The 288,358-nt window shown below is 40.5% G+C and overlaps 2 protein-coding genes across 11 annotated transcripts; one reads left to right on the top strand and one right to left on the bottom strand.

Annotated features, from left to right (window-relative positions):
- Positions 1-74,833: 74,833 nt before the first annotated feature.
- On the top strand, positions 74,834-197,810 carry hmga1a (high mobility group AT-hook 1a). 9 transcript variants are annotated; one of them, XR_011955383.1, is made up of 7 exons: positions 74,834-75,235; positions 75,517-75,630; positions 78,555-78,638; positions 102,868-102,918; positions 121,809-121,918; positions 137,876-137,926; positions 187,020-197,810. XR_011955383.1 is itself a non-coding variant. In XM_072563536.1 (6 exons), the coding sequence occupies exons 2-6, from the start codon at positions 75,529-75,531 to the stop codon at positions 182,393-182,395; spliced, it is 333 nt and encodes a 110-aa protein (XP_072419637.1). In that variant the 5' UTR covers positions 74,838-75,235; positions 75,517-75,528; the 3' UTR covers positions 182,396-182,837. The 9 variants fall into 9 exon arrangements, 6 of the variants coding, with proteins under 6 accessions (XP_072419637.1, XP_072419639.1, XP_072419638.1 ...); XR_011955386.1 differs by having other exon boundaries at positions 74,836-75,235; positions 121,766-121,918; XR_011955384.1 differs by lacking the exons at positions 121,809-121,918; positions 187,020-197,810 and adding exons at positions 161,566-161,927; positions 162,858-163,885 and having other exon boundaries at positions 74,839-75,235.
- A 10,226-nt stretch (positions 197,811-208,036) lies between these two features.
- On the bottom strand, positions 208,037-223,649 carry smim29 (small integral membrane protein 29). 2 transcript variants are annotated; one of them, XM_072563533.1, is made up of 5 exons: positions 223,523-223,649; positions 217,839-218,168; positions 214,497-214,522; positions 211,722-211,827; positions 208,037-208,762 (listed from the first exon to the last, which is right to left on the bottom strand). In XM_072563533.1, the coding sequence occupies exons 2-5, from the start codon at positions 217,947-217,949 to the stop codon at positions 208,694-208,696; spliced, it is 312 nt and encodes a 103-aa protein (XP_072419634.1). In that variant the 5' UTR covers positions 217,950-218,168; positions 223,523-223,649; the 3' UTR covers positions 208,037-208,693. The 2 variants fall into 2 exon arrangements, with proteins under 2 accessions (XP_072419634.1, XP_072419635.1); XM_072563534.1 differs by having other exon boundaries at positions 223,540-223,631.
- Positions 223,650-288,358: the final 64,709 nt, after the last annotated feature.

Below are 288,358 nucleotides of genomic sequence, written 5' to 3'. Positions count from 1 at the left end.
GTAGCACAGATGTCAGACCACAAGAAGGGGAAGGCCACACCTGGATTCCACTGTAGAGGATTTGGATGAGAAACTCTGTGGGACAACCTTCAGAAAAACACTGATGAGTATATACAATGAAATTATTGGTGCATTGGGAAGTCTGCCAAGACGCTTGTGGTCTATGTTAAGGAGCATGGAGTAGTCCAGCACCACTTTGGTACGGGCCTTTGTGAAGCTTAGACATATCCCCTTCCAGCTTGGGGGCGGTGAGCAACATCCCCAGGCTCTTGCCCCCTTCCCTGAAAAATCGGAAATCTTCACTCATACTTGAATATGCTGGAAACGTCAGCAGGCATCAATGATCTCCAGTATCTTTCTGAAGGAGTCTTAATTGCAGATGATCAAGCTCAAGCAGTCAAGCATCCAAAAGTGCTGACAGCTTGTTAAATTTGTATTTGCAGGCATAAAGTCATCAAATGCAGCTATTGGTCATGTTATAAACAAAACTAAACAAATTTTGCTTTATATTTAAAACATTTTGACCCAACAACTTCTGTCACCACTTTCATTTCTACTGGGCATACCACTCTTATTTCCAGTGTCTCTGTGCCAATTCTGCCATGGTGACCAACTCTTTAGAAAAAAAAAACAAGGATGATCCTTCAGGGAAGTGGGGGTGAGGGAGGTAATAAACAAATTGTCAACAGAAGTGTGGCATCTTTGGAGCAATTGATTTAAAAGTAAAAGGTGAAAACTGGCTCCACATCAAATCATCAAGGCTTTGATAACAGCATTTTTCAAATGTACAACCTGTACCATGTCGAAAGGCAAGCATAGCAGATACATGGGAACACCACCATCTGCAAGTTCCTTCTCAAAACTATAAGCTTTTAATTTCTACAATAACATTTGATGTGGTATCTTTTCAGAGGAAGCATACTTTTTGTTGTATGTTGCCCACTTTTATGTAAGCTGTGCACTGAATTCATAGAATCATAGAATCCCTACAGTGTAGAAACAGGCCATTAGGCCCAACAAGTCCACACCAATCCTCCGAAGAGCATCCGACCCAGACCTACTCCCCCTCCCTTATTTTAGAAACCCTGCAGTTCCCATGGCTAATCCATCTAACCCACACATCCCTGGACACTATGGGAAATTTAGCATGACCAATCCACCTAACCTGCGCATCTTTGGACTGTGGGAGGAAATTGGAGCACCCAAAAGAAACTCACGCAGACGGTGGGGGGGAAGAATGTGCAAACACCACATAGTTGCGTGAGGCTGGAATTGAACCCAGATCCCTTCCGCTGTGAGGAAGTAGTACTCACAATTGAACCACCGTGTTGCCCTCAATTCATCAGCCATGTCATCAATGGGTCTCCTTCTCACCAAGTAGTTATCCTTTACATAACTGCTGCTACAACATCAAGGACTGTCATAGAATGAAGGCATCATGACTGATGAAGGGTATTGGGCATTTACTTGCCTTTGGTCACATACCAGTTGGGTGAAGGGTAATAATTGAAGGGTGTCTTTGTGACAACTTGCCTGTGCTCAGTGGTGTACGACACATATTGGTGCTGGCTCCCTTGTTGTTTGTTGTATACATTGATGATCTAGACAGGAATGTAGGAGGTATGAACAGTAACTTCACAGATGACATGAAATCTGGCAGTGTGGAAAAATATCAAGGAGGAAAGCCTTAAACTACAGCCAGAATGATGTAGATGGGCTGGTCAGAAGGGTTAAACAGCAGAAAATAGAATTTAATCCTGAAAAGTGTGAGATAATGTATTTTGGGAAGACTAACAAGGCAAGGGAGTACATGCTGAATGATAGGACTCTAGAACATAGAGGATCAGTGGGATCTTAGTGTGCATGTCCAGAGATCCTTAAAGGCAAAGGGAAAGTTAGAGAAGATGGTTAAGAAGGTAAACAGGATACTTGCCTTTATTAGTGAGATGCAAGAGCAAGTAGGTATGATGGCTACAACTAGAGTTTGGTTTTGATTTTATTGTCATGGACAAAAATCCACGAAAATACAGATGAAACGCTTTCATTTGTCGCACAATATGAATAATTTCAGGAAAAGGAGCAAAAAGAAAGATGTATAGAGAGTCCAACAGTCCTGAGCCAGCTCACCACCATCAATGATGCCTGTGTCACCATCGCTCCACCACTGCTTCGCTGCAATCTACTCTGCATCCAACCAACCACCAAGTTGACAGTCCTTCGGTGGCACACTTTGATGTTGGGCCAACCTTGCTGACATTGCCTCTGCCAATGTAGCAGCTGCTGATTCCAGGTCCTGTGCTTGCTCCAGAAAAGTAAGTAGGTGCTCACCTGATGTCCATGCTAGACCCACTCTCCTCTGCTCTGGCCTGCTCAAGGTCCGCAGTAGACTCGCCCAAGCTCTGTGCCCTGGACCCATCTTGAAGTCTTTGGGTCCACTCACGGTCTGCCTGCTGGGGTCCCACCACTGCCAATGCCAACCAAGCTCAGGGCAAGGCAAATAAGTGAAAAAAGAACAGAAATAAAAGAAAGAGAATGGCGGTCAGAGTGGACAAGCTCTGGTATAGGAGCCCAACACCACTATCATCTTCGACCAGTTTTCCAAGTTTGGGTGATAGTTCATTGAGACTCAGAGGTTGATGGGGCATAAAACTGTGATGGCTCCATCCCTGGGTGGTCTTGTGGGCAGTTCTGAAATCCATTTTCCAGGAGATTGCATTAAGAGAGAGCAGTGGAGATTCACCAGAATGTTGCCTGGACTGGAATGATTCAGCTTTGAAAAGAGACTAAATAGGTTAGTGAAGGCTGAGGGGGGGATCTGATTGAGGGCATAGACAGGATTGATAAGGAGGAGCTTTTCCCCTTTGTACGCAATCAAAAGCCCAGGGGCACAGTTTTAAGGTAAGGAACAGGAGGCTGAGAGGGGATATAAGGAATGTATTTATTAGTCAGCTAAATAGCCTTTTTTTGAAAGGGATGGGGGCCAGTCCTTAGTCCAATCAAGGGTGGGCCACTCTCAGTCAGGGACCCAGTACCATTAGTCATGGGCTCAGTTCATACACAGTCCAGAGACATTTTCACGGTTGGTGAACTACTTCGGATGTTCAGTATAACCTAGGGGTGTTAAGCAGTCAGTCATTGAGAGACAGCACAAACAGACAGGTGCATTGTGCATCTTCTGTCAGGGAGTTACAAAAATAGCCATCTGGGGTCTGCTCAGCTTTGTGTAGGTACTGCTCTTCAGAATCAGTTTTATAGTGAATTCAGTCTCTGCGGCTCTGTCTGTCAATTTTTCAGGAGGGTTCAGGGAAATCCCTGTATGGATGGCAGGGAAAGGGGCCATTGCCAGAAGGAGTCAAGGGCAGTAATGGCTGGTTGGTGGAAAGCAGAGGCATTTGTAAAAGGTGGGGCAATTATGGCAATAAGGGTAAATCCAAGGTATGGGAAGTATGGGGAAAAACATTGTCACTCCAATTCTGATCTACCCTCAATAAGTGGACATGACAACCATCTGGTTACTGCCTCTTCCTTTGAAGATGATTGCAGCATAATTAGCAATCTGACACAGAATAGCGCATACAAAATGATTCTTGGTTTTTGTTGCATCATGATGACTTCAGGAAAAGTAATTTATTTTTGGCAGAGAGTTACTCATGTTAAAGTAATTAAAGAAAGGTCCTTACGTAGATTAAAGAAAAAGAAAGAACTTGCATTTGTATAGCAGCTTTCCTGACCTCAGGAGCCCCAAAGCATTTTGCAGCTAATTAAATATGCCCGAATTGTAATGACTGTGACCCCAATGCCGGAACTGTGGCAACCAATCTGTGCACAGCAAGAGCTCATAAACACAATGTGATAAAAACAGGGTAATCTATTTTAGTGATGTGAGTTGAGGACTAAATATTTTCCAGGACATTCTGAAGAATTCCTTCTGTTCTTCTAAATAATGGCATGGGATCCTTTACAACTATCATCACATTAACATCGCAGCAGAAAGACACCACCTTCCAACTCTGCATAGTGCTCCCTCAGCACTGCATTACAGCGTGTAAACTTTGCGCTTAAAACCTCTGGGGCAAGATGACCCCACAACTTCCTGACTCAGTAAAGATAATAATACCACTGAACTATGGTTAACATCTTAAGAAGTTGTCCTTATCAATGTTGCTGCAGTACATTGCCCTGATTCTGAATATGAAACTAAACAATCTCTGCATATTAAGGGCAAGGACTTTGAATGAAAGAAAATATTAGCCACCTAGTTTCATCAATCACCTCTAACATTAACGCAGAAGCAAAGCATTATGGTATTGTATTTTCCATTGTTTGAATTGTTGCTAAGGAAGGAAAAATAATAAAAAGTCCCATAATTTAACAACATAAGAATTCAATTGCAAAATGCCTGACAATCCTGCTTTCATGAAAATTCCCCTAGACAATGTTTGCCCTGTTTTTGTTTGTATTTCCTTAATCCATAAGGTTTCCTTTTAGGTGCTTGGATGACTCAAGTGGTGCTCATGACTTCTGATTCAGCGCAGACAGCTGCCCCTCACATTCCAGGCTTCCGAAAGTTTCCTGTTTGAGGATGTGGACGACAAGAAGCTAATCATAACCTGTCAGTGAAATATACAGGAGGGACTACTGAGTCAGAAGTTAGGAAACACAACATGCAGATTGACATCCTCTGTAAGCTCAGTGTGTGCAGGAGGATCCATTTCTACAATCATCTGCACTACATTATTGCTGCCAACTATTTTGCAAATATGGAGGAGGCTGAATGAGAGTTTTAAAAGCCAAGGCCCCAACCTTCAATCACAGTTTGTAAAGCAAAGCTGTTCAAGTTTTGAAGTGAATCACTCAAAGGAAATTACCATGTCAGGATGAATTTCTTCAGACATGAACAAAGAAACTGCAGAAAGGCATTTTTTATAGAATTTGTGCCGGTGTAAAAAAGGGAATTATTTAATCTCACATATTTTCATGCAAATAATCTTTGCATTTTAGTTTCACTGGATTAACCTGGATTGTCACAGAAATTTAAGGGTGCATACATGAGGATCAGTGGTCAGCACAACATCGTGGGCTGAAGGACCTGTTGTGCTGTACAGTTCTATGTTCTATGTTCTATGTAACCTGATAAAAGAACGTACTGATTAAATATACTGACAAAAGGTTTGCTTAACAGATGTCTTGTGAATGTGATTAGAAATACCCCCGGAGTATTTACCTGGCTAACAGATAAGAAAAGGAATATCAGAGATTCGGCTTATTCTAGGAACCGGCTCTGTGCTAATTGGGTCAGTGTCATGCACTGTGCACATGTAAAGGCTGCTGAGTTTGTTAACTTTGATTCAAGTAGCACGAGATATTCTGCAATTGATCCCCGTATGTCTCAACTATGGAGGAATCTTAACAAAGCTCCTTGTAAATGTTTTAGGACTTCACATTGGTCTCGATGTTGGGAACCTGGAGACTCTGTACATTTTCCTGAATATAAGTCAGCACAATCACTTATACTTCCCATTTGTCCCCCTTACCCCAGCAGAAAAACTGCTGCCATGAACTGAAAGAGGAGGGCTGTAGCTGTTGGATTTGGGAGTATTGTTATTGCTGATGTAACTTTCATGTTTCTAACTATTATTTCCTATTTTAAAACTAAAAGTCAAATAATTATATAATATAAAATTACTTAAAATAATGAGAATGTGTAGATTCTATACGTTTAGAAGTGGAAGTCTGAGAGCATGCCTAACCCTTACCCTATCACATTAGTTTTGTGTTTTCAACATTTGTATGTTACCAATAGATTTTCACATACTATTGTCATTTTATTCCCTTTGACATTCATGGAATGTAGGATATACTTACAAATTAAGTTGCAAAGCATGTGCAATCCTTGTTTAACATATCAGGACTGTCCTTGATTTTTAAAAATTTATTCAAGTGTATGTGCACATTATTAGCTGGCCCTGCATTTATTACCTAGTCTTAGTAGCTCTGGAGAAAGTAGTGATGCGCTCCTCGGGGTAAAGGAACACCCACAGCACTAATTGATTTGGCAGATTTGAGAATATACTGGCTTTCTTTAAAGCTACTGATTAGCTTTTGCTAATTTCGAGATTGGCTTGTCTGTTAGTTAGTTTTTATCCTGCACTGTTGTAGAATGGTGGAAGTGAAATAACTCCACAGACGCTGGCATTCTGTCACCAAGTCACCCTTTATTTACATGTGGACAGTCCTTGGCACTGATCCAGCTTTCTCAGAGCCAGCTCTTGGAGCAATACTGCTGTTTATTTTTTTTTTTCTTTCTTTCTTTTTTTTTACTCAAGTGGCCAGTCACAACTCCAGGGTGTCAGTGGACACCCGCGTGCTCCTTCTCCAAGGACACCAGGGCCCTACTGCTGTTTATTTATTTTTTTTTTTCTCTCAATAATTCTACTTCACAAGTGATAAAGAAGCATATGCTGTTTTAAGTTGTGTTTCTCACTGGAATGAACTCTAATTTCATTTTATTAACTGTTTGCAATGTATGTGCACAATATTGTGTTTTAATGTGAATCCCCTGTTTATATTTTTTTTTTCTTTTTTTTTTCTTTTGGAAGGAAACACTCGAGTGGCCAGTCACAACTCCAGGGTGTCGGTGGACACCGCGTGCTCCTTCTCCAAGGACATCCGGACTGGACACTGCTACTTTTTTTTTTCAAGTGGCCAGTCACAACTCCAGGGTGTCAGTGGACACCCGCATGCTCCTTCTCCAAGGACACCAGGGCCCTACTGCTGTTTATGTCTGTTAACCAGGACTCCCTGATTGGACAGGATTAACAGTCTCAATCAAGGAACCCTTAATTTATGAGGTCCACCTGGTTGACCTCATTACAATCACTACAGGAAGTTTATTTGTGAACTTAAATTGGCCTTTAACCTGTTCCTTGTCACTCAGCCCAAGTTACTTAGAGTTGCAAATATACTCAAGCTGAATTGTGTTTAGAAAAACATATTATTTCCAAAGCAGTAGTAAGATGTTGCAGCATGACTGAAGATGTTTAAACCTTTTGAAAAAAAAATTTTCAAATGCCTGAGGGCAAGCAATGTCTAACTATAAGGATACAATACAATCTTACATGTGAAGTCATGCTAATGAATGTAAGACATGTGACAGGCTATTAAAATTGTCATGGACCCCTAACGTCAAATACAGCCAATGACCCAATTTATAATATCTATACATTGTTCCAACCATATGTGTTTAATGACTCCCAAAAGCACTTACAGCAACAGAATTGAGGTCACATAATTTTATAAAGCCAGTTAGTACATAAACACAATTGCATTTGTCTAAACATTCCCCATTTCTTAAAAAGTTTAATACGCTATTGTGGTGATTGGAATAATGTCAGCCAGGTGGATCTCATAGAATATGAGTTCCCTAATTGGGGCTGTTAACCTGATTCAATCTGTCCAATCAGAGAGTCCTGGCTGACAGATAAGAAAAGGAATATCAGAGATTCAGCTTATTCTAGGAACCGGCTTTGTGCTAATTGGGTCAGTGTCATGCACTGTGCACATGTAAATAAAGAGTGATTTGGTGACAGGATACTGGCCTTTGTGGAGTTATTTCATGCAAGTTAGCCAATATATATGGTCACAAGGAAAACTGCTAATTCTAGTTAGTCCCATTTTCGCTAATCTCTGGAAAAATACATTGCACACATTATCTTTCAATCATGTAGATCTCCTAATGATACATGTGCATGTGGTCATTGGCTGATCCTTGTGTATATGCTCATACTTTGTTTTAGGCGCCTTCTCCAGTAAGTGTTGTACCTGTAATGAGTGCTACTGCCATGTTAACTGTTGTTGCTGATGCATTTCTGTACTGGGTTACAGTAGACCTCAAGAATTAATGGTCATTTTGAAATCTGTGCAGCTGATGAGATCACATCTTCCTTTTCCACTGTCTGCAGTAAGAAAAAGCTTCTCTAGATATACACATAACCTCTAAATCTATGGTTATATATCTGTTTGTATATATTTACAAAATACGATTGAGGAATCAACTGCCCCACTAATGTCTAAAATTACTATTATTCAAGAGGAATGACTGGGATAAACTGGATCAGTTTAACATTGCTCATAGAAAAACTGTTGGAAAAAATTCTGAATGACAGAATTAATTACCAATTGGATAGGTAAGGACTAATCAGGATGGTCAGTATGGATTTGTAATGGGGAGATCATGTTTAAAATAATTGATTGAATTTTTGAAGAGATGACTAGTTGTGTAGATGAGGGTAGTGCAGTTATTGTAGTCTACGTGGACCTCAGTATGCTTTTGACAAAATCATGCATGGCAGGAACAATTTGTTAAACTGGATCTAAAATTGGCTTAGTGACAGGAAGCAGAGGGAGATCGTTAAAGGTGTTTTTGTGACTTGAAATTTGAAGGTTTTGGTCCCTTGTTCTTTGCTATGTACATTAAGAATCTAGACACAAATATAGGTAATAAGTTTGGAGATGACATGAAAATTGTTGGTGTGTTAAATGGTGAGGAAAGCCTTAGACTACAAGATGATATAAATGGACTGGTCAGATGGGCTGAACTGTGGCGAATGGAACTTAATTGTAAAAAATGTGATGTGATGCATTTTTGAAGGATCAAGAAGGCTAGAGAGTACATGTTGAATGATAGGATTTTAGAAAGTACAGAGGATCAGAGGGACCTTGGTGTTCATCTCCATGAATTCTTGAAGGCATCAGGATAGGTATATAAGGTGATTAAGAGGCCATATTGGATACTTGCCTTTATTAGTCAAAGCATTGAATGCAAAAGTGAGGAGATTACGATGGAGCCTTATATAGTGTTAGTTAGGCCACAGCTAGATAACTCTGTGCAGTTCAGGTGCTAAACTATAAGAAGAATGTGATTGCACTTGCAAGAGTGCAGAGAAGATTCACCAGGATTAGATTAGATTACTTACAGTGTGGAAACAGGCCCTTCGGCCCAACAAGTCCACACCACCCCGCCGAAGTGCAACCCACCCATACGTCTACCCCTTACCTACACTACGGGCAATTTAGGATGGTCAATTCACCTGACCTGCACATCTTTGGACTGTGGGAGGAAACCGGAGCACCCGGAGGAAACCCACACAGACACGGGGAGAACGTGCAAACTCCACACAGTCAGTCGCCTGAGGCGGGAATTGAACCCGGGTCTCTGGCGCTGTGAGGCAGCAGTGCTAACCACTGTGCCACCGTGCCACCCGAGGATGTTGTCTAAGCTGGAGCAATTCAATTTTGAAGGAAGGCTAGATAGGCTGGAGTTGTTTCACTTACAGAAGAGAGGATGAGGGGATATCTCATTGAGGTGTAAGGTGTTTTGTGGGGCACAGGACAGGGTAGATAGGGAGAAATGTTTCCCCTTGGTAGAGCAGCCAATAATTGCAGGCACAGTTTGAAGGGAAGATGCAGAATGTTAAGAGGGGATTTGAGGAAAGGTTTTCCACTCAGAGGGTGTGGACATATGGAATCCACTGTCTAAAAGGGTGGTAGAGGTTGCAACTCTCAAGACATCTAAGAACTATCTAGATGAACATTTAACATGCCAATGCACATAAGGTTACAGGCCAAGTGCTGAAAAATTGGATTAGAATATGTGGATGATTGACATCCAGACGATGAGTCATAAGACCCCTATCCATGCTGTTAAAACATTGTGATTCTAAGATGCCACATGGACTAAAATTTTTTGAGACCATTGAACATTTGCATTGTCCTTCGTTCTCCAGTTCTCAGCTCTGGCAAAGATGTGGCAGTTTTATCAATGTGTATTTGGCTTTCCATTATTTCACCTGAACTTTATTGCCTGTGCCTAATAATATATACATATTATATATAGTTTATTTTTATTTTTCACTACTGGAAATGTAGTCTTCACTATTGAAAGAATTGTTTTCACTATTGAATGTTGAGAGCTGTAGGACATTAATCTTTGGACTGAACTACTTTCCATGCCATCAGTAGGTGCATTTCCCCACTCAAGCATTGCCTTGTACAAGTCTGTGCTGGATTAATTCAATCCCTTTATGATCCCTTTAATGAATTTCAATGCCACCTCAGCCATTCAATTCAAGCTATCACTTCAGCCCTGTGTGTAAAATATGCTTTTAAAGCGACAGGTATGTTCTTGATGCCTTCTGTGCATTTTATTTCTTCCTGCAGCACATGGACTAGTGTATCTCCTCTTTGAGCAAGAGGCTTGTCTTTCAGATTCAATCTTTCTGCTTGGTTGATGACTTGAGATCATGTCAAGTTACTGAAATTGAAATGTTTTACTCTCTGTCATAGCATCCTCAATTTTCTCTATAGGGAATGCTGCTCAGAACAGCATGTTTGCAATGTGTGTTACTCAGCTTGGATGACCTGTCCAGATATTTCAGAAAATGAAATAATACTCTTTGCAGATGCTCTGGATCAGACTAAATCTGTTTGAGAAGACGCATTAAATAAGTCGGTGGTCAGGATGGTGGTTGCAGTGGCATAGTGGGTCAGCGGTTAGCACTGTTGCCTCACAGCGTCAGGGACCCGAGTTTGATTCCAGCCTCGGGTGACTGTGTCGAGTATGCACACTATAAGAAGGACGTGACTGCATTAGCGAGTATGCAGACAAGATTCACCAGAATTTTGTCTTGGCTGGAGCAATTCAGCTTAAAAGATAGACTGTGTGGGTTTCTGGCGGGTGCTCTGGTTTCCTACCAAGTCCAAAGATGTGCAAGTTAGGCGGATTGGACTTGCTAAATTGCCCATAGTGTTAAAGGATGTGCAGGTTAGGTGCATTAGCCATGGGAAATGTTGGGGGACAGGAGGATGGGTCTGGGTGGGATGCTCTTTGGAGGGTTGGTGTGGACTTGTTGGGCTCAATGGCCTGTTTCCACACTTTGGAATTCTATATACATTCAGTTCTGCTATAACACAATAGTTTCATTATTGTGCAATCTCACGTTATAAGAAAATTGCATGATAGCCATACCATTTAAACTAATGGGGTTGGAATCGCGTTATAACCAACACACTTTAACAGTTTGTGCTTTATAACTGTGTTGTGCTGTCTATGTTGATATTCTTCTGCAGCAGTGGAAATACCAAACATGTGCATGTGAAAGTCCTATGAAGCATCCAAATTGTAGTTAGCAAGTGTCACCAATTCATCAATTGCATTACAGTGATTTTGTGTTAATGAAACGTGTGTTATAGCAGAACAACTTGTAAACATAATCTACTGTCACTTTGTCTCTGCTGAATAGATCTTGATTAAAATGCTAAGTAGCAAAGGCAATAGGCAACCACTCTTCCTCTATTCAAGTGTAGCAATGTTCTGTTTAATATCCTAATGCAAATGCAACTCATTGTCCTTGCTGTATAAGGATTGCTCCACTCCTGACTCACTGGCATTACACTGCAATGTGACTTCATCACTGACATTGTATTACCTTCGTACTGGTGGTGGCAGCACTAATTGTTTGACTCTGGTGAAAGTGACTTTGTGTTCTGTGCTCTAATACCACTACTTGTCTTTAGCAGTGAGCTTGTGTCGAGTTTCACACTCTGATGACATATTAGGCATAAATGTTTCAAAATAGTTCATAGATCCAACAAATTGTCATACTTCTTTCACATCTGTTGATGGCTGCACCTCAGTTACAGCTGTCACCCTATTGCCAGGATCTGGGTGAAGCTTTCTTATTGTCAGTACAAGCTTTGTAACTGAGTTCAGCGATTTTTGAGAAGATTTGTAGCTCAGATTGATGATAAGTATGTAAGTTAGCTCACTGAGCTGGAAGATTTGTTTTTAGCTGTTTCATCACAATACTATGAAACATCATCAGTGAGAGCCTCCAGTGAAGAGCTGGTGGTATGTCCCCCTCTTTATTTTTAGGTCTTGTTGTCTTCAAGTTGCACTTTTCGTTGTTCAGCTTCAAGCATTTCTGTTGAGTTCTGTCTGGAAGTTGCATTAGATTTTCATTGTGATCTGGGATTGCTACTTGCATTGAATAGCAGATCATGCATAATAGCTTCTACTCATGAAAGATCACTAATTGTGTTGTGCTGTCTGTGTTGATATTCTTCTGCAGCAGTGGAAATATCAAACAATACCAAACATGCACATCTGTAATTCCTATGAAGCATTCAAACTGTAGTTAACAAGTGCCTGCTTTCATCCAGATTAACTAGCTAGTAACTATCTTTCACATCAAGAGCAGTGAAGTTCTTTGTATTGACAAATTGTGGTGCAATTTCTTCAATGGTTTGCATGAGGTCATAAAATCACTGCAAAGTTTTATCTAAAGCTTGTGATCTATGCATATTCTCAGTCGTTTCACTGCTATCGTGCTGCTTCTCCAGTCTACAGGAGTTTCCACATTCTTCACTATACCCTCTCACCCAACTCTTACATCTTTCTTTCAGTTGGTACTTGAAGTCAGCTGGAACTCTCCTCGGTAGATGCTGCGCTGTTTTCATACTCTCACCTACTTCAAGATGATATTAACCAGGATGACATCAAAGTCATATATAAACATTTTGGAGATTTATTTGGAATTTGATGGCTGACTAGCTTCTGAAATGCTGTAAATCTCTTCTGGCATGTCAAAGGTTAATAGTCCAAGCTCTAGACTGACTTCAGCTTCAACTGACTGTACCTTGAGAAGCTTTATTTTTGCCATTGCATTGTTCAGATTTCAGCTTAATTTATCCACTTCAGAATACAGAATATTCCACCAAATACCTCCTCATCAAGGGTTTCATCTTTGAGTCACCATCTTGAGCCACTTTGCATCGGTCTGCAAAACACATTATGCTGAATAAAGTGCCGACATCCATTGGACATTCACCTGTGCGGCACGGTCACTCGATACGCGGCATGGTGGCTCAATGGGTGGCATGGTGGCTCAGTGGTTAGCACTGCTGCCTCACAGTGCTAGGGACCCAAGTTGGACTTCAGCCTTGGTTGACTGTGCAGAGTTTACACATTCTCCAAGTGTCTGTGTGGGTTTCCTTCGGGTGCTCCGGCTTCCTCCCACAGTCCAAAGATGTGCAGGTTAGGTGAATTGGCCATGCTAAATTGCTCATAGTGTTCAGGGATGTGTAGGTTAGGTGCATTAGTCATGGGAAATGTAGTGTAATAGGGAAGGGGAATGGGGCTACGTGGAATAGCCTTCGGAGGGTCGGTGTGGACTTGTTGGGCCAAATGGCCTGTTTCCACACTGTAGGTATTCTATCTTCTTTATATGACTTGATACTCTTGTTTTGCAGTCATCATTCTGACAGTCACAAACTATTTATTACCTTTAGACCTGACAGCACTGATCTGTTATGTGGTGTAATTGATTCGTCAGAATTATTAGCCACCTTTAGCAGCTTTCTTTGATTTGTTTCTTTATAAGTAAACATTTGTGAGCAAAGTCTGTTGGCTTTTCTACAGATACTTTTACTTTTTTCCCCAAACTGCTGCTTTCATTTTACCTGGGATATCTCTTAATATAATGCAAAACCTTGTCTGTTCTCCCATTAATAAACTTTAGTTGACAATTGACAGTCTCAGAGTTGTGGCTTTCTTGAGATTATGTTTCTCCGCAGATGTGCTTTTTTGTAGGATTTCTTATGCCTAAGATAATCATATTTCTGATGAGATAATCTTGCAGTTGTCCAAACTTGCAGGTCTTGGTGAGAACTTCACTGTATTGAGTGGTGCCACCACTGTTTTAAATGGGACTAATCCAAACAAATCTGGCAATTCAGAGCATAGATGGGATGCTGTAGGCTATCAGTTGTGGTGGAATTGTATTCAACCACAAGCTATAGCCACATGGCCTGGTATATTCCACTACTCTACCGTTGCCACCGTGGTGTCAGATCAACCCTGGTTCAGTAAAGAGTGCAAGAGGATATGGCAGGAGCAATACTGGGTATACCTAAAAATGAGGTTTCAATTGGTGAAGCTACACACAAGACACTTGCATGTCAAATTGCAGAAGTAGCATGTAATAGACCAGGCTAAACAATCTCACCACCAACAGATCAGATCTAAGCTCTGCAGCCTTGCTACATCCAATTGTAAATAGTGGCAGACAATTAAACAGTGAACAGGAGAAGAAACAAGCTCCACAAATGTCTCCATTCTTAATGATACGGGTGCATTGCACTCTCCCGTACACATCAACAACAGCTTGCAACTGTATAGTGCCCTTAATGCCCAAAGAAATCTATCACTAAGCCACATAAGAAGATATTAGGAAAGTGAGCACACTTGGTAAAAGTGGTTAGGTTTAAAGAACGTCTTAAAGGAAGATAGTAAGAGTTTGGGACACAGGCAGGTGGTTAAGGGTGGAAATTCCGGAGATTTGGCCCTAAGCAGAGGAAGTAATAGCCATAATGGGACCATTAAATCAAGTTTGTGCCAGAGACCAGAATTGCAAGAGCTCAAAAATAAATTATTATTCATTACCCAGGACATGGGCTTCTTTTTATTCATTCACAGGGTGTGGGCATCTCTGGCTAGGTCAACAATTATTTTCCACCTCTAACTTCCCTTGGAAAGATGGAGCAGTGTTATTCTATTGGTTTGTTAGGCCCCTTGTGGGGTAGTTAAGATTCAACCACAATGCTGTGTGATTAAAGGACAGCACATTTCCTTCCCTAAATGACGTGAGTAAACCAAATAAATTTTCACAACAATCTAGTCATTCCTGGTCATCATTGTTTTATTCTTGAAAGTTGCAGATGACCGTAGGTTGCCCCCTCATTAGGAAAAGAGACAACTGGTGGTAAGTTTGACCAGAGGGTCACCTTACCTCAGACAATGGCGAAGTTGAGAAGGCACTGCCTTCACGGGACCTCAGCCAGTATGGGACTTGAACACACACCATTGGCATTATTCTGCATCACAGGCCAGCCAACCTGCCAACTGAATGGACCAACCCACATTTATTCTTATTTACTTAATTTACAGCATTGAAATTCCCCTGTTCATGATGGGATTTTAGCTCATGCTGCAGATCATTAGTACAGTGCTCTGGATTAAGAGCCCAGCAGCATAACCACCGTGCTCCTGTACCCTGTAGGGTTGGAGGTAGTTACATGGAGGATTGAGATAAATAAGGTGAGAATTTTAAAATTGAAGGCTTATCAGATCAAACCTTAATACAAATCAGTAAGCACAAGCATGATAGTTGAATGGTACTGGCTGTGAATTAAGATATGAACAGTAGGGTTTTGTATAAGTTCAGTGGAGGCTGGCCATTCATGCATTGGAATAACCAAATCTCCAGCAAGTTAAGGTAGGTCTGGGGGTCTTGTCAACAGATGAGGTGAGGCAGAAAATGAGATCACCGTGGCTATAGATGTGAAGGTAGATAATCTTGGACTTGGAAAGAATATGTAATCAGAAAATTAAATCAAGATTAAATAGCCAAGATTGTGAGCAGTCTGATTCAGCCTTATGTAGTGATGTCAGGGAGAGAGATGGAGTTGGTGACCATGGAATAGAGTTTCTGTTGGATCACTAAAAATGTTGTCGATCTCAATATTTAATTGGAGGAAATTTCTGCTCATCCAATACTGGAGGAACATGACGTAAGAAAAGCCATGGAGAAATGTTCTCTCCAAGCTGCATGGCTGTACATGGGCTCAGACGCTCGATAGTTTGCATTTGTCGATTGAAATTGCTTATGCTATTTGCAGCATTTGACGTTTCATTCTGGAAGTCACCGCTGCACACAAACGTTTGTGGTCTGCACAGAAGAAAACAGAATAGTAGGAATACTACTGTGGAGGAGCTGAGGGATATGAGTGGTGAGAAAGAGCTGGGTGCTGTCAGTGTTCGTGTGGAATCTGACCTATTAGTTTCAGATGGTGTTATAGATCACGAAATAGTGTAAGAATATAATACAAACATTTAAAGCTTAGAGATAATTTCAGTCTAGAAAGAAAGAGCATGGAAACAACCTTGCATTATCTACAGGCCAATGCTGCCAATGTGTATTATGTGAAGGTGTTATAGCAGTGCAGAATAATTTTTTGGTGAGTGAAATTAAAAAGCTTGAATGTATTGATGGATTAGTTAGAGAAATATTTCATACCCAAGAAAAATATTTCATACCCAAGAAAAATATTGCAAATGAAAAATATCTGCTTAATGCAAAATATAAAGACACTTTTAAAATGTGAAATGCAGATTCAATGTCAGCACTGCCGATTTGGAGCTTAACAACTCCAGATATAGCTTCTCTATAACACACAAAATTGAATTCGTGCACCAGAACAGGAAATACCCCATTGGTGCTATTTAAAGGAACCAAATATTTTCAGGTTAGTTGCTGATTCATTGTGCTTGATTCTTTCTAGAGTGCTTTAAATTTCATAAGCCCGTAGGAACTGATGTGGCAGATGTTAAACGTATTGATCTGAACTTCAAGACTTCCAGTTAAACTAGTTGTTCCCAGACATGGGTATGGGAGTCCGCATTCCCCTTGGAATGACTGAGAGAATGAGCGAAAGTGACATAAAGCAGAGCAAGCAACTAGAACTTGGTTGAGGTGGGGAAGAGTGTGTGTCACTGGTCATAGGCTCTGTGGGTCCTTGCGTGGCTGATGAGCCTGATCCTCAAGCTGAATCTCTGACCACACATCGGGCAGGTGTTTCCAGGAGGTGTTTTTGGTCCTTGGCTTTGAATTTATTGGCATTCCTTTCCTGGTTCTTTCTTCTGTATGTCCTCTTGCTGATGTGTGATCTCAAAGAATTGTGTCCCTTCAAACAGGAGTTTTCTCCAAATCAGTTTGAGATGAACAAGGGATCCCCCTGCATTGACATCAATTTTGCATTTCTTTAGAGAGGCCTTCAGGGAGTCTGTGTAACTCGTTCTTTGTCCTCCTCTCATCCAACTGTCTTCCTTGAGCTCACTGAAGAAGATTTGTTTTGGCAATCAGAACACAGGCATCGTAACCACGTGGACAGCCCAGTGGACTTCGTTTCAGATGATCAGGATTCTGGAACACGGGCAGTTGATGGCTTGACAGGAAATTGAAAATAAAGAACATGAAAACGTGGAAAGTGTCAAAGCATGAAGATCATGAACAATTTGGGATCTGTGAAAGGCAAGATGGAATAAGAATTGTGGAACATTCTTACACCAATTAGCAGAGTAAGGTTAAGGTTGAAAGGTCACTATGGCTTGATGAGATAACACAATAAAGCAAGTTTCTCTGTTAAGTGTTATTATGACAGGATTGGGACCATAAATATTTGGGACATGACATTAAAATGTCCAATTAATAGTTAGTAGAGTCAGCTTGAGACAGGAGACTATTGTAATAGATGGAATAGCTAAATATCTATCATGATAGGTTATTCTGCAATGGAAGTTCACTGTAGCAGAAGTGATAATAAATATCTAATCATGACATTAGGAAAATATTAAGTAGGGTCTGGAATAAAAGACCATTGGAGCAGAGTTAACAATAAATATCTAACCGTGACATTACAATACCATAAAGTAGAATGTACAACTAAAAAGATAATGGAACTAACATCACTGGTTTATTGTGTAGCTAGAGTGAGGTACTTTGATTAATATAGTTGGACATGCTGATAAGCTAACAGAAACATGATAAAAAAAGATATAAAAATCTACGGACCCTGAGGTTCGTGGGCATTCGAGAATCTGCTTCCTCAGTGTCACGGTTTTTTGTTTGCAAATTAAAGACCTACTTCTTGAAGAATTCTCTGCATCTCCTGGTGGTTCTCTATATTTTCTCCACAACAAGGATTGTTCTAACTTGCCTTCCAACCAAGATCTCTGCTAGTGATAATGAGCTTATAGCCAGAGATGTAACTCTTAGGTGTAGTATTGCAATACAAAATTCCTATTTTGCTACTCTGCAGTTCATGATAAGTGCTTTATCAACAATTTACTCGGCAAAATGGTTAGATCTGGGAAAATATGGTAAGGTGCTCACGTCTACTACACATACTCCTAAAAACTTTGTCTGTATACTTTCTTTTAATTTAACTTGTGGGATGTGGGTCCCACTCTCTGACTGGCCTTTATTGTCTGTCCCTAGTTGCCTTTGTGAAGGTGGTGTTGAGTTGCCTCCTTGAACTGCTGCAATCTGTAGTTTGATCACAAAGCCCTTAGAGAGGGAATTCCAACAATTTCACCCTGTGACCGTGAAGGAACAGCTATATATTTCCAAGTCAGGATTATGACTGGCTTGAAGGGAAACTTGCAGGTGGTGATCCCAGGTACCTGCTGATCTTGTCTTTCTAGATGGTAGTAGTCCTGGTTTGGATGGTGCTGTCCAAGGATCTTTGGAAAATTGTCATATATTATCTCTGAAGATGTGCCAAGTTTACTGAATACTTAATGTGTCTGCCACAGACATATTTTGTGTAGGTTGGAAAGGATTCCATGATCTGAATAGATAGTACCAAAACAAAAATGTGACCCACAATTGCGTGGCACTTTTAGTTGTTGAAGATGAGTCCTACATGTCAAGTTGCTGCCATCTGAGTCTAGATTCAGTCATATTCTTCTTTATTTTGCCCAGTATGGTAATGTCGATGGTAATATATACATATTCAGGAATACTTTCTGTAATTCTGTTCTTTTTTTAAAGATTCCCTACCATACAGAAACAGGCCGTTTGGTCCAACTAGTCCACACTGACCCTCCGAGGAGTAACTCACACAGACCCATTTCCTTCTGACTAATGCACCTAGCACTATGGGCAATTTAGCATGGCCAATTCACCTAGCCTGCACATCTTTGGACTGTGGGACGAAACTGGAGCACCTGGAGGAAACCCACGCAGACACAGGGAGAACGTGCAAACACTACACAGTTGCCCAAGGCTGGATTTGAACCTGGGACTCTTGGTGCTATGAGGCAGCAGTGCTAACCACTGAGCCACCATACTGCCCATGTTGTGGAACAGATTCTGACTCACAAATAGACAGAAAGGTTGTCTTTGTAATGTTAGAAATTTGTATAGGCATCTATTTGGAGAAAAGTTTAGAATTTTTGGTCAAACATTCCCTGATTCTGCCATCTTTCTTTTGCATTCAAGTAATAGAACTGCACAAGTCTATGTGTTGATTTATACAATGGATAATGCAAGTACCTTCCTTATCATTCAGCTCACTCTTAACCTGCTTTTGAATGTGAACACTGTCCTTTTTGTAAGGCTTGATTGACATAATTATAAGTTCTCTGACTTTTCAATAAGACAATACTTTTGAAGTTTCCTAGGATGGCACATCTGTCTGGGTTTATTAGTTGTAAGGTGTGGACTGACTCAGTATGAGTATTCCTGGCCTCTAATGCTGTAATTGGTAGCTTGGTGATTTTATGAATGGTCATAATGTGGATCTCTGTACAGACTGGTAGTCCTGCTCTTGCTGGTCCATTCATACCCACTAAGTAGAATACATGTAGTATTCTTACAAAATTGTCATATCTGCAATTCATTGTCAATTTTCAAATGCAATGATGGGTGATCTATTAAATCCAATCAGTTTTGCTGTTGTAGGTTCTATCACTAATTTCCAATGATCTAGGTACATGTCTATCAGAATTATGACTGGTAAGATTGTGAACTAGCTCCCATGTTAACTTTAGTCTTGGTCATATGAGCAGGTGCCAACCACTGTCAACATGTGGTGGGGTAGATAACTGCCACCATATTCCAGTTTTGACTGGGTCTACAAGGCCTACGTGTTATAAAGTGCTATAAAGTGTTACTGGAGAACCGCTTGGCAGTCTAATGAGAAAATAAGTTCAAACAGGTATGTGTTACATCAGTAAGACAGACATCGTTAAGATAACTATTCATAGATATGAAGGTGCCAGTGTTGAACTGGGGTGGAAAAGTACAGAAGTCACATGACACCAGGTTATAGCCCAACAACTTAATTGAAGTCACAAGCTTTTGGTGTGCTGCTGCTTTGTTAGGTGAAGAATCATAGAATCCCTACAGTGTAGAAGCGGCCATTCATCCCATCGAGTCTATACTGATCCTCTGAAGAGTGCCCTCCTCAGACCCACCTACCTATCCTCTCCCAGTAACCCTACATTTCCCATGGTTAATCCACCTAGCCTACACATCCCTGGACACTATGGATAATTTAGCATTGCCACTTCACCTAACCTGCATATCTATTACGAGATCTACAGTAACATCTGTCCTTCTCAACATCTTAAGATGTTCAGCCTTTTCCCATCTAAGCCTATATAACATCATCAGATTGGGGGAAGCTTAATGCAGCCTTTAGCCTTGCCCTTCAGACTCATTACATATACAGGATCTCCCTGTGTTCCATGCATTCATGTATTGCATTTATAAAACAATCTCATTTCTTCCTCAAGTATCAGATGTCACAAATTCAGACAGTCTGGAGATTTCACAGTTTTTACAGAATACATTTTACATGGAGTTGTCAGATTTGTGTGTCTTTGGCTTAAGGAGTGTTGAGTGTTTCTGTTCTGGATAATATGAGATCTGTAAAGTCTGCCTTCACTGCGGGACCTTTTATCTGTTGGAAGATCTTCCTGATTAATGTCCTTCTTTCTGAATCAGGTAATTGGGGTATTATCTCATCTGGACCAACCTTAATCTCCCAAATTTCTTTCACAGAGAAACTTTTACTTGCTGAAAATGGAAATTGTCTCATCAACAGCATCTAGGGTCCTTTAATCTGATGAATTGCCTTCATAGAAGGTGACCATAGCGAGAAACAGATAATTTCATCTTAGTAAAATCCTGGTTTCTGAGCCAGGCATTTTCTTTCTGACAGTATCCTGGAACTCTTTGCCAGGTAGTTTCTTCTTGACTGTGTCTTGAAGTTGTCCTCACTAGTGGCTTCCATGAAATTTTTGTGTAGCTTATCTTCAATCCGTGCAAGTGAATTTCAACGTGCTGGCCAATCAGTGCTGAAATATTTAGACTCTGCACATTTTCTTGTTGATCAGGATGCATGTTCCATTTGGTCCCTGTGGCTGTTTTACTTGTGAACCCAATATTGTATATTCACTTCCTTAGCCATGTGAGGATTGCTGCTTACTGAGCTTGATCTCTGATACTGGTGATTCTTCCTTGGGAAATGAAGAACTGAAATGTTGTTAGCGAACTTGAGAGTTATTTCATCATCAAAATCAAATTCAAATCTGTCACAATGATTTGTTGGTCAGGCTGTGTTGTTGTCTGAACAATTTCAGTTGTTAGTGAGCTCAAAATGTGTCATGTGGCTCATTATTTTTCTCATCATTTGTGTCATCTTGTAAACATTTTTGATTTCTGTCGTTTGAACTTCCTTCAGTGATTAAAGATTTGGAAAACATTTTTGCCAACCCTGTAAAGTTGCAGATTTCCCATTCCAACATAAACAATCCCAGAGGATTTTTTTTTTGCATTTCTCTGTAAGTCCTGGAAGACAAGTGAAATCCTGTACTAGTTGTTCTATGATAGGTTGTTCAACAATAGTTTGTTCAATAACCAATATTTCCTTAACCTGTAGTTCCATAACTGGTTGCTTCAAAACCAATTGCTGCCTGATTGGCATCTCTGATCAGGCTTAGCATGAAGAGTTGTCTTTTCAGTGTTAATTGTAATGAGTTGAATTCCTGCCACCATTCAAATAAATTTGAGGACAGGACACAAACTCATGCCCACGAATGAGATTTCTTGATCCAAAAATGTGTGGACATTTTCCGTTCTCTGATATCCTTTGTGTTACAGAGTTGTCCATATCGTATTTTAGTTTTGAGATTGACACTTCTTGGACATTGTAATTTCACTGTTATAGACGGTAAGCTCCATTTCTTCACCCATAGCATATTATCTGTTAATATAATGTCTCTCTCCCTCGTATCAAGCTTAAAATTAAATAAATGAATCATTTCTTGCCACGGTGAATTGTTTGTATAATCAATTTCCCCAAGGAATATACTGATGTCTCTTATGTAGGTTGTTCTACCTCATTAAGATCTTTGTATGGGTAGCAATTTGACATTTTGATGCTCTATAATGGTGCCTTACATCTGCATATCCTTTGAAGTGATTTATTGTTATAGCGTCATAGAGATGTCCAGGACAGAAACAGACACTTCGGTCCAACTCATCCATGCCAACCAGATATCCCAACCCAATCTCATCCCACCTGCCAGCACCCAGCCCATATCCCTCCAAACCTTTCCTATTCATTTACCCATCCAGAAGCCTTTTAAATGTTGCAATTGTACGAGTCTCCACCACTTCCTCTGGCAGCTTCATTCCACACACGCACCACCCTCTGCGTGAAAAAGTTGCCCCTTAGGTTTCTTTTACATCTTTCCCCTCTCATCCTAAACCTATGCCATTTAGTTCTGGAAAAGACCTTGTTGATTTACCCTATCCATGCCCATCATGATATTATAAACCCCTATAAGTCATACCTAAGCCTCTGACGCTCCAGGGAAAACAGCCCCAGGCTATTCAACTTCTGCCTATAGCTCAAATCCTCCAACTCTGGCAACATCCATGTCAATCTTTTCTGAACCTTTTCAAGTTTCACAACATCCTTCCAATAGGGAGCTGCGACATGACCTCCCAACTCCTGTACTCAATACTCTGACCAATAAAGGAAAGCATACCAAATGCCCTTCTTCATTATCCTATCTACCTGCGACTCCACTTTCAAGGAGCTGTGAACCTGCACTCAAGGTCTCTTTGTTCAGCAACACTCCCTAGGAACTTACCATTAATTGCTGCTAAGATGTGCTTTCCGAAAATGCAGCACCTCGCATTTATCTAAATTAAGCTCCATCTGCCATTCCTCAGCTCATTGGCCCATCTGATCAAGATCTTGTTGTAATCTGAGATCATCTTTTTCGCTGTTCACAACACCTCCAATTTTGGTGTCATCTGCAAACTTAGTGATGAAACCTCTTATGCTCACATCCAAATCATTTATATAAATAACGAAAAGTAGCGGGCCTAGCACCGATCCTTGTGGCACTCCACTGGTCACAGGCCACCAGTCTGAAAAACAACCCTCCACCACCACCCTTTGTCTTCTACGTTCGAGCCAGTACTGTATCCAAATGGCTAGTTCTCCCTGTATTCCATGAAATCTAACCTTGCTAACCAGTCTCCATGGGGAACCTTGTCGAAAGCCTTACTAAAGTCCATATAGATCAAGTCTACTGCTCTGTCCTCATCAATCCTCTTTGTTACTTCTTCAAAAAACTCAATCAAGTTTGTGAGACATGATTTCCCACACACAAAGCCATGCCAACTATCCCTAATCAGTCCTTGCCTTTCCAAATACATGTACATCCTGTCCCTCAGGATTCCTTCCAACAACTTGCCCACCACCGAGGTCAGGCTCATCGGTCTGTAGTTCCCTGGCTTGATCTTACCACCTTTCTTAAACAATGGAACCACATTAGCTAACTTCCAGTCTTCTGGCACCTCACCTGTGACTATCGATGATATAAATCTCTCAGCAAGAAGTCCAGCAATCACTTCCCCAACTTCCCCAGAGTTCTAGGGTACACCTGATCAGGTCCTGGGGATTTATCCACTTTTACATTTTTCAAGACATCCAGCACTTCCCCCTCTGTGATATGGACATTTTAAAAAATGTCACCATCTAGTTTCCTACATTCTACATCTTAATTGATCTTTTCCACAGAAAACACCAATGCAAAATACTCATTTAGTATCTTCCCCATCTCCTGTGGCTCCACACAAAGGCCAACTTGCTGATCTTTGAGGGGTCCTATTCTCTTCCTCATTACCCTTTTGTCCTTAATATATTTATAAAAACCCTTTGGATTCTTCTTAACTCTATTTGCCAAAGCTATCTCGTGTCCTCTTCTTGCCCTCCTGATTCCCCTCTTTAATATATTCCTACTGCCTTTATACTCATCTAAGGATTTACTCGATCTATCATATCTATATCTGACATAATCTTCCTTCTTTTTCTTAACCAAACCCTCAATTTCTTTGGTCATCCAGCATTCCCTATACCTGCCAGCCTTTTTTTTCAGGCTAACAGGAATATACTGTCTCTGGACTCTCATTATCTCATTTCTGAAGGCTTTCCATTTTCCAGCTGTCACTTTACCTGCGAACATCTGCCCCCAATCAGCTTTTGAAAGTTCTTGCCTAATACTGTCAAAATTGGCCTTTCTCCAATTTAGAACTTCAACCTTTAGATCTGGTCTATCCTTTTCCATCACTATTTTAAAACAAATAGAATTATGGTCGCTCGTCCCAAAGTGCTCCCCCACTGACATCTCAGTCACTATCCCCCACCTCTCCGTCTTACTAGTTTAAATCCTCCCGAGCAGCTCTAGCAAATCTCCCTGCCAGTATAATAGTCCACTTCCAATTCAAGTGCAATTCGTCCTTCTTGTATAGATCACTTCTACCCCAGAAGAGATTCCAATGATCCAAAAATGTGAATCATTCTCTCATACACCAGCTCCTCAGCCATGTATTCATCTGCTCTATCCTCCTATTTCTACTCTCACTAGCTCATAGCACCGGAAGTAATTCAGATCTTACCACTCTCAAGGATCTCCTTTTTAAATTCCTGCCTAACTCTCTATATTCTCCCTTCAGAGTCTCATCTTTTTCCCTTCCTATATTGTTGGTTCCAATGTGTACAATCACCTCCTGCTGGCCCCACTCCCCCTTGTTAACATTCTGCACCGTCTCTGAGACATCCTTGATCCTGGCACCAGGGAGGCAACACACCATTCTGATTTTTTGCTGCTGGCTGCAGAAACCTCTGTCTGTGCCTTGGACTAGACGATCGAGCGATCTCTTGGAACCCGACGTACCCCTCATTGCATTAGAGCCAGTCTCAATACCAGAAATTTGGCTATTTGAGTCTCACTCCTTGAGAATCCATCACCCCCTACATTTTCTAAAACAGCATAATTGTTTGAAATGGGGATAGCCACAGAAGACTCCTGCACTACCTGCCTACCTCTCTTACCTTCCCTGGAGTTAACCCATCTAGGTGACTGTGTCTGTGACCTTTCTCCCTTCTTCTAACTGCCATCGATCACACTCCCTTAGTTTTGTAAATTCCTCATTGCCTCTAACTGTCGCTCCAACTGATCCATTCGATCTGATAGGATTCGCAACCACCTTACAGATGAAGCAATCTTTTATTTAATAGCTCACTATTTCCTGTGCTTGTGAGTTTTCCTCATTTTCCAGTGCTGCTAATGACTCTTAGTATCTGATCTCATCTTGGTGTTGACTTATCATATTGGTTTTTATACCTTATAAATTGAATTAATTCTGCAGAACTCCTGTGATAAGTTTCATTTCTTTGGATTGATCTCTGTTGGGTGTGAGTGGTAGTGTTCCTATATATTTGCTGCCCTGTCCTTTTAGATGGTAGTGGTCATGGGTTTGGAAAATGCTGTCTAAGGATTCTTCGTAAATTTCTGCAGGACATCTTGTAGATGGTACACACTATTGCTACTGTTGTTGGTGATGGAGGGAGTGAAAATTTAATGTGGTGCCAATCCAGTCAGTTGCTTTGTCATGGATGGTGTCAAGCTTCTTGAGAGTTGCTGGACCTGCGCTCAATCAGGCAAGTGGGGAGTATTCCATCATACTACTGACTGTGTCTTGTAAAATCATGGATAGGATAAACAGACAAAATGTTTTCCCTGGGGTGGGGGAATCCAGAACCAGAGGGCATAGGTTTAGGGTGAGAGGGGAAAGATGTAAAAGAGACCTAAGGGGCAACTTTTTCACGCAGAGAGTGGTACGTGTATGGAATGAGTCGCCAGAGAAAATGGTGGAGGCTGGTACAATTACAACATTTAAAAGGCATCTGGATGGGTATATGAATAGGAAGGGTTTGGAGGAATATAGGCCAGGTGCTGGCAGATGGGATTATATTGGGTCGGATTGGACGAGTTGGACTGAAGGGTCTGTTTCCATGCTGTACATCTCTATGACTCTAAATAGTTGATAGGCCTTTGAGAGATTGCAGGTAGTTTACTCATATTAGGATTCTGCCTCTGCTCTGCTCTTGCAATCACATATTTTATAGTAATATTTATTTTGGTAATCCAGTTCAGTTGCTGGTTAATAAATCCTGTAGGCAAAACATTGAGTTATATACAGAAACTTCAATTTGATTTTGTTTTCCACCAGTTCATAACTTCTAGTACATGTGAAATCAAGTGGAACTTTTCTCTATAATGTTTCAAATTTATCTCAATACCTAAGAAGAAAATTAAGATTGATGCTAATTTGAACAGTGCCTGGGAACAGATGCAGGATTCATGATGAGTGAATATTTCTCACCGACTCAATGTGATGCAGGTAACATACCAACTCGATGGTGCTTGATCATTACTCTGATTGTAGCAGCAGCCACTGCTAACAGTTGTATTGACTGGCTGCATACCTCAGAAGGAGGTCCAAAATCATGAGAGACTAGTGCTAGTTAAAATAACAATCACAGCATAAAATCATGATGTGGAGGAGCTAGTGTTGGACTGGGGTGGACAAAGTTAAAAATCACACAACACCAGGTTATAGTCCAACTGGTTTATTTGGAAGCATTAGCTTTTGGAGCGCTGCTCCTTCATCAGGTAGTTTTGGAGCAGAACCATAAGACACAGAATTTAGAGCAAACGATTACAGTGTCATGCAACTGAAATGATATATTGAATAAAATGAGATTGTTGTTAAATCTTTCACTTTTTAGAATGGGTTTCAGGTTTTGATTCATTAGATTAGATTAGATTAGATTACTTACAGTGTGGAAACTGGCCCTTCGGCCCAACAAGTCCACACCGCCCCGTCGAAGCGCAACCCACCCATGCCCCTACATCTACCCCTTACTTAACACTACGGGCAATTTAGCATGGCCAATTCACCTGACCTGCACATCTTTGGACTGTGGGAGGAAACCGGAGCACCCGGAGGAAACCCACGCAGACATGGGGAGAATGTGCAAACTCCACACAGTCAGTCGCCTGAGGCGGGAATTGAACCCGGGTCTCTGGCGCTGTGAGACAGCAGTGCTAACCACTGTGCCACCGTGCCGCCCACTAATTAATATGTAATATTAATATGTAAATCCCAGAACTTCTTTTAAGTTACGTTCTCGAGATAACTTAAGATTTTATAAAAACATGTGACATCTTGGCTCAGACAATGCATTAAAGGTGTGAGGTTAGAGTCTGTCGTGTCCAAATCCTGAGTCAGACTGGTTTTATTTCTGAAGCGGAATTTACAAAATGTTACACGTATTGACTGCCTATAACTGTGCATTTTTTGAGCAAGATAGAATGTATCTGCAAATATAATTATGCAAATACAAATTCACCCCATCGACCTATATGTGTGTGTGCATGCATACGAGAGAGAGAGAGAGTGTGTGCATGTGATTGTGTGCATGTGGAAGTGTGTGTTTGCATGTGTGAAAGCTTGGTAAAGTGTGTGTTTGGGTGTGATGGGGTATAAGTCTGTGAGCGGGTATGTGGGTTTGAGTGTGGCGTGCGTATATGCATGTGCGTGTGAAAGAGCGTGTGTATGGAGACAATCTGCATGAGTGTGTGTGTAAGGGTGTAGGTGTATATGTGCTTGTGTGTGTATATATATATAGTGTAGTGGCATCACCTATAGTGAGACATGAACCCAAGGTCCCGGTTGAGGCCATCCCCATGGGTATTGAACTTGGCTGTCAGCCTCTGCTTGGCCACTTTGCGTTGCTGCCTATCCCGAAGTCAGCCTTGGAGGATGGTCACCCAAAGATCTGAGACTGAATGTCCCTTACTGCTGAAGTGTTTTCTCTCTCTCTCTCTGTTTCATATGCATGCACACACACATATAAGTCTATAGGGTGAATTGTATTTGCAGCATTATATTTGCAGATACATTTTATTTTGCTCAAAAAATGCACAATCTGCAGGCAGTCAATGCAGTCAGTCAATCTATGCAATATTTTGTAAATTCCACTTTGGAAATAGAACCAGTCTGACTCAAAATTGGGATACAGACAGACTCTAACCTCACACCTTCAATGCATTGTCTGAGCTGAGATGTCACCTTCTTTTTTATAAAATATTAAGTTATCCCAAGAATGTAACTTAAAAGAAGTTCTGGGATTTATATACTAATGAACCAAAAACTACAACCTATTCTAAAAGATAAAAGACTTAACAACAATCTAGGTTTGCTCAATATTTCATTTCAGTTGCATGACACTGTAATCTTTTGCTATAAATTCTGTGTCTTATGGTCCTGCTGCACAGCTACCTGATGAAGGAGCAGTGCTCCGAAATCTGGTGCTGCCAACTAAACTTGTTGGACTATAACCAGCTGTTATGTGTTTTTAGCTTAAGACCAGTGTATCTTTTGGTAGGATTCCCTGCCCCAGTGAAGCAGTTGAGGCCAGCACATTGAATGTTTTTCAGGCATCAAATTTTGAACAGTAAAGGATTTAGTGGTTATGGTGAGCGGGCAGGTAAGCGAGCTGAGTCCACGAAAAAATCAGCTGTGATTTTACTGAATGGAGGAGCAGGCTCGACGGGTGAGATGGTTTACGCCTGCTCCTATTTCTTGTGTTCTTATGGATAGAAAACTCATTGCAGCTGAAGAAAGTAGGACTTGTAAAAAGTCACTCTGTTGTGAAAAGTCTGAATGATGGAATAATTTAGGTGAGAGCATGCCCAAAGTTTTCAAACCCTTGGTTGTGGAGGAATAGAGAAGGTGAAATGTGTTCATTTTAAGAAAGGCTAGGAAGACCTCTGGACTAAGGCTCAAAGGTAATAGAGCAGATAGATGTGGCCAGTTAATGCTGGGAATCAAGTCCCCACACCCAAGATGCAAAAGCTTCAATGACTTTATTGGTGTGGTAAGTGCAGTGAATTCATTTTCAAATGCCATTTCCCAGCAATTTCATCACTAACCTCTGACGCTGCCTAAGGCACCATGTCACATGACCTGTTTGCCAGCATCCTATTCCTTCTCTCTTCTGGGATAATGTGAATCATAACCAGAGAGATAACTGGTAGGAACAGATGCTCTTGTATATCCCCAGCACGATAAAAGAGATAATGCTGGCCATGGCTTCCATGAAGTGAGTGGCATAGATACCTTTAAGGAAAAAGCTAATATAAACACATGAGAGACAAAAGAAGGGAAGATTATGCAGGCAGAGTTAGATGAAGAGGAGTGAGAGAAAGCTTAAGTGCACTGACACCAATGCACCAATTGGATCAACTGGCTTATTTCTATGAAATTTTATGTAACACTATGCAAATTTCTATGTAACCTAAAGAACTGTAGACCAAAATCTTCTTTCTACTAGTATTTTACTGGTAGTGTCATACACAGAGGAAGTGTTTTATGCGGTTTCCTCTATCACAATAGAGACACAACTTGGGGTATATGAGGATATTCTAGAGTTACATGATGGTGTTCCAACATTTTTAAAATAGCTAAATATAAAATGCAAGTATGGCATTTACATCCATGAACATGTAAATGCAAGTTTTGTTTCAAGTGGTTATACTGACTTTCTCTAAAATACCACAGTTAAAACCAACTTGGAACGAGGTCAGGATTCCTGAACCAGCTGGCCTGCATTTTCAACACAGTACTCATAGAAGAACATCTGGCTCTATTTCAAAAACAAAGTATGGACGAACATAACAAAAAGCACTGCTCTAAAGTAACATACATTAGGGAAGCACATGCCAAGAAAAACATATGGCACAGAAAATAGGAATTTATTAACCTGATACAGAAATAAAAGAAAGTGATTTTAATTCATTACAAACTGATATGACTGCAATAGTCACTTTTCTGCCTTATTCTGTTTTGATTTGCCTGTAAAGGGAGTGCAGGGTGGGTTATTTATTAGATGATGGCACTAATGGTGGATGAAAAAGCTTCAGTGTAAAAACATTGTGAATAAAATTTATGTTTAGGCCAACTTTGTGTTTCTTTTGTTTAACAGCTTTGAAATGTTATGTTTGTAGCATTTTTTAATAAATGTACTAAATGATGTAGTCCTGAGTTTTTAAAATTACTCTTAAAATAAGAATAACCAGAAATATTTACCTTTAATTCATTCTAATCATTTCTTACACAGTAGAAACCTCTCAATGGGAATAACACTATGGTGAGTAAAGCATTCCCTTTACCCAAATGTTCCAACTTAACAAAGACTGTTGAATGAATGGGAAATGAGTCAGTTCCTGAGTAAATGTTTCCAATAGCAGGGTGCCATTAACGGGTATGCTCTGTATCGTGGAATGTCATTACAACAAATGTTAGGTGATGTAAACTGAAACTGTGGCCTGCAAAGTGATGACTTTAATAAAGCTTAGATCACAAAGATGGTAAGATGCAGTTTCAATATTGGATGTTGAGTTGTACCACTGATGGTTTTATCTGTCAGAATTGCACACAAAATGTCATTGTTACACCTCGTCAAATTTAATGGACTATATCCTTAATTTTCCTCTGTCACTTTTGATACTTGGACCATGTTCACAGTAATGTGTTACCACTCACATTTTGTAAAATGCATATTTTTCCTGTGTGAGTATTATGATTTTCCTTCTGCCAGTCAGAACTAAATCTTATCAAATAAGGTAAATGTTATCTATTTCCCTTTCCACAGATGCTGCCTGAGGTGCTGAATGTTTCTAATACTTTCTGAGTTCAATGTAAGGTTTCCAGCAACTGCAGTATTTTGATTTTGTGTGAACGTCTAATTTATGTTACCATTTTTTATAATCTAACCGTGTGCCTCCCAAATTATTTAAAACTGTGACCCCACTTCAAAGCTTAGAAACTTTTGTGATCTTCAGTGAGATCAATGAGAGTACAGACATAATGGAGGGGGTGTGGCTGTGACAGTAGGAGCTTTTTGGAGTGGGAACGTAGTTGTTATAACTGGGTTGTAGCTCTCCAGTGACTCTTATTGCTTCAGAGTTTGCAAGCTCAAAATTACAGCTCACTGACCAACTTAGGGTTCCAATTCCCATTTTGAGAAGCCCTGATCTAACTTTCAGAGGTCTGTTAATATTCAGGTAAACCTGCTTTACACTCATGCAAAGGTATGTTGTCTAAGGTATGATGCCCACAACATCATGGAATACTCCTGAAAAGGTTCAAACAGGGCTTGGTAAAGCTACAGTAAGACCTCTGATCCTTAGTATTTTAGTCATCTAATTATAATTTGAAAATCTTTGAATATTTGTGTAACTAACAATATATTTTAATAACTTCTGTACATAGATTGTTATCACTTTTATCTTGCACTGTTTCTTTCATTATTCATTATTTAAAACTTTCCATAAACGACTGTCTACTTCCCCACATTTATACAACCAGTTCATACCCAATTAATCCTTAGTTAATGTATCCATTCCCTGTTAACCTATTCCTTCATATTAACCTGAATGACAAGATGGGCAAGACCAGGCGCAATGTAAGTGCTCTCCAGACATTCTCCATTATCACTTCTCTAGGGGCTTAGTAATACCAGCAATGGCTACTACTTCCAGTGGTGCTGGGTCTGTAAGGCTACTGGCCATCTGATTGTTTGGCAGCTCTCAAAAGCAGGACAGTCTGGCCAAGAGGGAGTGGTAGGCACAGCTGCATGCAGTTCATTTCCTGAGCAACTTAAAATTGAGTTGTGACTTCCAGGAACAATGGAGGCAGTTGCCTACCTGGCTTTCTGGGTGGAGTCACTGACTCTATGTAAAATTCTGGTCTTTATCTTCAGTCTCTATCTTCAATCACTTAAGTAAGCTCCCACCTAGAGCAACACTTTCCCTCAATTTCATGAGCTTTATTTTGAACTGATAGAGTATTACATGGAATTTTAGTGAGTGCCTTCTGAAAATCCAAATAACCTATAATCATACACATTCCTAAATTTAAGATATTCAAACAGGTTTGTTAAACCTGAGCTATATATTTCTCCACTCAGGTCAACTTTCTCAAAGTGCCCAGTCACTCCATTGTATTGATATGTTGGCAGGAAAAGATCGGCATACTGGATCTCTTAATTCTTGATCAAATAAGACTGAAAGAAAACCACCCTCTGCAAAGGCATTGTAGGTCTGCCTGTAATAAGTGAACTGCAGCAGTTCAAGAAGGCAGGTCACTACTACCATCTCAAGGCAACTAGGGATGGGCAAGAACTATTGGCCTAGTCAGCAATGCCACATCTTGTGAATTAAAACAAACAGCAATTCAACATTATGAAAAGTTTTGATTGAACAGAGAAAATTGATACAGTGAACTCAGAAAAGTAGCTGCTTTAGCCAAAGCATGGTATAAATCCTTGCCATAGTGAACGAAATTGTTTAGATTTATATATGGGGAAAATGGGCAAGTTTATGAGGAAGATGTAAATAAATAGTTGTAGTGGTATATTTTGATGAGAAAAGAGGAGACTTGATTGATACAGACTGGTTGCTCCAAATTGCCTTTTTCTGTGTTATACATCCTCTGAAATCCTGCACAATAGAAGCAGCTTTACCAGATTTGGCAAAAGCCCTGTAATTTCCTTGCTTACCTCTTTTGAAATCCTGCAATGGTAGTGTCAGATTCTGGGGTTTTGTTAGTATGTAGTTTCATTACTTTTTCTTATAATCCTTTCCTGGTTATTTTAACTTTAATGTGTTCCAGTCATTGGTTCATTATTCATTTCCCTGGAATGTCATGTAAATTATCCTCTTCCTCCATTGTGAAGATTGACACAGAGTAATTATTCAACCAGTCTACCATTTCTTTACTTTCATTTGCAATGTTACCCGCATCTGTTTTCTGTTCTAGTCTCTATACTGTTTCTCAAGATCTGTATCCCCTTTTTTATAATTATAAGGACTTTGTTTAAATCTTGATAATCATTGCAAGTTTCTCTTTGCATTCCTTTCCATATCTCTTGCCATTTTTTTTGGTTTCCTCTACTTTTTAAAAAGAGTATTATTTCATTTATATGAGCTTCACTGACAAAGCCAGATGTTTTTGCCCATCCCTAATTGCCCTAGGAATGAATAGCTTAGGAGGCCATTTCAAACCGCAATTAAAGGTCAGTCATGTTATTACAGGTTGGAATCAAATGTAGACCACAGCTGGTAAGGATGGCAGATTTACTAAACAATTTTGAAACAATCGATCATTGTTGACATGGTCACTTTTACTGAGACTAACTTTATATTCCATATTAATGAATTGAAATTAAATTTCACAGCTGCCATTGTGCCATTTAAATGTTTGTCTCCAGAGCATTTACCTCTGGATTTCTAATTTAATGGCATTACTACTACACTATCATCCCCCCATTCTTTCCATCCATCGCAATCCCCTGGATCTATTCTTCGCACCTTTGAATGCTTTTGTTTCTTGCTTTATTTTACTACTCGCTTTTTGTGGACCACAATGGTTTTATCTCGCAAGGAGCATGCTTGTTCCATCTGGGTATAGACAGATCCTAGATTAAAGTAAATTATTTGGTGTGTGCATCCCATTGCTTATCTGTATTATTATCGTGTAACAGTTTTTGTCAATTGTCAGCCCATCAGCTCTTCTTGGCCTCTCTGTCAATTTTGTTAAACTTAGCAAAATCGAGAAAGTTGATAATTATGTCAAATTTCTCCTTTCAAAAATAGCAGTAAATTTAATCATCTTCTCTTCACTGCTAGATAAATAATCCCTTGCTGTTATGTAATTTCCTTAAACTGCAACGTAATCACTATATTATTAACTACAGCTGTCTCATCATTATTATTAAATGCTTTAGAACTACCCTCTTGTTTCTTGATTTTAGAACATATCGCTACAGCAAATAAAGTCACTCAAAAAATCCACTCCTTTTCTAATTTCAACTGGTTTCTCCTTCCAATTTGTAGGAAAATTACTGACTCATATTAAACAATTTTCTTTTTACTACAGTGCTTTTCAGTCTCAGAATTAATACATTGCCACATCAGTATTGCTATTAGACCTGTAGACAACTCCTAATATAGTTAAGCCTTGTCTTATTCCTTGTGATAGATTGTAAGGACAGCACTTATTAATCCTCTTTTATTCCTGTAGTAATATTATTTCTAATTAATTAAACTATCCTCCTCCTCTTTGAGTTACCAAATGCTTTCTAAAAGTCTTAAAAGCTGGAACATTTAATTCTCAATCATTACCAGTTTGCGGATGTGTCTTAGTAATAGGCAGTGTGTAATACATTATGTAGTACATGGACTATATTTGAACCTTTAAATCACTGAATTTCTTTCTCATAACCCATTCTTTAACCTATAAAACTCCTATGAGGAAAAGAGACCTAATCTGTCTTTCTGACCTGATGTTGTTTTAATCAATTTTTATCACTGGTGCATTAACTACTTTAACAAAAATTTTGTTTATAGATAACAAAACAAAACTGTAATTTTGTTTCAGAATGCACCTCCCTCACCCATTTTACAGTTTAGTCTTCTTTTTAACCTTTTTAAAAATTAATTCACAAATGTGGTCATCACTAGCTGGGCCACCATTTATTGCACATCCCTAATTACCCAGAGAGCAATTAAGTATCAATACATTGCTATGCGTCTCAAGTCACATGCAGGCCAGACCTGGAAAGGATGGGTTTTTCCAGACAATCAACAATTGTTTGATGGTCATTATTAGACTCTTATTTCCAGATTTTTATTAAATTTCAACTCTACCATGGCAGGATTTGAACCCAGGTCTCCTGGACTAACACTATATGCAATAATATCATTAGGCCATCACCTCCCCCGCCTATTTATTATTTTCAGTACATTAGATTAGATTAGATTACTTACAGTGTGGAAACAGGCCCTTCGGCCCAACAAGTCCACACCACCCCGCCGAAGCGCAACCCACCTATACCCTTACATCTACATCTACCACTTACCTAACACTACGGGCAATTTAGCATGGCCAATTCACCTGACCTGCACATCTTTGGACTGTGGGAGGAAACCGGAGCACCCGGAGGAAACCCACACAGACACGGGGAGAACGTGCAAACTCCACACAGTCAGTCGCTTGAGGCGGGAATTGAACCCGGGTCTCTGGCGCTGTGAGGCAGCAGTGCTAACCACTGTGCCACTGTAAGACCTTACATGGTGTAGGCAAAAGTGGGTATTGCAGATGCTGGAGATTAGAGTCAAGGTTAGAATGGTGCTGGAAAAGCACAGCAGGTCAGGCAGCACCCGAGAAAATTTACCTTTCAGGCAAAAGCCCTAAATCAGGAATGACGCTGCGAGCCTGGGGGGGTGGAGAGATAAATGGTAGGGGGGTGGGACTGGGGAGAAGGTAGCTGAAAGTGCAATAGGTGGATGGGGGTGGCAGTAAAGGTGAGGTCGGAGAGGAGGGTGGAGCGGATGCCTGGAGGAAGAATGCCTTATCTTCGGCCTCGTGACCCTTCAACCCCATAGCATCAATGAGGAATTCACCGTTTCCTCATTTCCCCTCTCCCCACCTTATACCAGTTCCAACCTTCCAGCTCAGCACCATCTTCATGACCTGTCCCATCTGTCAATCTTCCTTCTCAGGACATGATTGAAGAGCTTTAGGGCAGAGGAGATGACCTGGGGATTGCAGTGAGAGAGAGAGAGAGAGACTCACTAAGATCTTTGTAGAGCGAGAGAGAGAGAGAGGAGAACTTCTTCAAGGTAGCAAGGATGCCTATCTTGAAGAAGTTCTCCTCCTCTCTCTACAAAGATCTCAGTGAGTCTCTCTCTCTCACTGCAACCCCCAGGTTATCTCCTCTGCCCTGGAGTTCTTCACCCATGTCCTGAAACAGACTCGCTACCACAGCCACATGTGCTTCACTCTTAGTTACCTTCTCCCCAGCCTCACCCCACTCCCATCTATCTCTCCACCCTGGAGGCTCCCAGCCTCATTCTTGATGAAGGGCTCCTGCCTGAAACATTGATTTTCCTGCTCTTCGTATGCTGCCTGACCTGCTGTGCTTCTCCAGCACCACTCTAATCTTGACTCTGATCTCCAGCATCTGCAGTCCTCACTTTTGCCTAATCTTCCTTCTCACCTATCCGCTCCACCCTCATCTCCAACCTATCACCTTTACCCCCACCTTCATCCACCTATTGCACTCTCATCTACCTTCTCCCCAGCCCCAGCCCCCTCCAGTTTATCTCTCTACCCCCGAGGCTCTCAGCCTCATTCCTGATGAAGGGTTTTTGCCGAAACATTGATTTTCCTGCTCTGGATGCTGCCTGACCTTCTTTGCTTTTCCAGCTTCACCCTAATCTTACATGGAGCTAGCCCAGTTAGATTTCAGTGCAACCCAATGGCACAACTCTCTCTCTCTCTCTCTCTCTCCCAATCCCCAGTTCCAGTGTCCTGGGAATATTTGCTCCCTTGCTCCTCCTTTAGCCACTTTTCTACTTTCCTGATCTATTTATCTCTATGAAACTAGCTTGTAATTACTAATAATCCTGAAAAGACCATCCATGAGATTTTCCTTCTTATTTTATCTCCAAACTCCTGACACTTCCTCACTATGTATTTTCTTTAAATCACTCAGGGGATGGGGGCACTGCTGACTGGGCTAGCATTTATTTCCCATCCCTAGTTGCCCTTGAGAAGGTGCTGGTGAGCTGCCTTCTTGAACTGCTACAGTCCATGTGCTGTAAGTTGTTCGACAATGCCCTTATGGAAAGTGACAGTGAAGGAATGGAGATATATTTTCAAGTCAGGATTGTGAATGACTTGGAGGAGGCCTTGCAGGACCTAACAGTGTTTTCACTTAGCTTCAGCACTTGTCTGGATGAAGGGATTGGGGGCATTCTGCAGAAGTTTGCCAATGATACGAAGTTAAGCAGACATGCAGGTAGTACTGAGGAGGTGGGGAGGCTGCGGAAAGATTTAGACAGTTTAGGAGAGTGGTTCAGGAAATGGCTGATAAAATTCAACATGAGCAAGCACGAGGTCTTGCTCTTTGGAAAAAAGAATACAGTCATAGACTATTTTTTAAACAGTGAGAAAATTCATAAAGCCAAAGTAGAAAGGGATCTGGGAGTGTGAGTCCAGTATTCTCTAAAGGTTAATTTGCAGGTTGAGTCCATGATTAAGAAAGCAAATGTAATGCTGTTATTTATCTCAAGAGGGTTGGAATATAAAAGCAGCGACTTGATTCTGAGACTTTATAAAGCTTTCGTTAGGCCCCATTTAGAACACTGTGTCCAATTTTGGGCCCTACAACTCAGGAAGGACATACTGGCACTGGGGCGTGTCCAGCAGAGATTCACAGAGATGATGCCTGGAATGGTAGGCCTAACATATGATGATCAGCTGAGGATCCTGGGATTGTATTCATTAGAGTTTAGAAGGTTGAGGGCAGATCTAATAGAAACTTACAAGATAATGTATGTCTTAGAAAGGGTGGACACTGGGATGTTGTTTCCATTAGGCAGGCAGACTAGGACCCATGGGCACCACCTTAAAATTAGAGGGGGTCAATTTAGAATGGAAATGAGGAGACATTTCTTCAGCCAGAGAGTGGTGGGCCTGTGGAATTCATTGTCATGGAGTGAGTGGAGTCCGGGACGTTGGGTGTCTTCAAGGCAGCGATTGATAAATTATTGATCTCGCAAGAAATTAAGGGATAGGGAAAGAGTGCGGGTAAGTGGAATTGAAATACCCATCAGCCATGATTAAATGGTAGAGTGGACTTGATGGGCCGAATGGCCTTGCTTCCACTGCTATGTCTAATGTCTCATGTCCTTCAAGATTGAAGTGGACATGGGTTTGCAAGGTGCTCTCTAAGGATCTTCGTTGAATTTCTGCAGTGCATCTTATACAGAGTACACACTGCTACTTCTGGGTGTCAGTGGTAGAGGGAGTGAATGCTGGTGGATGTGATGCCAACCAAGAAAGCTGTTTTGAACTGGGTGGTCTCAAATTGCATTGTCATATAGTCATAGAGATGTACAGCACGTAAACAGACCCTTTGGTCCAACTTGTCCATGCCAACCAGATATCCTAACCTAATCAAGTCCCATTTGTCAACACTTGGCCCATATCTCTATAAACACTTCCTATTCATATACCCATCCAGATGCCTTTTAAATGCTGTAATTGTACTAGCCTCCAGTACTTCCTCTGGCAGATCATTCCACACACATACCACCATCTGTGTGAAAATGTTGTCCCTTAGGTCCCTTTTAAATTTTTCCCCTCTCACCCTAAACCTATACTCTTGAGTTCTGGACTCCTCCCCACCTCCCAACCCAGGGAAAAACACCTTGTCTGTTTACCTTAAGCAAGCTCCTCATGATTTTATTAACCTTATAAGGTTACCTTCAGCATCCGACGCTCCAGGGAAAACAGCCCCAGCCTATTCAGCCTCTCCCTGTACCTCAAATCCTCCAACCCTGGCAACATCCTTGTAAATCTTTTCTGAACATTTCAGGTTTCACAACATCCTTCGGATAGGAGGAAAACCAAAATTGCACACAATATTCCAAAAGTGGCTTAACCAGTCCTGTGTTGCCGCATCATTACCTCCCAACTCCTGTAGTCAATGCTCTGACCAATAAAGGAAAGAATACCAAAAGTCTTCTTCACTATTTATCTGAGACTCCACTTTCACGGAGCTATGAACCTGCACGCCAAGGTCTCTTTATTCAGCAACACTCTCCAAGACCTTATCATTAAGTGTATAAGTCCTGCTCTGATTTGCCTTTCCAAAATGCAGCACCTCACATTTATCTAAATTAAACTCCATCTGCCACTCCTCAGTCCATTGGCCCACCTGATCAAGATCCCATTGTACACTGAGGTAACATTCTTAGCTGTCCACTTCACCTCCAATTTTTGTGTCATCTGCAAACTTACTAACTGTACCTCCTATGTTCACATCCAAATCATTTATATAAATGACAAAAAGCAGAGGACCCAGCACTGCTCCTTGTGGCACACCATTGCTCGCAGGCCTCCAGTTCGAAAGGCATTGATCAAGGCAAGTGAAGAGTATTCCATTACCCTTCTGACGTGTCTTCTCAATGACAGACAGACTTTGGGGAGTCAGGGGATGGGCTACTGCAATATTCCCAGCCTCTGACTTGCTCTTGTAGCCACTGTATTTATAAAGCGAGTCCAGTTGAGTTTCTCCTCAATTTCTTTCCAATTTCATTGGCCCAGACATGCACTATGACAATTGGATCTTACCTGTCCTTCTTCTAAGTACATTGAAACATTGCTTATTCAGGTGACAGGTAGGAAACCAAACTCCCCAACATGACTGGGGAGTACTGTCCATCCCCTTAATAACTAACTCCCTAACCTTCAGATATCAAGTATGCTGAAATTATTGGACAGTACCAACAAAACCTTTAGAATTTTGTATCCTATTTTCCCTTGGTTTTCCCCAACTTTACTGACTGATAATTTTGCTTTCTTTCCTGCGCCTCTGTTTTTCTCTGTAGTGTGACTGTTGTGGAGAAAACAATCCAGAATTTCCTCGTTCTACCTTGGGAATACTTGGATGCACACTCAGGCCCAAGAACGCTGAGCAAGAATGTCCAAGGCAGTGACATTTCCTATTCATCACCTACAGACCTCCATATATCTTGGCCCTAACATTAATCTGCACTACCACTACCACCTCCAATTTTTAAATTTATTTTTAGCGGCAATTTAATTTTAGATATAATAGAATTAATTGAGAATCAGATTATGTTCAGTAGTATGTTTGGGTAACTTGCAACAAGTTAGCTTATTTTGCTTATTAACTTATTTATTTTGATATAGCCTTAACTACTGTTTATTATTTATCATCCACTTGCACACAAAATAGTAGTATTTCATGTAACCACATCTGCATTTCCATTAAAGCATATGGTGTATAATATTAAAAGTACTTACCAACCCTGCTTTGTAAACTACAGGAGTATACACACAGAGTTTGCATATGCTGCCAAGCAATTACAAGCTTAGCTTTTCTAAAAGTTAAGGATGCTATCAAATTGAAAAGTTAAAACATCTACCATGATTTTCTTCCTTTAGTTTTAAATGCTGGATTGGGCAAATAACCCCTATTCCCACAAGCAAAATGTCTGCTGGAACAAGTGCTTATCAGGCACCCAAGTGCTGGTTGCTGGACTTCCCAACTTATTGAGTGCAGCAACTGAGAAGTCTCTTTCATCCTCAGGTGATGAACCCATCCCCTGCTCTGGACCTGCTCCCCACTTCTCCCACTCCAGACGCAATCTGCTTCACCTCCAAGCCCCCAGACGCGGTCCTCCCTTCCCCAGCTCCAAACCTGATCTGCCTCCACCCACCCTGGGAACTAACCTGTCCCCCAACTTCCTCCACTTCCGAACTGATCCCCCTCCTACCCTTGACCCTATATCAACCCTTGCCAAACCCAATTTTCCATCTCCATTCTGATAGACCGTAAATATGATATCACTTACCTGGCTTTCTTGCAAACCTGCACTCGACCCATACAGCACCCTACCCTGGTACCCTATTCACCTGACATCCTATTCCCTAACCAAGTGGCACCCTATCTAACTTGGACACCTATTTACCCAGCAACCAATTTCACTGGCAAACTACATTCCTACCTATCCAAGACTCAACCATCCTGATCCCATATTCTCATATTGATCTTATGTATTATATAAGATTATATAAGCAGTTGTTATAGTGGCTGTGAGGACTTTTAAATTTGAAGTTATTGCAGCTGACTGCTGTGAAAAGGGGTTGTATTTGCCTTCTCTCAACAATTCTGCACTATGAGAGAACTATCAGAATGGAACTACAGCTCTGCATTTGTAAAGAAGCCCTGATCAAAATCTTTTGTCAGAAATACAGAGATCTCTATTTTTGTAAAAAATGTAGGGGCAGTGTGGCAATGTGCAGGAGATTGCCACTCCTTGAAAAATCCAACCCAATATTATCTTAATAGAAAGACGGTGGAGAATGCTGTATGACAAAGAAATCTGGATGACCTGGTAGATGAATCAGAAAAAGATAACATGTAGGTTCAGGAAGTAATCAGGAAGACAAATGGAATGCTGACCTTTATTGCAAGGGGAATGGAAAAGTAGAGACATCTTCTTGCAACAGTGAAAATACATCTATAATACTATATGGAATTTCAGTTTCCTTATTTAAGGTGGGTGTGCACTGATTAGAACAGCTGCATCTTGTTGACTATGACATCCTTGTTAACCTGGGCCAATCAGGAAAGCCCTGGCCGACCAAAATAACCAGGAGAAAAAAAATATAAGCACTATCGCAGTTAGGCAGTAGTTTTTTTTTTAAAAAAAGATTAACAGGAGATTTAGAGTTGCCTCAGTTTGGGGGCACTGACTCTGTGCTGGCTGGTGCTCCAGTCAGTGTGTTACTGCTGGAACTGAGGAGGAGAAAAAAAACAGGAGATGCATCATTTGATTTGGATGGTAGTGTTAAATCCTGCAAGGACTCAAGTTAATGGAATGCAGGAAACTTTATTTTTGTCTCTTTTAGTTTCAACATTGCTTAGAAAAATAAAGTATTAGAATCTCCTCAGTTCAGGGCACTGACTCCAAGGTGGCTGGCCGTAGCCCATGTACTGTGCACAATTAAATAAAGGGTGACTTGGTGAGAGGATGCTGGCCTCTGTGCTATTATTTCAATGGGATATACTTGCATTGAAAGCAGGTTAGAGAAAGTTCACTAGGCTGATTCCTGTGATTGAGGCATCATCTTATAAAGAAAGGTTAAGCAAGTAAGGCCACAATTCTTATTGAAGAATGAGTGGTGAACTTTTGAACATATAAAATTCTGAGGGGTGAATGTGAAGTGAACAATTCAAGCTAACAATCTTTCATCAAAATTGCGTATTTTGTATCTTTCTCATATTCAACAAAAAGAGTGGTTTGTTAATTAAAAGAGGTTGTAAGTGCTCCTTTCATAGCAACATCAGTAGAAATTTAAAGAGACTATTGCTGAGGCAAACAAATTCCTTCTATTATTCAATCAATAGTAACAGGCTTTGAATTAAATGTGTAAATTAAAGTAGTAAGTGCTCTGTATTAAAGGACACAGTAACCAACTGTTGTCTCAAATATGATTAGTACAGGCATTGGTAAGCATAATGAAGTTTCTTTCAATGATTCAACAGTTAAAACATATTGAGTAGTATTTTCCTCAAGAACTGAGTGATGTAAGCATTTAAGCTTTTAATGGTTTTGTACTAGTTTCGTAACACACTTCTACTGTCTTTAACTTTAAGCAAATCTTAACTGTACAAGTACACATATTTATGTGCATTTGGTATATTATTCTATCAGTAATATTTCTTATCTGGGCAATTTGATTGTTGTTCAGTGTTAAAGCCAGAGTTTATATCTTTTCATTTGATTGATTACAAAGACTCATCACTAAAAAAAAAACTTGTGGAGCATGGGAAAAAGAGTATTTGGTGTGGAGAGGAAAAAAATTAGCCTCTGAGATAAGATTTGAGGGAAACATAAAGGAAATGAAAATTCCTCTGTAGGAGCAGGGGGTGGCTCGGCAATGTTTGTAGTTGAGAATGAAATTTAATTAATGTAGAAAACAGTTGCATAAGAACAACATTGATAAGGAACACTTAATTCACTATCAGTTATCAGTGTGACACTGTCACCATCCAGTCAAAAGGTTGTGGGTTCAAGTTCCACTTCAGGAATGTCAGCATAACCTCTATGCTGATGTATAGTGCAGTGCTGCAGGAGCGCTACACTGTCAGAGATTTACTTTAGATTCCCTACAGTGTGGAAACAGGCCCTTCAGCCCAACAAGTCCATCCTGACCCTCCGAAGAGCAACCCACCCAGACCCATTCACCTACATTCACCCCTGACTAATGCACCTAACACTATGGACAACTTATCATGGCCAATTCACCTAACCTGCACATCTTTGGACTGTGGGAGGAAACCGGAGCACCCAGAGGAAACCCGCACAGACACAGGGAGAATGTGCAAACTCCACACAGACAGTTGCCTGAGGCGGGAATTGAACCCAGGTCCCTGGCACTGTGAGGCAGCATTGCTAACCACTGAGCCACCGTGCTGCCCCTAAATGAGATGTTGGACTCAATTTTCCTATTTTCTGTGTTGTTGATTGAGATTCATGTTACGCAGTCCACCATGCTCAAAGCAACTTTACTCATGTAATCTTCTATTCTTCACCATATTAACCATGCAACTGAGCTCTCCAGCACATTCCTCATGGAATCACATGGGAGGAGGGATAGAAGTGCTTGCCAGAGTCGAGACTTTGTGGTGTTCCCACTACTTGTGTCATATTTAAAGGCCAGCTGCACACAACTACAGAAGCTGCACGCACAGAACTGTTCCTCATACTGCAGTACATAATCATCATCATTGAGGACACAGCCCAGAAAGGAAAGTGCATTTCTCATTCCACAGACAGGGACTTGGAGCTGCTGGTGAACAGTGTTGGAGTGGACATTCTCCTGCTGACATGCCATCAGTCCCAGTCAGTCCAGAAGCAGATTGCAGCCTGCTATGCTCTGGGTTAAATTCAAGAAGCTGAATGATCTACAACTGTAAATACGACCAAGGTATTTCTGCCACTTCACACTCAAAGGGCCAGAACTCACTCTAGCTCTGTCACTGCACATTCAACCCAGCAAGGCTTATGGGTTACAACTGTCACTATTGCAGGGATCTTTTCTACTCAATCATTCACACCCACCTAAACCTTCCAACTACAAACTCTTCCTGCCTTCTGCTCTACCTGTTCACTCACTGGAGGCACCTCTCTTGCTCCAGTATCAGCACTAACTGCTTTTCCATCCACTTTCATCATTCTCAATCCTTCCCTTTGTCCTGCTGTCGGACAGAAATGACCAAACCTTTGGACTGCTGTTCTCACAGCACCCCTCCTAATCTACCTGTGATTCCCAGACTGGTTGCATGTAAACTGCCAACTGAGCATGGCCCAGTTACTGGACTGCAGAGATACAGTGACACATTTCCCTGGACTTCAGTAGGGGCAAATGCCTGGACTGGAATCAGACGAGTACTTTGAACGAATGTGGTTGTATGCCTTAATTTCTGCAATTCTCCTTAGCCCTACTAAAGTCTGCTCCCCTTTGCCTTTCAGAATTTGCAATTTGCCTGAAGCACATACAAAGCGTTTGCCACATGCACTGCTCGCATATGCTGCAGGTGTGTAGTTGATGCAACCTCTTTCACAGTTTACTGTTCCTCATCATGACAAGATGCCTGCTTCTCCCTTCTCTCAGAGATGCTGGCAGCATCTGAAACAACAAGCACAAAGAAAGGAAGCCACGAGCCAGAAGATGTATCCCATGTCGATGTATGTGAAGAGTGTGTCCCTTCATGCAATGCAAACTGGCAGAATCATGTTGATTGTAAGTGTCCCTGAGCTCCAAAGTAAGGTGCTGAAGTAGTGTGTGAGTTTTGGACCAAGAGAAGGCATGATAATGTGGTGAGGCTGGTGGTTTGTTATTTGCTGATCTGTGAGGTTAAAGTGTTGCAGAGGAAGGTGGCCTTGGAGCACACAAGGACATTATGAGAAAAACGCATCTAGATGATGGCAGGGAGAAGCAATTTGTGAGCTGCAGGTATCTAAATACCCACTATGACATAGATGTTTGGAATTTGCACGGTCTAGCTTCATGAGGAAGGAGAGTAGAGTTGCAAGTAGTAGTTTAGATTCCTTACAGTATGGAAACAGGCCCTTCAGCCCAACAAGTCCACACCGATCCTCCGAAGAGTAACCCATCCAGACCTAGTCCTGGTCCTAGTTATATTTCCCCTGACTAAGCCACCTAACACTATGGGCAATTTAGCATGGCCAATTCACCTGACCCACACATCTTTGGATTGTGGAAGGAAACCCATGTAGACACAGGGAGAATGTGCAAACTCCATACAGACAATCACCCGAGGCAGGAATCGAACCCAGGTCTCTGGTTCTGTGAGGCAGCAGTGCCAATTATTGAGTCACCACGCTGTCGCAAATGTATTCAATTAAGGCAGTCACTGCTCAATAGTGAGATTCTGAAGTTGCCATTTATAATTTAAAGAGTAGTCATAAATATATCTTTCATCCTTGAAATTCTAATTGTTTTTCATTCTCATCATATTTTCCCATCCTTCTTGCCACTCTGTGGAGGGAAAGTCTCTGGCCATTGTATTTTAGATGAGATAATAAAATGCCTGCCCTCTCAGGTGATTAAAGATGAATCTATAGCTTTGTTTCAAATAATACCAAGGGAATTCTTCACTGTACTTTGACCAATAGTTAATTCTCTATCAGCATTTAAAACAAAACCAGTCATTATCATACTACCATTTGAAGGATGCGCATTTGAAGGGTTCAGTGACTAACTTATAAGTATTTCTGCAGCCAGGGGGATCTCTTTTTTTAAAAAGGATTAGAGAGAGAATTCCTGCTTGTTCTTGCCTGCTATTTTTGGATTGCCATGTTAAGCTACTTCACACAGTCTGCGAAGATAATAACATTGCATGATACACTTTCTGTTGACCTGATGTTATTTTTCTGCGTTTAAAATTGCAGTCACCAACTATCAAATTGACTAAACCAAATAGTTATATGGGTGTAGAGTGGTTCGTCAGAACCTTCAGCTGAAATATCTGTCCAGAAGATTAGATTACTTACAGTGTGGAAATAGGCCCTTCGGCCCAACAAGTCCACACCAACACGCAACCCACCCATACATTTACCCCTTCGCCTAACACTACGGGCAACTTAGCATGGCCAATTCACCTAACCTGCACATCTTTGGACTGTGGGAGGAAACCGGAGCACCCGGAGGGAACCCACGCAGACACGGGGAGAATGTACAAACTCCATACAGCCAGTCGCCTGAGGCAGGAATTGAACCCAGGTCTCTGGTTCTGTGAGGGAACAGTGCTAACCACTGTGCCACCCATTAGTAGTCATCTGTATCTGCTTGTTGGGCTTCCCTTTGGCAAAACACTGATATACAAGAAGCTGAACAAGAAAAAGATGCAATTAAAAATCATGTACTGAGGGCAAAATTTGCTGGATCACAAAAAGATAAGAGCTGTAGCAGGGATATGGCAAACAACAGATGTAAATCAGTGCAATGAGATGTTCGATTTGTCAACTATTTTGTGAAATTCTTGCCCAATTTGTTGTCAGAGTATATTAATTATTTTCCAAAAATGTGCAGTGGTGTTAGGGCACTGAAAAGGAAGCAACATTCAAGCAACTAGTAATGACAACATCAGATCTGCAAAACTATGATGTAAATAAGTTCTGTGCTTGACCGCTTCCCTCTACTTCACCTGATGAAGGAGCAGGGCTCTGACAACTTGTGATTTCAAATAAACCTGTTGGACTATAACCAGGTGTCATGTGACTTCTGACTTTGTTGGACATAGTCACTGTCTGGCACTCTTTTGGCACAAATGTTCCCTATCACTTGTCAGCCCAAGTAATAAATGCCCAAAGACATGTCCAGCCAATGGATAAATTCAGTAATTAACTATGTAAAAGATAATGCATGCAATTTTTTCTTTAACTTTTCTGTCTGTAAACAGAAATATTTGGGATCAAAATGCATTACTGCAAAAATAACTTAAAGCAGGAATCATCTTCCAAAGAGAGTTGAGAGACTGCTGAGTGCTCTGTTTCACAGGGATATGGCTCATCCCTGCCATGCCTGACTGTGCCTTACAATCATGAGGGCTTCTCAATTCACAGAATGGACTGTGCAGCATCTTCAGGCAAGGCAAGGGGCAATGGAGTCTGCCTCCTAATCAACTTGCTCAGATATGGTGACCCTGGCAAATCACTGCTCCCAGATCTAGGATATTTAACAGTGGAATGTCATCCATGTGAAAGTGAAGAGTGTATTTGACGAAGTATAAAATGCAACAAACAGTCTTGAGACAGAGTACCCTGAAGCCTTGTTCATCGTAGCTCATGACTTCAACTAGGTGAATGTCAAGAATGTGCTCCCAAAATTCCACTAACATATCTCCGGTCTCATCGGAGGTCAGAACATCCTTGACCATTGCTACCAACCATAAACGTTGCCTATCACGCCATCCCTCAGCTGCATATTGGAAAATCAGACCATAACGCTGTGCTCCTCCTCCTAGTTTACAAGCACAAATTGAAGCATGAGGACCCAATGCAGAAAGTAGTGCAATCTTGGTCTGTGGAACCTGAAGAGCATCTATAGGACTGCTTAGAGTTGGTGGACTAGTCCATATTCAAGAACTCAGTGGCTAACCTAAATGAGTATGCGACTACCATTACAGTCTTCATTAGTAAGTGTGTAGAAGACTGCATGCTGAAGAAGTTAATCCAAACGTTCTCTAACTGGAAACATGGATAAACTGGAGATCCATTCCCAACTGAAGTCCAGGTCAGAGGTATTTAAGTTGAATGACCTTGACCTATACAGGAAATACAGCTATGACCTTCGCAAGGCCATTAGGGATGTCAAGAGGCAATACCAAACTAAGCTTGAGACCCAAGCTAACTACATGAACACTAGTCGCTTGTAGCAAGGCTGAAGTATCATAATGCACTACAAAGCAAAGTTGAACAGTATCACAGGCAACAGTACATCCCTACCCAATGAGCCCAATTCATGCTGTGCTCGCTTTGAACAGAAGGTCAGTGAAAACATGTTACCTATCCCATCAGCCTCGGATACACCTGTACGCTCAGTCAACACTACAGATGTTAGATTGGTCTTCTTAAGGGTGAACCCACAGAAGGCAACTGGTCTGGATGGAGTCCATTGCGGTGTACTCAGATCCTATGCGGACCAGCCGGTGGGAGTATTTGCAGAAATCTTCAACCTCTCTGTGACTGTGATGTGAGGTTACCATCTGCTTCAAGAAGACTGCCATCATTCCGTGCCAAAGAAAATCACGCAGAGAGCTTCAATGATCACCGTCCAGTGGCTCTGACATCTGTAATTATGAAGCGCTTCAAAAGGTAAGTCATGGCTCACATCAACTCCAGCCTCCCAGGTTGCCTTGATCCCTTGCAATTTGCCTACTGGTGCAACAGGTTCACAGTAAACACCATCTCCCTGGCCCTACATTCATTCCTGGCAACTTTTTCACACAGAGCGTGGTATGGGTATGGAATAAGCTGCCAGAGGATTTGGTGGAGGCTGGTACAATTGCAACATTTAAGAGACATTTGGATGGGTATTTGAATAGGAAGGGTTTGGAGGAATGGGGGCTGGGTGCTGGCAGGTGGGACTAGATTGGGTTGGATCGAAGGGTCTGTTTCCATGCTGTACATCTCTATGATTCTATGACTCTGTAACAGATTAAAGAACAGCTTCGTCCCTGCTGTTATCAGACTTTTGAATGGACCTCTTTAATGTTACTATTGATTGCTTTCTGTACCTTTTTGGCAGCTGCAACATTATATCATGCACTCTGCTCTGTTACCCCGATGCACTTGTCAAGGACATTTTGCCCATAAAGCACGTAAGGCAACATCTTTTACTCTACCTCGGGCACTGACAGTATTAAATTAAATCAAAACTAATTCTGGCTCACTGTAGTTATGTGATCTCGACTCAATGGGGCAGAATCTTGTAGCCAGTTTCAATGAAGAGATAGGACAGGTGACATGGTCTGAAGGAGGGTCATTGGAGTCAAATGTAAACTTTTATTTCCGTCCACAGGTACTGCCATACCTGCTGAGTTTTACAGCAATTTCTGTTCTTGTTACGGGAGACATGGTACTGGATTTAATACATAACAGTATCAGTACATGTTACAAGAGCTCAAGCTGGACACAATAGAAGGCAGTATCCATACTCTACATCAGTTGATTTTTAACAAGGAAATGTATGCAACTGATTTGCTTTTTATAGGTCCTAAAGTTCTCTTTGGCCACCCCACTGCCCTATGTCCAAGCCCTCAACCAGTCACTGACTACCATTGATTGATGATTCATCAGCAAGCATGCTCGCGTGCGTGCGCACACACATACATACCCCACACACATACCCACACCACACACACATACATACCCCACACACATACCCACACCACACACACACACACACAATCTCCAGCATCTTCAGTCCTCACTTTCTCCTAGTTGATTTCAACTCTACTGCAAAGCCTCTTCCAAGGGCCATTCCTGCTGAAGGGGTCTGGCCCGAAACATCGATTCTCCTGCTCCTCGGATGCTGCCTAATCTGCTGTGCTTTTCCACCACCACACTCTTGACACACACACACAAATCATTGACCAGAATCTGAACTGTACTGGCCTAGCTGTATACCTACTGTGGCTACAAGAGCAGGTAAGAGGCTAGGAATCCTGCAGTGAGTAAATTATCTGACTCCTCATAGTCCGTCCACCATCTGCAAGATACAAGTCAGCAGATGATGGAATTCTCTGCACTTATCTGGATGAGTGTAGCTCCGATACAGCTTGACACCATCCAGCATGAAGCAACCCACTTAATTGGCATCAAGTTCACAAACATTCAAACTCTTCACCACCAATGTACATTAGTAGCAATATGTAACATCTTCAAGATGTATTGCAGAATTTCATCAAGGGACATTGGATAGCACCAATCCCAGAACCACTGCCATCTTGAAGGACATGATATATGGAAACACCATTACTCCCCAAACCACTCACCATCCTGGCTTGGAAATATATTACTGTTTCCTTAGTTCAGCAGCGTCAAAATCTTGGAACTTTCTTCTTAATGGCATTATGCTCACATCTGCACCATCACTAGAGTACTCCAGGTAAGACAATGCCTTGCCAACTGTTTCAGGCATACTCTCCTGACTGGTCCTTGACCTCAGTAGGAAAAATTTCTAAAGGACATATGCTGGAGTTTGGGTCACTCAATAAAGATTTTTGGGAATGTAATTGGGCAATGCAGAAGAGAGGTTTGAGTGCTACACCACAGACCTCCAGTAAAGAACCACACAAACTGATGCCTGTAGCATATTAAAAATTAGCAATCCTGTTATCAGAGCCAGAGTCCATTTGAACAGAGAAATAAGGCCAATTATGTTAATTTACATGAATATGTAGGAAGACCCAGGAGGCTGTTATGTTGCCTTTGTGGTTTATTTCTTTTTTAGATTGAATGTTATCTGTAGATTATCCAAGACTGGCATTCTTAAAGTGATTAGAATTTGCATTCATGCTTAAAGATTAAAATTATTCTTCCTTGTTTTTAAGTGAATTAAAAAAAATGTTTGTTGGTTTAAAATATTCATCGAAAATGAGTTTGACCGGTCTCTGGATTCCATTCCTCTTCTGAATCTTGATATTGCTGCAATGTTAGTCTCAGTGGAAAGAACTTTTAGTGATTTTAGAAGTTGAGCAAAGCTAAACGTTGACAATTTTTCCACAGTAGAAAGTATTAGAGTATCCAGGCTATTCTAATATTTTACAATGGTTAACATTCAGTTTGATTATGCAATTTTATCTCAGTTGGTTGTATTCCTATGATTGAGCCAAAAGATTGACTTTGAACTTGATTCTGGCTTAGTGGTGCTGGAAGAGCACAGCAGTTCAGGCAGCAACCAGTGCTCATGTTGCAGGCATGTTGTGTTTAGAATGTACCTTTACAGCTTCATGCTTCTGGCAAAACATTACCTGCTTGTAACACAGATTAAAAATTTTCCCTCATATTACATTTGATGGCCAACAAATTAATGAGTGGAAAACCAAACTTAGCGCATGGTCAAATTTTCAATACACACACCCAACAGAAAGGTTCCCGACTGGAAGCAAGAAGCCAGCAAATTATTCATTTAAATCAGGGTCATGGCAGCCTTTTCTTATGGTTTCAGGTTTTGAGGATTAGGTTGTTCTCTAGATGCCCTTGCTCAACCATTACTGTCACAAAACCTGAACAAACAATTAGTCACTTTATCTTAACGGGACAAATGTAGGATCACTGCCATGTTTGGATTTCAATATTGTAGCTGAAAGTGTGTTGCTGGAAAAGCGCAGCACGTCAGGCAGCATCCAAGGAGCAGGAGAATCGACGTTTCGGGCATGAGCCCTTCTTCAGGAATGAGGAAAGTGTGCCAAGCAGGCTAAGGTAAAAGGTAGGGAGGAGGGACTTGGGGGAGGGGCGTTGGAAATGCGATAGGTGGAAGGAGGTTAAGGTGAGGGTGATAAGGTGAGGATGATAGGCTGGAGTGGGGGTGGGGGCAGAGAGGTCAGAAAGAAGATTGCAGGTTAGGAAGGTGGTGCTGAGTTCAAGGGTTGGGACTGAGACAAGGTGGGGGGAGGGGGAATGAGGAAACTGGAGAAATCTGAGTTCATCCCTTGTGGTTGGAGGGTTCCTAGGCGGAAGATGAGGCGTTCTTCCTCCAGCCGTCGTGTTGCTATGGTCTGGCGATGGAGGAGTCCAAGAACCCGTATGTCCTTGGTGGAGTGGGGCGGGGGGCGGGAGTTGAAGTGTTGAGCCACGGGGTGATTGGGTTGGTTGGTCCGAGTGTCCCAGAGGTGTTCTCTGAAACGTTCCGCAAGTAGGTGGCCTGTCTCCCCAATATAGAGGAGGCCACATCAGGTGCAGGAGATGCAGTAAATGATGTGTGTGGAGGTGCAGGTGAATTTGTGGCGGATCTGGAAGGACCCCTTGGGGCCTTAGAAAGAAATAAGGAGGGAGGTGTGGGCACAAGTTTTGCATTTCTTGCGGTTGCAGGGGAAGGTGCCGGGAGTGGAGGTTGGGTTGGTGGGGGGTGTGGACCTGACGAGGGAGTCACGGAGGGAGTGGTCTTTTCGGAATGCTGATAGGGGTGGGGTCCGTTTGGAGGTGGCGGAAATGACGATGGATAATGCGATGTATATGGAGGTTGGTGGGGTGGTAGGTGAGGACCAGTGGGGTTCTGTCCTGGTGGCTATTGGGGGGGGTGGGGCTCAAGGGCGGAGGAGCGGGAAGTGAAGGAGATGCGCTGGAGAGCATTGTCGACCACGTCTGGGGGGAAATTGCAGTCTTTGAAGAAGGAGGCCATCTGGGTTGTTCGGTCTTGGAACTGGTCCTCCTGGGAGCAGGTGTGGTGGAGACGAAGGAATTGGGAATATGGGATGACATTTTTACAGGGGGCAGGGTGGGAGGAGGTGTAGTCTAAGTAGCTGTGGGAGTCGGTCGGTTTACAGTAAATGTCCATTTTGATTCGGTCGCCCGAGATAGAAATGGAGAAGTCTAGGAAGGAGAGGGAGGAGTCTGAGATGGTCCAGGTAAATTTGAGGTCGGGGTGGAAGGTGTTAGTAAAGTGGATGAACTGTTCAACCTCCTCGTGGGAGCACGAGGCAGTGCCCCCTACTTGCGGAACGTTTCAGAGAACACCTCTGGGACACCCGGACCAACCAACGCAACCACCCCATGGCTCAACACTTCAACTCCCCCTCCCACTCCACCAAGGACATGCAAGTCTTTGGATTCCTCCATCGCCAGACCAAGGGATGAACTCAGACTTCTCCAGTTTCCTCATTTCCCCTCCCCCCACCTTGTCTGAGTCCCAACCCTCGAACTCAGCACCACCTTCATATCCTGCAATCTTCTTCCTGACTTCTCCGTCCCCATCCCACTCCGGCCTATCACCCTCACCTTATCACCCTAAACTTAACCTCCCTCCACTTATTGCATTTCCAATGCCCCTCCCCCAAGTCCCTCCTCCCTACCTTTTATCTTAGCCTGCTTGGCACACTTTCCTCATTCCTGAAGAAGGGCTCATGTCCGAAACGTCGATTCTCCTGCTCCTTGGATGCTGCCTGACCTACTGCGCTTTTCCAGCAACACATTTTCATCTCTGATCTCCAGCATCTGCGGTCCTCATTTTCTCCTCGTTGATTTCAATATTGTAGTCTGTTACTTGCAGCACATATATTCTTAATCATGTGATAATGTACATCTTAACCTTTATAATGCTTTCAGGATCTCATCCCCTTTCTTATCTAAGTTATTGGTTACCATCACCTCCCTCAGAAAAATGTTGTTCTGTGATATCCTTTTCCTTGGTATCAGAGAGGCAACATACCATCCTGGAGTCATGCTGACAGCTGCAATAACACCTGTCTGTTCTTTGAATTGAAGAATTCCTACCAGTACTGCTTTTCCATTCTTCCTCCTGTACAGTTAAGTCATCAGTGGTGCCACTAACTTCCTCCTGTACAGTTAAGTCACCAGTGGTGCCAATAACTTGGCTCTGACTGCATCTTCTGTGGAACAATCACACACTTACCAGTATCCAAACTGGAAAACTGATTTGCAAGCAAGATCATCTCAGGAGACCTCTGTACCACATGCCTGATTCTCTTGGAATGCCTGGCATCACCTGTTCCTCATTTACCTGCACATCCCAGAGTAGCGGTGTGAGCACCTCCCTAAACAGGCTTTTCATGTAGTTCTCTAACATGATTCTAGCACCTACTTGTATTCTGAAACCTGGAGCTCAAGCTTGTGTAGCTGGTGACACTTTAATCTTAGATACATGGGGTGTCCATGATTTCACATATACTACAAACTACATTCCATTTGGCCAAACTGCCTGCCATATTTAATTATATTGACTATTTATTATAAATTGACTAGTTTACCAATTACTCATCAAAACTTCCTTCTGCTGCACCAACGTAGAAGTCAACTACTGGGCAGTGATAAATAATAAAGGGGGAAAAAGAATATTTTATATCCCCTTACCACTCTGCAAACTCACTGTACTTGAAATCTGCACTCTGTTTATATTTGTAATCTGTAGAGATTAGAGGAGATTAAAAGTAATTCCTTGGAAATAGCAAAAGTAATGGTAATGGGATGCAAGGAGAAGTTATGGCTATGATTAGGTTAGAACCTCATGACAGCAATCCCATCCATCTAGACAATGACAGAGAGGCATTGGAGGAGGATGGTGTGGTTGATTCTGTCAAAGATTGTGGACAGGTTGGGGAAACAAGGAGAGTTAACATGTCTTAGTTACAGATACATAGGATGTGAGTTATGAATTTGATAAGAACAAGTTTGGTAGTGTGGCAACACGGAAACCTGATTGAAGGTTTAAAAACAGGCATCAATTTTGGAGGTAACAACACTTCTCAAAAGAAATGGGAGATTGCAAGGACTGTGCAGTCAGTTGAAGACAGTGGGAATGATAGCTGAAGACATTTGAAGCAGAAAGAAGAATGAAAACTGAGGAGAGAAACCCATCAGCAACATTAGCTAACATAGGAGTCTGAAAGGAAAGTTGGATGGTCACTAGTTCAGTGGGAATTGGGTCAAATAAACAGGAAATATTCTTGATAATATTACACTGGAGAAGGCATGAGGGGAGATAAAAGAGAAACTTGTTAAAATACCTTCACAGAGGCTGGTATCCCATCACCAAGTCACCATTTATTTATAATGTGGGGAGTCCTGACAGTGATCCAGCTCCCTGAGAGCCAACTCTCAAGGTGAACAGAATCTCTAACACTCTTGTTTATCTTTTTTTTCTTTTTTCTTTTTGTTTTTGGCCAGTGACAAGCATAATCTCCTATTTCTTTTTTTAAAATCTTTTTTGTTTTAACCCCCACACTACCGCCTAACTGCAGTAGTGCTTATTTTCCCCCCAGCACCCATGGTGTGTGTGTGCAGGTGTGAGACACAGTGAGAGACACAAAGTGTACGAATCTTTATTCAATTTCCACCACCAGGAAGATAGGAAAACACCCGAGTGGCCAGTGACAAGCAGTACCCTTCACATCAAAAGGCAATGCTGTGCGATCAAACAGTGAAGGGGAGGACAGGAACTAAATCAAAATAGAGTTGGAGGGGGAGACACTCTTGTTTATATCTGTCAGCCAGGGCCTCCAGAATGGTCCAGACTAACAGCCCCAATCAGGAAACTCATATTTTATGAAGTCCATTTGATTTGACCTCAGTATAATCACTACATTGGTGTTACGATGGCTTCATATTTATTTTTATGAACTTAATTTTGGAAGGATACTTGGATCTTTTATAATGTGGCCAATAAAAAGACATTATAACATTTTCTTTAATATTTGCATTCTTTGGTCGTCATATATCTTGTGGTGATTGTTTCTTTACTGAAGACCACCTGCCTGGGTTTTCAACTGTCAAGTTGCATTTTATCCATTGGATACAATTTAGAGTGATTGGTGACAAGTCTGCTGAAGAGAAGGACCTCCCAGATCAACGCAGTTTCTGAAAAAAGAGGTTCTTGTGAATACTGATTGCCCCCTTGAAAAGTGAAGTCATCTCAATACTGTGTTTCTTGAATAAACTGTGTCTGCTAAGAGCTTTGTTAGGTGACACCCAACGACACACGACAGACTGACAACCTTCTGAAAATTTTATAACTTCTCTCTTTACCCTTCAAAAACTAAGACTCATTGGCCAAAAGTGTTTTTTTCTATAACTGAATCTCAGCTCAGAGACTTTCTTTGTCTTTACCTTTGCCCAGTGTGTGTTCACTTTTGCCTGTGTTTCAAGTTTGAGGCGTAAACATTTTATTTTCATATTACAAGCTAAGTGCATGAACCAATTTTGCAGCTTTATTGAATAAGTTTTGTTTTATAATAAATCGATAGTTTTGTCTTTCTTAAAGAAAGCTGGTTGATGAGGCTTTTTAAAATTTTACATAGAAAGCAGTCAGCTTTGTGCGCAAGCAGTTGGGAGAGAGCACATCTTGAGTGAGACACAGCCAAGTAAATGTGTGCATTGGGGAAATTGGAGCACAGTGGGAATTTGGTGCAAAGGCAAAGAGGTGATTTTGCTTTTTTATTGTCTGTCAGTTTATAAACTTTAGCAATGAACACCAGGGAATAAAGACCTTAGAGTGATTGATACTATTTCAGATTAAGTCAAAAGTTTAATTTAAAGGAATAAGTCAAAGCAGGGGAGCTCAAAGCCGTAGTGTGGGAAACTGGGAATGTTTCCAATGCCCAGGTCCAACATGAGTCCAGAAAGATTTTCCAGCCTGGGTTTCAGAGGTGGAGTTGCAGCCAGGGACACTGTGGAGCATCCACAAGGCAGAAAGGAGGAGCTCCAGAGCAAGTTCAGCCTGGTGGCTAGTGGAATAAAGGGAAGTGGCAAAGGTAGCTGACCAGATAGTCTTAATCTCAGTGAGAAAGAAAACTATGAACTACTTGCACTGTGTGTTGTTGGTGTGGTGGAGGAGACAGGGAAGTGGGGCTTTAAGAAATCAGCCTCCAGTAGAAGCTGGGAGATTGCCTTTATTGTAAGCAGTTTTGACAGATTGAAGAAACTGGATAGAGCTTTACACAATACAACCAGATTAGAGAATGAATGGTTCTATCAGTAACCTGCTATCTCCCTTCAAGTCTTTTTGTTGGATTGTATGACAGGAGATGAAGATCATAAAAGAGAAATGGTCCAGGTGAGACAGAATGACAGTTTTAATGGGAAGCGCAACATTGAAGGTGAAGATGAAAGTGTAGTTGAGCAGATCAGCAACTGTAAAAGTGTCAAAGACTATTTACAAGTAATATAAAGTTGACTTTGAATGGTTACTATAAATGAACTCATTCAAAATAAAACACTAAATTTATATAGGCTAGTATAGGCATTTTAAAACCAGAAATCAAAGGCATTATCATTAATTAATTAAGAACTTAAACTTTTCTGGGATGTTATTGGCATTAAAGATGGAATCATTGATCTTACACACTTTTTGCAGCAATTATCTGTTCTGACTAACAGTAATTTTGAGAGAAAAGGAAAATAACTGTTCTGATGACATAATTGACTAACTCACTAACCCCAGAAGAAAGTTTGTGAGACATTTAACCAAAACTTGCTTTGGAATTCAGTGAATCTTTATAGAATTGCAACACATCTTTCAACATGATTATTGATAGCATCATATTCATATTTTCACTGCTCTGCATGCTAATTCCTTTTAAAAGCTCCAAATGTTTACATTTATTTTCTATTATTTCTATTAAATTAGATAGTATTTCTGCTTATGAATTTTAAAGCATCTTTTTCTCTAATGGTCCCAGGGGTGATTCCCTAAATTGCCTTTCCTCTGTATCATTTTGTCCAATTGGAGGTCTGTGACCAGTGGTGTGCCACAAGGATCATTGCTGGGTCCACTACTTTTTGTCATTTACATAAATGATTTGGATGTGAGCGTAAGAGGTATATTTAGTAAGTTAGCAGATGACACCAAAATTGGAGGCGTAGTGGACAGATTACAATGGGATCTTGATCAGATAGGCCAATGTGCTGAGGAGTGGCAGATGGAGTTTAATTTAGATAAATGCAAGGTACTGCATTTTGGAAAAACAAATCATAGCAGGGCATATACACTTAATGTAAGGTTGTGGGGAGTGTTGCTGAACAAAGATACCTTGGAGTGCAGGTTTATAGTTCCTTGAAAGTGGAGTCACAGATAGATAGGATATAGAGAAGGCTTTTGGTATGCTTTCCTTTATTGGTCAGAGCAATGATTTGGGAGGTCATGTTGCGACTGTACAGGACATTGGTTAGGCCACTGTTGGAATATTGCGTACAATCCTAGTCTCCTTCCTACTGGAAGGATGTTGTGAAATTTGAAAGGCTTCAGAAAAGGACGATTTTTAAAAGGATGTTGCCAGGGTTGGAGAATTGGAGCTATAGGGAGAGGCTGAATAGGCTGCAACTGTTTTCCCTGGAGCATCGGAGGCTGAGGGGTGACCTTATAGAGGTTGATAAAATCATGAGGGGCATAGATGGGATAAATAGACAAGGTCTTTTCCCTGGGGTGGGGGGAGTCCAGAACTAGACAGCATAGGTTTAGGGTGAGAGGGGAAAAATATAGAAGGGACCGAAGGGGCAACTTTTTCACATAGAGGGTGGTACAAGTATAGAATGAGCTGCCAGAGGAAGTGGTGGAGGCTGGTACAATTACAACATTTAAAAGGATCTGGATGGGTATACGAATAGGAAAGGTTTAGGGGGTATGGGCCAGGTGCTGGCGAATGGGCCTAAATTAGGTTAGGATGTCTAGTCGGCATGGACATGGTGGACCAAAGGTCTGTTTCGATGCTGTTCATCTCTATGACTCGATGGTCTTATGTTTATGCATGCATTGGCTTTTTCTTATCAATCTGGATTATTAGTTAACTACATAGCAATGATTTAATTTTAGTTATTTATCTGACTTTAACTTCCCAGATATTGACTGGGAAAGCTATAGCTCGAGTTCGTTAGATGGGTCGGTGTTTGTCCAATGTGTGCAGGAGGGTTTCCTGACACAATATGTAGACAGGCCAACAAGAGGTGAGGCTATACTGGATTTGGTTCTAGGTAATGAACCAGGCCAGTTGTTAGACTTGGAGGTAGGTGAGCACTTCGGGGGCAGTGACCACAACTCGGTGACTTTTACTCTAGTGATAACTGTGCACTGCAGGGCAACAGTTACAGCTGGGGGCAGGGAAATTATGATGCGGTGAGGCATGACTTAGGATGCGTGGATTGGAAAAATAGGCTTCAAGGGAAGAACACAAATGATATGTGGAGATTGTTCAAGGAACAGCTAATGGGTGTCCTTGATAAGTATGTACCAGTCAGGCAGGGAGTAAAGGGTCTTGTGAGGGAGCCGTGGTTTAACAAGGAAATGGAATCCCTTGTGAAAGGGAAGAGGGCGGCCTATGTAAAGATGAGGCGTGAAGGTTCAGTTGGGGCGATTGAGAGTTATAAGGTAGCCAGGAAGGATCTAAAGAGAGAGCTAAGAGCAGCGAGAAGGGGACATGAAAAGTCCTTAGTTGGTAGGATTAGGGAAAACCCAAAGGCTTTCTATAGGTTTGTCAGGAATAAAAGGATGACTAGGGTAGGTATTGGTCCAGTCAAGGATAGTAGTGGGAAGTTGTGCATGGAGGCAGAGGAGATTGGTGAGACACTAAATCAATACTTTTCGTCAGTATTCACTCAGGAACAGGACATTGTTGCCGATGAGAATACTGAGTCACAATTAATTAGAATGGACGGCTTTGAGGTATGTAGGGAAGAGGTGTTGGAAATTCTGGAAAGGATGAAAATAGATAAGTCCCCTGGGCCTGATGGCATTTATCCTAGGATCCTCTGGGAAGCTAGGGAGGAGATAGCGGAGCCATTGGCCTTGATTTTTATGTCGTCGTTGTCTACGGTAATAGTGCCAGAAGACTGGAGGATAGCGAATGTGGTCCCCTTGTTCAAGAAGGGGAGCAGGGATAGCCCGAGTAACTATAGGCCAGTGAGTCTCACTTCTGTTGTGGGCAAAGTCTTAGAGAGAATTGTAAGGGATAGGATTTATGAACATCTGGATAGGAATAAGGTGATCAAGGATAGTCAGCATGGTTTTGTGAAGGGCAGGTCGTGCCTCACAAACCTTATTGAATTCTTTGAGAAGGTGACCAAGGAAGTGGACGAGGGTAAAGCAGTAGATGTGGTGTATATGGATTTTGGCAAGGCGTTCGATAAGGTACCCCATGGCAGGCTAATGCAAAAACTACGGAGATATGGCATTAAGGGTGCATTAGAGGTTTGGATTAGGAATTGGCTGGCTGGAAGGAGACAGAGGGTAGTAGTTGATGGTATAGGTTCATCTTGGAGTGCAGTTACTAGCGGTGTTCCACAGGATCTGTTTTGGGACCTTTGCTGTTTGTCATTTTTAAAATGACCTGGAGGAGGGGCTTGAAGGCTGGGTGAGCAAGTTTGCGGATGACACAAAAGTCGGTGGAGTTGTGGACAGCGAAGAAGGATGTGGCAGGTTACAGCGGGATATAGATAAGTTGCAGAGCTGGGCAGTAAGGTGGCAAATGGAGTTCAATGTGGGTAAGTGTGAGGTGATTCACTTTGGTAGGAGTAACAAGAAGATGGATTACTGGGCTAATGGTAGAATACTTGGTAGTGTGGATGAGCAGAGGGATCTTGGTGTCCATGTACACAGATCTTTGAAAGTTGCCACCTAGGTAAATAGTGCTGTGAAGAAGGCATATGGTGCACTGGGCTTTATTGGTAGAGGAATTGAGTTACGGAGTCCTGAGGTCATATTGCAGTTGTATAAGACTCTGGTGCGGCCTCATCTGGAGTATTGTGTGCAGTTTTGGTCGCCATATTATAGGAAGGATGTGGAGGCATTGGAACGAGTGCAGAGGAGGTTTACCAGGATGTTGCCTGGCATGGTAGGAAGATCATATGAGGAAAGGCTGAGGCACTTGGGGCTTTTCTCATTGGAGAAAAGAAGGTTTAGGGGAGATTTGATAGAGGTGTACAAGATGATTAGGGGTTTAGATAGGGTTAACAGTGAGAACCTTTTTCTACGAATGAAGTCAGCTGTTACTAGGGGACACAGCTTTAAATTAAGGGTGGTAGGTATAGGACAGATGTTAGGGGTAGATTTTTTACTCAGCGGGTTGAGTGTTCATGGAATGCCCTGCCAGTATCAGTGGTGGACTCTCCCTCTTTATGGTCACTTAAGCGGGCATTGGACAAGCATATGGAGGTTATTGGGCTAGTGTAGGTTAGGTAGGCTTCGGTTGGCGCAACATCGAGGGCCGAAGGGCCTGTACTGCGCTGTATTTTTCTATGTTCTATGTTCTATGTTCTCGGATGAAGAAGGGCTCATGCCCGAAATGTCGATTCTCCTGCTCCTTGGATGCTGCCTGAACTGCTGCACTTTTCCAGCAACACATTTTCAGATCAGTTAATAAGAGCCAACATACATGTAATGCTATTTAGGAAACTTTTAATACAGTAAGGAGTGAGAAAGGTCAAAGTAGACAATTTGCTTTATGTTTTAATATTACTCTCAAATGATGCAATCATTTTTAAGTGTTACTTGTATTACCACATTATTTGGTTTTTCAATATGAAATATTGCCAATCTATTGTCAAACACTGTTATATTTACTGTTGAGATTTGAAAGATATATTTGCATTGGAAAAGGTACAATTAATATGAATAAGAATCAAATGAAAAGGGGCCAAACCGCAGGGAGAATTTAGAGAAGTTCAACCTGTAGAGTATAGAAAGAAAAAAATGTTTAGAGAAAATTAATCAACATACATAAATATTAAATTGTACACAGAAGATAATGAAGATAAAGGCAGCATAAGCCATGAAAGTTAAGGCTAGAGAAAATAAATGGAAGTGAGATAAACATAAATTTAAAATGGATATCATCAAGAATTCCTTTACTCTTAGAGTGATAAATAATTATGATTGTCTCCCAAACTGGAAAGTCATAGAATTTTCATCTGATTTTTCCCAGTACATGAATGTTGTGGTGACTAATGGCAAATCAATCTGAGAAATTCATCAAGATCAGAAAAATGAGATTCTTGATATCAAAAGCATCCAATTTTTCACTTGATGTTTGATTGGTGTGATAAGTATCTTGCTAGTGAGCAGTCAGCACCCTATTTGCATGTATTCATGTTTCATTAGTACCTAAATTCATCACATTTACAGGCAATTGTCTGTTTTCCCTTGCAGCAGAGAAAGACTAAATGGCAACAATTCTCAGTGTGAAAATTAGAATGGGTACCTGGAAGCTCCAGCTTGCTGCTTGAGCCTATGGTCTACACCTTCTGGAGTTGGCACAGGTTCATAACCCTCTGGAGTTGGCACAGGTTCAGAAGGAGGTAGAGCGCATGCTCCAAGATGGTATAATCAAAGTGAGTTACAGTGACTGGAGTTCACCCATAGCCACGATGCCAAAGCCAAATGGTACCCAATGGTTATGTGTGGACTACCACAAAGTCAATGCTGTTACAAAGACTGATGCATGTCCAATTCAATGGTTGGAGGACTATGTTGAAAAAGAGGAATAAGAAACTTACATTTCTAAGTTGAACTTGCTCAGAGGATACTAGCAAATACGTCTGTCAGAGAGAAAAAAGGCAATTTTGGCTTTCATAATGCTAAATGGACTATATCAGTTCAAAGTCATGCCATTTGGTATGAAAAACGCTCTGGCCACATTTCAGAGACTGACCAATAAGGTCATTGCCAGATTACCCAACTGTATGGTGTATATTGATGACGTGGTTTTTCGTCATTCATGGAAGGAACATTTATAGCATTTATCGGGCTTGTTCAATCGACTTCGGAAGGCAGGCTTGGTGGTAAACCTAGATAAAAGTGAATTTGCCACAGCCCAAGTCACCTTCTTGGGCCATGTTATTGGACATGGACAAATGGCCCCACAAGATGCAACAACGAAAGTAATTGGGGAATTTCCCACACCACCAACAAAAAAAGCAGTATTACGGTTCCGAGGCTTGAGTGGACTTTACTGAATATTTGTAAACTTTAGCAGTGTGGCTGCTCCACTCACCGAAAAAAAGGGCAAGAAGTTTCAGTATACAGTGGACTGTCAAAAAGTATTTGACAGTGTAAAAACTGTTAACCACTGCCTCAGTATTCACCACACTGGATTACACAAAGTCTTTCAGGTTGGCTATCAATGCCAGTGATGTGGGTGTCAGTGCAGTGATCTTGCAGGAGTATGACAAGGGAATAGAAAGACCCATTGGGTATTTTTCCAGGAAGTTGAATGTTCATCAACAGAAATATTCAATGATGGAGGAAGATACTTTAAGTTTGGTGTTGACATTACAATATTTCATTGTTTATATTACCAGCAATGCATCTGAGATGATAATATACAGTGATCACAGCCCATTGACATTTGAGGAAAAATGCCAGATTGTTTAGATGGAGCTTGTTGTTGCAGCCATTCAATTTGACAATTGTGCATGTGGCAGCTTGCGAAAATGTGATTGCCGATGTGTTATCGAGACTCAAATAAGATATGGAGGCATTCAGTGGTGGGTGTACCGCGGCCTGAATTTGTATGGAGTTGTGCATGTTTGCATGTTTATAGTTAGTGTAGTATATATGTGTGTTTAGACTCATAACTGGGTTTTGAAGGGTTAAAAATGAAGCCATCTTTTGGTATTGTTGGTCATAAAGCTAGTCTCTTTTTTGCTAAAAACTGTTCCTTGGCTCAAGGAGACTCTGTCCTTGATTTTTTTTTCAGAGGGGCAATAAACCAGGCTAGGGTCCTATCAGTCTGGATTGGTACAGAGATGAAAAGGATTTTAAGAGACCTTTTATATATATGTAAACAGATGAGACTTCAGGCTAAAGCGGTCATGTTTTAGAAGTGACCTGTATAAAGGAAGGAGAGTGGTCAGCTTTTTAGCTGATTTGAGCAGTTTTAGTTAAGTCTTAAACTGGTTGGATGTTCAACAGGGAGCTGTGTGAAAACTCTCTCTCTTTCTGTTTCTGCCCTTCAATTTCAACCTGTAAGCATGTGTTCCATTTATACTAGTTTTTTAGGCTGAGTTCTGTAGGGGTTCTTTGTGCTGTTCTTTGTGTTTTGTGAAATTTTGTGAATACATTTTTGTCTGTTTTATAATCTAGTAATCAACCTCGCTAACTTAATCCGGGTGATTTTCACTGTACATTTACCAAAACAAATTGCAAAGTTACAGTCTGGGCTGCCTGCTTAAGAATGTTTTGAGTGGTCTAGCTTAGTCCACAACAATATACTTTTATCACGGGAAATTCCAGCTTCATTGCACTTTGATGTAAGTAACACATTTTTATATGGCTGATACTAATAATTTGGACATCTTGCAGACTGATGATCTTTTAACTGACATGTCTTTAGTTCATGAATGTGGTGCTGGAAAAACACAGTAGGTCAGGCAGCATCTGAGGAGCAGGAAAATCAACGTTTTGGACAAAAGCCCTTAATCAGGGCTTTGATAAAGGGCTTTTGCCCGAAATGCCAATTTTCCTGCTTTACCTGACCTACTGTGCTTTTCCAGCACCACCCTCTCAACTCTAATCTCCAGCATCTGCAGTAGTCACTTATGCCTATGTCTTTTGTTCATGTCCAATTCTTTTAATAATTATTATATTTCCCTATAGCAGTTCAGCCCTGCGGTTTTTGAATTACATTGATTTTCAGTCTACATGATCAAGTATATAAACTTAAATCTCTGTAAACTTGAAAGATTTTCAATTATTTTTCATTGGAATGGAAAACTTGATTGATTTATTTACTGTTGTTACATGTAACGAGATGCAGTGAAAAGTGTTGTTTCACATGCTATAAAGGCAGATTATACCAAAAAGAGTGCATCAGGGTAGCAAAACAGAGTGCAGAATCAATCATCCAGTTCTGATCTGAAAATCAATTTTAAATGAAGAATGCATTTATGTGGTATCTGTCACAGTCATGGGTATTTAAAGCACTTAAAACCAATGAAGTATTTCTTAAGTACAATTGCTGTAATGTTGGGAAATACAGCTGCAGATTCACCCCTTTTCTATGTCTCATTCCAGGAGAACACATCCCAGATTAGGGGTGAAAGAGCTAAGATGTACAATGGTTGGCCAACATCTATCTCCTCTATAAACAGAATTCTTGCCTCAGCAGGAAGGACCATGACCACTCATATGATGGTGCCATGTCACAGCAACCAAGTAAGATTCACTGTCAAGTGTTGCGTTACTCTTCCTTTATGGCCACTGTGAATGTATTCATAACATACTCAAGCATCTATCCTTATTTCACAATTCATTCTCTTTCTGATCTCCTGCAGGCATCAGTTACATCTGCACACTGTCTCCATGAAGAGACCAGCCCCTCATGTCATTGTCTCCGTCTCCACCTCCCAGAAAGAAGTCACATACCTCTCAGATGATACTACAACAAAGCTACTTCTTGCACCCTCCACCAGCTCAGATACAAACACCTTGGTATGTACATTAGTTAGAGTTCAATCAGGAGTAGATTCTGGTGAGCATTTTATTATCATGTATCTGCAATTAGTTGAGGTAGAAGCATTCTGGATTGCTGGCACTCAGAGGACTGCTGGGAATCAAGTAAGAGTCCACCAATGATATTGGTACCATGCTGTCTCTGACAGTTTGGCAGCTGCCATGATGAACGATTTCTTCCCACCGTCCAAAGATGTGTAGTTTATGTGGATTGCCCATGGTAAAAACCCCATGTGGGGTTATGGCGATAAGGTGGAGTGAGGTGGATCTGCGTGGATGTTCTTTGGAGGGTTGGTGCAGATATAATGAATCAAATAGCTTATTTCTACACGGTAGGGATTCTATGATTCTATGTCAGCCAGATCCAACATACCCAGTGTCTGCTGGATGTGTGCACAGATCTATACTTTCTTGTTTTAGCCACTGGTGCTCAGTACCAATAGCATGGCAAGGTATCTTGACCCTTCTGTAAGCACCTGATCCTCACAAGGAGACAGAGTGATGCCATTAGGTACCAAGACAGAGGAGGTTCCACATACAGATCCCCAGAAATCTCTGAGAACACTTCAAATGTACCTGGGCTTTCTATCTCTACTCTGTTTGCCACTTGCGTCTTGTGGGAGTTCAAGCTGAGGAGGATACATCTGCATTTGGGCAGGATACAGTCAGGAGTTTTGGGCTCTCAAGCAACAGTTGCTACTGGGGTAACCTGCCAACAGGTTCAGCTTAGGACAAGCACCTTCCATCCCAGCTTCAGACACCGGAACTGTACCTAGATGTCACGGGAGGGAAAGGATAAGACTTCCATCCATTTGGATCCTTAGACTTTTATTAAACAGCATAATCCATATGGAAGATCAAAGATGCACTTGGATTTGGGATTATACAGGGGATGTTGGCATCAGCAGCATTAAAACATTTGCAGTCTGTGAAAGATGACTTCATGCAACTGAGTTCCATTTAATTAAGTTCATAAAGAATTCCTACATGTATTACCTTGACTGATGCTGCAGTTCTGTAGGATGCTGAAGGTGCTGTTCCATCTGAAGAATGTCCTCACCTTCTTGCTGTGCACAGTGCAGCAGTTGTCAATGAGCTTCATTGTTCATCCATAGCTTCAGTGTGTCCTCCTGCTATTCAGTGTACAGTTTTGATGGATTAAGTGGTAGCCTGGGACTGAAAAGTTCCAGTCGAAGCCCCAGGCATGACCTGCATGGAAAGCTGATGTTGAGAGGACATTCTGTGGCCCTTGGTAGCACATTCTGTGGCCCTTGGTAGCCCAGTGGAAGAAGGTATGCAGATTTTAGAGATGCTGAATATCATGACATGGCATTCTGACCTCCCCTGCTGGACAGAGTATGGCTTTGTTGCTTTTCTCTTGTTTGCATGGAGACTGTGGGTGTCCAGCTTATTTATCCAATTTTTAAAAAAATTCATAGGATGTGGAAGTTGTTAGCTGGACCAGCATTTATCACCTCTCCCTAATTGTCCTTTAAGCAAATGGCTTGAGGGCAGTTAATATTCAACCACGTTGATGTGGGGCTGAAGTTAAATGTTGGCCAGAAGACATAAGGATGGCAGATTTCCTTCCTAAAGGGCATTAACAAACCAAATAGGTATTTACATCAATTGACAATGATTATATTTTTGCCATTAAAATAGCTTTTAATTCCAAGTTTTCTTTTATTAATGTTTAGGGAATTTTGCCACTTAATATGTTGGGTTTCAAACCCATTTCCCAGAAAATTACCCCAGGCCTCTGGATTATTTATCGAGTGACATTACAACAGTGCTATTGTCTCCATTGTCATGGGGGGCACCTTTGGCTGCAAGCTCTGCAATTGGGGAAAACTTCACATTAGCTGGAGGTTGCGGCTGGGCCTGAGTGTGTGTCTATGACCATAGGATATGTGCCTGGATCCACTGGGAAAGTTTCAATCATCCTCTCTGGAAAGTATCAGAAACAAAGCAGCTCCTCAATTTAGTAATTATTCAGCAGGAGTACCACAGACAAATAACATTTGAACTGGGTTCTCCAAACATTGGGAAATTGAATCCCCCAGTAATGAGGCCAGGAGTATTCCTCAATATGGACAATGCAGATTTTTGCCTTTATTCAGATATATGTTGCCCTAGCCTTTGACACACATACTGTATCAGATTGCACATGTGGCAGCAATAATGAGGACTTTTACCACTCTCTCCACCTCCACAGCACCCAAGAAAGACAGTATTGCGTATAGGATAGTGGGTGTGAATGTTTTATACTCTAAGGTGAGAAGTGACAACTCCATCACCTTGTGCACACTGTGGAACTGTAGAAGGTAACTGCTCCTTTGATAACTAGGATCAATCCTCCCAGCCCACAAGACATCACCTGTGCTTCAGTTACTAGTTGGATTAATTTGTAATATTGTTTGATGTGGTCAAGAGTGATTGGAGCCAGGAGGCTTTTAGTCGATCAATGTGTGAGGTCCAAGCCCAGAATTTTGTGACAACTGGTGTTTCACCTTTATTGTGTGGGTGTATTGCCCTTCAAAGAGTCTCAATTGCATGAATATGAAGTTCCCACCATCAGAGAGAACAAAAAAACACTTATTCTGTCAAACCAGCTATTTCTATTTCCATTGATATTTTACGAATTGGGTGAGAATGGAAAGCAACCCAAGTCGCACTTCACAAAGTGAGTTGCAAGCTCAGCCTTTCATTCAAGATGATTCCCTAAATCTTCATATACCTCCCTCCTGTGCCCTCCCTTTTAACGTGACCAACTTTCATCTTCCCCATGTTCCATTCCAATTTATTCATTTAACTCTCATCTGCCCACTTATAGAGTCATAGAGATGTACAGCATGGAAACAGACCCTTCGGTCCAACCTGTCCATGCCGACCAGATATCCCAACCCAATCTAGCCCCACCTGCCAGCACCTGGCCCATATCCCTCCAAACCCTTCCTATTCATATACCCATCCAAATGCCTCTTAAATGTTGCAATAGTACCAGCCTCCACCACATCCTCTGGCAGCTTATTCCATACACATACCACCCTCTGCATGAAAAAGTTGCCTCTTAGGTCTCTTTCATATCTTTCCCCTCTCACCCTAAACCTATGCCCTCTAGCTCTGGACTCCCCGATCCCAGGGAAAAGACGTTTATCTATTTATCCTATCCATGCCCCTCATAATTTTGTAAACCTCTATAACGTCTCCCCTCAGCCTCCGATGCTAAAGGGAAAACAGCCCCAGCCTGTTCAGCCTCTCCCTGTAGCTCAGATCCTCCAACTCTGGCAACATCCTTGTAAATCTTTTCTGAACCCTTTCAAGTTTCACAACATCTTTCCGATAGGAAGGAGACCAGAATTGCACGCAATATTCCAACAGTGGCCTAACCAATGTCCTGTACAGCCGCAACATGACCTCTCAACTCCTGTATTCAATACTCTGACCAATAAAGGAAAGCATAGCAAACACCTTCTTCACTATCCTATCTACCTGCGACTCCACTTTCAAGGAGCTATGAACCTGCACTCCAAGGTCTCTTTCTTCAGCAAAACTCCCTAGGACCTTACCATTAAGTGTATAAATCCTGCTAAGATTTGCTTTCCCAAAATGCAGCACCTCACATTTATCTGAATTAAACTCCATCTGCCACTTCTCAGCCCATTGGCCCATCTGGTCCAGATCCTGTTGTAATCTGAGGTAACCCTCTTTGCTGTCCACTACACCTCCAATTTTGGTGTCATCTGCAAACTTACTAACTGTACCTCTTATGCTCGCATCCAAATCATTTATGTAAATGACAAAAAGTAGAGGGCCCAGCACCGATCCTTGAGGCACTCCACTGGTCACAGGCCTCCAGTCTGAAAAACAACCCTCCACCACCACCCTCTGTCTTCTACCTTTGAGCCAGTTTTGTATCCAAATGGATTCTTCTCTGATTGTACACATGTGGATGTATCAAACATAATCATGTATTATTCCCCCATGAAAACTTGATTGGTGGCGGCCATTAATGGTCTACCTCCTGCAGTACTCCTTGTCCTTCCAAGCTCTTACCATTCCTCCCCTAATATGTCATGTTGCCCATCTTAATTAATGATTATCCATGAATCAGGTGCCTGTTCCTGCATGCATAGTGTCTTGGTGAAAAACACTGGTGCATTCCAAACTGAAGATTTAAAGTGGAGAATTGCATTTTACACTGTTTGGAGATGTGCCACAATGATGTGTTGAATCTCAATCGTGTCCGATGCCTACCTCTGTGCACTAGGGTTGGGAGTAGGGGTTGACGCAGGTGACTGCTGTTCCAGTGATGTTGAGGACTGCTGTCATAGATGGAGGCCCAGAGGGGCAAATGGTGAGCTGGGGTTGCCAGGGTATCTGCTCTGATGTTCATGTCAGAAACTGTCACTGTCAAATTTCTTTACAGTACATGAAATAATAGGAAATAGTATATCAATGAGGCAGAATCAGCATTAATGAGATGCAAATGCATAAAAAGACGTCACCAGTTACAAGAAAATTTTCACCCTGCTGTTCAAAACTTGGTTCTAGAACTATGTTTTTCTCCAATGTTGACAATCTCATTTTTCAAATCTTGCTGCCTTTTCCAAACTGATTTGTCATTTCGCAGGTCGTTGAGGGACTGGGAAGATAATCTATTTTCAGTGGTATTTGTTGGATGGTAAATATTGCCAAGGACACTAGGAGAACTCTCTTGTTCAACAACTGCTTTAGGATCTTTTATATCTTTTTGAGAGGACAAACTAACTTCAGTTTAAAAGATTTGAGCTGATTCAAAACGTAAACACTTGTACAAAGTTAGTGCATTTCTATTGGTGCAACGCCTCTTTAGAGTATCAACCTGGATTACATGCTGAAGTGCTGTGGTTCAACCTGAACCCATGACCTTCTGAATTTAATGTGAGAGTGTAGCTATTAAACCAAAATCTATCAGTGCATTTAAAAGAAGAAAATGAGAGAGGGTGAGATTCTATGCCGTTCAAGGCAAGTTCTGGATCCTGTCTAAATGGACATCAAAATTTGTTTTCTTTGAATAAACCTAGACAACCATCCAGAGATAAATCTCAAATTGATATCTTATATGTATCCAACTTTGGTAACATGCATGATCTTTGAGTGGAAATACGACATTAGTCAAAATGGTATTCTAAAGTTCTAACATTTCATTTGACCACCATCTTCCAAATATATATTCCATACACCAAACCCATTTAATGCACAACATTAGAAATTTAATCTAAAAGCTTTTAACAGAGGAACACCATGGCAAGTTAAATGTTAATAGATCAAGATAAGGCACTATCTGTATTCTACTTATTTGGGAAATATACTATGAAGTTCTAATTTAATCTTCAAGAAATTTGGAATAAATTGATTCATAGAACAGTTACAATGGACAAAGAGACCATTCGGCTTGTTCTGTCTGGCTGTCTATAAGAACAAATCACTTTGACCAATTCCACTGCATTGCAAATTATTTTTGCTTTAGATGCTTTTAGTGTTGAAAGGCAGATCCAAATCATTTGGTGTGTTTAAAATGGTTTTCCTTATGTCACCCTTGTTTCTTTAGCCAATCACTTTCAATTACTGCCCTTTGATTCTTGACCCTTCCACAAAAGGGAACTATTTTTACCTGCTACTCCATTGGGATCTCTCATGATGTTGCACACTTCTGTTGAACCTTTTCACAACCATCACCTCTTATAAGGAGAACACCAGCTTCTCCATTTGACCTCCAGTATAAGTACCTGATCAGGGGTACTTTTCCAGTAAATCTCTTCTGCTAATTCTCCAAAGACCTGCTAAAATATGGTGCCCAGAATTGGATGTAATACTACTACAGTTAAGACCAAATCAATGTTTTAAAACAATTCATCATAACTTCTTTGCTTTTGTACTCTATGCATCTATTTATAAAGTCCAGGATACTGCATATTTTTGAACTCCTTGTTCAACCACCTTGCCACCTTCAAACATTTGTGCACATTTACTCCTAGTTGATTCTGTTCTTGCATTTCCCTAATATTGAAACCTTTAATTTTTGTCACCTCTCCTTGTTCTTCTTACCCAAATGCATCATTTCTGACTTTGCATTAAATTTCACATCTGTCTGTTACACCATCACGTTTATGTTCTTTTGAAATCCTCACCATTCACAGTACTTTATAAGTTTTGTGTCCTCCTTGGCTAGGTCTAGTTCATTCTGTAAATCAACACAAACAGTGGTCCTAGTGCTGACCCTTGGGAAAATTTGCAGTATACATTTTCCCAGTCTGAGAAACGTTTATTCATCTCTACCCTGTGTTTCCTGTCTCTTGGTTACCTTCAAATCCAAGCTGCTATTTCTTTTATTCTATGGGCAAGTCTATAACATGGCACTTCATTCAGTTTTTGTTGAAGTCTGAATTAGTGAATAGTGTAGCAAAACTTGATCTTTCATACAGAATAGCAGAATATGGATTTTTACACATATATTTCCCAGGTAGAATGACTGATTTGAACATATTGCCTATGTGAAATCAATATAAAATATCAACATAATGTGAGAAATATGTCAAGTCAACATGCAGACCAAATAGCTATCAATTTTGGATGTGCATCATCAAAATCTAGCACATAATGATCTCCTCATAAAATAAGCAAAATCTGTTTCATTGTTAGTGAATTGTCGTTGTTTTATTTCATAACATTACAAATATTTAAATATTAGCATTTTATAGTAATAAAAGGAATCAATTTATTTTTGAAATAATTTAAAAGTAGGAAATACAAACATTGCACTGAAATTCTGGCATGAAATTGTGTATTTCATTTTTCTTATTTATATACCATATACCATTAAAAAAATGATCACTCCTCAGCAAAACACAAAGCCTGATAAAGATTCCAGCGTGACAGCCACTTTACTTCTAATTGTTTACATATGGTCAGCTGTCTGCTGTGGTTTGCAAGCTTTTTTCATAGTTACTTGTTTATATAACTATTTAGTGCTGTGAATTAGCTTCCTGTTCTCTCCATGTGCTTGTAACAGTATGCTATACATTTCTATTTTCAAGAAAAATCAATGCATTATTTGAAAAATGAACACATTTAAAGTAATGGTTTTGGCACAGGACTAACTAGTATATTGTTAAAAAACAAATATATTTAACTATTTCAAAAGTCAAATTCTTATGTTTCTAATTTAGCATAAGAATCTTTACCAAGTACAGGCATGACTCAGTTATTTGACCGCATTTCCTGTATAAACAAGGGTGTAGGATTAGGAAGTCAAGTTTAAACAGAAAATGACAAAACAGCTTGTATGAAATGTGTTATGTAATCCAGAGTAGTTGTGCGATTTCAAAAAAAAATCAAATAAAATGTTTTTATAATAGCAATATTTCACACAAATGGTTTGCAACTGAATCTGGCTAATTGGATTACTGCCAACATATGTGCATTACCAGAGGGAGTTGGCTTTTAATTCTTTCATTGTGATTTGAACATTCCTGTCGGAAAAGGTTGCATTAATACCAAAAATACCATGGACAGCAGCATTCCTGCAACAGTGAACTTATTTCAAATCTTTAACTATTTAAAGCTGTCAGAGCTGTTTTAAAACAGAGGTTGTCTCAACATGTGGACGTGAGCAACAAGAAATAAAAATAAAAACATGAACAACATATTTCGGATATTGCTTTTTTGTTTATGTATGCATAACTTTGATGTAATTTTCTCTGCTATTTTCCTCCTGTAATGCTATATGTTTGCATGTCTAGCTTGTACAAAGGAATTCAAAACATATTTAAAATTGTCATGGTGATCAGTGCTGAAGTAATTTTCCATGTTGTGCTGACCAACCAGTACATTCATGAAAATGGCATTTTGTTGTTTTCCTTGCCATGCAAATCATAATGTTTCTGTATTTATGCAATAGACATAAACTAAACTCACTACTGAAAGTAACGTGTTGTAATTACATGTTTAAGTATCCATGACACAATTGTTAATGACTGTTAATCAACAATGCTCGCACTGGAATTTAACAGTTGAAAACATGAAGACTCATTCCTTCAGGTATTCATTTGTATTAGTTTTCTTTCTGTCTTTTTTTTCCACTCTCAATCCAAACTTTCTTTCCTGCTCTTTATTTCTTTTTCTGTCACTGACATTAAGTTCACCCACTCTAACTTACAATTCCTACACTATCACTCCACTTCTAATTTCACAGTCTTCGTCTGATTGTTGAAGGAGATTCATATTTCCTCATCCAGTTCACTCATGTTCCAGATATCAGATTTCCCTTGTTGTAAGGTAATTAACATGCACATTCAACTTAACATGTTGCGTAAAACATTTAAAAAGCCAAGAAATGCAAAGATACGTCTGTCTAACTGTGAATGGTATTGGATACCCTGCCATGGTAAATTGTGCTGTATTATAAGTAAAACTGGTTACCAGAGAATAAAACAGAATTACTTTTGTTGATGTTAGTTTCTCAAACCCAATAAACTGCTATCTGTTCAAATTCAATAGCTTTTGCTAGACTAAGCAAAGCAAGGCAAAACGATAGCATGTGGATTTGTGCTTTTAGCTAACAATCAAAATATAATTTTGGAAACAAGTGTCTACCATTGAAAAATTGAATTTCTAATAATAATATTTAATAAAATCAATATTTAAAATCTAAAACTGAGAAATAAAAACTGACTGTCAAAATAACAATAAAAGTATGAGTGATGCACAGACTTGTCAGCATCTGAAAGAATGGTAATATTTTGAGTATACCTTTAATCAGAGGTCAAAATACACTATTTAAATATTATCTAAATACATTATTTAAAAATTCTGTTTAAACTTCCATGCAGAGTTTATTCCTTTAATGTGATAGGTGATGATCATGAAATGCAAAGACATTACTACCACGAATTTGCAAGGCAGAACGACCATAAATAAAAAGCCCACTATTTAAAATTGTGACTTCAAATAGTTATTGGACTCTCAAAAACAGCATTTTCAACAATTTAAGCTAAACTTATTCACTACCTGAACTTGAAAACTATACTTCTGGAAAATTGCAGTAGATTCATTCTATATTACATTTGTCAGTGCCATTGCCACTTCAGCAGTAAAGGATACACTTCATTCAAGAATGATTATGTGTGCACACCAGTGATTTTCTACACAGTAAGGCCACTCCAAAGATAACAGTTAAGACTCTTTGCAAGTTGCAGAAAATCTGGAAGAGCCCTGTTGATTAACAGTCATTAACAATTGTGTCATGGATACTTAAACATGTAATTACAACACGTTACTTTCAGTAGTGAGTTTAGTTTATGTCTATTGCATAAATACAGAAACATTATGATTTGCATGGCAAGGAAAACCCAAGTCTGAAGATTGTGAACAAGGTAATTCCCACCCACTTGGAAAACAGTGGACCACAAGTGGCTCGCCATTACCTTAGCAATAAGTGCTGGCCCAGCCAGTGATGCACACATTGCATGACAAATAAAATGCGTGAAGAACAATCAAATTATAAAGGGGAAGAAAACTAATCTGAAGAGAAAAAAAACGCGATGTAGTATTAAAGTCGATTGTTGACACCATTTCACATACTGAATATCAAAACTATTCTTAAGTATAGAAAAATTGCATCTGATCCTCCAAAGGGCAACTACAGTGAAAATAAAGGAGTCCTTAGGAGTAGAGAGCTCCGAAACGAGTCCGAAGATGACTAAATGACATTCTTCGGCAAATTTTGGTGCAGTTCTCGCACATTCCTCAAAAAAGAAAGCATGTGGGCAAACTGTTCCTTAAATTTCAGGCTAACTTTATACTACTTGCCCAATTTTGGGAAAGTAACAGGCAAAGAGGACGGGCAATAATCTGACTGCTGTTAGGGCTGTTCTGATCAAAGGCTCGCCGGCTGGTGGGAGGTGACAACTCGTGTCCAGTCCCAGAGCATGTGATGCCGCAAAATATAAACCTATGAACATCGACATGCGTAACAGAAGCATTGCAACATATTTTAAATAGTGATAATTTGTCTAAAAAGGGTCCCTGATGAAAATATTAATAGTAAGCGTGCATATTTGAGTGGATAGATCATCCCTGAGGAGGATTCTGTATAATAACCTGCTGGATGGGATCCAATCAGAACTTGCTTTGCTGCTATGTAACTCGGTTCAGGCTGTGGCAACTGCTTTGATATTGTTTAGGAATTTTAAAAGAGTATTATTTTTATAAAATATACCGTTACTGTTTATAGTATTGCCCGCCTTTGGATCTGAGCCAAGTGTGTGTGTTTTTTTTCATTCTCCGTTTCCTTCCAGCCGCCGTTATTAGAGTCAGTGTGATCATCATTCAGGGTAGGTATCGAGTACAGGAACAGGCCTTGTGTGTGTGTTTGTATATGTGGACTCTGCATTTGCATCAGCCTTTAGTTTCAATTTGATCAAGCAGCAAAAAGGGGTTTCTATTTCACGGCGTTGCATACTTGTGAGTGTTTTCCATTTACGTATAATAATGTAATCTAGTAGTACATCGATTGCATGGTGATTTAACTGTGGGAAGTTTTATATTTGCTGGAGTGAAACAGCTTAATCTTCATCGGTCTGTTATTTTTAATTGAGTTACTTTTTTTTTGCAGAAAAAAATAGCGATGAGTGACACAGGTGCAAAACCCAGCCAGCCTTTAGCTGTAAAACAGGATAAGGATGTCACACCAAAAAGAGGACGCGGCAGACCCAGGAAGCAACCCCAAGTATGACATGTATAATTTACATTTTTTCAACACGTTTTCACTGAAACCTGTACTTTTACGCACTTTCACCCCACTTGGTCAGACTGGAATGTACACGCGTAAAACACAAAAATATACTCCTTTTAAGTTAACAGGATCATCTTTCATTTCAAAACTGCATTTTTCTCTTACCGACCCACGATTTTGGATTTTAATGCAAGTTTTTTTCGCATCACATGTACACCTCTAGTCGTCCGATTGCTAACATCTCTTCGTAAGTTACGACTGTTGTTGTAAACCGCACTTTATTTTGGGGTTGCATATAAAATGCATAAGGTTGATTTTTTAAAAAAAAATTGAACAATTTTACAATCGCTCCGAGTTGCGGAGCACCATCTGGCTGTAAGGCAGCTGGTTTAAGATTTCTCTCCTGTTTTTTTTTTATTTGCGCGACTTTCGAAGTATTTTTGATTTTGTTGGGGAGGAGTGGATGTCAGATCGTGCTGTCTTGGGTTGTTTCGAATACGCTAAAGTCGAGCCCGCTACGTTCGATGTCTGCCTTTGTTACAATGTTGCTTTCAGCACCAGCGCAACATGAGACCTTTAAACCATTGTGAACCGGTAGTCCGGGCCTCTCCCTGTCACGATTGGCCAGCGGACGAAGGTCGCCGGGTGCCGATTGGTCCAGCTGGCTGACAATCAGCTGGAAGTCCGGTCCAATGAGAGGCGACGTTTACCCACCCCCCTCAGTGACGTCAGCGTGTTGCTCATGGCTGCAGCCCAAACAGGTCTCAGTTGGTGCTCTGTGCTGTCATAGGTTTTGTAACAGGAATACAATGTGGGAAAGTGTGAAGTTGTGCACTGCGGCAGGAAGGATGGAGGCAAAAACTAATTTCTACATGGGGAAAGGCTTTGGAAATCTGGAGCGCAAACAGACTTGGGAGCCCTAGTTCAGGATTCTCTTAAGGTTACCATGCAGGTTCATTTGGCAGTTTGGAAGGCAAATGTAATTCATTTCAAAATGGGCTAGATTACAAGAGCAAGGAATGTACTGCTGAGACTGTATGAAGCTCTGGTCAGACCACAGGTGGAATTTTGTGAGCAGCATTAGGCCCTATCTCCAAGGAAGGATATGCTGGTATTTTGAGGGGGGGTGTGGGTGTCTGGAGGAATTTTACAAGAATGATGTTGGGGATGAAAGGTTTGTCATATGAGGAACTGTTGAGGTATCTGAGTCTGTACTCTGTGAGTTTGTAAGGATGAGGGGGATTCTCATAGAAATTTATAGAATACTGAGAGGCCTGGATAGAGTGGATGTTTCCACAAGTAGGAGAAACAAGGACTTGAGGGCACAGTCTGAGTGAAGGAATGATCCTTTAAAACAGAGAAGGAATTTTTTCAGCCAAAGGATGCGGAACTTGTTACTGTGGAATGCTGTGGAAAACAAGTTGTATATTTAAGACAGAGTCATAGTCATAGTTAGTTTATTGATTGATTCATAAGGGGGTCAAGAGATACAGGGAGAATGCAGGAGAATAGGGTTGAGAAATATATCTACCAAGATCGAATGGTGGTGCAGAGCTGATGGCTGCTTCTGTTCCTATGTCTTATTGACTTGATGTTTTCTGAATTGTTTACTTTCAATTCCTGTTTAACAGGAATGAGGGTTTTTAATTTATTTTCTATTAAGGGGAATGAAGTTTTATCAATAGATGTGCAAATAGCTCCATCACCTCTGCATCTATTATGTTTCAAAACAGGGGTAAGCAGTGATTAGACAGTTATCACGGCATAGTGAAGTCCCAGATTGTCAAATTTTGCGCGTTCTAAGATGAACTTAGTTCTGAGAAGGTGATCAATCTGAGTATTGGCTTCTTGTGTATATTCATGTAGCTGTTTAATTGTTTATCTGCTATAGTGCAAACCCTTACAATATATTGATTGTGTCTATAAGCTTTATTTAATTAGTACTTAAAGATATCTTATAGGTCACTTTAGAAAACAAAGACCCTGCATCTATTTATAAAGATGATTATATTTTAGGAAGGTTAATTTTCTGGAGAATCAGATATTTCATTTTTGTTGTTGGAGTGAACTTATTTTTGCTGCAGTAAACACTGACTGTAGCAATAAATTCAAGTATGTTTCTCCTTTTCTCAATGGGAGAGTTTTTTAGAAAATTAGTCCTTTTTAATATTGCACTATTGTGATCGTCAATGTGCTTTTGAGGGAGTGACAAAACTTAAGAATTATATTTCTCTCCGATCTGATTTACATATAAACAACTTGCTTCCAGTAAATGATTGCATGACCACATTATTAAAGATAAAAATAGAAGATCAACAGGTTTATTAGAGGGGTGAGTAGGTTCTCAGGGTAGTTCTATAGTACAAATAGGATGGAGATGAGAAAACACCTCTTTCAAATAGAGTTCAGTTAAAACTTCGTCCCATTGTTTCCAAGAGTTTACCTTCTCTTCTCTCTTGCAGGCCCCCCCCTCCACAAACCCCAACCTACCCAACCCAACCCAACCCAACATTGATTTGAAGAACTTTTAAGTTGTACTTCTGGTATAATGTGGCTGAGAATAAGAGGAAGAGAAAGTAAGTTAGATGCAAAACTCTAGAATTAAAGAATATTAAAGACCCGGAAGATTCCTCATATTCTTCTAACCCAAGATGATTACACTTAAGACACTAGTGATGCCTGTGCTGAATCAGGTGTTTACACATGGAGAACAATTGTTGAAGTGAAAACCTTGCTGTAGTTAAGTGAATGGCCAAGAAAGTCTCAACCCTCATACAAATCTCTGAAGCAGTACTCAGCCTAGACAGTTAAGCTTTCATGTTTTGATGTGAGCTTTTGGGGTGTAAGTCTAATGGGTGTAGGAAGAAATATGAAGTGTGCCATAAATTTATTTTAAAACCTTTTTGCCTGCCTAAAAGGAACCAGCTGGTGCTCCAACTCCAAAACGACCACGAGGAAGACCAAAAGGAAGCAAAAACAAAGTTACTTCTAAATCTGGTAGAGTAAGTACATGCAGTTTATATTTTTATAAATATTGTACAACCCATGAGATTATCATTAAATATAGTTTATCTTGGTGATCAAATGTAGTCAAACACTATTTTGCCTAGCTTTTCTTGAACTTCAGATCATCAAATTATTCACTGTTAGCAGGTCAATCCAAATTTTCAATGTGGGTGTCACCTTTGTTTAGTGGTTAGCATTGCTGCCTCACACTGCCAGGGCTGGATTCAATTCCACCCTCTGGCAACTGTCTGTGTGGATTTGCACATTCTCCCTGTGTGCGTGGGTTTCCTCCGGGTACTCAAGTTTGCTCCTACAATCCAAAGATGTGCAGGTTGGGTGGATTGGCCATGTTAAATTGCATATCGTGTCCAGTGGTGTGTAGGTTGGCTGAGTTAAGCTTGAGAATTGCGGCATTGCAGGAATGCGATGGGTATGGTTGGGATGCTCTTTGAAGAGTTAGTGTGGACTTGATGGGCCAAACGGCCTGCTTCCATACTAAAAGGATTCTGTGATTCACTGAGAGTACCCTGCTATGTTAATCACTTAATCGAGGACCCATTAGACCATTATGTAAATTTATTAGGGGAGAAGTAAGCCCTGAGGAGAATGCAAAATCAAATGTGAGGGAATATGGGCAGGTTAAATGATTTGGAAATAAATAGCAGAGAGAGTCCAATCAGGGAAATGTGAAATTATCCACTTTAGTAAAACTAAGAAAAAGCAGACTACTTCTATGAAATGAAAGAATGTTGATACACAGAAATTTGGGGAATTAAGGAATATGAAGACAGAATGAGAGAGTGGATGCAAAAAGTCTTACTCAACCATGGAGCAGGCTTGAAGGGCAGTTTGGCCAAATCTAGCTTCTATTTCTTGTTTTTATAACAATAGCCTGTTTTTTTATCATTAGAAGTTTGAGATCTGATATGATATTTGTCCTGGTTCCAGATATGTGAACATATTTCACAGAAGGTGCATTCCCAATATACATCAATGTCTGAGTGCGCCCTTGATGTTTAAATGTGACAGTTGAGTTTCTTCGTTACGGCTGAAAAGGACTATGAATTTCAAGCAGAATTTCATCTAAAATTGTGTTCATTTCTGATCAGATACTGGCTTAGTTAATATGTTGGTATCAATTTCATATATAATGAATGATTGTGTAGTCAGTCTGCTTTCGTAATGTACCAGGGTGCTGTACTTTTGTGATTTTTTTTTCAAAATTGCACAATTTTAAAATTCATAATCACATTTTATCAGCCTGTAATCAAAGTTACATCACCTCAATGTTCAGGTTAGATTGACCACTACCAATGCAAATGTGGCATGATAAAGCCTTTTCTTGCATTACTGATTTTAATTGATGAGTCAAGTGGGCACATTATGAAAATTTCATATGTACACCATTTTTGTTTGCTGAAATCCTAATGTCAACTCAAACAAAACAAGTTAGTCCATAATACTCTTAGTATTTAAATCATGTCATATGGAATGTGTTGCAAAGGTTCCTATGGCAAAAGATGGAACATGCATTATATTTCTGAGATAATGATGATCAGTTATTATGAACTGATACTTAGAATGTAAGATTAAGAGATGACTGTCAATATTTGTGGACAAACATTTAACACACTTTAGCAGTTTTAATGCTATTTTAAAGCTGTTTAAAATATTCCCAGAATGTTAGAAACACACATAGTGAATAACGAATCAGAAGGAGTTGTTTCCAGATTGAATTGTTGCTTTTACTGTGTTATCCATTAAAAGAACTTTGGCTCATGTGAATGTCCAGTTGTCACAAAATGCTCACCAGTCAATTAAATCCTTTTTGAATAGCTGACAAAAATGGTGATCAATTTGTACACAGCAAGGTCCCATAATCAACAATGGGATGATGACCAGAAAAACTATTTTCGTTGAAATAAGTGACAAAAGCTGGCAAGAAGATAGGGAAACAGTTCTGGATGTAAATTTGCTCACTAAGTCGGAAGGTTTGTTTTGAGATGTTTTGTCACCATACTCGGTAATATCAGTGAGCCGCCAGTGAAGCACTAGCGTTATGGTCTGGCCTTCTATTTGTGTTTAGATTTCTTTGGTTGGTGGTGTCATTTCTTGTGTTGATGTCATTGCCTGTTCTTTTTCTGAGTGGTAATCCAGAAACAGTTACATGCTCTTTGAAAAGTCCTTTGTGATCTTTTACGACTACGTGAAAACCAAGTTTAACATCTCATTCAAAGGATAGGATACCTCTGACTATGTGGCATTCCCTCAGCAGTGCCACAATGTCAGCCTCTGGGGTGAGATTTGTACTCCCAGCCACTATAAACTAGAAAGTGCTACCACTGAGGAAAAACTGACATTGATATAGTTAAAGAACTGTATGTTCCCTTTTTTTTTGGGCTGTCTGTTATTAAAGCTGAGTTTCATGAAGTGTTTCCTTTCATGGCCCATAGCAACTTGTGCTTGAGCAGTCTTCTGCTCACTTCCTTAATCATGTACTTGGGCATTATGGTGTCCTTCTTGTACAATGATGTGGCAGCAGAGATGGATTTGTCCACCACTGCTGGTTCCTTCCATCATGCCAATGACCCCATATTTAAACCTGAGTTAGACACAGCAAAGCCTTCAGATGAGGAATTGCCCCATCATGCTATGCTTTGGAAAGGATGTATCTCAGAAAGGGAAGCTAATACCCAGGTTAGGTGAAACTAACCTGGAGATGCTGCTGAATGAAGTGGAGGAGAGGAGGTCCATCCTCTTTGCTGTGAATTGGTAAAAGAGACACCTACCAGACTTTGTCAGCCTTGACCCAGATAGTGGGATCCATGTTATTTCAAGTAGCAAAAAAATGCCCAGCAATGCCAGAAACCTGTTAATGATCATCCGTGCTCCTGGATAGCAAGTACCTCCCTCTTGTCTCTGCCTCCTCTTACGCAATCACACTAATTCTGCCACTGCATCTCCCTGGCTAAGAGTCTATGACTGTCACGATTACATGCAGCATCTGCACTCAATGACTCTCATCCACTCATAACTTACTCTTTTCTGCCCTGTTCACCTCTTACTTATTCATTCAGGGTGTCTCTGGAACAAAGTGCAACAGTTTTGGAAAATGGTTCTCTTCCAACCCTATGTCTAGCATTCATCATGTGTTACTGCAAATGATTTGCAACAAAAAGGTTAAAATCAGCAGATGCACTGAGTTTGTAACTGCATAGATTTATGAAATATATAAATATGGTAACAGGAAGTGGAGTGAAAATACTGGAATACAAAGTTCTTGCAAAGTATAAGTGAAATAGCCTGTTTTATTTGGTAAATATCATTTCTGAAATGTGCAAAAGAAATTGAGAATTGGATTGACTGAAACAGTTAAAGCTGTATAGTTACAAGATATTTTAATGTTTCATTTTTAAAATATTTCTAATTGTTATCCAAATACACTCTCTCAAGATTTTATGGCTACACATTTTCATCAGTGAAAACTCCCATCGCAAATTGAAGTGGGGAGAGCAATAAAAGTTTTCTTGCCTCAATAGGATCAAAAGTGGAAGCAACCTGCAGTGTCTTTAAATATGATTACCCTTGATGGGATTGTGGCATTAACTCTACTTTCCACCCTCTTCCCCATAACCTTCACACCCTTTTCAACCAAAAAATCTAACTAGGCCTTGACTATTTTCAATGACCCAGCTTCTACTGCTCTCTGTCAGAGAGAATTCAAAAAGATTGACTACTGTCAGGGTGAAGGAAGTTCCTTCTTAATTGAGTGACCCTGACACTCAATTTATTTTTTGGAAAAAAAAAGATGCCCCAGGAGCGGAAACATCGTCCCCTCAGATTTTTGTGCTTCAGAGGGTTTACCCCTCATTCTTCTAAACTCCATATGAGTATAAACATGACATGCTCAACCTTTCCTTATGAAATAACTGTTCCTTCTGAGAGATCAGGCTGATGAACTTTCTTTGAACAGTTTCCAATGCAATCCTCCTTTAAATAAGAATACCAAAACAGTACTCTTGATGCTGTCTATCAATGCTTTGTACAGTTCCTAACATTTGTGCTCCGTCCCCTTTGTAATAGAGGCAATGTTCTATTTGCATTCTTAATTTTTTGGTTGTACTTCCAGCAAAGTACACCTTATTGTGATTCATGTATATTGTACCCAGATCCTTCTGTACTGAAGCATTATGTCATCCCTCTCCATTTAAATATGTAGGGAAAATTGAGCGACTTCATGATAGTGGCGTAGCGAAAGGACTATAACTAAAATGTCAGTTTATAATTTTACCATTTTTGATTCTGGATGGTTTAGATTTGAAATGAAAAATACATGGACAAGTTAAGTATAAAACGGATATAGCAGTCTGGGCTATGTAGTGATTGATGAAGGAACACTGCTTTTCATCCATCTACCCAATTTCCACCTGTAAACTTTTTGTGGGCTTTAGAGGATAGCACCCTCTACAGGGAACCTGTAGCAACATGTCAGTGGGAAGAAATCAATTGAATAAGATTGAAGAATTTCACTTGATGAGTATTCCAAATACAGAGGATAGAAATTTAATTTAAATGAAATTCTGACTATGTAGTAAAGATTGGGAAAAATAGATGTTGCTACAGAGCTAAAAGAACCAGTCTGAATAACAGTTTTAGAAAGTATCCAAAACTAGCTTTCTATTGATGGAATGATATTCCACACTTTTTTAAAAAAAAAGTAGACTTGAAGAGGTTATGTCAATAATTATCACTTAATATGCTTTTTAAAAACTCAGGGTTTAGATTAGAGTGGTGCTGGAAAAGCACAGCAGTTCAGGCAGCATCCGAGGAGCAGTAAAATCGACGTTTCGGGCAAAAGCCCGTCATCAGGAATACCTTTTTATAAAAACTCAGTCACCCCTGAATGTATAAAGTGCTTACTTTACTAAGTATTTCTAATTTTCACCTGATGGACAAATGCAGCAAGTTAGATTCATTTCAATGCTGAAATGATGAGTGTGGACTATAGCAGTTTGTTGTGTGGATGAATAGAGATATCTATGATAGTAACTTCAGGATTTGTTTAACTGAGGCGCAAGGATCACTGATGTTTGATTTACACCTTATAAAGGGGACTGCTATAAACTTTGTCATAACTTGTTACAAAATGTGCCTCATGAATAATATATTTGGCAATCTTTTGAAATTTAAATTTGTGGTGATGTTTTAGTTTTCATTTCCAGCTTTTCTAAAGAAGCCTGATGTATTTTCTGACAGAACGTGGGGACTGCAGATGCTAGAGATCAGAGTTGAGATTGTCGTACAGCAGGTCATTCGGCATCCGAGGAGCAGGAGAATCGTGTTTCAGGCACAAGCCCTTCACCATTCCTGATGAAGGGCTTATGCCAGAAATGTCGATTCTGAACTCCAGCATCTGCGATCTTCACTTTCTACTACGTGTTTTCTGACAGTTCGGAATATGTCAAACCTACAACCCTGTGTTTTGAAACCATGCTTTTTTTTTCTTGCCGTGGCATGCTAAAATACTGGGACTTATTCAAGCATGCATTTAAGATAGCATTTGATGGATGAGAAGATTAATAAGTTCAGCTTTTCCATTTACAGTAATTTGGGGGAAAATTCAAAGTGGATAATGCAAATTGTAACCTAGTTAGGTAGTAGGTGATAGAAAATGAGACAATTAAAAGTGGAACTGTCAAAATTGCTCAGAATGCAGTTTGAAATGCAGCAGAAAATTAGCCATTTCCATTCAAAGGTTATGTTCTGACTGTAGAAGTTCCCTGAATACTGTATATAACTGTGACTGGTTCAAATAATATGCTCAATACGTTTTGCTGATTTGTCATTATATTCTTGATTTGTAGTATTTATGGTTTTAAAACTAGAGCATGTCATGAACTTTTCTAATTTTTTCATGTATAAGCATTGGCTAGGCTCCACTTTTTAAAAGAAATCTGATGTAGAGCACAGTACAGCAAAATAATTCTCACTTAGATATTTAAATTTTAGATAATCATATATTTGTAGAATGTACAGATGATACAAGATTCTTAATTTGCATGTGTGAAGGATAATGGAATAATTGATGGTAGCATATATTCAGTCTGGGATGGATGATGACAGAAATTGCTAAATGTAAAGTGTAAATCATTCCCATTGCCTTTGCACAGAAAATACAACGTGCCAATCTTGAGAATGGATAGTGCAAGTTTTAATCTAGGTGGAGTTGAATTTAACCAGAAATTCTGTCCAATTTTAATCCGGTCTATGGAGTATTTGTGTTTGTGAGTCCTATGAGATTTCTCATAATTCACCTCATTACCTGTGCACCATATCTCTATAGCACCCCGCTTGTCATATCTTGCCTCTTGCTAGCTGCAGAATTATTCACCACTGCTGAGAGTTCTGGGGATTCCTGGCACTGACAGCTAAGACTGAGGTGTTAACCTGTTGAAGCTGCCAAACAGTATACACCGCGAGGGATAGACAGAGCTTCCCATACCAACAGATCCAATCTGAGCTTTGTAGACCTGCCACATTTAATTGTGAATGTTTGTGGACAGTAAAACAACTCACTAGAGGATAGGCTCCACAAGTATCCCCATCCTCAGTGATGGAAGAGCTGAACACATCAAGGAGCTGTAGGAAAACTGCAATCGATGAAAACTGGGTATTAGGGCCATACACTGTGCTGGTTGGAGTCATACCTGGTATGTATGAACATGGTCATGGTCGTTGGACATCAATCACCTCAGCTCCAGGACATCCGTGTTGGCGTTCTTCAGGGTAGTGTCCTAGACCGAACTATCTTCAGCTACTTCATCAACGACCTTCCCTCCATCATAAGGTCAGAAGTGGGGATGTACCATCATTGGCAAACAATGTTCAGCACCATTCACAACTCCTCACATACTAAGCAGTCTGTGTACAAATGCACCAAGACTGGACAATATCCAGGCTTGGACTGATAAGTGGCAAATGCCAGCAATCACCATCTCCAATAAGCGCCAATATAACCACCACCACATGACATTCAATGCAATCATCAGCATATCACCATAACTGAATCCCACTATCAGCATCCTTGGGGTTACCATTGACCAGAAACTCAACTGGAATTGCTATATAACTACAGTGGCTACAAAAGCAGGTCAAAAGCTAGGAATACTGCAGTGAGAAACTCATTTCCTGACTTCCGCAAAGTCTGTCTCCATATGCAAGGTACAAATGAGGAGTGTGATGGAATGTTCCCTAACTGCCTGGATGAGTACAGCCCTAATAACACTCAAGAATAAAAAATAACACAATCTTTTGCTATAAATTCTACGTTCTACGATCCTGTCCCACTAGCTACCTGACGAAGGAGCAGTGCTCCAGAAGCCAGTACCTCCAAATAAATCTGTTGAGCTATAACCTGGTATTGTGTGATTTTTAACTTTGTCTGCAACCAGCACCGCCATGTCATAACATTGAAGATGTTTGGCACCATCCAGGACAAAGTAGCATGCTTGATTGGTACCGCTTCCACAAGCATCTACTGTCAACCACTGATACTCAGCTGTAATGTGTACTGTCTGATGGACTGCAGAGATTTACCAAAATTCCTTAGATAGCATCTTCCAAACCTACAACCATTTCCACCTTGAAAGACCAGGGCAGCAGATACATAAAAGCACCACCACCTGGAAGATCTTCTCCAAACTACTCACCATCCTGACTTGGGAATATGTTGTCATTCCTTATTGATGCTGAGCCAGAATCTTGGCATTCCCTCCTTTATGACATTGTGGGACAACTCTCTCAGTATGTGGACTGTAGTGGTTCAAGAAGGCAGCTCACCACCGCCTTCTCAAGGGAAAGTAGGGATGGGCAATAAATGCTGGCCAGCCAGTGGCACCCAGATCCCTTGAATTAATAAAACTAAACAGCCAAAGCGAAGAAAAATCAAAATCAAAATCAAAAACAAAACCTGCACTTACCTGGGAATAAAGAGGAGCATTTGAGCAACAACTTCCAGTCAATGAGTGATTACTTCACCCAACTTGCGTTTACTGAGATTGAGTGTCAGTTAAGCCCTGTCTGGATGGTTGCACCTATGATGCAGAAGATGATGTTCCTCCTTGGAAGACTGCAGCCATTCTCCTAATTCTTCAGCGTCCATTGCATCCTCTCTTTACCTCCTGCAGTTGTGCAGAGTGCAGCATTCTAGGATTATGCAACATTGCAAGACTTCCCCAGACCAATCCAAGTACCATACCTGCAACTTCAGATCAGTCATCAGCTTCCATTTACCTTAATTGAAGGATGGGTTGCAGTGAATCTATGCTTCATCTCGATTAGATGGTTGAAAAAGAGAATCTTCACCCATAGTTGCAGGGGCCTTTGTCTCTGCGTGACCAGCTTTCTGTGGCACCCAGCCCTAGAAATAGGAGCATGAGATGTAGGCAGCTTCCCAGATAATTAGCACAGATTTTCAGGTTGTCATTCACATTGACAGAATGGAATCATTTTACTGTTTATGAAGTCAGTTGCAGGTTATGAAATGGTGCTCTCAAAGCAATGTGTACACAGTTAATGTACCCTGTACTCTATCTGTTGGCAAAGTCTCTTGCCTGGCTGCAGTGTTGTCCTCTTCATAGGACACCAGATGAAGTGGTGCGATCTGACACAAATTGCATCGGTAACAGCCTTCATTAATTTGTAGATTGAGGCTGTGAGATCTCATACAGATCCCCTTGGAAGGGGACAACATAAATTTTACTGCAGCTGTCACCTTGTCACCCTCTGCCACCAACTCCATGTTGTAGGTCCTGTTCCAATAGCCGCCATTGTTCTGTGATAATGTCCTGGGACATCCTGTGTGTGATGACACTGTACCTTAGTTATCTGGAGGAGATAACATCAAGATGACAGCTGGGCCTCTTTTTCTCTCTTACTTGTGCTGACAGGACTTTCAGTCGCAATGCCTTCATGTGGAGGCTGTTAGGCAGCCACTGGAGGTTGCTGCTAGTATTGGGCTTGTTAATGCCTCTGTTGTACCTCAATTTCTCAGCACCTTCATTGCACTGCAGCAACAGTGATAACCTGTGCTTTGGCTGGATTATTGTTTTCACTTCAATGAACCCGTGTGAGGAATGTAAGAAACTGAACAGGATCTTTGTAATGTGAGCAATCATCATTCACATCAATCTCAATTGATTAGCATGTTCCTCCATACAGTGGAACATGTGGGACTCCAGGGTGGGCTGTGAAATGCCTCAATGTGGACCATTTGACTTGGAGATCTTATTCCAATGAATGCAGCAAAGGCATGTTGCACAAATACAGAAGGAGATTGTAAATGTTGTTTGATTTACTGATACCTTGACCTCTGACACCCCTCCCCTATATCATCTTAGAAAGTGAGCATTGCATATAAGAGCTTGTTGATGACTATTTACAAGTCAAGGTGACAGGATAGAATCACAGATTCCCTACAGTTTGGGCCATTCAGCCCATCGAATCCACACTGACCCTTCGAAGAGCATCCCATTCAGATGCACCTCCATACCGGATCCCTGCACTTCCCATAGTTAATCCACCTAGCCTGCACATCCCTGGATTATGGGAAAAACTAGAACACCTAGAAGAAACCCATGCAGATATGGGGAAACCCCATGCAGACCAAGGAAGAATTGAGCCTAGGTCCCCGATGCTATGATGCAGCAATGCTAACTACTGAGCCACAGTGTCAGCCAGGATATCAGCTCTTGTGCCAACAAGATCTTGAATGGTCTTTGTGACATGTGCCACTTTGATGCCTGCTTCATAGAGATTACTATTTCCGATCTGTAATGACCAATGATATGGTCAAGTTTGCTTGTGAGTAGGATTTGTATCCCACATATTTGGACAGCGCGTGCATGTCACATGCAAGGTGCCATGATTGCAGCCGTCTTCATCATATATTGTGAAAGTGCCTGGTTAATGGAATTGCTGCCTCAAAGGCCTCAGAGTCCAATTGCTTAGAAAGAGGAAAAAAAACACTTCCTCAGTCCACTTCAGATAGGGTCACAGCTATTTTCCATTTTCAATGCAAATTTACGAGTTGCAGGAATATGGAAAGCAATGAATACAGTTGCATGTACCACAGTGAATCGCAGGTTCTGCTTGGTAACTGTGGGCCACGCTCAAATCTTAATGTTTCTTAATTCCTTGCATGCCTTGTCAAGTCCATCAATACTTACTTTCCAGATATACCCTCACAACTCTGAATTACAGCTTCATCTCCCAACATTCTGCACAACCTCTATTGAGGTCAAGTTGCTTATGACCTCAATGGTTCTGTCCCTCCCACAGTAACTCATTTCTTGTATGCACTTTCATCTGCATCTGTCTCAAATATATGTTGAACTCCCCCCCCCCCCCCCCCCCCCCCCCCCCCCCCTTCATAATTAATCTTCTTTTGTATCCCAGCATGCTACCTCTAATGTGATAACCACAGCCCTCATCTTCACTTGCATTGGGCTGACTTTGGCCCACTCTCCTTACTGACATGGATAGACAGCATGGAGGGTGCAATGTCTCTAGACCCATTGATATTATTATTGCAAAAGTTAAAAAATTAGTCAGGCAGAGACCATAATTTTATTTCTACGTACATCACAAAACTCAACATACAAATTATTTATTCCCATTTTTGAGATCTCATATATAATATAATACATATAACACGTGGGAGGGCTCTTGTGGTCCAGTGATCGTGTCTGTACCTCTGAGCCAGAAAGCCTGTGTTCAAATCCCACCTGTTCCAAGATATAACATTTTTGAACATGTTGATTAAAACTGTCTATAACATCTGGTTCTCGCCCAATTGTCCCTTTTTTAATTAACATAATTATTACCTGTTTCCATGTTTCATTTTGATCTCTGATGCCAGACCCTACTAGAAGATAACAATTAACCAGGGCAGATCTAGAATTTGTTACAGTGCTATCCTAGGTTACATATCCGGAAGTGCATTTATAATTATAATCTTAATATGCAACTTGCAGAAGTTTTAGTAATATCTATTCAATAATGTCCAAAATGTTTGGTGATATCTTTAGTCTCCTAAATTAACATGTTTAGTTTGGTCAAATATTTTTAAATTTTGTAGCTAAAAGATGTAATTTGCTTCACTTTTAATTATTATTGGCATCTGAAGCAGAATCTGAAAATATAGTGCCTTGATGGAATAAACTGCCTTGTTACCTTTTCAGAATCCAATTTCATTTTCCATGATATGCTAACTCCTCTTTTATATTCTAAACAACCTAATCTGAGATTTTATAACCTGTCTCTGGGTCTTGAACCTGGGTCTTCTGGCTCAAATAGGGATACTACCTCTACTTCAGTATCTGAGGAGTAATGAATGGTGCTGAACATTGTGCAATCATTGGTGACCATCCTCACTTTTGACCTTATGATGGAGGGAAGGTCATTGATGAAGTAGCTGAAACTTAGATTAGGTTCCCTACAGTGTGGAAACAGGCCCTTCTGCCCAACAAATCCATACCACCCCTCCGAAGAGCAACCCACCCAGACCCATTCCCCTACATTTACCCCTTCACCTATCACTACAGGCAATTTAGCATGGCCAATTCACCTAACCTGCACATTTTTGGACTGTGGGAGGAAACCGGAGCACCCGGAGGAAACCCAGAGACACTGGGAGAAAGGCAACTGTCTGTGTGGAGTTTGCACAGAGGCGGGAATTGAACCCGGGTCTCTGGTGCTGTGAGGCAGCAGTGCTAACCACTGGCACTACTGTGGGCGGCACGGTTGCACAATCAAATGGACTGATTTGTCCTGGATGGCTTCTTGAGTGTTATTAGAGCTGCACACATCCAAATAAGTGGAGGATATTCCATTACACTCATGAATGTACCTTGTAGATGGTGGACAGGCTTTGGGGAGTCAGGACATGAGTTATTCACCACAAGCCTCTGACCTGTTGTTGTAGCCGCTGTATTTATATGGCGAGTCCAGTTGAGTTTCTGGTCAATGATAATCCCTAGGAAGTTGATAGTGGAGGATTCAGTGATGGTAACACCATTGAATGTCAAGGGACAGTGGTTAGATTGTGCCTGATTGATGATGGTCATCGCTACCATTTGTGTAGCGTGAATGTTACTTGTCAGCCTAAGTCTGGATATTGTCCAGGTCTTGTTGCGTTTGAACATGGACTGCTTCTGAGCAGTCGTGAATGGTGTTGAACATTGTGCAGTTGTCAGCGAACATCCACACTCCTTACGTTATGATTGAGTGAAGATCATTGTAGCAGCTGAAGATGGTTGGACCTAGGACACTACCCTGAGGAATTCCTGCAGAGATGTCCTGGAGCTGAGATGACTGACATCCAGCAACCACAACCATCTTCCTATAACAAGGTGGAAGGCAGTTTTTTTGTGATTCAAAATAACTCCGAGCCTTGTTTAAGCAAGTGGATTCCTGTAAATTTAATTTGGCTGAAGACTTGTCTAGTGACAATTCCTGACAGTCTTGTGGAGAATTGCTAATCTATAATGTAGTAGTGAGTGGTTTACTTTTTATAGTGCATTTAAAACACTACACATACTTGCAGCTGGAATAGTGAGTCATTGAATGTTTCCCAGGAAATTTTGCTTTAAACAGTTAATTTGTTTGCAGTCAATTCGTCCCAACTCGCATACCTGACAATGTGAATGTATTGTGATTCATTTGAGGTTGTGAATCCTTTGGCATGAATTTAATGAGTCTTCTCTCAAAGAGCAATCGCTGCTGCAATAGTACTTTCTAAGATTTTATCACTTTTTATCTCAACATTTTCTGCAATTAGTATTTAATCTACTAGTTTAAGAGTCTCTTGTTTTGTGAAAATTTACTAAATTCTGTGTTCTTTATTTTTGATAATTTCTTACAATTTTTCTTAGGCACGATTAAAATTCCACTGCTATAATTAATGCTTTATTAAAGAAAAATCTAACATTTTTTATTATCACTTCTGTAAGGAATGGTCCAATTTAAAAGAAAACATTTCATGCCTTAGTTTTTTAATGTATAATTTTAAAGTTTTTTTTTCTACACATGAAGTAAATTTTTAAGGTACAGTATTTCTTTACAATCTAATTGTAAGCCCACGAGAGAGATTATCATTTCAGTCTGATTTGTGAGTTTATATTTTGTAATGAACAATGTAGTTTATGCAACACTGGAGTCAGATTTTCTTCCCCATTCCTGGTCCCAGCTTGTGGAAGTGAATGAAACCACTTTGGTAGATTTTGCACTTAAATGGAATGACCCCAATAGAGTGTATGTATGGAAGGAAATATTGAACAAACAGTTTTGTCTCTGACTATGTGCAATGCGTAATATTTGCACACATTTCTAAAGAAATAAATAAGGAACCACAGAATGGGCAGAATGTAATGCAAGTCTTGTCAGCCAGCTGGAGAGCTTCCAACTGCCCTCCATTGACACCTTTTGGCAATCTGCCAATCAGAAGTTGACATATCTTCATTGCTTAGCATTGGGGTGATGCTGGCTGCTCCTGGAGAGACCTATCCGGAGATTAGTGATGACTGCAGGGGGAGCCTCAGGTGGAGCTGTGGGATTGGGAGAAGTGAGAGTTTCAGCAGCAATGGCAATGGTGGTGGCTCTCAGCAGGGAACCCCCATTCCCAGTACTGGGTTCCTCCATCATGCACTGTGTCTTTGAATGTGGGATACCACCGCGGACCCTCACTAGCAAACCCAGGACTTACTTTTGAGGCTTCTGGCATTGTGATTCTCCTGTTCACCTCTGGGTGAATTCCAGGATAAGGCCCTAATGTTAGCATTAACTGCCCACAGGGACCTCACCTGGGGAAGGTGAATAGGCAAAACTATCCTGCCATGGATTTAGTTGGGACAAAGATAGAGAACATCTTTTCTCCCTATCTGCCATCCAGCTATACTTGGGTTGTTCCCCCTCACTGCAACCTCTGCTTTGCCTTCTGATTTCTGTTGCTTTCATTTTCTGCATGTTACTACTTAACATTTTTTTTTTGCTCTTTTAATTTTAAGCTCCTCTTCATTTTATCTTCTGGTCTGTATATGGATTTTAAGCATATGACTTAGCACACACATTTCAGAGGCCTCTATTTTCTTCCACAGATCTTTCCTGATTTATCCAGGTTTCTGAGGCGTGCAGGAAAATAGATATTGGGCCAAATAACCAAGGAGTAAATTCACAGTCAGAATGTCACTCAGTTTGTACCTTTTTTTCCCTGTTAAGACAATGCTTTTTATTTCTGGAAGGAAATTCCAACCACCAGATCTTTCAGGAATGTGGAGATTACCTAACATTTAACAGACCCATCATTGTAAAGGATAGTGGGAGGAAGGCAAACCATGTCCCCATTTTCAGCGCAAACGCTTTGACAGCTCTGATGAAAGGGTAAGTTGGTAAGATCACTGTGGGGTTAGGGTGCATGTGGGTAGGTTTCCAAGAAATAATGTGAATGGTGTGTCAGGAAGTTGGAGTATTTAGGGTAGGGATATCACCCCTGGAATGGAGAGGGGAGTGGTCGATGGGGCTGTGTAATGTCAGAGAGGGTGTTGCCAGGTGCAGGGGCAGAGCAGTTGTGGTGTTTGGTCAGGAAGCAATGGGAAGAGTGTGTCTGGTTCTGAGTGAAGGTGGGGTTGGTGGGTCCTTGGAGCTCTTTCGTCTAATTTGAGGATTGGGAGTGGGGTGTGGTCAGTTTAGCTTCTAGTAATTTTAAAGCATTTTGTGGAGTTTACTTTCAGGGTAAATATGAGTTGGGGTCTGTTAAACTTACCAAGGAATTAGACTAGGTTTTCAAACTTCAAACCTTTTCTCAATAATTATTAACGTAATTCAAGGGGACCCTCCAGAATCTCTGATTTTAGATGCATAATGTAAGACCGTTTCAAGAGTAGTTGACCACCAGAATCTTCAATTTTTTGGGGCAGAGTCTGCTATGCTGGGAATTCTGCAGTTTTCTAATGTGTAACTCCCAGATTTGTTGCAGAAACAACTACCTGGCCATTGGTAAATCAAGGCCATTATGTAGCATGTTAGTTTTTTTTGCAAGTAAGGTTGCAAGTTTGGATTTTCTTGTTGGCAACATATCTTTCAGCTTCACAAATTAACTTTTCTCCACCACTATCCTCTTAATTTGGTTAGTGCATTGACCATCCTTTGTTTTTAAATCATTTGTCCTAAACAGATAAACTATTTTTACTTGTACCATTGTGGCACCATCCACTTTGAACTTCAAAATAGTTTCTTCTAATGTATTTCTTCTAATTACCATTGTTTTTATCTTCTTGATGTTCACATTTAATCCATATTCTAAACTTCTAGGTTTTGCTTGATCTATGGTAGTCTTTTCGGATACTGCAAGTAGCACTGTCATCAACAAATTGCAAATTAAATGGTATTGTTTAAGAATGAAATGTGCTGTTGAAACTTTCATCTTGCAGTCTTGAGGACAGAATTACAAGAATATTAAAATGCAAAAGGAACACCAATTTATGCTGCATGAGAGAGAATTTCTATCTTAGCGAATCTCTCTGATGGTTCCTCTTTGGCAAACTCTCTCTTTTGGCCTTTGCTGTGGCATCTTCCCACAAACTGCCAGAAGCTTCCAATAAAAGATTCTTGGGGTTGCGATCTATGACTTGAGTTGGGGGTCTTTAATTTCTGAAGTTAATTCTCACCTTGACCTGGTCTTTGAGAAATTTCCAGATCTTTTATATGGATCTTTCTCATGTGGATCGACCAGATCTATTAATTCTGTGAAGCTCCTCCTTGCCAATGGCAAGCAATGTATTCAGACCTTTTTAACAGGACTATCTGTTGCTTGACCTATAAAATGGAATTGCACATGTTGTTCACTCAGTTGTAATTCAGTAAAGGTATCCCTGGATGACCTCCCTCCATAACTAAGTGTTTGCCTTCCATTTTGCTTTGCAGATCTTTACTTCCAAAACTAAAAACTGAACGTAATGCAGTATGTATTTCAATTTCTGGTTTTGCACCTCTCTGTTCCCCATGCACCCTTTAATTTTTGCAATTTGCCTTTGCTTTTAACTGTTCGCTCTTGCTCTTGGATTCAACCTTTTAACTAAAGCATGGGATTGATTTTCACTGTATTTATTGTAAATTGATGCTTGTAGTTCATATTTATGTATGTGATGTTGAACGTTAAGTCTAGCTCACTTGATTTGTACTTTAAAATGATAAAAGAACCTCTAATTTTCATACTGCGTTGGCCTCTGAGGCCTGTTTGCGACAGTAACTTTTGAAAGTCGAAGTCAGAGCCCCAATTGGCATGCTCACTTCCTGTTGCTGTGTATGGAGCATTGGAGCAGATGTGTGCCCACAAGCGGCTGTGTGCACGTGCAGCTTAGCAAGAACATTGTTAACAAGTTTGGCAATTAACTGTTCTATGGTGCATTATCCATGGTAACTCACCTAGCAGTCAGACTAGCAAGTGTTCACTATCAAGTGCCTTTTCTCATGCAGTTAAGTCTCAATTTATGAGATTAAAACCACACCTAATGCTATGAACCAGTCAAATCCATCAGTGATCTCCAAAGATATGACTTTGAAGCGAGATATAACTAGGTACAAGGATGTTACATCAGACATATTAAGCAGTTTACCAAAATGCACACAAAGACCAAGATATTTTTCTTTATCTACACAATGTCTTTAAGCTTGTAGTTGAGAACATCATTCTCCAGGTTAGTTTGTTACACTTTGGTAAGTGCTAATATGTGCATTTACAAACAACAACTGCAAAGCATGAGAAACTACAAGAGTTACAAAGTATCGTTGTTTAGGGATGGCCTGACAGTATTAAAGAATATTTGAGGAAGTTGTTCATTTTAGATTTTAATGATCTTGTATAAGGCAATAAGTAATTTTTCAAGAGAAATTAAATTTAGTACCAAAAGCATGATTCCAAGATATCATGAACATGTGAATCCATGTTTTGACCAGGGATGAATTAAAGTATTCAAAAACACATGTGAGGCAAAATATTAGAGGAGGAGGGAAGCATTACATCTACTACAAGATTTTCTATGCATTCTTTGGACAAAAATAGCACGATTTATTTGATGTATAGGGAAGATTACATTTTTGAGATTACATTACATTATTCCAAGATTTAGCAACATGTTGCTGCATCTCCGAATAGATCTTGTCTGACAGTGGGTTAAATTCATTGCAAACCCATTTCAGGTTATGTGCACTCAGTGAGGAGTGACCTATGTCATATTATCACTCTATTATCTATGCTCAAATTGCCTAGCACAATGTAAGGTTTATACTATCAAATCAATGATCATTAAGTGTTTTGCAGTGTGTTACATCTCACTAGAGTAGGGCTCAAAATCAAGTATCTACTATTTCTGAGTTGTCACAAAAGTTAAACATTTTAAAACAAGTGCACCCAATTCCCTAGTTTTCCTGGTTTTCACATCTAGGTTTCTGAAACCAGTTTCAATACTGAACAAGAATACTGTTATATGTAATTAGGACCTAACTATGGGTGAACAATTATAAATCATTGACACGAAACACTACAATTTAAAATTCCAATCCCTTTATAAATTACACCTTAAACACCTGCTCAGATTTGTAAAGTAATAGACATTTACAGCACAGAAAAAAGGCCCTTTGGCCCATCACATATACACTAGTCAAAAACAAGCACCGAACTATTCAAATTCCATTTTCTAGAATTTAGCTCATAGTCTTGTATGCCTTGGTATCACAAGTGCACACCTAAATACTACTAAAATGTTATGAGGGTTTCTGCTTCTATCACCCTCATAGGCATTGAGTTCCAGATTGCCACCATCATCTGGGTGAAAAGGCTTTTCCTGAACTCTCCTTCAAAGCTTCTGCCTGTTACTGAAAATCATTGCCCCTGGTCATTGATCCCTCTACCAAGGGGGACAAGTTTCTTCCTGTCTACCCAATCTATGCCCTCCATAATTTCATACATCTCATTTTTGTGCTTTGTCAATCTCGACTGCACTAAGGAAAACACCTTCACAGTCCCATCTCCCTTTATAACAAACTATCCATCCAGGCAACATCTTGGTAAATCGCCTCTTCACCTTCTGTCACATCCTTCCAACAATGTGGATTCCAGAACTTTACACAGTACTCTCAATGTGGCCTTACTAACATTTTATGGAGTGTGAGCGTAACCTTCCTGCTCTTAAATTCTATACCTTTGCTAATAAAGGCAAGTATGTCACATGCCTTCTTAACACTTTTATCCATCTTTCCTGATAAGTTGGCACACCAAAATTCCTCTGATCCTTGATGCTTCCCAGGGTCTGACCATTCATCATATATTTACTTGCCTTGCTTGCCCTGCAAAGGTGCATCACTTCATATGTATCCCGATTAGCTGATCAGCTCATCTGACCAACCTGTCTAAGTCTTAGGCTTAATGTGAGCCCAGTTACTTATGTGCCTAATGACTGTGATGTTTGCATATAATAGTGGCTGTAATAAATGTCTGTGGATTTTCAATACTAAGAGATCCATGTCCAGTTTCTTATGTTCCTAGGGATAACATAAGCGTGCACTTGTTAGAACATTACCTTGAAGTTGGTTTTCCTTGTTTACTTCCAGTGGTATGCAAAAGACACAAGGTTAAATGTTTTGTCATTCCTGATAAAGGGCTTATGCCCGAAGCATCGACTCTCCTGCTCCTGAGATGCTGCCTGACCTGTGCTTTTCCAGTGTCACACTTTTTTAACCAAAAGATACAAAGTGACTGGTTCGTTGCAAAAGGTCTCTTACTTATCCATTAAATGTCGCAGTTTACAACAGTTGCTGAAGGAAAGATGTGCTGGTTTTCTCCAGGTTTAAAATGGCTTTTCACTGTTGGAAACAGAAAGACAATTTGTGTGCTGTTAGAGATCACCAAAGATCCTCGGACAGCACCTTACAAATCCACAAGTATTTCCATCCAGAAGGACAAGGGCAGTAGATACATGTGGGTGGCACGGTGGGGTTAGCACTGCTGCCTCACAGCGCCAGAGACCTGGGTTCAATTCCCGCCTCAGGTGACTGACTGTGTAGAGTTTGCACGTTCTCCCCGTGTCTGTGTGGGTTTCCTCCGGGTGCTCCGGTTTTCTCCCACAGTCCAAAGATGTGCAGGTCAGGTGAATTGGCCATGCTAAATTGCCCGTAGTGTTAGGTAAGGGGTAAATGTAGGGGTATGGGTGGGTTGCGCTTCGGCGGGTCGGTGTGGACATGTTGGGCCGACGGACCTGTTTCCACACTGTAATGTAATGTCATCCAAACCCTTGAGTTCAAATACCTGTTTATTCAGTGGTTGCTATAAGTGTTGGGTTATTCCTGATTCCTGATGAAGGGCTTTGACCCAAAACATCAATTTTCCTGCCCCTCAGATGCTGGCTTACCTGCTGTGCTTTTCCAGCACTACTCTAACCTTGACTCTAATCTGCAGCATCTGAAGATGCTTATACACGCTTTTGTATAAGTGTCTGGTTACTTACTTTTCAAAACCTGCAGCGATCCTTTAAAATACCAATTTTCAAGAAGTTCTTCTTCAATTCAGTCCACAATTTAAAAAAAACAAAAATAAAATGACACTGTCTTTACAATGGCTTTGCTCAAAAATGTAGCAATACAAATGGAGAAGAGGTTATCACCTCAGCACAGTTTATGCCTGGAAGGCAAGTGTGAATTACTTTGCCTGGCAACTAATTGCCTGACTTCCAAGGCACAGATATTCGTCTTCAAAGATAGAGGAGAATGAAAGAGATATGTGATGAACCAACAGGTTAAGAACAACTAAAACTTCACACTGGGCAGAATGTGGGAGTTAGAAATATAAATACTTGTTTACTAACAAAGGTTTCTAAAGTACCTAACCAGTCCACATTATTTAAAATGATTCTTGATAATCATGTTACACTATGAAGCCATAATACAGCACACCAAATATGGACAAAAAGTGAGGAAAAACACTCCGAAGATTGTTTAAGTTGTGATAGAAACTAGCAGCAGACAGCCAAGCCATTAAACAAGTACAACAGAGAACAATGTGTATCTCTCCGGATAGGTATACCATCACCAGATCAGGATGAATTGTCAGACTTTCAAAGAATCATATTCAACTTTAGAATCTAGTCTTGTAAACTGTTATCTATCTGCATGACTATCAAATTGATAGCATATGCAATTGTGGGTTTGTGATGTGAAAAAGGAGGATGTTTTGTTACATTTCTGTCAGTATATCAGTATAACTCTTCAACACAATATGTCAATATGCTTTTAAGAGACATGCACATGGCATCACATACTCAATTATTGCATTTGACATAGGGATATAAAGATTACATACTTCATTTTAACTCTTGACTTGAAGCACGCTACACTGTTAAAAGCCAACAACTTAATGTGAGCCCAGCCACTTGCGTGTCGAGTGAACGTGATGTTTGCATGTAATAGTATCTGTAATAAATGTCTGTGCATTTTTCAATACTAAGAGATCTATGCCCAGTTTCGTGAGTTACTAGGGTTAACATAAGCTTGTGCATCAAGCAAAATGTCCCACTGGAGGCAAAACTCCAATCAAGGTCTGTTGGATTATCAACTAGGAGAAAGTGAGGACTGCAGATGCTCGAGACCAGAGTTGAAAGATGTGGTGCTGGAAAAACACAGGCCAGGCAACATCCGAGGAGCAGGAGAATCGATGTTTTGGGCATAAGCCCTTTTTCAGAATTCCTGAAGAAGGGCTTATGCCCGGAACGTCGATTCTCCTGCTCCTCGGATGCTGCCTGGCCTGCTGTGTTTTTCCAGCACCACACTTTTCAACTGTTGGATTATCAGTTACATAATTGATGGAGCTGCTTCCCCTGGGATGCTAATGTCTGTTGTGTTTGAGTGACCATGTGATTGCAGCAAATCTGAAGTGTTAATTATAATCAACAAACTTAATTGTACAGTAACAGGCTTTACTGTGAAAGATAATGACTTTGTTAACATTCTTTTAAGTTGCTATATATGGACATCAAACCCTGAGCTGTTTAGATTGTGTGCCACAGAAACACATCTATGTCATTAGCCTTGTGAAATACTTTACTTGAGAATTTATTTTCAAATCCAGTTCATATATTAAAAAAAAATCACATTTTATGAATGGAGGTTGCTAAATGAGATCTATTTGCATTAGAACTTTATTTTCTCAAAGTACTTGGTTTGTTTTTGTTTTGTTAAAGATTGTGCCAACTGATGCATATCACATGGAATTTCATGGCCATTTGCCTGACACCTCTGGTTTCAGATCTGGCAGTACGTAACATTCCAACTCTCTGACCAACATGTGTGGTTGAGTTCTTGTCCTTTCTTTATCAAGGCAGTTAGTAAAACAGCTCTCCTCCTTTCACAAACCACAAGCCACAGTGGAATCTGTGACCTTGGTGACTAATGTCTAAGACAAGAAAAAGGATCGTTCTTAGTTTAATTCAAAACTGGGATGTAAAAGAATTTGAAAAGTGAAGTTGCTTTTGCAGGCTTCTTGCTCATTAGTTTAGCTCTTCTGATTATATAGATTTTTTTTTCCCCCTTTTAAGCAAAATATTTTAATCTCTTTTGTATGTATGCATTTATTATCCGAGAAGTTGAATGTGATGCATGGGAGAATAGATACTTTTTTGTGTATGATATTCTATTTGATAACTCATATAACATCTCCAGACTTTCATGTGAAGTGAAATATTGTTGCTTGTATGAGGCACATTTGGGATTTCTTAATATAAAACTTTATATAGAGCCTGAGAGCTGTACAGCATGGAAACAGACTCTTCAGTCCAACTCGTGCATGCTGACCAGATATCCTAGACTAATTGAGACCCCTTTGGCAGCATTTGACCCATGTCCGTCTAAACCTTTCCCATTAATGTAACCATCCAGATTTAAATGTTGTAATTGTACCAGCCTTCACCACTTCCTCTGGCACTCCATTGCTATAGTGAAAACAGCCTATTTAGCCTCCCCTATAGCTCAACCATTCAACCCAGGCAACATTCTTGTAAATCTTCTTTGAACCCTTTCAAGTTTCGCAACATCCTTCCTATAGCAGGGAAACCAGAATTGTATGCAGTATACCAAAACTAATGTCCTGTATAGCCACAACATGACCTCCCAACTTTTGTACTCAATGCCCTGACTAATAAAGGCAAGCATACCAAATGTGGCCTTCACTATCCTGTCTACCTGCGACTCCAATTTCAAGGAACTATGAACCTGTACTCCAAGGTCTCTTTGTTCAGCAACACTCCCCAGGACCTTATGATTAAGTGTATGAGACCTGTCTTGATTTGCCTTTCAAAAATGCAGCACCTCACATTTAGTTACATCAAACTCCATCTGCCACCCCTCGGCCCATTTGATCCATCTGATCAAGATCCCATTGTATCCTGAGGTAATCTTGGATTATATATCTCACAACGTCGCGAATCTAATTGTTAAAAGGTTGTTCTGCGGAACTGACGGTCAGGAGATGGATTAATTAGAATATTCTCAATCCAAAATGTGATGTAAACTTCTGGTGGGCTAAGTCTACCACAGTAGTGAAAAAGTTTCATTTTTGATCACCAAAATCTAAAGGGGAGTCCTATGGAATATATGAAAGTAGTTGGCACTGGACTCTTTGAGCTGATTCTTCGGTCCTTCTGAGGACGAGAATGAGTTAGCAGTACTGAAAGGTTGTTGATCAGATCAGAGAGATGAATATAAGGATGTACAATGTTCTTTATTACGACTTCTACTCTTTTTTTTTTTAAGATTAGGTTCCCTACAGTGTGGAAACAGGCCTTTTGGCCCAACCAGTCCACACTGACCCTCTGAAGAGTAACCACCCAGACCCATTTCCCTAACACTATGGGCAATTTAGCATGGTCAATCCAGCCTGACCTGCTTATCTTTGGACTGTGGCAGGAAACCGGAGCACCCGGAGGAAACCCACGCATACAAGGGGACAATATGCAAACTTCACACAGACAATCACCCGAGGCTGGAATTGAACCTGGGACCCTGGTGTTGTGAGGCAGCAGTGCTAACCACTGTGCCACCCATTGATATACTAATGACTTGAACTTGTGTATCAGGAGTTTGCAGTTAATAAAAACTTGCATGTGTACTACACAGTGACATTTATTACAGAGCATGTAGAAGTGATGCATTTTGGAAGATTAGAAAGGGGGAGACAACATATATTTAATGGTCTAATTTTAAAGGCGATACAGGAGTACAAAGAAATCAAATTTCATGGTCATATCCTTGAAGGTGGCTGAACAATTTCAGAATTTATATTTTTAAAATAAGTTTGTACAATCCTTGGCTAGAATATGAAGGCAAGAGAAAAACTATGGTAAATGTTTATGAATAGCTTTGGCCAGAGTATTGTCTGCTGAGTATATTTTGGGGATGATGTTAAGTCTTGATTGTAGCAAGGTCAGCCAAGTGGACTTCACAGAATATGAGTTCCCTGATTGGGGCCATTAATCTGGTCCAATCTGGGAGCCCTGGCTGACAGATAGATATAAACAAGAGTGTCAGACATCCTGTCCGATCTGAGAGCTGGCTTTGAGGGAGCCAGATCAGTGTCAAGGACTCTCCAAATGTAACTAAAGGGTAACCTGATATTGGAATGCCCCTTCTGTGAAGTTATTTGATAGACCTTGATCCCAGAAGCTGCTAGTCTTTGGTTGGTAGCTTCTGGTGATCTGGAAGTCAGTGTTGATCCCTGTGATATGCTGAGATACTTGCCCACACTAATCTGTCAAATCTTCATGAGTTGATTGGAATGTAATTTAAGTGTATTCTCCTGACATACATGATCTGCACTCTGCAAAATAGAATCACAAAATTCCACCCTCTGATTTTACATTTGGCCAGGCTTCCATATGCTCTTCCACATCCATTAGTGAAGGACATTTTTTTTCTTTCTTGGCAGTTTTGTGATAAGGTGAGGAATATGCAGCAGAATGCTGTACATGATGCCTGTGTTGACATATTATGCAAGTCCCTTTGAGCAATTTTCACCATTCCACATTGACTAATTTGCTACTTTATTAAGCATTGTGGATGGATGTGCTCAACAGTACTTGAGAATGAGATTTTTTTTTCTTTCTCTTAACTTGTTTGTTTTTTTTTCAGAAATCTGGTGGTGCAGGAGGAACAAAGCCCAGAGGTAGACCCAAGAAACTGGTAGGCTACCTGTTTGTTTCTCATTTTCTAAATAGTTGGGTTTGAACAACAACTATGCATTGAACATCCTAATATTAACTTGATGATTGTGACTTCAACACAACCAGCAGCAGTATCATGATCAGCAAAACTTAGCAGTTACGATGCTAGTAATTTCAAGTTATATAGGTCTGTCTGGGTGATGTTACTCACCCATAAGATGTTATAGTACATAATTTAAATCGTAATTCAAAAATATAAGGTGACATTTAATGTTCTAAGCATTTCTATTTTATTAAGAATACTTCCAGCCATATTTATCAAATAAATTGACCTGTTTTGAGCATTTTAGTAAGTCTTGTGATTTGGACTTTGAAGTGGGGAGGGGAAAGGCAAGAACCTGTATTGGACTTTTATGTTCCGAATCTGGAATATACTGCCTGGGAAACGGTAGAGATGGGAAACCTCAACCTTTAAAATGTAAGTTGATGAACACTTGAAATATCATAACATTCAAGGCTAGAAAGTGAGATTAGTGTAGAAAGGTCAGCGCAGTCTGCCTACTGGTCCAGACCAAATTTATTTATTTTTTTTAAATTACATTTTTAGTTGTAAGCAACACTAGTACTAGGATAACTAAAGCTACCCGAACATAAAGGTTGGCTTTTATGACTGCTTTTATTTTTTTATAGACTAAATTATATTTTAACTGATTCTGTTTAACTTGTTGCCCCAATATGTCCACTTCCAATGCTGGTCTTTAAATTTAACTTTTTTTTTAAATAACCCTTTTTTGTTCTAACATTTTCTCCTTTTTTTAATATAAAATCTTAAATTATCTCAGTTTCATTTTTTGTGTGTTTCTTTCATCTTGCTTCTATGTCCATTTTGATAGTGAGAGTTACTTTTCAAAAGGTATTCTCCACACATGATTACAGCTTTTAAGAGTGGATCCCAGTTAATCAGAAATCCCAGATGTGAAGATTAAGATTGATTAACAATGGATCCCATTTAGTTTGATCCATCTTTCCATTTTATTTTCTTGCTGATGTTCTTCTCTTCCATTTCTTTTATCCAAATTGTCTAAATGGCCACTATTTATTTGTTGTAGGTTGACTTCTCAGCTTGTAGAGAATAGAATGTCTTGTTCCCATTTGAGTTTCCAGCAAGGGTCATAGATAACCACAAAGAATGCTAATCCAGCGTACTTTAGGAACTTCAGGCCAATTGTCTCATCAATGCCATAAATGGTCAGAGAATGAACTCATTCATCACATACCATGGATCTAAACTAAAATCCAAGTCAATCTTTCTCCCTTTAACTTTTGAGCTATGGAAAGACCTGTTGAAAGAATGTATTTGTGATGAATGCTACAATCAATCAGTATCCAAATGACCAAAGTTAGCTGCAATGCTAGAAAAGTAAAAAAGAAATCTCATCTGCACAGGCCATGTCTACCCAATGCTCCGAAAAAACTCAAGTTTGTAATTGAATAGTTTCCACCAGAATACTGTGAAGAGCAAAGTATTATTCAGACACAGTTTATTATATTATTTCAAAATTTAAGTAAAAGACTTTGCACTAGGGACTGTATTATTTAAATTGCTTGTCATGTTTCATTACTCTTTCTTTTTTTAAAAAAAAACAAAAATGTTCCCTGGACATACCTATCTTTTCTTCATTGCTGTAATTAACCATAAATAATGATAACCACGATGATCTCAGATAAGTGGCTTATAATTCATTAGCGTGTTATTAATTCAGTATCAGTTTTATCACCAGCATTCTGATTTTGTAATTAGTTGTTTTTATTTTTGCTTTCTACACTAGTTTGCATCTCTCATCTACACTAATTCTGGAGGAGAAGATGGATTCTATATAATTCTAGATATTGATTTAAACCAAATAACTTTTTATTTCCTTTCCTAATCAAATAATTCTGGATTGCAGTTTGTAATCCACAACAACAGTGGAATGACAAGGACTCTAGTATTTTCACAAATCCTTGTCTTTGTGCGGCTGAAATAAGCACTGAAACTTGAAAAGAAAGAAACCCTTGAAAGCAAGAAACCTTGTGCATGTTGTGTGAGAACTGATCTGTAAACGTGCACTTCTGAATAGACTATTAATAATACCTCCACTTCACTAATCTGTCAAAGTTTATTTTCCATGCTAATGAAAGTCAATTTTGATTCTTCAATTTGCTTGAATTTTGACAGGAGAGTGGAGATGCAACACGTCCTAACATATGAATAAGTTTCTTTTTATTTTGAAGTCATCCTGTTTTTCCCTAATTTGCCTAAACTAAATTTTTGAATTTAAGATTATATGAAAGGTGTTTGTCCCCAGTCCCGGTGCTATAAAAAAAACACAAGCTGGTGAAAGCACATGAAAGTGATGAGTTGATTTGCCTTTCTCTCACATCCATTCTTTCAAAAAAATTTTGCTCAGTGTTTCCACAGATGCACACAGTTTGAGGAGTTTCTGACTTCCCTTGAATCTTTTTTAGACTTCTACCCCTGTAGTGGTTGTAGGACTCAGTGTGAATGGATTAACAGTGCCACATTTTTGTTTGACAGTCTTAATATTGCAATGTCATTGTGAAGTATAACAATATTCATAGAAATTTTGAGGAAAGCATGTTTCAAGCCAAAGCTTATGCTTACTGTTAACTCTGCAAAACATGGAATCTGAACAGAGTACAGTCAGGTCCACTATAACACAATGGTTGTATTCTTGTGCAACCCTGTATTATTAAAAGAAGTCATGCTTTAGAAACAACATTTAAAGTATTGGCTCAGTAAAACAACCTGCACATATATCTTTAATCGGTCCCCCATGCTGAGATAAATTGCTTAAAAAGGACCATGCAGCATTACCCTACTGAGCCACACTTTCACCAATACAGAGCTTTGTGTACTTTCCCTTGTACCATCCACAAGGTGTGGACTCTCAATGGGATACAGTTTTACAAACAATGGAAATATTCTGATACCTTGTCTAATTGGACATTCTCATGTCTGCGTCCAGTCTGAGACTATTAACATGCTGCATGACCGTGGAAGACATCACATTTGAGCCAGAGCATGTCATTATCTGAAAATCTCCTATGCTTATTGACCATTCATCGGGCTGGATGGTGATTACAATTGGGAACCCCAATCGGATAACAAAAAAAATCAAACAAAAGGGCATTGAGACGAATTTTTTGATATCCTTCTATTATGATAACTGAGCTTAAGTAATTTAGGATTATATCTGTGACTTTGTGTTTTGTGTGTCTTCATAACACTGGGTTATATATTATTTATCATGTCATTGGGAGAAATTGAATGTGGAAATGTTTGTAATATTTGTTTTTAAAAAAGACTTGAGAATATGGGTGGTGTATAATTCTTAATGGGTTAGAAATTAGACAAATTGTGTGCTTAAATTCTCTGAATAATGGAAAATTAGAGTCAAGCATGAATAGAACTAGATTTTCTGTCTGTTCGTAATTTCTTTAGTTGAAGAAATCCGCCTTGCTGCAGTTAGACAACATGAGCTAATTGAACAGGTATACAACTTAATAAAATGTTGACTGGGATTTTGGTGGCCAGAAATGTACAAGAATCTGATAAGAGTCTTGATTATAATCTTGATTATAATTCTCATTAGTACGATCTGGCAGTTTCAGAAATTGACCCGAACATAATTTCCTGAACTCAGTTTGTGCAGAATTATATGAAAATGTTCTGTTGCTGGAAGTTTTCTACTATGTTCCCTTATGAAATTATCAAGTGTATTAATTCTTTGCCCTTTATTAAGAGATCTGGTTGAGTCAAAAAAATCTCCTTTGCTTAGTAGGTTCTCTTGATTACCATTGAAGGAGTTTTGCTTGTTAAGAGCTTCATTTCTGAACCCAGTTGGGAAAAATTATTTGAATCTAAGGCAGAACTGAGGTGAACACTTCACTTCTGTTAAGAAAAGTTCCTTCCCTAGATATGAAGGAAAGAATAAAATTCTGATGGCAGGAACCCTCTTCCCTTATCAAAGCTCAGAAAAATAAATGCATTTCCAGGTAATGAAATTATTCAAAGATAATGCTGTCCACATGAGCGAAGAGCAGCATCTAATACCAAGACCTCCCGATTCCAAATATTGAAAAAAAGCTGGCAGAATCGGAGGAATTGATTTTCTCATGCCCTTTGGCTGGAGGAATTTAAATGAGAACGGGTTGGTTATAGCACTTCATCCAAGTCAGGCTAGCGACGTTGCTTTGACACCCTGCAGGACATACAATACCCATTTCCCAGGAATGACATCAGTTCTTTAGTAGCTCTTGTTCTATTATTATGAACATTCTTGATGTTCAGTTCATACAGTTTGTAAATGGATAACTTGTTTTCATGTGATGGCAGATAATAGCCAAATGTTTGGCAAATCAGTGTCTGTTATGTCAGTGGTTCTGTTAACAAATAGTTTATTTGTGATATATCTGTTGATTTTCTTTCTTTAAATAGATGACCTCTGAGAAATTACAGTTCTTTACCTTCAAGCCAATGGGGACAATTGTATTGACCCCTGTATCACACCCTGCTTTAATTCCTCTGATCTGCAGATACTTCCGAGACAAAGAAGGAAACTAACAGGAAATTATGCTGTTGAAGATGCCCCAATGGCAGGCTAAAAGAGACTTTGTTCTCCTTATAGCTGGCATGAATAGGATAGTGAGGCACCTTCAAGATCTCCAAAGAGATGTGATGGGGCAATTGGAGGGGATACCATTAAGGCCCTGGAGGACACAGTTAATATCTGGATATCTGTCAGGTTATCCAAGGAAGTGAAATAAGAAATTGGAAAGGAAAGCTGTGAAGTACTATTGCAAGCTGGCATAACGGACAGACCAAGTCCTGCTAAAATTGTTGAAGGCACATTGTTTGCAACTATCGCCCACTATCTTTTAATGAGCACGCTAACTTGATTTTACTCCTTGCCAGTTATTTACAGAGGAACCGCAATTATCTGAATGAGATGGGCGGGCAGTATTGCGTTCGGATAGTTGATTATTTGGATAACTGATTCAATGTTCTCCTCTGGTTCTCAGTTTTCTGAAGTTTTCTTTTTCCTTGCTTTGCCTGCCTTGCTCCCTCTCGCTGTTCCAGGATTTGTCTCTGAGCAGACACACAGTTGTGTGTAAGGGACTGCAGCATTGCTGAAGCCTCTACCCGCCACTGCTTCACTTCAATGAGATTGACAGATGGAGCACTTGCTGAGTCCACTCTCTGTTCAGGAGTCTAGGTGGCAACACACTGGGATTTATTCAAGGCTGAATTGGCCCAGCTGCTTCCAATACAAAGGGCACATCCCTCAGAATCTGACCAACTCCAATTAACAATGCAGTAATTGATGCCTCCTTACCAAAATTGAATTCCGAACTATGTCAAACTGACTATTCTACTGACAAAAGCAGCCTACACTTTACTAAAGTAACATATAGATCCTGCCTATATAGCTCTAGAAATGCTTTAAAGATACTTTATGGATGCTAGCTTTGGTCTGTTTATCAAAGCAGATGTTTTGCAGAACTCCCCAGTGATCCAGCTTGACATGTCCCCAAGGATGCCAGGTTCTCCCTGGAAATACTCCCTATCTTTATCATTTGCTTCCCATTTGAATCCATTGTTGCAGTTCAGTGTTTGGTTGAAATCCAATTAATTCTGCTAAGTATTTGTTGTGAAAGAGAGAGCATTTTTACTGCTGTAATTGCTAGCGTTATGCAAATGATATGGAAGTGAAATAAGGGAGAATTGCACCCAAATATTATTTTCATCTAGTTTTACAAACTGGTAAATTTGTGACAGAGCATAAGTATTTACTCTGGTACTACGAATCCTCTGCTACTTGAATGGTAAGGTATGTTACATAGAATATTAAATGATGAATGGAAGCAGACATTGTATTAATAAATATCAAATTAATTAACTTACATAGAAACTAACGTCTGTATGAGGTGTATAGGGTATGCCACTTTAGTCCTAGTCCACTGCTACAAATAATGTTATTGAGTTATACTTAAATGTGAGACTATTATTACTGTCCTCTAACCTGTTTACTGTAGTCATATCAATTTCAACACCCAGGTTATAAAGTTGGATGCCTGAGGACATGTTTTCAACAACTTTCAATTATCTTAACGTCCCAAAGTACTTCACAGGAGGCTGTCGAGCAAAACTTGACATTGACATTGAGTCACATAAAGAAATATTGGGGCAGATGGCCGAAAGCCTTATCAAAAAGGTAGGTTTTAAGGAACATTTTAAAACAGGGTAGTTCAAGGCAGAATCTTATGAAAGGAATTCCAGAGATTAATACTTGGACAGTTGAAAGCAATGTTATTAATGTTTAGAACTATTAAAAACAGATGCACAAGAAGTTAAATTGAAGGGACATCAGGAACAAAGAGCTAGATACACACACACCAGACACGTATGCACATACACCAACATTACTGGGTCTGGAAGACACATGGATGAGGTAGCCCTTTAATGAGGCTTTTGCAGTTCTTTTTGTTGCCCATTGCATTTCTCACCAGATTGACTTAAAGCAGTTTGAGTCATTTATGCAAGGCAGCAGAAACTTAGTTTAAAGAGATTGCCATGTGGCCGTAGTTGAATGTACTCGCAGGTACTGCTGGGGAAGGTAACAACATCTGTAAGATAATTAATGACTGCTTAACTCTTTTTGTTATGTCAAAGATTCATAAAAATTGATTCTGAGGTCAGCACCTTTACAACTCTAATGGTGACGGGGGCATTATCTCTTTGCTGGATGATGTATCCTGCAGTATGGTTTCTGATAACCCACATGTTGTATATTCACACCAAGGTGTGATGTGTACTGTTATGAATGTAGCTGTAAAAGATGTTAAACATTATATTTTATATTAACTCCCTATCTCAGACATGAGGCAGGCATGACAATTTGGCCCAAAAAGTAACTGCAGGATTGAAAAGGGAACAGTTTGTAGTAAGGAAATGGTTTTCCATGCATCTATTATGGCCCTCTTTCCTGTTGGACAGCCACAATGTGACCATCTGATGCTTGATTGGCACAGAGACGGCGGGGGAGGGGGGGGGGGGAGAGGGAGAGGGGGGGTGAGAGTTAATGGATCCCTCCATATCTGTTCCACTTCCTTTACTACTCCCAAGAAATATGAAATATCACCCAGAGATTTTTAGGGAGTGCAGGAGGTCACAGAACTGGAAAGGTATGAGGCTAATAAGTGATTTGAAAATAATGTTTAGATTTAATTTTTACATCCCTGTCAGGCCAGAGAAGTGAACATTAGGCCACATTAGTGAACATAGGCGATGGGTGACTATGACTTGGGATACATGCAGCTGATCTTTGGATGCGTTCATTTTTAGGGAATGTGCCAGATGGGAGGCTAGCAAGTCCAGCATTGAAATATTTGAGATGAGAGGTAACTGAGACAATCTGAGGATTTTGGAAGCAGATGAGCTGAAGCCGCGGTGAAGATTGTCAATGTAACAGAGTTGGAACTTAATGATGGTGGGGATATGGTGTTGGAAGCTCGTCATAGAATAAGGTAGGACACTGAGTTTGTGAACAGTCAGGTTTAGCCACAGACAATGGCAAAGTGAATGTAATTAGTGTCAGGGACTGTCACATATCAGTCTGCGTAGTATTTTGCTAGAGGAAACTTCTGCTCATTCAGCACTAGATGTCTCACAAGCAGCATGAGAAATCAGAAGCAGTGGAGGATTCAAGAGGTGGTGGCGAGATAGAACTATCAACATACATGTGGAATTTGATATGTTTTTGGATATTGTTGAGAGGCAGAATAATAATGAAAAATAGGAGTGGGTTGGGAATTGCAACAGTGCCAGTACACTACAATTATAAGTTACTTATTTTTTCTTGACTTGAAGTCCAGGCACAGTGGTGTCTTGTCTAGTGCAAATGTGCTAATTGAAGAGCAAGTCCAAGCAATGGTGTGGTGCAATGGCTTCCAGCTGATTTACCTGCAATCAGTAACATAAACTTCATATTGTCACTCTCCTGTTTGGTCTGTTAGCGCGGATGAAATGATCTCAGTCCGAGCCCAGAGTGCGGTTCGACAATCGGTAATTTATTAAAGCGTTTAACGCCGGCGGAGACCAACCGAGGTCCGAATCTCGATCGCTCTCCCATTCCACGCGCGATGTTGCAAGTTATATACTTCATGAGTCAGGATGTAGGAGATTGGGTATGAATGAGTGTGAATGGTGGGAATCATGGCTGGAGTATGTGTGAATGTCAAGCTTCCTGCCGTCCTCGGAGAGTCGGCAGCATACACAAAAGGTGTGCTGTTTATCTTTACGTAAATGGATCCAGGTGCTATCTGCTTGTCTCTCCGTGAGCGCTGGAGGCTAGCACCCCCCCTTTGTTACTTCCAAAGTGTCTGTTAGATTCATCTTGTTCGTTTGGTGTTTTCCTTTTGTGTAGGACTGTTTTGCATGATCAGGTTATGGGTGTGTGTCAGTTGGAACCTTGACGAGATTATAAGGTGGGTTTCGATCTGAGAGTCCTGACTAGTGTCTGGTCCGGTGTGTATTCGGATCTGTCTTTGGGCCCCCCTTCTCCTGATCCTGGGGTCGGGCTGGCAGCTGCTGTTTTAGAATGAATACTGTTTGCTTTAAAATGGATACTGCTGGCTCTCCTGATGTGGGCCTTGCTCCACGGTAAACACGGGGCGGTTTATCACCCCCCTTCAGTCCCCCCCTTTCGGCAAGGGGTTGGCCACATCCACACCCTCGAAGCCGACATCTTAAAAGCTGTTACCCTGCCCAGTACATTCCGCTGGCCGTCATGCTGCAGTCATGGGGCCTTTGGATAGTCCCGGGAGATGGTTACATTAGTTCGAGCCCCGTGAGCTCGTGGTGTCTGATTGCTCGCCAGGAGTCCATGGCCTTTCTGGCCTTATGTTGGCGGCATGAGTGACATGCCACCAGGAGCCAGGCCAGAGCTAGCAGTAACTGTACCCCCATGATGACATGGGAGATGATTCTGACCAAGGGGTGTATGTTGACATTCAGGCCCCAGTTCCAAACCCTCTGGGCCCAGCCCTGGGTCTGCAGAGCCGTTCTGCATCCTCCTCTAGGTCTTTGATATGGGCTTGCAATTGATGGTATAGCTTTACTGAGTGTCCCACCCGTGTCCTAGGTTCTCCCAAGACCTCGGCCAAATGTGGGATGGGGGCTTGTTTGGGCTCCTGGTACTCCCTAAGGGTGTTCCTGAATTCGTCGGCGGCCTGTATAGACTCGGGCTCCCGACGTCGGACCTCCAAGATATGGACTTGTCCAATCGTCATTGGGCGCCTAGGGGTGAAGCAGAACTCGTGCTGGGGAATCGGGCATTGCAGTCTGTTGAACCAGAAGGACGTTTCAAAGGTAGAGACACAATATTGTCCCCTGCCACCATACCCCGCCCTAGTGAAGTGGGGGCCCGTGGGTTCGATCTCAAGGGTGCAGCCCTGTGTACGGTTGAACCACATTCCGCTGTTTCACTCCGCCTTAAGGGGTGGGGGCAGATTGTGATTGCCCCTCGCTGTTTGCAGCCTGCAAGCGGCACCGCTACACTGCGCCGTCTCGGGAGATGGCTGTGTCGTGTGCCATAATATATTTGAGGGAGGTGTTCTCCCGTATTACTCCAATGTTTTCGATGTGGAACAGGGGAAATGGCCCAGACCCCGGGGTAACCACTGGGATCAGGAGGACCATCCCGACTCCCATTGCCTCACTGACCTCACAGTCGGGAATCACCGGGTACACCCGGGTCATTCCCTTCAGGGTCCGGCTATCAAGTGTCCCGGAGCGTCCTGCGAGTGAGGCCAGTTTGGTGCTATCGATCCAGTCGGGCACCTCCCCCCTTTGTATCTGATCCAGGTTGTGTCGGATCTGGGCTACCATCCACAGGCCATACGCATGGCACAGCTGCCCCTCCTGAATGTGAGCCGTATTTTCCCTTTCCCGATCAATAAGGCGGTTGATGGTGTGGACATGTGTCTCCAGGACTGCAATGCCGTCGAGTTGAATGTGTGCTCCCTCTTCCCCCAGAAATGTCTGTTCTGCCTGGTGTGTGAGGGATCTTGCTAACAGGTCTCTCATCACCCCTTTTTAGCTGTTCGATTTTCTCGGTAAGGCCCTGGATATCTAGGGAGTTTACGACGGATGTTCCTGTGTTGAGTCCTGTGAGGGCGTCACTGATAATGTCCCATCTGTGTCGTTGTGTGTTGTGTATGTCTGTTCGATAGTGGGTTGCCCCCATGGCATCTATAGCCCTCTCTATCACCTCTGTCCCCATCATGGTGTATAGGCTGCATACCTGTGCTGTGCAATATTCCGGTACCCGGATGCCCAATATATTGACCAGCACGGGCACGACCTCGTGTCGGATGTTATCATAAAGGACTTCCCCCTCCTCCCTTAATACCAGTCCCCCCGTGGGCCCCGGCCTCAGAGAGGGGCATGGTAGTATCTCGGGAGTCGTGGTTGTTGGTGGTGTGGTTGGGGGGGCCGAGAAACACAATAACAGAGAAATCACGGCGGCATTGGTCAGTTCATAGTAACCGCAAACGGACAGGTCCCGCATCGCGAATGCATCGAAAGCCGGGGCCGAAGTGAGGTCATCTGGCATAGCGCACATCGTTCCGAACATGCACCCCCCACAGGTCCATAGCCTCTGCACGTGCAGAGTAGGCAGATTGTCTGTATGTCCGGGAGGACCTCCAGCCAGGCGTTAAAAAATGTGTCGACCTTGTCAGGCTTATCCCTTGCAGGGATGCAGATGGCACTGGATGAATTGAAGGCAACGCCATGGCGGTAGAAGTTGTCTGAAGCTCCGGAGGAAGAGGGTACAAGTCCTATGGTGAAGAGGAGGATGTGGAGGACGGAGCACCGGTGGGACATGATCTGTGAAAGAAAAGAGAAAGGGAGATGGAGAGAGCGAGAGAGAGAGAGACACCCTCGTCAGGGTGTATGATCAGTAAACATGTGTTCTGCGGCCCCCTCCCCCGGACCACTGTTGCTGTCAGGGGAGAAAATGTTAAAATCTCGTCAGGCGTGTTGGGAGTGCGGGTGAGCAGGGGAATAAGTCGGTGGTGGCTGCCAGTCAGGTGGCTGGGCCGATGTTCCGGCCACTCCACACATTAGTCTCGTGTGGTTAAGGACGGGGACCACGGTCGTCCGTCTTTGTCTTTGTCGTCCGTCCAGTCGGGCCCTGGGGGAAAGGTTTAAGTTGGGACCAATGTTTCCACCTGCCCTTCCCCTTCATATCGATGCAGGCGCAGGTGTCGCTGGTGAGGATGATCTCGTGCGGCCCCAGCCACCGAGGGGTGAAGCCGGGCCGGTCGGGGGTGGCCCGGACCAGGACTTTGTCCCCAACGCCCGGGAGGGGTTGGGGAGGCGGTTGTTGCTGCTGTTTCATTTGGTCCCTGATATCCTGTTGATCGCGGGCGGTCTGTCTGAGGGCCCGCAGCTGCGTGTCTAGCTGTCTGATGTAATGGGCCATCCTATCCCAAAGTGGGGCCATGTCCTCACCCCCTTCGATGACGGTCTCGAGTAGTCTCATGGCCCTGCCCGTCATGAGTTCGAAGGGAGTGAGGCCAGTGGCACGGCCCGGGGTGGCTCTGAGGCGCATCAGAATGCAGGGCAGGATGTCCACCCAGCCCTGACCGGTGTCGGCGATCGCTTTCGCGATCGCCACTTTGAGGGTCCAGTTCATGCGTTCGACAATGCCCGAACTCTGGGGGTGGAAGGGGACATGGAAGTGCTGCCTGATACCCAGGAGGTGGCAGGCCAGTTTCATCACGCGTCCCGTGAAATGTGTTCCCTGGTCTGAGTCAATCTGGAGCGGGACCCCCCATCGCGGAAAGATGTCGAATGCCAGGATTCTGGCCACAGTGGCTGATGTGCAGTCCCATGTCGGGAAAGCCTCTACCCAGCGCGTGAAGTGGTCGACTATGACCAGGCAGTACTTCTTGCCGCGGCTGGCGGGCAAGGGTCCTGTGAAGTCGACCTGGAGGTTCTCCCAGGGCCCCTTGGGCCGTGGTTGGTGGGCCATAGGAATGTGCAAGGGCCTCCCTGGGTTATGTTGGGTGCAGACAATGCACTGGCGGCAGTGCTTGGCCACGTCGCGGCCAAGTCTGGGCCACCACCAGTCGTTCTGCAGCCTCGCAAGTGTCCCCTCCCGGCCTGGGTGGTCGGGCTCGTGATGTAGTTGTATCAGGGTTGTTCTGATTGCTGCGGGGGCCACTACCTTGCCGTCGTGGCGCCATACCCCATCGGGGTTGGGGATCGTGCCCCTTGCCCTCCAGTCCTCCCTTTCCTCGGGCTGAGCGCCATTCTGGACATCCAGGACGTTGACGTCCTGGACTCCATTCACAGCCGCAGCGCGTACGGGGGGTAGAGGGGCACCTGCGGCAGCCTTGGCGGCCTGGTCGGCCCAATGGTTCCCTAACTGTTCGGCGGTGGTGGCCCACTGGTGCGCCTTGATTTTTACAACGGCCATGAGCAGGGGAAGGCGCGCTGCCGCCACTAAGTTACGGACTGTGTTCTCGTGTTTTATCTGGCTGCCGCCGGCCGTGACGAAACCCCGGCGGCTCCATGCTGTCATGTAATCATGGACTACCCCAAAAGCGTACTGGCTGTCGGTGAAAATATTCACCCGCTTGCCCGCTCCCATGCGGAGCGCTGCCGTGAGGGCGACCAGCTCCGCGACTTGGGCTGAGGTATCGCCGTCTAATGTCCCCTGTTCTCGGGTGGCCCCCATGACGTCGACCACTGCCCAACCCGTCCGGTAGGACCCCTCAACCAACCGGCGTGAGCCGTCAACGTATAGGACCAGGTCGGAGTCCGAGATAGGACTATCGGCAACGTAGTCCTCCTCAGCCGAGTCCATGACGGCCTGGCAGTGGTGGGGTTCCCCTACAGTTATAATCCCATCCGTGGGGTTCATTACCGTGTCCCTAACTATTCTAATGGATTGGTCCCGGGGGAGGAGGACTGCCTCCCAGGTTGCCCTACGGGCGTCAAAGACTGTTCGGAGGCGTCCCGTATTCAGGAGCTCCACTATAGTGTGTCCGGTGTGCAGGATGATCTGACCGGACATGGTGACCGGCTCGCACACTCGGACGGCCCATGGGGCGCAGTCCAGTGCGGCCACGCAGCGGTGCATCCCCCTCACGACCGGGGACTCCTTAGTAGAGTAGTACCCTATGGGCTTCATGCGGTCCCCAGAGAGTTGGTTGACTATAGAACCCCCCTTCCAGGCTATAGAAGACGTGAAAGGGTTTAGAGAGGTCTGGAAGGCGCAGGGCCGGGGCACTGAGGAGGTGGGCTTTTAGCTTGGAGTAGGCATCGTCTTGCTTGGGGCCCCATTCCACCCTCTCTGCCCCGGGCCTACCCCACTTCACCAGGCGCTGGATGGGCTCAGCGATGGTGGCGAAATGCGCTATGAAGGCGCGGCAGTAGTTGAAAAGGCCCATAACGTGGCGGATACCCCTGACTGTGTCCGGCCGTGGCATGTCGGCGATGGCCGACTTACGACCGGGAGGCAGGGTCCTATTACCCTGGCTAATGTCGTGGCCCAGGTATCGGACTGTGGCCAGGCCGATCTGGGCCTTTGTGGGGCTGATTCTAAAACCTGCCCAGGCGAAGGTGCGCAGGACGGTGATCAGGGCTCCCAGGTGTGAGCGCGCATCCGTGGACGCGATCAGGAGGTTGTCCACGTTACTGCAAGAGGGTGCTAGAGTAGGGGGATAGGTCGCATTCCTCGAGGGTCCGACTCATGACCCTGTGGAAAATGTTGGGGCTGTTGTGAAAGCCTTGTGGTAGCCGGGTCCATGTGTATTGCCTGTCTCGCAGCGTGAAGGCAAACTTGTCCTGAGAGTCACGGTGCAGCGGGATGGACCAGAAGCCGTTTGCCACGTCCAGGACCGTAAAGATCAGATGGGAAGGCTCTAGGCCGTTAAAGATGGTGGACGAGCTGGCAACAATGGGGTGCTCTTTGGGTGTGACCCGGTTGAGTGCCGTATAATTGATGGTGAGCCAATAGCTCCCATCCGGCTTACGGACTGGCCATATGGGGGAGTTGGTAGTGGACACCGCGGGTCGCAAGACACTGCGGCCGGTGAGTTCGGCCACGATGATCTCTATGGCGCGCAGCGCCTCGGGTTTGATCTGGTACTGTCGGTGCGGGGGATGTACAGGTCCGAGAATCCGCTCGGGAGGGGAACGGACAAGGCCGCAGTCCTGCTTGCTTGTGGCCCAGACCTCCGGGACCAACTGGCAGACTGTTCCGAAGGCGCCGTCTCCGGTCCAGTCCCGGGTGATAGAGACACAGGGCGCGAGTGCAGCGACTGATCTAGTGGGGACCCATCTACCCTCAAGGGCACTCTTATGGGATTTGCGGGACATCCATAGGAGGCGCTGGTGGAACGCATCCATCACCGCTCCCAGTTCGCCCAGCAGGTCAATGCCCAGGATTGTCCCTTCCGAGTTCGGGCAAACCCAGAAGTGGACGGGGAGTAGAATGTCCTCGATCTCCAGGAGGGTGGCCTCACTACGGCGGGCCACCACCGAGCTTCTCCCCATCCCCGTGATGGAAATGGAGTGGTGGGTGGAAGGGAGGTCGAGGTCGGTGAGGGAGACTGACGCCCCCGTATCTATCAAAATGTTGCATCGGCGGGCCCCAAGCGATGCAGAAACCCAGATACGGGGGTCAGCTCCCTCGGCGGGGGCCGACGCTACTCAGTCCTTACGCCGGGCTCAAGCAGCTGCCCGCGACTGAGCTGATCCCAGTCGGGGGAGGAAGGCTTCGGGCTAGGGCTGCGGGGTTCGTGGGGTTTTTGCGGCCGTGTTTTGCCGTTGGTTCCCTGCTTGGGGGTTCCTTGTTCGCTGGGGTGTGAGGAGCGCCGACGGTGGGCATGCCGCGGTGGGGAACGGCCCCGGTGCTGACCCGGGTCAGGGTCTCCGGGGCGTCGGAAGGAGAGCGGGCAGTTAGACTCGTAGTGACCCGTCTGTCTGCAGCGGTAGCAAACGAGCAGCCCGGGTGTCGACAGTGCCGCAACGGTGGCCGGGGCTTGGTTATCGAGGGACATGGCCCAATTCTCGAGCTCCGTGAAAGAGACGTAGAGTACCAGGCCTGTCCGGAGGACAGCCTGGTGTGTGGGGCCTAACCCGTCCTTATATAGTTGGATAAATGCGGGGTTCTGCCGGTCAGCATCGGGGATCCCGCTATGCGCCTGAAAGGCCTCGAACTTACGGGCCCCATATTCCTGAGCACCCTCGCTGGGTTTCTGGGTGACGGCTACAATGGCGTTCCAGTCGACCGGCGTGTGGCCGAGAGCCTCGCTGAAATCGGCCTTAAAGTCCGCAAGGGCGGCCTCCTGTTTGCAACGGCTGTCGCTGAGGTCGGCGCACCAGGACCCATTCTGGTGCACAGATCAGAGCGTGGACCACAGGTTCTCCGGGAGTTTGGTCCAGACCAGACCGGCCACGTCCCTATTGTGGAGGTTGTGGCAGAACTGCATCTCCCTAAGCCGCTGCCAAAATTCAGCATTGTTGTGGCAGGGCTTGAGGGTGGGGAGCCTGTCCAGGAGTTTCATGGTATCACCCGGGGTTAAGGAGACGTATATCATTTTAAGGCGGGGGTTGTGGGTTTGGGACGCTGGTTTCCCCTTCTCCCCACCCCCGGGGGTATATTCAACTTTAATCGGAGCGGCGCGAGCTAGACTCGCGTGTGATTCCCGGGGGCCTGTGTTGTCCACGAGCCCCTCCCAGTCCCAGGTGGGGGACAGTGGGGCGCTTGGAGGCTCAGATAATGTCGGTAAGATCGTACGGTTGGCACGCGCCTGGGCTTCGAGGTGTTCTGAGGGCTGTTTCTGCTTATCTTGCACGTATAGTTGGACCTTGCTAGTGAGCCTAACATGTGCCTGAAGCACAAGGATGCAGGCTTTCTCGTATCTATCACTTTTCTGACGGACCCACCACTCACGCTGGGCATCCAGCGGGCCGGCTGGCCGCCAGCCCGATCGGAGCATAGCCTTGATGACCTTTTTATTCTCGTCGGCTATGAAACGAGTAAGGGAGCCTTCTGGCCCCCATTCTAAATCGCCTGCCGTGCAGCCAGCCATGTTGGGGGTGGGGGGGTGGGTGCGCAGCGGGCTTAATGGAAAGAAGACTTAGAAATGACAACACTACCAGTGTGGGAGAGCAAGAGATTTAACTGGCGCTAACTTATTCACCTCCCAGTTGGGGAGCCCACTCCCTGAAATCGGACCCTAGCCCCCGGGTTGACGAAGGCAGGTGTGGGTTAGGTACAAACGGGGTGCGTGTCTATACCTGATCGCGCGACCCCAGGTTACTGTGAGTCTCACTCTCACTGCCTAACGCCCAACGACCGTGCGTGCCCCGCGAACACCGGGCATGAACCAGGGGCCCGTGTGCAAGGGGGGAACGGCGTGAGCGCAGACCACTAGAAAAACAAAAAAAAATGAAATAAAAAGGGTGCGGCGCGGGCCTGTACCAGGGCGCGCAACCTTAAAAATAAACCCCGTGAGTCTTTCTGTCACCGTCTGAAGTTCGGCGGCCGCGTGTACCCGCCAGCACCAGGCGTGAACCAGTGGCCTGTGTGCGGGGTGGGTGGGGGGGGGGCGTGAACTCAGACCTCTCCGTGCGAATCCCACAGAGGCCACCACCCGGGACTGCGGAGGCAATGGGCGAAAGCTTGGCCCAGAGGCTCCGCTCATCAGGCTGGTTTGGAGGACTTCCCATCTTGTCGCATGCGTAGGCCTTCCAGACCCTACTGCGGACTCTAGGAATGGCGCCAAAATAAAAACCGGGCTCAACGTACAATGGGATCCCCTAAACTCCCACTGCAGAGGTTATCCAGGAAAGCTTTGTTTGTCAGTGTTTTACACAGGGGGGTCAATCTGTCGAGGTCTCATGCCTAAAATCGTCGGTCCAGGGAAATTCTGTCCATCAGTTACTAGAACCCGTCAACAATAAATGACAGTAAACGAAAATCAAAACCGTCTCATGCACACCTTTACCAGTGCTTCGCGATCCGAATCGCCCACCCGTGGAGGATCACTCACACGCGCACACACACACTCTTACAGAGTACTCTATCATTACCTGCTCTATCATTACCTGACTGCCGGACCCACTCTGTTCACAGGTTCGGATAACGGCCGGCAGCGGAGTCCCTTGTGGGGCTCTGGGGAACTTTTACGAGAGGGGTAAAAGAGTAAAGATACTCACCCAGAGCCTTCGCAGAGATCCAGCAGCCGTCGTTATCCCGGACGAGCCCCCAATTGTTAGCGCGGATGAAATGATCTCAGTCCGAGCCCAGAGTGCGGTTCGACAATCGGTAATTTATTAAAGTGTTTAACGCCGGCAGAGACCAACCGAGGTCCGAATCTCAATCGCTCTCCCGTTCCACATGTGATGTTACAAGTTATATACTTCATGAGTCAGGATGTAGGAGATTGGGTATGAATGAGTGTGAATGGTGGGAATCATGGCTGGAGTGTGTGAATGTCAAGCTTCCTGCTGTCCTCGGAGAGTCGGCAGCATACACAAAAGGTGTGCTGTTTATCTTTACGTAAATGGGTCCGGGTACTATCTGCTTGTCTCTCCGTGAGGGCTGGAGGCTAGCACCCCCCTTTGTTACTTCCAAAGTGTCTGTTAGATTCATCTTGTTCGTTTGGTGTTTGCCTTTTGTGTAGGACTGTTTTGCATGATCAGGTTATGGGTGTGTGTCAGTTGGAACCTTGATGCGATTTTTAGGTGGGTTTCGATCTGAGTCATGACCATTGTCTGGAGTCCTGACTAGTGTCTGGTCCGGTGTGTATTCGGATCTGTCTTTGGGCCCCCTTCTCCTGATCCTGTGGTCGGGCTGGCAGCTGCTGTTTTAGAATGAATACTATTTGCTTTAAAATGGATACTGCTGGCTCTCCCGATGTGGGCCTTGCTCCACGGGAAACACGGGGCGGTTTATCACCCCCCTTCAGGTCTGTCCTTCTCACTTCTGGTTTCTTACACCCACTGGCTTGCTGATAAGTAAGATAAGTCAGGCTGTTTTTTTTTTAAATCCTCCATGGTGTGTAATGAGGATGTTGAGCCTGGTGCATTGATTGGTTCAAGAGGTATGAAAGATGTTCAGCTTTAGCCATACCAGAGACCACAAAGTTGCTCCTAAGTTATATGATTTCTCATTTTTGCCCACCTTTCCTTATTCACAAACGAGAGTAATTTTGTTTTTCATTTTAAATCTCGCAGCATGCTTCAAAATAGTATTAATTGTCCTGTCCCGTCATGTTTATCTATATATCACTAATTTTCCTTTCGACACATTCTCCAGTCAGAAACAGAATTGGAGAATGATAACTATGCATGCTGTTTAGAATCTTTGTGAGCATATTGAAATTATCTCCATGTTCCAAATACTGTTTTTACAATGCTTTCTGCAGCGTTGGCATTTATGCATCTTCGTCATTGTGGTATTTACATGTAAAAATGATATCATTGTATATGCACTGTATTCTAATTATTTAGTACCTAACCTCAAATGGAGTTTGCTGGTTGTTTTTAGAAAGGAGAATTGCATTATGTTTGGAGGCTTGCCTCTGCTACAGCAAAATAATGGTTTAGTATCTCCTCCAATTCCTGTGATTCCACACAAGGGCTGCCTTGCTGATCCATGAGGGACCTTATTCTCTCCCTAATTACCCTTTTACCCCAAATGTATTTCTAGAATCTCTTTGGATTCTCCTTAACCCTATTTGCCAAAGCTATCTCATGTCTCCTTTTTGCCTTCCAGATTTCCAATTTAACTATACCTACTGCCTTTATACTCTTTTAAGGATTCACTCGATCTCTGCTGTCTACACCTGAACTTTGCTGGATGTCTTAAAATGCATAAAGGTGGATATAAAGGATCCAATCAAGTGTACCCTAGAACTCTGTGAAGGATGTAAGTTTGCTCGCTGAGCTGGAAGGTTCATTTTCAGACGTTTTGTCACCATATCAGGTAACGTCATCAGTGAACCTCCGGTGAAGTACTGTTGTTATGACTCATTTTCTGTTTGTGTTTAGGTTTCCTTGGGTTGGTGATGTCATTTCCTGTGGTTTATCTCAGAGAGTGGTAGATAGGATCCGAGTCGATGTGTTTTGTTGATAGAGTTCTGGTTCCTTACATACAGATGAGGAAGGGCATCACTTTCATTGAGACAAGACATCCATCCTAGGACAAGCCAAACCAAAACACGCACAAGAATTCCTAGAAGCATGACATTCATATTGAATTGAATTTATTGTTACATACACCAAGGCACAGTGAGAAGCTTTGTCTTGCGAGCAATACAGGCAGATCACATAGTTAAATAGCATAGATTAGTAAATAATAGGTACACAGCGGCAAAAACCAAAACATAGGTACAGGCGAATGCTAAGAGTTTGAGAGTCCATTCGGTATTCTAGCAACAGTAGAGTAGAAACTGTTTTGAAACCGGCTGGTGCGTGTTCAGGCTTCTTTACCTTCTCCCTGAGGTTGTAGAAAAGCATTGCCAGGGTGGGATGGATCTTTGAGAATGCTGGCGGCCTTTCCTTGACAGCGGGCCTGGTAGATGGAATCTATAGATAGGAGGTTGGCCTTTTGTGATTGTCCAGGCCGAGTTCACCACTCTCTCTATAACTGTCTCTGATCTTGAATGGTACAGTTGCCATACCAGGTAGTGATACATCCAGACAGAATGCTCTTGATGGCACACGTAAAGAAGTTGGCAAGGGCATTCGCTGTCATGCCAAATTTTCTCAGGTGCCTGAGGAAAAAGAGACATTGTTTGGCCTTTGTAGCCAGTGCGTCCACATGAAGAGTCCAAGAAAGCTTGTTGTGGATGACCACTCCCAAGGCCTTGACACTCTCCACTCATTCCACCTCTGTGCTGTTAATGAGTGGGGGACATGTGTAACATCCTGCTGAAAGTCAATAATGAGTTCCTTGGTTTTGCTGGCATTGAGAGCTAGGTTGTTCTCAGTGCACCATTTTTCCAGGTCTTCCAGCTCCTGTCTGTAGTCTGTTCCATCGCCATCTGAGATTCAATCGACTATGTTGGTGGCATCAGCGAACTTGTAAATAGTCTAGTATTTGGTGATGCCGCCATGGGTATACAGTGAGTACGGTAGGAGGCTGAGTACGCACCCCTGGGGGGTCCCGTGTTGAGTGTCAGTGAGGATGAAATATTGTCCCCAATCTTCACTGATTGTGGCCTGTGGGTCAGGAAACTGAGAGTCCAGTAGCAGAGAGTGGGACTTAATCCAAGATTACTAAATTTAGTTATCAGTCTCAAGGTGATAATAGTGTTGAAAGCTGAACTGTAGTCAATTCGTAGGACTCTTATGTAGCTGTTTTGATGTCAAGATGTTCTAGGGAGGAGTGAAGGGCAAGTGATATGGCATCTGATGTGGATCTGTTGATCCGATAGACAAATTGGAGTGGGTCAAGAGTAGTGGGGAGGCTGGAGTTGATTAATGCCATGACCAGCCTTTCAAAGCACTTCATAACCAGTGAAGTTAAGGCCACTGAGCAGTAGTCATTGAGACATGCTGTATGAGCCTTCTTAGGCACAGGGATGATGTTGGCCCTCTTGAAACAGGCAGGGACAGTGGTTTGCTGCAGGGAGAGGTTGAAAATGTCCAAGAAGACCTCTGCCAGTTGATCTGTGCATGCTCCGAGTGCACGTCCTGATACTCCGTCTGGTCCCATCGCTTTCCTTGGAGTCACACAAAGGAAAACTGATCTGACCTCTGATGCAGTGACTGTTGGGATAGGTTCATTGGGACTTGTCAGAATTGGTGTCACTTCTCCACCGCAATTCTGCTCAAAGCGAGCATAGAAGGCGTTAAGACGATCTGGGAGGGATATATCATGGTCTGCTATCTTGCACTGTTTCTTGTTTTAGAATCTGATGTCATTCAGTCCTTGCCATAGTCGCCGGGTGTCTAGTTTGGATCAGTATTGGTCCTTGACTGTCTTAATGGCTTTGCGAAGGTCATACTTGGATTCCCAAATTTGAGTGGGTCTCCTGATCTGAAGGCCTCGCACCTGGTTTTTCGCAGGTTCTGTATGTCCTGATTTATCAGGGTTTCCTTTTGGGGAACATCCGGATTGACTTGCTCAGTATGCAGTCCTCCACACACTTGCTGATAAAACCTGTGATGGTGTAGGCATACTCGTCCAAGGTACCTGCGGACTGATTGAATGTGGCCCAATCAGCCGATTCCAGACAGCACCGGAGTTGATCCTCTGCCTCCTCCGACCAGCACTTCATCTGTATCCATGAGGGGTGTCCTGCTTGAGCTTTTGCCTGTAAGCCAGAAGAAGAAACACGGCATTGTGGTTGGAGTTCCCGAAATGAGGGTGGGAGCTGGAACGGTAGGCATCTTTCACAGTGATGTAGTAGTGGTCGAAAATGATCGGGCCCCTGGTGAGGCAGGTAATGTTCTGGTGGTACTTGGGCAGCACCTTTATTTAGATTGGCTTGATTGAAGTCGCCAGTTACATTAAACAGGGCCTCAGGGTGTTCCGTCTCCAGGGTGTTAGTGATGGAGTACAGCACACCCAGAGCTTCCTCAACCTTTGCTTGTGGTGGTGTGTACACTGCAATTTCAACCGGAACTCTATCAACAAACACATTGACTTGGATCCTATCTACCATCCTCTGAGAAAAAGAACAGGAAATGGCATCGCTACCAGAAATGACATCACCAACCTAAGGAAACCTGAACACATAGATAGAAAGCGGATCATAACGACAGTGCTTCACCAGATGTTCACTAATGATGTTACCTGGTATGGTGACAAAACATCGGAAAATGAACCTTCCAGCACAGCGAGCAAACTTACATCCAGAACCTCAACCTGAGCTACAAATCTTCTCAAAACTTGCTAACTCTGTGAGAAGCAATCTGCTGGGCCCCTTGCTGAGATATTTATATCATCAATAGTCACAGTTGAGGTGCTGGAAGACTGCAGGTTAGCTAACGTGGTGCCACTATGTAAGAAAGGTATGAAGGAAAAGCCAGGGAACTGTAAACTGGTGAACCAGACACCGGTGGTGGGTAAGTTGATGAAGGGAAACCTGAGGGACAGGATTTACATGTATTTAGAAAAGAAAGGACTGATTTGGGAAAGTTAGCATGGCTTTGTGCATGGGAAATCATGTCTCATGAAGTTGATTGAGTTTTTTGAAGAAGTAACTAAGAGGATTGATGAGAGCAGAGCAGTGGACATGATCTATATGGACTTCTGTAAGGCATTCGACGAGGTTCCTCAAGGTACATTGGTTAGCAACATTAGATTTCATGAAATACTGAGAGAACTAACCATTTGGATACAAAACTGGCTTGAAGGTAGAAGACAGAGGTGGTGGTGAAGGGGTTACCTTTCAGTCTGGAGGCCTGTGACCACAAGGATCAATGTTGGATCCACTGATTTTTGTCATTTTATATAAATGATTTGGATGTGAACATAGGAAGTATCGTTAGTATGTTTGCAGATGACACCAAAATTAGAGGTGTAGGGGACAATGAAGGTTACCTCAGTGTACAATGGGATCTTGATTAGGTGGGCCAATGGGCTGAGGATTGGCAGATGGAGATTGATTTAGTTAAATGTGAGGTGCTGCATTTTGGAAAGGCAAATCAGCGCAGGACTTATACACTTAATCGTAAAACCCTGGGAAGTGTTGCTGAAAAAATAGACCTTGGAATGCAGGTTCATAGTTCCTTGAAAGCGGAGTCGCGGATAGGTAGGATAGTGAAGAAGGCACTTGCTGAGCTTTCCTTTGTTGGCCAGTGCATTGAGTATAAGAGTTGGAAGGTGATATTGTGGCACTATGGGACATTGGTTAGGTCAGTTTTGGAATATTGTGTGCAATTCTAGTCTCCCTACTATTAGAAGGATGTTATGAAATTGTAAAGGGTTCTGAAAAGATTTACAAGAATGTTGCCAGGTTTGGAGGATTTGAGCTATCGGGAGAGGCCGAATAGGCTGGGGCTGTTTTTCCCTGGAGCATCAGAGGCTGAGAGGTTTATAACATCATGAAGGGCACGGATAGGGTAAATAGACAAAGTCTTTTCCCTGGGGTGGGGGAGTCCAGAACTAGCGGGCATAGGTTTAAGGCGAGAGGGGAAAGATTTAAATGGGACCTAAGGGGCAACTTTTTCACGCAGAGGGTGATGCATGTATGGAATGAGCTGTCAGAGGAAGTGGTGGAGGCTGGTACAATTACATTTAAAAGGCATCTGGATGGGTGTATGGATAGGAAGGGTTAAGAGGGATATGGGCCAAGTGCTGGCAAATGGGACTAAATTAGGTTAGGATATCTTATCGCATTGATAAGTTGGACTGAAGGGTCTGTTTCTGTGCTGTATATCTCTGACTCTAACTTTTGTTTGTTTTCTGACTTGATGTATTATTGATGGTAGGGAAAATAGACTGTCAAGTATTTGATTTTTCCAGACTTCACAATGGCAGACCCCTTTTATTCTATGTGGAATTGTTGGTCTGTTGCAAGGCTTCTGCTGGAGAAACACTCAACATTGAGTGAATGTGAACCTTAAAATGGTCTAGACATTTTGAAGCAATTAAATGAGAATTATGAGGATTCCACTCCTAATGATTCTGTCATGGAAGCTATTTTTTGAGCAGTGTGGGGGCCGATTTACTAGATTTGAATCCTAATTTATGAAAGGAAATTGTAGCATGGCTGAATTATCTGACACCGATTTAATGGGTGAGCAGCATTGAATTGTTGGACTGTGCGTGGTGAAAACTGGGCTACATCAAAGGCTAAATAATCATCTTTTGAAGATTTCTGAAATGTAAAACCTGGGTACTAGTAAGCATTAATTTTGCTCATTGAATTTTAAATGGCCCTAACAAGAATATAATGAAATAGTTAGTAGCTAATCAGGCCAGAGACAGACCAGAGATCAAAGAAGACAAACTGAATTGTACAAAAGTAATTAACTTTTCAAGGTCACATCCCTTTGTAAGATAAATTTTATGGTTCAAGATGTCTGATAATTTATTTCTTTCACACAGGATGTATCGTTGTAATGGCTGTTTTGTTATCTTAATGCCACTGGTGATCCAAGCTGATAGCCCATAAAAAGCTGCCTTGTGGGTGGGTTTTCATGCCTGTGATTTTCAATGAGGCAAATGTTGTTAATCATTTTATCTTGACATTTGTACCACACGCAAGCAGAATTAAAAATATTGATCTTTTTAGATAAATACATGATTGTATGTATTTCATTATAAACCAGTTTGATTAACAAATCTTTAAGGTATGGTCATGATCGAAATGACCTAGGTTCACAGTTTTATTTCGTCTGCAGCTGAGCTCATACCCGGTCACGTAAGCAAAGCTTGACTACCAAGCAATTGGACAGGTATAAGCAACCGCTTCATTAAAGATGAGGGTATAACAGACCAAATTATTTTTCTGTGCTTTAAAATTCAGTGAATTTCCATTCTTATTTCTTAGAAAAGGACTTGTGGTTTTTTTTAGAAAAGGTGTTGTTTTTATCTTTGGCCTCTTCTCAATTTGTATTTGTTCTGGCTCAGTTTATTCAGTCAGATTTATTTCTTTGGAAGTCCTTATCTTGGGCAGGCTCCATTCTTATGTTTTAACTTAAGGCAACAATTGTGAGGTTAATTCCATTTTTCTGATTTATAATTTGCTAATGATACAACGAGTTATATTTAAATCTGAGGTATTTGATGAGCTTGCCTTATGATCAGTAAAAGCACTACCTGTCTCTATATGTATGGTGCAGTAATTGTAACTCTTTTGCTCATGTCTGAATAGTGAATTGTGGCATTGTGTGATAGGTAGCTTCCTGGTATTCAAGTCTTCTGTCTGTATGAGATATTGCATGAACTGTTGTTGAAGTGCTTTCCTATTCAAATGTACCACAAATGTGGTGCAGAGCAAAGCATCCACAGTAGCCGGATCTCTTCTTCAGAAGCATAGTCCTCTTTTGTGATTTTTGTTTTCAAAAAGATACTCTGACACGAGTCATATACCCTTTTTTCAATTGTGTTGAATTATGGGTTTATAAATGATCAAAGTTCGGTTATCTAATTGTCAGTTTGGGATCCAAATAAATGGCAAAAAGAGATTTTTATTCTTTCAATGCAGGCAGGATTTAAGCCTTGGGGGATATCTAGTGTAAAAGGCATGAGCAGTATGCCAGTACCTCACCCTAGGCAACATCATCTTTGAGCCTAGACAGAGAATGTTGGTAAGCAATTTACCTGAAGTGAGCATCAAAACTGAGCCCAAACTAACATTTTCCAGCAGAGCACAATTGATAGCGACCAGAAGTGGGAAACCTTGTGTATTACTTTTCTTTCTTTGAGCCTAAGAATATCAAAGGATACAGGATATTGAGAATAGAACGGACGACATATTGTATGTTCTGGTATTCCAGCATGAAATGCCTTTACTGATGAGACTGTCATGATCGCAATGACTTCTTTAAATCTCTTCTCTGAATATCTCAATAAGGGGTTCCAGTCCACGTTGATTTTTATGAGTAAAAAAATATATTTTCTGTGTCAGCAATGATTTGCTCAGTTATAACATTTAGAGAGAGATTCAACAGAGAGGATTGATTTAGTGATGGGGTTCAAAAGTGAAGGGTTGGATTTTTGCCCATAAGTAGCCAATTGAACAGGCTCAATGATCTACAAAGGCTTATTGCAATAAGCCAATGGAACTTGTCAGTTTGACTGCCAACTGCCCTGAGACATTTGGCAGTCTCCTTGGAGTAGACTGAAAGGCTAATACTCCAGTCAGTCTTTGAGGCACTCCCTGTACATCTGACCTCTGATGCAGCCAAAGTTCGCTCTCTTTAAGGGTTTGTAAACCTGGCTGTTGAGGCTATTTTTTAAGTTAAAAGTTTTAATATGTGCAGAGAATGCACCTCAAATGGGAAACACTCCTCCATCTCTGACCTGAACTGCTTCATCTCGGAGGGCTTAATGGTTCAAATCAGCTTCCTTTAATTAGATGATAAATTCACCCTCTGACGTCTAATTGGCCAACTCGGAAAATCGCTTCCAGGTGAAATGTTTTCTGCACAGTAAAGGGCTGCGACCCTCGTTTAATCTCCCCTTAGTGTCTCAACCCAAAATCCTGTTCCGTGGCTTCAGTCTTTCCAAACCTCAGCGATGGAAATGTTGTAACTCATCAAAGACTAGATTTCAGGCAAATAATATGACAAAGTGTAATAGTTGAAAAGAATAATGGAGAAATAGAACTTGTGTCTTCAGGAGATACAATAGATGTAGTGATTATATTTGTGGACCTGTCGTCCAAAAGTTTTGAATAATGATCCAGAGACATGAGTTTGGATCCAAACTAGACTCCTGAAGAATTTAAATTGAATTAATTCAATAAATCTGGAATGTAAAACTACTTTCAATCATGGTGGCAATGAAACTATCTGATTTGCCATGAAAATCCACTTTTTTTTAGAAGATGCCATCTGTTCTCCTTATTTGTTTGTCCCATATGTCTCTCTAGCAATGTGGTTGATTCCTAACAACCCCCCTAAAATGTCTTGAGAAACCATTCAAAATGAAACAACACATTTTTAAAGACAGTTGATGGTGGGCAATCAATCCTGGGCTTGTCAGCAACACCCTATTCTTGTATACAAAGTATCTAAGAAAGGTCTTAGAATGCAGATGATGGAGAGGGGGATAAGGGAAGGTGAGTGAACATATATTTGGGCAATGGCTAAACCTGACATTACATGTGCAGTGTCACCCACCCGCCCACCGCCCTCCTCTAACTGAAAAAAAAATACTGTGGTGTGTTGATAAGGTAAGGCTTTTTTTTTCTTTTTTTAATCGTGTGCTGCTAAGTAGCGTGATTGATTAAAAATTTCTTTTTTTCCATTTCATTTATCCTTTCTTTGGTATTATAGTTGGACTAAGTTAAATTTAAGAGTAAAAATAGCAGCAGACCCCAGACCTGTGTAATGCTCCTCTTGCTCTGTGTTGGAGCTCAGGGATGGTGTGGCTAATGCCCCTAACTCCTTCACGTACAAGAAGTGTGTCCAGCTGCAACTCTTGTTAGCCTGCATGACTGCTTTGGAGCTATGGATGGACTCATTTTGGAGAATCCACGATGTTGAGGAGGTCATGGACAGCATGTTTAGCGAATTGGTCACACCGCAGATTAGGATTGCTGAAGGAGAAAGGGAATGGGTGACCGAAAGGTATAGAAAGAGCAGGAGGGCAGTGGACACTGCGATCGTCTCCCTCCAAAACAGGTATACCGTTTTGGATACAGTTGGGAGAGATGGCTCACCAGGGAAATGCAGTAGTAGCCAAGTTCATGGGACCATGGCTGGCTCTGCTGTACAGAAGGGTGGGACAAAGAGTGGAAGGGCTATAGTCATAGGGGATTCAGTTGTAAGGGGAGTAGATAGGCGGTTCTGTGATTGAAACCAAGACTCCCAAATGGTACGTTGCCTCCTAGTTGCATGGGTCAGGGATGTCTCAGATCGGCTGCAGGGCTTTCTGAAGGGGGAGGGTGAACAGCCAACTGTCCTGTTGTACATAGGCACCAATGATACAGGTAATAGCTGGGATGAGGTTCTGCAAGCAGAATTTAGGGAGTTAGGAGCCAAGTTAAAAAATAGGACCTTGGAGGTAGTAATCTCAGGATTGCTACCAGTGCCACATGCTAGTCAGAGTAGAAATGAAAGAATAGGCAGGATTAATGAATGGCTTGAGAGATGGTGCAGGAGGGAGGGCTTCAGATTTTTTGGACATTGGGACCACTTCTGGGGGAGGTGAGACTATTCTAAATCGGATGGTCTACACCTAGGCAGGACTGGAATCAATGTCCTGGGGGTGCTTTTGCTAATGCTGTTTGGTAGGTTTTAAACTAATATGGCAGGGGGATGGCAACAAAATGAGGTGGTTAGTGGCCAGTAAGGAGGTAGTAACTAAAGCCTGTAAGGAAGTGTGTAATGAAGTCAGCGTGACTAAGGGGAGAAGTAGGCAGGAAGCAAATGATGAACACCAAGGGACAGGTGGTCTGAGGCGCATTTGTTTTAATGCGAGATGTTTAGTTAATAAGACAGATGAACTTAGGGCTTGGATTAGTACCTGGGAGCATGATGATGTTGGTATTACTGCAACTTGGTTGAGAGAAGGGCAAATGCGTGATGATGCATTTTGGAAGATCCAATTCAAGAGTGAACTTTACAGTTAATGGAAAAGTCCTTTGAAAAAAATTGATGCACAGAGAGATCTGGGTGCTCTGGTCCATTGAACCCTGAAGATGGCAATACAGATCAATAGACCGGTCAAGAATGCATATGGCATGCTTTCCTTCATTGGGCGGGGTATTGAGTACAAGAATTGGCAAGTCATGTTACAGTGGTATAGGACTTTGGTTCAGTCACATTTGGAATACTGTGTACAGTTCTGGTTGCAACATTGCCGATAGGATGTGGATGCTTTGGAGAGGGTACAGGGAGGTTCACCAGGATGTTGTCTGGTATGGAGGGTGCAAGCTGTGGAGAGTGGTTGAGTAGATGAGGATTATTTTCATTGGAGGTTGAGGGGGAATCTGATTGAGGTCTACAAAATCATGAGGTATAGACAGGATGGATAGCAAGAAGCTTTTTCCCAGAGTGGGGTCTCAATTACTAGGGGTCATAAGTTCAAGGTAAGAGGGGAAATGTTTTAAGGGAGCTATGCAAGGAAAGTTCTTTACACAGAGGGTGGTATGTGTCTGGAACACGTTGCCAGCAGAGGTGGTATTGGCAGGCATAATAGCATCATTTAAGGTGTATCTAGACAGATGCATGAATGGGTGGGGAGCAGAGGGATACAGATCCTTGGAAAATAGGTGACAGGTTTAGATAGAGGATCTGGATTGATGCAGGCTTGGATGGCTGTTCCTGTGCTATAATTTCTTTGTTCTTTGTTTTATAATACATGCCATGGTGCAGTGATGAGAGAGATAGCGTTATTGGATCCTTTTTGGCTATGATCGAATAGGCAAGAGTGGAACTACCAGCAAATTTGATATTTATGTATGTTAATATTTAGGTAAATTTAATATTAAGAAATGTCCCCAGTGACAGCAGCTTCAATGAACAGGGCAGAGAGGGATGAGATGACCATATCAACAGGTTCATGGAGGACTGGAAGAATATTGCACCATGATCACAATGACACTATACAATATTTTTTGAGATCATTTCAGTGGCCTGAAGAAGCCTAATTTGAAAAATTCAAATTTAGTAAAATAGGTAAACAAAGGATTTTACAGAATCGTGTGACAGTAGAACAAAGAAATGGGTGTCAGGAGTAGAAGGGAAGAGACTAAACTATGTTCAGATGAAGAAAACCAAAGCCAAGTATATAGTGCAGTGGAAGACTATTGACAGCAGAGGAATGTTCTTGGCAGTCTGTTGCTGATTTTAAGTGAAAGATATTTGAGTCCTTCATTTTGCAAATGAACTGCACTCTACCTTAAGTTCTTGGTAACGCTTGAGTATGTAAACAAATGTTTAACTTTAATTTCTATGCATTAGTGGACATTTTGCCGTTTAGAGAAACACTCTCTGTATCTAGTTTGCAAATTTATTTTCAAGATCTCTTGTTAGAATTTGAATTTAGTATGTAATGAACGCACACTATCCTTTTGAACTATTGTATTTCTTGGCTGTTTTAATGAATAACTGTTTCAAACCAACTAGCCATCTGTTCTGATGACTTGAATTCAGATCAGATGCTGTTCAATGTACTTCCAATCTTCCAGTGGAGATTGGGGCATGCACATGTCACATAAAGGATAAGTAAATGCAATGTTTTGTTTTATTCATTTCATGGGATCTGGGCATTGCTGGCTGTGCTAGTGTTTATTGTCCATCCTTGATTATCCTAGAGAATATAGCGGTGAGCTGCCTTAGTGAACTGCCACAGCTTTTGTGATGTAGGGACACCTTTCATGCTTTAGGAAGGAAGCTGCAGGATTTTTACCCAGCCACAGTAAAGGAATAGCAATACAAGTGTTGGTTAGAATGGTAGTGGCTTGTGTCAATTGCCTTTGTACTTATAGTTAGCTGTTGATTTGTAAGGTGCAGATGGAGGAGCTTTGGTGAGTAGCTGTGATGCATCTTGTAGATGGTACACACTGCTGCCACTGCAACAGTGGTGAAAGGAGTGCATGTTGAAGGTGCATGTTGGGTGCTGGTAAAGTGGGCTGCCTTGTCCTGGATGGTTTCAAACTTGAGTATTGTTGGAGCTGCGCACATCTAGGCAAGTGTTGAGTATTCCATCATGCTCCTGACTTGTGCTTTGTAGATGATGGACAGACACTGAGGAGTTACAGATATTGTTATAACCAAATTTTAATAAAAAGCAATGCTTATATGTGTTATTTTCATTTTTTTCTGTTGCAAAATCATTGAATATTTTCAATGACTCAGCAAGACCTATCATTAAAGAAATTTGCCAGGAGGATGGAAAAAGTCAGGCTACTAAGTCACTAGAATCATTTTGGTGAACAGTATGAAATGTTGAATTCTCTTTTAAATAATATTTGATTTTGGTTATATTGTAATCACAATATTCATTTACATTTTTACATTTTATTATTAATATTTCTTTCCCTCACTAGTCCAGAATGTTGTTAATTATATGTGTAAAATCTTCAGATGATTTCCTCCTGTAATTAGCGATTAAATGTGGCTTAAAATTGCCTTTGAAGATCCTAAACATGAATTCAATTGTGGGAAAATGTATTTCCTTTTAAAACATGAAAGCGGTGAAGCTCCAAAATCTCATGGCTAAGAATGTTACTTTTAAAGAATATTTATATATTATTGAGAATAATATATCACCCATTTTAAAAAATACATATTTTAAAAGTACATTTTAATTGTGGTCAGTTAGACTGCGCAAATCCTCTTAAAACTTATTTGCATGTCTGGCTCATTAAATCTGTGGAATGGAAGTACATTTTGTGGTTCTGTGTGGCGTTATTGTGGTCAGTTATACAAGCCAAAATTTCTGTTCTAGGATTTTTTTCATGCTAGGTCAGCATCCCCACCGACCTGAATCATCCTGGCCCTAATGTGTAACTTGTTATTTTTCACTGATTGAAATGAAAATTATGTTTGTTATTAGTGCACAAACATAAATAATTCTGGAAAGAGAATGAAGAATTAGATACAGTATTATGTAGGATGTGACAATATGAGATTACATTTTGCCTGGAGAAGCTCTTTTATGTTGTAAAGAACCAGATTAGATTTGAGATTGATCGACACAGCAGTCTGTAATTGTAATCTCATTGTTTTTGACATTTCACAAGTTTGTCAAGTCTGTAACAGCATAAATGCTATCAGAATAGCTTAAAACTGAGTATTACTTGTGTCTGCTGATACGCAACGATTTCTACCAAATTCCATCATATATTTCCAAGAATGATGTGTAGTTATTAAATAAATTTCTTTTAAGCAGAAAGTTTAGGAAGTACTTTGCAAGATGTTCCATTGTATATTCAAGTTTCATTCGCATCCACTTAAAATAACCCTTGAGATATTAATATGTTGTTCTTCTACTGGGAGAGTTCATTGCCAAGCCCAACCTCACCTTCAGGTATGTAAGCAAATATACATGTGTGCACACATTTCAGCCATTTCCGGATAGCAGTCAGGAGCAGGAAGCCTGGTTGATTTCTCTCTCACTCCGTCCAATTAAAAAAAGCACCAAAACCAATTTGTGTTAAATCACTGCCTTAGCAAAGATAAGCTAGTTGCAAAAAGATTGAACCTAGTTTGTCCCGATTCATGTGGCTCAAATGTACACAGGACTTCCTAACCCAGTAACTAGTCAATGTTTGTAGAAGTTTTAAAGGGACTACTGTAACAATAGAATAATGTAGCAAAACTAAATATATTTTTGTTTGATGAGGTGTTCCATTTGCAACATTTAAGAATGAGAATAATAGATTTCTACAATGTTTGTAGCCTGGTCTATTTCCGTTAAGCTGCTAAACTAGCATAGAAATTCAGCTTATTGTGTTATTTGTCCTGGAATCCTTGGTGGACAATTAGTGAGACATTGACAACTTTAAGGTGAAGTGTTAAATAATTATGAAAGGTCTCATTTATGTAATGGTCTAACTCACAAAACATTATAAAAATTGATAAGTATTTTGGCTAATTTCAACTTTTTTACTATTTGTCTTCCATTCTGGGATGCTTTCACCGTTTAAGCCTAATATTTCTCTCATGCTGCCTTTTTGAATCTTTTCAGTCTGGCTTAAATCCAATCCCTCCACTGAAAGCAGCCTAGCTAAATATTCCGTATAAGTGTGATTGTAAATTCTTATCCTTGTTCGTTGCCTCGTCCTTTTCACAGCCTTTAATATAGTAAGACGCTTCATGCTGATTTATCACTCTGCGATTAAACTTCAAGAAAGTGCCTGTTTTAAATTCTATTGCTATCTATTGCCTTCATCCATATTCCAGTGAGCCCAACATCTCTTCTACTGGATTCTTCTCTTGTGCCTCCATAGCTTGGTTTGACGCAAGATACTAACCTTCCATAACACACAATACACAGTTCATTGCTCTATTTTGTTGCTGACTCAACCTGAATTAATGGTGGATAACTGCCAGTTTGCTAACAAGCTAAGTTTAAAAACTCACTTTCTTTCTAAGTCTAAGAGTATCCTTTCCATCCTAGAAACGTTATGTCCTTCGTTTCTACTTTGCCCCAGTGAAATATTTTCAATTACCTCTTTTGTCACTGAGCAATTGACAATTGATACAATCCACAGAATTCCGAAGTTCCACTCTCTGCAAACGCCATTTAATCCAAAACTTCAACTTTTGCATCCAAGATCAAATGCATCAGCATTGTTTTCAACAATATCTGCTACCTCTCATTCCAAATCAATTCATTGAAAATTAGCATTCTTATTTACAAATTTCTTGGTGGACTTACTGTATTCAATCCTGCAACAAATTCCGTTTTTCGGCTTCATCCTCAATACTCCTGAGTTTGAAAAGCATTTTTCCAGTTCTTCTGCATTTTTTGATTCCTGTTCCTGCTTGTGACTACTGTTTCTATTCCAGAAGATGTGCTATCTTGGTGTGTCAAGCTCATCTGCTCTCTCATATCCATTGTGATGGCTGTGATCTAACTGCACCTAATTTTGATCCTGTCTTGCTGCTGTTCACTTACTGGAACTCTGCTAATTTCAGCTGTGAGCTAATGGCTGAAATACTGACTTTTTATTTTTGGATGTTACCGAGTCTTTTAAAGTACTTGTTTATATCTCTTACAGTTTGTAGCTGGAATTTTATACATTATGTCTTAACATTCACAGCCGAGAGCCCTCTATTTCCTTTTCTGAAATTTATTGTTGTTCAAGTTTCTAAGGCATACAGGAAACTGGTAGAATGTAACATCTTTTGAGTTATATTTTTTCCTTGTTACAAACTTGTGTTCTTGTGGTTGTTAACACATCCTTCACCTTCACAATATGGCTTCTGGCTATCTTTGTCCTTCTCACTTTGGCAGCTTATCCATCACCTTCTGTTAGTCTTTGTCATAAATGGACAAACTTTTATTTTCATGTGTTCATTGGATGTGGGCATTCCTGGCCAGGCTAGCCTTTATTGCCTCTTCCTAGGTTGTCCTTGAGAGGGTGATAGTGGTGAGCTGCCTTATTGAGCCGGTTCTTGGCGTGTAGGGACACCCACAGTTCAGTTAGGAAGGAAATTCTGGGATTTGAAACAGTGACAGTGAAGGGATGGCGACATGGTTTCAAATCAGAATGGTGTATGGCTTGAAGGGTAACTTGAGCTGTTGGTGTTTCCATGTCCTTCCAAGTGGTGGAAGTCATCAGTTTGGAGAATGCTTTTAAAAAAGTATTGATGAATTGCACCCTGTAAACGGTAGACATTGCTGCCATTGTGTATCGGTGGTGGAGGGAGTGAATTTTGAAGATGGTGGGATGGGGAGCCGATCAAATGGTCTGCTTTATCCTTGGTAATATTGAGCATTTTTGCTATTATTGGAGCTCCACTGAGGCAAGTGGAGTGCATTGTATCTCACTTCTGTCTTCGGCCTTGTGGTGTTCAGGGTTTGAGGACACGAGGTGACTCAGTTGCCTCAGAATTCCTAGCCTCTGACGTATTCTCTGAACGTCTGCTGCAATATTTATATGGCTGGTCCGGTTCATCAGGAGTTTCAGTGATAGTAATGGCGATGATAATAACATTGAATGTCAATTGGAGGTAGTTAATATTTCTTTTGTTTGAGATTGTCATTGCCCAGTATTTGTGTGTTGCAAATATTACTGGCCATTTATTGGCTGAATGCTGAATGTTGTCCAAGTCTAGTGTGATACTAAAATCATCAATCTTCTTGCTAGTTTCTAGCAATGCAGCCTTCTAACTAAAAGTATTTTTCTTTTTGCAGTTCAACTGCAATCCTTATCCAAATTTCTAGAATTTACTTGGCCTGTGATATTTTGTGGATGCTCGCCTGATTCCATAAGTTACACTATGTTTTCAGCGAACCAGAAGTTTGTCAAACTTGGGGCACATACTAGTTATAGATTACAAATGTGTTCCTGAATTCCTCCACTATGTTCCATCCATTCCCATTTATCATCTCCATGATTTTCAACTTTGGTCATACTCACTATGAAGATTGCGAAGCTTGATTTTTTTTTTTTGCTACATGATAGCTACTGTGTAAATACAAGTTTATTTCTGTGATGACCGCTGTGAAAAATGAACAGCTTGGCATACCAAAAACGCACCGTCATTGCTTTGCATTCTAATTATGTTTTCCATGGAATTCCAGAAAGGTGAAACGTCAGGAACAAAAAAACCCAGAGGTAGACCAAGAAAAAGGGTAAGCAATTTTGTTTTCCCTTTTTAAAAAAAAGCATTTATTCACTAACAGTGTTTACTATCTTTCTACATTTTAAATATGCTTGGGTAATGTTGTTTTCTCAAAGCTTTATAAATCTTTTGTAGACCTCCAAAAGTTTTATTTTCCATTAATCAGCATAAGTGAAATATGCATTATATATTGCTACCTGTTATACAAAGCTAGGTTTCTTTTAGATCTGAGCTTATTTATTTGTTTTGCATGTGAAGTCAAGTCTGCCATGCTTATTGTCCACCTGCTACAAAATATGAAGTGTGCAACCACCTATAACATTATCATTGTTCTAGTTGAAGTAACAGTAACTGGCAGTTAATTTAAGGCAACTAATTCAATGTGTTCATTCTTCCTTCTGATTTTGTCGTATTTTTATCAACTAACTGTTATTCTTATTTTACGTGTTACTATTTACTTTTTGAGTGCAGAGAGTTTTGTTTAAGGGCCATTTACAACATTTGGGTCAGGCTGCACTGAAGGGTATATTGGTGATGGTATCAGCAGTGTACAGTGATCTGTTGGAAATATGCAGGGTAGGTATATAGTGACATCAATCAGTAATTCTGATTTGATGCCTGTACAGGCGTTTTCCAGGCTTTAACCTGAACATGCATCCTGTAGCAGGAAGGAGACAATCCCACCTTCCCCTCCCCGCATCCCCACCACCGCCACCACCACCACCAATACACCATCCCCATTGTTTAAACTTAATACTAGATTATGGGCACATCTCCTTGGCCTATGGCATGCAAAGGATAAAAAGCAGAGGAGATACCAAGCAGGACAAGCTGCCAGAAAAGAGAAGAGAGAAGGACTCTGAACAAGGAGGTTATATTATTTGGAAATAGGTCTCATTTTGATGCTTAGTGAGGAGCGGTGTGCTGTTTATCTGATTGAATAACAATATCCACATTGAATGCTGCCACTTCCTGTAGTCACATTTGCAAACTTAGATATGGTAAGGGCAGCATTGTCAGTAGTTGACTGTGGCTTTGAATTTTTACATGTGGATTCTTTGCATCCAGAGCAAGCAACATGTGAAATATCTTCACTATTCATACATGCATAAGGAAATCCATTGAGGTTGTGTATTTGCGGAAAGGGGGATGTCATAAAAACAGAAACTGCTGGAAAATCTCAGGTTTTGCAGCATCTGTGGAGCAAAAACAGAGTTAATGATTTCATTGCTGTCTGGCCAGAGAGAAGCAGGCAGAATGAACATGTGCTTTATCAAAGATGATAGGCTTCTCCATGGTGGAGGGTGCCACTGTTGACACGCATATTATTTTATAGATTTTGCATGTCAACTCTGAGGGAGGAGAGTCATTTTTGGTTGTGCTACATCTCCATGTCCAGTTACCATGCAGGGTCAATGCCTGGGTTATCCGAACAGGTTATTGATGGCCTTTATTCTGTGGCATTCATCTGTGACATCTTTATTGAATTAGCTCATATAACCACAGGGTAATCACTGAGTGATGAGGACTGTTCTTTAGTGCCAAAGTTCATGGAACTGACACTAGCTTTACACATACTGAGGTCCCCCAGTGAAGTGTGCAACCACTCAACAGCACACCAATTATTGAATGTACGCAGTGCATCTTACAAATTGTACACACTGCTGCAACTGAGTGTCGGTGGTGGGGGGTGGGGGGGGAGGTGGTGGAGGGGAGGGTAGTAGATGGTTATGGTTCTGGTCTGTGCACAGTAATTGGGTAAATTAGCAGGCAGCAAGTGCTACTTACACTTGAATCACTACCTATGCCTATTTTCAGAATCTGCCTGATTTAATCCCTATTAAATTACATTTCCTCTATTTTAAACCTGTCCCTGCAAATAAAGTAGTTTTAGAGCCCTTGCTGAATGGAAACTAGAAGTCACTGAAACGTTGATGTACAAAAAGTACATCATGCATTCTTATGTTTGGTGCCATTCACAAACTTTAACAAATTCTTGCTATTGTAGTAACTTGCATTTATGCTGACCAGTTGAAATTAGACATTGTGTGAATTGATTTATTTCCTCTCTCCATGAACAGGGTATTATTCAATGAAGCTGCCAAATGATATACTTTTATGTCATACTATGTGATTCAAAGATGCATAAATGAGAATTGATTCAAAACTTAATGAGAGAGGACACAGTGGACTGAACCTTAGATTTTGTTTTGGCTAAGTAGAAAGTTGTGTCAAGTTTTTTTTTGTTGCTGTGAGGCCTCATGAGTTACCAAACTTGCCTTATTTATTACCGTCATGTTACTGTGGTGTTTGTTCCATCTGATTTCTGGAACAAATGATCAGTCAGCCAATATCCCAGAATTTCTCAATGTCTGTTGTACTCACAAAGCCCATTGTGCACCAGAACAAATACTGTCATTCTTAATCTGCCCTGCATGGTTCATGACATGTGCCCCAGGCCAGACAAACATGAGTTTTTTTTAACATTTATTTGTAGGACGTGAGCATTGCTGGCTGGCAAGCATTTATTTCTAGTCTGTAGTTGCCATTGAGACAGTGCTGTTGAAGATTTTAATCCAGTGACAGTGAAGGAGTGGTGAGTGGCTTGGAGGGGAACTTGCAGGTGGTGGTATTCCCATGTATCTGCTACCCCTTGTCCTTCTAGATGGAAATGGTCGTCGGTTTGAAATATGCTGTTTAAGGAGCCTTGGTAAATTTATGCAGTGCATCTTATAAGTTGTACACTGCTGCGACTGAGTGTCGGTGGTGGAGGGATTAGATGCTATGGATATGGTAACAGTCAAGTGGACTGCATTGTCCTGGATGGTGTCAAGCTTCTTTAGTGTTGTTGGAGCTGTACCCATCTAGGCAAGTGGGGAATATTCTATTGCACTCCTGACTTGTGCCTTGTAGATGATTGACAGGCTTTAGGGAATCTGGAGGTGAGTTACTTGCTGTAGTATTCCCAGCCTTTGACCTGCTCTTGTAGCCATTATGTTTATGTGACAACTCCAGTTGAATTTCTGGTCAATGGTAATCCCAAAGATGTTGATAATGGGGATTTAGTGATGTCAACACCATTTGAATGTCAAGGGGCAGTGGTTAGATGATTTCTTATTGGAGATGGTCATTGCCTGGCACTTGTGTGACGTGAATGTTACTTGCCACTTGTCAGTCCAAGCTGGATATTGTTCAGGTCTGATTGTATTTCACCATGGATTGTTCAGTACCTGAGGAGTCATGAATAGTGCTGAACATTGTGCTGTCATGGTGAATATCCCACTTCTGACCTTTTTAATGTGGACGGAATGTCATTGATGAAGTAGCTTAAGATGGTTGGACCAAGGAGAATAACTTGACGTATTCCTGCAAAAATGTCCTGGAGTTGAGATGACTGACCTCAAGCAACCGCTACCATTTTCCTCTGTGTCAAGTATGGCTCCAACCACTGGAGAGTTTGCCCTCGATACCATTGACGCAGTTTTGTTGGGTCCTCATGATACCATTACTAGTTCGAATGCGGTCTTGATGTCATATCACCTCTGGAATTCAGCTGTTTTGTCCATGTTTGAATCAAGGCTTTAATGATGTCAGGAGCGGAGTAGCCATGGCAGAACACAAACTGGAAGTCGCTGAGCTGGTGCTGCTTGATAGTACTGTTGATGACACCTCCTATCACTTTACTAATGATCGACTCATGGGATGTTAATTGGCCAAACTGGATTTTTCTTACTTTCTATGTACAAGATGACATACCTGAGCAATTTTCCACATTGTTGGATAGATACCAAAGTTGTAAGTGTACTGGAAGAGTTTAGCTAGGGGACTGGCAAGTTGTGGAGCACCGGTATTCAGTACTATTGCCAGAATGTTGTCAAGAGCCATAGCCTTAGCAGTATCCAGTGCTTCTAACCATTTTTTAATATGATGTGGAGTGATTCACATTGGCTGTGTTTCTGGAGATAACTGGTGGAGATCTTCTACTTGAGTACTTATAGTTGAAGATTGCTGCAAACACTTCAGCTGTTTCTTTTGCACTGATGTATTGAGCTCTTCCATCATTAAGGATGGGGATATTTGTGGAATCTCCTTGTCCAGTGAGTTGTTTAATTGTCCACCACTATGCACATCACTGGATATGGCAGAATTTGATCTGTTGGTGCGGGATTGCTTAGTTGTCTCTATCAGTTGCTGCTTATGTTGTTTGGCATGCAAATGGTCCTGCTTAGCATATTCATCAGGCTGACACCTCATTGTTTAGGTATGCCTGGTGCTGTTCCTGACATCCCCTCCTGCACTGTCTGTTGAACCAGACTTGATCGCCTGACTTAATGGTGTAATGGATGAGATATGTATAGGTTATGAATTTGCAGATTGTACTGGGGAACAATTCCACTGCTGTTGATAGCTGACTGCACCTTATATCGTGAGTTGCTATATCTGTTCGAAGTGTGCCCCATTTAGAGAACCGTGATACTGCCGGACAACATGTTGGAGGGTATTCTCAATGTGAAGACAGGACTTTGTCTCCACAAGAACTGTGCAATAATCCCTCTTATCAATACTGTCGTAGACAAATGCATCTCCAGCTGGCAGATTGATAAGGATGAGATCAAGAATGTATTCCCTAATGTTGGTTCCCTCACCACCTGCCACAAACACAGTATAGCAGCTATGTGGATTAGATTACTTAGTGTGGAAACAGGCCCTTCGGCCCAACAAGTCCACTCTGACCCTCCGATGAGCAACCCACCCAGACTCATTTCCTTACATTTACCCCTTCACCTAACACTACGGGCAATTTAGCATGTCCAATTCACCTAACCTGCACATTTTTGGACTGTGGGAGGAAACCCATGCAGACACTGGGAGAACATGCAAACTCCATACAGACAGTTGCCTGAGACAGGAATTGAACCTGGATCTCTAGTGCTGTGAAACAGCAGTGCTAATCACTGTGCCACCCCCAGCTTTAAGACCCAACCAGCTTGGTCAGTAATACGCTGCAAAGCCAGTCTTGGTGGTGGACATTGAATTCCTCCACCCAGACTACATCTTGTGATCTTGCCACGGTCAGTGCTTCCTCCAAATGTTCAACATGGAAGAGTACTGATTCATCAGCTGAATAACCAGCAGGAATTTCCTTACCCATATTTAACCTGAAGCCATGAGACTTCATGGTGTCTGGAGTCAATGTTGCGGATTCCCAGGGTGGCTTCCTCTCAACTGTATACAATGTGCTGCCACCTCTGGGTCTGTCCTGCTGGTGGGACAGGATGTATCCAGGGATGGCGATGGTGGTGCCAGGACATTTATAAGTTGCGATTCCATGAGTATGTCTGTGTCAGTCTGTTGCTTGAGTGGGTGAGATTCCCAATTTTGGCAATAGCCTCCAGATGTTAGAAAGGAGAACTTTGCAGGGTCGACAAGGCTATTTCTGCTGTTGTGTTTTCCATGCCTAAGTTGATGCCAGGTGGTCCATCCGGTTTCATTTCTTTGTTGCGACGTAGTAGCAATTATACAACTGAGTGCTTGCTCGGCCATTTGGGAGAGCAGTGAGAGGCAACCACATTGCTGTACCTGGAGGCCAAGCCAGGTAAGTATAGCAGATTTCCTTCTCTGAGGGACATTACTGAGGCAGTTGGATTTTTTTCCAACAGTGGATGATGGCTTCATTGCCATCAGTAGATTTTTAATTCCAGTGTTTTTATTGAATTCATCTGCCATAGCAGGATTCGAACCAGGGTCTCCAGAGCATTAGCTGATTTTCAGAATCAATAGTCTAGCGATAATACCACTAGATCACCTCACTATATATCTGTGTCTCTGTTGGAGGCAGGGCCTTAGAGGTCCTTTTGAATAGGTGGTGCCAAAATGGGAGTCAGTCTTTTCTCAAGGGCAGCAGTTGAGGTCAAGACACTGGACTGCCGGCCAGAACGGAGGTTCCACCCCCCCCCTCAGTTTAAAGTACTCTAAATTGTCTGGAGGAATGTCCAAAACACTAGGAAGAAAGTCAATGCCTTCTGCCAAGGTAAGTTCTACCATCTTCTGTTATACTTTCGACTCACCCAATCTCTGCTACTGGTCCCACCTTCAACAAAACTCCTGTTCTACCACTGTCATTAACACCTGCAAACTGCAAACCCCTACCCAACCAGCCCAAGCCCTGACACTACAAACCTTGCCTGCTGTCTGTGCTGCCTGCTCACTTGCTTGGGCCACCTCTCCACCTGCACCAACAGTGGGTGGCACGGTGGCACAGTGGTTAGCACTGCTGCCTCACAGCGCCAGAGACCCGGGTTCAATTCCCGCCTCAGACTGTGTGGAATTTGCACATTCTCCCCGTGTCTGCGTGGGTTTCCTCCGGGTGCTCCGGTTTCCTCCCACAGTCCAAAATTGTGAAGGTTAGGTGAATTAGCCATGCTAAATTGCCCGTAGTGTTAGGTGCAGGGTAAATGTAGGGGAATGGGTGTGTGTGGGTGTGCTTCGGCGGGTTGGTGTGGACTTGTTGGGCCGAAGGGCCTGTTTCCACGCTGTAAGTAATCCAATCTAATCTAATCTAATCTAATAGTTGTGCAACCCACTTCCATTTCACATTACCTGCCTGTTTCTCATTCTGTGAGGTAAACAGTCCACAATAGGGCAGAAAGAGTCAAAGCGAATGGTGTGCTGCCCATCATTCAGCTACTCACCCCTTACAAAGAGAGGATCCTGACTCTGACCATCCCAAGCAAGGTCTGAACTGATATAAGAGGTTGCCCTTGACTTATTGTGCTGGAAACACCTGAACAAAGTTTCTTTCTGAATTTGACTGAGGCCTGCTCACAATAGTGACAAGCATCTTGGCTTTGCACTAAATTGCATGGCAAGACAGCAGTAATGTGAACTATATGTAACTGTGGGAACAAAGCTGAAGAAAGCAAGCCAAAGGAAGCTGTAAGTATCCAGTTAGGCTCAGAATGAGTGAGCGTTGTTGAGAACAAGTAAAGAGCTTGGAGTTGCAGCCTGGTCCGGTCCATGAGCTGAGTGCTTGTCCCTCAGTACAACACTGCAGAAGTACAATAATAATTACTTGTATAAGCATGAGATGCACCATGGGGTGCAGAACTATCCTGCAAGTGAAATAGAGACATGTCAGGAAGATTGAGAGGCGGACAAATGTCTTTGGATCCAGTATCTTTGGATGTGTGGTCCATGATGCTGGTGTTCGGAGTGCACTCTTTGAGTTGAAACCTGGTTTTCATCACTGTGAGTTAAATCCTCCAGGTCTTTGCTCTGGTTTCCTATTGAATTTTCCCAACATGGTGTTTGTGTGGTGAGTTCGTTGGGATGGAAGGCTGAATATTAATGAGGCATCAATTGGCAACCTACTGCTCCTAGGAAGGGTCTTGCCAAGCCGCTTCTGAAAAGTGTAAAAGGTGGCATGGTTTGCTCTCTGTCGAGGTGGACCTTTTATTACCACATGTCTCGTCATAGTATATGTCGCTTAGATGATTACGAGATTCTGGCTAATATTGTTATCAGTCATACAGTTTTGTAATGGAGATGAGCTTACAGTAATAAAAACTTACATTTATATATCATTGTTAGATATTAAAGTTTCTCAGGATGCTTCGTGGTAGTGCTGTAAGAGTGTGACACTGAACTACACAAGGAGATATTAGCTCAGATGACTAAAAATTTGCTCAATTAAATATTTTTTTAATGAGGATCTTGGAGGAAAGCAAGGCAGAGAGGAGGAGAGATTTTGTAATTATTTGTTGTAGGTGATTGAGGTAAAAGAACTTCGGATGTTTCAAGAATAGAAAGAGCAAAAGGAAAGTTAAAACTAGTAAAACAAGAGAAATAACAACGAAAAATACCTCAATCAGGTGCAGCTACTAAGGGTTCTTTTTTTAACCAAAAGAAGGTGCTAAATGGGTGCATTGATGATAAGTCAAGATTGTCTGTCTGTCTGTCTGTCTGTCTGGATTTGGCAATCAAGTTTCATTTCAATTGTTATGGTAATAAACAATTAAACTTTTCTGAAGGTGCAAAACCAAATATTAACAGCTTTCACATTCAAGTATTGATTGAATTTATGTGGAGGAGTATGTGTCTGTTCCTCACACCCACTTCTATTGAAGATTTGAGGTACTTTGGCTGGCAGAGAATAGCATTTTACAGAATGGCTCAGCAACCAGGTTCTCTGTGGCACTTCAGGTCTCCTGAAAAGGGTCCAGCACAGCAACTATTCTCTGTTGCTGAATCTTCAGAGAATTTCCATTATAACTCTTGCTTGAATGCAGTAAAATCTTGGTGGCAAATTTCAGAAAGCTTCTTGATATATTTCAGAGGTCTCTCGGTCTCGAGGTGATGCCCAGTGCAGACTCATCTGCCCTTACTGCATTTCATTTTTTTTTCTTTGTCTGCTTTGGAAGGACTGTAATGCTGAACTTTTTAACTTTGTTTTTATTTGTCTAATTTATACCTACCCTTTGTACTTAAAATGCCATCGGAAATGACGACTTTGTATACTTTTCAGGGTACTCATATATCCTGTACTTTAGGGCGGCATGGTGGCACAGTGGTTAGCACTGCTGCCTCACAGCACCAGAGAACCGGGTTCAATTCCCACCTCAGGCGACTGACTGACTGTGTGGAGTTTGCACATTCTCCCTGTGTCTGCGTGGGTTTCCTCCGGTTTCCTCCCACAGTCCAAAGATGTGCAGGTCAGGTGAATTGGCCATGCTAAATTGCCCGTAGTGTTAGGTAAGGGGTAAATGTAGAGGTATGGGTGGGTTATGCTTCGGCGGGTCGATGTGGACTTGTCGGGCCGAAGGGCCTGTTTCCACACTGTAAAGTAATCTAATCTATATATGACAACAAAACTTCTAATTCTGTTTCACAATTCCACAGTACTGAACATTTTAAATGGTGAATATCCCTTTTAAGGTGCTTAACTTCAAATTACTAGTGTTTTAAATTGACAACATTGCCATAGATTTTCTCTCATTCTTTCACGAGATGAGGGCATCGCTGCCTTGACCAACATTTATTGCCCGTCCCTAATTGCCCAGTGGCCAGTTAAGAGTCAACCACATTGTTGTGGGTCTGGAGGGACGTGGGGGAGACCAGGCAAGTATTATAATTTCCTTTCCTGTTGAATGTGGTCTTTGAGTTGTTAGACTTTTGGATTATGTCTAATTTACCATGTTTTGCCTGCTTCAATTCTATAGGTTCATAGTTGACTGTATTTGGAGCACTATGCTCAGTTTCATTTATTCTTCCCCTAAGCTATCACCAGGCTCATCTCAAGCTTGAGATTGAATTCCTGCTTCTTTGGCCCATTCCTGTAAAATAAATAATATCTGAACATTCCTTCTTGGCTTCCTAGCTGGAGTAATAGAGATGGTTCAGTCTTCTCAGTCATAGACAGCAATTTGTTAAAATTGGAGTCAAAATCCTTTTCAAAAAACAATCCTCTAATTGTGTCCCCTTGTAAACTATTCTTTCATCTCCAATTTTGTTTCTTCTTATGTCCCAGATGTGGCGATCTTATAGAACCTTATAAAATATTGAGGGGTATAGATAGGGTTAATGGCAGTTGTAATCTCCCATCCTAGGGAAAAGACAAGACTAGGGGACACAGTTTCGACATGAGAGGAGATTTAAACATGACATGACAGGCAAATATTTTACATAGAGGGTGGTTCATATGTCGAATGAACTTGCAAAGGAAGTGGTGGATGTGGGTACAAATACAATGTTTAAATGGCATTTTGATAAGTACATAATTAGGAAGGTTTGGAGGGATTTGGACCAGAAACAGGAAAGTGGGGTTTGTTTAGTTCGGCATGGACTGGTTGGACCGAGGGTTCTGCTTCCATGCTATATGATGCTATAACTTCCTATGTGAATCTCAATAATTAACTTCTGGGAGTTGCAGTAATCTAACAGCCCGAACAAAGTCAGAGTGACATATTTGGTGAATGTAATGGTCTTTCCATGCTTAAACTCCTTGATTTTTCTTACAAGAATCACTATACAATCCACCTTCTTGTATCGATTCTATTGCCCAGCTCCATGACATAATTGTCTGATTGCTCACAGCATCTCAAGTAATTATTTGCTATTCCACTTTCTTACAATATAACATATTGTCATTTTGATGTTATCTGCAGATATGAGGTCAAACTTCACATGGAGAGGCAGTTTGATCCTTTCACCGCAATCCTTCAGCCCTCTCCCACCCATGTGTCACCTTGAGATTTTGACTTCCTGCCTTGGGTGATCTACAATTTACACCAGCTAAAACTGGAATAATGTATGGCATTGACTTCAGTTTGCTCCACAAATTCTATAACCGTGTAATCAGTTCCATCCACCCTTCCTGACCACTTTTTCCTGAACCACACAACATCCTGTTTCATCACATGGTCTGCTACTTTCGCCTCTGAATCATAACATAACTTGACCCTTACCTCAGCCCATCTTTTGTTGAAACCCTAATCCATTCCTAATTCACCTGTGAACTTAATTATTTCAAGGCTGTCCTGCCTGGTTTTCCATCCTCTACCTTAAAAATTGCCAATTAATCTAAAATAATGTTGGCATTTTCTATACTGTGTCAAGAGTGTGGTGCTGGAAAAGCTCAGCAGGTCAGGCAGCATCCATGGAGCAGGCAAATCCAGGGTTTGGGCAAGAGCCCTTTTTGAAGGGCTTATGCCCGAAACGTCGATTCTCCTACTCCTCGGCTGTTGCCTGACCTGCTGTGCTTTTCCAGCACCATACTCTTGGCTCTGATCTCCAGCATCTGCAGTCCTCACTTTCTTCTAGTTTTCTACACTGCACCAATTTCTGCTCACCCTACATATTGTCTTTTACCCGACAACTGGCAATTAGCCATTCACTGCTTACATTCTGTCTTTCTACTTTCCAAACCTAGTTAAAATCCACCTCTCTGACTAAAGTTAATCTCAACATATTTTTCTGTTTATGAAACTGTGAATCACCTTTGGATGTTTTTGTACTTTGAAGGGGTATTATGAATATAGGTTATTTTTAGTTGCTTTTATATAACTGCAGTTGCCAAGTAACTGCTTTTCAAGTGGACAGTCAATTTTTCCAGCCACAGCTATGCCGTTTTCCAGACCCCTGCACAGATACTACGGACAGGATCTGGAAAAGCTGATATTCACACAAATAGTCAACAGTTGGTTACCATGCCTGATGTATTTGCATTTCTCTATATTTACTGCTGGGTTTGGTTTGTCTATCAGCTTTAAATTATTATCCATTCAAATTGCTGTGAAAGGTTTAGCCAAAGCTGAGTAATGGATGGTATGTTGAAAGATATTTCAGGAAATGGAAAAATGAAACTGAATTATGGAATGTGATCCCAAAATACCAGTAAAAATAGAGTCATAGAGATGTACAGCATGGAAACAGGTCCAACCCCTCCATGCCAACCAGATATCCCAACCCAATCTAGTCCCATCTGCCAGCACCCGGCCCATATCCCTCCAAACCCTTCCTATTCATGTACCCATCCAAATGCCTCTTAAATGTTGCAATTGTACCAGCCTCCGTCACTTCCTCTGGCAGCTCATTCCATACACGTACCACCCTCTGCGTGAAAAAGTTGCCCCTTCGGTCTCTTTCATATCTTTCCCCTCTCACCCTAAACCTATGCCCTCTAGTTCTGGACTCCCCGACCCCAGGGAAAAGACTTTGCCTATTTATCCTATCCATTCCCACTCATAATTTTGTAAACCTCTATAAGGTCACCCCTCAGCCTTCTACACTCCAGGGAAAACAGCCCTAGCCTCTTCAGCCTCTCCCTATATCTTAAAACGTTATGTAGTAAGGAAATTCAAGTTGTTAAATTACCTTTAAAACAGTAGCCTTGGCCGAAGATTTTTTATGTGGAGCTGTTTTTTTTCTGGTTAATGTTGTCTTTTGAGTTAGGTTTTGATGTCAGGTCAGATTTTCCAAGTTTCTATTGCTTCAGTTTTATAGATTCATGGTTGGACCTCATCTGGAGTACGATACTCCGTTCTGTTCACCTCATCTTAGAAAGGACAAATTAAACTTACAGTAGGTGCTATGCAGTTTATACTGGAATAATACTGAGGCTTAAAATGTTAAATTATAAGAACTGGTTGCTTGAACATGTTTTGTGTACTATTAAATTTGAAAGATCAGGAGCTGATCTATTAAAGTAATTGTCATGTTAAAAGGATTTAATGCCATAGACAGAGAACCTGTGTGAGACCTTGAAAAAGATTCTTGGAACACTATACCCCATCCTCTTCCAAATGCTGTAAATGCTAGGATAATTGGAGCTTCCAAGATTGATAGGTGGTGATTGATCTTTGTTGGTTTCGAATTTTGGTAGGTTAAATTGGGTACATGGAATTCAGGTGTAGACCTCAGTCATAATCAATTGAATGGCATAGCAGGCTCAAAGGACTAACTGACTGACTTTCTTTCAAATGTACCTTGGTGCCTAAGTTTATCCACAAAGGATTATTCATCACTGCATTGGCATTTTTCTTTCCAGGAAAGTTGTTTAAAAGGATCTTATGTTCAAGAAATTACCTTGATCTGCTTCCAGGAGGTACATGCCATTGTTAAAATAATGCTAATGAAATGAAAACAGATGCAAGGATGTTCCTGACCAATGAATTCTGATACTACAATTGGACTTAATAAAACCCTAATAGCAGAAGGGAATGTCATTGAGGTCCTTTGAATTCCAGCTATGTCTACATTAATGTTAATTCTACAAAAGTACCGACTCTTCAAAATCATTTCAAACCAGACATCCAGCCAATTGAGCTAACCAACCTCCACTGTCTCCGAGAAATAGGGATGGGATGGGGGCACCTGTGTGATGTTAATTTTCAAAGGGCAGGCAAAATAAATTTGGGAGACTCCTATTTCGCCAGTGTGCTAATTCAGGTATCCTTTTTTAAGAGCAAAATTCCCTGTGATTCAAAAAATACCAAATTCCTCTCCTGCTATTGCTTATTAAACCAAATAGTGTCAGTTGATCATATTTTAAAATTCACCAATGATCACAAAATTGCTTGGTATATTTTTGTGGGAAGGAACTGAATTATAAATGCTATGGTTAAATTCAGCCTGTGGTCATTATGGTGTATTGACATTGAATTTTCATAGTTTTAGTATGAGTACACTTGCAATATATGATGAACTGTAACATGATTGAACTTGAAACATCCAGGTCTTTCCTGATCACAAGGTGAACAATTAAGCTGCATATCCTTCGAGTAGAAAGTAATTTATTCTTACTAGTTGTTTGATATTTTAATTGTCATTTATTACACTGTACCACACCTGAAACTGAGGATTCTTCCATAAAATATTGAAGGCTAAAGTGTCAATACAGGGCTGCAAGGAATTATGCAGTTAGAGGCTTACACAGTGCACTTTGTTCCCCTTTTCGTACTGGCATCTATTTTTTATTTTTATTAATATTTATTCCCTTTTTAAAAGTGAGTATGGATTCTGCTTTCACAACTGGTTTCCAACCCGTCCCTTCATTGTATTACTGTTAACCATAAGCATTGCTTCTTGATTCTGACACACCAAACAGAGGAAATAATAATTTTTCCTTACCTGCATCTTTTTGAACCTCTCTTTCAAAAATTGTATCTTCTCTGATTAAAAGGACTGCAGTCTTTCTCCATAAAGTACCAGTAACTCCATTCCTTTCTCCCAAAGCTATGCCTCCCTTCCAGCTTTTTTTCGCAACTGTACTCCTCATTAGCTTAATGAACTCAACCAGAGCAACTTCGGTTCATTGCCAGTCTTGCTTGCCAAGCCCTCCCTCAAATTGTGCTCATTTATTTCCCCATGCATTTGCCCATCTTCATCGCCTGTTTCCCAATACACTAAAGTTAAAATTTAGGTTTGAGTCTGGTCCCATTTTAGCACATCCTTGTCCTTAAGCCTCCAAATGCCAGTCTACCTTTTGATGGTATTCCAGTTCTACATCTATTAGTAATCGTCCTCCACCCCTCACATACTCTTTGGCTATCACAGTCCGAGAGCTTCTAAACCTCTTCATGTTGCTGCTTTACTCCCAAGTTTTCTTTTTATGTTTCTTTCGGACCTAACATTCTGGCTACATTGACCATTTCATTTCACCTTATTAATGTACAATTACTGTTCTGTTGTCACGCGATCCTGTATAAAACGTCTTGGGCCATTTCATTCCATTAAATATGCTAAAATATTCATGGTGTTATCGAAGTATAAAATATTTTTGGTTTGACAGAAATCTGGAGATTTAGACTGGAATAAACTACTTTAGCATTTTATCTGCCTGCTTTTTGTCTGTGGATTTGGAAATTTGTTATTACCTATTGCTATATCTTACAGCTCCAATGTACAAATTTTTGAAGTCTAGTTCTCATCTCTTCTATCAACTGTTGTCACCTGAGGAAAACTGCTGCAGTTATTGTCAGCCTCAAGTACACAGCAATGCTGGAATTAACAAATCATTGTAAAAAGATGTAAGGAATACAGAAACAGAACAACAATGCATAAAATACACTCCTATATTGCAGTAGAAGATCATGGGTTTTATGAAATTGCAATTTTCCTATCTGCATTTAACATTAAAATTTAATGAAAACTGACAAAACCATTAAATGATTCTAGCCATAATGTTAAACCACACCAAGGCAGTCAGGAAACGTAGATGGGTAAGATCAAACCATCATTTAAGTGAAGTGTCGCTCCAACTCGCTATGAATGCAGTTGTTGCCATTTTTATGGTGGCAGGGCTTGCAACATCTCGTGAAACACTTAATCAGTGTGATATGGATGGTTTGTGCACACTGTGCATGCATGGATTTTTTTTTTGCAGGAGCCCAAAAATGTACTGTAATTGAAAGTTCCATCAGTACATTTCCAGTCAAAAGGCATGACCAGTAAGAATCCTGATTTCTCTGCTCCACTTCCCCGCCCCCCCCCCCCCTCGCCGCCGCCACCGCCCCCAATCACCACCACCACCATTAGAATGTGTAAATTGTGCTTGAAAGTTCATCTTTCACCTCCTATAAGTGGACTGTCATTTTTAACAGTACTGCACAATTTTGCAAAAAGACAACCACAAATTAGTCGTTTCTCAGGCCTTTTCATAAAAATCCTAAAATTCTGGAAAAGTGAAATTATGTTTTATTTTGCTGAAAAGCTGGAATATTCTTCCTGTTTTGGAAGCTTACATTTGAGGTTCATGATCTGCTATTCACCCTTGCTCATTAGAGTTATCAGATTTTTAAGCTGGTAGTCAACATTGTGGTGTGAGTCTGATCTCAATCAGCATTTCTTCCTGTTTCCTGTGAGAGTCAGCCATTAGTCATAAGGGTTCCCATTTCCTCAAACTCACCACAAAATAAACAGGGTGTCTTACTCACACTGAACTGTCGGCAGTCATCCAGAGGTTCTTTGCTAACTCTCTATCGGTCGCATTGCTTCCCTCATTTGGCACAAAACAGTTTGTACATTAGTTTAATCAATGATGGGGGTGGGGTGGGCAATACACTTATAAAATGATACAGTACTGTGCAAACCAAAGTGTACTTTCTGTTAACCAATATTTCTAGCAAAAAGATTAGAATTACTTTGAGCAAAATGTCGCAATTTTCTCACTGAAAAAGTTGAATATGTTATCTCTTAGCTTCATGCCAAACTACAGAGCTTGCAAAAACTGAGTGCAGAGGCACACAAATTTGTTATAATTTAAACCACATGTGTCTCCAATATTATACTATTTGTCATCTAGGTAAAACAGTAGAAAATGCAGGGTTTTTTTGCAGTAGTAGATTTGGCAATGACTAAAGAGAAAATTTAGCTCTGTAGGTTCTTTAGGTATTTGCGAGAGGAATTGAAAGTTTGCTGACCTTAAAAAGTTCTGATTTCTTGCCTGAATTTTTGACATTCTGCTGCTAACAGCAAATCTTGGCTTTGAAGTTGAATGTAAGGAACAGTGTGTTCCAGATCTCCAGGTGAATCCACAGATAAAACAGTATCATCTATGAAAAGGAGTAATTTCTTTCGTTGAAGAAATATTTTGAGAGAATTTTTTACAACGCTATCCAACTTGTACTGATGAATTCATCAACAATAACACAACATGTGTTTAGGTAGCACAGTTAATGCAATAACATATCTGAAGGCTCTTTACAGGAGCTTGTAAAACAACAATGGCATCAAGCCATAAAAGGAGAGATCAGTTAACCATATGTTTGCCCTAAATAATAGGTTATAAGGAGAGTCTTCTAGAAAGGAAGAAAATTAAGTAGAGAGGTGAGGAGTTGCAACAAAGGAATTTTGGAGCTTTAGGCCAAGGCAACTAAAGGAAGTAGCCATTGTGGTAGACTGATTTAAAATCAGAGATGCTAACAAAGCAAAATTAAATGAGTGATTTATGGAGTGCTTTCTATTTATTCATTTGTCGGATCCAAGTGTTGCTGGCAAGGCCAGGCTTTCTTGCACGTTACTAATGATTTGTGAAGGTGGTTGAATTGTTTTTGTAAATCTCTGACATCCATGTGGTACAGGTATACCCATAGGGTTATTAAGAAGAGAATTCCAAGTTGCTTTTTTCACCCAGTAACAGTGATATATTTCCAAGGAGAGGATGGTATGTGGTTGGAAGGCGGCTTGCAGATGGTGGGTTCTGGTGATCTACTGCCCATGTCCTTCTAAGTGAAGTCACAGGTTTGGAAGGTGCATTGCTGTGATGCCATTGGCACCAGTGGTAGACGGAGTGAGTAGGGAGCCAATCAAGTGGGCGGATCTTTTTTCGAGTTAGCGTCAAATTTCTCAAGTGTTGTTGGAACTAAATACATCCAGCCAAGTGTTGAGCATTCTGTCACACTCCTAATTTGTCTTGCGGTTGATGGATTTTGGGGAGCCTGGCAATGAGCTTATTATTATGATTTTCATAGCAATCAACACGTGATTTTAAAAAATTCCCAGTGTCTAACCTTAAGATTTCAAATTTTAATATTTTTACTGTAACAAAGTAAATTCATGTTTGATTAAACATTACTTAATAGGAAGCTACTGCTCTAAATTACAGGCAGATATTTCTTATTAGCTTTGTCCATGATCGATTAACCTCTTAGCAGAATTAGTCTTTTTTGTTTATTCATTCGTGAAACATGAATGTCACTGGCTGGCCAGCATTTATTAGCTATCTCTAGTTGCCCTTGACAAGTGGAGGTGAGCTGCATTCTGAAACTGCTACAGTCCATATAAATTGACCTGCAGTGTAATTAGCGAGGGAGTGCCAGGATTTTGACTCAGTGACACTGACGGAATGGTATTTCCAAGTCAGAATGATGAGTGTCTTGATGGGGTACTTGCAGATAGTGGTGGTCCCATTTATGTGCTGTCCTTGTCTTTCTACGTGGAAGTGTTTTATGGGTTTGGAAGGTACTGACTAAGAACATCTAAGGTGAATTTCTGCAGCACACCTTGCAGCTAATACATGCTGCTGCTACTGAGCATTGGTGATTATTACCAAGTAAGAGCCATTTGATAGTACTGTCAAGGATCCCTCCCTATTCTGATGATCAAGAGTAGACCGATAGGGCAGTAGTTGGACAGACATTGCTGGGTGGATGCCAATGTTAAAAACTTGAAAAGCCATGAAACTAATGGAGCAAATGTGTCTTGTTTCAGCATACGATGCATTTGATATAGAATCAATAAAAAATACCTACCCCAAATCCATGAAGGAGCAGCTCATAGTGAAAGTGATACAGGTTTTTTTTTCTGACTAGAGTTTTTGTAGATTAAAGATTTTTTTTTCTCGTTCTTTCTCAAATTTGTATTTGTGATTGATGCTTAAACCAATAATCTCATAAATATTGTGCCATAAAAGCAAAACCACCGACTCAGTTGAAAGTCAAAAGTTTCGTCACTTCCGCTGGACAGTACAATATTTGTACAGCAATTACTGATTTCATTAAGATGGTTTTTAAAAAAAAACTCCCCCTAGCTGCTATAAGTTGTGCAAAGACATATTTGATAAACAAACCAGCAATAAGAAAATTTTTTAAAAAGTAATGTAAAAGAGAAGAAAAGTAAGAATCGACATGCCAGCTTCATACCCAAAAATTGATCCCTAATATACTCTACCAGAGTTCTAACACAAAACATGTCATGGATCCAGCAATGAGTGTTGCTAATTTCAAAAGTTACAGGCATTATTAATAAACAGTTAGTAGGCTTTGAGGCCTTTGCATTCTCTGCAGGATGCAGAAAGAAATTGCCAGAGGCTACACCACCTAAATCATGCTGACTGAACAAAATAGCAAGCTGAGTTAATGAAGATTCAATCAAATAGCTTTGAATTCAATGTGATGAAGAATGGAGTGACATAGATGGGACATAATAAGGCATTTTAAGCCCAAAATGCAGACTTCAGTGATGGGAATAAACAGACTCAGTAGGTCGAAGTTTCTGTCTTGAAGAAGAAGATGGTAATGTGACATCCTACCACTGAACCAGAAGTATGAGGTCCAGGCTAATGTTCTGAGAACAGGTTCAAATCCTAATACAACAGCTAGTGGAATTAAAATCGATAAATAAAAGTGTAGTTATAAAACTATTTCCAGTAATGATGACCATTGTTGGTTGTAAAAACTTGCCTGTTGTCATCTAATGTCATCTAATCTGCCACATTCTTCCTTGGCCTGGCTTAGATGTTACTTTAGAACCACAACAATGTGATTTTATCTTAAAAACTGTCTGAAGTGGCCTAGCAGCACACTCTCTGGTATATCAAACCACTACAAAATTAAGAGAAAAAGGAACAAAATTGGATGGACCACACAGCGTTAGCCCACATACTAGAAAGGACAAAGTCAAACCCAGCCTTTTCAACCCTGTAAAATCATCCTTACTAATATTTGGGGGTTTGTGAAAAACTAAGAGTTATCCCATAGATTAGTCTGTCATAGTCATAGAACTATAGCTTACAGAGAGTATCCCAAACACCCCCATCGCTGGGTATGACCTGCTCATCAGCAGGACTGATCCAGCATAGACAGTGGCGCAGTTGTATATAGTGAGGAAGGAGTTTCCCTAGCAGTCGTTAACAATGATTCGGGCTTCTATGAAGTTTCGTGGTATCAGATAGGGAAACCTCTTTCCAATTACCTACGAGCCTCCCTCAGTTTATGAATTCATACTACTTCATGTTGAACACCAGTTGGAGGAAAAACTGAGGATGGCAAGGTTATAATCTATTCTGGATTGGAGACTTCAAAGCTCATCATCAGGAGGGACTTGGTACACCACCACTAACCAAGCTGGTAGGTCCTAAAGGGCATAGCTGCTTGATTTAGATTTGCACCAGATGGTGAGAGAGCCAACAAGAGGAAATATGTACTTGACCTTATGTCTGCAATCTACCTGTTGCAGATCCTTCTCTCATGACAGTATTGGGAGGACTGGCCTCTGCAATTTCCTTGTACAGAGATAATCTCATTATCATATTGAGAATATCCTAATTTATGTGGCACCAGTATCTAGCTAAATGGGATAGAATTCAAACTGAATTACAACTGAGCATTCAGAAGACACTATAGGCTATCATCACCAACAGAAATATATTCATCCGCAATCTGTATATGACCTTGAACAGTAGACAAGGAATGGATGTGGTAGAGTCAAGAGCTAGGGGAACACAATGTAAAAATTAAGGGTCACCATTTCAGGATAGAGAGGAGGAGAATTTTTTTCTCTGAAGGTTTTGTGGTTGTGGATCTTTGCCTCAGAAAATGGTGGACCTTGAGTCATTGCCAAAGATGGATGGAATTCTTGTTAGGTAAAGAATCAAAGTCTATGGCGGGATGGGGTAGGCGAACAGGAATGTACTGCTCCTACTTTTGTAGGAACATTTGATAATGGTGATATCCATTGTAAGGTATGGTTCCAACTTGCCCCTAGTTCTGCTAAAATCATCTTCTGTTAGATTAGAGTCATAGAGTTATACAGCACAATAGCAGACCCTTCAGTCCCACTCGTCCATGTTGACCAGGGTGTCTAAACCAAACTAGCCCCATTTGCCTGAATTTCACCCATATCCCTCTAAATCTTTCCAATCGATGTGCCTGTTCAAATGTAGTTTAAATGCTGTAATTTGAATTGAATTGAATTGAATTTATTGTCACGTCTATTGAGGCACAGTGAAAAGCTTTGTCTTGTAAGCAGTACAGGCAGATCACATAGTTAAGTAGCATAGTTAAATAAATAAAAGGTAAACCGCAGCAAAAGCAAAAACACAGGTAGAACAATTATAGGAAATAGGAAACAGATTTGCACGCAGAAGCTCGCAAGGAGTCGACCATATCTGGTGCCATCTTACATCCTTTCGCATTTTACCCTTTTTTACCACTTCCTCTGGTAGCTCATTCCATACCCTAGGAGAAAAAGCTGCTCCTCAGGTCCCTTTTAAATCTTTCCCCTCTCACTTTAAACACATGATTTCGATTTTGACTTCCCTATCCTGGAGAAAAAGTAATACTCTTGGCTATTCACCTTATCTATACCCCTACTGATTTTATCAATTTCTCAGCCTCCTATGTTCCAGGGAAAAATGTCCAGTCTCTCAACTCAAACCTTCTGGTCTTGATAATATCCTTGTAAGTCTTTTTTGCACCCTCTGTAGTTTAATAACATCCTTCCTATTGTAGGGTGACCAGAATTCTATGCAGTGCTCCAAATGTGGCCTTAACAATATCTTGCACAACTGTGACATGATGTTCCAACTCCTGTACTCAATGCTCCTACCTCTGAAGAGAAGTGTGCCAAATGCTGCCCTCAGCACCCTGCTTACCTGCAAAAGCACTTTCAAGGAACTATGTACCTGCACCTCTAGGTCTCTCTGTTCAACAACACTCCTCGGGGGCCTTACCGTTAACTGTGTAAGTCCTGCCACCAACCACCCTCCTAATGCCTCTCAGTGGAGCTTACTGGTATGATGCGGAGAAGGATTATTCAATAATACATCTTCAGAAGAGGTATATACGTGAGTAACGAGGTATTTTTTACATAATAGTACAATAACAAGTTCCATCGTTTAAGACTGGTGAACACTAAAAGACATTGTTATCTCCTAAGATGTTGTAACTAGCTATGTGCTACACAGTTAGAAATTGTAGAACTGCTTAACAATGATTAGCAAACTGGTTAGCTCCACCAAGACACAGTGATGTATAAAAATTTTTATAACTGCATATGCTGTTAATCGGAAACAAAAATAGAGTTTGCTGGAAAAGCTCAACAGGTCTAGCAGCCTCCATGGAGAGAAATAGTAGTTAACATTTTGAGTCGAGTGACCTTTGTTCAGAGCATTTCTCTAATTGTGACATAGTAATGCATATATCACTGAGTGGTGGTATACCAAACCTTCTGAATTAATCCTTTCAGAGCAATTGTCTTAAACAACAATATTACAAATTATTAAAATCATTCACAGGATGTGGATGTTGCTGGCAAATCCAGACCAGCCCTAAATTTCTATTTACAGTAGGTAGTGAGTCACTTTTTTGCTTCTGAATGGCACGTGAAGCCATTTTGATTTGATTTATTGTAGTTTGTAGAACAGTTAGGAGTCAACTACATTTTTTGTCTGGAGTTAAAAATGGTCACACTGTGTAGGGACAGCAGATTTCTTCGCTTAATGGATATTTGTGAACCAAATGGAATTTCATGGAAATGTAGCTATTCCATTGACACCATTACTGATTCTAGGCATGCAGTTTTACACCTGAGAAATTAAATGCTGGGGTCCGCTGGACTCTGCAGCAATTAAATTCTCACCAGCACAATTACCTGCCTTTTCCCAGCATGCAAGAGAAGTGGCTGGTTTGAGCTTGATTGGAAGGCTGCCTACTGTGGGGCCCAATCTGGGATAGGGATGAAGGACAAGGAGATGAATGTTGAAATCCACCGTCTGCCTTTGCTTCTTGCCCCTACCTGCACGACCTGTTAGAAAATGACTTAATATCTTGCTGTTGAATGCCCTGGAAGCTACATCTCTCATGTCAGTCTCCAACACCAGAAAACAACCAGCTTCTGATTGACCAGCAGCTTCTGGCAGGGTAGGACATCAAAGTCAAGGACTGTGAGTTGCTAAGAGGCTCAACATTCAGTTCTAGAAACAAACTGATTAAAGCTCAGTTTGGTGAGCACTGGTTGTTTGGGGGTGGAGAATCAGTCGCCATTGAACAAACCCACCTCCACATGTAAGCTGCAAAATGGAAAATCTAGGCCTATTCCATATTTATTTAATTCACTGAATTTAAATTTCCAGGTGTCATGTTGAAATTTGAACTCCTGTTTCTAGACCATTAGTCCAGTCCCATGGAAATCAGTCAAATACAATAACTAAATGAAAATAAGGATAATGGTGGAGATGGTAAATAATGACCTTATGCAGCATTAACAAAGAAGGTTTAATTCTTAATTTTAAATCTAATGATTGATAGATGTCTGTTAATGAGGAATAACAATGGTGTGGGACAAAGACAAGTATGTGAAATAGGTCACAGATCAGCTAAAATGTCACTGACTAGCAGAACAGGCTGGAGGGGCAAAATGGCCTATTTGTTTTCTTGTGTTTCTATGATTTTAAAATTATGTGTAAAATGTCTCAATATTTTGTCTTGCCATTCTGCATGTTGCAATTTAAAAACAACAATCCCACACAAAGTACAGCTGTTAATACTCTTTCTAGGATGTTCTAGTGCAGTTCATGACCAAGAAGGCATAACCTCTTAGTCATGATTTGGAGATGCCAGTGTTGGACTGGGGTGTACAAAGTTAAAAATCTCACAACACCAGGTTATAGTCCAACAGGTTTAATTGGAAGCACACTAGCTTTCGGAGCATCGCTTCTATCACCTGATGAAGGAGCGATGCTCTGAATGCTAGTGTGCTTCCAATTAAACCTGTTGGACTATAACCTGGTGTTGAGTGATTTTTAATTTAGTAGTGTTAGTTTCTGGTGACTCTCACAGCAGTGACTTTGACAAATGTCTCTTCTCTGAGTGTCAGAGATAGAAGTAGTTACTAATGGGTGGGTACTGGTGAATTTTAAGCGTTGAATCAAATAGATTAACTTTTCAAAGGGAAGGCAGACAAATTACAACTTAGTACTTTATCTGGAGATAAGTACACTCATTCTGTTACTCTGGACAGTCTTTCTTGCAGTATGTATCAACATCTTTACAAACTATTCTTTCAGATGTTGTTGTGTGATTTAAAAACACCAGGAGATTCAATAGGCAAAATTTTCAATACTTAAGGCCCCTTTGCACAGCTTCCTGCTGATGATAAGCTGTTGGGAGAAAAAAAAATTCCTACAGATGCAGAATCTTACTGGTGAACAGATGTGCTTGAAGTGCTTTAGGCATTCGTCCAATGCGTTAGTGTTGAGCTGACTGCACATTTTTTTGGTGGATCAGTATTCAATTCACTTCATTAAGCAGGGAAAAGATTCAGATTTGCGATCATGTTCATGGGTATTTTGTAACTATTGAATAATATTGTAAAACTAATAGTACCCAAAATATAGGACATGTTGATTCAATTGTTTTGTTTTTCTGTTGATAGAGAGGGATGAAAGAACTACATCCATAAATGAGTTACCAGAAAACCATGGGGAGTATGAGCCCAGATTCATTCTACATCTTCCAATGGACCAGCACTTGAAGTACAATTTCAGTCAAATTCTCCATATGTTATTACTGTCCTCACCCAAATAATATTTAATTGACAATTGGATGGCCTCCTTATTTAAGTAATGGCGTTAAGTAACAGGATTCCAGTTTTTCGCATTTTGATCTTTATCTTAATGTCATGATTCAATTGGGAAGATTATGCCAATAATTGAATCGGAAAGATTGTGCCAGTGATTGAATCTCACTATTCTGGAAGCCGTCACAAATATTTAACTACCCAATTAAATCACTAAGGTAAGCAATTTGCCTTTCTGACTGCTATTCAGGACAATGGTAATTCACACCAGATTTTGTCACTAACTGAAGTGATAAACTTTATTCTTTAACAAATGGCAAAAAATAGATTGCTAATTTAAGACTACACACACCCACACATTCATGAATAAAACAGGCAAAAAAGGACAATTGACACAAATATATTGAGTGGAAATATATAGACTAGGATAGCAAACTCTGGCGATCTAAGTCCAGACCACAAAGATGGGATGAATTTTTTCTCTCAGTTCCCTGATTTTATAGTAATAATGATGCGGGGTTGATCTTCAATTCAGTAATTGTTTGGGTGGGCCCAGGCCTTTTGTAGAGTCAAAGAGTCCTATAGCATGCAAACAGACCCTTTGATCTATCCAGCCCATGCCAAACATAATCCCAAACTAAACAATCCAACCTACCTGTTCCTGGTCCGTATCCCGCCAAACCTTTCCTATTCATGTACTTATCCAAATGTCTTTTAAATATTTTAATTGTACCCACATCCACCACTTCATCAGGAAGTTCATCCACATGTGAACCATCCACTGTGTAAAACATTTGCCCTTCATGTCTTTTTTAAATCTCTCTCTCCTCACTTGAAAATGTGCCCCTAGTCTTTAAATCCCACATTTGAAGGAAAAGACAACTACCATTAACACTATCTATACCCCTCATTATTTTATAAACTTCTATAAAGTCGCCTCTCAACCTCCTACATTCCAGTGAAAAAGTCCAAGCCAATCCAGCCTTTGTTCATAACTCAAACCTTCCATTTCTGGAAAGGTTGAGTTATAAAGAAAGATTGGACAGGCTGGGGCTTTTTATTCTATTAGAAGTCTTTTTTTTGGAGTCTTGAGATATTTTTATCTTCTTGCTCTCCGAGAAATGATGAGAGTTACTTGTTGTTTACAGGTATCTGGATGTCTCTGAGTACACTGCACTCACGGGTTGTGATAAACTGCAGCTGCACCAATCCCAAGTATGTTATTTGGCAGTTTTTCTTCAACATAACGAAATTGAAGCTACATGATCTCGTAAAGTATCCATCTCACTACTTAGAAAAGTAACATAATCTTGTATAGCTGAAGTGTGCACCACATAACTGTACTTGTTCGTCATGTTAGAAAAAAAACACTTCCAGGTGCCTCTTAGCAACATATTACAGTTTAACTTGTATTTTCCAGATTATAAACTAACAGGAAAAATATGCAATCCCTAAAATTAATTAATAATAATTATGGCCCGAGACAATTATTTTGAATGGACATCCACTTTTTAATAGTTATGGATTTTCTTCCCAGAATGCTAAGTGAGCCCAAATGATTGCATATCATATCAAAATTACTGCACTGTAATGGAAATAAGTCAACATGCATCCAAATACTCTGAAGTAAATTCTTAGTTTTTCCAATTAAATCTTTTAAATGGCAATCCATATAAGGCAAGTTTTTTTTTACAACTCCACTATCTACTGTTCGTTTCTAAAGAATTCATAACAGTTAGTATTTACAACCTGGTATGTTCAGTTTTTTTTATATAATCTGGTCTTGTTGTGAACACAATAGGTCTTCAAAGAAAATGCACTATTTTTCCAAAGTATACTTTGTCCATTCCTGATAATTTTACAAAGTTAGAGAATAACATATGGTTCTATAGATCAAGTGTCAAGCATCATAGAGTCACAGAGATATACAGCACGTAAATCAACCCTTCGGTCCAACTCGTCCACATCGACCAGGTATCCTAACCTAATTTAATCCACTCGGCCCATATCCCTCTAATCCCATCCTATTCATATACACATCCAGATGTCTTCTAAGTGTTGTAATTCTACCTGCCTCCACCATTTCACCTGGCAGCTCATTCCATACTCTCACTACCCTCTGTCTGAAAACATAGCCTCTTAGGTCCCTTTTAAATTTTTCCCCTTTCATCCTAAACCTACACCCTGTAGTACTGGACTTCCCCCCCCCCCCCACTCCAGGGAAAAGACTTTGTCTATCCAAGACCTCATGATTTTATAAACCTCTAAGGTCACTTCTTAGCCTGTGACACTCCAGGGAAAACAGCCCCAGCCTATTCAGCCTTCCAACCCTGGCAACATCCTTGTGAATCTTTTCTGAAACCTTTCGAGTTTCACAACATCCTTCCAATAGTAAGGAGACCAGAATTGCACGCAATATTCCAGAAGTGGCCTAACCAATGTCCTGTACAGCTGCCACATGACCTCTCAACTCCTATACTTACTGCTCCAACCAATAAAGTCAAGCATACCAAATGCAGCTTTCGCTATCCTATCTACCTATGACTCCACTTTCAAGGAACTATCAACCTGCACTGCAAGGTCTCTGTTCAGCAAACCTCCCCAGGACCTTCCCATTAAGTGTATAAACCTGCTCTGATTTGCTTTTCCAAAATGCAACCCCTCACACTTATCTAAACTAAGTCCATCTGCCACTCCTCAGCCATTGGCCCATCTGATCAAGATCCCATTGTAATCTGAGATAATCTTCTTTGCTGTCCATTGCACCTCCAATTTTGGTGTCATCTACAAACTTACTAACTATATCTCCTATGTTCGCATTCAAATCATTCATAAAAATGATGAAAAGCAGTGGACCTAGCACCAATCCTTGTGGCACACCCACTGGTCACAAGCCTGCAGTCTGAAAAGCAACCCTCCATCACCACCACCCTCTGTCTTCTACCTTTTGAGTCAGTTCTGTGTCCAAATGGTGAGTTCTCTCTGTATTCTATGGAATCTAATCTTGCTAACCAGTCTACTGTGAGGAACCTTGTTGAACACCTTACTGAAGTCCATGTAGAGCATGTCCACCACTCTGCCCTTATCAATCCTCTTTGATTGATTTTTTTCGAAAAAGTAACAATCTTACGATTTTCATGTAGTGCATTTGGAAGTTGAGGTGCAGAGTTGTGTGGACTAACCTGAGTTTGATTGAGTAATAAAGGTGCACATAAGAAAACTGCAGCCGAACCAAAAAAAAATTGTAGCTGCAATAATAAAATCAATTGTAATTAGACTCATGTAAGAACGTTCATTTGAAATACTAGGAGGTTAAGATGAGATACGCATGACAGATTTTAGGATGTACACCAAAACCTCAAGGGGACAGAGGATTAGACCTCCATAGGATAGAAAAAATGTGAATTCACTACACTGTTTCAGGTGGCACAGTAGCTCAGTGGTTAGCACTACTGCCTCACGGCACCAGGGTCCCATGTTCGATTCCAGCCTGTGATGACTGTCCGTGTGGAGTTTGCACACTCTCCCAGTGTCTGTGTGGGTTTCCTTCGGTTGCTCCGGTTTCCTCCCACAGTCCAAAGATGTGCAGGTCAGGTGAATTGGCCATGCTAAATTGCCCATAGTGTTTTGTGCAATTGTCAGAGGGAATGGTCCTGGGTGGGTTAATCTTCAGAGGGTCGGTGTGGACTTGTTGGGCTGAAGGGCCTTTTTCCACACAGTAGGGAATCTAATCTAAATATCCTATCTATCACAAAGGACCGTGTGATCACACTGGATTAGTCAATAGGGAAAAATGTCAGATCTGGGGACAATCTCGTAAATACACAATTCTACATCAGAAAATCTGAGGATAATGAGTGAGTGTTGCTGTATCTCTGAGGAAGCAATTGAGAAAGTAAAATAGATAAGCTGAGTGAAACATAAAAGATTTTACTTAAATTCATTTGCAGTTTAACACTTTTGAGCTGATACATTTTGGTAGCGAGAAAACAGGTTGTGGTCTTGTTTTCTAGCTAGAACATTGCATAAATTAGATGGTGCCAAGTAGGCATCATGGTTTCTTGTAGCCAGAGACTGACTGTGGCATAAGGTTATTTTCTACACTGTTCCTCTGCTACTTTGAAAGTAGATGTATTAATTTTTTGACAATTATGTAACCACTTGCAGTATATTCTATTTTGTATTTTTACCTATTAAACACCCGCAGTGTTTTGAATAAAAGTTCCTGTTTTCTGTGGTCCTGCATTCTGGTGCGTATATTTTGAGTGCTGTTAAAATTATTTCCAAACGTTGTCAGCATTTGTTTTTAATAGTTAAATCATTGAGGCTATAGTAACAATGCTCAGGTAGTTTTTGTTGAATAGTTAGAATGTATGAGTCAAAAACTTCACCAAAACACCATCTTTGGCAGTCAATTTGTCTCTTTTCCTGCTCCAGAGGCTGCTGCAGTCCATACTAGTTGGTATCTGCCGCATTCTCCTTTGTTTGCCTTTTGATCTATCTGTTACCACCAATTCCCAGGCACCAGCAATCTCAATTTTCCTGTGGGTCCAGAATGTGTCCATCATCTCCTTCTCCTCATGCGAGTTCAAGGACCTTCTCAATAGTCATTCATTTTGTTCAACTAACTTACAGCAAAGGTTGTAACATTGAAATTCAACTGATTCCATCTTGCATTCTAGGTCTAGTTTTTACATGCACACAATGTTGTCAACCACATTTAAGCATTCTGCTTCTTAGTCAAGCTCGAATACATTTTTTTTCTTTTGGCATACTAATCTTTGGAGCAAGTTATGTTATTTTGACAAGACCCCATTAAAGGAATCATTGTACAGATTTATTCACTTGCAAGTCACAAATTCCAACTGAGTTCTTGTCGGTCTTTGATGTGACTAAGCTGACCAACTTTTTACATAGTGCAAAAGCAGAATGGGAACTTTTTTTTTAGAAAAATGACTTCATCAAATGGGATTGATCACACATAGACTAATACAAACTGTGCTTGTTTCATATTTGCACATAACATGAGCATCCTGTTTTACCAATGCACAATGGTCCCTATTTTGTAGTTTCCTTATAAAATCCAGCACTGGAAAAAATTAGACATTTTCTAAGCGGTTTATTGATTACGTTAACTACAACACAACTACATTCCAGAATTAAATATTGAAATTGATATGCTTTACAACTATTTTTTTGGGCATGAAACAAGTGCCATATTTAGAAATTTAATAGCAGGACTACCTACTTCCATTCTGTGCAAACATTGGCCTCGCTTCTAAATTGTATAACCCATTTATTTTACTCACTTTGGGAAACCATTTAAAACATTGATTTTGCATGTTGTGTCATTAAGGGTCTAGTTCTACAACATATTTTATTGATGTGTGGGGCAGGATTGCTTCTGCCCTGTTCAAGGTTCATCAGATTGAAAAGTAAATTCTTCTAAATTTATGTAAAGTCAGAAGGAACAGAATCTTCTCTCAACTCTACAGTTTTCCCGATTGCCTCTTACTCCTGATACAATCACTCTTTTGTCTTAACTATTTGAATTGGAAAGTGGAGCACCATTCCCACAGTAATTGTCATTATTGAAAACTTAACAGTAAAATTCTTGGCATACCCACCTATAGCACCAGATAAAATGTTGGCCCCCAGCTTAGGGAGGGAAGAATGAGCAAGATGTTCCCACTCCTGATTACTATTCACAGCTGTAAAATGCACTCGTGAACATTGGGAGATTAAACTTGGCTGTGTGAAGATTCATGAAGAATGTTTTTCTTCTCCAATATGAATGATCAGACAGAGTAGCTTATATGGGAAGAAGGACATGAGGCAGAAATGGATGAAATAACTAAAATGCTGTAGCACTGAAAGTTATTTCTAAGGTCATTACCACAAACCTTTTTAATGCACTTGCACTGTAGGGTTTGTAACAATGTGGCAAATGCCATCTTTAGTGTTGATGGTTAAAATCTGTACTTGTCATTTTGTTGTGTTTTAAATTTCCATTGTCGAAGTGTCATCTATCTGTGTATTTTCTTTTTATTTTAATTTTACATTCATTTTATTTTTAATTTTGTAAAAGATCTCTCATTTTCTTACTCCTAGCAGTTGTTCTTTTGAAGTTGACATGTGTCACAACAGATCTAATCTTATTCAGTGTTACAAGGAAACATGCACTCAGGCTTACATGAATAGAGGCTTTTTATTGCAGGAATTTCTACAGAATGCCAAGTATGTTTTCATTAGTCCAGAATCCTATGCCACTCATCACACTGTTTCACTTGTGCTAAACAAACAAAATAATATTACTTAACAGATGTCCAGTTGATCCATTCTGAAAAAAATTAAGATAATTTGGATGTTGATATTTTCACTTACAATTTTGTATGTAGGAAACACGCATTCTTTTATTCCATTATAAAAGAAGGCTTTCAGTATTTCTTATCTAATTTAATCTTCGTATTCCAGCAAAATCTCATTTTACCCAATGGGGCCCTTTTTCCATTCTAGGCCCCTCCTCAACTTCACTATCACCATAGTTGTCCGTTGCCTACACAAAGTAAGGAGAACGTTGTACGGACTTGGCAGGTAAATGTGATTCCACCTGCTCTCATTCAGCCTCAGTTACTAGACAAGCATTAATACTTTTCTGTCCTTCCATTATACTACTTACACTTGTGACAAGCTGTCTATGTATTCCCATGTGTTACTAGAGCATTGTGTCTTATTTTTATTTTTCTACATACTGTAGAAAGATTTTTTCTTTCAACAATGCCGAACATTTGAAACTTATCTCAGTGCTGGTAAAATAAATTACTTGTGAAATAATTATCAGTCATTCAGTCACATAATTGTGGTGCCTTAAACAATTTAAAGCAGTTTGTTTATTTTAAGAATGAGTGTCTAATATGCATTTAGCTGCATTTCTGATAAATAACATATAATCTGTCTTTTGGTTTAAATGTTCAACATAGAAGCTCTGCATCAAATTTAATCTCCTCCACCAAACTTTTCCCTGCTGGCCTGAAATCCGGTGTCATTTGTAGAATACATTATACTAGTGACATCTTGGATGTGAAGATTATCAAAAAAAAATCGTCAATTAAAAGAATCAAAGAAATTAATCTAGAAAATTCTCTCAACCAGCACCATACCGATTTGAAGGTGAAGATGTAACCTTCAGGTTGATCTTTTATTTACCCCAGTGACCTACATGTGGTGATACTTCTGAATGTTGACCTCATTTTCTGAAATTTCAAGACTGCTGCCTTAATTAACAGTCAATTATTTGGGCCTTATTCTGTCGCCATTGGGATTTATTAGTGAGAAGCAACTAGAACCAAAATCTGTGCTTTTCATGGAATTGTTTGACGTTCGATGGTAATTCGTTCAGTGAATCTATCTTTTAAAACCAGTTGCTAATGAAGTGAGACACAGTTACAAAGCAAAGAGGTTCTAAAAGGTTGAAGTGTTACATAGATTGGCCAAACCATTGTCTTCCAATAGAACCCAATTGGGTTTTATTTCATTTGCACCTTGTATCTAAAATTGTACCAAGATGTAAAGTTTTATTTCCAGAACTTCAGGATTCCAACTTAGCTTGTGCTTCATAAGCTTTAATGTCCACTTCTGTTGCACTCCCCAAGGTCTTTCCTTGAGGGAAGTTTCAAGAGAGAAGCTTGTTATCAGATGTTGGATTAACTCCCATGATAGGCCACACCCACACAACAAATAAGGGTCAAAGTGTGTAAAGGTGGCCAGTGCACTCTAACCCATTTGTGCTATCACTTGGGATTAATTCATACGCTTCTGAGCCCATGTTTTCATCCCTGTTTTAGGTTTTAATTGATTTTTTTTTCTACCTGAGTATATCACTATCCTTCAGGAGCTCCATTAGGAGACAGTAATTGATTGTCCAGTCTGCATAAAAATACGACAACTTTAGGGTTCGCGATTGCAAATTCTAGATATTGCTAATGAATAGAGTCATCTATCATATGATAACTTATATGGTATGTCAAATGTTGTTAGCTGAATAATCTATATAAAAGTTTGTAATTATGGTATTCGCCCTAGTTTTCAAATTTCAAATTAATATGCTGAAGCAACAATTTTTTTTTTTGTTTCTCCAATCAGCTTTCCACCGCTGCCACAGTACCGGACAAATTAAGCAGTGAAAGCCTGTGAGAGTGCGACATAGCTAAATTATTAATTTGTGTCCTATCCAAAGCACATCAAAGGCTTTGCTACGTCATCCTAAGTAGAGTTTATTGCCCATTGTGCAGCACGATCCATTGCAACCAGGATTATAGTATCATCTGCGAAGGCTTCCTTTCCTGATTCCACACTATTAATTTAGGTAACTCTCCAAAAGTATATCCATTGTGCCCTTTTTTCTACTTTATTGTTGATTTAAAACAGCACTTGCTTCTATATGTTTGCTGATAGTAGCTGACTTTACCTCACCACCACCACTTTGACTTCCCCTCTGTCTTTAAATTATCAGACTGCTCGTCCAATATACAGTGCTCCTTGTATCTCGGTTCTGACAGTATCATTCACTTGGCTCCTCCAGGGACGCACAGACTTGCATTAGCTCCCTGATGAACAATGCCTTCATTTTAAAAGTGTTTACTTTATCTCGAATCCCTCTATGCCATTACTTCTTCCAATCTGTCTAATTTCTTCCATGTTTCCAAGATATCCCCACTCCTCCAATTCTGGTCTCTTGAAACATTTTAATTTTAATTGCTCCACTATTGATAGCTGTTGCCTACAGGTGCCAAGACCACAGCTCTCAAATTTTACCCCTAAACCTCTTCTCTTTTCTGAAGCTTGTCTCATCTGCCCTAGCATCTCTTATGTGGCTTGCTGACAGATAATGTTTGGTAATGCCCGTGAAGACCCTTGAGATATTTCACCATGTCAAAGGCAATGTGTTTGTCCAACAAGACGTTGTTAATGCAAAGGCTTGGTGGAACTGTTAATGAGAAGACAGAAGGGTAAAGTTAGACTCCGCCAGTGGCTTGAAACTGGATCAGAGTAATTCAATAACTTATTTTACAAAACTCCTGATATTGCTTCAATTTACTTCAGTCAAAACTAAAATCAGACAGTGTGCCAAATTTCCAAATTGCTTGAGCACTTTTCCCACCACTGACAGGAAATGCCAACTCATCCCCAGAAAATACATAACCTCCTGGAACTTGTGATTTGAATATTTTTTTAGTGTGTGATACATGTTGATATTTTTCTCCATTCTACAAGAATAACAATGAGTTGCATTTACACGGCACCTTTAACGTGGAAAGACATCCTCATGTTCCAAGCCATAACCAGAAGTAATTGGGCTTCAAGCTAATAAAGGAGACAAGACTGGAGAAGCCTGAACTCTGTCAAATAGGCATACTTAAAGAAGGATGTTAGAGGGAATGAAGAGGCACAGGACTTTCCAGGAAAATTAGTGTGTGGAACTAATGTGACTGAATGCATAACTGCAAGTCAAGAAGGAGTATGGAGAACAGCACTACAGCTAAGGATCAAAGCAGGAGAGGGAGTTTGGAGAGCTGAAAGGGCTGTGTGTGTTACACACATGATCAGAGAAAAGTCATGAAAGGACATAGGCACTTGTCTGTTCATTAGGTTGTGTTATTTTGGTTGACCCTTGAAACTCACTTATCTGTGGACTCTTTTTTTTTCACCCCTTGAGCTTTGGTGCTATATCCATATCAGGATACTTTGCTCTTGCACTTTAGTAGCTCCTGGACCACCTGATCATTTTTGTCAAACTAGTCTTGATATCTCCTGATAGAGAAGTCCAGAATCTCCTTGGAAATGCTTCTTTAAAGGTGGACTAGACTATGGTTAGTTGTGAGGCAGAGTAGATCTTCATAGAGCTCTTGAGTCCATTGCAATTAAAGTTCCTGCAACAATGTTTCTGCTGTGCTGCCATTTTTAGGCCACACTAATAGAAACAATAGACCAGATTAGATTAGTCAATGGTCACTCCAGCATTCACCAAGTCCTGTCATGGCCCAGATAATATGGGCATCTTTGTAGTTCCTCAGTCAGGCAATGATGTGTTAAGTAGGTGCCAGTATGTGGTGTAACAGTGTTGCCAAGAGGTCTTCTATATGTCTCTCTGGAAAGATAGGGTGTGTTATGACCAGATCATGTTCTAGGCATTTTGTCAGAAGAACTCCATTGCTATTTGTTTTCCCTATGTACTATTTTGCTGGTCGCACCTTTCTAGAGCTTTGTATCCCTTCTGACTGGTGTAGAAATGAGCAAGGATAATCATCTTGTCTCCTTTTAGGATACAGAATAATGATCAAGGCTAATATAGAATTTCACTGTGGACTCACATCTAGGGTTAGGATGTAGATACTGATGACTACAGTGTACTGTATCTGGATTGGTATGAGACATTCTATTATCCCACAATATGGCTCACTTACTTGGTCAAGTAGTTTTTTTTAATGAATCTCAATTTTTAATGGCATGTTTGTTGATTTGCTAACCTAAAGACGACTACAAAATTAACAAATTCTAAGTGAAAAATAGTTCTCCAAAATTCAGGAGGACCTGTATCAGGTGAATTTGCAAATTATTACTGGAAGGGAATGTTACCAATCTTGAATGAAATAAATGAAATACTTTTAAAATCATGCCCTAATGCACAAAAAAATTGAAGACAAGAGCATCTGACAATGTGATTAACTGGTCATGAACTGATGAGACTAAAGTCCATTTACAGACTATAAGAAGATAGTTCTCATGAGAACGGGCATAGATATTGAGCTCAGCCTGTTGCAAGAGATGCCAAGAAGATTATTGGAGACTGACAGGAGATAGCTGAGTTAGTAATCGTAAGCCTGTTTTTTAAATTTAAAGAGTCACATGGCTACTCAGGTCTGCACAAAGCTGTTGAGGCTTTCATTGGGGCGAGATTTGGGTGGAACCCCAGAATTTAGTCGAAGTTTTTAAATGCTTCGGTGAAGTCCATCTGTCAATAATGCAGTGTAGAATTGACTGTAAACTGCTAGCTTGCAAAGCGCATAGAGATGTGGTCCTGAATAAATCTCTTTTTTTTTAAGAAAACTCTGAACAGGTTGATAAGAGTCTGGAATAGGTGGGACTGGAATCCAGGCCTCCCAGTCCAGAGGCAGACTGTACCACTGTAACACAAGAGGGCCCTTCCTGAACAGATCATGCTGCTGATCTGAATGATGTTCACCTGAAGGTGCTGAAAGAAATTGAGTTATGTGCTGTAAACATGTTGCTTATAGATTTTCCAGTTTGTCAGGGTGTAAGATTGATCAATTGGACTGCCTTGATTTTGATTTTATTGTCACATGTATTTTATATATAAGAATACAGTAATATGCAGTGGAAAGCTTTTATGTGTCACCACAGTGCAGCATCATTTTGACTAATTTAAGAATAATGGAAAAGATGAAAGATATAGCTTGAAGAGAGTCCATCAGTCAGTCCTGAGCCAGCACATCAATGTCAACCACAGCTGCACCACCATCCCCCCGTGACCACTTAGCCACTATCTGCACTAGATCCAACCAGCATCTAAATTGCTGGTCCTCAGGCTCAATCTTTGCTGAGCTGATACTCCTCTGCCATCGTCTTGCTGCCGCCGACTGGAAACGGGCTTTTCTGTTGCCAGTATTTAAAAAATATATATATTCCTGGTGGAGACTGAATAATAGGGAGTTACAATGAAATGACGAACATGCACTGTCCCTGCCTGCCCTGATCTGGCGGTTTGCTGTTGGTCCTTTTGATATATGCATCTGGGCTTTGATACTGTCTATCTAGGTATAGTAATTGAATTGCTTAGGTTATGAATCAGTGAACTTGTATACAAATTAAGTAAGCATAGACCTAATATATATATTCTTTTTTTCTTTTTATATTTTGTTTGTTTTTATTTTTAAGAATATGAGTGATCTTTGGAACCAATTGCAAATTAATTGAATGAGTGCATAGTCAGTTTGAAAAGGATCAGATGGGTTCCTAATTGTGGCTGATGGAGCATGTGATAAGGATGTCTCATGTTTGTTATGATCTCCTGGAATAGCTTTTTCACACCCTTTTCAGGTCAGGCAACAATCTGTCTGATGCTGTGGGATTTGAAATGTCAGTTTAACTTATCTCCCCACAAATGCAGCTGGACCTGCTGAGTTTCTCCAAGACTTTGTTTAATTCAGACTCCCAGCATCTTCAAGCATTTCCTTTTATTGGAGTTAACAAATTCTATTCTTATTTCAAAATGGTTCAGCAGGCAGGGACAAACAAATGAACAATAGAAAATATGTAGTTAAATCGCCAACAATAACTTCATTTTATTTATCAGACCATATAGTGGAAAAAGTACATCACAATGTCAAAATCGAAATGAGAAATTTATGTTCTTTCTGGCATAAACTAACAAGGATTAGTATAGCTGGCTTCCAGCTAAAATTCTCTGTTAGGCTGCAGCTGAAATTCTCTGTTAGGCTTGTGTGTATCAATGAAATCTTAAGTGTTGGCCTACTATAGGTCCTGCTTTTACTCAGTGAATTTTATGCATCTGATTCTCTCAACTGTTGTGCCAAGGAGGAAGTGGCTATGCTGACTCATAATCACATTTTAAGTTGACTCATCTGTTTTCCACATAGTTGCAGTTTGGAACAAGCAGTCTTGTCAATCCCTGTAATGTTTTACTATAGAAATCTACTTAATAAATCTTTCTGGCAAGGGAAATATTGTGTGGAGCCAATGATCACATGTAGGCTTCCCTTCAGTTTACATGCCGTTAACTGAAATCTGGAACTTCTAAAATGCTTTGATGATACAAGTAGCATTTTATTTTCAAATTGTTTGCTGTTGAAGTAAATAATTAAACTCTTTACATATACACAGATCTATATGGACAGTGTCTATTTGCAAGGTCTGAATATGACTTATACCTTTATTGTCAATTGATTGTGGGTGGGGAAATCCTTGCAGATGAGCAATGTGGTTCAAGAGTTATTTCCTGTCCCACTGAATGCCTGAAATCAATCATAGCAGTCAACATGGCATGAGGGAATGCTTGAAATAGTCTCTCTGCTGAAGCAGGGACTCGGAACAAATTTTAAAAAGCAATTGTTCAAATTCACTGTTTCTTTTCCAGTGTTGAATCTGTGCTCTGTCAACTCTGCAGAAAATCCAGCACTCCTCTTTACTTTTATTAACCACATTAATAAAGTGTGGATCCTCCGATGTTGCAAGTTGCAGTGACATGCACACTTGTAAGCTGTATCTAATACATCTCAGGTGCAAGTATACTTCTGCTGTTTTAATTGCTAGGTGATAACAATATTGAGCATTAGTTTCTGAAGTATGTACTACATTGTTGAATCCATGTATTTTCAAAGTTGTTGCAAACTGGGGTAAACAACCTCAGAAAATTTGCTTTACTGCAGATGAAGATGTGCATATAGAAATTATCGGGGGTGATAAGGAAAAAAAAATGTCAGTGACATTCCAAAAAAGGGATGCATAGAGTGCAGCAGATTTATGGAGAAGGACACAAAGTTTTACATAGATTTGGAGAGAAAAGTTACAGTTATAGAACTAAGACACAGACTGAAATAAATAAAATACATTTCTACAGTAAGTTCCATAAGTTAGTGCCCATATTGAAGCTGACCATTAATTAGCAAAATCCACTGAACGTAACAACAGAGGGGGCTATCTAATTCAGTATTAGGTTATAACTGAATTAATTTCTGAGTGTATCTCAATTACAAGAAGAACTTAGGAAGTATTTTTATACCGAAACTACAAAATTTGTTTGATGGACACTTGGAAAATGGGCCAGAACATGGTTCCACTCTATTTGACCCAACTTTCAAATTATATCAGTCTATTCAGATTCCTTATAGTGAGGCTGTCTCTTGGAGGGTGTGGGGTTGGAGGTGTTAATCCGGGTGTGGTTGGGGAGGGTGGTATTTAATCAGCATGGTGCAGGTGCAATGTTAGTAGAAAATTCCTGGAGTACACCTGGAGTAAATCTTCCCCTTAAATCCTTTGCAAGTACTCAGCAGCAAGTAACATAATTTCCGAGAGTCCTAAATCTTAGAAAGTCAATCCTAGAAGAGACCCAGGGTTGGATTTTCTGACTCCTGTCAGAACAGATTTGATCTGAATCTGGCCTGTCCCAAATGTATCTGCTGAAGGAAACCAGGTAGAACCACCAATTGGTGCAGGAATGCCAATGCTCTGTGCTGGGTCAGGGGTGGGGCAACTTTTTGAGTCAAGGGATTGGGGTCTGCTGCGTTTGTAACGCGGGTGGGGGCTCCGGTGCCTGCAACAGGGCTGGGGGCTGTTCTACCCCTGATGGGGGGAGGGGATCACTGTTCTGTGGAATGGAGAGGGCCAGGTAACCAGACCAGGACTTAGTCTGGGACTTGTGATTTCTGTCCCTGGTCATTCAGGCCAGTACACTTTTTACTTAACATCTCTTGATCCAATGGTTTTGGGAGTTAAAGCTTCTGAAGGCAATCTGACAGCGACTGAGGAGAGCTAGGTATGTAAGTGAGGCAGTAGGGTACCAAGTGAGTGTGGTTAGAGTAGGCCAGGATGGGAGGGGGCAAGAGGTGGAGTGGGGTTTTTGGGTTCAGCAGGGTTGGTTCAGGGTCCAGTGCAGAGGGATTCCAGCCCATCAGTTCTAGTTTGGGCCATGGCAGGGCCTATCTATGCCCAGGTTGGCAGGTGGGGCTTGGGAGTCCAACTAGGCCAGAGTCAGCCGTTGAAGGGGATGGTGGCTTTCTGATCCAGAGGGGATGATCAGGCTGTGGTGATGTGGGTGGTTGTCAGGTGCAGCAGTGATAGACTGGTTGAGTACAGTTTGTACGTAGCCTGTTTTGAACAGGCTAACAAAGATGTTTTGAAGGAGAATCACTGGATTTGAAATATTAATTGTTTTTCTCTCTCTGCCAGACTTGCTGAGGTTTCTCCAGCACTTTCTGTTTTCATTTTCAGATTTCCAGCATCCACTGTACTTTGCTTTTATATGGTTACTAGCTTTTTTGCCTGCACTTTTCAGGCAGCACCTTCCTCTTGGCAATGCCTGGTTGCACCAACTGGGGGATGGTAAGTATGATGGGGCCTGCTGGAGCCTTGCAGAGGAGAGGAGGCAGCACCTTGGAGGGTCAGCAACCTATTAAAAAGTGACCCAAGTATAAAGCACCAATCAGGTGCATGTCAAAACATATTTCACCGTAGAAATATCTTAAGTGTTTGCTTGCTTTGAACTTCCTAAATTGTTTGGTTCAGCAATATATCAGTTGAAAATTGCCACCTTACCTACAGTGATCATTAAGGATGTAATAACTGAGCATTTGGAAAGTGTTGACAGAATCTGTCCTAGTCAGCATGGGACGGCACGGTGGCTCAGTGGTTAGCACTGTTGCCTCACAGCACCAGGGTCCTGGGTTCGATTCCAACCTTGGGTGACTGTCTGTGTGGAGTTTGCACATTCTCCCCATGTCTGTGTGGGTTTTCTCCCGCAGTCCAAAGATCTGCAGGTCAAGTGAATTGGTCATGCTTAAAATTGTCAATTAGGTGCATTAGTCAGAGGGAAAAAGGGTTTGGGTGTGTTACTCTTCGCAGGGTCGGTGTGGACCTGTTGGGCCAAAGGTCCTGTTTCCACACTGTAGGGAATCTAATCTAATCTAAAAATCATTTGTCAAATCTTCTGGAATTTTTTGAGGGTGTGACCAGTGGAGTAGATAATGGTGAATCAGTAGATGTTGTGTGTCAGGACTTTCAAAAGGCTTTTGACAAGGTTCCAAACAAGAAATTAAAATTAAAGCTTATGATATCGGAGTAATGTATTGACGTGGATAGAGAATTGATTGACAGGCAGCAAGCAGAGAGTTGGAATAAATGGGTTCTTTTCAGTGTGGCAGGCAGTGATGAGTGAGGTGCGCAGGGTTCAGTGCTGGGATCTCAGCTGTTCACAATATACATTAATGATTTGGATGAAGGAATTGAATGCCACATCTCCAATTTTGCAGATGGCGCTAAGTTGAGTGACAGTGTGTGCTGTGGGAAGGATGCTAAGAGGCTGCAGGGTGATTTGGACAAACTGGCTGAGTGGGTAATTACTTGGCAAATGCAATATAATGTGGATAAGTGTGAAGTTACTCAGTCTGGTCACAAAAACAGAAAGGCAGATTATTATATGAATGGTGCTGGCCTAGGAGAAGACTGAGGTACAAAGAGACCTGGTTATCATGATGGAACAGTTTCGAAGGTTGACATGCAAGTGCAGCAGATGGTCGGGTTATCATGATGGAACAGTTTCGAAGGTTGACATGCAAGTGCAGCAGATGGTCGGGAAAGGGAATAGCATGCTCTCTTTTAGAGTGAAAGGATTTAAGTATCAGAGTAAAGATGTCTTGCTGCAGTTCTACAGGACTGGGTGAGGCCACACCTTGAGTATTGTGTGCAGTTTTTGTCTCAGTCTGAGGAAGGATATTCTTGCTATTGAGGGTATCCAGCAAAGATTCACCAGACTGATTCCTGGATGGCAGGACTTATTATATAAGGAAAGACTGGATAACTCTGTTTGCATCTGCTGGAATTTAGAAGAATGAAGGGGCATCTCGTGTAAGCTCCTGATGGGACTGCATAGGCTAGACGCAGGAAGAATATTCCCCAACGTTGGTGAAGTCCTGAACAAGGCATCACAGCCTAAGAATAGGTAAGTCATTCACGACCAAGATGAGGAAGAATTTCTTCACCAAGTTGTGAACCTGTGGAATTCTCTCCCACAGGAAACTGCTGGGGCTAGTTTGGTAGATTTACTCGAGGGAGCTGGACATGGTCCTTGCATCTAAAAGGATCATGGGGTATGGAAAGAGGGTGGGAATGTGATACGGAGTTTGCATGATCAGCCATGATCACTCTGAATGAACCTGCATTTATTTTCTATGTATATAAGATTAGATTAGATTACTTAGTGTGGAAACAGGCCCTTCGGCCCACAAGTCCACACCGACCCACCGAAGTGCAACCCATTTTACCCCTTCACCTAACACTACGGGCAATTTAGCATGGTCAATTCACCTAACCTGCACATTTTTGGACTGTGGGAGGAAACCGGAGCACCCAGAGGAAACCCACGCAGACACTGGGAGAATGTGCAAACTCCACGCAGTCAGTCGCATGATACGGGAATTGAACCCAGGTCTCTGGCGCAGTGAGGCAGCAGTGCTAACCACTGTGCCACCGTGCCGCCCATTAACAAATTCCAAAAGTAGCTTAGCAGACCATTAATTGGAGGTGAGAAAATTTTCTGTTTCACCACGCCCAGCTTTCTTTTGAAAATTGTGTATCATTTCAGAGGCTCATGTGTGTCGTTGTTCCTGCCCCCAGTGGCAATTGAAAATTCAGCCCACAGATTCTACAACCAAGAAACTGTGTACCACCAAATTCTTCTTGCTCCTACCTGTGTGTATTCAATGTGCTGTCTTTTGCTTCAGTTAAAGACAATTCATGACCATTGCCTGTCAGCTGTTGCTTAGTTGAGATGGTGTGTGATTCAGTTCTTAAATATGCCAGATGCTGAAAACTGTCATCATCTTGATGAGAGAAAATGTTCTTCATGCAGTGAGTGGTTAGAGTTTGGAAAACACTGTCTCCATTATACTGCTAGGCAGGTTCAGTTGTGGATTGCAAAAGTGATTTAGATAAACACCTGAAGAGGATTGTAAAGAAAAGGCAGGCGGGTGGAATAAACAAAGCTTTTGTCTTCAAGAGCAAGCATGGTCTTGATGGGATGAATGGCCTCCTCCTTTGTTGTAACCATTCTGATTCTGTTCTTATGGTAACAATTGAGCAGGACAAGCAATTAGATGTCTTGTGTGGCAGATGCAGTGTGAATCCATATGGGGAGGAGAATGAATAAACACTTTCAGCTGAAGACTGGCCTAATGGAGAATACCTTCATTTTACAGAGATGTTTAAATATTTAACAACATATAAAGAGAAGATCAATGCAAGTGACTTAGTAGAATGCTCTTCAGGTAGATGTTGCTTAATCTCATCATTGTATCAGATTGAGTGCGTAAGAATATTAATGTGCTTTTGCACATTATGGCCATGAATGGCGAACAATACTTACACTCATGACACAACCATCACCTCCTTCTGGCCCTCAGCAATTCTCATTTTGCCCGTTCTACGTAGACCAGTGTTTCTTGGGATATATTTCTGTGGGAGGACTGAATCTGTAATCTCCAATTTCTTCCCACAGTCCCAAAGACATGCAGGTTAGGTGAATTGGCCATGTTAAATTATGCTGTAGTGTCCAGGGATTTGCAGGCTAGGTGGATTAGCTCGGGAAATGTCAAGTTGCAGTGATGGTTTAGATGGGTAAGTCTGGGTGGGATGCACTTGGGAGGGTCAGTACAGACTTGATGGACCGAATGGCCTCTTCTGCACTATATAGATTCTATGATGATTCATTGCAAAATCTAAAGGATGTTGGAACCTCCCTTAGATGATGTTGACATTAGTGTGATAATAAATTGAGTTCCTGCACGAAGAATGGCTTTTAAAGCTTCTCCAGTTCTAAAATCCTGCATGACCACACTATTTCCTGACCCAACTGGGCAAGCACTTAATCAGAGGCATTTTCAACATTGGTAGGCCCTAATTATCCAAATGGAGTGTGACTCACTGAAGGTATGCAAGCTGATCCCTGACAACGTGTAACCAGCAGTTCAGCAGCCAAAGGAGAGGTTAAGAAAAAAATGTCTGAACATAGCGGGTGGTTAGGATGTGGAATTCTCTGCCACAGGAATGACTTAAAGTCCATAAGCTTTCTTGAAAGGGAACTAGTTGCTTCAAAAACGGGAAAAGTACATAGCATTGGAAGTAAATAAGATCATGATATTAACTGGGATAGAGACATTGACTGATCATGTGGCTGTTTGTCCTGTAACATTCTGTCATTCTGGAATTATACCTTTCCTGACACCATGTTTGAAATCTGGTAGCTCAGTTTAAGATTTGAAAAAGACTTAAATATTTTCATTAAATATAGGTTTTCATGTTACTTGTGTGTAGAAGGTTGAGCTCTTTAAAATGACAAAAGCATGCAAACAGATAGTTCCAGAGGAAGTAATTCCTCTGGGGGAATTTGAAATGAGTGCAAAATGAGAATGAATTCAAGCAACGTTTTTTTTCACAAGGATAGTGAAATTGTAGAGGTTATTCACTTAAAGCACTCGAGACTGGGATGTGTAGATTTTTCATATATAAACATGTTGAAAGAAGTAGATTAATGATATTAAAGTTAACCATGATCTATCTGATTAAATGGTGAAATGGTAGAAGGTGTGGCTTGGCCAAGTCCTGTTACCATGCTTCAATAAGAACATAGGGAGATTCTAAAATGAAAAAGGAGAACAATTACATTTTTGTTGTTTTATATATTTAAACAGAATGTAGTAGTTGGGGCAGCTGAAGCTGTTGGGTGAGATGGGGGCACCTTTAGACTACTACAAACTTACAATCTAAAAAAAAAACTCCAAAATTGATCCGAATTTCGACTAGCATCTGACATTGAGCATATCTTTATCTTAGACTTGTAGACTTTTCCTTTTTTTTCCCCTCTACTACAACTGAAGACTTTTAAAGTCTGCTTATAATAGCCACATATATAAGAGTGTCATAAGGGATAGGATTTACTCTCATCTGAACAAATTTATTGTAAGACAATATTGGCAGATTGAGGAATATTTGATTTGATTTATTATTGTCGTTTGTGCCTAGGAACAGTGAAAAGTTCTGTTTTGCATACAGTACAGACAGATCATACTATACAAAGTGCATAAGGTAATAGAACAGTGAAAAATACAATGTTATGGCTGCACAGAAGGTGCACAGAGAGCAAGATCAACATTAAGTTTAAAATTTGAGATGTCCAATTCAGGTACACAATTCTCTACCTGAAACACTGGGGGCCAGCTGGTTTTCGGAATTTGGAATTTTTCGAACCTCGGAATAAGTGACGGTTCAATGGTGGCATTTTAAAAAATCTTACCAGATAGCAGACTTATTGTGAGTAACAGGCCCTAAGACAGAATTGAGACCTGCCAGTGCTGTGCCATGCGCCCCCCATGTCGCATCTGAGTGACACGCATCGAATAGGTGTGGAGTTGGGTTAACTGTTTACACGCCAAACAACCTTGTTAATGAGAAAAATACTTCACAAAAAACCTTTGGATTTTGGAGCTTTTTGAAGTTCGGGATTTCAGGTAAAGGGTTGTCTACCTGCAACAGCAGGGAAGAAGCTGTTCTTGAATCTATTCGTGCGTACATACAAACTTTTGTACCTTTTGTCCAATGGAAGAGTGTATCATCAGGGTGGAAGGGGTCTTTGATTCTGTTAGTTGCTTTCCTGAGGCAGCAGGATGTATAGATGGAGTTAATGGATGGAAGGCTGGTCTGCTGATAGACTGGGCCATGTTCACGACTCTTGTCACCATTCACAAATATGTTGAACGTTGCTCACTATTTTTGACACCCTTAGTCTATTTTGTGAATTTTGGAATCTGATTCCTGTTTTTCTGTTCTCTATCAGGATGGAGAACTGGTCCTGAAAAGCAATGATGTAACAGAGCCTTGAGCAGCAGGTGGCAATGATGACGGTGGACACTGAACAAGGAGCTGAGCACTTCTGTAGGACCTCCACGAGCAGGTGGAGAGGGAGGGCAGCTGGAGCAGTTGTACAGACTCATTGGAAACAAAACAATATATTTTTTGGAGAGAGAGTTGATGAGAAGTGTGGGATTCCTCAGCTCACTGTTACCTACATGGACCTTCCATGTGCATAGTGTGTATATATATATAGTAAAATAAAACAAAAAAAAAACTGCAGGTCTGAAGCAAAAACAGAAATTGGTGGAGAAACTCAGCAATATTCCGATGAATAATCACCAGATTTAAAACATTAACTCTGTTTTCTCCCCACAGATGCTTCCAGACCTGTTCAGTTTTTCCATCAGTTTCTGTTTTTCTTTGTGGTGTATATCATCAATTTCTCATCCTGTTTGTATGATATAATTCCAGCCAGACATGTGTTCACATCTCCTGTTACAATTTTGGCTTGGTCGCCAGACTTTGCACAGCACTGGCATCAAATCAAGGCAGACGAGGTTGAAAGATGCATGGCCAAGGTGGAGCAGATGGTGCAGGAGTTGAAACTCGTAACATCCATGAAGGAAGCTGAAGTAACTCCGGATCAATGGATGCTCAGATATCGGCAGTAGGTATTGGACCTTTAAGGCAAACCTGGGCAGAGGCTCCCTCCCCACGTGCGTTCCCTTGATGCTACTATAGGGGATGGAGGATGTACCCCTGGCTGGATGTTCTACTTGCTAATGAATAGGAAGCTGGACAGATTCAGGGGAAGACCAGAAACACTCAATGATCCAGAGATTGAAGACTGGATTGAGGTCTTGCAGTCATTCATGTGTCCATGCGACTGAGCAGGAGTCATTCATGATAGAAAATCTGTGCAGAAAAACCCATTGGGAAGTAATAGATAGAGATACAGTAACTCAAAGAAGATTGCAACAGATCTTTGAGGTACTGGTTATGGTTTTGGGGCAGTATTAACCTTACATAGTTAAAGCAGTGGTTTTATGTGTAGAAGCAAACTGGAGGGGACGATCTGGTTTCTTTATTCCTGGAACTAGTGAAATTGTTTGATCGCAGCATCTTTTTGGATCTCTCCTCCTCCTGGATCAGCCAGTGGCAGGATACTGAAGGACTGCCTAGCTGAAGTAATGAGAGATGGGAGTGTTTAATTACTTTTAAGGAGGCTCATCAGTGACAAAACTCAATTATCTTTCTTTGAAGATTGCAACACAGCAGTCCTAGCTGTTCCTCTCCACATAACTTGGGCAGGATCAGCCATGAGGTTATGCTGTAAAGAGATGTTGGAATTGTGACTGGGCTGGGCAATTCCCTCCGACTGCCGTAAGCCACTGCTATCAGGGACAGGGACCCCATCCGGTTCAATGGCTGTCCCTTATCAGTGATGTCAAACTAGGTGAGCCTCCCACCAAGAGCCAGGGGGCAGGGGTGTGATGAGATTCTTTCTGGAAAGTAGCTCTGTCTTTTGTAGAGCAATGAGGACTTGCCTACAGTGTACATGCAATTTGGCAAGGAAAAATTGTTGGGTCTGATTGGCACAGAAGCAGAGGTGTCAACCGTTAAAAGTTTTTCTGTGAACATCTGGCTGAGGAGTGGGCATTGGTGGATATCTTTTCCCTCATCAGTGTCTCTGCTTTACAGGAGTCAGACAGCTCCTATCATGGGTACATTAAGCTTGCCCGGTCTCTAGGAGAAAGTGAGGACTGGAGATCAGAGCTGAAAATGTGTTGCTGGAAACATCGATTCTCCTTGTTGGATGCTGCCTGACCTGCTGCACTTTTCCAGCAACACATTTTCAGCTCTGTCTCTACTTTATCCAGCTTTTCATAGCTTGTTTGTGATCCATTCAGTATTCTAGTTGAAGAAAGTAAGTTGAGAATACTCGATATTAAGAGATATCCAAGCATTCTTGGAAAACCTGTCTGGTGACAGCATTTCGAGGATGGCAAGTGAAGCAGCGAAGCCTTTGAACTTGCTGCATATGCTCCAAATGTCCATCTGTATTGGACCCTCGACGTATTCGAGTGGCAGGGAAATGGACTGTTGTTTTGCCGGTAGCACGATTGCTGTTCCTGAAGGTGAGTTGAAGGAGACCCAGAGGAGGCAGCTTGTTTTTACCCTCGAGTATGAGATGACCGCTGGTAAAGATGATGATGAGTATCATGACCTGGTAAACCACAGAATTGTGAATACAAATGACTATCCGCTAAAGATTCCCGACCACAGAATCCACTCCATCACTCGGAGGAAATCTGGAACAACCTGCAGAAGTCTTTCAAGTGAAGTGTCATCCAAAAGTCGTCAAGTTGTTGAGACTTCTCCCACAGTCCTCTTGAGGAAGGAAGACCGAAAACTAAGGATGTGTTGATGACTGGGGAATCAATGCAAAGATTCATAAGGGTATTTACCATCTACTCAGGCTTGAGCAAGCACTCAAAGTTGCAAAGTATTAATGCATTCTTAATTTACATGCAGTTATAAACAGCTACCCCTCACTGAGCAAGACAGTGAAAGGCAGCATTCTGAACATGCACTGGGGGACTCTATGAATATACAGGAACGCTGTTTGGGCTCTGTAATGCGCTTGCCACCTCTATGCTTCTGATAGATAAAACTTTTGGTGACGTTAATTTCCAATTCTTCCTGGTATATGTAGACAATATACTGATCTTTAGCTTAACACTTGAAGGAGAGCCTTGCAAAAGCAGATACCTCCTTAGGCCACTTGTCACAATTTAACTTGAAAGTCAAAACAGAGAGTGTCAACTTTTCTGCCAAAAGTATGGTGCCTTTCATTCTTTGTTCCCAATGATGGAAGTATGGTCCCAGCCTCAGCTGGAGACAGAACTGCATGGGTTCCTTGGTGTAGGGAGTTATTATAGGAGATTTGTAAACAGATGCATAGCTGGGTGCCCAGGTTTGTGATTTACTGATGCAATCAGAGAATGCTGCAGGAGTGATCGAGAAAGAAAGAAAGAATGAGGTATGATCTTTCATGAAGCAGCCCAAGGAGTTGGACCCCTGCATGTGAAGACTCTCTTGTTGAACCCTTCAGCAGAAGCTTATTTTATCACCTATGGTTGCCTACACCATTTCTACTTCCCGTTCATACTGGAAACTGGGGTGACGCGGTGGTTCAGTGGTTAGCACTGCTGCCTCACAGGTCCAGGAACCCAGACTCGAATGCAGTTTGCACATTCTCCCCATATCTTTGTGGGTTTCGTGCAGGTGCTCTGTCTACAAGACGCACAGCAGACATTCACCAGCTGTCTGTGGACAACACCTTTCAAACCCACAACCACCTCCACCTAGAAGAAGAAAGGCATCAGATCCCTGGGAATGTCACCTTCTGCAAGTTCCCATCCAAGCCACTCACCAACCTGACTTGGAAATATATTGCCGTTCTTTCATTGTCAAAATCCTATAATTCCCTCCCTGAGGACACTGTGGGTCAACCTGCACCACCTTCTCAAGGGCAACTAGGAACGGTCAATAAATGCTGGCCAGCCAATGATACCCACATTCCATGAGTCAATAATAGAAAAAAAAAGCCTCCACAGCCCTGTGTGGTAGACAATTTCAAAGGTTCATAATCCTCTGAGTTTTAAAAAAAAACCTTATCTCAGACCTAAGTGTCAGCCCCTCTTTAAATAGTGTCCCCTGGTTCTAGACTCCCCAACTGGGGAAACATTTTACCCACATCTAACCTATCTGTCCTTTTAAGTATTTTGTAAGTTTCAATGAGATCACTTCTCATTCGGAACTCTGGAGAATCAGATCCAATTTTCCCCAAGGACAGTCCTGCATCCCAGGAAAAAGTCTGGTGAGCCTTTGTTGCACTCCTTCAATGGCAATCATAACTTTCCTGAGATAAGGAGACCTAAACTGCATGCAGTACTCCAGTGTGGTCTATCTGAGTTCCTATACAAGTGAAGCAAGACTTCACTACTGCTGTTCTTAGATCCTCTTGCAATAAAGACTAACATTCCATTAGCTTTCCTAATAGTTTGCTGGACCTGTATGTTAGCCTTCAGTGATTAAATATAGGATGTCAGTGATTGACCTTTGTTGTCTCCCTTATATCCCAGTATGCCAAGTCAAGTAAAGTTATTGAGTTGACCTCTTTCTTCATGAGGATGTTAGTGTTTAATAAGAGCACGGATTGAACTTCTGTTATAAATATCACAGTTTGTAATTTATGCAGTCTAAGAGAATACTATGAAAAAATTGCACTGGGATAATCACTTTTAAGAAACATAGCTTTTCTAACTCTGGGCATTTTCTGGCTTTCCCTTTTGTGGCCACTTAATTTTAGGGGAACTTCCCTTTAATTTGCACATATGTATTCCAATTCAGATATGTCTATTCATAGTTTTGTGTGTTTATTTTTGTTCTTTATTTTTCTTCAATCTTTCTTTATGTCACTTTCATTTATACTACAGTTTTACAAATTGGCCTGGATTCTGTAGAGCAAGAGACAAACATGAATGAAATTTACTTGGAAGCCAAAATCAGTTTTTAATCGGGTTTTGTGGTCTGCAAAAGTTCCGATCCAATTTCTTTGATTGTAACTCTCACTTTTATTTGTCCAGGAAAAGGTGGAACAGGAAGAGAAGCATGCTTCACCAGAATCCTCAGAAGAAGATCAGTAAACTTGCAAGACTGGCACTACCTCATTCAACAAATGGTTCCTGTCATTAGCTGGACTAAAAACCTTCTCACACTGTTTTCATCACTGTAGTCTTAACAGGGGACTACAACAGCACTGGAACACTACAGGACTTTTTTTCCTTTTTAGTGCAGTTCAAGGTATTTCAAAGAAATTAACAATTAATAAATGAAGTCTTGATCTTCAAATTCACTTCATTTTTTTTCTAATTCAAGCCTCTAAGCATTAGGTCTTCAGGTTATACCAGCTAATAGGGCCATGCCAATGAACAATTTTGTTCTACTACATATCGTATATTAGGAATTTGTTATGTTGCGGACAATTCACATAGAATACGTACATGACCTTGGCTAACATGATGACAATTGTAATGACTGTTATAGTGGTACACCCAAAAGCAGCTCTTTAAACATGCTGTTGTTATCGAATATCAACCCATGCACAACAGTGGAATTCCATACTAGGTGATAGAATGAACATTGCCCACAAAATCAAAATGGCTGCTTTACTGACAGCTCAAAACTATCCACTTTGTATTTACTTTTCTTTCATTTTTGTTTATGGTATGGCTTAGAATCATGTAGGTGAACTTTTGTTATTCGTTGAAATAGATTGTATTCTTTTATTTTGTAGACTTGTCTTCTGAAGTGAGGAGGACTCTGCATTTCTCTAGGCTCTATATAATAGTTAACTTAGCCTGGAGCTAGTAATTTTTATGCTACATTATCAATTAACTTTTATGTTAATATACACCATAATTGTGATATGCAAATGCATTTTAAGTGATATGTGATACTTAAAAGAGCAACATTTTCTTAGCAAGTCATTTTGCCCTGTTACTTTGTTTTCTTATTTTGAATGCATGTATAATTTTCTTTTAATATAAAGTAGCAAAATCTTTTCCATCCTAAGAAATGTATTTGACCAGAGAATCTCAGAACTGCAAGCAAGCGGGTAGAGGATTTCGTTTGTTGATAACATATATGCAGTATAATAATATACCATTAACAGTGGCCAGGCGAAGCTTAGTCAACCTGACTGCCCAATCTCCACCCTTTGTTGTATTCCTTGGTCCAAAAAAAAATGAAGGTAGCATGAGGCAAAATGTCAGTTAGTGAATTACTTCATTCCAAACTACAATAGTTTAAGAACTCAGGAAACACCTGCAAATTGAAGTTGCTACCTATGGAAACCAGTTCTCTGTATGAAAATTCAAGTGTAATTTCTAAGCATTTATCTTAAATGTCTACTTTGAAAGTAGTATTGTTTCTATAAATAAATTTGGAAGTTAATTACAGATAATGAAAACTCTTGCCTGGCCCAGACAGTTAAGCTAATGGTATACTACAATTAGTCTATGATTTAACTGACTTTGGAGAAAGTGAGCACTGCAGATGCTGGAGAGTCAGAGTCGAAAAGTGTAGTGCTGAAAAAAGCACAGCAGGTCAGGGAACATCCGTTGAGCAGGGGAGTAGATGTTTCGGGCATAAGCCCTTAACCAGGGCTTCCCAAACATTGACTCCTGCTCCTTGAATGCTGCCTGACCTGCTGTGCTTTTTCCAACACTGCACTTTTTGAATTTAACTGACTTTCCCTTGCTTTATTAATGGATGTGTATTCAGATTCAAAGTCAAGGTTGATGAATTGACCCAATTTAATTAAAGAGTATAATTGCTGCCATTATTTTAGCCCACACAATATTTATAATAATATAGTAGAAATTTATACTCTGGCAATACTTTTTTAAAGTTATTATTCAAGTAAGAGAAAGTATCCCTTTTGCTGGATCATATAGGCTGTCTTTAACAAATTGGATATATTGGCATAGATATAAAACTCTTTAAAATTCATTGCATAATCAAGCAGAGTTTTAAGATGCTGAAAATTTAGCCGTTTTGGAGCAAACATTGGAATTGTGGCTTAATAAATGAATAAAAGTGCATTAAAAGTGCTACATTGATTTTTACTTTGCATGTACAGGACTTAACTTGTGACATGCTCAACAATATAGTGACTGATGGTAAAAGAAATAACTACACCTGGAATAAAATACTTGACATATTGAAAACAAAGTATTTCATAAAATTGCATCCGATGTAAATTTGCAGAATGTTTCACCAGTTACAATGAAGTTATGTTCCTTAATATAAACCAAAGATTAGAGACAAGCTACTTTATCTGTTGTGGCAAACTGTGTCCCATATAATCAATTTATTCAAATGTTGAAACTGAAGAGGACCAAGTTATTTGTTATTCTGGGTCATATATTTTAGGAGTAAAGCTTTGGTTGTCACTGAAACTTTTGAGAACATCAAAACTGTTGAGGGAATGTTTCCAACTTGAAATAGATTTGAAGGGTGTAAGAGAAGAGCACCAAATAAATGAATGCTTAGTATCACAAAGCTTTTTTTTTCAAAAGAAGAATTAACTTTGTACACAGATACTGATAGCATCATTGCATATTGTTTTGTAAAGCTGACATTAACTGTATCTTCCATGCCCTATGATCTTAGTTTTAAGTTGCAATTAAATATTATGCACTAGTAAATATAGTTTAACATACAAGTCAATTTGGATCAACAATCAGTTATTCTATAACAAAAGCATTGTTGCTCTATGACGGAGTTTTTTTTTCCACAGTCTGCTGTGACTTCAAAGATCAGAATTTTGAATCCATGAAACCCTCCTTTACTGAATATCCAGGCTGGTTGATTGAATACTTTGAACTTTGTGTCCTTTCATAAAATTTGAACAAGTACTGAGAAATGTTTGCCTTGAACAAAAATGACTACCAAATTCCAGTCATACTGTCACAATTGTTGCATTTGACTAGATATTCAACAAAAAAATACGCTTGGATTAAATTGGAACTTTCAAAGGAAAATATTGGTTTTGTTTGGTTGTGATTAAGTATCCAGTCTAAGAACAAGCAAATGGGATATTTCTTCTTCAGTAACAATGGATATGATGAGGTAAAATAAATAGCAACTCAACATACCAGGTTGCTAAATATTCAAATATTAACCAAGTACAACTTTCTTTACTACTTAGAGTGGAATCCTCCGATTAAGGTTTTTTCAGCAGGAGTCAGTTCATTATTCAGTTTTCATATAATATTGCAGTTTTAGTACTGTACTGAACAGTTAGAACTTCTTTGGTTTCCTTAATCACAACTACCTCTTTTAGTTTCATAGTCTCTCAGTTGGTTGCTGCTGTACACAAAATACAATTCATTTGTGCATCTCCTCAGCCACAGTGAATAATGTTGTTTCTGAGTTATTACATGTACGATGCCAGAATGGGAGGGGAAAATAATTGTAAAGCTGTTTACCTCATTGCAAAAAAAACCAGTAAGTTGGTAAAAATAGGTCAAGAGAAAGAAAGAGGAATTAATGTTCAGAAAATGTTTGAGAAATGTGTCTCCAATCCACAAATTAAACTGGAGACATGTTAAGAAGTGGCGTAATGAAGAGCTTTTAAATGTTTGAATTCAAATGTATGTAAATTCAAATTAGTAGTGATTATAAAAGATTACACCCCTTATCACAAACTAATGGTGGTACTTTGACATTTCCGGAACAGTTTGTGGTTGTTGGATGCTCATATGTCAATGACAGGCAGGCAAACATGCCCTATATTATTGTCCAGCTCCTTCACTCAGGAGATTTGCTACACCACGGATGGTAATTTGATAAATATGCAAGTGCAAATTTCCAACTATTTTTATGTTGCCTCCTGAAAAAGGAATCATAAATCCCCTCTGGTCTGGAAGATTCATGGTGTGTTCACTATGTAATTTCCCACTGTCCTGTAAATGATAATTGAACACTATATTTGTAAGTTTAATTAATTAAACATTTACTGGTTTAATGTTTTAGATGCAATTTTAATCAGGAATCACTGTCTTGTATTCAGAAGTGTGAACTCTAGCTGATTTTGTTGTTCCCAGTGCTTGATTATAGCACTTCACTATTGAGCTGAGCTAATGCAATATAAAGCAGGAATCAAAACCAGGACGCTGTTAGTCGAAGTATCTCAGTAAACTATTGCATAATACATTTGAATGATCAGAAGAGCCTTGATTAATTGTACAATGTGAGCTAGCAATTTTTGATAAAAGTAGAGTAGAACTGAAAGAATTAATAAAAAGAAAAAATTTGCCTGAGGTTTTGCTATTGTTGCAGCTGGCACATTGTTGTAAACCACTTTACATCCTTGCCATGTCAGCATTCTGACACTAGAGGGAATAGTTAAATTCTGTTGACTGTAGTATAAAAGGTGATCCTGGCAGTAATTAAAGCCCCAACCCTTAACTATGTTCCTGTGGGAAATTACTTCATTGTTTCACAACATTGAAGCTGGTGTGACATTAAAATGCATGTAAAACACACAAAACGAATGCAACTTCAGTATAATAAATATACAAGTCTGGAGGACAATTTCTTTTCATGTAATTTATGGAATTAAGTTTGCAAATGAAAGCTTGTAATTGTGTTGCATTTGGCATTCAGAAAATATCTTCCTCTCTTGACAACCATTTCAATAAGTTAAAATCAAGATGTTAGCATCTATTTTGGTGTTTGTTTTGAATTTGTATTTGTGTGTCACTCAACCTCAGGGTGCTCTATGCAAAAGCAGCCAAGATACACACAGGAGTGAATAAGATGACATGTTGTATAATTTTTATCAACTTACTGTTTGAATTTATCGAATTCATGATATGCATCTTATAATTTAGTAGATATTTGAATGTTATTGGGGTGCTAATTACTATATTGATATAAAGCAAAGTTACTGTAGGATATGGCAGTTTTTAAAAAATATATATTATGCAAAGGAGATATGGCACATTGGATTGTACCTCAGTTAAGTAAAAATCCTGGTTATTTTAAGGTAAATCACACATTGAAGATAGCCTACCTCAGGACAAATGGTGATCCTGCTGACTTAATGGATAGTTTAGAAAGTTTTACTGAAAACCTGTTTTTGTTGACTATTACAAAGAGCAATTACCACAGAAACATTTTATATTGGTAGAAACTTGAAACATTGCTTGTGAAAATTTGAGATTCTAGATAAATGTGTGCAATTAAGGACAACAACTATACAATGTTATAAGTTAAATGTTTTCCCATCACAAATATTATGCATTCCAGTCATTTTTTACATCTAATCTCTTGGCACTCTGGAGGAGTTTGGTACTTTTAACATACAATGCTGATCAATAAAATGTGGCATATTGTTTGTACATGAAGCCCTAATTATGTTTGATTGCTAAAATTCTTAGTCCAGTAGGATTTCTATTTGGATAGTGTTTGGTGCAACAATAAAGTTAAAACTTAGAGAAACTGTTATGGTGTTGTGTGCACTTTTAAACCAAAATCGCACCTCTAGAGCACCATCTGCTGAATGATTCGTAATATTACAAACTTGTGCCCAAGAATTTTAGTAATGAAAAGCATTGAAAAAAGATGAGTTTTGGTTAACTTGTTTATTAAATATATTTGGTTATCTGATCAGTGAAGCACAGACTATTACTTGATAATGCACGTTCATATTAAAATATCTCAATGGTTTACACAAATTCCTGGAGTGTAATATTGTTATGAAGACAAAATCAGTCATGTTTTGATTCTCGCCTTTGCTGATGCAAGTCATTATTTGCAGTTATTCATTGTCAACAGAACAGCTAATAGATGAATAAATAGTTATTTAGATGAAACAGGTTATTCTCAAGATCAGACAACCACACAAACTACTCAGACTTGGTTATCTATTTTAGAAGGCATTTATTATAATTACAGAAGTCAAATTTTTATTTCACTGTGATCGGATATTGGCCATTTACTTATCACAGAGTACCCTAGAATTTTACAGCCTATTGTGCTGTGACAGCTCTTTGAAAAAAAATGTACAATTTAGTCCAGTACCCAGCTTTATATCCATAACCTTGCAAATTAGTTGTCCTCAAATAAATCTGGTTTCTGATGTTATCCACCTCCACTATCCCTTTACATTCCCACAAAGTGATGGCAGTGTTTAGGGAAGGATGGGAGGGTGTGGGATTGGTTCTGGGGAGTGAGGAGGGGTGTATGAAGGGAGGAGCAGTTTTGAAGCTGGGGAAGGGGGATTAATTACTGGGTCCTTTTGAGTAGTTACTCAAGAGTTTGGTTATATATTTAATTGCCTATCCTTGCTGATTGACTACTTTCTTAATTTCATTGAAACTCTCAGGTTCATTTAAATAAAATAATTTAATCAACAAGTTCCAAGTATGGGCACAGGTATATCTTTCCCATTGTTCACTTTTGATTTTCAACTCACTGGAAGACAACAGTGAGTGCTCTTCAGCCAATAGCTTCTAGTCTCCACCTCTGTCTTGGTGAGACCCTGAACATCTAAATTCCCTTCCTGGCAGCCCTTTGATTAAACTCTGTAAGCTTTGCAGCTTGCCAGGTCACCACCCAACTGTCTACATAAGACTGCACTTGCCTACCTTTCCCTTCTGCAGCCCCTGACATACGAGATTACCACACAAGGTGCAGTCACAGATTTCCTCCCACCACCCCCACTTGCAGCCAGAATTCTTCTAACTAGGACCTCCCTCCCACATGACCCTCCAATCTACGCTTTACTCCGCAGCATGCAAACCCCAATCCTGAAGAATAGTTTACCAAATCTCCTTTCCATGGTAAGGGTTCCATTAATCATGCCCTTTCCCCTTTCTGTAGATGGACCTGATACCTAACCAGATATACCCAGACCTCTGACTGATGACTGCACAGCTTGCTAACCAGCTGTAGTGGGTGCTATGGATCCATAGGACTGACTGTGATTCCTTCCCCAGACTGCAGAGCCATGGGCCCTCTGACTGAAAAAGCATCCAAAGTAGATGTCTGACTGTGGTCAAACCCTTGGACTAGAATGGGAGTTGCCTTTGACTTAATGTGCAGATACCTCCCTGACTGGCGGGTTCCTTTATGGAATTTGGTGGAATTTCCTAAGTCTTTGAGACATGGCTGTTTACTTGTTGCACTTTTGGTGTGTTTTCCAAATAAGCTGCTGCCACACAGTGGAGGTGAGAGATTGACATAGCACACTGTCATATATCAAAATGTACGCCCTCTTTACTGAAGATTGCTGACTAGCAAGTCATGCTGCCTTATTTTATGACATAGATAGCGAGAGTATGCAGGTAGGCACTGAGTGATCAAGTGCTACAAGAGCAATCAGCAGCCCTGAGATGCAGCCAGGTCCAATCCTTGAGCAGATTGCTTGTCTGTGTGTGCAAACTGACTGTGCTGCAGCCTTTCAGTGCTATTTGCAAGTTCACTTTGTAATGCATGTTTCTGTTTCTGGAGTGCCTTCCAAGTATTTCAGAGAGGTGCCATGCTGGTTATGAGGAGTTGACAAATGCTAGGTGCCAATTTCTATTCACGAGGGATGCATACTTCTGGTACCCATGCAATTTTCTTCTAAGCAACATAAAGATCCTTCAGTGCAAATGGCAAGCTGAAGTCATTTGCTCTGGTTTCCATGTCGAGATTTCTCAACAGCTAACTGGTTTACTGCATTTGGCAAATTAGGAAGCTAAATATTTTTAATATTTAATGAGGTGAGTTGGACTGTTAATAAGGCATAGACCATATTGCTCAGAGCACTAAGATTGCATCCTAATGGTTTGACCTTTTCAATTCTAAACAACTTTATATTAAAACTGTGAATGCTGGAGATCTGAAATAAAAGTAGAAATGACTGGGGAAACTCAGCAGATCTGGGAGCATTAACATTTGACAGTTAACATTTTAGATGTGCTTCTCCAGACATGCTCTGGGTGAAACAGATTTGTGAAGATGTTGCACAACAATAAATATATGTTTGTAAACCCGCCAACAATATTTTGTGCTGGTATGTCCAGGTGATGATGAGTGAATTAGATCTGTTCAACATCTTCTGTTGGTTACAACAAAGATTTGATCATCTTTTTACCTCTGACTTAAAATGGAGTTAACTAGTTCACCAGAAACCATAAGGAACCAATCACAGTTTCCTTGAATGAAAAAAAAAGTAGTTCTATTTTCAGCTGACCTCAAGAAAAATATTAAAGACTTGATACCAAAGCATTCAACCAGGTACACAATTGAAAAAACATATCTGATTTAAAAGGGAGATGAAAAGAATGTACTGTTTATAGTACATTATAACGAGACCTCAATTATTATGTCTTTTGTATCCTCAACAAGTAATATTTCAATTTTCCTTTAAGTTCTCAGTGAGTTGATGTTTCTTTTTAATCAGTTCTATCATCAGGCACTTTTCTCCTTGAGAGCTTCCGGTGCCTCCAGTAACAAATCTATCTCCACAGTTTTGTGAAAAGCAATTCTTTGAAATACACTTGGTTTGAATAGTACATTGTCGTCATTTCCAAGCCTAATAATTGTCAGCAAACTTTCATCTCCAATACATGAAACTAATCATATAAACTTACCATGTAAGGTGTAATTCAAAATAGGAGGTGAGGATTTCTTCAAAACTGACTGAGTGGACAAACTTCAGTGCCTTTTGGTAAGGTGTTAATTTCAATTCAATGATTTTGTTCATTCCATACTGGATTCATGAGGGTGGGCTTACCTTTGTGGTCAGCTGTTTGCTGTGAACATTTTAGTGATTTTTCCCTTTATTAAAATATTTTCTTTGATTAAAATGAGAATATGGAATTTGAAAATGATCAATAATTTATTACTTATGACTGCTTCAGTGAGAGGTTATGATTCAAAATTACACTGTACTTAGATTAGTATACACAGAATTGAATAGTTCGTTTCTAACTATTTAACCACCTTTTTTTTTCAAATTTGTTTATTTGGTACATTAATACCTCCTACTCAAAGACTTACATTCAGTTGCTAACTCCTGCATTGCAGTTATTTTAAGACTCTGCTGTCCTAACAATGAAATATTACTTCTGACTCTACATGTCATGGCTAAAACCTGTTTCCATAGAGGTGACGTTGCCCTTGCCTTAGCTATCTACCACTGAAACTATCATCCGAGCCTTTAATACCTCCAGATAAGGGTTTTCTATTACAGTTGACGCTAAGCTATCATTCCTCCATAAACTTGAGTTCACAGAATATTCTGTTGTCCATGTCTGAATCACACCAAACCCCGGACAGCCATCGCCTTGTGCTTTCCTAACCCTTGGTTAGGCAGCCCTTCAATTTTAAGTTCTCTTCCTTGTTTTGAAATATTGCCATGATCTGGCACATCTCTACAAATTCCTCCAGCTAAGCCCACTCTTTGAAATGTTTTTTTTCTAATAACAGTTCCTTAAACATCCTCAATTTAAATCCCTTCATCATTGGGGGCTGTGCCTTCAGCTACCTAGGCCTAAAATTCCAGAGTTTGCTCTGTTTCACTTTTTTCCTTAATGCACTCCTTAAAACCTGTCTGATTGATCCAACTTTTTGTCACCTGTCCTAATATTAATTGATGTTGCTCAATCATATTTTGTTTTATTATACTGCTGAAACATTTGAGGTACTTTGTTACATAAAAGGCACAATGTAAATACAAGCTGTCATTGTTCGCTTACTCAGTTCATTCCAGAAAGAAGAAAAAGAAAATATACTGAAAAGTCTGCTACTAGAGTAATGCAGTTCTTAATTATTTTACCAGTAATGCATCAGGTACAATTAAGTAATAATTTTAATCGCTGACTATTAGTCATCATTTGATTGTTATGAAGTCTGACTTTTTCCATTAATACACACTCCTTGAGCCATTTTAGTAATTAAGGTACTTCATTAAGTACAGAACCAAATATTTTTCATTTATGAAGCATAAACAGCTTGTGTTGCTGTTCCATTCTCTTCAGGTATAATTATATCCTTAATAGCATATGTTAGCAAAGTTGCTTCACAGGTAACTTGATTTTGATGTTCTTAAAGCAACTATGTTCTGCACAGTTTCACTTGCCATAATGTTTACACCGATTCCATTATAGTCACAGTAACTGATCATAGCTGACGACTGATGGTAATTTGCCAAAGCAAATAGATCTTTCTATAAATTCTGGCTCAATGCATGGCCAGATAAGGTGGTTGACTAATTTTTAATTACATGAATTATATATTATATACTAGAAAATCTTATGTAGTAGGTTTATGTGGATGTAGCACTGCAGTTTGTCAGTTCTGGCATTCCATCTGTTATTGTAAATGTTATTCATGTAGAAATCATAAAATGCTACAATTTGTCTTGTAAGTAGGAATACAGTAACATAGGATTAAGAGCAATCTAACACTATTCTTTACAAAGAACGTTTGGTGGAATATGAAGGGAAGCACAAGTGTGAAAACTGAGTTCTAAATACTTCCTTGGTTGTTTAACATAGCCAGTACTGTACTGAATATCAAAAATGATTTGTTTAGGAAATATAGCATTGTAACAAAATTTTTTAGTTTTAACATGCAGAGGACAAACTTTAAACAAAGTATTTTTATTATCGCACATTGTCCTGTCAAAAAAAATGACGTTACAGTATTTAGACACTTACTGAAATATATAGACAATTCTGTAATACCAAGAGTTGAGGAAAAGTAGCATCTGACATTATTTTGAAGCATGTAGTCCAAAGCTTGCTTGAAACTCAGTTTGTAAATCCACTGAATGACACAACTCTACTATAATTTTCCTTGAATATAACCTAATAAACCAGTAAAATTTCATCTATGCTTTCAGGGTCTTTTTTCCTGGTAAAAAATTCTGTTTACTAGTAACAGAAGTAATACTTCAGGAGTATGCACTTACCTAACATTTCAAAATAGCAAGCAGCAGTATAACATAAATTCTATTTCAGCAGATGTTCCCTGTTCTTGACTTTGAATGCCTGTTCTCCAGATGTATGCAATCAAAGTGTTTTGTAGGTCTGTTCACAAACATCAGATGTGAAAGTAAACTTTATTTTTTCTTCCTTCTGTTTTTCACCGAGGTGTGGGCAATTACAAAATCTTTTATGACAATTCAACATTTGAATCAATTTAATATACAATTCAGTATACCTCCATTTAAAACACTTATGGCAAAAATAATTACATTGACATCAAATAAAGCAGTCTTCGTTGTCATGTTGGCAAGTTTCTCAAAACTATAATTAGCAACATAGTGAGATGGTAATAATGTGATGATTGTGGTGCTTGCTCCCTTTGGTCTGGATTTTGAATCTCCCTTAGTTATAAGGAGAGGGTGGAGTGCTGCTTGTATTGTTATGGATGAGGCCAGACCACTCAACACATTAAGCAAGCAGCCCAGACCACTCAACACATTAAGCAAGCAGCCCAGACCATAACTTCGCAATTTGTTTCAGTAAGTGTACAGTGAAAATTATCCACAGTAAGTTAGCGAGGTTGACTACCAGGTTAAAAACAGACAAAAATTCATTCATGAAATTACACAATGAAACACAAAGAACAGAACAAAGAACGCCTACAGAACTCAGTTTATCCAAACTAGACTTAATTATGCTGTTCTGAATATACATAACTGTCCCAGTAAGCAAACCCTATTAAAGACCAGTTTAAAAAATGGAACAGATGCTCACAGGTTGAAGTTAGAAAAGGAGAGAGAGAGAGAGAGGAGAGTTTGTTTCCACACAAGTCACTGTTGAACTCCCAACTAGTTCTGGACTGAACTAAACTGCTCAGCTAGAGAGCTGACCGCTCCCCTTTCATTATGCAGGTCACTTATAAAACATGACCACTTTGGCCTGAAATCATCTGTTTACATATAAACAAAATGTTCTCTCAATACCCTTTAATCTCTGTACCAAACCAGTCTAATCAGCACTGACAGTGGCTTGTGACCCCTCTGACAAAAACCAAGGACATAGTATCCTTAAGAAAAGCTTTTAGAAAAAAAAAGAAACCAGCTTTGTGACAATACAAAGATTAACTCATCCAAAACCTTTTAAATTTTGTGGATTAATTTATGTAATGTTAGATATGTTCCATAAATGTTTAGTTTTATATGTTTGCTTATTTTTGAATTCTGCATTTGTTACTGAAGGCAAATGTGACCAGTCTCAAATAAACTATCTTGCAGCATCAGCATCACTATGAAATTCAGACACAGGCTAGATCATCCTACGACAGACATTCTCTGAAGGAAAAGAAAACAAACAATTTCAAAGCAAACCAATAAACACCTCATTACTCTTTATCTTGTAGTGTCAGTTTTAATTTTCAAAACTTCTCTCAAATTTTCAAGCTCCTTTGTTGAACTTGAGCATCCTAATTTAGGTAGTGACATCTTATTTCGTGGATATGAATTTTGTGGTCAAGATGAGAATCTAGAGCTCTGAAAAGCTACATGTGCCAAATTTGGCACTTAGAACTGAACTTGCAACAAGGTAGCTGAAACCGGGAACTGGATCTTTTTCAGTTCAGTAACTTAAATCTCTTGTTATCGAATAATGAACGTATTGTTGTTCTGATTTGGTGATGGATCATCAGCTTTTAAAGATTTGAATGGAAGAACAAAGGGTAAGCAGCAGAATTGAATTGAAATGTTAAACACATTATACAAGCTTGAACAAAAGAAACATAAGCAATAATGACTAAATAGGCCTACTAAGCACATAAGATAATGGTACTAAAGCATATAACACAGACAGTTGCATAGTGGTCATAATCACAATTAGCAATCCTGATCCCCAAGTTAATGTTCTAGGGACATGGGTTTGAATCCCAGCAGGACAAATTGTGAGATTTGAATACAATAAAAAGCCTGATAATTGTTGGTGGTTGTAAAAAATTTAATGTCCATTAGTGAAGGAAATCCTTACTTTGTATGTCCTACGTATGACAGTAGAACAGGAATGTGATTAACATTAAACTGCCCTCCAGACAAAATAGAAATGGGCAAAAAAATCCAAACGGTCATGTTCCCCAGGTACTTTATTTTTAAAGTTAGATGACACTTTAAATGGCCAATGCAGTCAAGATGATCCCATTCAGATGTCAGTGAGATTGAAACTCTCCAAATCTCATATCTGTTTTCTGAGCAAGAGATTCTAGTACTTCCCCTTTAAAGTTGCATCTAGGAATGGCAAGAATGTGGAGTAATCAGATCTGACATGATCTTAGTAAATGGCAGAGCAGGCTTGAGAAACCAAATGGCCTACTGCTGCTTCTAATTCATATGATTCACTTCCAAAAATTCTCCAACTTGGGCTAGTTTAATGATGGCTCAAGTCTAGTAACTCAATCTCTTATCCCAAGGCTGAATTCCCCAGGATTCTGAGATTGCCCCAAGTATCTAATTAACAGCATGAGCTCAGCTTTTATTAAAGCTTTTGTTTTATCAAGATGCCACTGAGTTTCTCTAAACTCCAATCTTTCTTAGCTGTATCTAGCAAATACTACTTGTAGGCTTCCTTTATCTGGTTCTAAATTGAAACCAAAGAAACCTCATAAGCTCTCCAAAATGATGTAGCCTGATCTGGACTGCCCTTAACCTGACCTTTAGGGCTCATTGAACGCTATGAATTACATAGCTCCAATTCTGTCTGGACTGCCATTACTGCAAACTTTGCAGATGTCACTTTTCCAGCTCAGTAAGTCCAACTGTTGTTTTGACAGCTCCATCTTGTTTCTGATTCTTCATAACAAACATAGGTGACTTTATAAAATTACTTTTTAAAAGAAAATGTTCTGGCAATCATTAAAGCCCTGCATTTTAATCACCATACCTTCCTACCTGGTAGGTTTATCAAGCAACAAATGCCAACAACCTTGTGTAGAAGTGCAATAGACTTCTGCGAGTTTCAATGACATTTATTCCATTTGTACTGGAAAATTTGAATTACCAGAAATAAAAAAACTATCCTAAAAAGTTATGAACTAGATATTCATGAAACCTGAATTAACATGGAGATGGATTCCTTTCCAATTATAAGATATAGGGTCTCAAAGTAGGAAGGGAAGTCAGAGGGTACACTGCTACACAGCTTTAGAGAAGCACCAAAAGTAGGTAAGCAACAAGGTGGATTGTCAGCCACTATTTAAAACATTTAACCAAAAGTAGAAAAAAGAAAATTGGCAAGTTGGCTGGTGCTCCTCCTTTGGATGCACCCCCATCCAGGATTACCATTACGCTAGCCTGTAATACTAGTACCCAATCTGCTGCTAGTTGCTTACCATCATGCTCAGAAACTCTAGTCCATCTGGAAAATCTGAGGTGACTTCTTAAACTTGTCTATGAACAATGGTCTTCTGAATAGACCTCCTAATCTTTTGGGGTTGGCAGCCACCCTGGGCACTGAACTCACCTGCATCCCCAATAAAAACTCATCCAGGAGTAGCATCCTAAAACTTAGAGTGGCAAGGGCAAAAAAAACCTATTCCATCAATGCTCTATTTTTTGATATTTACCCAAGAATGAGATTATCTGTTTAAAACTGAAACCAATCTGGATTTGGACAAGCAGCCAGTGATCACTCGCAACTGGATTGCATGAATATATTTCATGTAAGCTGCTTACAGCTGTCTGTATTTAATTTTGCTGATGGTAAATAAGTGTAAGCGTTTGCTGTCTAGTCAAAAGATTTATTTCTTTTCATCCTAAGAAATTCCAAAGCATAGTTTCACAGAGCTGTAGGTTTAGTAACTGAAAAACTGAAATTAGTAGGACTCTCGGGTTATCAAGTGCAATACCAAGCAAATGTGAATCAGCTATTGAAAAGTTTTGCTTTTAATAAAACCAATGACTGACCTTTTATATTGACTGGAATTTACAATAACCAAAGTCACGTTAAATGTTCAATAAAATTTCAAGCAGAACTGTTCAGATATTTCCAGAATTCATCACCTATTACCAGTCTGTAAGTTTTTATCTAGTTACTCTACTATTTTATGCAGTGTCAATTAATTGTGTTGTGTGTGATGGAGTACTCCCACTTGTCTGGATGAGTGCTGCTCCAAAAACACTCAAGAAGCATGACACCATCCAGGACAAAGCAGCCCACTTCATTGGCACTGCATCCACAAACTCCCTCCACACTGATCATCAATAATGGCAGCGTGTACTATCTACAAGATGCACTGCAGAAATTCACCAAAGGTACTCAAGACAGCACCTTCCAAACCCATGACCACTTCCATCTAGAAGGTCAAGGACAGCAGATAATTGGAAACACCACCTTCAAGTTCACCCTAAAAGCCACTTACCATCCTGACTTGGAAATAGATCACCGTTCCTTCACTGTTGCTGGGTTAAAATCCTGGAATTCTCTCCCTAATGGCATTGTGATCAACCCACAGCAGGTGGACTGCAGCTGTTCAAGAAGACAGCTCACAATCACCTTCTCAAAGGCAACTAAGGATGGGCAATAAATGCTGGCCAGCCAGTACTGCCCAAATCACACAAAATGAATAAATTTTTAAAACATTTCAATACACTTTAATTCAGGGTCTCCACCCTCCCAACATATCACTTCATTTCCAGAAGATATATCAATGCCTTTAATCAATCATGCTTAATATGGCCTATTCTAAGCATCCTGTAGTTAATTTAAATTATAGTAGGTGAAAGTTTTATCTAACTATAAATACAATCTAACTGCTTAATACAACAAAGCTAGCAGTTTTAAAATATTGCAAGCTTGTGTACAATTTAATTGAGTGAATTGCACCACTGGGACCCTGTAATATTTGGAAAACTAGATAATATTTCATTTAATGCAATGCGGTGATTAATTTCAGGGCCTGAAGTCTATGCATTCTGTACTACCATTGATCTCTCTTCATATTGCAGTAAAACTACCCCTTGAAATCTTTAGCTGTGAAGTTAGGAAGTATAAAAATCAGCTTTAATGACCAGTAAACTCTTGAACCAAAGATTTACTGCTTACCCTAACCCTTAAAAAGGAATATTTGATTTAGTCAGGTTAGTCAATTAGGTTGAACGATATACTATTATATGATTCATTTTATGAATAGCAATTATATCACAAGCGTTAAATCAGGCATAATACCGGCAAAAATAGTCAAATGGTACTTCTACTCTATCATTTTCTGATATGATAAAACAAAACACCTATCAAATAGGTCTACTGGAGAAAGGGTTAAATAAGTAGGAAGTAAAAGGGATGTCAACTAAATTATCCTTTTGTGGAGTTAAGCTTTCAAAAATATGTAATTATGTAACAATTGCGTAAATGATGACAGTGAGCGAAATATTTAACAAAACACTTTTTATACTGAGAAAGGGATTTCACTAAGGTCAGATCAACCTGTGAAGGGCACTGGAAAACATGATGTGTCTGACCCACCAAATCAACAAGTTTCAGTCTTTTGTTATTCACTGTTGGGACGAGGCATCACTGATTGAGGCAGCATTTGTTGTTAGCCTTATGTAGTGTCAATCAGATCGCCAAACTTCATTCAAGTCTCTCGGAATGAACAGAAACAGAAATTATTGGAAAAGCTCAGTTCTGAAGAAGGATCGCTAGATCCGAAACATCAATTCGGTTTTCTCTCCACGGATGCTGCCAGACCTATTGAGTTTTCTTACCCCAGAAGTTTCGGTTTTGGTTTCGGATTTCCCGCATCCGCAGTTCTTTGGTTTGTTTTCCGGAAGTGAACTGTTGGTCTTCGAGACACTACCGTTGACGAACTTGGTGGATGGGCGATGGAAGGCGGGAAACACTAAAGAATAAATAGTCCGATCATACTAGAAAAGTTAACTGTTCCTCTCTCCAATGGAACTGCCAGACCTGCCGAATCTTTGCAGCATTTTCTGGTTTTCTTTCTGATTTCCAGCGTGCGCAGTATTTTGCTTTTATGGGGGGAAATAAAAGCTACTTCGCGTTGACATTTTGTGCCTGTGTTCTCACGCTGCTCACAGGACAGAGATGGTCCTGAATTACTATGAAGGAACTTAACATATCAATTAATTACTTTATTGATTGCAAAATTGCACGTGACAAAATGAATGATAACATTTTAATGTACTTTTTAAAAATCTCAATTTTTTTCGCAGTAATCTGTACCATTGTACGTCGAGTTTCTGGTTCTGGTATCCTGCCCAATACCAAGAGTACTTAAGTTTTCTGTTTATTTTCACTATTTCGATATCTGCCTTGGACTCCTGATTATTTGCAGCCTGAATTTAAATTAGATTCTGATCTGTGATTTAAGTGCTTAATGGAAGATCTCTCTACCCAGAATGCACAACGTTCCAGAATACACCCTATTTATTTTACGGGAAATCGAGCACCCAGCCGCAGAATTAATAATTAGCTCTAAAGCGCCACTTATGAATACAAGGATTTGTGTTCGTGATTTAACAATAAACTATCTTGCTATCAAAATCAAAATATACAGAAGCAAAATTAGCAGTAAACCTGTATCTTGAAAATACTGGTCATATGATCAAATCACACGTCATCAAACGATACATTGGATATGAGAAGTCACGTTGTAACTATAAGAATGCGCAATAAATACAAATTTGTTAATATTGCTAATTATCAGCTCTGAGGAGAGTCACTTGACCTGAAACGTCCCGACATCGCCAAGGCAAAGTGTTTAATAGCAGAGGCATTATGCTGGAACAATATACAATGTCCATTAGGCCACAGCTAGAGCACTGTGTGCAGTTGTAGAATACACATTATAGGAAGGATGTGATAGCACTGGAGAGTTTCAGGTAATGCAGAGAGTGGAGAGACGAGGTTTGTGTTCCTTCGAGTAGAGGAGATTGAGATAAAAACATTGAGGGGTATAGCTAGGGTAGACAGGAAGAAACGTTCCCCTTGACAGAGGAGTCAGTGACCAGGGAACTTAGATTTAAGGTATGGGGCAAAAGGTTTGGAGAAGATGTGAGGAAAATATTTTTCACCTAGACAGTGGTGGGAATCTGGAATTCACTGTATAATAATGGTAGAGGCAGGAATTTGCATAACATTTAGGAAGTATGTAGATGTGAACTTGTGATGCTAAGGCATACAAAACTCTGGAGGTCAGACAGCATCCAAAAGAGCAGGAGAGTCAACATCGCAGGCATAAGCCCTTAAATCAGAAAATTACTGATTAAGGGCTAATGCCCCAAATGTCAAATCTTCTCCTCAGATCCTGCCTGACCTGCTGAGCTTTTCCAGTACCACACTTGGACTCCGACTCTCCAACATCTGCGGTTCTCACTTTCTCCATACAAAGCTATGGGCTAAGGTGATGGAAAATGAACCAGAATTGTTAGATAGTTGGTTTTTGGCTGGCATGGATGTGATAGGCTGAAGGGCTTTTTTCTGTGCCATAGATCTCTATGACAATTGTACATATTTTAACAGTACCACGTGCAAGCCAATGTATTTATGATGCTAAAATCACAAATATCATCCAATACCTATTCATTTACTAAGTATGACCCTCCATTATTTATCATCAGTAATTTCAACAGGTAACATTACAGTATCTGTGTGTGCCAGACTTGAATGGTAACCAATACAGTTAATACCTGAACAAAGACCACTTTGGGATCTAACTCATTTGTACAGCCTCAAATCAAGATGATGTTTATTTGTGCACGTAGATACACAGAAAACAGGAGGAGGAGTAGGCCTTTCAGCCGTTTGAGCCTGTTCCACCATTCACTACGATTATGGTGGATCATCCAACTCTGTATGCTATTCAGATTTTTTTCCAGATCCTTTGATCGCTCTAGCCCTATAAAATACATCTAACTCCTTGAAAACTTTCAATGTTTTGGCCTCAACCACTTTCTGTAGCAGAGAATTTCACAGGCTCACCACTCTGAAAAGAAATTTCTCCTCATCTGAGTCCTAAGTGGCCTAGCCCATATCCTTAGTCTGTGACCCCTGAATCTGGATACCCCAGTCATCAGGAACATTCCGTCTTTCATCCAATGAAAGGGAGAAAGTGAGGACTGCAGATACTGGAGGTCAGAAGAGAGAGTGTGGTGCTGGAAAAGCACAGCAGGTCAGGCAGCATCCGAGGAGGAGAATTGATATTTTGGACATAAGCCCTTCATCAGGAAGGTTTTGTGCTGAGTTGAATTTCTGCCAAATCCCATTGCTAAGCTTGAAAAAGTGTGAAGCAAGCCCAGTTCAGCAGGCAGCAGAACCTGGGTAGTATATTGCCAGTGATGACTAAATAAGGAAAGCAACCTGCCCCAAAGCTTTATCTGCAATAGAGATATCCATTGCAGAGGCAGCAATAACAGGGAAAAGCAGGGGCTGGCAGCCAGAGAACCAACAATGCCATTGACATGAATTAAAAAAGTTCCTCTATAGGCCATACATTGCTCAGAATCCAAAGTAATTACCCCCTTTCCCAGAAACTGCTGGCAGGAACCTCACACAGCAGCAGACCCTCCTGACGAAAGCCCAGAGAGGTGAAGTGACATAACTAGCCTCCTCATGGGTGTCATAGCAATCAACTTTTCTGCTTCTTGGATTATTGCTCAACAGTGGCAAGACACTAGACTTCCACTCCAATTCCCTTCCTCACTAGTCTGATTGCCGCTCAAACTTTCCCGCAGTGGCCTAAAAAGTTCAGCCCAACGTAACAGAAAGAAATGGAAAATGTTCTGTTTGAACTTCTGTATTAATGCCATAGTAATCTCTCTCATTCCTCTTCTGACCTGATTATGCACAACTACTGTAATTCTAGACAAAAATGTAGGAACTTATGCCCTGATGAAACAGAAATATTATTGAATGAAGAGAGAACAATTTACAGCATATTAGGAGAAGAATACTTTCTTTCCAATACACTCAATCATTTGAATCACTATATTAAAAATCACAACACCAGGTTATAGTCCAACAGGTTTATCCAGAAGTACAAGCTTTCAGAGAGTGTGCTTCTCCTACACCTGAAGGAGCAGTGCTCCGAAAGATGGTACTTCTGTTGGACTATAACCTGGTTTAGATTAGATTACTTACAGTGTGGAAACAGGCCCTTCGGCCCAACAAGTCCACACTGCCCCGCCGAAGCGTAACCCACCCATACCCCTACCCCTACATTTACATCTACCCCTTACCTAACACTATGGGCAATTTAGCATGACCAATTCACCTGACCTGCACATCTTTGGACTGTGGGAGGAAACCGGAGCACCCGGAGGAAACCCACGCAGACACGGGGAGAACGTGCAAACTCCACACAGTCAGTCGCCTGAGGCGGGAATTGAACCCGGGTCTCTGGCGCTGCGAGGCAGCAGTGCTAACCACTGTGCCACCGTGCCGCCCCTGGTGTTGTGTGATTTTTTTTTTAAAACTTTGTACACCCTAGTCTAACACTGGCACCTCCACATCATCGAATCGCTATATTTAATTTAAAAAAAAACATTAATCAAACAGTTGAAGAGCTGTTTCTGTTCAGCTTTCCCATTTAATCACAGTCTAGATCAATTGCGACTATTTCTCTGAATCTGTCAAATTGCAAGTTCAAAGGTACCTCCTGTACAATGAAAGTTAAGTTCTTGACCCAACAATAAACCGTAGCTGGGAAATCCAGAGGGAATAGCGAATGGTGCTCTTCATCACTGCTGCTATAACTATGGTAAAGGGTTAAGATTTACTCACTATATTTTTAAAAAGACTTTGTTATCATGTGAAGTATCAAATACACATGTTAACTATTTTGTCTGTTCCACTATTTTCAAAATTATAATGGATGATAAACGACCTCAACAAAGCGCAAAAAATCCATATTGAAAATTGTTTGCAGCCTGGAGAAATGCAAAGGCATTAGTATAAATCTGAAGTGTTTGCTCACACACGATGCAAGAAGCTTCTGTCCAAAGGCTGCACTTCAGAATGTTTTTCTGTACTGTAAGTTCCAGAAAGGATTTGAAATGTCCTATAAATCTGTATTTATATTTTCTCCAAATAAGAAGCAGCCAACAATTTTGAGCTGAGGACTCAAACAAACATTTTATTCAAGGTCTCAGTTAATCAGGAACTGTTCAAGGAAGAACATGGTTTGTTATGTAAATACACATCAGCATATGCCTCAACAAAATGCCAACTTATTTTCCAGCACTGCACTGACCTTTCAAAACTTATGCACTCATATGAACAAATTTTATATCATCTTCTGCATACAGAATCTGACTAAAACATCCCCAAACAAGATTATACCCAATAAACCAAAGAACCCACAAATCCTGCTGCCACATTATAGGTACTCCACTGGCTAAAACCCTCTCATTTATATTGTAATTAATTTAACAAATTAAAATTAGAAACAAATCTTGAAATAAAAAATAAATCTCTTAATTTGTGCATCAATGTGTATTTAATGCACTGACTTGCCGGAGATCAAGACTACCTCCTGTAAGTAAGTGTAACATGTCCATAACCCTGCTGTACCTCTAAGGCAAATAAAATAGATTGCTGCTTCCATATTTGCATCAAACATGCCATTCAATTACAAATTTTACTTGTATGTAAGAAGTTATCTGGTGATTGGCAAGTTTCACTTCTGCACACAGTATTTTGTAGGCATTCAACTGTAAAAACATATGGGCCGACAACTGCCTTTGAGTTACATCAAAGCTGTAACAGAAGAATCAAGCTTTAATACCCTTTGTCAAAAATGTTCTTCTGTACTGTTGCGAGGTCCCCCAGCCTTGCACAACCTGTCAAAACAAAAAGCATATAAACACTCGTCAGATTTTTCCTCACTATATTGCAACTTAAGAATTAAAAAATCTGGTTGAGAAGAGGAAATTTCTATGAACCGAGTACTTCAACATTTGTTTGGTGGGTTTATGGAAAGATGAGACTTTTGACAGTTTAGTTTTGATCCCAATTCAGTATGGCACTCAAATCATCCACTATAGTTGTTGCAGTCCCAGAGGACTGCTCTCTCATTACAGAAATATAACTGGTGATGGTTTAACCTGACAGTCAGGGAAGATGTTGTGAAACTTGAAAGGGTTCAGAAAAGATTTACAAGGACGTTGCCAGGGTTGGAGGATCTGAGGGGTGACCTTATAGAGGTTTACAAAGTTTGAGGGGCATGGATAGGATAAATAGACAAACGTCTTTTCCCTGGGGTGGGGGAGTCCAGAACTAGGAGGGCATAGGTTTAGGGTGAGAGGGGAAAAGATATAAAGAGAGACCTAAGGGGCAACTTTTTCCACACAGAGGGTAGTACGTGTATGGAATGAGCTGCCAGAGGATGTGGTGGAGGCTGGTACAATTGCAACATTTAAGAGGCATCTGGATGGGTATATGTATGGGAAGGGTTTGGAGGGATATGGGCCGGGTGCTGGCAGGTGGGACTAGATTGGGTTGGGATATCTGGTTGGCATGGACGGGTTGGACCAAAAGGGTCTGTTTCTATTCTGTACATCTCTAGGACTCTACTCAGGTAAGGGAAGAAGAAGGACCTTCGTGGTAATCTCAGCCAATGGAGGAATTGAACCTGTGCTATTGGTGTTATTCTGCATCGCAAACTGGCTGTCCCATCCATCTACTTATTTCATACAGTTTTACAATTAAAATAGCCATCACAAAGCAAACACCCAAAAAAGCCACTACCGATTAAAACTGGTCACGTGACAATTTACTGATCCAAAATCAGGAGAAGTAATACGAAGCAGGGGCAGAAAGAGAGAAAACAAAAAAAGGGAGAGAATAAGATAAAGAGCGGATGTTCCCATGAGCACCTGCTAAACTCTCAGCCTCCACCATCCAGAAGGATAAGGGCAGCAGAGCATGTGAATACCATGACCTGCAGGATCGAATCCAAGATAGACACCATCCAGACAGCGAAGTTTATCACCATTCCTTCATTATAGCTGGGTCAAAATCCCTGATTTCCTTACAGGACAGTACATGATCCTGTATCCCAAAGACTACAACAATCTTGGCTTCTTCAGGAAGCAGCCACATCCCACGTACACAGAAAAACAAAAAGGTTCTTGGTTTTTATTTAAACTGGTTCTGAGGAAGAGTCACTGGACCTGAAAAAGTTAACCCTGATTTCTCTCCATAGGTGCTGCCAGACTTGCTGAGCTTTTCCAATAATTTCTGTTTTAGTATCTTTAACTAGTTTGTTGACACTATGCTCAGTTGCAAATGCGAGGCTTTATAAGATAGTCCAAAACATTAACTGGTTACTTGAATTCATAGTAAAATGCAGTAATATAGAGTGACATCCTATTAGTGAAATGCATGTGTGATTAGATTAGATTACTTACAGTGTGGAAACAGGCCCTTCGGCCCAACAAGTCCACACCGCCCCGCCGAAGCACAACCCACCCATACCCCTACATCTACCCCTTACCTAACACTACGGGCAATTTAGCATGGCCAATTCACCTGACCTGCACATCTTTGGACTGTGGGAGGAAACCGGAGTACCCGGAGGAAACCCACGCAGACACGGGGAGAACGTGCAAACTCCACACACAGTCAGTCGCCTGAGGCGGGAATTGAACCCAGGTCTCTGGCGCTGTGAGGCAGCAGTGCTAACCACTGTGCCACTGTGACGCCCTCGATGATCTGGGTTGCAATGGTGACAGAGATCCAGGTCAAACCCTATTGTCAGAAAAGCAACATTGTTCAAGAGACAGAGATAGACAGCTGGCTTTACCACTGTCGATCGATAGAAAAACAGGGAAAAAGCAGCTATTGTGAACAGCCAGGAAAAGACTTTTGTTAGACAGGCAGAATGTTGGCGGGAGCTTGTTCTGTTTGGAGATGGGACCAATAGATATCTAAGGACACTGGAATATTTGTCCTGTCATGGCCATGAGAAGGAACGCCAGGGTGGAAGGACTTGCCGCTAGACATTAGTTCAGAGATTCTCAGAACTGAGAAATGCATGCTTGACAAGTATGACTTAGCACAGTAAAGAGACACAAGCCTGCTGAAGCAACTTGGAACTAGCTCCTGTAAGGACTGTAATTCTTCAGTGAGTGTAGGATGTTTGGTCATGTTAGGAAGTTAAGGAAAGGGGCCAATCTTCTTGGTTGTTTAATGGATTCGTAAATCTTTTTTTAAAATCTATTGTTCCCTTGAACAATCATGACAAGCAATTCATGGTGTTTTTCTCTTTTTTTAAAAAAGTTGGGAAAAGCCTTGGTTGATCTTAATGTGTCACTCAAGAATTCCAGTCAATGTCAGACATTAATTCATTTCCTTTAATTTGATGACAACATCTACTGGACCAGCAGCCTGCTATCAAACATACTTCTTTGGAATATTAGAAATTTAATAAAAATAAATGAATTATTTTTTCCTAGCAATAGAGATCAACAACTGCACAATTTAAGAAATATATGCACACTTGCAGTTACCAGTCTCAATTCCCACACACCAAATAATTATATTTGGGTAAATATTAAATAGTGAAGATCTAATTTTCAAAGTTTATTTGCCAGTTTGGCTAGTTTTCATTAAAATTTCTTACACTTTATACAAATTCCAATTTATTAGTAAAACAATTTAAGTCCCTTTAAAAACAACAATATAGTTAGAAGACTGACCCCACAACAAACATATCCTATCCAAACAGTTTCCATGTAATTATAGTAGTTCTTGAATTTATGGTCTTCGAGAGTGTAGAGGAAACCAATCTGTGCTCACCTTAGGTTCATCACTATCCAAGAGAAGCTCTTCCTCAGCTTCATTCATTTCCTCAGTGGGATCATAGGTATAAACAGGAAGTAGTTGATGTCTAAGCTTGTCTAATCTTGAGAAAAAGCAAGACATTTAAAAATCCTCATTTTAACAGTTCTTCTTCTGTTGCTGTTGGTTAAATATTCTGAAGAACAAAGTCAGATATATTTTTAACCATCTCAATCAAATATGAGGAAAGTAAGTTCTACTGACTGATTAATGGTATAATTTTTTCTTCATTTATTTGTTCACAGGATGTCTGAATCATTAGCCAGGGCAGCATTTCTTGCCAACCCTAATTGCCCTTGAGGTGGTGATAATAAGCAGCCTTCTTGAATCGCAGGAATCTATGAGAAGTAGAAACACCCACAGTGCCATTTGGAAGGGAATTGTCCCAACAACAGTGAATGAATCACAACAAAGTTCCAGGTCAGGTGGTGTGTGGCTTTGAGGGGAACTTGCAACTGCTATTCCAATATCTTTCCTGGAAGTACAAGTTGGAATGTGCTATCAAGGGAGCCTTGGTAAGGTCCTGCAGTGCATCACTGCTGTCACTGGCAGATTGTGGGGAGAGTTTAAGCTAGTGGATTCAATGTCAATTAAGTAGGCTGCTTTGTCCTGGAAAAACTGGAATAGAGTGTAATTTTGAAAATTCCATCTTTTTTGAAGAGATGCAGACTTTCATAGTAGCTTAGCTGCTACATACACTGTCCAATAAGCCATAACAGAGAAAAATGCCAAGATCTTCAGTTGAGGTAGTTGGTTGTTAACAATTGGGCTACTCACCTTGCACATGGAGAGGGAAAAAAGTGTCCAGCTAAAAGTTCCCATTTCTAAGCTCTCGCCAATGCCTACTGCTGGAAAAACACTTGCGCAGTGACAATTAGCTGTATTTCTCTGGGACAGCGTCATGTTTTTTTCCACTGTAAAACCACGTGAACTATTTAATTATATTAAACATCCTATATAATTGAAAGATATTTTTGCATCTTACACATGAACAAATCCACATCCTGACACTCAATAGCCTAGTGGTATTTTCATTGTACTGTTAATCCAGAGTGGAGGCAATGTTCTGGGGAACGGTGTTCAAATCCTGTCACAGGAGATGGTGGAATTTGAATTCAATAAATATCTGGCATTAAGAATCTAATGATGACCATTGTCAATTGTGGGTATAAACCATCTAGTTCACTAATGTTTTTAAGGAAGGACACTGCCACCCTTACCTGGTCTGGCCTCGATGTGTCTCCAGGTCCAAAGCAATGGGGTTGACTCTTAACTGCCCAATTAGAGATGAGCAATAAATTCTGACCTACACAGCAACACCCTCATCCCAGGAATACATTCTTTTAAGAGAATTGCCACTGCTGTCATATTGAGGTCACCTGGATGCATTATTGGAGGCATACTGCACTTCAACACCAAAATGCCCTCGGGCTAGGCAGAGGGAAGACACTTGGAGAAAGGGAAAGTGTTTTCATGATGTGACAGAGACTACATTGAGCTTACATAGGTTTAGCTCACTAAACAAAAATGTAATCAATGCTCTCTTACGTCTTTCCATCCCATATAAATGCAGTGGTATGATTAATGCAATAACAGGGCACTAAAATTTGCAAATTCTTCCTCTCCCTTCATTACTTAGTTTCAAAAATCTTCTGGTAGAAAACTAAAAATTAATTCCACATGACTTAAATATTAACAGCTGGTTTATTTATTTTTTTCAGTCAACAATAAACATTTGTGTTATTCCCTCCCTGGGGACAACAAAGTACAAATAGATATGACTTGTGATTAATCACAAGGTCTTAAAATTTAATTAGTTTAAGTCACTGGATCGGCAATATCTCTGCTTCAATACTCTCAAAAGAGGTAAACTATTCATGCCAGTTAGGAAGTCTGGACTTAGGGGACATAGCCTAAAAACTAGAGCCAGATCATTCTGGAATGAAGTTAAGAAATGCCTCTATTAGAGGAGTGGTAGAGGACTGAAAATTTTTGCAGTTGTAACAAAATCAACAGTTAATTTTAAGTCATATTGAGATTGATAAATTTTGATAATCAATGATATTGAGAGACATGGGGCAAACATGGATATACAGAGTTCAGTCAATAATCAGTATTGGTTTAGCTTTACTGGCAAAAGCCTTGACAGGTTAAATAGCCTTCTCATATTCCTATCCGAATACCCTATTCACAGCCATTTGTAATTTTGTACATCTTTTTCTATGCTTCATTTTAGCTCCTCACAATATTTTCCATGTCTTTTGAAGGTGTTGACCCTATGAAGTACAATTCAACAGACGTAAGCCCTCCTGTATTAGAATAACAATTCTGAATAAAATGAAGAATGAACCTTGAAGTTTATATTAATGCCATCTGATTCTCAACATGATTTGCTTTTCTATATGTGCAGCACAACTACACTTAGCAGTATGTTCACTGGCTAACAACTGGAAATTAGTAGCAAAGAGATAGCAAATCTGTGTTCAGGAAAAAAAACCCCAAATGTAATAGTGTTTGTTCACCATTACATTGAAATCAAATTTCAAGTGCTCACATTTCCTGGTAACATTCTATTATAAAGTATCGAAAACGGCTGCATTCTTGGTTATGTCAAGATAGAAGAAAGTCTCATGCATAGTTGTGAAAGGAATATAAATCAATGAGCCAAACTATAATTTAGGTACAGGATAGAAAAGCCGCACTGCTTAGTTACTCAAGATTAGCATTGGTTACCTGCGTCTCTTCTGAATATACATCACCTGATAAAACAAAAACCAAAAGCAATTCAGTAAAGTTTAATATCATTCTAAAATTTGTCTAATATAATAGTGCACAAAAGGTAATGAGTAAACAATCTCAGGTACAAAGGTAGTCGGCTATATGCACAGCTTCGAATAAATGTTGCCATCCTACTTTGACTAATCATATTTCTTTACACTGAGCTAAAAGGATGAGACTGAGGTGAAATGCCAGGAAGCTCATGCAGAAGTGTAAACATCAGGACCAGAGCAGTTGGGTCAAATAGCCAGATTCATTATTGTATATTATATGTTATCTGTTGCAATAAACTAAAATTACATTTCCTGGTACATCAAGAATCATATCCAAATGCATCGTCAGACAGATGTGCAATAGTTTTAATGCAATGGTCCATTATTGTCTTTAGTTAACATAAATAATAAGTCTAGATTAGAGTGGTGCTGGAAGATCACAGCAGTTCAAGCAGCATCCGAGGAGCAGTAAAATCGACGTTTCGGGCAAAAGCCCTTGATCAGGAATACAGGTATTCCTGATGAAGGGCATTTGCCCGAAATGTTGAATTTTTTTTTAAAACTGCTCCTCGGATGCTGCCTAAACTGCTGTGATCTTCCAGCACCACTCTAATCTAGACTTATTATTTATGTTAACTAAAGACAATAAAGTCTAGATGAGAGTGGTGCTGGAAGATCACAGCAGTTTAGGCAGCATCCGAGGAGCAGTTTAAAAAAAAATTCAACATTTCGGGCAAATGCCCTTCATCAGGAATACCTGTATTCCTGATCAAGGGCTTTTGCCCGAAACGTCGATTTTACTGCTCCTCGGATGCTGCTTGAACTGCTGTGCTCTTCCAGCACCACTCTAATCTAGACTCTGGTTTCCAGCACCTGCAGTCATTGTTTTTACCAAGTTGTTTTTTCCTTGATAAATAACAGTTAAGCATGTATATTGGGTAAGAATTAGTCATCTTTTGGGGTACTGCACAACAATCAGAGTGTTAATTCACTATTGACTCTTACTCAGCATTATGCCACGAGGAGATTTATTTAAGGTGGATAAGATGCTATAGAAGACCGACAAAGTAGACAGTGAAGAGGACGTTTCCTCATGTGGGGCAATCTAGAATGAGAGTTTTAAAACAGTAATGAGGAGAAATTACTTCTCTCAAAAGGGTCATGAATCAATGGAATTCACTATCCCAGAGTGTGGTGGAATCTGGGACATTGAGTAAATTTAAGCAGGGTTAAGGAAAGCAGGCAAGAAAGTGATGTTGAGGCTGAGAGGAGATCGGCTATGATTATACGAAATGGTGGAGCATACTCAAGGGGCCGAATTATCTACTCCTGCTCCCAGTTCTTATCTTATGATCTGGGTGCACATCTCAAAGTGATTAATTTGATGAATCAGTCTATACTGATTCAACTCTTGACAGAGTATTAAGGAACTCTCCTGTAGCATAGCTTACTGCTCCTTGGATGCTGCCTGAACTGCTGTGTTTTTCCAGCACCACTCTAATCTAAACGCTGGTTTCCAGCATCTGCAGTCATTGTTTGAAATGATTTGAGGGTTAAAAACAATGGTTAGCAATTTGACAAAAAAAAAATAGGAATGCCAAGAGTAAGTGGCTATACAGGAAACAGTGAACAATGAAAAATGATAAATGAAAATACATTGAACTTTACTTCAGCACCAATTAAATTAAATGTTGACATCTCTATAAAGCAATACTTGGCAACTTCCTCCTAATCACCTGGGACAAGAACATAAACCATATGAAATAGGTCATGATTGAACAGATTAACATTATGTAGCATGCCACGGTCAATGAAAACTTTTGAGATGTCAAAACAAACATGATACAGCTTTAAGTAAATTCTGGAAGAATGGATAATATCAGGCTCAGACACATTCAGTAAGAATTGTGCCCTGGAAGCAGTTTAGAGTTTTTCCCTCAGATTCTGAACTAAAGTAGAAGATTCAATGAGTTATCATACTATATTAGTTCTCCTCCACCCCAACAAGTTACAGTAACAGTCTTATTTTGGTCAAGATTGCAGGTAACAATTCTATTAATAATCAATTTAAAATGAAAGGATTACCATTTTGTTTTTAATCAAGAAACACGGTGGGTGGCACGCTGGCACAGTGGTTAGCACTGCTGCCTCACAGCGCCAGAGACCCGGGTTCAATTCCCGCCTCAGGCGACTGTGTGGAGTTTGCACATTCTCCCAGTGTCTGCGTGGGTCTCCCAGTGTCTCCGGTTTCCTCCCACAGTCCAAAGATGTGCAGGTCAGGTGAATTGGCCATGCTAAATTGCCCATAGTGGGTTGCGCTTCGGCGGGGCGGTGTGGACTTGTTGGGCTGAAGGGCCTGTTTCCACACTAAGTAATCTAATCTAATCAAAAAACCTAGTTGTCTGATGAGTTCAAAATGAGAGACCTTGGAGTGCAGGTTCATAGCTCCTTGATAGTGGAGTCGCAGGTAGATAGGATAGTGAAGATGGTGTTTGGTATGCTTTCCTTTATTGGTCAGAGTATTGAGTACAGGAGTTGGGAGGTCATGTTGCGGCTGTACAGGACATTGGCTAGGCCACTGTTGGAATATTGCATGCAATTTTGGTCTCCTTCCTATAGGAAAGATGTTGTGAAACTTGAAAGGGTTCAGAAAAGATTTACATGGTCCTGGCCAGAGTTGGAGGATTTGAGCTATACGGAGAGGCTGAACAGGCTGGGGCTGTTTTCCCTGGAGCGTCGGAGGCTGAGGGGTGACGTTATACAGGTTTACAAAATTATGAGGGGCATGGATAGGGTAAATAGGCAAAGTCTTTTCCCTGGGGCCGGGGAGTCCAGAACTAACAGGCATAGGTTTAGGGTGAGAGGGGAAAGATATAAGAGACATAAGGGACAACATTTTCATTCAGAGGGTGGTACATGTATGGAATGAGCTGCCAGAGGAGGTGGTGGAGGCTGTTTCAATTGGAACATTTAAGAGGCATTTGGATGGGTATATGAATTGGAAGGGATATGGGCCGGGTGCTGGCAGATGGGGACTAGATTGGGTTGGGATATCTGGTCAGCATGGACGGGTTGGACCGAAGGGTCTGTTTCCATGCTGTACATCGCTATGACTCTATAACAGTGTGAACTTTCATTGTACCTCAAGATAATAACTTTATCTTGAGAACAGGACATAACAGATCCATTATGCTTATATCTTGTCTCCCACAATTGTTTAGTGTAACCCATGATATTCTACTCAGGAACTTCACAAAGGAAAGTAATAGTGCGATTAATAGTGCAAGTAAGAAATGTGCTTTACCATAGCAACAGTGAATCCAACTAACGTCAGAAGAAAGAAAGGCACTAGAACAAATCCCGCAACTGCATTACTTTTGTCAACAGGAGGCACGATTGTTGAAGAGTTACTCATTGCCAAATGTGTCTTGCGATAGAATAATATGCATCTGCAGTAGAAACATGTGACTTCATTCACAAAATTTTTGAAAACAGAAAACTCAGTCTGATTGGAAAGGTGGACCTTGTGGCTTCACTTCGATGATGCATCAAAACCCACAGCTAAGTCAAATCATTCTCACGCATCTTCATTTCTGTGTTTTTAGGCACATTTGGAAGTTTCACACCAATGTATCTAAAAGACAAAGCAGGGGAAAAAACAAAGTTAGAGATTCCTATCAACATTCATCAGCGAGTGACCAAAAACTTGAAACACAGTAGCTTAGAGCCCATGTAATAGGATTAACCCTGCTACAGCAAAGGCAGTTTGAAGGGAAACATTAGTAAACTTATAATTACCAGCACCTCCCCAAAAACACAAGTGAACATTTAGATCCAGTATGCACCAGAAAGTATGTGTTAAGGAAAAACAAAAGGAACAAGAATTGATGATACATAAAATCTATTTCATTACTCTAACTCCAACAAGCTGGTTAACAATGCTGACAACACCATATGTTTGTATAAGTATCTCTGATAATGTATAAGCTTTCTTCTGGTATTTTGCACACATTTTTATAGATCATGCACACGGAATCAGGAGAAATTTAGGAAAGGTTAAGAAAGACAATCTAGTAGTTTGGGATTGAGTAGTAGGGCGATAGAGGGAACTGGAAAGCTGCAAAAAAATGAAGTGAACTTGGGAGAAAGGGAGCAAAAGGGCAAAAGATTCATAAAGGCATGGGATTCAGGGTGAGTGTGTTACAGGGTCTAGTCACAGGTGTACAAGAACACCCCAGTCAAAAACAACCACCTTACTATTCCAATCCCATTTCCAGCATTTGGCCAATATCCTTCTATGCCTTGGCATCATAAGTGAACATCTAAACAATTCTAAGTGTTATCAGGGTTTCTGCCTCTACCACCCTTACAGTCAGTTAGTTCTAGACTCCCACTAACCTTTGCCAACACAATTAAAACAAAAAGCAGAAGAAAAATAAGCAGCTCCCCATATACTCACCCCCCAGTCCTGAGGAAGGGTTATACCCAAAACATTGACTTCTACACCTCCTGATGCGGCCTGTTTTGCTGTGTTCTTCAAGTCTCCTGTTTGTCTACCTTTAATTCCAGCATCTGCATTTTTTGTCTCTAACTAAGGTGCAACACAAATGGCAAGTTGCTGTAATTGGCATGACTTCAATTGTTCTGCACACAGTTATCACTGGCCACATCAATATCTTTCAAGAATTTACTGGAACAAGCTACACAACTTCCTGAATTCTTGACAAACAACATTGCTCAAATTTTATCGTAAGTGGGAAAATTTCTTAAGAAGTGCCTTCCTTTAAAAGTTGTTTAAGTGCAGACATGAATGAAAGGAAACAAAAGGTTCATTAAATTAGATCTATCAAAAGTGAGGGGCTTGATATTGATAGCAACCAGGAACTGCACATGTTCTGTACATGAATTACCTAAAATGTTTTCTTGTTGCTTATAACTTTATGGAAAATGGGTAGTGGTTATAACATTTAGAAATTTGGTGATCAAGAAAGCAGTTCTGGCTATTCTTTACACCCACACTTGCCCATAGGCTTTCATTAGATTTTGCTCAGGAACTTGGGGGAAGTGAGAAACATTGTCAGTGGTTTGTACATGTATAAAGGAGGAAGCCAATATCATTTTGAAGTGATGGAAAACAGCAGCCAATGCATTAGATGGATTTAATTAAGTACCTTTCAGTATCCAGCACTTAATTTGAAAATATATTTATTTTGTACACCTGAGCCTCTAAACTCGATGTAACAGTCTGGTTCCTTTATATTTGTAATTGGTTCTGTAAATGACCCATAACATTCAAATTGTCCTCATGGAACCCTCTCATCTCAAGAACCAAATAATACATATTGTCATTACATGGACCTTACCCTTCAGTTTCCTCACTGTTAGCCATGACTTTATTTTTCAGACTGATCAAAGTACTGTAAAATCTCACTCCAAAAATCATTTTTGGTCTCAGTGAGTCATGGCATGAGACAGCTAATGGTGCCTAGCCTTGTACAAAGTTTCTACAGTAACCAGCTAGACCAAGAATCCCACCCAGTTACCTCAGTCTTGGGTCAGGGCCACTTCTGTACTGCCTGAATTTTCTCAGTGTCAGGAGTGCACAAGGTTGTGTATTTGTTCTGGAAACGTTGACACTAGTGATTTGACTTTCTAGTTAAACTTTGATTAACTTGCTAAGGTGGTGTCATGTCCTTCAAGGGTCTCCTTGATCATCAAGCCTAAAAAGGAAAGTATATCATCCAGATATACAAACAGGGACCAGGAATCAAAATTGTCAAAAGCTTTATCAATCAGATGCAAAAAGATTGCAAGGACATTAGAAATACTCAAGAATACTGTTCATGCTTTGTAAAGTTCCCTAGTGCCCATTAGAAATGTCATCTTTTCAGTATCTTGATCAGCAACAGGTTGCTAGTTATTACTGTTGCCAAAGTCAAGACTGAAGAAACATCCTGCATCTTTCAGAACTTGTAAAACTTCTTCAAATCATAGGTAGAGGGTAAGCCCCCTCAAGAATTGCTATGTCTGGCAAACCACACAGATCCTCTTTTTACAACTTTTTTTCCCTCATGAGTACAGTGGGGGATAGATTTGACAACTCGGAGATGATACTTTGCTCCAAAGACTTCAGCAGGTATCCCAGACTCCCTCCCACTGATGTGTTGGGATCAATAGTAAGGGATCTTTACTGGATGGTCATCTTTACTTACAATGGCCAATGTTATCACCATCTTTACTGAACATTGTCTGTACTTACATGAAGTAGAAATAAGCTGCTACCTCTCGGTCATCCCTGACTTGCTAATTGTCCTTTTCTCCTAGTGATGAGGAACACTTCCAGGATTACACCAAGGGACAGCTCTGCGACATGAACCATTAAGAGCAGTGAAGGTGCAGGCAAGTAAAATAACAGTTCAATTCCGTGCCACTAGAACAGTTCCAAGATACTATACATACCAATACACCTCCAGTGTGTAAAACAAGGTTAAAAACTCTTGAACCCCATGTGGACCTCAATCTGCAGCTCATACAGTCACCATGCATAATTTCCAAGAACAGTCACATCTCTACCACGTTTGACCTTAACCACCATAGGTATTCACAAACTTTCTTAATTCCATGGCTTATCGATTAGTTTGTGAACTACCAGAAAGACCAGGTTATGAAAAGGGTTAATAAAGGCTATCCAACCCTTGTGATGCAAACTTCTGGATGAGGGAATGGTTGATTATTTCGTAGGATGCTCTCAGAATAACTAGTAATGGTTGATACCTCCACTCAGGCAGTGAAGGAAGCTAATAGCATGCTGGCCTTCAAAACAAGAGTAATTGAGTATAGAAGCAAAGAGGTCCTTCTGCTGCTGTACAGGGCCCTAGTGAGACCGCACCTGGAATATCATGCACAGTTTTGGTCTCCAAATTGGAGGAAAGACATTCTGGCGATTGAGGGAGTGCAGCGTAGGTTCACAAGGTCAATTCCCAGAATGGCAGGACGACCTTACGCTGAAAGATTGGAGTGACTGGGCTTGTATATGCTCGAGTTTAGAAGGCCGAGAGGGGATCTGATTGAGATGTATAAGATTATTAAAAAGGATTGGACACTCTGGAGGCAGGAAACAGGTGTCTGCTGATAGGCGAGTCCCGAACCAAAGGGCACATTTTAAAAATAATGGGTCGGCCACTTATAACAGAGTTGAGGAGAAACTTCTTCACCCAGAGAGTGGTGGGTGTATGGAATGCTCTGTCCCAGAAGGCTATGGAGGCCAAGGCTCTGGATACTTGCAAGAAAGAATTGGATAGAGCTCTTAAGGATAATGGAATCAAGGGTTATGGGGATAAGGCAAGAACAGGATTGTGGAGGATCAGCCATGATCATGATGAATAATGGTGCTGGCTTGAAGGGCAGAATGGCCTACTCCTGCACCTATTGTCATGTCAAGAATGGAAGCAGTTTCCACTTTGCAAGTCTCATGCTTACCAACAAAATAACTCCCTATCACTCAACATCAAAGTGAGCATTCTCCTGAAGGAACCTAGGTGACACTGCTTTTCTACCGATGGGAGGCACAACTGGTTTAACATCTAATGAGAAGGGAAAGCCAGGGAACATGTTCTGGATGGCTCTCTATGCCTGACATCCATGGGCAATCTCATTTAGATGCCCAGCCTTACAGAATTCTAACACCTCTTTGGATCGATTGCAATAGAGAAAGGTTACCTCCCTGACAACTTCCTGATCTTAGGAGTCCAAACTCTCCCCAATGATTTGGATGATGTGATTGTTTGCTTTAAAAGGACAATTTTGGTTTGCCACTTTTAAGACTCCTCACCTATATACAGACATTCCTGTTCCTCACTGCTTTAGCTGTCTGTACTGGGATGATTTGAAGGAGGGATCTAGGAGGACAATGTACTCAAACAACTTCACTAGCTCCAGGAATATGGTAACCAGGTCCTTTCCTTCAGCTTGCTTGTACTCAGAAAATCTCTGCTGCAGTTAGCTTTCCTAAATACCTTTGTCAGATATCCCTTTAACGATAATGCCTATGAGCTCTTGTTGAGGGCCCTCGATGCCATAGCTGGTTATGCATCCACAGTTCTACCTTCAGTCACTGGATTTTCAGGTATTTCCGGTCTTTCCATGAATCAGTCCAGCTTCCTACATCTTGGCAGGTAGGCTACCTGACCAAGACCTTCCTTCCTCCACAGCCTTCAGAGGACACACATGCAGAACCACTGCCTCAGTTTGGCCTAAAGGTCTGCTTTCCTCTGTTGAAGTCTAAGTGTGATACTTTGGTGCCTGCCCCATCCCTCTTGCACATTGCCATTTGCAACTCCCCCACTATCCACTCAAGCTTTTAACTTCATCTGCCTTGACCTAATGCTTGTGCTGTAATAGACAGTCTGAAGATTGTGCAGCGGGGATTCTTCAGTCCACTGACATCAAGTATTTGCAAGTAGTAACAGGAAGTGAGGCTAAAACCAGGAAATCGGAGTACATACCCTGGGTTAAGCCTGTAATTGTACACATTTTTAGGAATCCTTTGCCTCTCTTGACCAAGACATCCTGTTTAGACTGACAAAGACGCTGCTTTCCTCCAGGGATGATCTATTGTGACTGTCCAGCTTCTTCGCTGACAGCTCTCCCTGACTGTCGCCTCCTGCTACAGGAGGCGCCATCTGGACCCAATGAAATTGTTGTGTTTCTGATTGAAAAGAAAATGAAGCCGGAAAACCAATCAGCAAATGCGTTCAGACGCACCGATAAGGAGAAGGGGAGTCGGTGCGGTCAGGCCCTGCAGCTCTATCGGACTGCACACAGATTATTGAATGCAACAAGTCGGCGCTATCGCAGTGCAGCTCAGCTCCCAATACCCGGAAGTCAGCGAAGTTAGACCCGGACATTGCATTTCACCAAGCCCTGCAGAAAGCCAAGCAACCCTTTCACCAATACCCTGGACAGCACCTCTACTACCCTCTCACCTACCCTTAATCGTCCTTTACCTCCGCTCATCTCTCCCGGCTTTTCGCATTGGAAATACGGTTCAGTTCATCTCCACGGCGTTCCAACTGACTGAGAGTCGATCCGCCCCCACTCAGACACTGCGCTCGGAGACGCGCTGTTAACCAATCACAAAAAAAACCAAAAGCGGAGGAGGAGCTGCAGGGAATGTGCTGGACAAAGGTTGGGGACGAGGCAGCAGCAGCTATTGGACTAACTCCTCAATTGATAAGGTTACCAACAATGAGGAGATAATGGAAACACAAGTAGGATTCCACTGCTCGGATTGTACTTTTTTTTAAAAAAAGCGACATTTACGAAATGTGTTGCAGATTAGTCAGCACCTGATTTCAATTGCGATTTATTGCCTGATTTATTTGAGATCAGGTCACAAGAGTGTCGCTTTCCTCATGAGTTACAATAGTTGGACAAACTAGGGTTAATGCGTCTTAATTTTTGCCAAAATGGGCGGAACATTGGGAATGAGAGTTATTCTGACTGGTATATTGCTTTCCAGATAAGAGGGGTAACTTCGTTTCGCAGACGCTGGTTGTTTGAGTATTTCCAGCATGATCAGCTTATTTTATGGTTAACATTTATTTTGTTTTCTATTGTAATTGTAAGGACATCAAAGAGACTAAACTGTTAAAACCAATATGTTAACCTTCATTTGATCTGATCCATTCAGTGCCTTAGTCGTGAAGATTTAACATCTTGGTTTAACAGTTTAGCCTCTTTGAGGTCCTTACAATTACAATAGAAAACAAAAAGAAAATAAATATTTATCAGTTATAAAATAAGCAGATCATGCTAGAAACACTCAGCAAAACAGCCAGCATCCACTGAGCAAAGTTCCCTTATTTTTGGAGCAAAATGTGATCGGAATCCTGAGGGACAGGATGTACATGTATTTGGAAAAGCAAGGACTGATTAGGGATAGTCAACATGGCTTGGTACATGGGAAATCATGTCTCACAAACTTGATTGAGTTTTTTTTGAAGAAGTAGCAAAGAAGATTGATGAGGGCAGAGCGGTAGACATGATATACATGGACTTCAGTAGGATGTTTGATAAGGTTCCCCATGGGAGACTGGTTAGCAAGATTAGATCTTCTTGGAATACAAGGAGAACTAGCCATTTGGATAAAGAACTGGCTCAAAGGTAGAAGACAGAGGGTGGTGGTGGAGGGATGTTTTTCAGACTGGAGGCCTGTGACCAGTGGAGTGCCACAAGGATCGGTGCTGGGTCCACTACTTTTCATCATTTATATAAATAATTTGGATGTGAGCATAAGAGATATAGTTAGTAAGTTTGCAGATGACATCAAAATTGGAGGTGTAGTGGACAGTGAAGAAGGTGACCTCAGATTACAATGGGATCTTGATCAGATGGGCCAATAGGCAGAGAAGTGGCAGTTGGATTTTAATTTAGATAAATGTGAGCTGCAGCATTTTGGGAAAGCAAATCTTTGTAGGACTTATACACTTAATAGTAAGCTCCTAGGAAGTGTTGCTGAACAAAGAGATCTTGGAGTGCAGGTTCATTGCTCCTTGAAAGTGGAGTCGCAGGTAGATAGGATAGTGAAGAATGTGTTTGGTCTGCTTTCCTTCATTGGTCAGAGTCTTAAGTACAGGAGGTGGGAGGTCATGTTGGGCTGTACAGGAGATTGGTTAGGCCACTGTTGGAATATTGCTTACAGTTCTATCAGAAAGATGTTGTGAAACTTGAAAGGGTTCAGAAAAGATTTACAAGGATGTTGCCAGGGTTCAAGGATTTGAGCTATAGGGAGAGGATGAACAGGCTGGGGCAGTTTTCCCTGGAGTGTCGGAGGCTGAGGGGTGACCTCATAGAGGTTTATAAAATCATGAGGGGCATGGACAGGATAAATAGACAAAGTCTCTTCCCTGAGCTGGGGGAGTCGAGAACTAGAGGGCATAGGTTTAGGGTGAGAGGGGAAAGATATAAAGGAGACCTAAGGGGCAACCTCTTCATGCAAAGGGTGGTATGTGTATGGAATGAGCTGCCAGAGGAAGTGGTGGAGGCTGGTACGATTGCAACATTTGAAAGGCGTCTGAATGGGTATATGAATAGGAAGGGTTTGGAGGGATAGGGGCCGGGTGCTGGCAGGTGGGATTAGATTGGTTTGGGATATCTGGTCAGCATGGACAGGTTGGACCGAAGGGTCTGTTTCCATGCTGTACATCTCTATGCCTCTATGATAGTATTAAAAAACATGAGGGACATTGACAAAGTGGACAGGGAGACACTCTTCCCATTTGGGAAAGTAACAAGAACAAGAAGGTCTGGGTTTAAAGGGATTGTCAAAAGGAGAATGAGAATGTGAGAAAATGAAATGCACAGCAAGTGATTAACATCTGGAATGCACTGCCTAAAAGTGTAGTGAAGGCAGATTCAACTCAGGCACTCAAAACAGTTAATAGAAAAGGAACAATATGCAGGATTACAGGGAGAAAGGAACAAAGTGGTTTGCTCATTTTAAGAACCAGTCAGACATGATGGGCCAAATGGTCTCCTTCTGCACTATTACAGTTCTGTGATTGTCTGATTTTTAAAATTTGAAAATGGGTTAAATATACCTTCCAATATACTGATCCTTCTCAGTCATTCATCCTCTGGATAAATGTCTTCCAGAAATAAAGTTGCCCAGTGGCTCAGCATGACGGTGAATTTGTTTCCTTTTTTTGTCTGACACTTCAATCCTTGCCTCCAGATACCACGTAACAAGTAAAACAAGAACACGATGTTTTTGTATCAGTGTTACTCACGCACTGAACACAAAAGAAACACTGTATCTCTGTGACTTCCGGATTATGAAGGACATAATCTTCATACTGTCACTTAAATTTTTGTGCAATTAGGGCAGTCATTTCAGTGCCTACCTTGTCAAGTACATGTCTCAAGAAAAAATGCAAGGTCTTGTCAGAAAGACAGGACTAGGAGAGATTTATATTGTAGGCATTAAAATGTCAAATGACTCATTCAGCCCACCATCATGTCAAAATCCACCCCTGCCCCACACAGTACAATATTGTGACATTTCTCCCTTTCAATCTACCATCAGTGGCTTTGAAATCTAACAGCAGTTGCACAGTTAGGATGATTGCTTTGTCACTCTACAAGGAAAATTCTTATTAACAGAGTTTGCAAGAATTTCATTTGAGGCTAGTTATCCATGGGACTAGGTCAGTCTACCGATGCTGGAGATCAGTGTCGAGAGTGTGGTGCTGGAAAACCACAGCAGGTCAGGCAGCATCTGAGGAGCAGGAGGATCTAGACTGGGATGTCTTGTCAGCGTGGACAAATTGGACTGAGGGGTCTGTTTCTGTGCTGGAGGACTCTATATCTATATAGGTTGGGGTGTCATGTATTCTGTCTCTGTACAGCATGTGTTCATTTTTCAGCACCATTTAATGGGGTGGGGGAGAGTGTAATTGGAATGAGCAGACTAGAACAACAGATTGATCTGGGTTGTGGAGGGAGAAGAATGTCAAAACGAACTCAATAGAAATTTATATCACATAAGACAGAAACAACATGGTTTTATGAAGCAGAAATGGTGTTCAACAAGTTTAAGAGTTCTTAAAGGATAGAACTAGTAAGTGAATAAGGGACACCTGTGGATGTAATTATGTTCATGTAATGTGGAAGATAGTGATGTCATGGTAATGTCCTTGGTCCAGAAGACGAAGATAAAGCTCTGGGGATACAGGTTCAAATCCCATCATGTCAGCCGGTGAATTTAAATTAAGTTAATAAAATGTGGAATTGGAAGCCAATTGTAGTAACAATGTGCATGAAACCATCATAAATTGTTGTAAAAACTGATATGGTTCACTAATGGCCTTTAGACTTTAAAGTGTAATACCTTTACCTTCTTGTCTGTATATTTCTTTTATTTGTTCATAAGATGTGAGTGTTGCTGGCTGAACCAGCATTTATGCCGTCTCCCTAACTGCCCAGATGACAGTTTGGAGTCAATCACTTTGCTGTGGGTCTGAAGTCACATGGAGGAGAAAATGAGGACTGCAAATGCTGGAGATCAGAGTTGAAAGTGCAGTGCTGGAAAAGCACAGCTGTTCAGACAGCATCCGAGGAGCAGGAGGATAAACGTTTTGGGCATAAGCCCTTCATTAGGATATCACATGTAGGCCAGACCAGGAAAGGGTGGCAGATTTCCTTCCCTAAAACTTATTAGTGAACCAAATGGATCTTTGCAACAATCATTAGTGGTTATATGACCATCACTGGATGAGCTTCTCATTCTAGATTTCGAATTAAATTCAGATTTCGTCATTGATCATGGTGGAATTCGAACCCATGTCACCAGACCATAGGTTGGGTTTCTGGTTTACTAGTCCAGCCAGATTACCACTGCGCCACCACTCCTCATTAGAGCTGTCCCTTATTTTTTAATCTTATAATGTGAGTCTGTATGTATTTTTGATATGTTTTTATTGTTTTCTTTTCCAGGGTAAATTATAATAAAACTCCTCTTCCTTTCAGTCAAGAAAATCTTGGATTGTCTCCTTCATTTTTGATCTAGTTAACTAAATTTTAATTGAAGTCAGATAACTGTGTGCTAAAAAAGAAATGAAACTATTTGTTTCAGGGGGTTTAAAAAAAGGAGGAAGCAAAGAGATATGACCAGACTAATTGAATGGACAACAACATGACAGATGGTGTACAACATGGGACGTTGGATGTTATTCGTTTTATTAATAAGAATGGAAAACCAGAATATTTATCAAAAGATTTGAAATTCTTGAATGTTGACATTTAGTGAGATGTGGGTGTACAGACATAAAGAACAGAAAAAGGGAGAAATTCAGCAAGCAATTAGGAAGTCATGCTGACCTTTATGACAACAAGGTTAGAATAAAAGATTAATAAAGTTGTTCTGGGTTTTAGTGAGATGACAACTTGCATACTGTATGTAGTTTTGGTCTTCCTATTTTAGGACGGAAATATCTCTATTGGAGGCAGTACATTGACTGACAGTTTCACAAGATTGTTTTCTGGGATAAGATAGTCATTCTACGATGATAGGCTGTTTACCTTAAATTAGAGTTGAGAGAGTGAGAGATGATCTCATTGAAATTTAAGATTCTGAAGGAGCGTGTCAGGATAGACACAGCAAGATTGTTTCCTGTGGGTGAGGAATCTTAAACTTTGGTGTCTGGCTTCAGTATAAAGGGTTGATCATTTAGTTCTGAAATGAGGACAACTTTCTTCATTTAAAAGGTTGTGTATGTTTGGAATTCTCAATCCAAGGAGTTGGGCATGCTTCATCATTGAATATATTCCAGGCTGGTATGGATTTTGATCTCTCAGGAAATACAGGGATAGGGATGTTGGATAGAAAAGTCAAGGTAAGGCAGAAAATCAGTCATGGTAATATTGAAAAGTGGAGCAGGCTTGAGAGGTCATACTATCTATATCGGATCTACTTTGATCCTATCTATATGTGCAAAGCCCCTTAGAAGAAGTGATTTGCTACTTTTTACTAAAACTTTATATATTTACTTTTTATATTGCTTTTCAAGTGTAACTCTGAGTGTTTGGTTTTCCTAGGTTGCTTGGAACTTACCAGTGAAAGGAAGATGAGAGAGCAGTAGGAATTGAGGGAGCTGAACAAATGACCGGCAGAAATGTTCAAATCTTACATACATCTCCTTGTGCAAATGAAAGGTGTTACCTCAGAGTACTTGTTCAGAGAACATGCTTTCGCTGTGCTGGAATTGATTTAAAATATTTTGCAGGATTGGGCATCTGATTGATGCTTTCCATTTCCCAAATCCCAGTGCTACATGAGTGTTGCTTATGTGGCATTACCTCATACCTCAGATAAGGAGGTCTCATCCCAAAAAACAATCTTGTGAACCTATCAATGTACCACTTCCAACAGAAGCGTTTCCTTCCTAAAATTTGAGACCAAAACTGCATACAGTATACAAGTTGTTATCTCTGTAAAACTCTATACAATTGCAGAATGACTTCATTAATCTTTTATTCTAATCTTCTTGTAATAAATGTCACTATGACTTTAGCCTTCATAGTTGCTTACTGAACTAGACTGTACTAGCTAAATGGATAGAGAACTGGCTGGGCAACAGGAGACAGTCAGTAGCAGTGGACGGGAGTTTCTCAAAATGGAGAACTGTGACCAGTGGCATTCCACAGGGATTTATGCTAGGACCACTGTGATATACAAAAATGATCTGGAGGACGGTATAGGTGGTCTGATTAGCAAGTTTGCAGATGACACTAAGATTGGTGGAGTAGTAGACAGTGAAGGAGACTATCTGAGAATGCAGCAAAATATGGGTAGATTGGAGAGTTGGGCAAAGAAATGGTAGATGGAGTTCAATCTGGGCAAATGCAAGGGAATGCATTTTTGAAGATCCAATTCTAGAGCGAACTATATGGTAAATGGTATAGCTCTGGGCAAAATTGATGTACAGAGGGATCTGGTTGTTAGGTCCATTGTACCCTGAAGGTGGCAACACAGGTCAATAGAGTTGTCAAGAAGGCTTAAGGTATGCTTTCCTTCATTGGACAGGGTATTAATACAGGAGTTAGCAGGTCATGTTACAGTTGTATAGGACTTTGGTTCGGCCACATTTGGAATACTGTGTACTCTTTTGGTCTCCACATTAACAGTAGGATGTGGATGCTTTGGAGAGGGTACAGAGGAGGTTCACCAGGATGTTTTCTGGTATGGAGAGTGCTTGTTACGAAGAAAGGTTGAGTAGATTAGGATTATTTTCATTAAAAAGACAGAGGTTGAGGGGGGACCTGATCGAGGTTGACAAAATCATGAGAGGTATAGACAGACTGGTTGGCAAGAAGTTTTTTCCAGAATTGGGGGACTCAAGTTCAAGCTGAGAGGAGAAAAGTTTAAGGGAAATGTGCGTGGAAAGTTCTTTACGCAGAGTACCTGGAATGTGTTGCCAGCAGAGGTGTAGAGGCAGGCACGGTAGTGTCATTGAAGGTGTATCTAGACAGATACATGAATGGACAGGGAGCAGAGGGATACAGATCCTTGGGAAATAAACAAGTTTAGATAGAGGATCTGGATTGGCACAGGGTTAGAGGGCCAAAGGGCCTGTTCCTGTGCTGTAGTTTTCTTTGTTTTTTGTACTACCTTTTGTATTCTTTGTATCTGTACACCCACATCTTATGAAATATCAAAATTAAAAGAATTTCAAATTTTTTAATCAATATTCTTCTTTACCATCCTTATTAACAAAACAAATAACATCCAACATCCCCATATTGAACAACAACAACACCAGAAGCAGCAATAGAAACCTTCTCCTCATCCACTTACCACCTCATAGATGGAAGGAATGAGCAGAGAAATGCAGCTCAATGGAAGCACTCTCCACAATACAGTGTTACATGGAGAGAGTTGGCTTCCTGAACATATCCGATCTTCACTTGTCACATCAAGTGACCACTGACATCTGCAGCCTCTCAGAACAAGACCACTTGCTAAGTGGCCACCAGGCATTGCCGGTGGCCATTAACATCCTTAATATATTCAGCTCTGTTCCTTCCAAAGGGGTCCACAGTTTATTGACAGAGCACATAGTCAGCTCCTCACAAACGCACATAGGGCTCGATTCTATGCTTGTTAGGAAATATGTGCATATTTTGAAAATTATAATCTAGTCAAGCAGAAACAGCACGGTTTCACAAAAGTAAATCATTTCGGACTAATTTATGAGAATTTTTCATGAAAGTCTCAACCAGATTGGATAGAGTGAAACCAGTAGGTGTGTTGTACGTAGTCTTCCAGAAAGTGTCTGACAAGGTAGCTAACAAAAGGTTAGGCCATAAAATTGAAACCCTTGGTGTGTGAGAGATTGTACATTGTCATGGATAAAAAATTGGCTAATGGGCAGGAAACAGCAAGTTGGGATTAAGCATTCTTTTTTAGGTTAGCAACCTGTGACTAGTGGGGTTCCACAGGGATCAGTGTTGAGACCACAACTGTTTACAATATATATTATTGACTCAGAGGAAGGAAACAGATGTTTCCTTGCAGATGACACAAAAATAGGTGGAAAGGCTTGTTGCGAAGGAGATATAGGTTGTAATCCATGAAGTACAGATTAAGTGGATTGGTCGTGCTAAATTGTCCTATGGTGTGTAGGCTAGGTGGATTAGCCGGGTAAACACAGTGCTGTGAGATTGGAGCAGGGGAGTGCTGGGTCTGGGTGGGATGCTCTTTGGAGGGTTGATGCAGACACAATGGGCTGAATGACCTCTTTCCGCACTGTCGGGATTCTATGTGATACAACTGATCTGATTTGACTTATTGTTGTGACATGTACTTAAATACAGTGAAACGTTTAGTTTTGCGAGCATTTCAGGCAGATCATAGCAAGTAAGGACATATGGATCATAGGGTGCTTAAACAAAGCAAGACATGCAAGGTTATGGCTGTACAGATATATTTAGATTAGATTACTTACAGTGTGGAAACAGGCCCTTCGGCCCAACAAGTCCACACCGCCCCGCCGAAGCGCAACCCACCCATACCCCTGCATTTACCCCTTACCTAACACTACGGGCAATTTAGCATGGCCAATTCACCTGACCTGCACATCTTTGGACTGTGGGAGGAAACTGGAGCACCCGGAGGAAACCCACGCAGACACGGGGAGAACGTGCAAACTCCACACAGTCAGTCGCCTGAGGCGGGAATTGAACCCAGGTCTCTGGCACTGTGAGGCAGCAGTGCTAACCACTGTGCCACCGTGCTGCCCACTAGGCGAACGTGATGACCACTACACTACAGAAACCAGCCGAGGCCACTGTACTATTTATAGGTTACCCGAGTGGGAAAAATGTAAAGTCATTCATTTTGGAGGGGATGACAAAAGAACAGTATTATTTAAACAGAAAAAAACTGAGGGTACTTGTGCACAAAACGCACAAAGCTAGGACACAGATACCGCGGATAATCAGGAAGGATAGTTCAAGGAGGTTGGAGTATAAGAAGAGCAAACTCATACTGCAATAGAACATGATGCTGATGAGACCACATCTGGAGTACTATGAGCAGTTTTAGTCCCCTTATTTAAGGAGAGATATCATTTAATTGGAGACAGTACAGAGAAAGTTCACTTGCATGGTACCTGTTATAGAGGAATTGGCTTATGAACAATAGCTGAACAGGTTGGAAGTTACTTACTGGAGTTTGGAAGAATGGGGTGATCGCATTGAAAGATATAGGATTCTTAAGAGGCTTGACAGGGTAAATACCAAGAGGATGCTTCCTCTCATGGGATAGTCTAGGACCAGAGGGCATAATCTCAGAATAAAGGGGTGCCAATCTAAGACTAAGATGAGGAGAAATTTCTTCTCTCAGAAAGTTGAAAGCCTTTGGAATTCCTTACCATAGAGAGCTGTGGGAGAAAAATCTTTGTATATATTTCAGGCTGAGATAAATAGACTCTTGATCAGTAGAGGAATAAAGAATTATGGGGAAAATGCAGGAAAGTTGATGCAAGCAATGTCGGATAAGGCATGATCTTATTGAATGGCAGAGCAGGCTTGAGGGGCCAGAAGGCCTCCTCCTGATCCTATTTCTAATGGTTACCTTGTGACAGATGGAGTCAATTCAGAACAAGTGGAAGTTTGGTTTTATAGCTGTGGCTGGTTTCCAGCGCTTCCAGGAGTCTTTAACTGCACACGTGTGCTTATTAAATCTCTCACTCTGGTCAACTTCAAGGGCTTCCATTCTCTCTCTGTGAAATTTGTTATAAGTACTTAAAGATCATTACACATTTTGTGTAATGTTCCACGAACCATTACGCTGTTATCCTCTGCCAGGCAAACATCTTTGCACCATGAAACAGAATTAATGGCTAACATTTTGGAGACAAGGACAACTCACTGAAGACATGACTGATTATACCTATTAGAACCTGAAAGTTATTCCTATAAGAGATGCAAGCAAAGCCACTTAACCATGAGAATTATCAAGTGAACAATTAGTATGCTGAATTTGTACTTTAAATGCCTGGAGAGATTGGGGGTACTTCAATATGCACCTGTCTGGATTTCAGGAATGATAGTGGTGTGCTGTGCTTTATACAATATACAGAAAAACAAGGATTGGAGCTGCAGGAAGATGAAGGTCCCAATAACAGTGAAGAAAGAGAATCATGGTGTGGTGAGGGCAGCTGCAGCTGCATGTAACTATGTAGATGGCTTAATTCAGTCACAGTTTGATTCTGCAACCACATTCTGGATCCTGGACCTCCTGCCTCCAATTCCCCACAAAACAGTACGACAGTCAGCTCTGTCACAGACACCTATTATCTGACTTTAACTTCATTTATCACAACTTAATTGCCACTTGCCATGCATTAGGCAAAGAAGAGCAAAATCAGAGAACTCAAAAATAATTTTAACCTTGCAGGAAAATTGAACAGAAACTTAAAAACCCAATTTCACATCAACCACCCATCTGCATAATCTTACACAAAACATTTTTCCTCTTCTTTAATTTACTATCCTACCTCATGCAGAGTTGAATGCAGACTGCTCTGACTGCTGAGATACCTTTGGCTGCCAGCCTCTGGATTTTGGAACTCATGCTATACCACTATATCACCTCTGGTTTTCCGAAGCGACGTGCCTCTCCAGACAGTGTTTTGTCTCAGCCACAGGGAAGAAGAGACCCGCAAGTGACAGTATTATGTTGAGTGGTTGGATGAATCCATTGTTGGAAAATCCATTGAGAGTTATTGTAGAGGAGAGAGATGACATTGAGTAGAGTCTTATGGAGTTGATGGTGATCTTGGCCTCCAGCTGGAGAGCTAGCAAGATTTCCCTGTTGCCTCTTTTTGAGAAAAAAAGATATATTACACAGGCACTTAACAGGCCAGAGGTGGGCTTTCTCACAGGAGAAAAGATCTCAGAGACAGAACACTTTTCCCGTTCAGAGCTGCTGCCAACCAGATGCTGACAACTCTTTAGTACTCAGTCGCACTGTGGTGATTATGGCTGCTGCCAAAATGACACCAATTTGTAGCCTTGGATTAAGGAGGGACCCAGGCACTGGTGATTGTGCTTGCAGGCATGGCTGCACCTAGGTACCTGCTGAACAAATCAATTCTAAACAAGGACAGTAACAGAAATTATTTTTGTTAATTTATATGCTTCAGAGAAACCCATCCCTTCCCAAGAAAGTTCAAGGCTTTGGACTTGCCTTCTCCTCCAGGTCAACTCACCCACTTAGTCTGCATCTACTGAATTCTGTGATATCCATCTATCAACATCTCCTGGAATATATCCAGCTGGCAACCCACCCACAAATCCCAATCTAGTGTGAGTAAAGCACATTGTGGTTTATTTAAAACATTTGTTCTATGTTCCATACATCACAAAACCAAATACAACAAAATATGCAGTAAAGTGACATCAGATTAATATGAAGCCAGAAAGACACATTAAATTACGTTTCACACCCCATCTTCTCTCAATCATCTGATTACTAGTATCAAATGAGTCATTAAGGTCATTACTCAATTTGTTATTATAAGAAAGTAACCAAACAGGATGCCAGATCCTGGATATGAATGTATTAACACAACACCTTCCTTGAACTTCTCAACCTTGCCTTAGGACTGCTCGTAAAACCTTCTTCAGCAAAGTTGAACATTGTTTTAACACTCTGTGTGTTGACCCCACAAACAGCCCAAGACATTGAGGTAGTGTGTGCTATGAACACACTTTCACAATGTGCAGGAATACACTGAAGGCAGAGTTAGGGGTTTGAAGTTAGATTACATCAAGGTGTACTTCAATGTGCCATAGAATCATAGGGGGCCAGAGCACAGTAAAAAGCCTTCAGTGCTTTAAGTCTGCACAAGTCAATAAATTATCACCCAACTATTCTAAACCCATTTTTCAAAGCCTTAGCCTTGTGTGCCTTGGCATCGTAAGTGTATATCTAAATAATTCTTAAATCAGGGTGGCATGGTGGCTCAGTGGTTAGCATTGCTGCCTCACAGCACCAGGTTCCCAGGTTCAATTCCAGCCTCGGGTAACTGTGTGGAGTTTGCACGTTCTCCCCGTATCTGTGTGGGTTTTCTCCGGGTGCTCCAGTTTCCTCCCACAATCCAAAGATGTGCAGTTTAGGTGAATTGGCTATGCTAAATTGCCCATAGTGTTTGGTGCATTAGTCAGAGGGAAATGGGTTTGGGTGGGTTACTCTTCGGAGGGTCGGTGTGGCCTGTTTCAACACTGTAGGGATTCTAATCTCATGAGGGTTTCTGCCTCTGTCATTCTCACAGGCAGTGAGTTCCAGATTCCCACCAACCTCTGGGTGAAAAAAGATTTTCCTCGCATCCCCTCTAAACCTCCTGCCTCTTGCATTAAATCCATACCATTTGTCATTGTGTCCTCTACCAAGAAGAAATGTTTCTTCCTATCTATGCCCCTCATAATATTATACATCCCAGTCATACCCCCCTCACTCACCCCTACTGCAAGGAAAACAGCCCCAGTCTATCCAACCTCTCTGCATAACTGAAACTCTCAGCACAGGTAAACTCCTGGTAAAACTCTTCTGCACCATATCCAGTGCAATCCCATCCCTCCTTTAACTTGGAGTTGTGGTCTAATCAATGTTTTATACAGTTCCAGCATAACTTCCCTGCTCTTAAAATCTATGCCTCAGCTAATAAATGCAAGTATCCATATACCTTAATTACTTGAATACCTAGATTAAAGTGGTGCTGGAAAAGCACAGCCGGTCAGGCAGCATCCAAGAAGGAGGAAAATCGACGTTTTGGGCAAAAGCCCTTCATCAGGAATTACGCCAGTTTTCATTCCTGATGAAAGGCCTTTGCCCGAAACGTCAATTTTCCTCCTTCTTGGATGCTGCCTGACCGGCTGTGCTTTTCCAGCACCACTCTAATCTAGACTCTGATTTCCAGTATCTGCAGTCCTCACGTTTGCCTACTTTAATATCTATCCTGCTATTAAAGGACAGTGTACATTCACATTAAGTTCTCTTGATCCTCAGTGCTTCCCAGGGTCCTACAGTTCATCATGTTTTCCCTTGGTGTGATTATCCTTCCAAGGTGCAACACCTCACATTTATCTAAACTGACTTCCATTTGACACTGATCAGATCATTTGGCAATCCTATCTATATACCCCTGTGATCTAAGACGATCCTCCTCACTATTTATCACTTCAGCAATTTTAATATCATCTGTGAATATACTGACATACTCTCCAAAAATCAAACCTAAATTATTTAGATATACCACAAACAGGAAGTGCCTCAACACTAATCTCTGCAGCACTCCTGAACATGGGCCTCCAATCACAAAAGCATCCTTCAAATATCCCTCTCTACTTGCTGCCACTCAGTCAAATCAAGATCCAATTTCCTTGGATTCCATGGGTGTTACCTTTTGCTGTAAATCACTTATGCTGGATCTTATCAAAAGCCTTGCTGAAGTCCATGTCAAAATACATCAAATTCATTGCTATCATCTAGACACCTGTGTAACTCTTTGAAAAATTCAATCAAGTTATCCAGACACGACCTCCCCTTAATAAAGCCATGCTCATTTTCTTGACTAATCCTTATCTTTCCAGTGCAGATTAATACAGTCCCTCAGAATTGCTTCCAATAGTTTCCAGAACTAAGATAAAACTGTCTGTACAATTATTTGATTTATGATGCAATAAGTGGGAGTTTATGAACAACATCTTGCAAAAGAACTGCTTTAAACACTGCTCAAACATTGCCTGCAGTTGCTGAAGCTGCTTATAAATTTGGACAATAATACTAACACAGCCAGCTGGTGGCGATATTATCATTCATTGAGCTCTACTGAAAACACTGGTAACAACTTTGTCAAGATGACGAGACTGGTAACAATGTGATGGATCCTGCAGTGACCAGAGACCAGGAGTTATTGATGGATCCCAGACAATGTTTTTCACAGCTCAACTAGGATCCCTCTTTATTTGCAACGTATTGATGAGTATCCTAGTTGAGCTGTGAATTTGCAATGTATTGATGAGGATCCTAGTTGAGCTGTGACAAACATTATCTGTATTTTGCTAATGTCAGACGTAAAATAAATTAATGCACCTGTATTATGTAAGCGTACACTTAAAGCATATTCAGAACTCTGCAATTTACAGTATAATAATTGATTGCCCTAATCAGAGCGTTTATCTTTGACTGCTTATGATGCCTCTGCTGCATATGACTCATATGGTGAAAAAGTCACGACACCTCCCAAATTTTATGCAATGTATGTTTACAAACTAGTTACTGAAATACAATTATGTGATGGAGACTTGCCAAATACAAGTTAAATGGAACTATATTCTGAATAACTATCTATGATTTATCCGGCATCAGGGCAAGAAACATATAACAACATGACTTAAATTTATATAGTATCTTTAGGCACTTTGGAGGAGGATTATCAAACAAAATTTGACACTGAGCCACATTAGAGGAATCAGGATGGAAAGCTTGATAAAGCTATGAAAAGTGATTAAAAAGCTTGGTTTTGGTCAAAAAGCTGAGGAAATTACTTACATGAAGAGAGAGAAGCAAAGATGAGGAGAGGTTTGGGCCATTTGTTAACTGTCAATTCTTCAGAAGTCTGTGTTTTGTCAATAGCTTAGTGTTCCATCAGGAAAATAAAACTCAAAGCCAAAATACCTCTTTCCAATTCATTAGTATGCCTGGATTGACTTGTGCCTGACTCAGGTAGATCATTTGACAGAAGACTATATTCTACTTTGCTGTGATATAATGAAAAATACAATTCTACATACATATCAGAGTTGCACATGGATTTCCTAATTGTGTAACCTAAATATTTCTTCATTACCTGAAATTTTAAAAATCAAACAGTGTGTATAAGAACACATAAATCATTGTCTCTGAAGAAAAATAAGAGTTTGTTTCAGGTAGACACATTTATTAGAATTAAGATCTGAATTTTAGTGTTTAATCATTGAAACCGTACATTTGCTGATGAGATTTTAGTTGCAATTTATTATTTTGTTATTCCATAATCCAGGCCATTATATAGTGCATAAATTTTGACATCTAAAGATAAGTTAATCATGAAAAATCAGTTGATTTTCTTTTTACAAAGAGAAAATAGTAAAACATTTATATTACAGGGATATGGAATGTGAGAAACGAAGCTCACTGTTCAATAATTTCAGTCCGAGTCAAATTCAGAAGCAGTCTGTATTCATACATTCTTGCAAGCCCGGGTGACCACAAAGTAGGCACCCCAATCAGGAGGTTACATTACAATTTATACAGTTCAGTTGAGTCTCTCGGTACTCCCCTTTTACTTCATATATGACAGTTGTATTGCTTTGTGCAGCTGCTAATCTAATCGGCTTACCACATCTGTCTGTGGCCTGTTGTTGGTGTGCAACCCTCCCCTTGATAACTGGGTCTTATTACTTTTGCTGATGCAACACTGGGTCTTATTTGGTTATCTTGTTCATACTAATTCCCTATGTGCGTGACAATTGCAATTGTCATGTCAATACATCTGTTTCTACCAGTTGACCACCTCCCTTTTCGGTTAGTTATTTCTTGGTATACACCCACTGATTCCACCTTGCGATTTTTGCAGAAGCAAGATACAGCTGCTTGTAGCTGTTTGTGCAAGCATATCTAACTTTACACCCCCCCTCATGACTCAGCCTTGTGATTTTTGCAGAAACAACAACATTTGCAAGCACCTCTCAGATGGAATAATACAGTGATTGTGTTTACAAAACCTTAATCCTTTGTTTTACAATGGTGAAGATTTAGAGATGAGTGAAAATGAACTGATTGACCATCCTTTTCTTTTTCACCTTATAAGTTTTTGGGGGAAGAAAATCATCCCAATCTTCAAGACTAAACATCTGAACAGAGCTGCTTCAGGGTGAGACCTAATATCTGGTTCTTCTCCGAGTTTCAGCAGCAATGTCTCTTTTATCAATGCAACCTACTGGCATTCCAATAGACTGCATCTTATTAACTGCAGGAGACTCTTGGTTAAACCAGGAAGTGCTTTTCTTCAAATACACTCAACCATGCAAACTCTGTCGTGTCCTACACTTAAAGAGGATGGTGGCAGTAATCTTCATCATGAACTGCAGCTCACATAAAATAAGGAGTGGGAATGCCTCTACAGCAATTATTACCATTCAGCATGTAGACAATTTTATGCCTTTTTATATACATAATGGATTAATCTTCATTGGGAGATTGGCTAGAATTATGCAAATTAACTATTTTAGCAAGTGCAAATATACCTTTTGACCTTTGTTATTCAGTCAAAATTAAATTGCAATCTCAGAACAGAAGCAAAATTTCATAATGAAACATCAGAATAAGAGTCATTTTGCATTTTGTTATATACACAAACCTTGTTTGTCTGACAGTGGTATTAGGGATCAAAAATGGATGCATATAAAGAGCTGTTTAAGTCAACAGAATATGCTTACACACAACACTCTGTAAATCAAGAAGAATTTGCCTGATCAGGAGAACAGCTGTGGCTAGCTCAGTAGTTTTCATATCAATCTTTTGCTAATTTCATTAATGGTTATCTCTGTTCAAGGACACAATACTGCAAATCCTGTTGTCTAAAGTTTGCTACAAAAAAGCTGCTATTTTCTTCAGCAATGAGCATCTGTTTACATTTATTCCCTTATTATTTCAACTAGGTTAGCAATTTTCCCACAAAGAATACCTGTTTCGCATTTCAGCTTTGCGTAATTACTTTACACAGAACCCAATTATGAATGCTGATATCAATAGTATTAAAGTAAACTCTGAGTTAAGTGTTTCGGTTGCATGAGCCTAACCTAATTACAAACACTGGTGCCTGCAGATGTACAGCTCATTCCTAGGTCAGAAGTGCAGTAGCAACTATCTTGGGTGGGTGTGTTCAATAATGTAACTGTGTAGTTGTTCATTTACTAAAAGCTCACAAATTGATATCTGGTGAGCAGAATAAGAATGGTTTTGTACCAATATCGGAAGTATCACCGAGAAGCATTACTGTGTATGCACGCAAGTTTAAAATTCTATTTGGTGTATCTTAAATGTTATTAAATGTTTTGTCCATAGCACTTAATGCATAGGTGTTCTACTCATGTATAATGTAGGTTAGGGCTGACAACAGAACAGGAAAATATTATAACAGTTGGCAATAGTGTTAGAAAGCTGAGATTGTCTTGTCCAGATAACTACAGATTAGGAAAGTCCGACAATAGCTATACAGACTACAGCAATGGAGGTTCATCATCCTCAAAACTGGATTGTCCAGTGCCTCCTTTTCAATTGTGAATGAGCTCCAAAGATTCTATCTGATAAGGAAATAAGTCACTTACGTTGGTCAGGTATCCCCACTTCACTAAGGATGCTATACTGGTTCTAGTTACCTTTCATTATTCTGCCCCAGCATTTATTTCAATGGTGTAGACACTGTCAAAGTTTTTGTGATTCTTAACAGGTAACACCAGGAATATTTCCCAGTTTACAGTTCACCGTTACCTAATGGAAATAGCCGAGACTTTATGGCCTGGAAATTTGTTCCTGAGGTGGCTGTGTGGAACTGGAAAATCTGTCAGTTCACTGCACCCGTTCCCTACTGTGAAAAGTGCCCTGCATAATAATTCAGGGGATTGGGATGTGTAGTGGCTCATAGAGGGAAGCAGGTGCAGGAGTTGGTCTCACAACCCCAGATACAAATCCAACGTGGTTACAGTGGGTACTAAGAGTGGAGGAAGGCTAATTATAAAGCCTCAGTTCGCTAGATTTCAACACAGTTGTTAAATATTAAACCTATTAAACACTCCACCCCTTGACCTGTTCCCCGTGCTCATATGTGTCATCTCATGTCAATCCATACATAACCATCCTATGATCCTTTCTGCCCTTATGTCAACCTATGCTAACTGAAGCCAACCCATGTCCTGCATCACCTTTTTGGCCCTGTGTAGCCCTGAGGGGCTGAATCAGTTCCAGTTAGTTAAAGATTAAATTTTCAGTAAAAGTCAATGGAACATAGCTGAAGAACAACAGAAGTACAGAAGCAGGATAAAGGATGGGAACACAATCAGTAAAGTAAAGAAGGCCTTGGGTGAAATATAAACAATATCTGTTGTATGTGACAACAAGATATCTGGTCAACACACAGTGTGAATTTATCAGATAAGAACTGAATATGTGACCTGCTGTGTATAAAACCAGGAAATGTGTGGAGTATCTACACCATTGAAGTAAATGCTGGGGCATAATAATGAAAGGTAACTAGAACCAGTATAGCATGGGATGTAGAATTAGGACTTATTCTGATAGGATTGACTGTCCTTGCGGTCACTGGAATAAAACAATCATTGCCTGCACTGAAGTTGCCTGCAGTTTATCAAGTTGAATGACAACAGTATCTGGTGTAGTCAGCAGCACTTTGTATCATGTCTTTGGGATCGGTGTTGAATTGGGATGAATGTGATGGGGTTAGGGTTTACCACCGAATTTACCACCCATCATTAGGTCAGACAGCTGCACTGGATTGACATAAGTGAAATCTAAACAGCCTGAAAGAGGACTCAGGGGTAGGAGGTACCAGGAGAGGCGATAGAACAGTGCTGGTGGACTGCAAGCGAAATCCATGTAGACAGATCAAATCCTTTAGCAACCATAAGCAGTACAGATGAGCCAAAAAACATGCTATTTAGAAACTAAGATCATGCGGGGTGGTTGAGTGTCTGAAGAAAAGACATAAAGAATGTTTCAGGAGAGAAGACAGAAAGCGAATTTAAAATAGAATTCACGAAAGAGGAGTCACATAAGGCAATATGCCTCTTTTGGAGTGTACACAAGACACAAGGCATCATCCCTTTGCTTTCTTTGTTTCCCTTTTTGGAAGGGAGTCAACATAAAAAACATCAAGGACAAAGGGTGTAAAAACATGAATGGATACAGATAATCACACTCATAAGTTGTTTCTGTGTAAATAATAATCCTAAAAAAGAGAAAACCTAAAATGAAAATAAACCTGTGAATTCAACATTATTTTAATTTGAAAGCATTTTGAGATTTTAAATGTCTAAAAGAATTTAGGAAGGTACTTTTTGAAAACAGATATCTAAATGTAAGGAATGAGCATGCAGGAGATGTTTGTGCCTATAATCAATAGAAATGTTTAATTTCTGTTTTAAGAAAATTGTAAGAACGTTTTTTGAAGAGCAAAAGTTCGCTAAGATTCATGAATGCAACAGAATGACAATAAGATCCTGAGGAGTTAAAAACAGTGAATATATTTTGTTTTGTGAACTTGGAATAATTTATCATGGTGTAACTGGATTGAATATGTCAAGTTAGTATTTACGTAGGTTATGTAGGTTAAAGTAAAATGCAAGGGAGATGAGTAGAAACAGGATAGAGTTTGGATTGGAACAATTAAAAGTTTGGGAACTATAAGACGAAGAGTAAGGAATATCTTTTTGGAGACAGTTTGAAGAAAAGAGAACTGTAGTATCTTGTAAGTCCATTTGATTTGGTATCAAGCAATCAATGCTTGGTAATTAAAACATTTATTCTGAAATGTTAGCAATCAGGAATGCACAATATATTTGTAAGAGATAAAGTTATTCAGTAATTTGTAGATAGACAATATCATCACAGGCAGACAGTGACCATCCATAGCTTCAGCTGTGGTGGCGAGAAGAAATAGAACATGGAAAATAAATTGAAATGATACATACAGATTACTACACTCAATGTGCCACTGCACTCAACAGGCCAACTTTTACACCTACCACCTGAGGTATTTCAGATTTTTGGTAGCTTGGAGTTGGGAGAAGTACATCAGTTCAGAAGGCGGTGTACATACTGCAAGACACAGTAAGTAAGGAATTAGTAGAAGCTGTTAAACTATCAATAAAGGCAGCAATGATAAAGGTTAAGACATACGGAAGTGAACAAACCTCATTGATGTAAGTAACCATAGGCTGATGAGCCAGCCAATGAGGCAGCAGTAACTAGACCCAAACACCAGGTGGCAGCAGCAGCAGCAGCAGCAGCAATTGTGTCAGAGTAAGTGAACATGGTGGATATAAAGGAGGTAAAAGGAAGAACTGGGGTAGTAATTGATACCAGTGGCAGCTGGTAGAAAAAGGAAAGGGTGAAAACACCATACTGCATTCAGCATAACATCATTAAAATACACCATGGAAATGCACACCATAGGAGGAAAGCCATGTTGGGGAGGATGAGCAGATGCTGGTGGTGGCAGGGAATGGGAAGAGATCTAGCTAATGATACTTGGTTTGTTCCAAACATTACGCAGAAGACCAGTCAAAGTCTACATGTCACACCAGTCCTGAATCAAGGGGCCAAGAGAATTATTACAAACATATTTTATAGGATCCTTCCCAAAGAATCAAGGAATGAATTATTATTTTGTGAGTGTTGACCAATTTTTTGATTTGATTTTTGATTTGATCTGTTATTGTCACATGTACCTAGGTACAATGAAAAGTTTTGTTTTGCATGCAATACAGGCAGATCGTACCATGCAAAATACATTAGGGTAATAGAACAGAGTGAGGAATCCAATGTTATGGCTGCAGAGAAGGTGCATAACGAACGAGATTAAATTTAAAATTTGAGGGGCCTATTCATAAGTCTAATAACAGTGGTGAAGAAGCTGTTCTTGAATCTTTTGGTACATGTGTTTAAGTTTTTGAATCTTCTACCCAATGGAAGAGGTAGGAAGAGGGTATAACTGAGGTGGGAGGGGTCTTTGATTATGTTGTCTGCCTTCTCAAAGCAGTGAAGTGTAGTGTCAATGGATGGAAGGCTGGTGAGTGGAAGCCTAACCTGCACAAGACTGTTCAATCACAATTGTTGTTCAAGTAATGGTAGAACAGGTAATCCTGACTTATAAAATACCACTGCAGTTGGCAATTCCTGATCCAGGAACACATTTTACAGGGCACGAGATAAGGAAGTTTGAAAATTCCTGGTTATTGCACAACATGTCATGGCTTATCTCACACATAGAACTCAGGCATTGCAAAGTAAATGAATAGGATACTAGAGAGGACTGGCTAAAGAAATCCAGAGACATGGCAGAGAAAGACAGATCTATTGTCGAGAATTCTATCGGGAGTCAGGGCAACACCCAGTAAAATCAACTGGCTTATCTCCATATGAGCTAATGACAGGAAGAGAGATGAGATTGCCAGGGATGTTGTAACTGGCAGTGAGCAAATGGATCCCTTAAAAGAGAAAGTTAAACAGTTTATAAGAAATCTCTGCAAGCAGCTGCATGGACTGAAGCAGAAAGTTAGGATTCCACAGCTGATCCATGAGATGGAAGTAGATGTAGGAATAGGCAAGGCTGAGTACCCAGTACACGGATAATGTAGTGGTAAAAATAACCCTGGAGAATATAGGATTTGCTTCAAAACAGATAGGAACTGTAGGAATGATCAGGATTAGTGATATCTGTGCAAGCATGAAAGAAAAAGGTCATTGGAAGCATTGGTCATTGTTAATGACCAGGACCAACTGGTGATGACAAGGAGGTCATTTGCTTACGGAGCATTTTGGGGGTATGAGATGTTTGACTGGGAACTGTTGCAAAATAGACAGGGGATGGGGTTTGTCCACCATTCTTTGGGAGACAAGAGCTCTCAGGGGTAAAATTGGCCCCATCCCAGCCACCAACTAGTGACATAGCAGGCAATTGCTACCAAGAAGCTTCAACATTAGGGGCCCTACTGTGACATTGATGGATCTGACCAACTTGCACCATGGTTAAGTGAATAGTCATGTTGGGCCCCGGAAAGCTCTACAGGAACTGAGTTTTATAGGAACTGTCTTTGGGCAATATCTCACTGGCAGTTTAAAGCACTTTAGATTTAGATTAGATTACTTACAGTGTGGAAACAGGCCCTTCGGCCCAACAAGTTCACACTGCCCCGCCGAAGCGCAACCCACCCATACCCCATACCTAACACTACAGGCAATTTAGCATGGCCAATTCACCTGACCTGCACATCTTTGGACTGTGGGAGGAAACCGGAGCACCCGGAGGAAACCCACGCAGACACGGGGAGAATGTGCAAACTCCACACAGTCAGTCGCCTGAGACGGGAATTGAACCCAGGTCTCTGGCGCTGTGAGGCAGCAGTGCTAACCACTGTGCCACCGTGCTGCCCAACCATCAACTTTTTTCTATAAGCTGGATGCTGTAAATTTGCCTCTGCAGCAGAGTTAGGTTGTGAGCCCCTCTATGAAAATTTAAGTCCTAGATATCCTATCTTTCTGCCTGACCTTAGGCATACGACTTTGGTGAATTACCACATGAAAAAAACTCTTTATTCCTCGCTCAATATTACACATGGAACCAGTTTTGTAGCTAGTGCTTGCACATCTCAAGCAAGTAGTGCTGCAATCAGCATGTGTGCCACCTACCTCTTTCTGGGTCAGGGTCCTCTACTTCTACACTTTAAATGGAAGGAGCTTATTGTGGTCAGTTTTAGTGTCAAAGATAAGCAAAGGGAGAAATGCAGCTGCAATTATGACTTGTTTAATGGATTGGGTGAAGCAGGAGTGAGCAGGGCAAAAGTGGGTAAAATATGAAGAAACTTATAAACTGGCTTCTCCAACCTGTCCTGTCACCATGACCATATCCACTCCCCACATTGTTGAGAACCTCCTCCTCAACTGAAGATACATTGTGACTCCGTTGTCTCTCAGGCTCCATTTCTTTTCCCGTAATGTGCACCAGTTTCTCCTGGAAAAAAGAAAAGGTGAGTAGATTATCTTAAAAAAAAATCACGTCCCCATAAAAATTCCAATTTTGCACAGCAGTTCTAGGGGAATAAAAGCCACAATGGATATTGTGATAATGTGGCTTGTTGTGACTACAGATACATTGTATCTTGTGATTCTAAAGGTAGCCATGGCAATACAAGTCATGAATGCTGCAGCTGTCCTCATTGTTATGCTCATTATTGAAACTCATTAATGTGTGTATTGTATTGCCAGTTTTATAGTAATTAATGGGATAGAAAATAATGAAAAAAGCAAATTCGATAGAAATTGCTTTAAAGAATACTAAAGCAAAACAATAAATGTTAACAATCATTGCAAAAGGTGTGTGAGATAAAAAAAAACATTTTGTTGAATGCACTGACTTTCCACTTCAATTTTCAGAAGAAATTTTTTTTCAGAAGTAGCTTAGGCTTTGTTTTCCTGTTGAGTATTAAAATGTCACAAAATGCATCCGTTTTTCACAATTCAGTCTCTCATATTTAGTGAGATGTTGTGCAAACTGACTTTCAGTTGGTGGTGCAGTTTGTTGAAAATTTTATAATTTGACCAGTCCAAAGAACATTCATTACTCAAAAGGATAAATAATTTATTATACATTAGAAGTCAGCACTGGAGAGATTCTGTGAAATGAGCAGCCTGAATGATTTCCCAGAGGAACTGTGCAGCTTTCTAGGAAAAACAGCTTTGATATGCAAAGCACACATTGAACTATAGCTCTGGCAATTAAAGCTTTAGATGGAACAGATGGTTTGTTGTTAGAACTTCAGAGCACTTCTGAGAAAATGTTATTATAACAGTAGCATGAGAATTGGTTAAAAGCTGTTTCTCTTCACTTTCATGTGATGTATTGTAAATTGTAATGAGAAATGAATTCTGGGACTAAATTTGGTATTGAGAAAAATATTTTACATTTTATAAATAGTGTGTGTTTATTGTGTCACAGCGTTGTTTTTTAAATGCTGGAACTGGAAATGGCACAATTACATGATGATTGCATTCCTCCTTTAACAAATGCCCATATGTCATTTTAATTACTGACTCAATTAATGAAATTACATTCTTGGAAACCATTCATTCTAAGCCAAGATTCCTACATTTCAGTTACTAGAGTCGTTCATTATGACAAATAACAGGCTTTCTTACATGCATCATTAAAATATTGATTTCACTTCGACTTCTTTTAGAAATGTAAAATTATTCCTTTTGAGCAGGCTATTTGTCTTACCAAAGTGTCTTTCCCCTCTGTGCAAAGTCAGAGATATTCCATATTACAGCCATCAGTTATTAGTTCTACTGTGATGTTTATAATAATAACATTGTGTAGATAAAATATAAGTAGGTCTAAAGAAGGGACAAAACAATGTCGTTTGTGTCACAATTTTGCCATCATCCACAAGTTCATATGCATAAAAAATTAAAGTTCTATCAAAACTGTACATTAGAAACATCCCACGACAATTCTTATAATTATACAGTGATTTGATGTTTAATAACATTATGTGATATAGCGAAGACTCGACAGCCATTGCATGCCATTGTTTTGTATGAAATCAGCAACACAATGCCAGCTTGATGTGCCAGTTGTGGCTCCCGTCTCTGAGTCAGCAGTTCATGTCTTCAATCCTAATCCAGAGAATAGAATACAAAATCTAGGCTGACACTTGCTGCAAGAGTGTAAAGGTACAGTGTCATCTTTATATAAAAGTCCCTTCTGCCCTCTTGGATGGATATGAAAGACCCCATGTCGTAATCAAAGACCAAAGAAGTTATTGCTGATGACCTGACTGATGGTTATACTTCAACTATTTAGTGAAAATAGATTATCTTGGCCTTAGCACATCAAATTCTTTAAGTCTACTTTCAACAAAGTCCACACCACAGAGCTCTCCAGTCAAAATTACTAAATCACCTTTTGTTATAACAATTACAATGCAAAACCTTAACAGCATAATTTCCTGAGGCTTGTTGTGCCCTTCCCTCTGTGAGTGCAATGATCAGCTGGTATTCAAATCACAGTCAGTAGCTCGCTCTCTCTCCCTGTCTCTGTGCAGTTATCTCTTACATGGTAGACAGCCCTTTTGCACCAAATCTACAGATTGCTTCACAGCTATGCCTCATCTTACTTCTGTAAGTTCTCCACTCTTGCATATCTGATTTCAAATTTCCTTTTCTGTTCCACATTCTGGTTGCTGAACCTTAAACCATTTTGTACTCACACTGGTGCACCTTGCTTAAACCCTTCTCTCTACCTTCAGATCTTTCGGAACTTATAATAGACATGAGAATATCTGGTCGGTATGGACAAGTTGGACCAAAGAGTCTGTTTTCATGCTGCAAATCTCTATGATTCTATGACTCTATGGTGATCATACAGCCATTATTGAATGTTATAAATACCCATCTGGTTTACTAATGTCCTTTTGGGAAATGTGTTGTCCTTACCTGATCTGCTCTGATTGTGACTCCAGACCAACAGCAATTTGTTTGGCTTCCCCGCAAAAAGGCCTAGAAACCCATCACGTTCAGGGCAACTAGGGAAGAGCAACAAATGCTGGCTTTGCCAGTAAAGCCCACATGTCATTTAAGAATAAATAGATGCAGGTCCTCATTTGCAATTTCTGAAGTATCAAGGTTTCTTTGATCTTGTTGATGTAACATCAGGGAAGCTCTCAGAATGGGTAAATGCACCTTTACAATGGGACAAGGCAGCTCAAGCCTATAGAGTTATAGAGATGCACAGCATGGAAACAGACCCTTCGGTCCAACCTGTCCATGCCGACCAGATATCCCAACCCCAATCTGGCAGTCCCACCTGCCAGCACCTGGCCCATATCGCTCCAAACCCCTCCTATTCATATATCCATTCAAATGCCTCTTAAATGTTGCAATTGTACCAGCCTCCACCACATCCTCTGGCAACTCATTCCATACACGTACCACCCTCTGCGTGAAGAGGTTACCTCTTAGGACACTTCTGTATCTTTCCCCTCTCACCCTAAACCTATGCCCTCTTTGTCTATTTATCCTGTCCATGCCCCTCATAATTTTGTAAAACTCTATAAGGTCACCCCTCAGCCTCCGACGCTGCAGGGAAAACAGCCCCAGCCTGTTCAGCCTCTCTGTATAGCTCAAATCCTCCAACTCTGGCCACGTCCTTTTAAATCTTTTTTGAACCCTTTCAAGTTTCACAACATCTTTCCGATAGGAAGGAGACCAAAATTGCACACAATATTCCAACGGTAGTGTATCCAATGTCCTGTATAGCCGCAACATGACCTCCCAACTCCTGTACGCAATACTCTGACCAATAAAGGAAAGCATACCAAACACCTTCTTCACTATCCTATCTACCTGCGACTCCACTTTCAAGGAGCTATGAACCTGCATTCCAATGTCCCTTTGTTCAGCAACACTCCCTAGGACCTTACCATTAAGTGTATAGGTCCTGCTAAGATTTGTTTTCCCAAAATGCAGCACCTCGCAGTTATCTGAATTAAACTCCATCTGCCACTTCTCAGCCCATTGGCCCATCTGGTCCAGATCCTGTTGTAATCTGAGGTAACCCTCTTTGCTGTCCACTACACCTCCAATTTTGGTGTCATCTGCAAACTTCCTAACTGTACCTCTTATGCTCGCATCCAAATTATTTATGTAAATGACAAAAAGTAGAGGGCCCAGCACTGATCCTTGTGGCACTCCATTGGTCACAGGCCTCCAGTCTGAAAAACAACCCTCCACCGCCACCCTATGTCTTCTACCTTTGAGCCAGTTCTGTATCCAAATGGCTAGTTCTCCCTGTATTCCATGAGATCTAACCTTGCTAACCAGTCTCCCATGGGGAACCTTGTCAAACGCCTTACTGAAGTCCATATAGATCACATCTACTGCTCTGCCATCATCAATCTTCTTTGTTACTTCTTCAAAAACCTCAATCAAGTTTGTGAGACATGATTTCCCATGCACAAAACCATGTTGACTATCCTTAATCAGTCCTTGCCTTTCCAAATACATGTACTTCCTGTCCCTCAGGATTCCCTCCAACAACTTGCCCACCACTGAGGTCAGGCTCACCAGTCTATAGTTCCCTGGCTTGTCGTTACCGCCCTTCTTAAACAGTGGCACCACGTTTGCCAACCTCCAGTCTTTTGGCACCTCACCTGTGACTATCTCAGCAAGAAGCCCAGCAATCACTTCTCTAGCTTCCCACAGAGTTCTCGGGTACACCTGATCAAGTTGTGGGGATTTATCCACCTTTAACCGTTTCAAGACATCCAGCACTTCCTCCTCTGTAATTTGAACATTTTGCAAGATGTCACCATCTATTTCCCTACAGTCTATATCTTCCATATCCTTTTCCACAGTAAATACTGATACAAAATATTCATTTAGTAAATCCCCATTTTCTGTGGCTCCACACAAAGGCCGCCTTGCGGATCTTTGAGGGACCCTATTCTCTCCCTAGTTACCCTTTTGTCCTTAACATATTTGTAAAAACCCTTTGGATTCTCCTTAATTCTATTTTCCAAAGCTATCTCATGTCCCCTTTTTGCCCTCCTGATTTCCCTCTTAAGTAAACTCCTACTTCCTTTATACTCTTCTAAGGATTCACTCAATCTATCCTGTCTATACCTGACATATGCTTCCTTCTTTTTCTTAACCAAACCCTCAATTTCTTTAGTCATCCAGCATTCCCTATACCTACCAGCCTTCCCTTTCACCCTGACAGGAATATACTTTCTCTGGATTCTTGTTATCTCATTTCTGAAGGCTCTCCATTTTCCAGCCATCCCTTTACCTGCGAACATCTGCCTCCAATCAGCTTTTTTTTAGTTGTTGCCTAATACCGTCAAAATTGGCCTTTCTCCAATTTAGAACTTCAACTTTTAGATCTGGTCTATCCTTTTCCATCACTATTTTAAAACAAATAGAATTATGGTCACTGGCCCCAAAGTGCTCCCCCACTGACACCTCAGTCACCTGCCCTGCCTTATTTTGCAAGTGTAGGTTAAGTTTTGCACCTTCTCTAGTCGGTTCATCCAGATACTGAATCAGAAAATTTTCTTGTACGCACTTAAGAAATTCCTCTCCATCTAAACCTTTAACACTATGCAGTCCCAGTCGATGTTTGGAAAGTTAAAATCCCCTACCATAACTACCCTATTATTCTTACAGATAGCTGAGATCTCCTTACAAGTTTGTTTCTCAATTTCCCTCTGACTATTAGGGGGTCTATAATACAATGCCAATAAGGTGATCATCTCTTTTTTATTTCTCAGTTCCACCCAAATAACTTCCCTGGATGTATTTCCGGGAATATCCTCCCTCAGCACAGCTGTAATACTATCCCTTATCAAAAATGTCACTCCCCCTCCTCTCCTGCCTCCCTTTCTATCCTTCCTGTAGCATTTGTATCCTGGAACATTAAGCTGCCAGTCCTGCCCATCCCTGACCTATGTTTCTGTAATTGCTATGATATCCCAGTCCAATGTTCCTAACCATGTCCTGAGTTCATCTGCCTTCCCTGTTAGGCCCCTTGCATTGAAATAAATGCAGTTTAACTTATTAGTCCTACCTTGTCCCTGCCTGCCCCGACTGTTTGACTCACTTCTGTTCTCAATTGTACCAGTCTCAGATTGATCTCTTTCCTCACTATTTCCCTGGGTCCCACCCCCCACCTTACTAGTTTAAACCCACCCAAGCAGTTCTAGCAAATTTCCTTGCCAGTATATTATTCACCTTCCAAATCAGGTGTAATCCGTCCTTCTTGTACGTGTCACTTCTACCCCAGAAGAGATTCTAATGATCCAAAAATGTGAATCCTTGTCCCATACACCAGCTCCTCAGCCATGCATTCATCTGCTCTATCCTCCTATTCCTGCCCTCACTAGCTCGTAGCACTGGGAGTAATCCAGATATTACTACCCTTGAGGACCTCCTTTATAAATTTCTGCCTAACTCTCTGTAATCTCCCTTCAGAATCTCAACTTTTTCCCTTCCTATATCGTTGGTTCCAATGTGGACAATGACCTCCTGCTGGCCCCTCTCCCCCGTGAGAACATTCTGCACCCTCTCTGAGACATCCTTGATCTTGGCACCAGGGAAATAACACACCATTCTGCTTTTTCTCTGCTGGCCACAGAAACATCTGTCTGTACCTCGGATTACAGAATCCCCGAACACAGTTGATCTCTTGGAAGCTGACATACCCCTCATTGCATTAGAGCCAGTCTCAATACCAGAAACTTGGCTGTTCGTGCTACGTTCCCCTGAGAATCCATCACCCCCTACATTTTCCAAAACAGCATACCTGTTTGAAATGGGCATATCCACAAAAGACTCCTGCACGAGCTGTCTACCTCACTTACCCTTCCTGGAGTTAACCCATCTATGTGACTCTATCTGAGACTTCCCCCCCCCCCCTTCCTATAACTGTCATCCATCACATAATGTTGCTGTTGCAAATTCATCATTGCTTCCATCTGTCTCTCCAACTGATCCACTCGAACTGATAAGATTCGCATCCAACAGCATTTATGGCAGATATAATCCGCAGTAACCCTTAAACTCTCTTTAAACTCCCACATCTGATAAGAAGTACATATCACTTCAAAGGCCATTTTTGCTCCTTCACAATCTACCAACCCAGAAAATAACACCGTCTTATTCCTCTACAAAACACTGCACCAGGTTAAATTAAGAGCTATGGCTTATATTTTAAGTTTAATCAAGAGACTTAGAGGTCAGAATTTTAAGCCCCTATTAAGACTGGGTCATACATCACTTGCCAGCATGTCAGTTTACCAATTCCGAAAACAAAAGAGAAAATCCCTCCCTAATATCAAATCATTTGTCCACATTTCAGCTGATGAAATGGGCATTACAAAGTTCTGTGGAATAAGATTTGGCAGGGGGTGAGAAAAAATTAAATTTCAAAGATTTGTTTGCATCAACTAATTACTGATATTCAAAATTGTTGGGGACAACAGATTTGGTCTGGTGGTGATGTTTGCATGCTGCATGATATGTTCAGTCTCCTATCTGTTATGTCGGATCACTTGTAGCCAAGATGGATAAATTACAAATCTGTTTATGTTGTAGAGATTTGCACACGGTTCTGAAGTCCAAGGCTGCCAAGAACATCATGTCCTTTAACACATAAAGGTACCTTTAGTACCTTTCTCTGGGCATAATTCCACCCTAGAACTTCAATAGAAAACAAAAGCACCACAGATATTTAATGCTGACATTCAAATGGGAAACTTCTGTGGAAGAATGACGTCAATAGAGATTTTGTTAATGAACTGCCACCAATCGCTAACCTTTACAGAACATTTTCCTCAGGGTTGGTGGAATTGCAATGTATGTGTAGCAGCACTAATTTTAAAGTCTGAACTTTTTAATTTCCAGAAATCCCATTATTTTACTTTTATGATTGCATTCAATAAAACTTAGTCTAGTTATTTAAGGAACTTATTTAGTTCCTTAAATAAGCATAACAGTTACAGGGCAAACTTAAAAGTGTGAGTTCATAACAAAAATATTAAAGACTTGCTGCCATGAACATCAAGATGGTCAATGTCCAAAGTCCCTGGAAGGTAATTTTATTCTAAATTCTAAACAACCTTCAACTCTGTTGCTTTTGAGGAAATTTGGCTACTTTATTGTCACTGTTTAATTTGCATTTAGGCAAAGATAGATTGCTTTAGAAGTTCTATAGCTCCACTTTCCCTTTAGTATTTGAGTTATTAATGTGGCTAGAATGCTTCCCGTCATCTATTCAAACATCCGTAGATTTATTATCATTTGTTATATTCCAATGAGAAGGAGTGAATCAGTTCACCTCTTTATAACCTCCTCATTTGGCCGCAGTGAATGTCTTTGATTCTTCTTAGCAGGCAGCTGTACAACACAATTCATAGAATTCATAGAAGAGAAGAGGCCGTCAGTTCCATCAAGTCTGCATCAACAAAACCTACTCTAAATCTATACTAGTGCCATTGTCCAGCACATGGTCCATCGCTTTGACATTTCAAGTGCTCAAACAAGTAGTTGTCCTGCCTCAACCACCCTTTCAGACAGGGCATTCCAGATTCCCACTTCTCTTGATGAAAAAAAAACTCATCTCAAATTCCCTCTAAAGCCCCCGCCTTTCAGATTAAAATTATGCTTTCTTGTACTGACACTTCAATTAAGAGGCCAGCTGTTTTCTATCCACCCTATTCATGCTCCTTATTATCTCAATCAGCCTTCACTCTACCTTCTCTGCTCCAAAGAAAACAACTCAACCTCATCCAGCCTGTCTTCTTAGCTAAAGTGCTCTATCCTAGGCAACATCCTGATGAATCTCCTCTGCACCCCACTCCAGTGCAATCACATCCTTCCTATAGTGTAGTGACCAGAACTGTACACAGTGCTCCGGCTGCCACCTAACTAAAGTTTTGTATGGCTCCAACTTAAACTCCCTGCTGTTTTAATCTACACCATGACTGCTAAAGGCACCTTCCTGTATGACTTTTTAACTACTCTATTAAACTGTCTTACTATCTTCAGGAATTTGTCAACCAGCACCCAAAGATCCCTGTGTTCCTCTGAGTTCCTGGTGTCCTGCCATTCATTGAGTATTCCCTTCTTTTGTTACTTCTTTCAACTGCATCACCTCACACTTATCAAGGTTATATTCCATCTGCCACTGATCTACCCAACAGTGTATTCTCCTTTAAATTCAGACTATCCTCCTCACTATCAACCATCAGCCAGTTCAAAAATTAAGGACAAATTATAAGGTTTTCTTAAGGATATTTTCAAGAATTTCATTCCTAATGAACTCTGAAAAATAAACCAGCATTACACCAACATACACAAAAAAATTGATATAAAGTTTTAAAAAGGGAGATTATTGAATACACAAAGGAAGATCAAGAATACGTCCTTAGAGTAATTGAGATGTTCGATTTAATCATAGAACGTTACAGCGCAGTACAGGCCCTTCGACCCTCAGTGTTGTGCCGACCTGTGAAACCAAGCTGAAGCACATCTAACCTACACTACTCCATTATCATCCATACATTTATCCAATAACCATTTAAAAGCCCTTAAAGTTGGCGATTCTACTACTGTTGCAGGCAGGGCATTCCACACCTATACTACTCTCTGAGTAAAGAACCTACCTCTGATATCTGTCCTATATCTATCAACTCTCAATTTAAAGCTATGCCCCTTGTGCTAGCCATCAAGGAAAAAAGGCTTTCACTGTCCATCCTATATAATCCTCTGATCACCCTGTATGTCTCTATTAAGTCACTTCTCAAGCTTCTCTCTAACAAAAATTGTCTCAAGTCTCTCAGCCTTTCCTCATAAGATCTTTACTCCACACCAGGAAGCATCCTGGTAAATCTCCTCTGCACCCTTTCCAATGCTTCCACATTCTTTCTACAATACAGTGACCAGAACTGTACACAATACTCCAAGTGTGGCCACACCAGAGTTTTGTACAACATGACCTCATGGCACTGAAACTCAATCCCTCTACCAATAAAAGCTAACACACCATTTGCCTTCTTAACAACCCTATCAACCTGGGTGGCAACTTTCAGGGATCTAAGTAAATGAACACTGAGATCTCTGTGCTCATCCCCTCTGCTAAGAATCTTACCATTAGCCCAGTACTCTGTATTTCTGTTACTCCTTCCAATGTGAATCACCTCTCACTTTTCCACATTAAACTCCATTTTCCACCTCTCAGCCCAGCTCTACAGCTTATCTATGTCCCTCTGTAACCTGCAACATTCTTCTGCACTGTCCACAACTCCACTGACCTTAGTGTTATCCGCAAGTTTACTAACCCATCCTTCTATGACCTCATACAAGTCATTTATGAAAATGACTATTAGCAGTGGCCCCATAACAAATCCTTGTGGTACACCACTAGTAACTGAACTCCAAGATGAACATTTCCCATCAATGACCACCCTCTGTCTTCTTTCAGCTAGCCAATTTCTGATCCAAACCGCTAAATCACCCCCAATCCCATGCCTCAGTATTTTCTGCAATAGCCTAACATGGGGAACCTTATCAAACGCTTTACTGAAACACGTATACACCACATCAACCACTTTACCCTCATTCACCTGTTTGGTCACCCTCTTAAAGAACTAAATAAGGTTTGTGAGGCATGACCTACCCTTCACAAAACCGTGTTGACTATCCCTAATCAAATTATTCCTTTTTAGATGATTATAAATCCTATCACTTATAATCCTTTCCAAAACATTGCCTACAACCAAAGTAAGGCTCACTGGTCTATAATTACCAGGGTTGTCTCCAATCCCCTTCTTGAACAAGGGGACAACATTTGTTATCCTCCAGTCATCTGGCACTATTCCTGTAAGGGCGACCTCTCCTTTCCTGTTTCTTACTGAAACTCTAAACCCCAGAACCTGTTTGATTGATAACTTATATCCAATGCATTAGCAAAATTTATAGATAACTTTGAGTTCTCGGTGAAGGGTTGTTTTTCTGACTTGTTTGTCACTGGGTTTTGTCTTCTGACTGGCTGAGAGAAAAAATGTTGAATGAGTAAGTAAGCTAAATTGCCCGTAGTGTTAGGTAAGGAGTAAATGTAGTTGTTATGGAGTAAGTAAGCCTTCAATTATGCTGTTATGAATCTATCTTTATTCTCTCTCTGCTGTGTCCAAAAACCAATGCCAAAATACAGTTCCATTGTGTATTCCAATACCTGGCTTCATTGTTTTTTTCCCCATGCTGGATAATTTACAGGTGATGTCCATTGTGAAACTTTCAGAATCTATGAATTAAACAGAGAAAAAAACAGATTTCAATGAATTGCTTCTGTCATTTTGAATGCATTTTAATTTCAGTTTAGAATGAAGCTTATTTTGGGGTGGTTTTCTGAACTGGCTACAATTAGGTGATCAACATGGCCATCTTAAGTCAGTGTTTTGATTTTTTTCTGACCCATAAAAATCCAGCAACGGGCCAAGGTATTAAAATAAGATGCTGAAAGTTGAAAACTGATAATTATTTTTTAACCACATTCTCTACTATCACTGCCATATCTGCACTTTCTTCCTGGGTTAAAAGAACTCAAATGAACAAAAAATCTTCATTTTTATATTTATATTGTTACATCTGAGGTTGGGGGATGCGCAATCGCTTAAGTCCTACTTAACTTAAAACAAAAATACATTTCCAGTTATTAAGATAACCACTTGTTGTGGCCAGACCCCTGGTGAGGTTCCCCAATTCAATGCAGTACTAGTTGGGATATCCAAACTGTTAAGCTCCTGGATGAGGAAGGATGAACCTGCCCCCTTTTATTATCATATGTAGACTACTTATTTTGTGTAATTTGCTGAGTACATTTCATATAAGATGCATAAAAAGATGATACTTGCACTTCCACCAGAGTCAGTCTTTGCGCACAATGCATGTTGTGTATTCCTTTTGGGGTATCTTACTTGATTGGAGGTAAAGTTGGTCTCATGTACTGTCCGACTGAAGTCTGCAAGCTGTAATATTGCAGCTACCTCTTGACTTCATTGACATGCTTTTGTGCCATTGATGATAATTTGCAAATGTCTTTGACATTGTTCCTTAATTGGCTCATCTTCACATACTGCTGTGGAGAACTGAGTTGTACTTGGGTTCCTTTGAGCGCTTGGTCTTGTTACACAATTTGACTCACTGTACTCTCACAGCACAAAGCTTGCACATATCTTGAAATGTTGGCAATTTGTCAGAGGATGAAACAATCCACATCTCAGACAAGATTTGGACGTTTTGCTGACTTTGTTGAGAGATGTCACTGTCTGACTACAATTACTTCAAACTTGCATCCTTTTTCCAGCAGGTCATTGAAGTATAATTTTAAGTTTTGACCAGAAGTGCCTTTCAGAAAGATTTAATAGGTATGGGACAATGACCAGTTCCATCAGTCTTTCATAGAGCCATAGAGATGTACAGCACAAAAACAGATTCTTCAATCCAACTCGTCCATGCTGACCAGATAGCCCAACCTAATCTAGTCACATTTGCCAGCATTTGTCCCATATCCCTCCAAAACCTTCCAATTCATATACCCATCCAGATGCCTTTTAAATACTATAATTGTACCAGCCTCCATCACTTCTTGTGGCAGCTAATTCCATACACAAACCACCCTTTGCATGAAAAAGTTACCCCTGAGGTCCCTTTTATATCTTTCCCCTCTCACCCTTAACCTGTGCTCTTTAGTTCTGGACTCCACCACCCCAGGGAAAAGACTTTGTCTATCCTATCCATGCCCCTAGTAGCAGGCTTGTTCCTTTAGGAATGTACTGCCACCCCAAAAGCCCACCCACCTCTTCCTGTGACTACCTTTGGACCTAAGTGTAACAGAGCCTGTGGTAGCCACATCAGTCTGTACTGCCACCTACAGACTCACCCTGAGAGTGGACCAGGGTCATTCTCATCTGCAAATGTTGTTTTTGGTGGAGTTTGCATGAAAAAAATAGAGCTATGAAATTACATGTGTCTTTTAAAAACTTTCAGTGCCATTTTTCAAGACAAAATGTCAGTGTCTGAACATAGTGCTTCTTAATGTTTAGGACAGTCTTTTTCAATGTAGTCCCTTCTTCTTGTATTTTAGCTTAAGCATTCTTTCAAGGTGGGTGCCATCTTTGCAGTATCTATTAAAAATCCTTCTGGGCACAAAGTTTCAAATCTCATCATGGCATCTTGTGGAATTTAAATTCAATTAATAAGTCTAAAATATAAAGTCTATCTCAGCAAAAGTGACCATGACTGTTTTTATTGATTGTTGTAAAACTCCAAGTGGAAGGAAATCTGCTGTCCTTAACTGGTCTCTGCTATGGTGACCCCAGACCAACAGCATTTTCTGAGGAATGGCAATCTTAAACAAATTGTCACTGTCTCCATTCTTTTTGGAAAAGAGGGAGCTTGCAGAATTGTATTTCTATTCTAACAGAGCAGAACAGGGCTGTCAGGGTGAAAGTGATTGGTTTTGGGAAATGGAGCTTGAGGTGAGGGGTGAGGAAAGGTGCTGGGGGTGTCTTGGGAAGGCAGATCAGTTTTGGAGTGGTGATGCAGGGTATAGGGGAACTAGGCAGCAGGTTCCAGTAGAAGAAGGGGAGGTTGGCTGCTAGACGTGTGAAGGGGATTGGGTCTGGTGGTGGTGGAAATGGTGAATGGACTTGGAGCAGGGGAATGGCTCTTGGCTCAGGACCAGGTAAGTGGGGATCAGGTCTAACAGCAACGAAGAAGGGGTCAGGTCTGGAGTGAGGCAAAGCCAGAGTGAAATCAGAGAGTTGGAGTGGGATGTCAGCTCCAGAGCAACAGAAAGGGGGGTGTTGAGTCGGGTGTGGAGTGAGGCATGTGGGCTTCAGAGTAGGGTGGTTGTGTGGTCTCCAGAATGGTGTGGGTGTGTGGACTTCACAGCGGAGTGGAGGTGTGGGATCCAGAACAGTATGATGCTGAGGGATCCACAGTGGAGTAGGGGTATTGGCTCTAGAGAAAAGTGGGGGTATGGGAGCCAGTGGGGGTGTAGGCTACAGAGTTGAGTGACATTGTTGGGTCTGGAGCAGAGTGGGGGTGTTGGTCCCCTGGGCATGGTTGGTTAGAGTCTGACATGCTGAGCAAATCCCATCTGTGCTGGAATAGTGATTGCCTAGTCTTCAGAAAATCTGGGCCAGTGTGGTTAACATTTAAGTACCCTCTGTAATAGCCTCGCAAGACACTCAGTTCAAGAACAGTTAAGAGTGGGCAACAAATCTAAGCCTTGATATCAATGCCTATTTCCCATGAATGATTTTTTTTTAAAAGAAGGTGTGCATATCTTTGGGTCAAAGAATATTATTTTGTTCAACATTTTCTCCATCTCTTCACCTGTATGCATCTGTACAATGGACAATGAGTTAACTGGGAAATAAAAAAAGCAAACTAACGTTTTCTTTATAGTAACTTCCACTGTGTATCTGTTGTGGAGCAGAGAACTGGTATAGGTCTATAGAAACCACACTATTAGAGTGGAAGGAGAATAAGTGAAAGAAACCTTTATGGCGTTTATGCTGAAAGGCCCATTTTCTTAAAATATAGTAAATTGATTGCAGCTGTATTAACCTAGTGACCTTCCAATATTTCAAAGCTGCTAGGACCTGCAGTTCTTCGTTTTTAATTCTTAAATGAATTCCAAATGAAATAAGAAAAATTAAGTCTCACCTCATCATTCCTGCTGTTGACAATTTTACTAAACAATAGACTATGACTTTATTCATGTGAAAATGTATAGTTGTGAGCGATAAATTTAAAAAGATGCACTAAATATTGTGTTACTATAACACAACTATTAAAAGAAATTGGAAACCAATTCAACTCAAAGGGAATTTTAAGAACTAAAATAACTTTGGGTTAACAAGTTCAATGTCTGCAGAAGTTTTCTAAATAGGAATATGAAGAAATAGTAGTTTTCATCATTCGGAGAACACACATTGGTTGACGGCACACGGTAAAAAATAGAAGCAAAGACGTGGCTGGGAAGGCTTGTGACAGCTGTTAAATTAAAATGAAACTGAGCTGAGATGGGGCATCCACACAGCATGAAACAAGAAAAGGCAACTAATAAAGGAAAAATACAAAAGTGATAATATATGAAACAAACTGTGAATGTAAACAGTGTTCAAATGAATAGAAGTAAGGTGCAGACTAATGGAAAATTGATCTGACAGAGGAGAGAGAGTTGATAAAGGATAAAACTTGAATTGGCACAGTACCTTTTGTGACTTCACAATGTCCTGACATGCTTTATAGCCAATTAAGTGCAGTTGTCATGTAACAAATGTACAATGTGACATCAACTCGTACACGTCGGTGTTCAGCAAACAACAATCTGATAATGAGCAAGATAACCTATATTTTTATGTGATGTTGGTTGAGGGATAAGTATTAACCAGGATCCTGAGATGTTTTTGTTGACACTATTCTAAGTTGTAGAATCATCAAATCCCTACAATGTAGAAGCAGGCCATTCGGCCCATTCAAGAACACACTAACCCTCTGAAAAAGCATCCCACCCAGACTCAACTCCCCACCCTATCCCTGTAAGCCTGCATTTCCCATGGCTAATCCACCCAATCCACACAATGGGCAACTTAGCATAGCCAATCCACCTAAGCTGTACACCTTTGGACTGTGGGAGGAAATCAGAGCACCCGGGGGATACCATGCAGACATGGGGATGATGTGCAAACAAAACGCAGTTGCCTGAGGCTGGAATCACACCTGGGTCTCTAGCACTGTGAGACAGCAGTGATAGCCACTGAGCCACTACATGACCCAAATTATAACAGAGATCTTTCACATCCACCTGTGAGAACAGAAACGACTTTTGTTAATGTTTTATCCAAACTAATCTTGCTTAGTTAAAAATCCTGATTCTTGGTTTTTACTATTTTATTCTGGTCATTCCTAGAAATGCACTTGAAATGCAGTGTTGATTCTTGATCCATTTAAGTTGGTCTGATTTCCACACCACTTTCCTGGCAGATGAGGAAACCTTATTCAATTAACTTCACTAATCACTCTCAGATAATGAAGGTTCGTACTTACTCCTAACTGCACATATCCTTTTTTATACACTTTGGATTCAATCTTTCACACTTTTTAGTACTAAATATAAATCTTAATACAATGCCTGAATTGACTGTCATAGTAATTAAAAGAACCTATAGAGTCTTAATTGCAGTTTAGAGAAATCAATCTTTAAGATTTTCCGCTGCTAGATAGAGCTGTCAATTTATTGTCATATTAGCAAACAACATTTGGGAGTTTACTTCTTAACTAACCAAATATCACATAAACCGATTCCATTATAAGAGTGTCACTGCATTTGGGAATAAATTGAATAAGATATACAGCTAAAGCCATTCTTGACTGCTGTAACTAGGTTGTAGAAAGATAGCTTTCATCTTTATCTGGAAATAATCAGTAACATGTATTGGCTATAATGACGAGCAGCTCATCGATAATTGAAGCAAGACAGCCCTGAGATAAAATTCCTCACACAAAATACAGATTGAAAGTTTGCCTGGAGAGGGACTACTCCTGAAGGAACTCATCAGCCTGAAGTGTTATCATTGATGTCAATCTCATTCTTTGCAGACTGATCAATATTTCTCAACCAAGCTTAGAACCCTAACACATTCTTATACATATTTTACTGTTTTTTATGGTCCTTATGTTTTCATCTATGGTTACCTTGTAGGCCAGTCCAAGTGAAGCAATGTTGAAAACAATCAGATAGTCTACAAGGGTTTAGGATGCATTACTTCCTTGTGCTGCAGGCTCAACTGCATCTTGTCTTCCTGTGCAGAATTGTGCACTTGATTTTGCAAAATGGTCACAATGCGTCAGAATATAATCCACCTTCTCTCAGAAGAAAAATACTTTTAAGAAACACTGCATGAAAATAATTGAAACCTTGATTTGAATCAACGACTCTCAGAAAAATGTTGCATCTGACAAAAAACAATTTACTGAAGCTTTGGTTTTGGTCTGTTTCTTTATAATTTAAACTCCAAATGGGTTTAGTTTCTTGCATCTTTACATTTAGTGCAGCATTTCATGCAAGTTCTTGTCTGTACTCATTTAAAGAAATGTTTTAAAATGAATGTGTTACAGATGAGAAAACTAAACATTATGCAGGATTTAAAAAGGATACGTTTACCCATGTGGTATACAAGGTGACCCCTATATCCGCGGAATCATTTCTGCAGTTTCAGTTACCCACAGTTTACCATGGCCCAAACATGTTATAGGAAACCTTCTGGAACAAGGGGGCTGCCGGGCATGTAAATTTCCCAGTGAAATGAATGGGTTTGTTCCTATCCGCAGTTTCGGGCTTCCGCAGTAGGTCAGGGAACATATCCCCTGTGGGTATGGGGGCACTACTGTATTTGAATTGCATGCTGTCTGCTCACTTTACACTGCACTTAAAAAATGTTATGAATTGTCCCTGAAATTAGAAATGGGCCCTAATCCACTCTTATTGTGACAATTCCGTCATCAATAACCGTCTGCTTTTGGTCTGAATCTATTTTCTATCTTTTATACTATTCTTTCTAGCTAACTTGTTCTCTGAGTAATTTGAGTTGACAAATTTTAAAAACTGGGAGATGAGATTTGTTTCTCTATATAACCATAAAACTTTTTTGTAGGACTTCTTTTGATGTCAAATTAACACTTTTGGGACTATTTCACAAGTAACACTCCCAGCAAGGTGCGGATAGAATATTGGTCAGTGACAGCATCAACACTGTAACCCAAATCTGCAAAAGTATTATGCTGCCTATTTACCTTGTTAGTTTCTTTTTTCTGTCATCTGACTGTCACACTTCTTAGAACTCTTGGAGACTTTTCATTTGTTTATTTGTTCCATTGAATTTCTGCTTTGGAGCTGTGCACTGTGAGCTGAGTACCACAAGATGACCTTTGGAATATGAGTAGCAACTGTGTTTTTAAAAAGAGAGAACAAACAAGATGCTATTTGTTTTTGAGGCCAGGCCTGAAAGTTAATTGCAGGTTGGATCAATAGACTGTTTGACTCTGGGCTGGAAGTATGCTTAACCAGATAACAGATATTCAGCCATAGATAATTGGTTCCAGCAGGTCTGGGAGAGAACACAATAATCAAGGAGAGGGAGGGGACGGAGTGTTCTTGAGCTGTTCTAAACTGGAGGCTTGGATGTTGATGGTACAGAGTGTAGATTTGAAAGCTCACTGCTTAATCTCTCATTATTAGCTATTGAACGATCATAGAAGTTAAGTTATAAGTATCATTGAATCTTCATCAGAGTGAACTGGAAAACATAGCATTGATCAACATCTTCATAAACTCAGTCAGGAGATAACCCCATGTACCTGTGAAGCAAAGCAGCATGACTGCTTAGCAATCTGGCCAGTTTTATTCTTTTCCTTATTTTTTATGTTTCTCCTAACCTTGTTTGTTTGTCTCTCTCTGTCTTTTCATGAGTGGGGGCTGAATACAAAGATTATTAGGTTTAAGTCATTAAATATTGAATAAATGTTAGTTAGATTACATTATTGTTTAGCTTCGCTCTGCTGTTACTGTCTTGTTAGAAAACTGTGAAATCTTTTGTTTAAGCTATAAATCTGGTGCCTAGTGTTGATTATTCACAAAGTTTAGGACTGGTTATTCAAAATGCCTGGTTAGGAATCATTGTGGCCAATTTTTAAGGTTTTCAAGGATTTTAATTTTACTATACTGCACATACAGAGGGAGGGGTGCTGAGTTGATACAGCTGTCTGTCTCCGTGTTGTAACTCACAGATCTATTCAGTCATTTATTTGCAAAGACAATGTATTGTATTTCTCGTTACCATGGTCTCACCAGTCGGTTCCAGAGTTGACAAGAACCACAAGTCACCTTTCTCGAGAACATCAACTAAATTAAGAGCCACTCAGGATGGATTTTGTTGGGTGGGGATTCAGTAACAAGAGCAGAAGTGTGACTGCTAGGGCCTTAAATGGTGGCAGGCTTGGAAAGTTGTACACAAGTCTTCCTGACATGAGCTTATTTAGAGGAGAAATGGAGAGAAGGCAGGGTACTCACCTGCTACCTTCCCATCTGCTTCCTCCCCATCAAAATTTTCATAATATAGGGCATTAAATTACACCCTCAGCACATACCATTGACTGTTGTTACAAACAAAGGTGGAGAAGAGCCTCTTCACTTTAGTCCCACTACTCCATGGGTCAAAACATAAAATAAAAATACGTAAATAAAAACTGATGTAAAATGTTTTCTTTTCAGAAATAGGGGAGCTCAGCTAGGCAGCTTGTTCTGTGCATGCTTTCCCCAACTCAACTTATTCTTTGCAGCCTCTTCAGCAACTTAACCGCATGAAGACAAGGATCTTCTCCACGGTCAATCCTGTTCAAAACAGCCCCTGCCAATTTTACAGCGAATGAAGCCATAATCACTGATCATGTGATTTCCAGGAATCATCTAAATTCAATCAAGTGTTTGAGCCATTTCAGTTATGTTTTTGGTCATTTCTATTTGGGGATTGACAGGAAACTAAATGGGAATCCCATTGGGCCACCCCAGGTCATCATAACTAGTCTTAGCAGAAAGTGAGAAAGAAGTTTTAAGTGATAAGGATATCATTCCAATTTCAGAAACTACCAGAATATTAGCACAAAAAAGGTATAGGTAAGCCTATACTAATATGACATACTTGATTAACATTTATCATATAATTTGAAACTACAGATAATCGAATTGATCAGTACAGTAAAAATGGACTCATGGTCAAGAAAATCAGCGAGTGGGAAGAGAAAATGCTTCATCTTAAATTCAAACGCTTCAGAAATGAAATTGAATTTTCAACTTTCTTCTCAAGATTATACATTAGGATTTAGCAACTAATGAGCAGAACTGAACAAAAGGGCCTGGATATAAAAACAGTTAAAAGTTGGGCAATATCCCTGTTCTATTCTCTACAGGAATTTTTTTTCAGTTTCACAATATTTATTTTCATATCTAGTGAGAAAAGACAACAGGTTGGCATTTCAACTTCAGGTACAGTACTGAAGTGATTCCAAAATCCCACTCAGCTCAGGGTGAGTTTGTCAAAAAGATACTCTCCCATGCCATTCACAGGGGCTCCACAGGGACATATTGGCCAATCATTGTTGACTTGCCAACCAATTAGCACCCTTTTCTCCTGATGTATAAAATTGCTGTGGTTCTTTGAAATTTGATACTCTGATCACTTGTGCAACCAATCTCCCCCATCATGCCAGAAACATCAAAAATAGGGAATCCCAGGCCAAAACAGTAGGAGAGAAGTGCATGATAATTATTATAGAGGTCAGCCAAATAACAATCTTTAAGCTCCATGGATCAATTAATTTATATCGTTTCCATTTACCTCTGGACCTATCTTTGTGGAACACAGGATAATTCTTTCTGTTTTTGGGTGATTAAGATGAACTTGTGAAGTGGAAAACAGATATCATCCAGGCAAGTTGACTTATGCACTTCTTATAAACTTCCTTGAGATACAGATGTACAGTTAAATTACTTAAGAAGGTGGTGTTTTTATTTCTCTCCATAGCTGCTACCAGACCTGTTGAGTATCTGTTGCATTTTCTATTTCTCTCTCTGATTTTCAGCCCTGAAGTGTTTTCCTACTTCACCTTCTTCTCTCCTTGCTGTCCCTGTGCCCAGGTTATCCCTCTTCCTCCCATCAGCTGCTGAATTTTGCAGTTTAAAAGTCTTTTAAAGGACTGCAGCCCAATTTTGATGCAATTCAGCTGTTCACACTCAATTTACATAGGATTTACACCAATGATTGCATCATTGGCTGTACAATTAAGCTGTTCCAGGAAACATCATTTAAGCATCTCTGCAGGATGAAAGTCTCTAAGTTTAATTTCCCGCACATTATTATGAGTAATGCAGGAGCAATTTCATCTGGGCAGTATTTCTTTATTTCTTTGAAAAATCTAACCATTAGTTATAACATGGAGGTTGGATGAAATAATTGCTTTACTGAGATGGACTGTTGGAGGCTGTAGTGTGGGTGGCTCGCATAATCAAACCTCTCTAAGTTTAGATTAGATTCCCTACAGTGTGGAAACATGCCCTACAGCACAACAAGTCCACACTGACCCTCCAAAGAGTAACCCACCCAGACCCATTCCCTTCTGACTAACACACCTAACACTATGGGCAATTTAGCATGGCCAATCTACCTGACCTGCACATCTTTTGGACTGTGGGAGGAAACCGGAGTACCCGGAGGAAACCCATGCAGACACGGGGAGAATGTGTAAACTCCACACAGACAGTTGCCCGAGGCTGGAATCGAAGCTGGGTCCATGGCGCTGTGAGGCAGCAGTGCTAACCACTGAGCCACCATGCTGCCAATTCTTATGGACTTAAGACCAACAGTTATTGCCATGGAACTGAATGACTTGCTAGGCCTTTTCAGAGTCAACCATATTGCTATTAATCTAATCCAGACTAAGTTAGGATGGCAAACTTCGTTCCATAAAGGATGTTAGTGAATCAGATTCATATTTGTGATAAATTATGTTACCTTCATGGGGCCATTTTGAGACCAACTTTATATTTCAGATTTATTAGTTGCTGTGATGGGGTTTGAATGTGTGTGCCATAAATATGAGTCTGGTGTCTGGCAGATAGGTCTGGTAATATGATTGAACTCCACTCCTCCCTCTCCCAGTAAGTCCCTCTCTGATGTCCTTTGAAATCAGTTCTTTGTTTTTCTTGATGTTAATTGATTCTGAAAAAAGAAGCTTCCAATTAGGTGAACATTTGTGTCTAATTTATTTTGGATTTATGGCTGAAGACTGCTAGGTTCCTGTGAAATTTGAGTAAAGTAACCTGGTCAACATAGCAGGGGCATATTCTTTGTCAAGCAGAGAGAGATATGAAAGTATTTTGTTTTTTGTTCAGGTTCAGATATATACAACTATTTTGTGTCAACTACTCAGTACTTCAGGGTTCACAGAGATGGAGACAAATACCTCAAGGCACTATGGTGATAGATGAAACTTTATTCAGATGTTTTATATTGCAGGAGCTGATCCAGGTTTAATATTATCAAGAGAGTCAGTGAAAGACCACATAAATATGTTTCCATATTTAGGTGAATGCAATTTAAATTTTCTTGAACTATGCAATATCTACTGTGTTGACTTTTAATGCCTGTATTTAACTTTCACCATGAATATACCTAATTCATGATTGAAAGCATAATTCATGTGGATTGATCGACTATTTTTATTCTGCTATCCAAAGTCTGGGAGAACAGAAGAATGTTCTCAAAGGTAGAAAACACAATAGCGATTTGGGGGAATTCTGCCTGGCAACAAACCTGGTTAAGACAAAAGATGTTTTAAACCAAGCCCAAAGTTCTCACACCTGAGAAAAAAAGCCAAGACAGCTGGGTTAACAGTAAACAAATTTGCTGGTTCCAAAAGGCAGAAAATAAAAAGAGTGCAAATGAATGGCCATTGGTGAAGCCAGCAGATAGGAGCATCCCCAGGATCTTCATAACAACCCAAGCGGAGAGATGGTTGCCAATCAAAGTGATGCATTCTGCAGCCGTTTAAGGAATCTGACAGATTTGTTCTAGCGTGGCCAGGTTAAGGAAGAATTGCCACAGCAGAACTTACTGCTAGTGATGGATTTGGGAAATATTGCAACAACTGAAGATAGCATTTGGAGATAATCAACTACTTGTTGAAATAGAAAAAAAATGAACCCATTGGAAGCTGCACGTCACTGAGGACTATTTCTATAAGGATTTCCATAGAGTGCAATGGTTGATGAGCATAAAAGAGGAATGTACTTTTTATAAGGTAAAGTATAGGTCATCTGTGACAATTGTGTTAGTTAAATGTTGTTAGTCATTGGTTAAGGTAGAAATCTTAAATGTCAAATTTTGATGTCATCCTTATCAGCTATTAAGTTCACATTTCCTTTCAACATTATTGGTCTCTATGAGGGGAGTAACAACAGTAAGTGAGGGGTCACTGACAAGGATAGACATTTGCTATAAACATGTCAAGACTGTATAAATAGAGCTTAAATGTGTAATAGTAAACCATTTATGGTGTTGTTGCAGGAGTCCTGATAGGTGACACGTACAAGCTGGTTCGTCTTAAAGTTATAAGCAAAATAGTGCAGATTCTGGAAATCTGAGAAAAGAAACAGGAATAAATTATTTGGATGTGAACATTGGAGGTATATGAATAGAGTTGGCAGATGACACCAAAATTGGATGTGTAGTGGATAGCAAAGAAGGTTACCTCAGAGTACAATGGGTTCTTGATCAGATTGTCCAATGGGCTGATGGAGCTTAATTTAGATCAATGCGAGGTGCTGCATTTTGGAAAGGCAAATCAGGGCAGGACTTATATACTTAATGGTAAGGTCCTGGGGTGTGTTGCTGAATAAAGAGACCTTGGAGTGCAGGTTCATAGCTCCTTGCAGCTAGATACGATAGTGAAGAAGGTGTTTGGTGTGCTTTCCTTTATTGGTCAGACCATTGAGTATAGGAGTTGGGAGGTCATGTTGCGGCTGTACAGGACATTGGTTAGGCCACTTTTGGAATATTTTGTGCAATTCTGGTCTCCCTCCTATTGGAAGGATGTTGTGAAACTTGAAAAGGTTCAGAAAAGATTTACAAGGATGTTGCCAGGGTTGGAGTATTTGAGTTACAGGGAGAGGCTAAATAGACTGCAGCTGTTTTCCCTGGAGTTTTGGAGGCTGAGGAGTGACCTTATAGAGGTTGATAAAATCATGAGGGCTATGGATAGTGTAAACAGACAAGGTCTACTCCTGGGTGGGGGGGGGGGTGCGGGGGGGGATGTGGAGTTCAGAACTAGGGAACATAGGCTTAGGGTGAGAGGGGAAAGATTTTAAAGGGACCTAAGGGGCAACCTTTTCACACAAAGGGTGATGTGTTTATGGAATGAACTGCCAGGGGAAGTGGTGGAGGCTGGTACAATTACACTGTTTAAAAGGCATGTGGTTCGGTATATGAATAGGAAAGGTTTAGAGGGATATGGGCCAAGTGTTGGCAAATGGGACTAGATTAATTTATGAGGTTGGCATGGACAAGTTGGACCAAAAGGTCTGTTTCTGTGCAGTATATTTCTCTGACTTAAGTGATGGGAAAATAAAACAGGTCAGAGAGCATCTGCGAATGGAGAAAATCAGAGTTAAAAATTTAAGTTGAACATAAGTTTTCTTTCAAAAGAAGAGCCAATATGTCTTAAAGTGTTAACTCTGTTGCTCTTTCCAAAAACTCAAATATTGAGTGTTTTTAGTACTTTTTTTGTCTTAAAGCTGTTCTGTGACTGAAGAAGTGAAGATGCACCTCATTTGTATTTACCTTGCCTCCTGCCTTCTCACCAACCAAATCCCAAACATTCCTCCAAAGTACTCAAATATAATCTGCTGATTCACTGCTGTTATGATTCCAGCTGATGAGAATTACTAGAAAAATCAGATACTAGAACTAAACCTGGCTTGATAGATCATAATTTTTGCTGTTGGTTACGTTGGGGTTTACTCACTGAAACATATTCACACAAGGCTGCACACAACTTCATTATGTAACTGTTTTTAAAGAAAGTTGTATTAAATTGAAAAAAGACAACAAAATAAAATTTCAATCTGTTATCCAGCAAAATCATTTTACAGATACTCAATAGAAATATTGCTCTTTTCTTAACTCTCCAACTTCTTACATAATTGACTCTGTCCTGTTTTACTTCCAGGACTGTTGTGACAGCTTCACATCTTCTTTCTAATTCTTCTGTTCTGAACCTCTTTACAATTCTAGAAACTTAAACACTTCTATGCCAACTTGTACGGCTTGGAAACTTCAAAAACTAAAAATCTTCTGCAAGTGTTTAGTATCTTTCATTGCTCATTCATTTGAGTATAGCAGTTAGAAAGTCATGTTTAAGTTGTACAGGACATTGGTGAGGCCTCTTCTGGAATACTGTGTCCAGTTCTGGTTGCCCAGTTATAGGAAGGATATTATTAAATTGGAGAGGGTTCAGAAGAGACTTACCAGGAAGTTGCCAAGTATGAAAAGTTTGAGTTATATAGAAAGGCTCAATAGGCTAGGAATTTTTCATTGGAGCATAGGAGGTTGAGAGGCAACTGTTTAGAAGTTTATAAAATAATGCGGGGTATAGATAGAGTTAATGGTAGTTGTCTTTTCCCTAGGATGGGGAGTTTCAAGACTAGAGGCGCACATTTTTAAGTGAGATGAGAGAGATTTTTAAAATGATGTGAGGGGCAACTTCTTTCACAGAGTGTGGTTCGTGTATGGATTGAATTTCCAGAGCAAGTGGTGGATGTGGGTACAATTAAAACATTTAAAAGACATTTGGATAAGTTTATGGATAGGAAAGCTTTGGAGGGATATGGGCCAGGTGCATGTAGGTAGGGATTACTTAGGTTAGAATTATAGTTGGCATGGATTGGTTAGATGAAGGGCCTGTTCTGTGTTGTTTGGCTGTATGACTATGAGTGTATGAGAATGACTATTCTCCCCAGAACTTCTTAACTGAAGTCAAGCCTAAACTGATAGCTCTGGTCTAGTTTCTCTGTCTGTCATAAATTCAGTAATATAAGCATTTCATTAATGAATACCATGGGTACTAGGTAGCCATTTAATTGAATCCCATTGCTTTCTTGGAAATGAGGAGTGTTTAAGTTGTAGCTTGACATAACTTTGTGATCTCTTTAAAATAAAGTTGTCTTCATAAAACTAGAACCACAGTCCAATGCCCTCTATTTTTAAAATGCAAATTCCAAAAATGATAATATCTCTTTATCATATGGCTCAAGACACAGTGTCCTCTAAATTGGGAAGAATAAATACAAATTAGACACTCATCCTACAGAATACTGGTGTTCGTTATCCCAGTGTGATCCCATAATTCTGGATGCCAATGATTTTGATTCTCTATCCCAATCCCATTGTGACCTTGGTGTCCTTCACCTCCTATTGTGGTTCAAGGAAATTCAAAAGTAGAAAAACAATCTTTCTTACTCAACATTAAGTTGAAAAATTTTATATTATAACTTTTGCTCCCATCTTGTTAACTTTTCTTTTGTGTTGCTTTCTTTTGAAATTTGTTTTTGTGTGGCAGCCATTTTTTACATTTACCCCTCCTTTAGATAAGACTTCTGCTCTTTCCTCAGCCCCTTTCCTCACATTATGTAAAGACTGTTAGATCTCTAAATACTCCCGGTTCTGGGAAATATATTATCAATCTGAAATGTCAGCACTGCCTGAATTTTACCAGATCTTTGGCATTGATCTGGGAGATGGACTATCCCATAAATTCACAAAAGAAGACAGTGGGTAAAGTGCCAGTCATCCTTCAACCATGATGACATTGTGCCTGTGGCATTATGAGGGTCGTGTGAATCATGATTAGTTAACTGATCATATGAATGTCAGTGAGCGAAGGTACCAGTGCAGAATAAGCATGGAAAGGAAAATCTCTTAGACAATTTCCAAGAGAACTGTAATTGATAAATTATTATATGCAGATGTAAATAAAGAAGTGTTGCAGAGCATAAAGAGTTGAAGAGCTTTTGTTAGTGATAAGGGACAAACAGCCTCAGTGACATGAAAGACAGTGTACCTGCAGATACTCATAGACTAGATATCCTCCAGACCAGGATCTTAATATGCAGGTAGCTGTATAGACAAAACAGCACCAGCAGAATGAAGGATGGCAAACAGCCCCCTCACACAAAAATCAGCCTCTTACATGGCCATTGAAGAGTGTCTTCCCACTGCCACTGCTATTTTAATGATGGCAGATGTGCACTCTGCCAGATAGGGAAACCACAGGTAAGCCCTGGTGACCTTTGGGCTTGAGGGAGGGACACTTACTTAAGCACTCATTAATCTATGAAGGACTCCATTGGTGCTATTGACAAACATGATGTAATATACCACCTCCCCTCACTAACTTCCCTTCCTTCCCATGGCCTACCTGATTCACTTGGGCATTCCCAAACCACAGTGTCCTGGTTGGGAAGGTGCCATCTTGGATCCTCTTTTCCAGAAAAAATCCAGGAATGGACATGAGTGGCATAATTGACTTCCAGACTTCTGATTGACTGACAGATCCCATGCGAGGCCAACTGTCCTTACTAGGGATGAATGCTCCAGTGACAAACAATTACTACAATGCTGTTCTGGTCCTCCCAGACTTTGAAATCATGCTCACACTGTCCCTCTGCTCCTGGGCCCCCTAGTAGTACCCTTGCCACAAGATTAATGTCCCAACTCTTTATTCACTTTCAGGAATATTGCCAACTCTGCTCAGTGTTTTCAACATTTTCCATTATCATCACAAACCTGAACTGCTCCATTCAGTGTAGCTGCTTTGTGGAGCTTACAAAGGGAAGTGAGCATCACCCACGACCAGGGTTGTCTTACCACTGATCTTTGCTGCCAGCATTCACCTGGAATCTCTATGGCAGAAATGAAGTTATGTGAGGTCAGACCTCTAACTGAATATCTTGATGAAGCCTGCACTGCTTGTCGCATAAAGCCTCATACCTTTCATTGAAAATCCAGCATAAAATTGAGAGAGATAATCATTAAGACATCCTTAGGGTTTATTTCAGCTAATCTTTGTTATGATCCCCACAGATAGCAGACAAGATGGAACTCTTTGGAATGAATACTATGTAGAGACCCTAAATCCATGAAATAATGAAATGTTTGGGTTGGAGTGTGATGCAATTACCAGGCAAATATCTTTACAGGAACCAACAGAGCTGAACATATCAGCAATTCAGAAACACTGATCTTCAGTCGAATGCCCTGGAACTAAATATTAATTCCGAGTCATAGACCTCATCATGAAACAGCACATTATTACTTCCTATTTGATCAGTGGAATCTATAATTATTCCTGCAATTTCAACCCATTTACAATTAGATAATTAAAAAAACAGTATTTAAAAGGCTCTTAAAACAATATGACATTTCCAAAAATCTATTTCACATATTTGTCATTCTGTAAGAGAAGCAGTTTTCAGTGAATTCTAAATCTAATTTTTTTAACATATGAGAAGGAAGAATTATTACAACAGGTTATTCTACCTATTACAAAAAGCGATTTAAAAGAAACACTGAAAAAAATAAATTTTGTATGTGCTCTCAGAATCTTTCTGATAGTGTCTGCGATTATTTTTGTAAAGTATTGGAAATCTAGATTAATCTGGACAGAATCACTCGCACATAAGCACTGAAACACAACACAGATTGAAATGAATAGTTCACTATTAATATCAGACTTTTTCAGTTGATGAGAAAGCCCAACTAACTTAAACAGTGACCTTTCAGCTCATTGACAGCAATAAATCAAATTATCTTTTTCAATTCGCCTTTATTACTGCCTGATGGATTGTAAAAAAATCAACTGTTTTCAATAAATGGCTGATTTTTCAATGCTTTGCTTCAAAAAAGCATTACATTGCTTTTTCATTAATGTCAGTTTAAGTAAATACACCATCAATAAATAAATCTGTAATACTACAATCTGTTTTGAAGTAAAATCTATCACTGCAACCAGATACAAACGTTCCTTTGACTATAAATTTCACCGACATTTTTTTTCATTATTTCTGGTGGAAATAAATTTCAGTATGCAGAAATAAAGACAGAAAGTTTTGGAAAGACATAACAGCACAATTGACATCTGGAGAAAAACAGGGTTAACATCTTAGGTGAACGCAATCACCTTCACCCCCACCCCTTAGATAAGGTACATATGTAAATGTATGTGCTCTCAGAATCTTTCTCATAGTGTCTGCAATTATCTTTGTGAAGTGTTGGAAATCTGGATGAATCTGGACAGAATCACTTGCACGCAAACACAAGTAAATATTAAAATTATTCACACAGACAATATGTCTCTCTCTCACATTCACACACAAAGAGAATCTCAGATTCATACCCAAACAGACACAATCAGTTGCTCTCTCACATGCACACATACAGCACTCACTGCCCACTCAAACATCTATCATCACCTTTCTTTCTGTCACACTCTCATGTATACTGAATTGTTTAATTGCATACCTGCAGACAGAGTCCCTCATTGTCACACAAATATATACCATATGTACTCGTGTATAGGTTGAGTTTTGAAGACTTCTTTTAAGCTGAAAATAGGGGGTCGGCTTATACACAAGGCATTGTTTTCAGGGGGATGAAATTCATGCTTGGCATGAGTCAAGAAATGGACAAACAAGAGCCAGATTTCTATACAAAATAATAAACAACAAAAGGAAAAATGAATTATGGCCATATTGAATATCTATCCCCAAAATAACTGTCTCCATTCTGCCTGCTATTGTAGAACAGCACTGTCATACCATATTCCAGTTACCAGTACCGTAAAGTGCATGTAGGTCTCCACATATGTACAAAAGTTGGTGGTCAGGCCATCTACCAGGGGTATTTGTACAGCACACAATTCATGAGAGAAAAACAGAGGAGCAATAAAAACTAAAAAAAGGCTGATAGTATTTTATTAAAAAGCGACCGCACGAAACTGTTAATAACATGTGATAAACACTTTACATCCCCAAAATTATATTCATAGCAAAAACCTCTTCTCAACGTGTATCACAAATATTATGGGATTGCTGCTTAAAATAAAAGAAGTTGCCGGTACATGCAAAAGTCCACTATAATCCTTCAAATTCACGATCCTCATCAGTTGCACCACTGAATAATTCATTCCAGTCATCTGGGTCAAGCATATAGTCATATAGATCATCTTCATCTGCACTCTCAAGGGGATCATCAATTGATTTGCCATCACTTCCAGCTGACCATAAAGAGTCATCCTCCATACCATCTGAAGTATTAGAAATTCAACATTTTTTGAAGGCTTTCACAATACCTTCAGTTTTCGTCTCCTTCCAGGACTCAACAATCCACTCACATCCACCCACATCCACCCACATCCACTCACATCCACTCACATACACCTACATCCACGCACATCTACTCACATACAACCACATCCACTCACATACAACCACATCCACTCACATCCACTCGCATACACCCACATCCACTCACATCCACTCACATCCCCCCACATCCACCCAAATCCAGTTACAAACACCCACATCCACTCACATCCACACACATCCATTCACATCCACTCACAAACACTCACATCCACCCACAACCACCCACATCCACTCACATTCACTCACATCCACTCACTTCCACCCACATCCACCCAAATCCACTTACAAACACCCACATCCACTCACATCCACACACATCCATTCACATACATTCACATACACTCACATACACTCACATCCACTCACATCCACTCACATACACTCACATCCACTCACATCCACTCACATCCACTCACATCCACCCATATCCATTTACATACACTCACATCCACCTACATCCACTCACATCCACTCACATCCACCTACATCCACTCACAAACACTCACATCCAGCCACAACCACTCACATCCTCTCACATACACTCACATCCTCTCACATCCACTTACATCCACCCACATCCACTCACATCCACTCACATCCACTCACATCTACCCACATCCACCTTCATCCACCCACATCCACTCACATCCACTCACATATACCCACATCCACTCACATACACCCACATCCACTCACTTACACCCACATCCACCCACATACAGTTGCAAGTAATGGAGCACGCATGTTGCCACGCTTGGGAAGCGTTTTGCCACTGCTTGCATTGAAGTGTCCCCATTTCTTCTGTGCAAATGTCCTTGAAAGTTCTATTGCTTGTAATGCCTCTAGGAATCATTGCAATGTCAGAATTGTTAGTTTGAATTTCACTGATAACACTTTTCACTCTGTGTGATCTGAACATATCTCAAACATTTTTTTCTTTTCTGAATCCACCTGGTCCCATATTCCAGACCTTCCTAATCCCAGTCTTGCAGCCACCTTCATCCATCCACCCCTTTTCATGGATGAGGATAACAATGCCTTTCGGAAATTTCTGTTTGGACAGAGTTTTTTGTTTAAAAATCCCCATAGGCTTTAACTTTGTTCCATCTGCCATCTAAGTACCACAGTGAATCAATTCCTTTCATGCCCAGTAGTCTTAACCAAAATTGTTTTTGCTCCAATCTTGTCCACCGTTCTGTTCCCTGACATATCAAAGTTCATTGGGTTTTCATCCATGTTGCCGATGCAAGAGTGTACCCGTTTTTCTTCTGATTTCTGATTACAAAGTGCTGGAACTCAATTAACTTGTCATTAAGTTCTGCTGGTTGACGTTGGGCAATCTTGGTTTTCTGTCTAAACACTAAATCATACCTTTTCAAAACTACTGCACCATTCAGCACTGGCTTTGCAATCACTGAATCGTTCTTTTTTTTGCTTCGTTTTTGGCGTATATTCTTATACATTGTCAAGTCACTATGCTTCTATTCTGATGACACTGAATTACCCAGACAGCAATCTTTTCTTCTAGTTGTGGCCACTTGTTCAGCTTTCCTTGGTTGGTTTATTTCTGTTTTGGTATAGCCTTTAATTGTGAGGCTTTTTTCCTCCAATCTCAAACAAGTTTTACAGAAACACAGAACTCCCCCGCAGCTTCGCTATTGTTGTTCTTCTTTGCAACTTCAATAACTTTTAGTTTAAAGTGTGCTGTTTACTTGTTTCTTCGTGATGCCATTTTGTCAGAAAAAATGTTTGGGGTGTTTTACAATAAGTTCAGAGCATAACTATATGTAACACCTACTTCTAAGAAACTGAGGCAACAGCGGAAAGACAAGGTCGAGGGCTGCCATAAGTTACTGTAGATATTTGCATGCACAGGACAAATATATGTATGTAAATATTACATAAGTATCTACAGTATATATAGAGTATATATAGTTATCAACATACAATTTAACAATTTGAAAATCACATTACGCAAATATATACGTGCACGTAACATGTGATGATGCAGATATTGCATTTGAAACAAACTAGTGCAAAACATGCCCTTTAAGGTTGCATATATGATCAGGAAGAACATAGAATATAGAATATAGAACATTACAGCGCAGTACAGGCCCTTTGGCGCTCGATGTTGCGCCGCCCTGTCATACTAATCTGAAGCCCATCCCACCTACACTATTCCATGTACGTCCATATGTCTGTCCAATGATGACTTAAATGCACTTAAACTTGGCGAGACCTCTGAAAAACTAGGGTTAATTTATACATGAAGTATATGAAAATACCAGATTTTGTGGACAAAAATAAGGGGTCAACCTATACATGAGTATATACGATATATACTTACAGAAAATCATTCATTCTGTCATGCAGAGAATCACTCTCTCCCTTTCTCTTTCCTTGACACTCTCTCTCTCTGATAATCTCTCCCTCACTCTCACTCTCATTCTCACCCACACACCCACTCCCTTATATACTCACTGACACAAAAGATCACTCATTTTCTTAATAACATACACACATAGAATCACTTATTCACTCTCTCTCACGCAGAGACAGAATCCATTCTTTCTCGAATGTAAAGACACACCTAAGTCTTCCCATGACTCTACTGGAAATGGCATTTTCCCCAAGTTTTATTTCTCTGTGAGGCCCAATGAGTTTTTTTAGCACAATCGTCACCATATTAACTAACTACCATGCTCCAATGGTGGCCTCTCTCTTCCAACGCTAGCCTGATTCTTCAACTTGCTGTCGCTGGAAGCATTCACCATTGTCAGGATATCTGGAGATTACTGTGCCAATGCCATCTTTAAAAGGTTATTGTGCACCCGGTCAAGCAATATCAATCCCAAGTTGCCCTACATGGTTTATGACACTTGGCCTCGAGAGGACATTTGTGTGCCATTTTATGAACAGGTCCTGGATAGGGTAGTGCAATGGTGGGCCATCATCTTCCTTCAGGATCATCAAAGGAGACCACAACACCAGATCCTACCAACCTGTTCTGAGTTTGCCACCGAGGTCAGTCCTGACTCATTCATTCAGAGGAACATATAGCAATACCACAGGAAGGTCACTGACCCTCTCGACTCTGCCAAGGTAAATGCCATCATCTTCTCTTTGTTGCACACATTCTTTCTCTGCTACTGCATGCCTCTTCCACTGACGCTCATTCTCTACACTCTCAGTATTGCATGCAGCACCTTCCTGCAAATGCTCTGACCTTCCTAAAGCCCCACACCATTAATCATGCAGGGCTTTTGCATTTTCTACTCACTTGGGATTTCTCATCACCTTTCCTACCTTTCCCCACTTGTTAATAGTACTCACAGCTGTGCTATCCACTTTCATCTCACTCAACCTCTCTTCTTCTTTTACCATAGGGGAAACAATGGCCAAAATAGTGCAGAAAGGGCTAAGATGGGTAGTGGGATGTGCAATATTTGGTTTTTGCTATATGCAGAGGAGAGCATCCTGACCATGACTGCCTCAAGTGGCTGGCTGTCTGTGCCCAAGTCCCTGCACCAATAGTGGACTCTACTCCTGACTCACTGATCCAGTATGATGCAAGATGAACTGTTTTGCTTTTCTGTAGCGGGGGGTTCTGTGGTTTTCTACATTTGCAGAAGCTTCTCTCTTCCTAACTCCACAATGTTTCTCCACACTCACAAATGGGTCAGTCTTCCTGCCTCTCTAATGGTTCTACAAATCCATACAGCCCTCACTCTCCACTCTCACTGCCTCAGATCTGTGTGTCTTCACACTCACAAAGGCCTCCTTCTGCTCCACTCTGGAAATAGTGAGACAGCTCTGCCGCCCCACATTTTCTGCTGATAGGCTTATTGATGAGTCTATCAGAAGCAAATACAGATGAGAACCAGCTTGTGAGTGGTCAAGCACTTTACAGCATTATTCAAAAATCCCATCGCCTGTGTTCTGTTTATCATGTTGGGTTGCAGACACAGACTGGTGGACAAATGTGATCCAGAAAGTAAGGGAGCAGGTTTCCCTTAGAAACTAGAAATCACCCTGACTAAGAACTATATCACTGCTCCCCCTCTGTTCTAAAAATCTGGAACCTCCTTCCTGAGACACTGTATGTATGCTTGCATCAGTTTTATTAAAGCTGTTCAATGAGGTGGCTTATTGCCCCTCAAGGGCAATTAGAGATGGGCAAAGGATGACTTGTCAGCGATGCTGGGATTCCATGAAAATATTAAAATAAATTATTCTTGATAGTCATTTAATGAGGAACCTCAGTATTTATAAATGTTATTTGGATCAGAATATATGAAGAGCTCTGGCTTGTAACAGTTCTTCAATTCAGGTTATTTGTCGCTCAACCCATTCTAAACCATGCCAAGTGTTAAGCAGTCAAACAAGAGTAGGAAAGCACAGCAGGTTGTGACACGAGTGGTAAAGTCATCAGGCTTTATTATATTTGAATCAATTCATCATGCTGATTCAATAAAGTTAAAGTAAGCACTAAGACCTTCAGACTAATGTGTTTTTTCTTTACTGTGCCAAATCAGGTGAACTCATCAATGTTTCTAATGGACAGAAATTAAAAGTGTAATTTTAGAAAATAATATCTCAATTTAATCTGGACATGGTTAACATTCTGCTCAATTTAATAACAACCTGAGAGAAAAAGTTCATTGTCTATTACGCTCTATTTTAAATGTGTTTGCAATTAGTAGTGGGATGTTTGTTGTAACATGTTAAATCCTTTTGCAAATTTTAGCGAGCAACAAGAGCTGCAGGACTATTCCTTCATTCTTGGTCTTTCACTAAAAAATGCCTGTCAGTATCCCATGGGAGAATGGGGATTGTAACCAATCAGTGGAAAAATATAACAATTGGAAACAGAGCTGCTAATTTTCATTGACAAATTTCAGGCTGGAGTAATAAGAAACAAATGTACGTTTGAAATGCTTTATTGCATTCCCTCAGTAAACTTCAGAGCACTTCATATCCACTGAATGAAAGATGCAGTCATTGGAGTTACATAAATAAACACAGCTGTTAATTCACACATTGACAGACCCAAAAAAAAACAAATGTGAGGACTATTCCATTTTTTTTATTGTTGGATGCAGTGGTTGCTGTGAAAGGAACTTTAGGTGGAACACTGAGAGAATTCCTGCCTCTGTTTCGTGTAGAGCCAATTCCACCAGCAACAGTCACTTCATATGACACTGAGCTATCAGCCAGGGTTACAGTTTGTGTTCAAGTCTGGAGGTGTGGCATGAATCCACATCCTTCTGACTCAGAAGCAGTGCTGCTATCAACTGAGACACTCTGACAATAATCTTATTTATTCCACTGCTGGTCTCACTCCTTCCCTTCCGGCTTGGCTGGGATTGTCTCTTTTCCAATACATGCCATGGCAATACCCAGCGTTTCCACTTACACTGGCTGTCAGCCCAAATCAGCTGGCTCCCCATGGTCCTCCTTCCTAAATGAGTAAATGTTATTCTCATTTTGGGAGAAGAGATGTATTTATGAAGGTTATTTCCATAAAGTTATACTAGATGAACAGGCGGTCCTCAATTGAGATTCACCACCATTTCCCCACCCCAAGTGAATTTTTTCTCCTTTTATTGTGCTATAAATTATTCCAAGTCTTCAGTTGACATATTTGGTATAATGTTGCATGCGACTTGTGGGGAGCTCCAGAAAGATTTCATTAGTTAGGTTTCACATACAGTTCAGTAACCATTCTGTGACTAGCATTCAGCCTGTGAGCTGATTAAGGTAGTAATACTGCCTTCCTCAGTTGAGCCATCAGAGTAAAAGACTCTTCCTCATTCGATACTGGAGAAGGGAACCAGTTACACAGAAATTGGCAAAGTAGCAAGGCTACAGTGTGGGTTTCTGCTGGATGCTCTGGTTTCCTCTCACAGTCCAATGATGATTAGATTGGCCATTGGCAGGGTTACCGGGATAGAGTGGGATACTCTTTGGAGGATTGGTGCAGACTTGATGGGCTGAATAGCCTCTTTCCACACTGTAGGGATCCTATGATTCTATGATCCTCCTGATGAGGAGGCAGCTATAAAGGTACAGAGACAGCATACCAAGCAGAAGGCAATACACACGATATTGGTTGTACTGGCCAAGAATTGGCTAGTGCACTGCAGAACCAGCCAGACCCCTCAGCTCTAAAGAATTCTACTCACTGAATATCCAGTTTGTTGTGATATTATATATTTCTCTGATCAGATAAGTATGAGCCTTTAAGAGAGTTAAGTAATGACACCAGTGTGATATTCTTGTACAATAGTATCAACTTTATCTTGAATGATTACTGCTAACTTGGTGTGCTCCATAGTTCATCAGGAAGGTCAGTCAATCAACCAGTTTATTAAGTAACAGAGCTCAGAATATCTAGGTTATATTATATTTGGTGCCTTTATAAATCTTTTTTTTATACTTCTTCAGTAAGAACCCAATTTTAGCATTCATGTTCAACAGTTAACAAAATGATAAAGTACATCACAGCTTATCTGTGTGCATTTAAATTGCATCTTAGAGATCTGTGCTGGGTTTCTGGGCAGCTGACTGACATGGCAGTCTTGAAGTCTTGACAAGTAACTTTACACTTTGTGATTACTGTCATAACTCTGCAAGCAGTACACTCTGCCAGACATTTGGACTTTGAACAATGTAGAGAGGAGCACATTTACTGGATTCTTCAAGTAGTGCACATATTTTCAAATTACATTTCTACATACTGGGGACGTTGACCAACATGATCTGCTGTGAGATGCCAAACATATTCAAGATATCAATTAATGTGTCAATGACTGTGATATTAGTAGTACCTTTGACTAGTCTGATCAAAGGAAATTGGATAAAGTGATCTGTCACCAATATCTAGTCGTAATGGAAAGGAACTCGGTCTGTAGTAAAGTTCACAGCCACAATGGGAAGAAGCTGTAGCTCCATCATTGTTTCTTGTCTGTGTTGTGACAGAAAGCACCAGCAATAGGAAATTTCTATCTGCAGCACTGATTTTTAAAAACAGCTCACTCCAGTGTGCAACTGTTGAAGAAGGTAGATGAACTGAATATATTCTTCTTGGGGGATGCTGGAAATCCACATGATATATTCTGACAGGCACATATCATGGAAATGACAAGAAGACTAATTTTAAATTAGGTCCAGGGGCAAGCATATTTATGTTTTCAGATTAAAGTGTTGAACCCTGTATTTTCCCAACTATTGTCTATGGAGCTCCAAGGTGAAGGAGGACACCAAATGAGAGTGCAAGCTTTGATGCAATCAATATTTTTTTGCAATGGGACAGAGATCATTGAAACCACATATATAATTTCCAAACTGCATTTTTCTTTATTAAGCACAGATGCTTGTGTAACATTGAATCTTCTTTCTTCACCAGCTGCAGCAGAGATTTGTTTTCCTCCGGACCAGTCTTCTTTGGATAAGCACCATCCCAAGGACAATTGGAATATATTGCAGTTCTTTTTGAAGAAAGTCTGGCAGAAACAGGATGCAACAAGATTAATGGTGACCAGCCAAATTATATAGTTCTAGATCTTGATTTGCTTTCTCAAGAAAGAGTTGAAGAGAATGATCCTGTGATGAGTACAGACAATCTGTTTAATGAAGAGGTTCAGGGTCATGCTACACTCTTTGCCTATATTGCCAATGATCTTGACATCTCTGTTGTTTCCTCTGAGAAGCCATGACCTTCAGATGAAGGCGGCATTGGAGAGGTATGCTTACCTGCTTATTCCACTGAGCACACCAATGTAGCAACAATCAAAATCAGCTGGCAGAAAGTTATCCATGGAAAGGAAATTTCTTAACTCCCAACTGAATCAAGTCGATAATGAACATTGTGACATTCTTAATCTATAAAAACAAAGCAAATCATGCCGACAGTAGAGTGCCAACAACAAGCCTTGAATCACTCAAGGTTTTTGAGTAAAGCAGGTAAATTGACAACTCCTTCAGCTGAGCAGCACTTTAGAAATGTTTAAAAAGTTGAATATTAATGGGAGCCTGACCACAATAAAGTTATACAATAATTGGAGAAAGCTAATTACTTAAAAGAGACTGCTGAACTAAAAGCCTAGTTATTAGTTGTTATACAGCACATCTAATCTCTGAAGAAGTACTCATGCTAGCTATTTTTCCAATCGCCAATAAAGTTCTTTCTTGTTGAAAAGATGTCCGACGCTGATTTTGATTCTGAGTAAGCATGCTGTCCTCTCTTACTGTTCCTTGGACATAATAAGGGTCAGTAAAACCTGTTAATGTTTACTATCTGAGTGCAGACCTGATCTTCCTACAGGGAATTCTTTGATAGTTCCCATAGCATGATTTATCTCATGTTTTAAAAATAGTAGATGCATTCCTGATCTTGGGGGAGGGTTCCTTTTCCTTCCAAAACTGTAGAATTGAGTGCATGGAGTATTGATTTGAGAAATAGTCCAACAACTTAAAAGCCATCAGCTGGAATATTATGGGGACTGTGTGTTTTGTTGTCACTCATCAGTTTCATTGCTTGTTGCAGCTCTTCCATCAACCTGTTAACTCTACCACGGTAACTGAGGGATAGCCTGTAGAGTACCACGTGCTATTCTGGATTTTATGGCTAGGTATTATTGAAAATGTATCCCAGTTCATTTTGAATGTTACTGGCCATTTATCCAGCCTGTGCTTTTTCTAAAGAAAGAACTCCTTGTTGAATGCAGGCAGAGCCAATATTTGGTGACATTTTTCATTTCTTTTGAGGACATGATGTTGATCTGTCTTCTTGAACCACTGCAGTCCAAGGAGAAGATGGTTCCAGGATTTTGGCCCGGCAACAGTGAAGGAGCAGCGAAATAGTTCCAAGTCAGAATGATGTGTGGTTTGGAGGGGAACTTGCAGATGGTCATATTCCCATACACCTGCTGCCCTTCCAGTTGGTGTAGGACATCAGTTTGAAAGGCACTGTCAAAGGAAACTTGGTGAACTGTAGGGCATCTTCTATATGGTACAAAATGCTGCCACTCTACATCAATGGTGGAGGGAATAAATGTTTCAAATGGTAGATGGGATGCAGATTGAATTTTGTCTTGGACAGTATTACACTTTTGGAATGTTGTTGGAGATGCACTTATCCAGGCAATTGGGAAATATTCCTTGCCGTTCCTGACTGTAGATAGGAGTTGAAAAATGTGGCGCTGGAAATGCACAGTAGGTCAGATAGCATCCAAGGAATTCCTGATGAAGGGCTTAGGCCTGAAACGTCGATTCTCCTGCTCCTTGGATGCTGCCTGACCTGCTGTGTTTTTCCAACACCACACTTTTCAACTCTGAACTCCAGGATCTGCAGTCCTCACTTTCTCTTTTGTGTCTTGTAGATAGTAGTCATGCTTAGAGGTGTCAGGAAATGAGTTACACACAGCAGAATTCTTTGCCTCTGACCTGTTCTTGTAGTCATAGTCAAAATTCTGGCCCCCAAGGATGTTGATTGTAGGGGGATTCAGTAATGGCAATGTCATTGAATATCTGGGGATGTATTTAAAAACTTCTTTTGTTTGAGATGGTCGGTGAATGCCAGTTATCATGCATGTTCTCAATGGAAAAGTTGAAGTTTTCTCTCTATGGGGCCTAAACCATATTGAAATTTGGTTGAAGTATGAATTTATTTCTTTAGTATTTCTGTGGTTAGGAATTCATACTTTTCTTCCTACAAATAGCCCTGAGATTATTTGTACTATTTGTGAAGGTCACTCTGTACCAGATAAAAAAAACATAGCTAGTTGGAATTTGGTTTTCTTCATATTGAAAATAGCTTCACTAAAGTTTGTCCATGTTAGCAAAATATTGTGTTTCTTCTCACATTTCTTTTAAAAAATCTGTCAGTTTTCTTGATCATAGTATTCCCAGTAAAAACATGTCTGTGAAATATGTCTTCCATTTTGAGAATAATGGTTTTAAGAAGAAAGGAGGAAATGGGAAAATAACATCTGGAACAAGAGAGAGGAAGGAAAAAGCATGAAGTAACACAACCAAATGTTTTGTGGATATGTCATAACTGCACAGTAACAGTACTTTGTTATTTATCCAATCTTTGTTTTGATGTGAAGTCCCACTGGTTTATTACAGTTACTTTGTGCTTGACATTTAAACAGTAAGATAGAATGGTCTCTGAGGAACAAAGATGCACATGCTGAGAACAGGATTAACCTGTCTCTGTTAATAAATTTCAAAATGTCCATTAAGTTTTGATGTCAATAACCATTTAAAGTTACATTGCGGTCAACAAAGCGTATTCACAACTGCCTGAAACCAAGATGAAGGCAGGATGTTACTAGACAAAGATGTAAATAAATTATTGTTTGGCCATTTGACAGGTGAAATCTTGTCTTGATAATTAAGGATAGAATTTCCAAACAGAGAATGTCATTAAAAATGCCTGATACTTTTGCAGACATTGAGAATACTATGGTTGGAAATGTGATTTGCTCCTGCATTTTGCTGGAACTGCGTTGAAGAACTCCCTTAATGTTTGCAAACAGGGTTTCCACCACAATTAGCAAACTTACAAAGTTTCTATCCATTTATTTATGTTGTAAGTTGTTATTTCTCTACTTTGGTTTCTCTTACAAATTTTCCTGATGAGTGATAGGTAAAAGCCTTCAGCAAAATGTGTCTTTTTTTCGGCAATACTCAACTTCTGTACTACCAGACAACTGTTTGCTTATATGTTTCGTAAATGAATTTGTGAAAATCTTGCCCCCATGATCAAACCCATTGAACTGTTTGTAGTACTCATCAGATCTGCAGGCAATTGTTGACATCAATGATCCCAACAAAACAGCATTTGCTGGAAAAGCTCAGTAGATCTGGTAGCATCTGTGGAGAGAAATCAGAGTTAATATTTCGGGTCGAGTGACTCTCCCTCAGAATTGATAGTAGCTCTGAAATGATCCATGACGATCAATGATCCCAATTTGTGTGCCTAGACAAGCATCAGACAGCAACAATACAATGCTATCATTTTTCTAATCCGTATTTCTTTTTTGACTGAAGGAAGGAAAACCTATTATAGATATTAAATATTAGTTTTTAATTTTATGTAACATTTTGACCTCATTGCTTCTAAATGTATATGTTTCAGTCAAGCAATAAGCAACTGGGGGAAAACACATTATTATCTAAAACTCCAATTTTCCAACCTGCAAGTATTTTTTTGCTTCAATATTCCAATTTCTGCATTATTTATGGCCTTTAGAGCTGGTAAAAAAAACAGAACTAACTTCTATCAAGCTTTTCCTCTGCAGCTCATTATAGTTGGAACACAAAAGTGAATGAAAGATCAAAAGTCCAAACAAGCCATTTCAGACCCATTAGTTCCCAGTCACTGGTGCTCACAGGCAGAAGGAAATCAGAAACATTTTGGCAAAGTTAATGTCTGAATGAAACATTAAGTTAACACCAGAGATCAGCGCGGATAGGAAAATGTGTGAAATAAAACAGCACTATTTGTTCCAATGTAATCCCTGTATAAATACAGTTTCCATTAATATTTCAATGTGCTATTAATAAAGGAAAATTATTTATGCTTTGAAATTGCTCAAAGGAGCACTTATAGGCCAATTATGGGCATAATTATGTTTTGATGCAAAATAGTTTTCAAAACAGGCAGCTTTAAAACTAAAAATAAAATGGTAGAATAAAATGCATGCAAAGTTTGAAATGCTAACATAAAATGTAATAATTATTCCATGGAATGGGGTCGACTGAACAAAAGCAAAGAGGTGATGTTATTCTTATATAAATGGCTTCATCAAGGTTTTTTAAATCTCAATTTGGGTTCTTCAATTCCAGAAAGATGTGAATGCCATGAGAAGGCACAGAATAAAATCACTTCTCTGAAACCGAGAATGAAAGTAGAACAGGTTTGAGCAGAGATCAAAGGAACTAGGACTGTTTACTTTAGCACAAAAGCAGTTAGGAGAAGGTTTACTGTGGTATGCCAAAAATCATAGGTTTTGATAATACAAGTAGGAGAACATTTATTTCCACGGGCAAGAGAGTCAGAAACTAAAGGCAGTATATTAAGATCACCATTTTTTTTTTAACACTGTCTTTAATGATCAGATGCAGTAAACATGGACAGCCAGGCATATTGACACAACTGTAGATATATACATACAACTAGAAAGCTGTTCCTTCACTGAAGATGGTTGATCAGAAAAAAACGTGATCTTACCATTTGCACAAAGTAGAGAGTGTTATGGACTAGGCCAAACCACTCAAAACATTCTTAATCATGCAGCCCCAGACC

The sequence above is a fragment of the Chiloscyllium punctatum genome, chromosome 45 (genome assembly GCF_047496795.1).
Source record: "Chiloscyllium punctatum isolate Juve2018m chromosome 45, sChiPun1.3, whole genome shotgun sequence".
Classification (NCBI taxonomy): domain Eukaryota; kingdom Metazoa; phylum Chordata; class Chondrichthyes; order Orectolobiformes; family Hemiscylliidae; genus Chiloscyllium; species Chiloscyllium punctatum.
The sequence above is the reverse complement of the archived record's forward strand: the minus strand, read 5'-3'. Positions and strand labels throughout refer to the sequence as shown.

Coding starts and splice junctions, on each gene's coding strand:
- hmga1a (XM_072563535.1), top strand. CDS start 75,529: ATGAGTGACACAGGTGCAAAACCCAGCCAGCCTTTAGCTGTAAAACAG. Junction 102,919..137,875: donor GAGGTAGACCCAAGAAACTG/GTAGGCTACCTG, acceptor ATGGAATTCCAG/AAAGGTGAAACGTCAGGAAC. Junction 137,927..187,019: donor GAGGTAGACCAAGAAAAAGG/GTAAGCAATTTT, acceptor TTATTTGTCCAG/GAAAAGGTGGAACAGGAAGA.
- smim29 (XM_072563533.1), bottom strand. CDS start 217,949: ATGAGTAACTCTTCAACAATCGTGCCTCCTGTTGACAAAAGTAATGCA. Junction 214,523..217,838: donor TTGGATTCACTGTTGCTATG/GTAAAGCACATT, acceptor TTGTTTTATCAG/GTGATGTATATTCAGAAGAG. Junction 211,828..214,496: donor TATATTCAGAAGAGACGCAG/GTAACCAATGCT, acceptor CTTTTTCTCAAG/ATTAGACAAGCTTAGACATC.